Genomic DNA, 287,380 nt, shown 5'->3' on the forward strand with positions numbered 1-287,380 from the left:
GAGCACTTCCAGACCCTGTCCCTCAGTCTGACAGGGAGGACTAGAGCACTTCCAGACTCTGTCCGTCAGTCTGACAGGGAGGACTAGAGCACTACCAGACTCTGTCCGTCAGTCTCTTAAACAGTTTGCAATGTTGCTGGAAATAATCCTGGAACCCCTGCAGTTGTGTTTGCCTGCACATACACACAAGTCAAATTCAGTCAGCTGTGTAGCCCATGACACTGTAGTCTGGGCTACACTCTGCTGTATAATAGATAAGGACCCCCAGAAGCGTTGTGTCATTACTGTCCCTAGCCACTCGTCTTATTAAACTAAATCCTTACTGTTTGCAGTAAGTGTGAAAGGATAGCCTGTTTTTACCTGTCCAATTCTTTCAGATATGTGAATATTAAAGGAGTAGCTGTGGCTAAATATCTACATTGAGAATGGCCAGACTCTCCTTCCTCAGTTTGTTTGTGTGTGTTCCCATCTTTTTAATGCACTCACATTTGAAGGGCTGCTGATCATTGACATGCTTATTTCTACAACAGTCTATAGTATTATAGACCAACAGAGGGCAGCCTTGCAACACAGAATTATTTCACACCCATTGGCATTGATTCTCTCTGTGTGTGTGTGTGTTTCTATATTTTTTAGGTTGGTACTGTTGTCCTATTTCACACATGTACACATTTTTATTATATGCATGTGAATTGGAAATGTGTTTTTTTCATATGCCAACTCCCCCCCGAGACACCTTTGGAGAGTGGGGTCACAACCAGGGATCAGCCATTATTGACATTGACCCTGGAGCAATTACACCCTTAACCACTCGGCTACCTATTTATGTGTGTTTTTGTATATAGGATACAAAAACACACATAAATAGGTAGCCGAGTGGTTAAGGGTGTAATTGCTCCAGAGTCAAACATAATTTTTTCTCTACTCTCTGTCCCCCCACCTCGAAGCTTGTGGGATTCTTACGGCCCATCTGTGTGTGGAGACAAAGGGCCTATAGGCCAGCTCAGGCCCAGCTCTCGCCCAAGCCCCTGCTGCTGGAGTGGCCACAGACAATACCCCATCCCCCCTAGGGCCGAGTGAGAGAGATTTTTTTAGTCACTGGCCTACACACAATACTAATAATGTCAAAGTGGAATAATGTTCTTAATTATTATTAGTATTATTTTTTTTACAAATGTATTAAAAATGAAAACCTGAAATGTCTTAAGTCAATAAGTATTCAACCTCTTTGTTATGGCAAGTTCAGGGGTAAAAATGTGCTTAACAAGTAATATAGTAAGTTGCATGAACTCTGTGTGCGATAATAGTGTCAAACATGATTTTTTAATGACTACCTCATCTCTGTACCTCACACATACAATTATCTGTAAGGTCCCTCAGTCGAGCAGGGAACTTCAAATACAGATACAACCACAAAGATCAGGAAGGGTTTCCAATGCCTCGCAAAGTAGGGCACCTGTTGGTCGATGGATAAAAATAAAAAAGCAGACATTGAATATCCCTTTTAGCATGGTGAAGTTATTAATTGCACTTTGGTTGGTATATCAATACACCCAGTAACTAAAGAGATACAGGTGACCTTCCTAACCCAGTTAACGGAGAGGAAGGAAACCGCTCAGGGATTTTACCAATGGTGACTTTAAAACAGTTACAGAGGTTAATGGCTATGATAGGAGAAAACTGAAGAAGGATAACAACATTGTAGTTACTCCACAATACTAACCTAATTGACAAAGTGAAAAGAAGGAAGCATGTACAGAATAAAAAATATTCCAAAACATGTATCCTGTTTGCAACAAGTCACTAAAGTAATTCTGCAAACTATTTGGCAAATCAATTAACTTTTTGTCCTGAATACAAAGTGTTATGTTTGGGCAAATGTAATGAAATACATTACTGAGTACAACTCTCCATATTACCAAGAATGGTGGTGGCTGCATCATGTTATGGGTTTGCTTGTAGTCGTTAAAGACTGGGGAGTTTTTCAGGATAAAAAACAAATGGAAGGGAGATAAGCACAGGGAAAATCCAAGAAGAAAATCTGGTTCAGTCTGCTTTCCACTAGACACTGGGAGATTAATTTGCCTTTCAGCAGAACAATAACCTAAAACACAAGGCCAAATCTTCACTGGAGTTTCTTACCAAGAAGACAGTAAATGTTCCTGAGTGGCTGAGTTATATGTATATAATCTATGGCAAGACCTGAAAATGGTTGTCTAGCAATGATCAACAACTAATTTGACAAAGCTTGAAGAATTTTGAAAAGAATAATGGACAAATATTGTACAATCCAGGTGTGCAAAACTCTTAGATTTACACAGAAAACTCACAGCTGTAATCTCTGCCAAAGGTGATTCTAACATGTATTGACTCAGTGGTGTGAATACCTATGTCAATTTGCAAAAATGTATAAAAACATGTTTTCCCTTGATCATTATAGGGTATTGTGTGTAGATGGGTGAGAAATAAATATGTTTAATCCATTTTGAATTCAGGCTGTAGCACAACAACATGTTGGGTTATGGGGTATGAATACTTCCTGAAGGCACTGTACATATATTTCAGGATGTTGTGTATCCCTGGAAATATTCAGAATTCATGTAAACATAACAGTTTGAAAACTTAGCTTATCCAAAAGAAAGTGGTCTCTTGGCACAATTTACCCCAGGTTTAGGGTAGATGAACATAGAGACAGGGTAGGCATATAGGGACACATTTCTAACACATTGGAAAGAAAACATTTCAATTCTGTCCTAGAGGGAGGCAAACCCAACCGCCACAAGGAGTCGCTAGAGTGCGATGACCCAAGTAAAGCCCCCCAATCAAACCCTCCCCTAACCTGGAGAACGCTGGGCCAATTGTGTGCTGCCCTATGGGACTCCAGATCACAGTCGGTTGGATTACAGCCCGGGGTCGAACCTGGGTCTGTAGTGAAACCTCTAGCACTGCGCTAGAGTGCCTTAGACCTCTGTGCCACTCCGGAGACCCAGGGAGGCATTTGTCATCATTTGAACTTGACTAAGCACACAAATGTGTGGTGTATTCAAAGTACTGTGCATAAAACTGACAAAGTGTCATCATTATGGGGTACATTGATTAACCATTTCCTCAACTTGCACCTGGCCAAATTTCACAATTTACACCAAAGCCACCATTTTGACTATATTAGCCCACACAGCTACAAGGCTGCACTTTCTGCTAGGTTTAGGACCTCATATTGTAGCTTATAGAGACTCCTACTGATGTATAACCTTTGTAACGGCTCAACCAACCCTTTGGCACAACTTAATCCACTTTCCCCTATGTGACATTTCCTTCATTTTATCCTTCTTATAATTTTGCTATGTGGCTTTAGTTGATGCAAGCTTTTTAGCTCTCCAAATTTACTTGAGGCATATTTTTTCATAGATTATTTCATTGTAAATAATTAGCTTGAACAAAGTATTAGCTTTGTTTCAATAGGTTTTGTTTTGTTTTACGAATTAGACCCACAACATGCTTTTTCTGTATTCACAAAACTGACATGAATTTCCATGTAGAAAATCTTGTTTGTTTATAAATATTTAATGTTTTTCATGTAGCATTTGCTGTGCTGCTTTATGTTGCATTATTTATCAATGGGCTATCCAAATAATATTAGGCCTACAGCCTACAATTATTGTCCGTATTATTTATCCATCGAATAAGCTCTCTTTGTCCAGCCAATATGATGCTTTTTTCGTTTGTCCATGATTCCCATGTCACCTCTCCCTAAATGTATGTGTATGTGTGTGTGTGTGCACCCGCGCCCGCTCCCGTCCCGGGGGATTTGTCAGACGGATGGGCTGTAATGCGGTTGTCTCTGCTCGTCTGCAGGAACACCTGCCCCTTCCGTGGGGAGAGCGTCTGTCCTCCCGCTGCAGAGCGAATCCCCAGCTCAGATACTGGCACAGACCTCGCCTCTCCAATCTGGGGAAATGATGAAGTAGCCTGGCGTCACAGATATCTTTAGTTTAGAAATGTTTTAGTCGAATTTCCACCTGAACGTTTGCCAGAATGTCCATACAACAACAAACATTTAAGATAAAAAAATGTATTAACAATTTATTAATTTATTAACAAAAGCTGTTTAGGTGTGTTATATATGGCATACTACAAAAGGACACCCTGAAATGTTAAGCAATCTTTGGAAAGCACGTATTGGCTAAAGTAAACTATGGAGTTTGTCACAGAAAAAAAATGTTATTGTCCTTAAAAGCTGAACATGAAACCAACAAACTTCTGGACAATCGAAAAAGCTAATAATGAAATTGTAGGCCTAAAGCTGAAACTGTGTCTCACCCTACCAAACAAAACACTGCAATCTCACTTGCAACCTCTGGATTTAACAGGGATTTCAAAAACATTTTGGGAAATCTTTAATAGATAAAATCCGATTAAAAAGTGCAATAAAGAGCAACAGTATTTGTTCTGTTGTCAGAGTATAAATAATTGTTATATATATTACAAATAAATATGTATGTGCAAACACCAGACATAAGACATTACAATGTAAACATGAATTGATAAATACGTAACTTACTAAGCCTAATACAAAAACAAATAACGAATATAATATACAACATATCATATCTGTAAATAAGTGGCACTTATATTCTACTTTGAACTTCATCACTGATTTCAGCGAATCTCTACAGCTACAGATCCTTTAAATCAGCCCTGTCCGGAGAGAAGTTTCGCCATGGTAAGTATTGGCTAACAGGACAGCTTTTCAATACTAGGCTAATAAACCTATAAGAAGTAGGATCACCCGACATTATTGCGTTTTCTGACACTGCAAATTTGGATTCAATTGGGTAAGTCTGTGGGTAAGTCCAGTGGGGCAGCAGTTTCTTTCCTTCACAACACTGAGAAAGAGAAGGACATTAGGTCCTGTTTTACTGTGTGACTCTGGCCTAGAGTGGCAGCACACAGGGCACTTGGGCACACACTACAGGCACAGCAGTGCTCCCAGGCCAGATATGTGTCAACAATGTCTATCAAGCATTCGTATGCAGTCCACCCTACCCAGTCTCCATCTTCAGTCTTCTTCTCTCCTTCACTGACGGTGTCCATCCTTGACTGATGACCTACACATCCAGCACATGGTTGAGGTAGGTGATGTAGCAGATTGCGAGCCGGAGGATCTCAATCTTGGACAGCTTCTTGTCTGGCGGAAGTGTCGGGAGAAGCTTCCTCAACTCGGCGAACCCAACGTTGAAAGCCTCGACGCGAATGCGCTCTCTTGTTGCGTGCGCGGACCGGTACTTGGCTGTAGCGCGCCTCCGCCTCCTCTTCTCCTCCCTGCTGAGGGAAGGAATGGACAGAGAGCGCGCCTTGCCTTCGCCCTCTGCGGGCTCCGCGGGCAGGGGGGCGCACTCCATCTTGATGCTGTTCAGCAGGGTCTCTGTGTCGGGCTGCCCCCAGGGCAGGTCAACGTCTGGCTGGTCAGGACTCAGCATCATCTTCAGGCCGTCTGTTTTGTGGTCTGTTTTCAGATCAAAGGTTCAACCCCTGTGGGAAAAATAGAATTTAGTCTTATAACAAAGTATATGTGAGAGAATATGTTAAGTTTCTATGGACAATTCGATTTTCGATTTTTAAAAACGGAGAGAATATTTTTGCAAGATGCGCATGTTCGCAAGCCTGTTGTGCGCTGTCCTTTGTGCTGATTCTAACAAATCACTTTCGTCTATGCTTGTTATGGTCTGATGTAGGTGCTTATTTCCCTGTTGATACAATGTGGAGTATCTGTATTATTAAAAAGCCCTTAAAAAGATCTTTCGAAAATAGCTTATTACTATTCATAAAGTTTTGCAATTCTGTCTAGTCTTGACCCTTTTAAAACGGTCTCATCTTCATCTGCCCATTTTATCGAATCAAATTTCCACAGGCTGAATTTCATTTAATCCTATAGCTGCGAACAGAGACCACCGAGCACAGCAGACATTAAATCATCATCTGACTTAATTGAAATTAATTATTGGGAGAGCTCTGGATTCACGTGAGCAGCTGGCCATCTGTCTTGCAGACGATTCACCCGCTGTATGGTTGAATGACGCGCGTTTGAAACACGCAGAGACACAAACGGGATATCCTTTATATGTTGGGTCATATAAAGGAACCGTGATTCATTAAAATAAGTTTACCTTTATTTAACTAGGCAATTCAGTTAAGAACAAATTCTTATTTACAATGACTGCCTTGAACTGCCTTGTTCAGGGGCAGAAGGACAGATTTTTGTTTTAAAATATCGGTTCGGGGATTCGATCCAGCAACCTGTTGTGCACTGGCCCAACGCTCTAACCACTAGACTACCTGCCGCCTCATCATGTAACGTTTAGAGGGGATAACGTAAATGATCATAAACCACTGTAACTATTTCTATAATAAAATAAATGCCACTTATAAAAAGAAGAAAAGATATGCTTTAAAACCAGCCAGCATAAATCAGTTATTAGTTTCACTTTGAGGAATGTTTCGACTCACCAATTTTAATTTGCTCAACTTTATCCAAGGGTGCACCCCTGAGGAGTTATTTCCACTGTAAAAACTCTCGTTGGTGTCACCCACGGTCACACATCTCCAACCCTTCTCATCAACATGTATTTGATTATAGGTGAGACCAACTTCAAATTAGATGTTAGTCTATTCAAAACGATTTTACGTGTCCATTAACTAATTATAAGCGGACGACAGGTGTTTCTGTTGTCGTACTTTCGTTTTTTTCATTTGAGCATCACTTGATTGTTTGAGGACAGATTTTCTTAAGTGTTGTCTCTTGACCTCCGCTGAAGAAAACAAATGAGGTTGTTGTGAGGAGAGGGTGCGCTCGTGGAGAGAGTGACTCCTTTAGTCCGCCTTGTTTTTCCGTGATATTATGATGGGCTTTAGTAAACTGCATGCCAGGGACCATTCTTCTGTGAGGGGAACGATTACAGGGAATCCTTCCGCCTGCTCGTGTCTCACCTTCGCGCGTGCTGACTCTCTTGTGCGTGCCAGATTGTGTGAGAGATAAGAAGAGCCGAACCCATAATAAAGCCTCGCGGGGAGTGACTGCAGCATGAGGAATACATGAGGAATGGTATTGTCTGCCTCGTTGTTCTTTCACCCTCCCTCCTCCTCCTCCTCTCCCCTGCGATAATATATAGACACTAATGGTGACATATCGTATTGGGTAAAGGTGCTAGTGAGATGATCACGATGTTCATCAGTGACACCACACATAACATATATCTTAATCAATTGATTGATGCAATGATTACCAATTGTTCCGGTAATGGTTTTTGTATGGATATGTCATCTCCAAAACACAAATAACCTCCATCACTGAATCTAACTGAAACACATGCTATCTTGTTCCACCATCCAGTCACACACAAAGATGACCACCACAGCAGCCTGCTTCACAAGCACCTTTATTATTGAGTAAATAACAAGGTATACGGTTCCCAGGCAACCCAGCACCTTGGTGGACCTGGTCATGGTGATGAGAAATTGATGTTTAACAGTTCAATAAGCTTATAGACGATCTGGGAGCAGTAAAAGGGGAGAGAATATAGGGCTATATCACTGTAAAACTACAGCATAACACCTGCTTAGCTATCACTGTCACTGTAATTGGCCTGGGGAGCTAATAAAGCCACAAGGTTGGGAGGGTGAGGCAGAGAAGCGATGGAGGGTATATTGGAAGTCACATGTTATACTGTATAACCAATGAGAGACATAAACAGGTCAATAGCAAGCTCAATAGAGGTTACTCTTTTACTTGGACCAATTACCCAAATATCATGATATTAAGCTAATGCTACCATATTACATGTAAAATATGCCCCTTCTTACACAGAGAAACGAACAGACTAATAAATGAAGGAAACAGCATAGCTGAAAAAGGGACATATGGACCCATGTTGTGGCCCCATCCCAATCAGATTGTGTAGGGGTGTCATGGGAATAGGGTGGCCATAGGGCCAGCCGCCATACTGTCAGACCTAACACACACTGATACGCTGTCACAGGGGAAGGGTATGTGTGTGCATGGGTGTAGGTAAGAAAAAATAGAGACAGTGTGTGTGTGTGTTGAGTGTGTGTTCCACAATAAAGCACCTGTCTACAGTAATTGGTCCATAGACTGCTGTACCCCTCACCTTGGGTCCCCCACACACACACACACACACACACACACACACACACACACACACACACACAGTTTCCCTGTTACTCTACATGATACGGCAGCACCACATTAAAGTTAATTTGTAATATACTTTTGTTAATGATTCTACTTTTGTAGTATTTTATAAATACTATGCAGATTAAGAAAAATGGCTGCATTACGAAGCCCCTAGATTTGTGTGGGAAGTAATTTTGAGTACTATGAAAAGGAAGTGTCTCAGTTCCATGTTGTCCTCATGGTGTGGTGCTGTAATTGTGCAACAGTATATTCAGTTGCCGATCAGCCAGACGGGAAGGATAGATCACACCTATTGATTTACTGTGGTTCCTTTTGACAGGATGACAAATTGGGAATCCTTTCAACAGCTTAATTCACCTTAAACACTGAATCAATGGAGATCAATTGTACCAAACTGTGCTCAGTCCAGAATAACCATACCCACTGGGCAAAAGCTGGTTGAATCAACATTGTTTTCATGTAATTTCAACCCCCAAAATCTTTTGGATGGCGTTGAATCAACGTGGAAAACTAGTTGCAAAAAGCCATCAACGTAAGGTCAGGTCGTATTTCTCTTATCCAACTTTTAACCTAAATCCCATGACATGGTGATCATTTCACGTTGAATTCACGTTAATTGACAACTCAACCAAATGTAAATCAAAACTAGACGTTGAACTGACATCTGTGCCCAGTGGGTAGCCTATACCAACCAGCTAGCCACCCAAACAACTGGCCCTTATGGGAAGCACCCATGCTATTTGTATAGTACAAGATAAATAATATGTCAACTTTGTTGTCAAGATCATTTCCGTGTGGCTGAATCAAAGTAAGAGTCTCCTCCTTCTCTTCTTCCTTCTCTCCTCGCTCTCTCATTCTCCCCCTCTCTCTCCTGGGTGTACCCCTGGTCTGCTCTAGCCTGGACACCATCTGTTCCATCATGTAAACGGAACGAGGGAGCCTCAAACCTCTAACCATCACCTCCTCTCTCATCTGTCTCTGTGTGTGTGAAACCAAGTCAATCTGGGCCCCTTAAAATATGGATCCTTCCTTTGTAGGCTCAATGTTCCATTGTGGATTCCAATAAAATGTATGTGTAATTCTGTGTGTTTGTGCCTGTCAGTGCGTGTGCGCACTCCCTGTCTCCCTTGAGTCCAGGATGCATTTGAGGAACGTCTGCTTCTCTATATTAAGCTTTCTTTTTCCTTCCTTTCACAATTCCCTCTCTCTCATTCGTCTCTTCCTCCCTACAGTGTTTTCTATCCAAGGTTTATATCACAAATGTTTGAATTGCCAAGGTTTTGAAGCTGTCCCATTTCTCTCACTCACCCATGTTCTGACTGTTTGCTTGTCTCTGTATCTTCAATTGTTTTAATGGTGAATCTTATCCACAGTAGATTGTGAAGAACAAGTAAATGACCAACATGCAGAGTGAAACTCAGTTCATTTATCTGTTCTCTCTTTCCGTCTGGTTGCCATCTGTTGTCATCTTTTGTTTCTGCTGGTCTGGAATCAGATGGCATCTAATCGATAGGCTTTGTAACCATGGCTACTGGACCAACAGGAGATGAGGAGTAAGGGAGGGAATAAAGGAACTAAAAGGAGGGATGGAGTGAGTGAGAACTCAATTGCAGGACCACTCACATTCCCCATAATGTTAAAAAAATTCCCCTGTGCTGCATTTGCGCTGAAACTAATTGGGGTAATAATTAATCCCCTGCTTTTAGGTTCATGCTAAGAGAGTCTGAGCTCAGGAAAGGTGTCTGCAGAAGTCAAGAAAAATTATTCCAAGAAATCATTAACAATTATTCCAAGGTTGTCCATGCCAACAGATCCACAGATGATGCAATCTCTATTGACCTCCACACTGCCCTTTCAAACCTGGACAAAAGGAAGAATGCTATTCATTGACTACAGTTCAGCGTTCAACACCATTGTACCCTCAAAGCTCATCACTAAGCTACCCTGGGACTAAACACCTCCCTCTGCAACTGGATCCTGGACTTCCTGACGGGCCGCCCCCCAGGTGGTAAGGGTAGGAAACAACACATCCGCCACACTGATCCTCAACACGGGGGCCCCTCAGGGGTGCGTGCTCAGTCCCCTCCTGTACTCCCTGTTCACTAATGACTGCTGGGCCAGGCACAACTCCAACACCATCATTAGGTTTGCTGATGACACAACAGTGATAGGCCTGATCACAACGATGAGACTGCCTATAGGGAGGAGTTCAGACACCTGACAGTGTGGTGCAAGGACAACAACCTCTCCCTCAGAATGATCAAGACGAAGGAAATTATTGTGGACTACAGGAAAAGGAGGACCGAGAATGCCCCCATTCTCATTGATGGGGCTGTAGTGGAGCAGGCTGAGAGCTTCAAGTTCCTTGGTGTCCACATCACCAACAAACGAACATGGTCCAAGCACACCAAGACAGTCGTGAAGAGGGCACGACAAAACCTATTCCCCCCCCAGGAGACTGAAAAGATTTGGCATGGGTCCTCAGATCCTCAAAATGTTTTACAGCTGCACCATCGAGAGCATCCTGATGGGTTGCATCACTGCCTGGTATGGCAACTGCTCGGTGTCCGACGGCAAGGCACTACAGTGGGTAGTGCGTACAGCCCAGTACATCACCGTGGTCAAGGTTCCGTGACCCCGGTGAAGACTCCAGCCACCCTAGTCATAGATTGTTCTCTCTGCTGCTGCACGGCAAGCGGTACCGGAGCGGCAAGTCTAGGTCCAAGAGGCTTCTAAACAGCTTCTACCTCCAAGCCATAAGACTCCTGAACACCTAATAAAATGGGTACCCAGAATATTTTCACCCCCCCATGCTGCTGATACTCTCTGTTATTATCTATGCATAGCCACTTTAATAACCTTACCTGCATGTACATAATTACCTCAATTACCGGTACCCCCGCACATTGACACATTGACTCTGTACCGGTACCCCTGTATATAGCTCCACTATTGTCATTTACTGCTGCTCTTTAATTATTTTTTTTTGTTATATCTAACTTTTTTTTGGGGGGGGGGGTTCTTAAAACTGCATTGTTGGTTAAGGTCTTGTAAGTAAGCATTTCACTGAAAGGTCTACACCAGTTGTATTCGGGGCATGTGACAAATAAAATTTGATTTGATATGATATTGATCTGAATATTATTTTACAGGCAGAGGTATTTTAATAATAATACTAGCCCACCTGTCTGGCTGCTAGATCAAAGAGACATACAGATATTGTGTGTGTGTGTGTGTGTGTGTGTGTGTGTGTGTGTGTGTGTGTGTGTGTGTGTGTGTGTGTGTGTGTGTGTGTGTGTGTGTGTGTGTGTGTGTGTGTGTGTGTGTGTCATTCATCTCCTCTCCCCTGGAACAACATTTCCCACCCTCTCTAATGAGACTGTCAGGAATATAATATAGAAAATAGAAGAATACAATGCAATAGTCTATTCATTCCAAGTTAGCTTTTAATCCACTCCAATTTTTCACCCAAGCTTCCACATACTGTCACGACTTTCACCGAAAGTGGCTCCTCTCCCTGTTCGGGCGGCGCTCAGCGGTCGTCGTCGCCGGTCTACTAGCTGCCACCGATCCCTTTTCTTTTTCTTTTGGTTATGTCTGTTTTGTGTTTCACCTGGTTTCATTTTGGTTAATTAGGAGGGTATTTATCTCGACATTTCCTTTGGGTTTTTGTGCGGGATTGTTTTCGTTTGACTGTCAGTTTGGGTTGCGTTTTCGTTAGTTCATGTTTTACAGGTGGTTTTTTCCCTGGACTGTGTCTGAGTAGGGTTTCATGGCTACTGCTGTAGTCCGGTGTCCTGTAATTTCTGAGCTGGTTTAATAAACACCCTTTTCATTCGGAACTTGTTTCTCCTGCGCCTGGAAAACAATTCCTGACATTTAATCCTAGTAAAAATTCTCTGTCTTAGGTCAATTAGGATCACCACTTTATTTTAAGAATGTGAAATCTCAGAAAATTAGTAGAGTGAGTGATTTATTTCAGCTTTTATTTATTTCATCACATTCCCAGTGGGTCAGAAGTTTACATGCACTCAATTAGTATTTGGTAGCACTGCCCATAAATTGTTTAACTTGGGTCAAATGTTTCAGGTAGCCCTCCACAAGCTTCCCACAATAAGTTGGGAGAATTTTGGCCCATTCCTCCTGACAGAGCTGGTGTAAGTGAGTCAGGTTTGTAGGCCACCTTGCTCGCACACGCTTTTTCAGTTCTGCCCACAAATGTTCTATAGGATTGAGGTCAGGGCTTTGTGATGGCCACTCTTGACCACCTTGACTTTGTTGTCCTTTAGAATTTTGTCCTTTGTTGTTGTCCTTTGTCCTAAGAATGTGAAATCTCAGAAAAATAGTAGAGAGAGTGATTTATTTCAGCTTTTATTTTTTTCATCACATTCCCAGTGGGTCAGAAGTTTACATACACTCAATTAGTATTTGGTAGCATTGCCCATAAATTGTTTAACCTGGGTCAATTGTTTTGGTAGCTACCCACAATAAGCTGGGTGAATTTTGGCCCATTCCTCCTGACAGAGCAGGTTTGTAAGGCCTCCTTCCTCACACACGCTTTTTCAGTTCTGCCCACAAATTCTCTACAGGATTGAGGTCAGGGCTTTGTGATGGCCACTCCAATACCTTGACTTTGTTGTCCTTAAGCCATTTTGCCACAACTTTGGAAGTATGCTTGGGGTCATTGTCCATTTGGAAGACCCATTTGCGACCAAGCTTTAACTTCCTGACTGATGTCTTGAGATGCTGCTTCAATATATCCACATAATTTTCGGTCCTCATGATGCTATCTATTTTGTGATGTGCACCAGTCCCTCCTGCAGCAAAGCACCCCCACAACATGATGCTGCCATCCCCGTGCTTCACAGTTGGGATGGTGTTCCTCGGCTTGCAAGCCTCCCCCTTTTTCCTCCAAACATAACAATGGTCATTATGACCAAACAGTTCTATTTTTGTTTCATCAGACCAGAGGACATTTCTCCAAAGAGTACGATCTTTGTCCCCAGGTGCAGTTGCAAACCGTAGTCTGGCTTTTTTATGGTGGTTTTGGAGCAGTGGCTTCTTCCTTGCTGAGCGGCCTTTCAGGTTATGTCGATATAGGACTAGTTTTACTGTGGATATAGATACTTTTGTACCTATTTCCTCCAGCATCTTCACATGGTCCTTTGCTGTTGTTCTGGGATTGATTTGCACTTTTCGCACCAAAGTACGTTCATCTCTAGGAGACAGAATGCGTCTCCTTCCTGAGCGGTATGACGGCTGCCTGGTCCCATGGTGTTTATACTTACGTAATATTGTTTGTACAGATGAATGTTGTACCTTCAGCTGTTTGGAAATTGCTCCCAAGGATGAACCAGACTTGTGGAGGTCCACAAATTTTTTTCTGAGGTCTTAGTGGATTTCTTTTGATTTTCCGAAGATGTCAAGCAAAGAGGCACTGAGTTTGAAGGTAGGCCTTGATATACATCCACAGGTACACCTCCAATTGACTCAAATTATGTCAATTTTCCTATCAGAAGCTCCTAAAGCCATGACATAATTTTCTGGAATTTTCCAAGCTGCTTCAAGGCACAATCAACTTAATGTATGTAAACTTCTGACCCACTGGAATTGTGATACAGTGAATTATAAGTGAAATTGTTCGGAAAAATGACTTGTGTCATGCACAAAGCAGATGCACAAAACAGACTTGCCAAAACTATAGTTTGTTAACCCGAAATTTGAGGAGTGGTTGAAAAACAAGTTTTAATGACTCCAACCTAAGTGTATGTAAACTTCCGACTTCAACTGTAATTCCCACACTGAACAGTAATTAAAATACAAGCAAGAGGGGAAAAAAAACAAATCAGCAGAAAAACAAACTCTTAGCAAATGTATAATTGGTTCAGAGAAGCATGAATAGAAAATCAGAGGAGATGCATTCGCTGTGGGCAGAGCACACACCTGAGACTGAGAGCATCACTGCTGGGAATCCCCATGTGTGTATGACTGTTGGTGAAACACTAAAGTTAGCTTCCACATAAAAAAACATCCACTTCAATTAGTGACACACGCTAAGCAGCTAAATGCCATGAGAATCTTAGTGATGTACTGAAATAAGCATCAGACAGGACACCTGTTTCTGCTTTACAGTGACCGAGAAGGCACTGGATGGGTATGTCAGTGTGACAGGGGTCCCTATGAAAAATTCCCAAACAACAAGTAATACCTGTAATCCAGAGAATTGGGGAGAGAGAAAGACAGACAGAGTGAGAAAAAGAGATAGAGAGAAAGAAAGAGAGATTACCACTTGCCTATACCCTACCATAAACCCATGGTGTCCCAAGGAGTGATTCTGAACAATATCTATCAGGCTCAATGAACTAGTGTACAATTGATCTGTAACATGCTACAGTAATGTACAGACCCATGCAAGATACTTCCAACAGAACGTCTATTATACAGTACACGCCCTCTACGTGTGTCGGATGTTATGGATGAGTGAACATCACTTCAGCCCGCTTGCCCTGAGGGAGTAGAGGTAAAGAAAACAAAAATATCCCAAAATGGGTGCCCAATGACCCTGATGAGAGGAGGAGGAGAGAAAATGGGAGAGGAGAAGACAGAAGGAGAGGGGGAAGAGAGAGAGAGGAGAGGAGAGAAAAGGAGAGAAGAAAAGATAACACACACCCTTGGAGAATGTGACCGTTCCACTATATGACCTTGCAGTATACTCAGGGTCTTGTATATATATGTATATATATGTATATATATATATATATATATATATATATATATATATTCAGGCCTGACTGTGAAACACTGTGCTCTGAAGGTCTTCACCCAGCACAGTACAATCTATACAGGCTGGATATCACTTATGTTGGCTTCTCCAGGACATGCAGAATGTGTGTGTGTGTGTGTATGCATCTGTGTGCGTGATAAGACAACCTCATCTTGCTTGTTTGCTCACTTCCACAGATGTGTGTTTGCCTGTAGACCCAGAATCAGTCTAATAACAGTCAGTTATGTCTCTCCCTCTCTAAGGGATCTATCCAATTTCGCATACACATATTAAGCCTAGTTCAGGACTAAAAGCATTCTCTATGGAGATTCCCCATTAATGGAGCTTTTTAGTCCAGAACTATCTTCATACACTACATGACAAAAGTATGTGGACACCTGCTTATCGAACATCTCATTCCAAAATCATGAGCATTAACATGGAGTTGGTCCCCCCTTGGATGCTTATAACAGCCTCCAATTTTCTGGGAAGGCTTTCACAAGATGTTGGAACATTGCTGCGGGGACTTTCTTCCATTCAGCGACAAGAGCATTAGTGAGGGCTGGCACTGATGTTGGGTGATTAGGCCTGGCTCACAGTCAACGTTCCAATTCATCCCAAAGGAGTTCAATGAGGTGGAGGTCAGGGTTCTGTGCAGGCCAAGTTCTTCCACACCGATCTCGACAAAGCATTTCTGCATGAACTTCTTTGTGCACAGGGGCATTGTCATGCTGAAACAGGAAAGGGCCTTCCCCAAAATGTTGCCACAAAGTTGGAAGCACAGAATTGTCTAGAATGTCATTGTATGCTGTAGTGTTAAGATTTCCCTTCACTGGAACTAAGGAGCATGAACCATAAAAAACGACAGCATTTTTCCTCCTCCACCAAACTTTACAGTTGACATTATGCATTAGGGAAGGTAACTTTCTCCTGGCATCCGCCAAACCCAGATTTGTCCGTTGGACTGCCAGATGGAGAGGAGTGATTCATCACTCCAGAGCTTTCCACTGCTCTAGAGTCCAATGGCGGCAAGCTTTACACTGCTCCAGCCGACGCTTGGCATTGGGCATGCTGATCGTAGGCTTGTGTGTGGCTTCTCGGCCATGGAAACCCATTTCATGAAGCTCCGGACGAACAGTTATTGTGCTGATGTTGCTTCCATAGGCAGTTTGGAACTCGGAACTGAGTGTTGCAACCGATGTTTACACACGCTACGCGTTCAGTGTACTTGTGTGTCCTACCACTTCACGGCTGAGCGGTTGTTGCTCCAAGACCTTTCTATTTCACAATAACAGCACTTACAGTTGACTGGGGCAGCTCTAGCAGGGCAGAAATTTGACGAACTGACTTGTTGGAAATGTGGCATCCTATGAAGGCGCCACGTTGACAGTTACTGAGCTTTTCAGTAAGGCCATTCTACTGTCAATGTTTGTCTATGTAGATTTCATGGCTGTGTGCTCGATTTTATACAACTGTCAGCAACAGGTGTGGCTGAAATAGCAGAATCCACTCATTTGAAGGGGTGTCCACATACGTTTGTACAGTGCCTTGCGAAAGTATTCGGCCCCCTTGAACATTGCGACCTTTTGCTACATTTCAGGCTTCAAACATAAAGATATAAAACTGTATTTTTTTGCGAAGAATCAACAACAAGTGGGACACAATCATGAAGTGGAACGACATTTATTGGATATTTCAAACTTTTTTAACAAATCAAAAACTGAAAAATTGGGCGTGCAAAATTATTCAGCCCCTTAAGTTAATACTTTGTAGCGCCACCTTTTGCTGCGATTACAGCTGTAAGTCGCTTGGGGTATGTCTCTATCAGTTTTGCACATTGAGAGACTGACATTTTTTTCCCATTCCTCCTTGCAAAACAGCTCGAGCTCAGTGAGGTTGGATGGAGAGCATTTGTGAACAGCAGTTTTCAGTTCTTTCCACAGATTCTCGATTGGATTCAGGTCTGGACTTTGACTTGGCCATTCTAACACCTGGATATGTTTATTTTTGAACCATTCCATTGTAGATTTTGCTTTATGTTTTGGATCATTGTCTTGTTGGAAGACAAATCTCCATCCCAGTCTCAGGTCTTTTGCAGACTCCATCAGGTTTTCTTCCAGAATGGTCCTGTATTTGGCTCCATCCATCTTCCCATCAATTTTAACCATCTTCCCTGTCCCTGCTGAAGAAAAGCAGGCCCAAACCATGATGCTGCCACCACCATGTTTGACAGTGGGGATGGTGTGTTCAGGGTGATGAGCTGTGTTGCTTTTACGCCAAACATAATGTCTTGCATTGTTGCCAAAAAGTTCAATTTTGGTTTCATCTGACCAGAGCACCTTCTTCCACATGTTTGGTGTGTCTCCCAGGTGGCTTGTGGCAAACTTTAAACAACACTTTTTATGGATATCTTTAAGAAATGGCTTTCTTCTTGCCACTCTTCCATAAAGGCCAGATTTGTGCAATATACGACTGATTGCTGTCCTATGGACAGAGTCTCCCACCTCAGCTGTAGATCTCTGCAGTTCATCCAGAGTGATCATGGGCCTCTTGGCTGCATCTCTGATCAGTCTTCTTCTTGTATGAGCTGAAAGTTTAGAGGGACGGCAGGTCTTGGTAGATTTGCAGTGGTCTGATACTCCTTCCATTTCAATATTATCGCTTGCACAGTGCTCCTTGGGATGTTTAAAGCTTGGGAAATCTTTTTGTATCCAAATCCGGCTTTAAACTTCTTCACAACAGTATCTCGGACCTGCCTGGTGTGTTCCTTGTTCTTCATGATGCTCTCTGCGCTTTTAACGGACCTCTGAGACTATCACAGTGCAGGTGCATTTATACGGAGACTTGATTACACACAGGTGGATTGTATTTATCATCATTAGTCATTTAGGTCAACATTGGATCATTCAGAGATCCTCACTGAACTTCTGGAGAGAGTTTGCTGCACTGAAAGTAAAGGGGCTGAATAATTTTGCTCGCCCAATATTTCAGTTTTTAATTTGTTTGAAAAATCCAATAAATGTCGTTCCACTTCATGATTGTGTCCCACTTGTTGTTGATTCTTCACAAAAAAATACAGTTTTATATCTTTATGTTTGAAGCCTGAAATGTGGCAAAAGGTCGCAAAGTTCAAGGGGGCCGAATACTTTCGCAAGGCACTGTATATATAGTGTATGTGTCTGTGAAACCGACCCTTAGACAAAACTACTCAGACGCAATCTGTCCTCTGTATGGGTGTCTCGCTCTGTCTCCATCTCTCTCAGACGTGCATGAGGTATCTCTCTACCTACCCTATGCACTATTTTCTGGGCCCAACCTGTTGCTAGGTAACCCTGGGCCACAGCTGTTGGTTAAGTCAGACTCTTATTCTCCTGTTATGGCGGAGCTGGGACTAATTTATTAGTCTGATACAGGCAGGATGAGGGGCTCGTACAGGAGTAGGGCCTTGCAAAATTCTACCGCACAACTCAGTGCCATATGCAATTTCCGCTGCATTTCTCTATTTCATACAGACTATTTCTGTAGGTAAATTGGACCAGCTACCATACTGATGAGGTATATCTGCATATTAAATTTGGACTTTTTTTCACTAACTGGTCTTTTGACCAATCAGATTAGCTCTGAAAAAGATCTAATGTGAAAACATCTGATGTAATTGGTAGAAAGACCAATTAGTCAAAATGCTTTAGCCTAGCGCCCATGGTAATGTTGTTAGCATGGTTAGGTGTTTGTGCCATGAGGACACACCCCATGTGTGTAGTAAGTTTGTGTTTTAGAGGGATGATGAAACAATGATTTTATTAAGTTTAGGAGTGCATTGGGGGTAATATAGAAGTCAACCTCCAGTGACATCCCCCACATAGGAAGTCAGGGACAGTTCAGGGCTTCGCGCCCTCTTTCATCCCTTTCCTCAGTGTATTTACACACACAGACCTACCACAAGCTGATTTAGTAGGGGAGAGGCCGCAAGTAAGATTATTATGTCTCAATAACCCACAGGAGCACCAAATAATTCAGCACCGTGGACAGCACACTGTAATTGGTGCTAGTGAAAGAGTGGCGAAAATTGAGTGCAGAGTCAGCACCACGGCTGTGGAATCCACAAAGCTGTCCATGGTGCTGAATATCAGACAGCTCCTAAAAGTGTCATTCTGTGACATCCATCTATTTTTGGAGATTTGGAAATGTGTATGGCCTACTAAAGATTAATTTAGGCCTACACTGTAGAGTACCATATTATGAGTCATAATACCTAAATCCCAGCGGTCAAACAGTGAAATGGTTTCAATAGTTTTTCCACCATTCATTTTCCCCGTTTAAAAAAAAATAAGGGCTGTGTTCCATGTAGGCTTACCATGACGTTTTGATAACCATGTAAATCTCTCTAGGACAAGGTGACTTTTATCAATGTGTTCACCTATATTTAACCCCCAAAATGAAATGCTAATTAGCTGCTAATGTGGCTATAAATGTTACCTATTTCAAGACTTGCATGTTGCAAGTCACTACTTATATTTTTTAATCTGAATGCGTTTTTTTGGCAGAAATGCCTTCTGGAACTTGTGAACTTTCATGTGCCTTAATAACAAACTTGTATGCCATCTGTAAATACGAATAAAATTGTTACATTACGAGCCTAGTTGGTTAAGCCACAGAAAAAGGGAGGAACCTTCCTGGTAACCATGATTGGCTGAGATAATGGCCTACATTCATGAACATGTGTACGTCTAGACAAAAGTGACCCATCCACTTCGCTAGATGTGGCTGGGGGGTGTTTATAGCATTTATTTCACATGACCCATGAATTTAGGCAAGTGTGTCTGGGTAATAATAATAATCTAATAATTCTAAAATATTTACACAATATCTCGACACTTTCTTATTTTTGATATTGCTACTATTGAAATATTCGAGTAACTATTTCACTGTACCGTTTACACCTGTATCCTGAGCATGTGACAAATAAACATAGATTTTATTTGATTTAGTGTGTGTTTACCAGAGACGGTAATGTCCTGCACCAAAATCAGATTAGGGTATAGGCCAAGGATGAGATTAAGTGTATTTTTTACCTACCTTTCATGACATGATATGATTGTGGACTACAGGAAAAGGAGGACTGAGCACGCCCCCATTCTCATCGACGGGGCTGTAGTGGAGCAGTTTGAGAGCTTCACCAACAAACTAACAAACTAAACGTGTTAACCCTCGCAAGGATGTCGGCCCATCCCTAGCCACTTCCTCAGAGCATGCGCAGACCAGCTGGCTGATGTTTACGAACATATTCAATCTCTCCCTATCCCAGTCTACTGTCCCCACATGCTTCAAGATGGCCACCATTGTTCCTGTACCCAAGAATGCAAAGGTAACTGAACTAAATGACTATCGCCCCGTAGCACTCAATTCTGTCATCTTGAAGTGCTTTGAGAGACTAGTCAATGATCATATCACCTCCACCTTACCTGTCATCCTAGACCCACTTCAATTTGCTTACTGGCCCAATAGGTCAACAGACGATGCAATCGACATCACACTGCACACTGCCATATCACATCTGGACAAGAGGAATACCTATGTCAGAATGTGGTTCATTGACTATAGCTCAGCATTCAACACCATAGTACGTGGCCATGCACACCTCCAACTCAATCATCAAGTTTGCAGATAACACAACAGTAGTAGGCTTGATTACCAACAACAACAAGACAGCCTACAGGGAGGAGGTGAGGGCCCTGGGAGTGTGGTGTCAGGAAAACAACCTCTCACCTTGTCAACAAAACAAAAGAGATGATCGTGGACTTCAGGAAACAGCAGAGAGACCACCCCCCTATCCACATAGACGGGACAGCAGTGGAGAAGGTGGAAAGTTTTCAGTTCCTCGGCGTACATATCACTGACAAACTGAAATGGTCCACCAGCACAGACAGTGTGGCTTGTCACCTAAAACCTTCACAAACTTTTACAGATGCACAATTGAGAGCATCCTGTCGGGCTGTGTCACCGCCTGGTACGGCAACTGCACCGCCCACAACCACAGGGCTCTCCAGAGGGTGGTGCGGTCTGCACAACGGATCACCGGGGGCAAACTACCTGCCCTCCAGGACACCTACAGCACCCGATGTCACAGGAAGGCCAAAAAGATCATCAAAGACAACAACCACCCGAGCCACTGCCTGTTCACCCCGCTACCATCTAGAAGGCAAGGTCAGCACAGGTGAATCAAAGCAAGGACCGAGAGACTGAAGAACAGCTTCTAGCTCAAGACCATCAGACTGTTAAACAGCCATCACTAGCACAGAGAGGATGCTGCCTACATACAGACTTGAAATCATTGGTCACTTTAATAAATGGAACACTCGTCACTTGAATAATGTTTACATATCTTGCATTACTCATCTCATATGTGTATACTGTATTCAATACAATCTATTGCATCTTAGCCTATTCTGCTCTAACATTGCTCATCCATATACTTATATATTATTATTCCATTCCGTACTTAAATTTGTGTGTATTAGGTATTTGTTGTGGAATTGTTAAATATTACTTGTTAGATATTTCTGCACTGTCGGAACTAGAAGCACAAACATTTCACTACTCGCAATAACATCTGCTAACCATGTGTATGTGACCAATGCTACTCTCTGTTTATTATCCATGCATAGTCACTTTACCTCTACCTACATGTACATATTACCTCAATTACCTCGACTAACCAGCCCATTGACTCTGTACTGGTACCCCCTGTATATAGCCTTTTATTGTTGCTCCTTAATTATTTGTTATTTTTCTTTTTCTTTATTTTACTTTAGTTAATTTTAGTTTAAAAAATTTATTTTTTTAAATTCTTAAAACTGCATTGTTGGTTAAGGGCTTGTAAGTAAGTATTTCTCTGTTGTATTTGGCGCATGTGATACATTTTTAAAATTGTATATAATTTAATGTAGGCTACTACTTTCACCACTTTTAGTCTTGATGTCTTTGGTTGTTTACTACACTACCTTACTCACCCTGTTTAGCACATGGCCTCACATGTGAATCTTTAAAGAGATGGGTGGGGCTAAGGCTTAAGAGGGCGTGAATGATGCTGAATAGGTGTAGACAAAGAAGAGCTCTGTAGTTGGTGTACCAAAACATTCAAGGGACATTTTCTCAAAAGTGGGGTAGAAGTTGATCAACTTTCAAAGCTTAATTTCGAGGTAAAGGTAGGAATTTCTGGATTAACTATCAAATGTTAGCTAAATGTAGTTGTGAATAAATTAGACAAAAACATTTAATGGACCATTCTATGAACTGTCCTGTGCAAGTTTTAAATTGACACAATACCTGTTAGCAAAGGTGTCAGCTAGAGATGACATGCAGGAGCTTTCAGGGATTTGTAGTCTTTTCAAATCCGAGAGTAAATAGAGCCGAATATATTGATAAAAGTCACCTTGTCCGAGAGACACTTACTTAGTTATCAAAAAGTCATGCCAGGGTAAGCCTACATGAAACACAGCCCTTATTTTAAGTGTTTCCCTATGAGAAAAATGAATGGTGGAAAAACGATTGGAACCATTTCCCTGTTTGATTGATAGGCTTTATGGTATTATGACATCCACACTGTGGGGCTCTATAAAGCAGTGGAACCAACCAATCCCCCTGTTGTTTCGACTCCATGGATGTAATTGGAGAGTCCAGGTGCTTCTCTAATTTAGTAAAAGTGCTTTTGAGAAGTTTCTCCTCAGAAGAGGATCGTTTTGATGTTTTAAATCTCGGACACTTCCTCGGGCCATTTAAAAAAAATCAACACCCAATGCACCTGCACTTTTTGAAACGTTCTCTCCCTCGAGACCCGCAAGCGTAGACTCCCCTGGCTTGCGCCGCGGGCCAATTTACGCGCCATCTGCCCAACTCCTCTCCATCCCTCGCCGTGGCTGATTGTTGTTATAATATTATACGGTGCTAATGGATGCAACCGGGGGTCAGGGAATGAAGAGTGACAGAACGGGAATTAATAGATTCTAGCGGCAGAACTGAAGCATTCCATTCGAGGGTGGACGGACCCGAACCTGCCCCAAAACCAGTCATGCCATTTATAAACCCACAGCTATAGACAAAGATGGAAAAGTAAGATTGTTTAGGACGTTTTTATTGCGAAGTCCCACACACTGTGGTGTAACATATCCAAATTGATTGCTCAATTTGTTCAGTGCGATTCAGTCTTTGACCAGATTTAATGATTTAACTTTTTACATTTTTTTTGTAAAAGTTAAAGTTCAGTTTTGGACAGGAAAAACTAAAATGATGGTTCCTTACAATGCCTTACTCAGATATAGGCCTCATATTGCATTGATTTGTTTTTCAATAATATTTCTCTCATCAATGTTTCATTCAGGACGGCGTGTTGTCTGCAAGCAGGTCGATATTATTGGACAGTTTTGCGAAACGAGAAGGATTTATATGTGTAGCCTGAAAGCCGCGCAAGTAATGTTGGAATCTGTCTCGAATAAAACCGATAATTTAACACTGTTTGACAGCATTGCAAGGGAACGAGACATACCATTTAGCGTCTCTATTGGAAGTCCCATCTGTTTCATCGAACATATCTCATAATGTAGCTTGTGTATGTTCCCAATACACAGGCCTATATTGTGTACAGTATTACCCCTTAGTGCCATATTGCCAGCATCAGAATAATTACAAATGATCAATGGATGATGGCTCAAAACAGCATACATGCTTATAAAATACAAATTAACAATTTGGCTAACATTAATCTACGCTGCACCTGCTACCATCACAAGCCATGTTAATAAAGCATTTGGGATCAGATAGACCTACTATGATCTATCTTGGGTCCCAGATGCTCCCGTAATATTAGTTTTTGGGGGTGGGTGGTCTGAGCATGGGCCCTGAGTGCATTATTCCTCCTGGTGGTGAAATGGTGAAATGACACCTCAGTGCAGCTGAGAATTTTATCAGTTCAACAGGGGTGTAATCATTAGTGCAGAATGCACACCTTGGCAACAGTTTCAAACAGTTACAAACTGAAAACTTTTTGTAATGAAGACAAGAGATCCTATTGGACGAATTCAGGTAGGTCCCTCCTCGTTATGTTCCGTTTTATTCTGCTTGGTTCCTAGTGAATACACCGCTGTGTGAGAGAGCTGATTGACAGTAAGGCAACCTAAATAACTTTCTCTTTAAGTTGTGGACTCAAAAGCAAGGCCTCTACATCTGAAGGTAGCCTATGGTTCAGTCTCGGGTCATCAATGAATGATATAAAGAAACATGGTGAAAAACATACCCATCACACCTATAGACATGCATTTACCAGTAGGTCATTTTAATCTGTCTGCCACACAATTAGCAATGTTGTGCCAGTGCCAAAGACTTAACAGTAAATCCTGACGTGTTTACTTGTGGTCGTTACTGTGATTAGAACAGTGACAATCTGTTTATGGTTGGAGTTTGCGTCCCTGGCTTAGAGGCACTGTGTCCTTCCAAAATACAGCCACAATTCATGTTCCACCATTTGGGATGCTCATTATTCACTTTGAATTTAACCTCAATGAGATATGGCAGACAATCTGAAACCCAATGATTAAACCATAAACTCTAAGATGAAAGTCCCAAATCACTCATGACTGGCATAGGAGGCTGTGGTATGAGAGGCTAACATTGGTCTCCATCTAGTGGTGAAATAGAGAGACTGGCTATGACATGCATCATGCTGGCAATCTGAAAATGTATTCGGTGACTCAATATTAGCTTTACGCCTTTTTCAAACACAAAAGAAGAAGAAAATGTACTACTTTCAATGGCACCTTCCGTGCTGTCTGAGACGGCATAATGGCACAGATACAAATATGAGTCCTCTACCTCTATGGGTCAACCACAGGAGCAGGTAGTGGGCTAGTGTTTCCTGTATAGGACTGTTACCAGGATGACCACACAGATCATGCCCAATACCATCACACACACAAATAAGAATTTGTTCTTAACTAACTTGTCTAGTAAAATTAAAGTGTTTTTTGCCTTGATACAGCTTTGCACACGCTTGGCATTCTCTCAACCAGCTTCATGATGCAGTCACCTGGAATGCATTTCAATGAACAGGTATGCCTTGTTAAAAGTTTATTTGTGGAATTTCTTTCCTTAATGTGTTTGAGCCAATCATTTATGTTGTGACAAGGTAGGGGTGGTACAGAGAAGATAGCCCTATTTGATAAAAGACCAAGTCCATGTTATGGCAAGCAGCTCAAATAAGCAAAGAGAAACAACAGACCAATTAGTGGAAAAAAGTGCTGCCTGTGTAAACGCAGCCAAAGATCCTGTCCATGACTCCTCCCTGTTTCTCATTTAGTGAATTGCCTACCAGCTTGGATTATTACACACACCTGTCAGCATTGTTTGAACACACTGATTCGCCCTGTTCCAACACATTGAAAAATATTTCCTCCTTCCATTCCTTGAAGTTATCACTGAAATAACACACGATGGCTGAAAACAAGGGTTCCACTACTAGCTTTAACCAATTCAGTGATTACTACAAATAATGCAATATGTTTACACAGGCAGCCCAATTCTGTTATTTGTTTCATTAACTGGCCTCTTTTGACCTATCAGATCAGCTCTTTTGCCAATATGTGGACAAAAGATCAGAATTGGTCCGTTTGTTTAAATGCAGCCGTTTATCTGCATTTTTGTTTCTGCAAATGGATTTTAAATTAAAAGAGTGAACCTTGGAATACTCATCAATCTAGATGTCTTTATCTTGTTTTAAATTTGTTCCACTTATTTGCACTTCATCAAACATAAACCCATTTATTTAATTTTCATAAAGTGCACTGTAACACTATACAATGACCACAAGATGGCGATAATACCATTCTTGAGCATTATTGGTGTCATCAGAATGAATATGTGTATACTTTAAAGTTTTTTCATGTGAGTTCGTGTGGTCTGTTCACTCTGTAAACTGCATGGTCTTAATTATACAAGGGGACCTCTTAATTAAGGATCCGCCCGTTTTTCAATTTTCACCTAAAATGACACACACAAATCTAACTACCTGTAGGCATTAAATCAAGGATATGCATATTCTTGATACCATTTGAAAGGAAACACTTTCAAGTTTGTGGAAATGTTCTATGAATGTGGGAGAATATAACACATTAGAAGAAAAAAAATACAAAGAAAAAAACTTTTAAAAAATGTATATTTTTTTGTACCATAATCTTTGAAATGCAAGAGAAAAGCCATAATGTATTATTCTAGCCCAGGCACGATTTATATTTTGTCCACTAGATGGCAGCAGTGTATGTGCAAAGTTTTAGACTAATCCAATGAACCATTGCATTTCTGTTCAAAATGTTGTATCAAGACTGCCCAAATATGCCTAATTGGTTTATTAATAACTTTTAAAGTTTATAACTGTGCACTCCCCTCAAACAATAGCATGGTATTATTTCACTGTAATAGCTACTGTAAATTGGACAGTGCAGTTAGATTAACAAGAATTTAAGCTTTCTGCCAATAACAGATTTGTCTATGTCCTGGGAAATGTTCTATTTACTTACAACCTTGTGCTAATCACATTAGCCTACGTTAGCTCAACCGAACCCAATCCTGAAGATGTTTAACCAGATCTGTGCCTCGACACAATCCTGTCTCGGCGCGCTGCATTTTGGTCCGATCCTTGCAACACCTCTTCTTCAGAGGAGGAATAGAAGAAAACCGTAACACATGCATATATACACGCTGGGTTGGACTCGGACAGGGGTCCCACATTGGCCTGCACCACAGGGTACAAATATTGTCCAGAATAGCTTCAACACTACTTGGCATGTTTCACCGGCAATAAGAAACACTGTCCAAAACTGGGATTAGTTTAACTTGTATTCATCACAATAGTACATTGGATAAGCAGTTGGCAGGTTGACTATATAATAGTGTGTGAACGTGAGAGAGGGGGAGAAGGAGAGAGACGTCAGACTGATTGACTGACTGACAAATGATTAGCTTGATTTCTGATTGACAGGCAGCTATGTGAGATTAATATGTTTGGTGCAGGAGAGCAGTACAAAAGCAGCCATCTCAGCCTTCTGTCAGTATGTGCTAGTTTCCATCCAAACCAGCTTTACCCTTAGCGCAGCAGACAGCATTAACATTCGGTGAGAGTTTGCTAACAGTCTTAAATGTTTTTGTGTGTTCCAGACTGTGTCCCATTTTGACTGTGTCTTTATGCTAGAGAAAGTACTCTAGTTTTCTATTTTGAGTAAGAAAAGCATTGTTTAACTACAATACTTTGCTTGTTGAAGTGTTTGTGTGGCTTATCTGTGGTCTTGTGTTGCAGCTGAGAAGATACTGATCGTGTACGCCCACCAGAGTGCTGGGTCGTTTAATGCTGCAGCCAAAGACGCGGCTGTGAAAGTTCTGACATCTCAGGGCTGTAAGGTGGAGGTGTCTGACCTCTGCCATGAAGTTCAAAGCCTTTGCTACTGCTGATGTCACTGGTAAGTCTGACTCAAGTTTCTTAATTACAGATGTGAATGATCATGTGTTTTTATTTAATTTGTTTTACCTTGACTGGTTCTGTCACACTTTCCCAGGGGAGGTGAAGGATGCTGAACACTTCCAGAATGGAGAGGAGACCATGCTGAAATGGAAGGAGGGCCGACTCTCTGCTGACATCACTGAGGAACACCGCAAACCCTATGATGCGGTGGTTGTCATATTCCAGGTAAGCTCTCCAGCAGTACTGTTAAATGTATTAAGAAAATTTGGCTTTTGCCTATTAATAGTGTAGAACCTTCAGCTCTTACAACCACTGCTTTACTTTTGGGCTGGTGGTTGAAATGCACCCATTCCAGGTTGACTAGTGTCTGCCATTTTCTGTCCCAATTCCCCATGTGCTGGTTCACTGTTCCTGCCATCATGAAGGGCTGGATGGACCGGGTCCTCACACTGGGGTTTGCATACACCTCAGAAGCGGTACAGCCAGGTCATCTTCAAGGTAAGGGAGACGATCGCACATAGTCACTGTTAAACTTCAAATAGTTGCTCCTATTCTTTGGTCCCTCCAGATCATTCACCTGGTTGTCTTCCTCCAGGAAAAGAAAGCCATGCTGTCTTTTACCACTGGATCCCATGAGTCCATCAGTGCCAATGGAGACCACTGCAGGTATGTTAGACTTGGCTGACACTACCAGCATGTTGCCTGCTGTAGCATAATGTTATCCCCACTTGACGTCTGCTTTTATTACAAGCATTTCAATTCCAGATTGGCTAGTGATCATTTCAATCATGGGAGGATTGCTTCATTGGACAATTCATGTTTATTCACCTTGAGCATGTTTACTAAACCAGTTAATTATCTTTCCCTGTAGAATGGCAACCTGCACTACTGTGGCTTCCAGGTTTGGGCTCCTCAGATCTTCTGGGCTCCAAACCACATCCCCTCTGAGGCTCGCTGGAGGCATGGCGCACACGGCTGGAAGGGCTTCTGGGAGAAACTCCGCTCTCCTTCACCCCCTCAGACAGCTTTGATGGTGGGCGGGGCTTTCAGCTTAAAGAGGATATCCAGGAGAAGCATGCAGCCAAAGAGTTCGGCCTTACTGTTGGAACCCACAGCCAGATCAAAGCTGGGGTGTGAAGGATTCTGGGATAATGTCCTGCTCTTCTGTACCTGGGTTGTTGACGGAACAACCTTTTTCATGATGGCAAATGACTAACTTAAATTGGGTAGCTTGTGATATTACTAAAAGCTTCAATCGTGAGTAAAGTCATGCATCTTGTCTTAATGTTGAACCTGATATGACAACTGTCCACTGGTGTGACTGTTTTCATTAAGGTTGTGAAGGCACCTAATTAATAAAATTCCCTTCACCTGCTCTTGTAGTTCTTACAGTTTATGTCAAGGAACAATAGTCCCAAGTCTACTCATATTTCCAAATAGTTGATTGTGTTCACTAAAGTAATGTCCACTTGGTGTGACACAATTCTGTTTAATTACTTACTATTGCGCAGGGGAGGGTTCTCTTGCAATGACGTACAGAAAATATTGCTGGTGCACAGCCTGGGAAGCTTTATTAGAAAGATATTTATCAAAGTATTGCACTCTGTCATTCTGATAAAAGGGGTCAGTTTCTTAGTCCTTTGGGGTAACTATTACTTTTTAAATTACCATGTAGCCTGAAATTTCCAACAGGGACAATGAGTTATCTAAATACTTATTGGTATGATGTACCAGAGCAAATGGCTGTCACTCCAGGGGACAGAAGCCATTAACCTATGAGGACCCTTTTAGACTTCAAATTGTGTGGGTTGCATACACATTTACCAGGTGTAGCAACATGCTTGTTCCTAGTGCCAGCAGTACAGTATCTCTCAATGCACACCTGAACTTTTTCTACAATACAAAAACCCTTGAATGTGTAGGTAACTTTTGACTAGTACTGTGTACATTTATTTTATGCATGCAATGTAGTCAGCTTGTAAAACGCCTGCAATTTTCCACTCCCTACTCGGGTGACAAAACAATGGTCCCTTTGTTGTGAAATTTAAATCCTTATGAGGCTCCATTACTGATATTTTGTAACGATTGGAAGCATTTTTTAAATTTGTCAAACTTCAAAGTATGATTGCAAGTGTTTTGTCCATCGGGGTGATAATGTCCTGTGTGATGCTGATAAAGACATGCGTTGTCTTGGACGAAATGCAAAAATTGTTACGCAGGTGACATAGTATACAAGTAAGCACATTGCTTTTTTTCTAGGTTTACAAAAATGACATTCTTACCCAAAACTTAATGGCAAGACACTTCACATTAAAGGACATGTTTTTCAATTGAAATGCAAGATTTATTTCCTGGAATATTAGTTACAGAAGTAACTAATGAATAAAATGTCTATTCAAGAATCATGTGACACACTAGAGGACAAGTTCAAGGGACTAAGCATTACATGGTTCATTAAATTTATCTTAAGATTAAAGGTGGCCTTTATAACATTGAGTTAAGTTTATTGCAACGTTCTTGAATTTTAGAATCAACTTTTTTAGCCATATGGCAACTATCCACATGCTGTTTATGCTCTTAATCACATACAGTGCCTTGCGAAAGTATTCGGCCCCCTTGAACTTTGCGACCTTTTGCCACATTTCAGGCTTCAAACATAAAGATATAAAACTGTATTTTTTTGTGAAGAATCAACAAGTGGGACACAATCATGAAGTGGAACGACATTTATTGGATATTTAAAACTTCTTTAACAAATCAAAAACTGAAAAATTGGGCGTGCAAAATTATTCAGCCCCCTTAAGTTAATACTTTGTAGCGCCACCTTTTGCTGCGATTACAGCTGTAAGTCGCTTGGGGTATGTCTCTATCAGTTTTGCACATCGAGAGACTGAAATTTTTTCCCATTCCTCCTTGCAAAACTCAGTGAGGTTGGATGGAGAGCATTTGTGAACAGCAGTTTTCAGTTCTTTCCACAGATTCTCGATTGGATTCAGGTCTGGACTTTGACTTGGCCATTCTAACACCTGGATATGTTTATTTTTTAACCATTCCATTGTAGATTTTGCTTTATGTTTTGGATCATTGTCTTGTTGGAAGACAAATCTCCGTCCCAGTCTCAGGTCTTTTGCAGACTCCATCAGGTTTTCTTCCAGAATGGTCCTGTATTTGGCTCCATCCATCTTCCCATCAATTTTAACCATCTTCCCTGTCCTTGCTGAAGAAAAGCAGGCCCAAACCATGATGCTGCCACCACCATGTTTGACAGTGGGTATGGTGTGTTCAGGGTGATGAGCTGTGTTGCTTTTACACCAAACATAACGTTTTGCATTGTTGCCAAAAAGTTCAATTTTGGTTTCATCTGACCAGAGCACCTTCTTCCACATGTTTGGTGTGTCTCCCAGGTGGCTTGTGGCAAACTTTAAACAACACTTTCTATGGATATCTTTAAGAAATGGCTTTCTTCTTGCCACTCTTCCATAAAGGCCAGATTTGTGCAATATACGACTGTTACGATTGTTGTCCTATGGACAGAGTCTCCCACCTCAGCTGTAGATCTCTGCAGTTCATCCAGAGTGATCATGGGCCTCTTGGCTGCATCTCTGATCAGTCTTCTCCTTGTATGAGCTGAAAGTTTAGAGGGACGGCCAGGTCTTGGTAGATTTGCAGTGGTCTGATACTCCTTCCATTTCAATATTATTGCTTGCACAGTGCTCCTTGGGATGTTTAAAGCTTGGGAAATATTTTTGTATCCAAATCCAGCTTTAAACTTCTTCACAACAGTATCTCAGACCTGCCTGGTGTGTTCCTTGTTCTTCATGATGCTCTCTGCGCTTTTAACGGACCTCTGAGACTATCACAGTGCAGTTGCATTTATACGGAGACTTGATTACACACAGGTGGATTGTATTTATCATCATTAGTCATTTAGGTCAACATTGGATCATTCAGAGATCCTCACTGAACTTCTGGAGAGAGTTTGCTGCCCTGAAAGTAAAGGGGCTGAATAAATTTGCACGCCCAATTTTTCAGTTTTTGATTTGTTAAAAAAGTTTGAAATATCCAATAAATGTCGTTCCACTTCATGAATGTGTCCCACTTGTTGTTGATTCTTCACAAAAAAATACAGTTTTATATCTTTATGTTTGAAGCCTGAAATGTGGCAAAAGGTCGCAAAGTTCAATGGGGCCGAATACTTTCGCAAGGCACTGTATATAACTTATTGGTTTCCTCAGAAATGGTGTTATCTTCAAGTCACTTTATCAACAATTATGGTAGTATATGGCTTTAACTGTAGAGGGTGCTGACTCTCTACAACCTTTGTGATTATTATTTGAACCTGCTGGTCATCTATGAACATCTTGAAGAACCATCTGGCCTTAATGGCCATGTACTCTTATCTCCACCCGGCACAGCCAGAAGAGGACTGGCCACCCCTCAAGAGCCTGGCTCCTCTAGGTTCCTGCCTTTCTAGGGAGTTTTTCCTAGCCACTGTGCTTCTACATCTGCATTGCTTGCTGTTTTAGGTGACATGTTTTGATGTAAAAAGGGCATTATAAATAAATTTGATTGAACTTAAGTTGCTTAATTGGTTAACTTTCTATAAAGGAACAGGGCGAGTCCCAGATGCAGACACGGAAGGCAGATGGTTCAAGTCTCTGATATTTATTAGTATCCAAGGGGGAGGCAAGAGAATGGTCGTGGACAGGCAAAAGATCATAACAAGGTCAGAGTCCAGGAGGTACAGAGTGACAGGCAGGCTTGAGGCCAAGCAGTATGGTCAGGCAGGCGGGTTCAGAATCAAGTGTCAAAACCAGGAGGACTAGCCCAAAAAACAGCAAACCGGGATCAAGCAGGAGCCCGGCGTAACATGCTGGTTGACTTGACCAAACTGGCACAGACAGACAGAAAACACAGGTATAAATACCCAGGGGATAATGGGGAAGATGGGCAACACCTGGAGGGGGGTAGAGACAAGCACAAGGACATGTGAAACAGATCAGGATGTGACACTGAGTAATTTCAACTTTCACGATAATAGTTTGACTCATTCAGGTCTGTAGTGGAGGGGAGGGATGGGTAAGTTGGGCCACCCTTGTTTCTAAGATAGAGTGTTCTATACATCAGTTGGTGTCTATGTAAGCTTCAAACAGAAGTCCTAAACCTAGTATGCAAGTGGATCCTTGTAGCTGTGTGGGCTAATATAGTGACCATGTTTGGGCCAATGGCCATGGGGTAAGTTGAGTCAATGGTTGAGCCAATGCAAATGGGCAGGGCCTTTCCTATGTTAAGTTTTTCAAAAATATAAACTTTTAGCCTGTGTTAAAAGATGCTTTCAATTATTAACATGCAAAGTGATTGTGCTGAATTGTGTTTGGGAAATAAAGATGGACATGGTTTTAAAAAGGTAGTGGTAATATTTAATTCAGTACAGAAATGTGTAGGTCGGCTTAACTTACCCTGTCCCGCGGCTCAACTTACCCCATACCCCCAGAGTAAGTTGTTGTGCCAAAATAGCAAGCTGTGTTTTCAAAACTGCAATGTTTACATGAATTCTGATTTATTTCCAGGGACACACAACAATACATGTAGATATCTTTGCTAGAATACTATATTCCTCCCGAGGTCTATTTAAAATGTTGGAACCAATTAGGTAAATTACTTTGACGATTAACACCGCCATTCACAAAGGTTTATTTGGAAGGGATGTAAATACAGCACAAATGTAGCTTTAATTTAAGAAAGCTAAGGACACCACCCAGTGCTGTCACTATCACCCCCTATTTTGATAAACACAGATATTAAATTACTTTCAGAAATTCTGTTGTCTCGTTTGAAACTTACTTACCTAAATTGATACATCTGGACAAAAGCGGGTTTGTTCATAAACTATTATCCTCAGATAACCTCTGTCGTGTATTACTTATATGCTTCATCAGAAACCAAAGATTCTTAGACAGTTCTATCTCTCAATGCAAAAAAAGCTTTTGATAGATTAGAATGGTCAAAGCTTTGGTCAGTTTTTGAACATATGGGACCTTTGCTCCAATTTCATATGGTTAAAATACCATATGCCAATCCCTCAGCCGTAGGAATAACAGGCAATACCTGCTCTGTTCTGTTCATTATAACAAGAAAGTAGCCAAAAAGGTGCTATTTTTTATCTTTGGAGCCCCTGCCCCAGGCAATTCGACAATCGAAAGAAATTACACCATTATCTCAATTCTACGGCTCATGTCATCTCATTATATGCCGACGATGTCTTACTTTATCTAGACAACGTATCTCAAGCCCTCCCAAAAGATTGTAAACAAATTCAGCTCCATCTCAAGTTCTAAAATATATCTAACCAAATCAGCTTGACTGCCTCTCAAGACCCCGATGGAGGACTCCATCTCTACTCTCTACAATCATTTACAATTTAAATCATTGGGAATATATATATTTTCTTCCTTAGATAAAACCATTGCCAGAAATTCAATCCAACCTCAGTGGATGGACTAATTTCCCAGTTACTTTGACCGACAGAATATCTATCGTAAAAAATAATATATTGCCACAGCTGAATTTGTGTAGTTCAATGCTTCCCTTGTCTCCCCCTTCTGGCTATTGGGATACAATCCATAGTGTGGTCTGAAAATGTTATCAATTACCAAATTTGCAAAGGGGGAAGGACATAGGAGGACTATCCGTGCCAAACTTTAAATTGTATTTCCAGGCAAAAGCATTTCAGGCCCATCCTTAATTGGTTTACAAATTATTCTTCCACTGAGTATGGAAATAAATATGGTGTCTCCTATTGCCCTGGAAGAGGTGGTCTTTACTGATATATCCCTTAAACAATATAAATGACACTTTGGTCCTATTATTGCTCACACAATTTCTGTTTGGGCACAAACTTGAAAAACAATGCATGCCCATACTCCAAAATTTCACAATAACGCCTTGGATCTGGAGGGCAGCCTTTTGCATACCCCAATGGTCCAAATGTGGAATCTGTACCCTTAGCGATATTATGGACAGTAATGGTTTGAGAACATTCCAAGATTTAAAAGACACATACTTATTACCAGGCAACTGCTTTTTTCTATATTTACAACTTAGGTCAGCTATTTGGCCTATGGAATCCTTTGAGAAACCCAACTACCAAACCATCCAATGATGGAATTTATAAATAAATGATTTGGGCTCCCAAAATTACTGATCTCTATGTATAGCAACTTTGGGAAAGCTGCTATTCTGAGCTTGCAATTAAAAAAGTATGGTCCACTGATCTAAGTGAATCTGAACTTTAACTGGAACAGAATATGAAAGAATTTGACCTTGGCATCTCATAATTTGAACCATCAATTTATACATTTTCAGTTTGTTCACAGACTGTGTTTAACACCAAGGAAAAGTTTTACGACAAAATTGTCCCCAACTCCCAACTGTTCACAATTTTTTTATTTCAGGCCCACAGGGAAGGGGTGGGTTTTTCTCTGGTTGCCGGGGTGGAAAGGGTAGATTTATGTACTTTTTGAAGATTAAAAAAATGCTAAACCCCACTCTCCCCTAGTTTACTAATCTTGAATGGTAACTCCTGGGTTTAGGCTCACTAATTTGCTATGGACACAAAAGCAGCCGCATTACATTCAGTTCTGTTGAATCTACATCATCCCATCTGGCCTTTAGGAGTTCAAGTCTGTCAGTTCATACCCTCCCCACAAAGACATGCTGGTGAACTTTATGCAGTTTCCCACTGTGCAGCAGCTTGAGGCCTCAGACCTTTCTCCCTCTCTCCTAGAGAATAGGCTTTTGTTTGGGTCGACAGGAAAAGGGGCCTGTACCCTGCCACTCCAAGCCATCAGCCTCTAGACTGAGAGAGGAAATGGATCCATGCCGTCAGATGTAGACTGAAGTCTGACATATAGGAGCTAAGAGAAGGCTTTCTACAGGCAAGATCTCACCAGGTTGCATGGTGCTTTGTTTACATCAGCACTACAAGCTATTGTGTTGTGTTATGAAACTTCTCTGCTTCTGTTCATTCCAGTGCAGGCTTTTTGCAGCTATCAAAACCATTTGAAACTGTTCAGTGATCCTGAACGTACCTTAGTGACCTAGTATCTGTGGCTGCTTGGTGTGTGAGAAGACTCTGTTCGATGGTTCCCATGTGGTGTTTGGAGCCAGTGGGAGCACTCTTGTTTTGGCTGAACGCACCCCTTGCCACACGCCCCTCTGTGGTTCACCACACGACAGAGGCACACTGGGAACATGGTTATAATGCTTGGAGTTCACTGGGACGGCTGTTACAGAACACAGGAAGCAAAACCGCACAGCTAAAGGGTCAAGGGGTACAGTGTTTATGTGAGGGAGAGTATAGTTATGACGTAGGGCCAGGGGTTTTTCCTGAACCTCTAATTGAGGTTTCTGACATCTAACATTCGCCAAGTCAAGAGCAGAAATAGTTGAAGGGTCAGGGTATGTTTGTGTAGAGAAATCCTGGTCTCCAGTCCTGTGCCCACCCTGCTCTGGGTTGTGACTAGATGGAGTGCAGCTATGACCGGAAGTGACTTTCGTAGCAGGTTAGGAGAGCATTTTAGCTAACCTTAACTATTTTCCTAACCTTAACCTAATGCTCCTAACCTACTATGTTAGTTCTCCTAACCTGCTATGAAAATGTTCCCGTATACTACCTAGTCAAAACCCCTGCTCTGCTATTGTCCTCCTTGGTTCTCCCACACTTTAAGGAAGGCCATTCTCCACACAATCAATGGGAGGAAGTGGGCACTCTCTTCCCAGGCCCAGAGCCCGGCTGTCCGGAAGAGCAGATCTGGATCTCTCAGGGAGCCAAAATACGCACATCCATTGAGAAAAACCTTTCTGGCACAGTGTTTGAAGCTGGACAGACAGGTGTGAAACACACACGCAAACCAACATATGTTTTTAAAGGCACTGGTTAAAAATATCCAATATAAGCCAAGAGTAACTAAGACTTGCATAATGTAAGGGGAAAAGTAGGCACCTTAACTGACTCAAAAATGACATTAGACCACTTACAATGAGCCAATTCACTGAATTAAATGGATATGACACTTTTAACATCAGTTACTATATTATATTACCAGTTCGAAAGACTTTGAATAATATGACATTGAATTTTTACATCCCAAAGGCTGCCTAGGTATCAGGGGAGAGGTTTGAATGTCTGTTTATTAGATAATGCAGCGGTGAGCCATTGAAGTGTGCTACGATTGATCTGTTTTCCTCTTGCCACGGGGTGTCTTGACGGGGCAGTAAATGAGTCTCTGTTTGAGCCAGACGTGACAGGGTTAACGATGGGTCAGTCACTAAAAATGATGACCCACAGCAGGGTACGAGGAGAGAGACAGAGGGTGATAGAAATGGAGAAAAACGGAGTGAGGGAGAAAGATCCCACTGGGCACAGATGTCAATTCAACATCTATTCCACGTTGGTTCAAGGTCATTTGATTGAAATGACGTGGAAACAGCGTTGACTCAACCAGCGTGTGCCCAGTGGGATGGGGTGGAAAGGGGGAGAGTTTGGGAAAAGGAGAACGTTTGGGAGGAGGGGTATAGAGAAAGTGAGGGAGAGAAAGTGAGAGATAGTGAGGGTGAGAAATGGAGAAGAGGTGTCGACTTGAAGGAGATTTATATGATCCATGTGTTATCCTTTCACGCTGTCAGAACACACATTAAAAAACAATCAATTACCTCCTGAGAAAGAAAACGGGGGTCCAACGTGTGTGTGCGTGCCTGCAATGTGTGTGTGCGTGCCTGCAATGTGTGTACAGTGTGTTAGGGGAGAGTGAGACAGGGTTCAGCACAGAGCAGCTGGATTGAGATTGACAGGCAGGAAAAGTGTGTAATCAACCGCCAATGTCTACCTGCCCTCCTGCCACAACCCCCCCCCCCCCCACTTCCCCCTCCACACAGGAGAGAGAGAGAGGTACAGCATGAATATCCCCTCCCCCTCCACACACCTCAAAACTAACAGTATGTCCTTTGTATGGTACCTTGTCATTACTGAACCAAGGAATTCAGTCAGTCTGATGTCGGAGTCCAATCCCCCTCCTGATGGACCAATCATAGCTCCCAACTTCACTTCCTCCATTAGTCTACATAGCAGTGTACTCCCTCCTAAAGCACTTATAGACTTAACTACGTTTTGACTTCCACCCTTAGTCTTTGTTATTTAGAGCAATTCTAACACAGCACCTTTTTATCAAAGCGCAGCATGTGGAGAGCTAAACCTACATACAGACAGAGAGGACACACAGTATGCCTCTCATCAGTTGTGGAAGTGACTGTAATCATTAGCTATGTCCCACCTCTGACCCACACTCTACTGTGGTGAATGCAGACACACGCCTCCCGCCAACCATAGACACATTTTAGCCTGCCAGATTTACTGGCATCTGCTCTAAGAGAGACGGTCCTATCGACTTATTTTCCTCCTGTCGCACATTGAGTGTTTGTGTGTGTGTGTGTGTGTGTGTGTGTATGTGTGTGTGTGTGTGTGCTAGCCCCAGAGAACAGTCAGAAAGATCCTGTAAGGCGGTGGGCAAATACACACATTGTGACCTCAGCTCTTAAGGTTAATGTTGCATTTAACTCAGTCAGCCATCAGGAATTCTCAACCACCAGCTGGAGAGGAACACTGCAACAAATAAGCTGTGTCGAATCACTAAAGTGCTCTATTTGAAATGGTTTGAATTGAGGAAGCATAACCCTAAGGGAGAACATATCACAGCAAACAAACACCAGCTCCTTCCTTCTTCTCTTTCCTCCACTTACTGGACTCCACGTCTTTCATCCTTTTATTTTTCCTCTACTTCTGCTTCCACTGTGAAAATATCCTCTGTCTGTAGTAGGAGCGTACAGGAAGCCATTTTCACTGAAAACAGTGGGACTTCCTACACACCTTCTGGTCATTACAGTGTGTTAAACAGGTTAAATGGCCAAGGATTCCTTAGGGAATGAACTGTATTTTATCCTCTAAGGACTCAAACATTCTCAGGACAGACCCCAGACCGATCCTTTATACCATGGATTAAGATCGATACAGCTCAGAGCACACTCACATGGTGAGGCCTCCATTCCGGCTCTAATAAATGCCTCCACATCAGCCTGCATGGTCCTCCATTCCGGCTCTGATGAATAGAGTGCCAGGCACTAACAGGCTGACATGAGACAGTGACGGGCTGTTTCATATTTAATGGTAGAGTGTGAGTGCGACTGGGAGGCTCAGTGCAGCCTTGGTGGTTGGGGGTGTCAGAGCAGGTTTGGAGTGACAGGGTTAAGACTGGAGTCAGCCATTAGAATCCTCTCTAAAGCCCCTCTGCTGTAATGAGAAGCAGATCTCGTCAGCCCCCTACCACCACACTATCTACAGCAGAGTCTGGGGACTGATGGGAGAAACAGGCAGAACTGCACACTCTCTCTCTCCCTCTATGTCTCTGTCACTCTCTCTCCCGCCCTCTCTCCCTCTATGTCTCTGTCACTCTCGCTTTCTCTGTCTCTGTGCCTGTCTCTCTCTCCCTCTATGTCTGTCACTCTCTCTCCCGCCCTCTCTCCCACTATGTCCCTGTCACTCTCTCGCTTTCTCTGTCTCTGTGCCTGTGTTTCTCTCTCTCTCTCTCTCTCTCTGCCTCTCTCTCTCTCTCTCTCTCACACATGTAGCTTTGCTGATGTATATCACCACATAGTATAAAACTACAAAACACTACATCATCCGTCATATCTTGTCTGTGAGTAATGGGTGCACACAGTGATATTACTGTATTTACAATGTAACATAAGTTAAGCACTTGGTCATAAACAAGCCCTGAGGGAGGAATGGAGAGAACAGAGAGAAGAGAGAGGGAGGATGGATGAATGGGAGTGTTAGCACTCCTATCCCTCACTAGGAGCTCTAGGCGCACAGGGCTCAACTCCAGATGGCGGTTGGGTTGCCACATCCTGGCCGTAATCGCCCCGTAGCGCTGTGTTCACCCTTGTGGACCATCGGAGGGTAAAACCATGAATGGGAACCACCTGGGATGGAGAGAAATAGCCAGAGGTAACTTTCCATCACGTGATTTTACCCTGGCAACTCAAAACCTTTGTACTCTATCATTGGAGTAAGGGCCCAGCTAGCACATACCAATATGAAACCAAAAACATACGTTCCCACAACTTCCAAGGAGCTAAATGTGTTAGCTAGGGGACTAGATACTTCTGAGTATTATAGTGCAGGTTTTATGTCCCAGCTGTATGATCCGTCCGCATAGCTGGGTGTATACATTTCTTCATGTAATTTATTCTATCAAGCTGTTTGAGTCATTCTTTGTATCCTATCAAGCTGAATGTTGACTCCCCCATGTATGTTTATGTCTGCTGTTGCTAAACTCTGTTTTTTCAGTTTGAATAAGGAATGTAGTCGATTCAGATCGCAAAGATTGGATGGTCTTTTTGTTGACAGTATAGACAGTCTGTTAAGATGCCTGTTTAGATGTTCATAACTCACCAGTGGCTGGTTAGTTTAACCAGGCAATGTAACACAACGTTGAGCCCTCTAGGCTGTGGTGACAAGGTACCTGTGGCTGTGAGCAAGGCTTATTTTGTTTCCCTCATCTCTGTCAAGAGGTGTTTAAAAAGACTGCACATTCCAGCAGAGTCCCGAGGTGGTTCATTTTTCATTCGCTGTTTGACAGCACAAAAGAGCCAAAAGTCAGCCACCTTATCTGTGAACTCTCTCTGTCTGCAGCGTATAAAACCGGCATTCTCCGGGGCAGACGTCAGGAACGCCGGGATAGGATTACGGGATTAGCGCTGTTAGCATATAGGGAACGGTTTTGAAGTGTACACCCTGTCTTGTCCTCTGTTGAGAGAGTCTGCCTGTCAGAGCTCACTCACTGATCCGTAGTGGACACTCTGAGCCCTCAGGGAACACCTGTTCAGAGTTATGACCTATTATCTACATGGACCTAATGGGCTATATATCATATGGAGTTACAGAGCATAAAGGTGTGTGTGCGTGGTTGAGTGTGTGCGTGCGTGTGTGTGCCTGCCTGCATGCGTGTGAGTGTGCGTGTGTGTGGTAGGCAGAGCCTGTGGTAGGCACAGCCTGGGGTGTATTCATTACTCCAGTTCTGTTGCAAAACGTTTAATCTGTTTCAAAACGTTTTACAACAGACAACATTTTTTTGCGACAGAATCGGTGTACTGAATACACCCTGGGTGAACCCTCATTCATAGAGGTCATATTCAGATGAATTGAAACCGCTTTCTCCAGTTATTTCACTGGGATGGTAGACTGATAGATATCCCTAGAGTGGTCCCTAGGCTGGATGAGATGTTTTTAGGACAGCAGTACATAGGGGCTGTGAGTGACTGAACAAGTAAACATAGTCGACAGACTGATGGAGAAGGTGAAAGAAGGAGACAGAGAAAGAGAGACAGCAACTACTTAGACATTTTGAGCGATAGGTAAACTGAGAAGAGGTAAGTATTAAGCATTTCACACCTGTATACCTCTACAACAAAGCATCTGGGTAAACGCTGGCCTTTCCGGCATGTTTGACATTTAGTCAGTTATCAGGTTTCAGCTGCGGTCCATTCAAGGTTGCTGTGAGGGACACTCAGTGTGGAATGTCTTTATGACTGTGCTACCTGATAGGAACACTCTCTGCCAAACACACACACCTGCATGAGCCTGACCCAGAACACAGAATCAAATGAATATCCTCCTACACACGCTAAACAACAACAACAACATCAACACAGTGTTACATTTTCTTATGAAACACACACAACAACATCACACCTACATATATCGAATTTCTAGGATAGCACCTCCCATCTCTTCAACACACAAAAACATGGAATTATGTTGTCTCTCATCTCAAGAACGAAAGAGAATGAGTGAAGTTGGAGAGGGAGAGAAGATGTGGAGAATGGGGAGGTAGAGAGGGGGTGAGGCTTTTTGTGGTGAGGTAGTTGCATAATGAGGGTGGAGACAGGGTGAAGAGTGTGAGGAGTATGGGGTTTAGGAAGGGGAAAGAGAGGGTCAGTGTGAATAATGTACTTGGGGTTGGAGAGAGGGACCTCTCTCTCAGCCCTCCTATTGGGTACAGGGTAAGAGGACAATGCCACACTGAAGTGGACTTAATATGAAGGGTTTTTCACTTTTTCTCTCTCTTTCTGCCTCTTTTTCTGGTTTCTGGGTCTTGCGGTCTATCCTCCATCTCTCCCTATCTCTAAATCTTTGTTTTCATTTTGTGTGAGGCCAGTCCATGCTGACCCTGAGAAGTGCAACATGAGGACTGTTTACAGTGACCACCCTGTCCACGGTTGAACATAACTAAACTACGAGACCACAGATCAGAACAGCTCTTATTTAAACTGTGTATAAGTAAACCCAAACAGAAAGAATGTCTTATAAGTCAGACTGAGACTGAGACACCACGCTCTATTTCTCTTTGTCTCTGTCTCCTATTCTGTCTCTGATTGTCTCTCTCTCACTCTTTCTCTCACACACACACACACACACACACACACACACACACACACACACACACACACACACACACACAGTTATTATTACAGAAAGAGCAGCTTTGGTTTCCCAGGATACATCATTAAATACGTATTACAGTAATCTAGCCCCCCCACAGGACTCATAACAGTCACCTCCTGTACTAGATTAAAGACTGGTAAAGAAACCTTACAGGAACAGGTCTACAACTGTACATGCTGTGTTTAACCTTTAACCAATAATCAGTGACAAATTAGTATGGCTTTTGTCTTCTAAAGGAGAAAAGGAACTCTCTGTGTCCCTGATTGCTGTTTGTGTATGGTAGGCCTACCCTTCTAATATCAGAGGTCGGTTTAGTCCATTAGACTTTAGGTATTAATACACCTGTTGCTTGGAATGTTTTGAATACACAGTACTGTGGGAATTGTTATTTTAGCTCTGCAGCTGCACGCACAGACACGGATGTGCACACGCACACACACACACAGACGTGTGCAGATACACACACACAAACACAAACACATCCAGCCTGGCAGCCGGGGTCTCAGAGGAACCACTTCGTCCGCTGGTCGCTCTCTCTGTCTCTGTCTCTGTCTCTGTCTCTGTCTCTGTCTCTCTCTCTCTCTCTCTCTCTCTCTCGCTATCGCTCTCTCTCACACTCTGTATGAGGGTTACTGTAGAACAGAACAGAGGTTGGCAGCGGTTTAAGGACCACGGATGCTTATCTAATACACTTCCTATATCCCCCCTGATGCTCCTGATACCGAGGACAATGGATATGCGTGAGCACTGGGGACTCCCTTTCAACCCGCACAGAAACAATACAACTGCATCCACTCTATTGGTCCTTTATGAGCTCAAAGTAGTCCCTGATTAGAGATCAGTGGCCATGTGACCTAATAGTCATATTTCAGAGGAGAGATCATTGAATAGAGGGCGTATTATCATAGTGAATGTTGTTGTTGTAGCTTTGACTATTTATTGGTATCATTAGTCTCGTCATGTACTGAGAGTAACTGAAATCTGTGACTAATTGTATCGTAATGAGAGCGTGTGTTAAATATCTAGGTCTGCTTGGTTTATGGATGGTTTATTGATGATGTGGTCAATGTGGAAGATAGTATTCCTTTGTACTTTGTTTCATAGACTTATACTGTATAATAAGCTTTGTTTACAGACATCTATCTTCTCAGCCTGTTTGTAAAATTCATGACAGAAGTTCATATTTGATCAGATGGTCAATATATATATACACACACACACACACACATATAAATATATATCCGACAGTCTTATTTGTCTAATGAACGATGACGTCCTTTCAAGACACAGTTCCCTTCCCAGTCAATGTCTCAAACTGGGCTATTACAATGGACTGGGGCCTAAATGCTTTGTGATTGGTTGTTTAGACAGATAGTGCTGCTGTATGGGGGACAGAGGAGCAGGTGAGCACTCAGTCAACACACATTCGGCTCCCACAATGCTTTGTGCCGGTTCCAAGAGGATACGCTGGTGCTCAGAATGAGACTGAATGCTGGTGAACAACAATAGAAATTCCAACAAAAAAAGAACATGGCACCTGACTTTATAAATACTGTATTATTTATACTGAACAAAAATATAAATGCAACATGCAACAATTTCAGTTGAGTTAAGGTTCAATTAAGGAAATCAGTTCATTTAAATAAATTCATTAGGCCCTAATCTATGGATTTCACATGACTGGGAATGCAGATATGCATCTGTTGGTCATCGATACTTTAAAAGAAAAGTAGGGGCGTGGATCAGAAAACCAGTCTGTATCTAGTTTGACCACCAATTGCCTCATGCAGCGCGACACATCTCCTTCGCATAGACTTGATCAGGTTGTTGATTGTGGCCTGTGGAATGTTGTCCCACTCCTCTTCAATGGCTGTGCGAAGTTGCTGGTTATTGGCGGGAACTGGAACCCACTGTCATACACGTCAATCCAGAGCATCCCAAACATGTTCAAGGGGTGACATGTCTGGTTAGCATGCAGGCCATGGAAGAACTGGGACATTTTCATCTTCCAGGAATTGTGTACAGTTCCTTGCGACATGGTGTCGTGCATTATCAGGCTGAAATATGAGGTGATGGCGGTGGATGAATGGCACGACAATGGACCTCAGGATCTCGTCACGTTATGTCTGCTCTTTCAAATTGCCATCAATAAAAGGCAATTGTGTTCGTTGTCTGTAGCTTATGCCTGCCCATACCAAAACCCACCGCCACCATGGGGCACTCTGTTCACGTTGCTAACATCAGCACACCGCACGCCCACACAACGTCATACATGTGGTCTGTGGTCATGAGGCTGGTTGGAAGTACTGCAAAATTCTCTAAAATGACGGAGTCATTAACTCGTTTTTCAACCACTCTACAAAATTCTTATTAACATTGAGATTAAAATCTCTTTTTCAAGAGCGCGCTGGCCAAGATAGGCAGCACCAAGTCATTACAAAAAAAATTTTGACAGACAACATGAAAAACTACAAGTAATCCAGTAAAAAAACATTGAATTCACAAGAGTATAAAACAGCAAATTAAAAACATTGACAGGTCAGGGAATCAGCCTTAAAATCCTTCATCAGTGATTTAAAAACACCAATCGGGACAAGTTCTTCCAGTTTAAAAGTATTTTGTAAGGTGTTCCAAGACGATGGCATAGAGTACATAAAAGCGCTTTTACCAAATTCAGTTCGGACATTTGGAACAGTTAGCAGGATAAAGTCCAGCGAACGAAGAGAGTACCCACCACATTTCTGAACATTAAAAATGCACAAATAAAAAGGTAGTAAACCCAAAATGGCTTTGTAAATAAAAGTATACCAGTGACTGAGCCTACGAGTGACTAGAGAAGACTGGTATACAAGGTGCAGCGGTGCGTAAGGGTTTTGCAGTTTAAAATAAATCTCAAAGTGCCATGGTAAAGAGTGTCAATTGATCTCAAACACTGAGCGGAAGCATTCATATATAAAATAGTTTTGGTTAGGACATCTACTCTGTGCATGACAAGTAATTTTTCCAACAATTGTTTACAGACAGATTCTTTAACTTATTCCAGTGGGTCAGAGGTTTACATACACTAAATTGACTGTGCCTTTAAACAGCTTGGAAAAATCCAGAAAATGATGTCATGGCTTTAGATGCTTTTGATAGGCTAATTGACATAATTTGAGTCAATTGGAGGTGTACCTGTGGATGTATTTCAAGGCCTACCTTCAAACTCAGTGCCTCTTTGCTTGACATCATGGGAAAATCAAAAGAAATCAGCCAAGACCTCAGAAAAAATTGTAGACCTTCACAAGTCTGGTTCATCCTTGGGAGCAATTTCCAAACGCCTGAAGGTACCACATTCACCTGTGCAAACAATAGTACGCAAGTATAAACACCATGGGACCACGCTGCCGTCATACCACTCAGGAAGTCTGTATCCTAGAGATGAACGTACCTTGGTGCGAAAAGTGCAAATGAATCCCTGAACAACAGCAAAGGACCTTGTGAAGATGCTGGAGGAAACAGGTACAAAAGTATCTATATCCACAGTAAAACGAGTCCTATATCGACATAACCTGAAATGCCGTTCAGCAAGGAAGAAGCCACTGCTCCGAAACTGCCATAAAAAAGCCAGACTAAGGTTTGCAACTGCACATGGTGTCAAGATTGTTTAGAGATGGATTGGACCAAGGTGCAGCGTGGTAGGCATACATTGGACTTTTATTTAAATGACACCAAAAAAACAATTAAATACAAAAACGAATGTAAAGCTACATGCAGTGCAGAAAGCAACTACACACAAACAAGATCCCACAAACTAAAGGTTGAAAAAAGGCTGCCTAACTATGATCCCCAATCAGAGACATCGATAGACAGCTGCCTCTGATTGGGAACCATACCCGGCCAACAAAGAAATAGAAAAACTAGAATGCCCACACAAATCACACCCTGACCTAACCAAATAGAGAAATAAAAAGGCTCTCTAAGGTCAGGGCGTGACACATGGGGACAAAGATCGTACTTTTTGGCAAAATGTCCTCTGGTCTGATGAAACAAAAATAGAACTGTTTGGCCATAATGACCATTGTTATGTTTGGAGGAAGAGGGGGAGGCTTGCAAGCTGAAGAACACCATCCCAACCGTGAAGCACGGGGGTGGCAGCATCATGTTGTGGGGGTGCTTTGCTGCAGGAGGGACTGGTGCACTTCACAAAATAGATGGCATTGTGAGGACGGACAATTATGTGGATATATTGAAGCAACATCTCAAGACATCAGTTAAGTTAAAGCTTTGTCGCAAATGGGTCTTCCAAATGGACAATGACCCCAAGCAGACTTCCAAAGTTGTGGCAAAATGGCTTAAGGACAACAAAGTCAAGGTATTGGAGTGGCCATCACAAAGTCCTGACCTCAATCCTATAGAAAATTTGTGGGCAGAACTGAAAAAGCGTATGCGAGCAAGGAGGCCTACAAACCTGACTCAGTTACACCAGCTCTTTTAGGAGGAATGGGCCAAAACTCACCCAACTTATTATGGGAAGCTTGTGGAAGGCTACCTGAAACGTTTGGCCGAAGTTAAACAATTTAAAGGCAATGCTACCAAATACTAATTGAGTGTATGTAAACTTCTGACCCACTGGGAATGTGATGAAATAAATAAAAGCTGAAATAAATCATTCTCTCTACTATTATTCTGACATGTTACATTCTTAAAATAAAGTGGTGATCCTAACTGACTTGAAACAGGGCATTTTTACTGGGATTAAATGTCAGGAATTGTAAAAAAAAAACTGAGTTTAAATGTATTTGGCTAAGGTGTATGTAAACTTCCGACTTCAACTGTATGTGCAGAATAGTAGTTTATTGATTTCTATCATAGACCTATCTCAGATAATGACTGTCTACTAAGTAAATCGTTATTATCATCTGTCTTTGGCAGTCTGCACACAATAGATCCACCTGTTTCAATGAAGCACAAACGTGTATCGACTATTGGGCAATTGTTTGTTGGACAAAGTGAAAATCAGACGCCTTTGTTTCGCTTTTGGCAGAAACTTCAATGAATGTGTTTTGGGACCTGCCTTGGGAGGCGTATCACTACGCAATAGGTTAGGCCTATTTAACAAGTGCAGTGGGAGGCACGAGGCCAGGTTCACTATAGCTGGGAGGAGAGAGACACTGGGTACTCACCCACTCATTCGAATCACATAGCGGAGAGCTCACAACCACCACCTCTCCCTATCTTGGACAAAGCATAAAAGGACATCCCTTCGCCCAGGAGAAGCGGTGCAATTTCATCGAAGAGCTCACGCATAAAGCATTTTTTTCTCAATTACAAGTAAGACATTGTATTTTACATTCATTTTAGTTTCTAGGTAAACCAGTTGACAGGAGCATCTTCATAACAAGAGGTTGCGGGCCAAACAGCTGCACTCCTAACATTTCGGTTTCGTGGACAGCCGATAGTCAATTTTACGTTTCAGCTAATGGTGCATTGTTGCGTGTTGAGTTTTGGCTAAAACATTATCCTAATGTGACTACTTGCCTCTGATGTCCTCAAGTCCTTCTATCCATAGAAAGGGCCATCGGCTTTCGCAGCGTGGCGCGCGGATTAGTAGTGCCTGTTCAATAAACGTCGCCAGGTTACACACGGAGTCCCCTGGCATTTGATAAGGAATGTGGTTTGTTTTCAGGGAAGATTTTAACATGGTTTACGGAATTGAATGTGTTCTCAGATAGGCTACAAGAGCTTCACGTCAGATTATTTCAGTGCTCTCTCGCGCGTAATGTCAATGTAAAGAACAACTCGGTTTTGTAACTCTACATAAGTGTGTGTTTCTCACTTATGTAAATTAATCCGTTCCCTATCATATACATATTTTCTTATATTTCAATTGTATATTTTAAATATAAGCATTGTGACGCATGGATAATGTAATACCATAGAAAAGTGCAAATGCGCTAGAAAAGTGCAAATAAATGCGCTTGGGTACGAAGGTTCCCCATATTCAAATATATAACCAAAACGAAAACGTTTATCTTCCTCTTCTCATATAGGGTTCTGCCAGCTATAGGGACGTTTGTGGGCCCTCCCTTGACCCCTCTCCATTGAGTCCTTTTCTTTTGCAAGACAAAAGCCTAAACCAACAGGAGAGAGCGCTTCCAGCAAGAGAGAGCTCCGATCTTTTATTGTCACACCTGCAGCATTCTCTGGTTTTGGATTAACACATGAAAACATTGCTCCCTATTTGTCCAGTATTGGAATGCATGCATCATCTTCCCTGCATGCTGCTTGGCTAATGTGTAACCAGATAGGGAATCACCAGGGATCATAAAATACAGATGTAGGATCTGAATTGGATAACTATTTTGTTGCTGAAAATTGTCCTGCTCGGCAGGAAATGCACATTTGTAGTGTAATTGAGGTCTAAAAAGGCTTTTAAAGTTTGTAATTTCCACATTGAAATTTCAGACGTGATTTTCCCTTACATTTTTGAAGGGGTTGATACATTTTTCGTATTATAATCCACATAATAATTCACATTTCCTGTTGCTGCAGGATTATTTTTCTGCTGTAGCAAAGTGGCTCCAATTATGATCCTACATCTATACCGCAGCCCTCGAGGTATAATATAATACATTTTCATTTTAGTAATTTAGCAGATGCTCTTATCCAGAGCGACTTACAGTTAGTGCATTCATCTTAAACTAGGTGGGACAACCACATTCACAGTCATAGAATACATTTTTCCTCAGTAAATCAGCACAATCAGAGCTAGTAAGGGGGAACATATAATGCTCATGTTCATACAGCCTCTCATGTTCTATGTTGCAACCAGCTCGGCCTTATTGGGTATTTGGAGTATGGTGAAACTCTAGGTTTGTGATCTGAGTATTCCCCAGTTACTTGTAATGAGAGTTTGAGGGGCAGATAATGAGAGAGAGGGAGATGAGGAGAGAGAGAGACAGACAGAAAGGGGGAGAGGGACTGCTTATCAGTGCAGTGTTCTGATGCTGTGCGTGTGTGCATGTGTGTTTCTTTGTGTGTGTGTGTTATCAGATGGGCTGAGTGTGAAGGGGATAATGGATCAGAGAGATGTGACGTGAGCTGGCACCTCAGGTGTTTCTGTTTACCATATAATAGAGGTGAATTACAGGGACACTTATGTATGAGGGCCTGAGTTAGACTACACCATCCCTCTAAAACAGAACATTAAAATTATACTGTAGTAAAGGGCAAGTGGTTGTGTGCCAGGGGTGAAGGGCCAAATAAAAATGAAAAGAGCAATCAATTGAATAGCTTCTTGATCACTGATAGAATCTGCTGAAACTAGAGGCAGTCATAACACACACACGCCTATGGGCCACTGCTACAGACATGTGCAACAACACATTCAGCCACAGATAGGCCCTCCCTTCTCCACTGTCAACATGGTCTCCTGTGGAATCACAGACAGTTTGGCGTGGGCCATGCGGTCACACACTCACTGAGCTCACACGCACAGCTGCTTAAGCGGGTCACGTTTCAATGCACTTTAACCTGCTGTATTGCCCAGCGGTCGCCGACCTGTCTTTGACCGTGGCTGGACCGTTTCTAAAGTAGTTAAACCCCTTGGTAACCCCGCTCTGATGTCTCACAGTCTGTGGACATGCATGTCAATCATAGGGAACAGGAGGATTAAATCACTGATAGCTCATGTCTGACCTCTCACCTTTAACCCCTCACCTCTCACTCGTCATGTTGTGTCTGTCATGGGAAGAGAGACATCAAGCTAGAGCGTAAAATGACCAATCAGACATACAGTACAGAGAGGTCAGAGGTTGTGTTGTGACCCTGGTATACATAAAACAGAGAGCAGTGTGTGTCCATATGTGTACATGATGTGCATGCATGAGTGTGTAGGATCCCTTTGCGTGTGTTTGTATACTGTATATGATTAGCCTCAGATGTTTTCAGATGATGTTGTGGTTCTCTCTCCTTCCCTCACTTTATTTCTGGAGGAGCAGTGGCACACTGGAAAATGTTTTCTTTCATGCACATCAATGGAAAACATTATTTAAAGCGACATCAGGTTTAACATTCCGACTGACGCTGGATCGCTGAACATTTTGGAATTACACAATGTTTGTGTCCCAGATCCTATTGCCTCACATTTCATCTGTTTTGGGACTAATGTAAACATACTGTAGCTGGTGCTGCCCTCTGACTGGACATAAAAAGATACAGAGTTTTTAGTCATTCCTCAATCATCCCAAAACAACAGTCTTTATGAACTCATAAAGCAGTTTTTAAAGAGTTAACTACATTTAGATTATTTGGGATCAGGTGGCACATCATAAAAAGCTGTTTTTGTACATTTCATTTGGATGCTTATTGGATCTCATAACATACCATAGAATACAGTGCTCTCTGTAGAAGTAAATACCATAGAATGCAGTGCTCTGTGTAGAAGTCAATTGATTTTCTGATCTTACTCTGCCCCAGAAATAGACTGATTGGTTGAGGTCTCATTAATGAAAAGCCAAGGGAACTCAGGGCAGCACTCACTAAATATAATTCAAACATTTACTGTGACATGCTGTATGTATGTTGATGCCTGGTTCCAAACAGACAGATTCAGAGACATTCCAGCTAGCACATTTTGTTCCCTTTGAAGTTGTGGGAACGCACATTTTTGGTTTTCCATTGTTTCGGGTAACGAAGCCTTATGTTTCCTGACCGGTAAAACATTAAAAAAAATTAAATGGAAGAGAAAATATAGCCTTTTCTGGGAACATGCATTTAACGTTGCAATGAGGTTCTGAGAACATTTTACTATGGCTCCCTGAAGGTTTTCCCAGGAGGTTTTATTAACTTTCTTTTAACGGAAATGATAGGTTATTTGAAGGTTATTAAATAACATTCTCTAAATGTTGTGAACGTTTTGAATGAAATGTTAAGGTAATTTGGAGGTTTTTGAATAACTAACTTAACTTTCACTAAATATTTCAATCATACTGATAGCTTAGGTTAACTGTTTTGAACTCCAAGCACATATAGTACACATGGAAATTCATTTGCTTAGGCATTAATCATACAAACAATTAATTTATTTATTGTCATCAGCAAGATTCAAACCTATGATCTCAAATCAAATTTTATTGGTCACATCACATATTTAGCAGATGTTATTGCGGGTGTAGGGAGATGCTTGTGTTCCTCGCTCCAACAGTGCAGTAGTATCTAACAATTCACAACAATACACACAAATCTAAAAGTAAAATCATGAAATTAAGAAATATATAAATATTAGGATGAGCAATGTCGGAGTGGCATTGACTAAAATACAGTAGAATCAAATACAGTATACACATATGAGAGGAGTAAAGCAGTATGTAAACATTATTAAAGTGATTAATGTTCCATTATTAAAGTGACCAGTGATTACATATTCTGTTATATTAGTTAGCTTAGTGGGACTATAATTTGCTTTTCAACAGGACAATGACCCAAAACACAACTCCAGGATGTGTAAGGGCTATTTGACCAAGAAGAAGAGTGATGGAGTGCTGCATCAGATGACCTGGCCTCCACAATCACTCAAACTCAACCCAATTGAGATGGTTTGGGATGAGTTGGACTGTAGAGTGAAGGAAAAGCAGTCAAAAGGTGCTCAGCATATGTGGGAACTCCTTCAAGACTGTTGGAAAAGCATTCCAGGTGAATCTGGTTGAAAGAATGCCAAGAGTGTGCAAAGCTGTCATCGGTGCAAAGGGTGGCTACTTTGAAGAATTTCAAATATAAAATATATTTGTTTAACACTTCTTTGGTTACTGCATGATTCCATATGTGTTATTTCATAGTTTTGATGTCTTCACTATTATTCTACAATGTAGAAAAAAAACTTAAATGAGTAGGTGTGTCAACTTTGGACTGGTCTCTATGTAAATGAGATATTTCTGTATTTTATTTTCAATGCATTTGCAAATATTTCTAAAAACATGTTTTTGCTTTTTCATTTTGGGGTTTTGTGTGTGTGTGTGTGTGTGGATGGGTGAAAACAAATTAATCTATTTAATCCATTTTGAATTCAGGCTGTAAAACAACAAAATGTGGAACAATTCAAGGGGTATGAATACTTTCTGAAGGCACTTTATGTTGATGTTTAGTTCCAAACTGACAAAGTGATATCAGGAATGATGGGCTGCTGCCTTCTTGTCTCTACAGATCCCAGGTCCGTGAGGTGTGTGCGATCGTTCCCAGCAGAAGGATGAGCAGCTTTGATTTGGTTGAGCTGCTGGACACTTGGGAGGACCTGAACCTCACGGGTCTCCTGGAGAACGGGACGCGTGTGGAGATGGTCGGGTGTCCAACAGCGTTCGACCGCAGCGCCCTGCTCCACTCCATGTGCATCCTTTACATCTTCATCTTCGTGGTCGGTTTGGCCGCCAATGGCCTCGTCCTCTGGGTCAATGTCCGCTCCCAGCGCACCACCTCCAGCTCCTCCCCTCGCCATGAGACCCACCTCTACATCGCCCACCTGGCGGCGGCTGACCTGTGCGTGTGCGTCACGCTGCCCGTGTGGGTGAGTTCCCTGGCGCAGCATGGCCACTGGCCCTTCGGCGAGGTGGCGTGTAAGCTCACCCACCTGCTCTTCTCTGTTAACCTCTTCAGCTCCATCTTCTTCCTGGCCTGTATGAGTGTCGACCGCTACCTGAGTGTAACACGGCCCGCTGACAGTGAGGATGGGGGCCGACGCCGGAAGCTGATTCGCCGCAGCGTGTGCGTAGGGGTGTGGCTCCTGGCTCTGGTGGCCTCCCTGCCCGATACCTACTTCCTGCAGGCGGTGAGGTCATCACACGGGGAGGTAGTGCTGTGCAGGCCGGTGTACCCAGAGGAACACTCCAGGGAGTGGATGGTGGGAGTTCAGCTGAGCTTCATCCTGCTTGGTTTCGTCCTACCCTTCCCTGTCATCGCTCTGGCCTATGCCCTCCTGGCCCAAGCCCTCTCCTCCACCTCCTGTTCCTCCTCGGCGATGGAGCAGGAGCGTCGTGTGAGCCGCAGGGTGATCCTGGCCTATACCGTGGTATTCCTGGGCTGTTGGGGGCCCTACCACGGAGTGCTCCTGGCCGATGCCCTCTCTCTGCTGGGCCTGGTTCCTCTGAGCTGTGGGCTGGAGAACGCCCTCTACGTGGCGCTGCACCTCACCCAGTGTCTGTCCCTGCTCCACTGCTGCTTCAACCCCATCCTCTACAACTTCCTCAACAGGAACTACCGCTATGACCTGATGAAGGCCTTCATCTTTAAGTACTCCACACGTACAGGCCTGACCAGGCTCATAGAGCAGCCCCACATTTCTGAGACAGAGTACTCTGCCGTCGCCGTGGAGAACCCACCACAGATCTGAGACTGAACTCTAGAGCACACCCTGGAACTTCAGAACACACCACACTCTAGAACATAGTCTGTCCACCTGACCCAAAATTATTGAAATTACCTAAAATGCAGTAACCCATGATAACCTATATAGGCTAAATTTGGGCCATCACAAAGAGCAAAATGAAATATGTGTCTTAACAACTAGAGCATAACAAATAACCTTTCCCAAAGCCTAGGCTGTACACAAACTTCATCACTGCCACAAGTTTGTGTGCCCTCATCTGAAGCAAACCAAACATTATTTATAATCCAACATTCCCCTCACAGAAACTACCTGTGTATTTGTCCTGCTACCATACGTTCCTAATAAGGATGGTGTGAGGGACTGCAGTTGCAGGCCATTATCAACTCAAACTAATGATGTCTGGAGAAAAGCACTTATATTGAGTGGAAGAGTAGATTCTCTGTCTGACAAACAGACTGTTTTAAAGTGCTTCTGAAGTAGTGCCAGTGTAGTCATGGCGACACAGACAAACTCTCTCTCAATCTCTCTCTCCACTTCAAGACATACCAATCCCAGTTTGTCTGTCTGAAGAGTCCTATATAACTGCTAGAGGTGCGTGTATGTGCGTGAGTGCGTGTGTGTGCTTGTGTGACACCTCAAATCCACTTTGTAAATAGTTAGAAGGGCATTGAAATACATATATTATAATTGTTAGATTGTTATTATTCAACTTTCTATATACTGTATTTTTGTACATATTATAAAATACTTTCAAATTTGGCATTGTTTATGTACAGATGTAGGATCTTAATCACCACATATTAATTTACATAGAGTTACTGAAAACCACTAACACATGGTTATATGAGACCCCCGCCTCGATTCATATGTAACAACATTTTAAAAAAACTTTTTTTTACATTGGATAAAATGGTGTATCATACACTGCAGTTGAGAAAAATGGGGAAGTAATTCTGCTTTGAAAGTTGATCAACTTGTAACCCCACTTTTGAGAAAATGGCCCTTGAATGCTTTGGTACACCTATTGGAGAGCTCTTCTTTGTCTACTCATATTCAGAATCGTTCACACCCTCTTAAGCCTTAGCCCCACCCATCTCTGTAAGGATTCACATGTGAGGCCATGTGCTAAACAGGGTGAGTAAGGTAGTGTAGTAAACAACCAAAGACGTCAAGACTAAAAGTGGTTTAAGTAGTAGCCTAAAAGAAGGAAAAACTCCAGGTAAAAATACACTTGATCTAGTCCTTGGCCTATATCCTAACCTAACTTTGAAAGTGTCCAGATAATTATATTTTATAATTATAAGAGATTACCCAGACATTTGTCTAAATTGAAGGGTCATGTGAAATAAATGCTATAACCACCCCCCAGACACGCCTAACTAAGTGGATGGGTCACTACTGTTTGTTCATGAAATACAATAGTTTTCCGAAATCACCCAATCATCGCTAGCGGGAAGGTTCCTGCCTTCTTCCGTGGCTAAAACAACTAGGCTCATAATTGAACCATTTTATTTGTATTTACAGATGGCATACACATTTGTTACACACATGAAAGTTCACACAAAGTACGCATTTTGATAAAAATAAAAATTCAAATGCCTCTTATGTGAAGTAGTGATGTATGACATATGCCTAGCTTCTTGAAATGGGTCATATACTGTATGAACAGTATTGCACTCTACATGTCCAGCTAATAGCCTAACCACCGACCAAGCACTATGGACTAAACATTCAAATCCTGTTTCTGCGGGATAATTTTGCGATGACAAACGGGTCAATTTAAGATCCTACATCTGTAGTTTTGTAAAATCGTAATTCATATGTTGTGGATTCAGAAGTTCACATCACTAATTTCTATGTGTTCATGAAGCTGCCTCATTGTAAATGAAAGTCACTGACTCTGTGACACGAGTCATGCTATTATAGTGAAAACAGTGTGACTCACACAAAGTTCCATACCAAATGATGATGGATAAAAACATTGAGTTATACAATGTCTGTCTGTCTGTGGTAACAAACATATTTTGTTTGATCCATTGCCATGGAGTTATAGTGTCATCTGATTGGATACATATGTATCCTGTTACATTGTGAGAATTCCAATCCTAGCAGTCATTATTGAAAGAGAAAGCAAAGGACCATTGATGTTTTGTGTTTACTGTATGTTATGGATTTTGTTACTTACCAAAAATGAATCTCGTGTCTGAAGTTCTTTTGCTTTGTGTTATTACTTTAATCAGAGCCTTTTAATTAAAGTAACAAGAGGTGAAACGTAACCTGGGCTTACTGCACCACTGAACACCTTTTAGTATGGCAGCACTGACTGGAGTGCATTAGCATGAACACATTCAACCAGACACATTTTCAACTGTAAACTTTATGTGGCCAATAAATGGACTAAGTCATTCATAACGTTTAATTAGATCCTGTATCCTAGCCGTAACCGTTCAGTTATGAAGCACGGTTGCAACATACACAGTGCTTTTACAATGCTTACCATGACACGTAGGACACATGTCTTACAATTAAAGTCACAATACAGAACAATGCATGTTTTATTCAGACATGAAATGAGAAAGAATTCAGGAATAGAGATGTAGACCCAGTTGATTGGCAGACAAACCAGGTTAATATATCCAGATATGTGCTCACTCAGTGGGGACAGGCAGACACATACGCATATATAAACACGGGCTTCACACAGTGTTTAACATGGGGGTTCTCTGCACCTCATGAAATGTCATAGTCTTTCTTATCAGACTGAGCAATGGGGAAATTCTGATGACAGTCATAACATTTACTCTGGCTCTAGAGTCTAGATGGAGTGATACCTCTATGGTTTAAATAGTACATCAGCATTAGTGCAGAACAGACAAGAGTCTCCATGTGGTTCTACAGCATGTGTTCAGATACACACTGATTGGCCTGAACTGCAGTAACACACAGTAACACACACACTCCTGCTGCTTCATGAGTCTGACTGAAGAGCATGTGTTTTCCTTGGCTCGCACTGTAGTGTGAAGTGTTTTCGCTTCCCTTTACGATTTGCTTCCCTTTTATGATTCACTTTAGATTTTCTAACGTGTGCAGTATGATGTGTATGGTGCTTACAAAGGACAAGTCAAGCAGTATTATTCCAGACCCAGCTGTTCAGCCATCCAAACTATCTGTCAAGCGTCTTGTCAGAGCCGTTTACTTTAGAGACAGGGCTCTTTCTTATTAGCAGGCCTCTGTTCTCACTATTATGAAAGCCCACTTTAAATCTTGGTGAAATACTCCTCTGTTCACAAGGCTCGCCAACAGATCGGAAGGATATGCAGCACAGTCACTGTAAATAAAGCACAGCACGGAGGCTGAGTACAGTAGAAGTGCAGCATATGGTTTGTATATGTTGAAATCATCTGTTGTTTGACTTGATGCAAGCCATTCTCTGTGAGTTGTATGATTTACAGTACAGCCCATTGTGGGTTATCACTAGGTTTTGATTTAATATGGACAGATAACGGCCCAGATAAGATATTGATGGAGGGCGGGTTGCTTTATATTGCTATGGAGCTATAGATCTCATGGTCCATGCCCTGCTCATGCCCTGCATACTATAGAGAGACCATTAACACTGGAAAGGATGAAAGGGGGAGGATGAGGAGAGGTACAGGGTAATTTAGCAGGAATTTAGGGAGGGAAATATAAGCTTACTCATACAGTACACGTGTACACACACATACACACTAGTGTGCATGCACACACACACACATGTGCACACACAGCACTATAGGTCTACATTACTTCTGGCTGAGATGCAAGCGCTTACTTTAGACTAGATTTAATTCTCAATCAAGCCCATATTTGCTTCAGTGGGCCTGGGATCAATTCCATATGAGAATGTATGGCTGTGGAAGGTCTTGAATTATTAATGAAGTTGAAGAGTACAGCTGTGTGTGCTCCTAGGGGAGTTTCTGGAGTGAATTTGAGGAGAAGTCAGAGCAGAGAGACTATTTTGATGGAGGATAGGGATAGTTTATCACCCCAGGACACCTCACTCATCTAGGAGAGAAGAGTAGGACCAGTCATACTGGCAGGCAGATGTTAGACAGATGTTCTGCAGCGAGAGACAGGGAAATGAGAGGTGAGAGGTCATCAAATCATGAGTTGGATCAAACATCAGTAATCATACATACTCATTTACACAGAGTAATCATGCATATTCATTTACACAGCCACGCCTTATTTAACCACCTGAACAGGCTTGGTAACATTTGATTTATAGTGCCTAAATGTTTTTGACTGATTATACTTGGAGGTGGAGGCCTGCAATACTTTTATTGTGATGACCTTGTCCACACCTTTAGACGTTGGGATTACTGAGAGTAAATATGTGTCTGACTTCCTACTTTGTATGTCAGCATGATTCTCTCATAACTTTGTATCCAAAGAAGCAACTGCCCTTCAGTGTTATTTTAGGTTATTTGTATGAAACATAAGCAGAACATGGTTGCACAGTTGCTGGTTCAAATCCTGCTCTGACTGCTTCACCTCAATCACTATATTGGTGGCAATGATGGGATCAGAACAGTCTCTGAAGTCCACCTTAAAGGGCAATTCTGCCACTCTTCAACCTCATTTTCATCATCTCCAGCACGAAACCAGTGTCTACATATGTGAAAACAGAGTGTTTTTATGGTCTGTGGTTAAAAAGATAAGAAGAAAGGTCCTAAAATGTTTTTGTCTGTGGCTGTCACTGTGTAGGGTTAAAGGGTTAAAATGGTGATTTTCAAAACCTGCAACGAGTTTCTAGCTCAAAGGAGGGTATGTTTCTGTTCACCCATCACACCAATCTCATAGTCTTTGAAAATCACTGTTTTAAAATGTTTTATCTTTTGATGATGTCATTGCGTAGAACTTTTTTACTTTCTTTTTTTTTTTTGTGATGTTTTCACATACAGTATGTTGACATGTATTGTGCTGGAGATAATGAAAATGAGGTTTAAAAGTGGTGGAATTGCCCTTTAACTGAACAATGCTTCTTTATCACTTTCGCTGTAACCCACCACCTGTGCGCCCTACCCAGTGCTTAGCCCTCTCATTGATATTGCCACATGGCTCATGTCTATGTAAATAACGAGCTTAACCAGATCAAAGGCGATGGTATGGACAGGACACATGGTCTTGAAAGCTGGGGCTTGTAATGTTGATTTATATTGCTCATACGTGCCGGGGCTATGGATCCGGTATTTAGACATCGCTTAATTCACCCAACATCCCGTCCACTAAAAAACTCCACACACTCCACCCCACCCGCCCGCACACTGTCAGAGCAGCATGCTATTGTCATCCTTAACGACAGAACTTCAGAAAAGTGCCTGCGAAGAGACGGCAGCTGTTTAAACCTTTAAGAAGACATGAACAAGAGCAAAACCATTTCCTCTGTGTTATCCTAAGCTCAACGTGTTTCTTCATTAAGCGTTTCTCGAAGTGTAAGAAGACGAAGGGATAAATTAACCACACTCTATATGGAGAAACATGTGTGACATTTCCACATTTTGCAAAATCATGTGTTTTTGGAAGTCGATTTTTGCATGATCACATAACCTTTCGATTGTGGATTCAAATTATCACATTTCCCCAGGTGATGCCCCACATACTGAAATGAGTCATTGTGATACACACAGCATGTTTAGCATACCGTGTTTTCAGCTTACATAATCAAATAGACTTTGACTACATTGTGTATGTATGTTTATATATACAGTAATTAATATTCAACATGTCCTTACCTGGGATTTGAACTCACAACCTATTGGTTCACTGCGTTCTGATCTTCCTGATATCCCACCATGTCTGTGTCAATAACTGATTTCACAAATATTCCTACATTTTGGACTTCAAAGTAAATATCAGCTTTGTTAAAAATACACTATAGAAAGACGATCCTATTTATCATAATGATACAATTATTTTTCCCCAGGCGGTCTCCTGTCCCTGTACTAACCAGGCTGGACTGTGAAAAGGTATATATGGCCACAAGTATATTTTATTTATTAGGTCCCTTGGATCATCTCTGCAACTCCTCAATGCGCTCAGGAGAGGCCGAAGCTCAAGTCATGTTTCCTCCAAAACATGACATGCCTGGCCACCTACTTGTCACTTAACCTTCCCTTCGGCCAATTGTGCAGAATTCTATGGGGCTCTTGGTCACAGCTGGTTATGACACAGCCTGGTATCAAACCCGGGGCTGTAGTGTCACCTCAGCAGTGCAGTGCATTTGACCGATACGCCACCCAGGACCCTCTTATCAGAGTTATTCAGGAGTAACATTCAAACAAAATAATACTCACCAACATTAGACAACTATACAGAAAACCCTGAAATTGAGAATAGTCAGAATAACTGAAAACTAAAATAGCAGTGCAGATGGCACTCCTTTGCTAAGTGCAGAGATGTATTATAAGTAATGAATGTGTAGGGGAAGGTTGCAGACTTTGTGGCACAGCAGAAAGAGCAGCATATCTCAAATCCAGAGGTTGAGAGTTCAAATTCCAGATGGGGTTACATTTTAGCTGAACAGCATACAATTGACTTTAAATTCCCCAAACTATGTTATTACTTTTCTTATAATGGTTTGGGTTGGTTTGACATTATGTGAAGTTAATGTGATAACGTGACAACATGTAAAGCAATGTGTAAAACATTTGAACATTTTAGTCATTTAACAGATGCTCTTTTCCAGAGTGACTTACAGTAGTAGGTACACACATTACTACTACATATGTGACAACATGTGAGCACATGTGAAGTGTTCCAAAAACACATGTCGACATTTTACATGTTGTCACATTTATTTCACATGAATTTGACATGAGATCATGTGTGTAGTTTTATGTTATCACATTTTGCTTCACATGTTGTCACACGTTATCACATTAACGTCACACTAGATCACGTGTGTTCACATGAAATTCATCTATTGTTTTCCATATGGGCCAAAGAAGACAAATATGATACTCTTCTATCACATTATCAAGGTATTTGGGTTTGACTGTTGCTTTTTCACTCATCTAACTTACTCATCCTTATCTTTCTTTTATATGTTTTATTTTGGATAAAAAGAGAATGGGGAAAAAGTAATTCTATCATCACAGTAAAGGGGATGAATGGAGACCATATACATGAGAAGCCAGCTAAACTCGTGGTCCATATAACACTTGTCCCCTCACACCATAGTAGGCCTATATGGGATTCCATATGAGCACAGTTTGGGATTTTTGGAGAGAAAAAAATTCAACCAACTTCATACAGTAAGATTGCCCCTTAATGTAGCTTGTACAGTATAATTAATGGCCTACCTGGTGTGCTGATAGTCTTAGTGTGTTATTAATGATACCCTAGTTGGACAAATAGAACAGAACAGTGTGAAAAGAACAGTGATGTTTATAACCTCAGACTCATAACTCTTGAGTGACATATGAGGTGAAAAACAACATATTTTATGGGCTCCTCTGGAGTCACGAAGAAACACAAAGAGACATTTGGCTTTCGTTCACACATCTCCAGTACAGTCACTTCCCTGACAATATTTAAGCAGAAAAATGTCCCCCTCTGTTGCTGTGTTCCTGTCTAGGGCAGGGTTTGCTTTTTCCCAGTAAAAAAACATCTGTTTACTGAAACACAGACAGAAAGAAAGACAGGCCAAACAATGCAGTGTGCAGACTAACATACTAGCAGACTAACAGACTAACAGACTAGCAGACTAACAGACTTGCAAACTAACAGACTAACAGACTAGCAGACTAACAGACTAGCAGACTAACAGACTAACAGACTAACAGACTAGCAGACTAACAGACTAACAGACTAGCAGACTAACAGACTAGCAGACTAACAGACTAGCAGACTAACAGACGAACAGACTAACAGACTAGCAGACTAACAGACTAACAGACTAACAGACTAACAGACTAACAGACTAGCAGACTAACAGACTAGCAGACTAACAGACTAACAGACTAGCAAGCTGTTACATTGACCAGAATTCTTCCTAAAAAGGTTTAACAGCTTTATAAAACACTCTTTGTCTCACATGCCTTTATTTCTATGTACAGGAGGACAAACCGACTTGGTTTCCCTGAAAACAGTCTGAAAACCAGCCTGTCCAGTTACACAGTTACTCACACCCTCAGGCACACTCACACTGCCACCATGGTCAATGAAACCAGCACAGTTAAGACTGACTCTTGCAGAGATAATCTGATTACTGTTGGCGATTGCATATTCCCGTGTAGATGTTTGGAGACACATTCAGAGAATTTGCACAATTTACACATTTAGGCCAACAATTTGCATAGTGGGTTTCAGAGGGCTACATAGATATAAATGCCAGTACACACTATGGAATAAAGGAATGCACTGCCAATGCCAAAAACCTCATTCATGTTATTGGCTTTTTGCCTGGGATTTATTACATATCATTAAACCAGTAGAAACATAATGTTAAAAAAATGCCTGCCAAATCTGTCCACTCCCGAGACGGTCAGGAAAACGATCATATTATTGACCTTATAATATGAGAACAAAAATGACAGCCTAAACTATAGCGGGAAGTTCTGACATCTCTAAGAGAGATGGGCAGGCCTCCAATGCACTGTACTGCATGTGTCATATAGCTTCAGTTACTGATTGCAACAAATTCCTCTCTCTCTCCCCATCAGGCACTCACACGCACTGTCACTCACACTGTTACACAGTCTCTCAACAAGCTTCCTCACAGATAGCATGTGTAGAGTGTTTATGTTCCTCTGTCCTGGAAAGAGAAAAGATGTCTCAGTTTATCTGGAGGGTGTGGATTAGTCCTCTTCATGTAATAGGCCAGACAAAGGTCTGCTGTCTCATATAACACACTATAGGACAGTGGAAACACACACACACACATATGCACAGGCACACAAGCACGCACACACATATCCTCTCCCTATCTGTCCGTCACCCACTCTCTCCTCCCCCTCTCACCTTTTCTGTTCTCTCTCTGTCCTCTCTCTCTATCCTCTCTCTCACTCTGTCTCTCTGGACAGCAGGACAGAGACAGGGCCTGATATCACTGTGAGTATCAGTTTACAGGGAGTTTCTCTCTCTCTCTCTGTCTCACTCACACACACCCCCACACACACACTTCTCACCCTGGGGTCTGGACAACATTCAGTGAATGGAACACAACATTCAATGGAATAGAGAATAGCCATAAAAACTAGGAAGATTATCCCTGGTTCCCTGGTCCTGTTCCAGCCTCCATAGAGACATGCTGTACCCCTCCCCATTACCGATAGTTCCCTCAGATTCCCCCCTCCAGATCTTTTGACTATCATCTGAGCGTCCCTCTGTGCTCATGTTGTTGTTGAAGGTCCACACTTGCTGAGGGCGGCTCTGTGTTACATCCTGTGCACCCCACTGTGATATGATTGCGAACACGTATAAACACACACACTCTCATGCACTCACCCTCACAGAGAATAAACTGAACTGCAGATTAACTTTCTTCAGGTTTAATGGAGGATCCAAACCTGAATACCGAAAGTGAAACTCAAGTTATGCCCACTGTGGTCAGTGTCCATTTTCAAAGGCATCGGATGACTACTTTTTACTGACTGACCCTGCTTTTCATTCAGTCCTTCTGGCTCCCCCCTAGAGTGTGGTTTCTCTCAGTTTCCCCCTGTGCTCATAATAAAGGGGACTATTTCCTCGACACTGTTGCTCTGGGCTTAATATCTGAGGACATAAAAGATTGACAAATTAGTTTGCAAAAAGCTCCATAGAAATAAAAGTGAGATGAATGGAGAGGAAGCTGTAGTTTCCTGGGAGGGGGAAGAGGGACGGGGGCAGGGGGGTTAGGGTGGGGGAGCTGTGGATTTAGGAGGTATGGCACGCCCAACACATCCGACACCAAATCTCTGCATCCGTCTAGTACAATTGACCAGATCTTAGAATGGCGGCTCTACTCAGGGAAGAAGCAAGACTCAGGGATTGATTGTCTTCCTGGGTCCATTCAATTCATCTTGCTGTCCTTTGTCCATCCCCTGCCTGCAGTGATCCGGTTATACTGTACATCCACTATGTATCAATAACCATCCATCCGTTGACTGTCACCGTCGTCATAGCAAACCGAAGATAACTTTCTCAGCTAATTACAGCTTATTTGTTTATTTGTCAAAGTATTATTGATCATAGAATTAAAACAGATCTCTACCCATAACTTTGAGCCGTAGTTGAGATCCACGGCATAGCTATATAATGGTTTACAGATACAGTAGAACAACCTGCTAAGATAACAGCAGGTTGTTCATCAAGCCCATAGTAATCTAAACCCTATAAATTCCCATTCCCAGTTCCATATCTCTATGCTAGTTTATATTTATTAACTCTCCTCTCTCCTCTCTCCACACACAGAGTTTCACACATGTCAGACACTTGACTCCCAGTATTCCGACTCATTGGAAATAGATGTGTGATCTTGATAACCCGAAACATTGCCCTGCTGACAGGAACCAGGCCTACTCTGAACATCAAAGGGCCTCCGGCGTCTAGAGCCCAGAAAGTGTCATAGACGGAGGAAAATAAATATGGAGGGAATGAGAGATAGAAGGAAAGTAAGTCCTTATCTTTCCATTCAGAGTCTACAAGGGAGTCTGCTACTGAGAAGTTCCTTTGATAAAACATCATCAGGTAATTAACCATTCTGAACTCACCAGATATGTTTGCTTTGGCCAGGACTCGTAAGCTAACACATTTCTGTTATTTTTATACACCCTCTGTAACCTATTAACCGTGTATGAACCCCTGTGAACTCTCTATGAGGCTTCGCTTGGTGTCACACATGGATGGTTGAACTCTCAGTGTGAACCCGGAATCTTTCAATCCAAGGGTGAACCTGAGAATAATAAACTTCACCACTTCCTTATTGTGAAGATTCTTTAGGAAATACATTATTACTCAGAATGACACTGGTATTCTTTGAAATCCATGGTTTCCTGGCCTCGTCATTTTACATAGCAACAGGCTCATCTCAAAGCCACCTAACGAGACTAACAGGAAGACCCATTGAAATTATATTTCTATGGATATACCTAGAAACAGTCCCTTGTTGTTGTCCTGGCTTTAAACTCATGCCTGGCTGCCTCTGTCTCTCTGTCTCAGTCCTGATGAATGAACACTTTCATTGGGCCTGAACGTGCCAAGCAGAGAGTGAAACAGTACCTGGGCTCTCCCTCCTGATCAACAAACTTGGTACATGATAAGGCTGTGTTGCAGTAACCCTGTCTGAGCAGGGATGATTGGGACAAACACCAGTGTAGGTGTTCCATGTATCAAAGTGTTTAATGGGCTTCCTTCACGTGTCTGTCACCTTGTAATCAATATAGCTGGAAAAAAAGCATACACAGTACGCCAGTCATCAATAACCTGTCACACACACCTATAACAACATACACACACATTCCCCCATACATTCTATCAATAGGTCTGACTGATTGCTGAATCTGACAACTATGACAAAGTCCACTACTGACATGAGACACTCATGTGCACACATGCACCCACACAAACACAAAACAAAGACAGTTTCCTGAACACAGTCATTCATAACTGTCTGCTAACACCACACCTATAAACGTACAGCAGCTCCATACCCCCAGGCCATCATCCCAGCCTGCCGGGGGTCCTGGTCGGGGGTACTGGTCTAGGGGTCCTGGTCGGGGGTCCTGGCTGGAGGTCCTGGTCGGGGGTCCGGGTCAGGGGTCCTGGTCTGGGGTCCGGAACGGGGGTCCTGGTCGGGGGTCCTGGTCAGGGGTCCTGGTCGGGGTCCTGGTCAGAGGTCTGGCCGTGCAGGGTGGGACACAGCAGAGGAACCTGATTCACACACAGGACCAGGGAGTGGACCAACACAGACCTATGGTATTGTAAACACAGACACACACACAGAAACACACACACACAGACACGCACACACAGTTTATACACAAACATGAATACATCTGCATCTCAGACAAAACAGAGATGTCACTATTTCATTCCCTCCTCACATCCTCCTGCTCTCCCTGCTATGTGGATTATGTCTGCAGACTGGTGTATAAATAGTGCTGAGAAGGTGGCCTCATAATGAAAACACTGATATACGGATATCAAAGGCTTCCCTCTCCCTCTCACATTCTATACTCATAAATCAATGGAGTGAATATGTCTTATGTGTGTGTGTGTGTGTGTGTGTGTGTTGTGTGCGCGTTGTACCTTATGTGTGTATTTTGTGAAAGTGGGTGTGAACATATGGCTGCACTGTTTACACTTTCCCACATAGGTTGATTTGCTAAAAGCCTCAGCTGGCCCTAAGCTGCGACACATTTTAATAAACGACAAAGTCCACTACAGACATTAGACACTCATGTGCACACATGCACCCATGCAAATACAAAACAAAAACAGTTTCCTGAACACAGTCATTCATAACTGTCTGCTAACAGCACACCTATAAACATATAGCAGCTCCACACCCCCAGGGCATCATCCATCATCTCTCCCAGCCGCCGGGGGTCCTGGTCGGGGGTACTGGTCTAGGGGTCCTGGTCAGGGGGTCCTCGTCAGGGGTCCTGGTCGGGGGTTCGAGTCAGGGCTCCAGGACTGGGGGTCCTGGTTGGGGGTCAAGTTCGGGGTCCAGGTCAGGGGTCCTGGCCTGGGGGTCCTTGTCAGGGGTCCTGGTCTGGGGGTCCTGGTCAGGGGTCCTGTCAGGGGTCCTGGCCGGGGGTCCTGTTTGGGCGTCAGGGTCGGGGGTTCTGGTTGGGGGTACTGTCAGGGGTCCTGGTCGGGAGTCCTGGTCAGTTGTCCTGATCGGGGGTCTGGGTCGGGGGTCCTGGTCGGGGGTCCTGTTGGGAGTCATGGTCAGGGGTCCTGGTCAAGGATCCTGGCCAGGGGTCCTGGTTGGGCGTCTGGGTCGGGGGTCCTGGTCAGGGTCCTGGTCAATTGTCCTGATCAGGGGTTTGGGTCGGGGGTCCTGGTTGGGGGTCTTGGTTGGGGGGTCTGAGTCAGGGGTCCTGTTCGGGGGTCCTGGTTGGGGGTCTTGGTCAGGGGTCCTGGTCGGGGGTCCTGGTTGGGGGTCTTGGTCAGGGTTCCTGCTCGGGGGTCCGGAACGGGGGTCCTGGTCAGGGGTCCTGGTCGGGGTCCTGGTCAGAGGTCTGGGCGTGCAGGGTGGGACATAGCAGAGGAACCTGATCCACAAACAGGACCAGGGAGTGGACCAACACAGACCTATGGTATTGTAAACACAGACACAAACACAGAAACACACACACACAGACACGCACACACAGTTCATACACAAACATGAATACATCTGCATCTCAGACAAAACAGAGATGTCACTATTTCATTCCCTCCTCACATCCTCCTGCTCTCCCTGCTATGTGGATTATGTCTGCAGACTGGTGTATAAATAGTGCTGAGAAGGTGGCCTCATAATGAAAACACTGATATACGGATATCAAAGGCTTCCCTCTCCCTCTCACATTCTATACTCATAAATCAATGGAGTGAATATGTCTTATGTGTGTGTGTGTGTGTGTGTGTGTGTTATGTGCGCGTTGCACCTTATGTGTGTATGTTGTGAAAGTGGGTGTGAACATATGGCTGCACTGTTTACACTTTCCCACATAGGCTGATTTGCTAAAAGCCTCAGGTGGCCCTAAGCTGTGACACATTTTAATAAACGACCTAGAGTGCTTTGGGGCCTCTCGCTCAAGACTGACTTCCCTGGACTACACTATAAAGTTAACCCTGACTCTAGTGGGTCATAGGTAAAGGTGTACGTAATGCATAACTCTGTGTTGGATAGAGAATAAGCTCTTTGGTGCCATTAGCATCAGTCATGGGAGATTTACTGTATGATTAAACCCTGTTACCCTTATCTCCACTCGGTTTCCAATGTTCTGTTTCTTCTCAAACCCTATACTGGCCTGTCATTGATAATCTGAAATTTTTTACAGTCTGTTAAAAACAGCTTGTGTCTTTTTTAGATTCGCTAAGATATGCTGAGATACTCTGAGATACTCTGAGATACTCTGAGATACTCTGAGATACTCTGAGATACTCTGGCTTTAGATGCCACTGGGGTCTAGTTTTAGTTCAGCCAATGAGTAGTTAACCTCTCTATCATCCACTCTTTCTGCCTGGGTCAGATCTCACGCTGACTTGTGTCCGTCACTCTCTGGGTCATTATTGGGACAAAAAACACAGATCAGAGAGCAGAATGAATAGTCTACGAGGGCCTTTATAGGCAGTTGGTCTCATTCATGTCCATTGTGTGTGGGTGCGTTCTCACTCTCTGTCAGGCCACATGGAGGGCCTATAAAGTTCTACAGAGTTTGATTGACAAATGCAGTGATCTTGTGAGGTCCCAATCATGCGTTTCATTCCTTCTACTAAGCAATGGATCAAAATGTACATAATGGGTATCTGGAGGGAATTTGGGGAGGGTCATGCTTTTTCAATTTCAGTCAAGGGGAGGGTTTAGTATTTTTTAAATCTAGTCCAGGGGAGGGTCATGCAATTTGTAATGGATAAAATGTCAATATTTCCCAGTATTTTATAATTATTTGCTTATTAGGCTATACAGTATATCGATGTGTGCCTGATAACGCCCCTCATCTCTGATTCTCCACTGGGCGAGCAATATCAAGTGAGCCTATAAGCTATTTAGTGTGGTCTCAATCAAATGATCCGTAGCCTATATCCTGTAGCATACAAAGTGCATGTTCTCAGAAGCCTAGAGTAAAGTCATATTTCTAAGATAGCTGCTAGGATGGTGTAAATAAAACCAGGCTGCATTACACACTCAATAGATATTCCAACCCTGAGCCCCAGCCTGCTCTGCTCTTGGGCCCCGATTCCGACCCGAGTTAAGCACGCATAAATGGGACTTAATTCCCTTTTTATGCGCTTTTGTCTATGTGTATTCTGACCTTGAACTTAAGCATGAGAATAGCATGCTATTAACCTAGTATTGGTATGAGATGGAGCCTGAATAAATTAAGGTGTGGCAGAGGTGTGTCTACAGATACAGTATGCAGGATTCCGACCTTGATTTAATTCCCTCATAATTCCACCACCTTTACATGAAACCGTGAATAAGGTTGAGCAAACCTGCTGGTTCCAAGTGGAAAAAGCATTTACTTAATTTTTTTCAATAGAAATAACAATAACAATATTCTACAAGCACTCTATTTTATAAATTACTAAGAACTATTGATTAGAGCGAGGTAAATTAGTCATCCGTTTGGAGAAGGGGATTGTAAATACTCATAGCAATTGTTTAAGATTTTTCCTTATGATCCCTGGAGACAAATGTGAAACCAACCAACTGAAAATCATATCAACATGGGATGAGACCCCTAAGACCTTCACAAACTTTTTACAAATGCAGAATTGAGGGTACCCTGTCGGGCTTTTTCACCACCTGGTCCGCAACCGCAGGGCTCTCCAGAGGGTGGTGCGGTCTGCCCAACGCCACACTGGGGGCTCACTGCCTGCCCTCCAGGAAATCTACAGCACACGGTGTCACTGAAAGGCAAAGCAGATCATCAAGGACCTCAGCCACCTGAGCCACGGCCTGTTCACCCCGCCACCATCCAGAAGGCGAGTTCAGTACAGGTGCATCAAAACTAGGACTGAGAGACTGAAAAACAGCTTCTATCTCAAGGCTATCAGAACGTTAAATAGTCACCACTAGCCGGCCTCCACCCAGTACCCTGGTACCACCCAGTTACTCTACCATGTACACAGTCATGGAACACTGCTCATATTAATAATGTTTGCATACTTTTACCCACTTCATATGTATATACTAGTCAAGGTATATCCTAGTCAAGGTATATCCTATTCAACGATTGCTGTACATACAGTATATACAGTTGAAGTCAGAAGTTCACATACACTTTAGCCAAATACATTTCAACTCAGTTTTTCACAATTTTATCTGAGTAAAAATTCCCTGTCTTAGTTCAGTTAGGATCACCACTTTATTTTAAGAATGTGAAATGTCAGAATAATAGTAGAGAGAATGATTAAGTTCAGCTTTTATTTCTTTCATCACATTCCCAGTGTGTCAGAAGTTTACATACACTCAATTAGTATTTGGTAGCATTGCCTTGAAATTGTTTAACTTGGGTCAAACATTTTGGGAAGCCTTCCAGAAGCTTCCCACAATAAGTTTTGGGAAGCTGAATTTTGGCCCATTCCTCCTGACAGAGCTGGTGTAACTGAATCAGGTTGTAGGCCTCCTTGCTCGCACATGCTTTTTCAGCTCTGCCCACAAATGTTCTATGGGATTGAGGTCAGGGCTTTGTGATGGCCACTCCAATACCTTGACTTTGTTGTCCTTAAGCCATTTTGCCACGACTTTGGAAGTACGCTTGGGGTCATTGTCCATTTGGAAGACCCATTTGCGACAAAGCTATAGCTTTGAGATGTTGCTTCAATATATCCACATCATTTTCCGTCCTCATGATATCATCTATTTTGTGAAGTGCACCAGTCCCTCCTGCAGCAAAGCACCCCCACAACATGATGCTGCCACCCCTGTAACTTCCCCTTTCTCCTCCAAACATAACGATGGTCATTATGACCAAACAGTTATATCTTTCTTTCATCAGACCAGAGGACATTTCTCCAAAAAGTACGATCTTTGTCCCCATGTGCAGTTGCAAACCGTAATCTGGCTTTTTTTATGGTGGTTTTAGAGCAGTGGCTTCTTCCTTGCTGAACGGCCTTTCAGGTTATGTCGATATAGTACTCGTTTTACTGTGGATATAGATACTTTTGTACCTGTTTCCTCCAGCAGCTTCACAAGGTCCTTTGCTGTTGTTCTGGGATTGATTTGCACTTTTTGCACCAAAGTACATTCATCTCTAGGAGACAGAACGAGTCTCCTTCCTGAGCGGTATGACAGCAGCGTGGTCCCATGGTATTTATACTTGCATACTATTGTTTGTACAGATGAACGTGGTACCTTCAGGCATTTGGAAATTGCTCCCAAGGATGAACCAGACTTGTGGAGGTATACAATTATTTTTCTGAGGTCTTGGCTGATTTCTTTTGATTTTCCCATGATGTCAAGCAAATACATATGTATATATGTATATACTGTACACTACCAGTCAAACGTTTGGACACACCAACTCATTAAACGGTTTTTCTTATTTAAAAAAAAAACTATTTTCTACATTGTAGAATAATAGCGAAGACATCAACGCTATGAAATAACACATGTAGAAACATGTAGTAACCAAAAGAGGGTTAAACAAATCAAAATATAGTTTATATTTGAAATTCATCGAAGTAGCCACCCTTTGCCTTGATGACAGCTTTGCACACTCTTGGCAATCTCTTGACCAGCTTCATGATGTTATTACCTGGAATGCATTTTTTGGTTACTACATGATTCCATATGTGTTTTTTCATCGTTTTGATGTCTTCACTATTATTCTACAGTATAGAAAATAGTACAAATAAAGAAAACAGCAAGTGTGTCCAAACTTTTGACTGGCACTGTATATTTTTCTGAAAGGAGCGCCATCCATTTTCATTTCAGAGTGGTCAGATTTTCTCCATACAACTCTTATTATAAATAACGTTCACTCCACTCCCTAAGATATGTGTGTTCGCATGTGTCTCCCACTGTCTGAGAGCCAAGAAAGTCAGCAGAGGTGTAAAGCACTTACAGTGAGGGAAAAAAGTATTTGATCCCCTGCTGATTTTGTACGTTTGCCCACTGACAAAGAAATGATCAGTCTATAATTTTAATGGTAGGTTTATTTGAACAGTGAGAGACAGAATAACAACAAAAAAAATCCAGAAAAACGCATGTCAAAAATTGTCACGTTCTGACCTTAGTTCCTTTGTTTTGTCTTTGTTTTAGAATGGTCAGGGCGTGAGTTGGAGTGGGCAGTCTATGTTTGTTTTTCTATGTTGGCTTCTGTGTTCAGCCTAATATGGTTCTCAATCAGAGGCAGGTGTCGTTAGTTGTCTCTGACAAAAATGTTATAAATTGATTTGCATTTTAATGAGGGACATAAGTATTTGACCCCTCTGCAAAACATGACTTAGTACTTGGTGGCAAAACCCTTGTTGGCAATCAGAGGTCAGACGTTTCTTGTAGTTGGCCACCAGGTTTGGGATTTTGTCCCACTCCTCTTTTCAGATCTTCTCCAAGTCATTAAGGTTTTGAGGCTGACGTTCGGCAACTCGAACCTTCAGCTGTCCACAGATTTTCTATTGGATTAAGGTCTGGAGACTGGCTAGGCCACTCCAGGACCTTAATATGCTTCTTCTTGAGCCACTCCTTTGTTGCCTTGGCCGTGTGTTTTGGGTCATTGTCATGCTGGAATACCCATCCACGACCCATTTTCAATGCCCTGGCTGAGGGAAGGAGGTTCTCACCCAAGATTTGACGGTACATGGCCCCGTCCATCGTCTCTTTGATGTGGTGAAGTTGTCCTGTCCCGTTAGCAGAAAAACACCCCCAAAGCGTCATGTTTCCACCTCCATGTTTGACGGTGGGGATCGTGCTCTTGGGGTCATAGTTGATGTCAAAGAGCTCCATTTTGGTCTCATCTGACCACAACACTTTCACCCAGTTGTCCTCTGAATCATTCAGATTTTCATTGGTAAACTTCAGACGGGCATGTATATGTGCTTTCTTGAGCAGGGGGACCTTGTGGGCGCTGCAGGATTTCAGTCCTTCACAGCATAGTGTGTTACCAATTGTTTTCTTGGTGACTATGGTCCCAGCTGCCTTGAGATCATTGACAAGATCCTCCCGTGTAGTTCTGGGCTGATTCCTCACCGTTCTCATGATTATTGCAACTCCACGAGTTGATAAACAGGTCTGCTGATCTCAAACTTGAACAGACTACTGTGGCTACTTGATCATAATGCAGGCCTACCAGAGTGGTAGAAATGCACATGTTTTGTGCTCTTCAAGAAAGCAATCCCTCCTCCATTCCCGACTACAAATGATCTATAACTGGGCAAATAACTCACTAAGTAGCAAAGAATAAGTACATTTAGCTCTCGCGTTGATCTCTAAACAAGCACATCTACTCATGACCACTCATACTGTAAAAACAGTCCAGTGCAAAGTGAGTGGCACAGATCCATATGTGATAATGGTCTATTTGTATATAGGCCTACTGCAGCTCTAATTGGTTGTGACTCACCGGTCTGTGTAGAGTAGGGGCTGAGTAGTGCCTGTCAATGCAATAGAATCCTACTCCGTTGCATTCGGCCTACAACAAAATTACTTGCATAGTTAGTTTTGCATACTAAGTCTTGCATAGTTTTGTTTTGGGGTGTTGCAGTGAAAGTGCTTAATATTGCATTGATTCGATCACAATTCCCACAGTAAAAGGAAACGTTGATAGCGTTAACGAATGGGGAAAACTCTAGAAATGTTCAATTTCATGCTTCTCTGTGCTGTACGATATTTATTCTGTGCGGCAGTCCTGGGGAGCTGCTCGCACTGTATAGCACAGTGCCCTAGTAACAATCCAAGAGCTAAATATCAAGCCAATTCCTTGGGGTGGAGTTTGGACGTAACTCTGGAGAGTGTGAGAGAGCGTGACAGATGACTGAAATCCAAGAACATCCCAAGTCTTTATGGTTTTCAGAGATGTCTCACTTCCCTGCCTCTGTGAAACTAATAGGAGAAGCCAAGATGAGTCCCTCAATCTACAACGACCTTACATTACATTACATCCTCAGGTCACAACCTTTAGGGGTGGAGGTGAGGACGATTACAGACTTAACATCCTACATAAATTGTTCAGGGAACATACATTGGAAGAAAACTCACTCCAGCCCTGAACAGAACTAGGAAATGTATGCCGGCAGAAACAGTGTTGGGCTTTCCTGATTCTCTGCCAAAGTGATGATGTGCATCTGTCTGTTTCCCTGACGTAGTCTGATGATGTCATCTGATTGTTTCTCTTATCATGATCCTGGGTTGAAACTGATACTCCCTGTGCTCTGAGATGTAATCCTAAACATAATCCTAATCATATCCCAAAAGCCCTAATGTTTATAATGTTAAACATAATGTTTGTACAAATGTATGCACGCACACACTGATACACATACACACCCACAACCTACACACATGGCACGGGATATGGCACGTGTGAACTTTCCCTCAACTCCAGGAAAAGATGGAAATAACAGGCAAAACAGGGAGCTGGCCAAAGGGAAATTCCAGCCAGGGATCGAGGAGTGTCAACACAGCAGGAATGTACAGCCCAAATTTATGTAAGTGTCATGACAACCATGTCCAGGAAGAGGGGCACACCTACTTTGTCTTCTGCTCTGTTGTTGTTTACAGATGAGCAACCACAGGTTTGTTTGGAGATGGATCAAAATGTACAGAATGGGTAATTGGAGGGAAATGAAAAGGTAGGCCTACTGTCTGGGATGAAAAGGTAGGCCTACTGTCTGGGATGAAAAGGTAGGCCTACTGTCTGGGATGAAAAGGTAGGCCTACTGTCTGGGATGAAAAGGTAGGCCTACTGTCTGGGATGAAAAGGTAGGCCTACTGTCTGGGATGAAAAGGTAGGCCTACTGTCTGGGATGAAAAGGTAGGCCTACTATCTGGGATGAAAAGGTAGGCCTACTGTCTGGGATGAAAAGGTAGACCTACTGTCTGGGATGAAAAGGTAGGCCTACTGTCTGGGATGAAAAGGTAGGCCTACTGTCTGGGATGAAAAGGTAGGCCTACTGTCTGGGATGAAAAGGTAGGCCTACTGTCTAGGATGAAAAGGTAGGCCTACTGTCTGGGATGAAAAGGTAGGCCTACTGTCTGGGATGGAAAGGTAGGCCTAACTTTTGAAAGTACTAAGCTCAGATTCCTAATGAATTATTTGAAAACAGGGACAGTTTCATTGCAACAAGACACATTGATTTAGCATTGAAGAAATATGATCAGATGAACACATAGGCCTATCTCTCTGTCCATTCTTAGCCTGTAGTTTTGGTAATTTGTGTGTTATTAAAAATACATTTTGCTAATATGTAAAATTACATAGAATTGCATGAAACATGTATAAAAGGCTATTTTTGCGTTGACTTGCAAATACAATGATAGATGCATGCATTGATTTTAATATAAAGGAGATCTTTCCACCCCTACACTTGTCTGCGTTGGTCTATGAACCCACAACCTACTGGCCCGCAACCTTCTCCGCTATCAACATTTCTGTGTTGCCATGTAATGATTAAAGGAATAAGAACAGTTTTTAAAACTGTCCAAGAAGTGAGGGTGAACAGTAAGAATGTTCTCTGCTATCCACTTCATGTTTTAGTTGTTATTCTGGGTATAGGGGATGGTCACTTGTTTGTTTTTTTCAAGCGTTTATGGAGGGTTTAGGTCAAACATATTTAATGAAGGGAGGGCCAACCATTTTAATTTCAGAGAAGTCTGTTAATGTCCATGTAACCCTTATTATACGTAACATTCACTCCCTTAGAGACAAATGTATCTACATTTATCCAACCAGAATCCTACTTGTCACTTGTATGTGCGTTGAAGAAAAACACATGTTGGTCATCTGGTTTACATAAAGTGCCCCAAAAAAGCCAAGAGAGGATATGCAGTATGTTTATGAAGGGAACCACTAGTGCAGTATCTCATCAAACGTGTGTTCTGGCTCCCATTCAAACACAAACAACAACAAGTCTAAACATGATTTACACAACTGCCACCACAGTGCAGTGAAGGTTATTTGCACACCACTGGGGATAATAACCCAATGACTTTCACTATTCAATGCAATTAAGTCTGAAAATAACTTACTTGCTTCCTCTACTATTTATGGTCAAAGTAATTATTTATTAGAGTAGGCTTTGCTATAACACACTTCTAACGTACTTTTAGACGTCCTCTGTAAGTCTTTAACAGAGCCTATAACAGCGGAAATAGTTGCATCAGAGTCATTTCCTCTCTGGAACATAGTTTTCTTCCATTGCGCATGAAGTTCAGGAGGTGTGTGGACGGTTGATATGATGGCATGGGATATCGTTTTACTACAGGGAAACCCCACCCATATGGGCTGATAAAAATCTTCCTGCTGCAGACCTCTACGTTACATAAGCCAGCAGCCCTGGGTGGACACCCACAGAACAGGGAAGGAAAATAAGATGTATTTTTATTTTTTATTTCACCTTTATTTAACCAGGTAGGCCAGTTGAGAACAAGTTCTCATTTACAAATGCAACCTGGCCAAGATAGAGCATAGCAGTGCGACACAAACAACAACACAGAGTTACCCCATGGGATAAACAAACGTACAGTCAATAACACAATAGAAAAGTCTATATACAGTGCGTACAAATGTAGTAAGATTAGGGAGGTAAGGCAATAAATAGGCCATAGGCCAAAATAATTACAATTGAACAATTAAACACTGGAATGATAGATGTGCAGAAGATGAATATGCAAGTAGAGATACTGGGGTGCAAAGGAGAAAAAAGTAACAATATGGGGATGAGGTAGTTGGGCGGGCTATTTACAGAAAGGCTATGTACAGGTGCAATGATCAGTAAGCTGCTATTACAGCTGATGCTTAAAGTTAGTGAGGGAGATATAAGTCTCCAGCTTCAGTAATTTTTGCAATTCGTTCCAGTCATTGGCAGCAGAGAACTGGAAGGAAAGGCGGCCAAAGGACGAGTTGGCTTTGGGGGTGACCAGTGAAATATACCTGCTGGAGTGCGTGCTACGGATGGGTTCTGCTATGGTGACCAGTGAGCTGAAATAAGGCAGGGTTTTACCTAGCAAAGACTTATAGATGACCTGGAGCCAGTGGATTTGGCGACGAATATGAAGCGAGGGCCAGCCAGTGAGAGCATACAGGTCGCAGTGCTGGGTAGTATATGGGGCTTTGTGACAAAATGGATGGCACTGTGATAGACTACACCCAATTTGCTGGGTAGAGTGTTGGAGGTTATTTTGTAAATGACATCGCCGAAGTCAAGGATCGGCAGGATAGTCAGTTTTATGAGGGTATGTTTGGCAGCATCAGTGAGGGATTCTTTATTGCAAAATAGGAAGCTGATTCTAGATGTAATTTTGGATTGGAGATGCTTAATGTGAGTCTGGAAGGAGAGTATACGGTCTAACCAGACACCTAGGTATTTGTAGTTGTCCACAACTACAAAGTCAGAACCGTCCATAGTATTGATGCTAGACGGGCGGGTGGGTGCGGGCAGCGATCGGTTGAAGAGCATGCATTTTGTTTTGCTTGCATTTAAGAGCAGTTGGAGGCCACGGAAGGAGTGTTGTATGGCATTGAATCATGTCTGGAGGTTTGTTAACACAGTGTCCAAAGAAGGGCCAGAAGTATACAGAATGGTACGTAGAGATGGATCAGAGAATCACCAGCAGCAAGAGCGACATCATTGATGTATACAGAGAAAAGAGTTGGCCCGATAATTGAATCCTGTGGCACCCCCATAGAGACTGCCAGAGGTCTGGACAACAGGCCCTCCGATTTGACACACTGAACTCTATCTGAGAGGTAGTGGGTGAACCAGGCGAGGCAGTCATTTGAGAAACCAAGGCTGTTGAGTCTGCCGATATGAATGTGGTGATTGACAGAGTCGAAAGCCTTGGCCAGGTGGATGAATATGGCTGCACAGTATTGTCTTTTATCTATGGTGGCTATGATATCGTTTAGGACCTTGAGCGTTGCTGAGGTGCACCCATGACCAGCTCTGAAACCAGATTGCATAGTGGAGAAGGTACAGTGGGATTCGAAATGGTCGGTGATCTGTTTGTTAACTTGGCTTTCGAAGACTTTAGAAAGGCAGGGTAGGATAGACAAGGTCTGTAACAGCTTGGGTCAAGAGTGTCTCCACCTTTCAAGAGGGGGATGACCGCCGCAGCTTTCCAATCTTTAGGGATCTCAGATATGAAAGAGAGGTTGAACAGGCTAGTAATAGGGGTTGCAACAATTGCGGCGGACAATTTTAGAGAGGGTCCAGATTGTCTGGCTCAGCTGATTTGCAGGGGTCCAGATTTTGCAGCTCTTTCAGAACATCATCTATCTGGATTTGGGTGAAGGGGAAATGGGGGAGGCTTGGGCAAGTTGCAGGTGTAAAGCATGGCCAGCCGTAGAAAAATGCTTTCTGAAATTCTCGATTATCGTAGATTTATCGGTGGTGACAGTGTTTCCTAGCCTCAGTGGGCAGCTGGGAGGAAGTGCTCTTATTCACCATGGACTTTACAGTGTCCCAGAACTTTTTGGAGTTTGTGCTACAGGATGCAAATTTCTGTTTGAAAAAGCTAGCCTTTGCTTTCCTAACTGCCGGTGTATATAGTTTTCTAACTTCCCTGAAAAGTTGCATATCGCGGAGGCTATTCGATGCTAATGCAGTACGCCACAGGATGTTTTTGTGCTGGTCAAGGGCAGTCAGGTCGGAACCAAGGGCTCTGTCTGTTCTTAGTTCTTCATTTTTTGAACGGGGCATGCTTATTTAAGATGGTGAGGAAAGCACTTTTAAAGACTAACCAGGCATCCTCTACTGACGGAATGAGGACAATATCCTTCCAGGATACCCGGGCAAGGTCTATTAGAAAGGCCTGCTCACTGAAGTGTTTTAGGGAGCGTTTGACAGTGATGAGGGGTGGTCATTTGACCGCGGACCCATTACGGACCCAGGCAATGAGGTTTTATTGCTTCTTTAAATCAATAGTTTTCAACTGTGCTAACATAATTGCAAAAGGGTTTTCTAATGATCAATAGCCTTTCAAAATTATAAACTTGGATTAGCTAACACAGAGTGCCATTGGAACACAGTAGTGATGGTTGCTGATAATGGGCCTCTGTACGCCTTTGTAGATGTTCCATTAAAAATCATCCGTTTCCAGCTACAATAGTTATTTACAACATTAACAATGTCTACGCTGTATTTCTGATCAATTTGATGTTATTTTAATGGACAAAAAATGTGCTTTTCTTTCAAAAACAAGGGCATTTCTAAGTGGCCCCAAACTTTTGAACAGTAGTGTATATATAAAAAGAATGGTTAGGACTGTTGTTGTGTCCTATATTGTCGGGTTGAGTCAAAGTTCAGTTCCTGCTCATTGATTACAGTGGAATCTCCTGAGAAGCTTTCTGCCTTTTAACCTCTCCCTTTCCTCTTTCATTGATACTGTTTACACCGCTGCCATAAAACACAGCTACACACACACACACGACACAAGATGGATCTGAGAGGACAGAGCCCAGTATCTGTTGTGTCCAATGTACCATGATGACTCTCTCTCTCTGTTTCAGTGTCCCTCAGTCCACAGGAACAGGGGATATAGGTGCTAATGCTACTGCACATAACATATCTGCAGTGAGTTCCCCCCACAGACATTACAGAGCACTCTAAGGCTTGATGAGAGGAGCTATATAAATGTAGTCCATTATTAGCCAGTTATAAATGTTGGATCTTGGATCTCTCCCTTTGGATCTCTCCCTTTGGCAGCCAGTTTGCCATGATAAGGCTGACCTAAAGCCTTCAGCTTTCCCAAACAAAAATACATCAGCAAAGTCCATATCAGCCTTTATACTGCCAACCAGCTGGAGGAAAATGAGTCTAAAAGCAGAGAAAATACCTTACAGGATATTTAATGGCTGAATTTGTATTTGTATTTATTAAGGATACCCAAGCAGCTACTCTTCCTGGGGTCCAGCAACATTAAAGCAGTTATATACAGTTTAATATATTACATGACATAACATTTCATAACCCAATACGTACAATACCCAATACGTTGGGTAATGTACATTGGGTAATGTCAGGCCACTACTCCACTATCACATATTTACAAAACAACATCCGTGTGTGTATGTAGAGTGCATGTCTTATCATGTGTATGTGTGTCTGTGCCTGTGTGTGTGTTTCTTCACAGTCCCCACTGTTCCATAAGGTGTATTTGTATCTGTTTTTTAAATCTGATTCTACTGCTTGTATCAGTTACCTGATGTGAAATAGAGTTCCATGTAGCCATGGCTCTATGTAGTACATCTTGTGGGGTATGCATGGGTGTCCGAGCTGTGTGCTAGTAGTTTAAAAAAGATACCTCGGTCAATTCTGCACGTCAACACATCTTACAAAAACACGTAGTGATGAAGTCAATCTCTCCTCCACTTTGAGCCATGAGATATTTACATGCATATTATTAATGTTAGCTCTCTGTGTACATTTAAGGGCCAGCCGTGCTGCCCTGTTCTGAGTCATTTGTACTTTTCCGAAGTCCCTCTGTGGTACCTGACCACGCAACTGAGCAGTAGTCCAGGTGTGACAAAACTAGAGCCTGTAGGACCTGCCTTGTTGATAGTGTTGTTAAAAGGGCAGAGCAGCTCTTTATTAAGGATATACTTCTCCCCATCGTAGCTACAGTTGTATCAACATGTTTTGACCATGACAGTTTAAAATACAGGGTTACCCCATGCAGTTTAGACACCGCAACTTGCTCAATTTCCACATGATTTATTACAAGATTTAGTTGAGCGTTATGGTTTAGTGAATGATTTTTCCCAAAAACAATGGTTTTAGTTTTGGAAATATTTAGGACTAACTTATTCCTTACCACCCATTTTGAAACGAACTGCAGCTCTTTGTTAAGTGTTGCAGTGATTTTCTATTGCCGTAGGAGCTGATGTGTATAGTGTTGAGTCATCCGCATACATAGACACACTGGCTTTACTCAAGGCCAGCGGCATGTCATTAGTAAAGATTGAAAAAGGTAAAGGGCCTAGACAGCTGGCCTGGGGAATTCCTGATTCTACCCAGATTATGTTCTCTTTATCCACAATATTACAGGGGGTGTAAGGACATAATACATAAGGTTTTCGATCAGCAGACTATCATCGATAACGTCAAAAGCCACACTGAAGTCTAACAAAACAGCTCTCACAATCTTTTTATCATCAATTTCTCTCAGCCAATCAATAATTTGTGTAAGTGCCGTGCTTGTTGAATGTCCTTCCCTATAAGCGTGCTGAAAGTCTGTTGTCAATTTGTTTACAGTAAAATAGCATTTTATCTGGTCAAACACAATTTTCTCCAAAGTTTACTGGTTGGTAACAGCTGATTGGTCGGCTATTTGAGCCAGTAAACTGGGCTTTACTATTCTTGGGTAGTGGAATTACTTTTGCTTCCCTCCAGACCTCAGGGCACACACTTTCTAGTAGGTTTAGATTGAATATATGGCAAATTAAATCATGGGGGCAGACACACAGCAGGGCCTGAGTCATAATACAAGCAGTGTTTGTCGAGTGCTCCCTTATGTCTCACTGAGCCTCTCCTGAGGTTCATCAGCCATAACACCAATGCGCTTGCTTCCGTCTATTCTCTGGATAATTTGAAAAAGGGAGCCATTGTCAGGAAGTGTGTGTGTGTGTGTGTGTGTGTGTGTGTGTGTGTGTGTGTGTGTGTGTGTGTGTGTGTGTGTGTGTGTGTGTGTGTGTGTGTGTGTGTTTTGTTAGGGGTTGGAATAACTTGCGGAGGACCTCTCTACTTTAACAGGCAATTTCCTCTGATAACAGCAGTCATGCAGTGGTGTCCATGGTGATGATTCCACCAGAGAGTATAGCAGAGTGAACTGTACAGTACTTCACCTCTACAGGGTGCAGGCAGAGATAAGCGTTTTCCCTCCACACACACACACACACACACACACACACACACAATTCCCTCCCACCCCTTCGCCCTGCAGATGGATATGGTGTGTGTATCATGTGTTAGGGTAGAAGACATGCTTTGGCCTAGCAGATTAATTTCGTGTGTGAATTTTTCCAGTACAATATAGGTTCAGAAAATCCCCTTATTTTTTGGGATTCCTTTAAATGGACCTTAAGAGGTCATTCAATTCATTGTTTCCATCAATTATAAAAAAGCTGTTTCTATCTAAAGAGACAAGACTACCTAGGGAAATACATTAGCTAATAGTAAAGGTAGACAGCAATAAAAATATACTACAGAGATACAAAATAAGTTAGAGGAAAAACAAAAATTACTGGAGGAACTTATCCAAGAACGATCTAATGTAATCTATTACAAGAATAAAGCAAACTGGATATAATATGGAGAAAAATACACCAAATTCTTCCTGAATCCCCAACACTGGAATGCTACCAAAAATAATTTGCAGAAACTCATTACTAAAGATGGATTCTATCTATGATTCTCCAAATGATATTTTAAAAGAGGAAGCAAAATATTTGTAGCAGCTGCTTTCTTTTCCGTCTCATCCTCACCCTATGAATGACGATTACTGTAAGGAATTATTTCCAAATAATACAAAATGGGAAATTAACAAATGTACAAAAAGATCAGCGCCAAGGCCAAATTACAGAGGAATAAACTTTTTGAGGCTATCAAATCCTTTCAGTCTGGAAAAATCCCAGGGCTTGATGGCATACTGGTAGAGGTATTATCACGGCTCAAGAGAAGACCCAGATGCAGACAGTTCGAAGTAACAAAAGGTTAGTACAAAAACAGGGGGCAGGCAAACAACAGGTCAAGGGCAGTCTATGATGACACAGGGCGAGACCCATATTCAGACACAGGAGGCAGATGGTTTGGGTCTCTGATATTTATTAGAATACAAGAGGCAGGCAATAGGCAGGTCGAGGGTGGACTGAGGGTGGAACCCAGAGGACAGGCTGGCCGACAACCCAATGAGTGTGCAGAACGCCTTCCAGAACCGGGACGAGAACGGAGAACCCCAGTTGGAGAACATGTCCACCGGGAGTCCATGGATCCGGCAAGACGTGCAGCACCATGAGCTGGGCCGTCTCTTTGGTAGAGGGTAGCTTGAGAAGGTGAATGAAATGGGCGGCTTTGGAAAACCGGTCCACTACTACCAGGATGATGGTGTTGCCATCAGACAGGGGAGACCCGTGATGAAGTCCAGGGATATGTGAGACCAGGGACAGTGAGGGACAGGGTGTTGAAGGAGACCAGCCGGAGCTTGCCGAGGAGTCTTGTTCTGCGCACAGATCGTGCAGGCGCCGGCGAACGTGGAGACGTTAGGGGCCATGGTAGGCCACCAAAAGTGTTGTAGCACAAAGGCCAGAGGGAGAAGTTAAACCGGGTGGAAAGCAGGGCCCACCTAGCTTGCCTGGAATTGAGATGATTGGCGGTGCAGAGATATTCCAGGTTCTTGTGATCCGTACACACAATGAAAGGATGTTATGCCCCCTCCAACCAGTACCTCCACTCCTCCAACGTCATCTTTGCCGTGAGAAGCTCACAATTCCCCAAATCGTAATTCCTCTCTGTGGCGTTAAGACGATGGGAGACGAACACGCAGGGATGTAACTTGAGGTCCAGGGCAGAACGCTAGGACTGGACAGCCCCCACTCCGATGTCCAAAGTGCCGGCCTCCACCATGAACTGACCAGGGCCTGGAACACAGCTAGAGCATTGGTAAGACCAAATGGCATGACCAGATATTCGTAGTGACCGCTGGCCGTGTTGAAGGCAGTGTTCCACTCATCCCCTTCCCGTATCTGCATCAGGTGGTAGGTGTTCCGAAAGGTCAAACTTGGAGAAAATGGTGGCCCCCTGGAGTGGCTCGAAGGCCGAGGCGATAAGTAGTAGCGGGTAGCGATTCTCAACCGTGATGTCATTGAGGCCCCGGTAGTCGATGCACGGGCGCAGGGTTTTGACTTTCTTCTCCACAAAGAAGAAACCTGCGCCGGCGTGGGGGGAAGAAGGACGGATACACTTTGCAGCTACGGAGTCCTTGATGTAGGTCTCCATAGCCTTGGTCTCCGGACCCGACAGAGAGTACAGTCGTCCCCAGGGTGGTGTGGTGTGGTGCCTGGGAGATGGTCAATCGCACAGTAATAGGGTCAGTGCGGTAGAAGCGAAGTGGCCTGGGCCTTACTGAAAGCCTCCCGGAGGTCCTGGTACAGTGCGGGAATGGCGGAGAGGTCCGGGCTACTTCCGAGCCCACTGGAAGATGTCCCCGGGCAAGCTTCGCTGACTTCAGGCAATGGGCATGGCAGAACGGGCTCCAGCCCATGATGGCACCAGCAGTCCAGTCAATGACGGGATTGTGTCACTGGAGCCAAGATAATCCCAATACCACGGAAACCTGAGGAGACTTAATTAGCATGATATGGATAGCCTCGCTGTGGTTCCCTGACACTCGTAGGTTGTTGGGAGTGGAATTGTTGGTGACCCGGCCAATAGTGCCCCTTCCAGCACTCTAACGTCCATGGGAATGGAGAGGGGCTAAGTGGGGATGCCCAGCTCGGACGCCAAGGTAGCATCCATACAACTTTAATCGTCCCCAGAGTCAATGAGAACCAGGAGAGATTTCCACTGGTTCACCCACAGCAACATGGCATGGAGAGGGGTGCAGTAAGGGGAGATCAAAAGTTATACGTTTGGCCCTCCAGAGTACTGGCCCCTACCGGTGAGCCTGGTCTTTTAGTGGGCAGGAGGACACGAAATTAGCAATAGTCCTGCAATACAGGCAACTCTTTGTGTGAAGCCTGTGTAAACATTCGGCTGCATACAGCCTAGCTCTGCCTAGTTGCATTGGCTGGGGAAGAGGTGAATCGGCAGAGTTCGGAGACTCTTGGGGGAACTTGGGTATTCTCAGGTTTTCTCTGAAATGGAGACGCCGGGGACTTTCGGGATGCTTAGGCGGCGAGGTGGAATTCTTGGGCAGCTGAGTGGAATCGGACCTGCTCTCCTTCCTATTTTCCCGTAGCCACCCATTGGGCCGGATGGTCAAGGCGATGAGCGAGTCGAGATCCGCTGGTAGTTCCTGGGCTACTAGCTCATCCTTAACTTCCTCCGATAATTTGTGCAGGAACGTGTCGAACAGTGATTCCGGGTTCCATGCACTCTCAGCTGCCAATGTGCGAAAATCCACCACATAGTCTGCCACACTGCGGAAGTCTTGCCGAAGCTGGAGTAACTTCTGGTCAGTCTCTCTCCCGGACAATGAGGAATCGAAAACCTTCTTCACCCCCGCCACAAACTCCTCCAGACTGAAGCATATGGCAGACTGTTGTTCCCATACTGCCGTAACCCAGGCGAGAGACCTCACGGACAACAGCATGATTAGGTATGCTATCTTCAAGCGGTCCGAGGGGAAGGAGGAGGGCTGCAGCTCAAAGATTAGAGAACACTGAGCGAGAAATGCCTGACATGTTCCTGACTCTCCAGCGAAGCGGGGTTCTCGGGAAACCGGGTTGGCCGGGGGAGCCCTGCTGCTAACAGCCGGTTTACTGTGGGGCTGGGAGGTTACCATTGTGGTAGGCTGCCTGACAGAAAAGCTGCTGAATTGCTCCAGCAATGTGTTCAACACGCGGTCATGGCATTCAGCCAAGGTCTGGAATCCCCTCCATAAGACCACGAAGCAACTCCTCATGCCTTCTAATGAAGGCTCCTTGGGAGGAGACGGTGTTGTGGAGCTGGTGCGAGTCTGCTGGGTCTGTCATGGACAGGTTGTACTATCACGGCTCAGGAGAAGACCCAGATGCAGACAGTTCGAAGTAACAAAAGTTTATTACAAAAACAAGGGGCAGGCAAATGACAGGTCAAGGGCAGGCAGAGGACAGTAAGCCAGAGCAGAGTCCGAAAGGTACAAAACGGCAGGCAGGCTCAGAGTCAGAGCAGGCAGAGGTCAGTAATCCAGGGCAGTGTCACAAGGTACAGAACGGCAGGCAGGCTCAGGGTCAGGGCAGGCAGATATGGTAAAACCCGGGGAAACTAGAAAACAAAGACTAGAGAAAGACAGGAATATGGGAAAACAGCTGGTAGGGTTGATGAGGCAAGATGAACTGGCAACAGACAAACAGAGAACACAGGTATACATACACTGGGGATAATGGGGAAGATGGGCGACACCTGGAGGGGGGTGGAGACAAGCACAAAAACAGGTGAATCAGATCAAGGTGTGACAGGTATATCAAGCCTTTTTGATATACTCAAAGCTCCATTAATAGCTTGTTTTAACTACTCCTATAGAAATGGTAGTCTGTCAGGTACTCAGCATGAAGGTCTGATTTCACTATTATAAAAACAAGTCCCAGATGGCAAATATAAAGATCCAGTCTATCTAAAAAAACTGGAAGCCCCTTACACTTCAATGTTGTGACGCAAAAATACTAGCGAAATGTATAGCATTTGCTTTACCAGATATTGTTCATCCTGATCAGACAGGTGTTTTACATGAACGATACATTGGAGATAATATACGACAACAACTAGAAATAATAGAACATGAAACATCAAAGAAGCCAGGCCTGGTATTTATAGCGGATTTAGAGATTTTTTTTTACCAGTATTTAACTAGGCAAGTCAGTTGAAACCTGTTGTTCCACACTCCCCCCCCCCCCCCCCCCGTTCAGCTGAAAAGGTGGCGCAGGGAATTCAAAAATATTCTTTAGAAATATTTTACTTTCACACATTAACAAGTCCAATACCTCAAATGAAAGATAAACACCTTGTTCATCTACCCATCATGTCAGGTTTTTAAAAATGTTTTACAGCGAAAACACAACATATATTTATGTTAGACCACCACCAAACCAAAGAAAAAACGCAGCCATTTTTTCCCCCCAAAGATAAAATCACAAAAGCAGGATTAGAAATAATATGAATCACTAACCTCTTGAAAATCTTCCTCAGATGACAGTCATATGACATGTTACACAGTACATTTATGTTTTGTTCGATAATATGCATTTTTATATCCACAAATCTCGGTTTACATTGACGCCATGTTCAGAAATTCCTCCAAAATATCCGGAGGAATTATAGAAAACTACGCCAGATAACAGAAATACTCATCATAAACTTTGACTAAAGATACATGTTCTACATATAATTAAATATACACAGGTTATCAATGCAACCTCTGTGTCAGATTTTTTTTTAAACGTTACGGAAAAAGCCTAAAATTGCAATAATCTGAGACGGCGCTCAGACGTAACCGCCATGTTGGAGTCAACAGAAATACGAAGTTACAACATAAATATTCCCTTACCTTCGATGATCTTTCATCAGAATGTAGTGCAAGGAGTCCTAGTTCCACAATAAACCGTTGTTTTGTTCCATAATGTCCAATACTAGTGTCCAAGTAGCTGCATTTGCTATCACTTTCAGCTCACGTGCCCAAAAACTGACTGCTGGTCCAAGATAACTCGCACGAAAACTTCCAAAAGATATATTCCAGGTCGAATAAACTGGTCAAACTAAGTAGAGAATCAATCTTCAGGATGTTATTATCATATATATCCAATAACGTTCCAACCGGATCATACGTTTTCATCTGGGGCCGAATGGAACAGCCGTAGCACCCACAGAGAAATGCGCCACAGCAAAATGGCATTCTGTTGGGACACTGACTATTTTCCCTCCCATTTAGGTCAAAGTTCACAGCAAATGCTCCATTACACTTTCTACAGAATGAGGACATCTAGTGGAAGGCGTAGGAAGTGCTTCCAGATCTATATCTTGTTGGGAAAGGAGGGGGCGATGACGTCAAAGTTGCCCCAACTTTCAGAATTTCACTCCTTGTTTGGAAGATTGCCTGCCCTATGAGTCATGTTATACTCACAGACATAATTCAAACAGTTTTAGAAACGTCAGAGTGTTTTCTATCCAATAGTAATAATAGTATGCATATATTAGCAATCTAGGACAGAGTTTGATGCAGTTTACTATGGGCACGCAATTCATCCAAAGTGAAAATACTGCCCCCTATCCTCAACAAGTTTTAAGAACACATTTTTATATACAATGATGGCCTTTTGATAAAGTAAGACTGGATATTATTTATAATGCCTGGATATTTTCAATTTCTGTGAGTCTCTTATAAAACGGGTAAAAGTAATGTATGTCAACCCAAGGTGTAAAATAGTAAATAGTTTTGAATTGTCAAGAGGAGTTAAACAAAGGAGTGCTGACACCATATCTATTCATTATGGACATCAACATGCTAGCTATTTAAATATCAGATCAAATAACAACATTAGAGGATTAGAAATCCAAGGCTTGAAAACAAAGGTGTACATGTATGCTGATGAATAAAAAAGTTTTATATTAAATCCGGACTCTAGATCCCTGTAATGTCTCGTTGAAGATCTAGATAACTTTTCTGAACTCTCTGGACTAAAAGTGTACAATATTATGTATTGGATCCTAAAAAATACAACTTTTACATCACGGGTGAGCTCACCATTGATCAAAATAATTGAGTAAAACACTTTCTTGAAATCGGAAAGTAATCCGACGATGGGTAGTTTGTGCGCACCAGAATGTTTTTTCCCCCGCATCAACCAAAGATAATAAGAGGAGACAAGATGAGTTTGGTCTGTTTATAGTATGCATGTTGAAGGGGGTGTGTCGTCTACAATGAAATAATAGGAATGCATAATTTGTCACCAGTACTTGTGAATAAAACTGTAAATACATTATGCTACATAAACTACCGTTCAAAAGTTTGGGGTCACTTGTTAACATTTAAAATTACTATTGTAGCTGGAAACGGCAGATTTTTTATGGAATGTCTACATAGGCCCATTATCAGAAACCATCACTCCTGTGCGCCAATGGCACGTTGTGTTAGCTAATCCAAGTTTATCATTTTAAAAGGCTAATTGATCATTAGAAAACCCTTTTGCAATTATGTTAGCACAGCTGAACACTTGTTCTGACTGAAGCAGCAATAAAACTGGCCTTCTTTAGACTAGTTGAGTATCTGGAGCATCAGCATTTGTGGTTTCGATTACAGGCTAAAAATGGCCAGAAACAAAGTACTTTCTTTTCGTCAGTCTATTCTTGATCTGAGAAATGAAGGCTATTCCATGCAAGAAATTGCCAAGAAACTGATGATCTCTTACAACTCTGTGTACTACTCCCTTCACAGAACAGCGCAAACTGGCTCTAACCAGAATAGAAAGAGGAGTGGGAAGCCCCGGTGCACAACTGAGCAAGAGGACAAGTCCATTAGAGTGTCTAGTTTGAGAAACAGACACCTCACAAGTCCTCAACTGGCAGCTTCATTAAGTAGTACCCGCAAAACACCAGTCTCAAGGTTGATAAAATACCTGTATTTATGGAAAATATGTTTGAAAGGGGTATTTTGTTTTTAAATGATATTGTAAATTGGAATGGTAGAGTTGTCTTTCATGGAGTTATCAGAATTTTATGGGAATATCTGCTCAATCCAAAATTACAACCAATTGATGACAGCACTACCCCAAAAATGGAGGAGGCAGGTGGCAGTGGGAGGCGGTAGGGAACTGGTCTGTCTGCTCAATATAAAGGATAAACCTGGCGGAGGAATAAAAATAGCATAAATAGGAAAGCATAGCCGTTTCATTTGAGGACCAGGATGTTGACAGCTGTCCCATACAGATAGCAAAATAGTTGGGAAGATATTTTTGATGTACCGATTCCATGGTACAGGCTGAGTTGAGTTGATATATAAAATGAGTTGATATATAAAACGACACAAGTTTCAAGACTTTGTGCTTTTCAGCTAATATTCTTGCCACCAACAAAATGTTGAATATTTGGGGCATACAATCATCACAGCTCTGCAGATTTTGCTGTGAGGATACAGAATCAATAGACCATTTGTTTTGGTATTGCCCTCAAGTAGCCTGTTTCGGGTCTCAGGTTCAGAAATGGCTGAAAAAGCATAACATTCATAAAAATGTACCCTAGAAATAGCATTGTTGAGAGATCCGGAGAGACCTGGTCAGTCAATTACTAATATACTAACACTCTCAGTAAAAGTATTTATCTTCAATTCGCAATCTGTGGATTCCATTAGATTCGATAGATTCAAATTGTATGTTAAACATCACAGCATAGTTGAAAGATATATGGTGCGTAGAAATCTGAAGAGGCTGGCCAGCAGAGATACAGTGCCTTGCGAAAGTATTCGGCCCCCTTGAACTTTGCGACCTTTTGCCACATTTCAGGCTTCAAACATAAAGATATAAAACTGTATTTATTTTGTGAAGAATCAACAACAAGTGGGACACAATCATGAAGTGGAACGACATTTATTGGATATTTCAAACTTTTTTAACAAATCAAAAACTGAAAAATTGGGCGTGCAAAATTATTCAGCCCCTTTACTTTCAGTGCAGCAAACTCTCTCCAGAAGTTCAGTGAGGATCTCTGAATGATCCAATGTTGACCTAAATGACTAATGATGATAAATACAATCCACCTGTGTGTAATCAAGTCTCCGTATAAATGCACCTGCACTGTGATAGTCTCAGAGGTCCGTTAAAAGCGCAGAGAGCATCATGAAGAACAAGGAACACACCAGGCAGGTCCGAGATACTGTTGTGAAGAAGTTTAAAGCCGGATTTGGATACAAAAAGATTTCCCAAGCTTTAAACATCCCAAGGAGCACTGTGCAAGCGATAATATTGAAATGGAAGGAGTATCAGACCACTGCAAATCTACCAAGACCTGGCCGTCCCTCTAAACTTTCAGCTCATACAAGGAGAAGACTGATCAAAGATGCAGCCAAGAGGCCCATGATCACTCTGGATGAACTGCAGAGATCTACAGCTGAGGTGGGAGACTCTGTCCATAGGACAACAATCAGTCGTATATTGCACAAATCTGGCCTTTATGGAAGAGTGGCAAGAAGAAAGCCATTTCTTAAAGATATCCATAAAAAGTGTTGTTTAAAGTTTGCCACAAGCCACCTGGGAGACACACCAAACATGTGGAAGAAGGTGCTCTGGTCAGATGAAACCAAAATTGAACTTTTTGGCAACAATGCAAAACGTTATGTTTGGCGTAAAAGCAACACAGCTGAACACACCATCCCCACTGTCAAACATGGTGGTAGCAGCATCATGGTTTGGGCCTGCTTTTCTTCAGCAGGGACAGGGAAGATGGTTAAAATTGATGGGAAGATGGATGGAGCCAAATACAGGACCATTCTGGAAGAAAACCTGATGGAGTCTGCAAAAGACCTGAGACTGGGACGGAGATTTGTCTTCCATCAAGACAATGATCCAAAACATAAAGCAAAATCTACAATGGAATGGTTCAAAAATAAACATATCCAGGTGTTAGAATGTCCAAGTCAAAGTCCAGACCTGAATCCAATCGAGAATCTGTGGAAAGAACTGAAAACTGCTGTTCACAAATGCTCTCCATCCAACCTCACTGAGTTCGAGCTGTTTTGCAAGGAGGAATGGGAAAAAATGTCAGTCTCTCGATGTGCAAAACTGATAGAGACATACCCCAAGCGACTTACAGCTGTAATTGCAGCAAAAGGTGGCGCTACAAAGTATTAACTTAAGGGGGCTGAATAATTTTGCACGCCCAATTTTTCAGTCTTTGATTTGTTAAAAAAGTTTGAAATATCCAATAAATGTCGTTCCACTTCATGATTGTGTCCCACTTGTTGTTGATTCTTCACAAAAAAATACAGTTTTATATCTTTATGTTTGAAGCTTGAAATGTGGCAAAAGGTCGCAAAGTTCAAGGGGGCCGAATACTTTCGCAAGGCACTGTAGGTGGGATGGGCTGAGGAAAGCTAAGGGTTGGGATGTGGAATTGTAGACAAGTCGGAGTGGAGTTGCTGGGCGGGGGATAGAATGACAGTCAAAGATAAAAAGTTTTTTTTAAATAAAGTAAAAATAATCTTGGAGGGCTGGTGGTCTAGCGGTTGGGAGCTTGGGCCGGTGGAGGATAGGTCGCTGGTTCGGGTTCCCATAATTGACGTTGAGGGAGATCTGTCGACGTGCCCTTGAGTAGGTCGTTGACCCTGGTTGCTTCTTTGGTTCACTCTGGATGGGAGTCTGTTAGATGACTGAATGTATGGTAAATGTTGAGTGGCATCATTGCAAGTTGTTTTATGTTTTAATATTCCCCCCAAAATGAAATAAATAAATAAAAATATACAAATAAAATAAAAAATCTACAACAACAAATAATATATATATATATATGTGTGTGTGTTTCATGACCAGTACAGATGTGGATACTGTACAACAGTCCTTGGCCCACTGTGTTAGAAGAGCAGGCCCAGGGAGGTCTCATAGCATGTTTGAGGGGGGTTGGACAGTCAGCTGCAGGAGTTACAACCCTTCTTCCCAAACCAGAGACAGCTGCTGTTGCACCCTGGGGTAGAGGGCCACAGATGTGGAGTTCCCTGGGGACAGGAATTACAAACATACTGTTTATAAAGGAATATACAGCTCATAAATGCTTGTGTTATAATTACGCTTAACCCAACTGTGTGTGAGAGGGGTGGCCCACCGTGAAGATCATTGAGACAGACTTGTGTGTATGAGTGGTTAGGATCCATTGAGAATGGTAGTGTGTGTATATGATGTGAATGTGTGTGATGAGAGCTGTATGGTGTGATTGTATGGATGTCTTAGTGTGTGTGGTTTGTAGCTGTGACTGCCCTCTGCTTTCTCTCATCCCTAGAGAGTCATAGTGGACAAATCCTTCCTGGAGACTATTACAGTCCATCTCAGGGACAGGAAGACAGACTGTCATGGCAAGTTAAGAGTGTGTGTGTGTGTGTGTGTGTGTGTGTGTGTGTGTGTGTGTGTTTGTTTGTATGAGTGTGTTTGTGTGTGAGTGCGTTCATGTGTGCTTGCGTGCGTACGTGCCTGTGTGCCTGCGTGCGTACGTGCACTCACACAAAGGGAGATTTACAAAACGTAATGATTGCATATGCTGTCTATGACAACAGTAAGCTTGGTTTGGACATTAATCAATGGTAACAGTTAGTTACAGTACTACACCGGTGGGTGATGCAATAGTTTATCTGACGTGGACAGAGTACAGTGACCATTCAGAGTATCCTCTACCATTGAGCCTGTCATGAATTGTCACCTTGTTAAAGCATCTATAGCACACCACAGTGGGACTACAACAGCTGGTTGAGCCACTTATGGGGGCTAGGAATCCATCCTCCCACTCCATCATGTGATACTAATAATATTTTGGCACTTCTATTCAAAATAAAAAGAGATATTTTCTCACAAAGGAGGTTTAATTTGCACCCAGCGGGTATCCTGTATGTTTTTTCCACACAGCTGAGCTATGTTGGTTAATATCATTATTACTCTCAGCACTACCAGCACGGAAGCCTCTGAGGGGTGCCCTAACAGCAGATCAAACCCACATCGTTTTGACTTGAACCTGCAGAAAGAAAGCTAAAGGCCAGGCATGCTTTGAAGTGCTGGATTGGAAAACAGTTGAGCAAGACCGTGCTTCACAGGGCTGTGTACGTGTACAAGTACTGTGTGTGTGTGTGTGTGTGTGTGTGTGTGTGTGTGTGTGTGTGTGTGTGTGTGCGTGCGTGCGTGAGACAAATAGATCAGAGATTGAAAAAGATGGCAAATTGAAGGAGAAACTGAGACATATTCATAAAAGCCTTGGGTGTGAAAGATGGGGAGTCTGTGAGTCTTTCCCCAGTCGGTTGACCTTTCAGTATTTTATCAGACTTGGATTTTCTCTCTTTTCATAACCAACCCTTCAGTACCCAGAGCCCCTGCTGTGAATGTAAAATTAAGACTGCCCTGCTGTGCTATTCAGCAGATACTTCTAATCAGTGGGAAAATCCCAAAGGGTAATTCAGTTGGATTAACATTCTACCAAAAAAGGGGGTTATAAAAAGAACAATAATCCATTAAGGCTTGAAATGTACATTTTCTTTTCACCAAGAATTGAACTAATGCATTCCCAAATACAAAGTTCAAAAGATCTCCCTAGTGAAGTCTGTATAAAGCTTAGCTCACCCTAACTCACCCTTCAATGTAGAAGTTTCTGAGCTGGAAAAGTGATGAATTAACTTGACTGATGTAGGCTGAATGAACCAGCTGCTCTTATTCACAGTAAATACAGGCTATATTCAGCAATAATTTGGCAATGTATCATTTGGGATTAGCACTAAAGCCTTTTTCATTCATACCCTCCCCTTCCGCCTGTTTGAATGAAACATTCCAGTGCTTAAAGAGAGTAGATCCATTTCTCCCCGGAGGGGGCTTAAACAGACAATTACATGCTGGGCCACAGCGGCCCTCTGAAGTGGTGGGTTACGGTCAGGACAGTTTAAAATGCTGATGCTCTGGTCAATTTGGGAAAAATGCTCAGACGTACTGTGACATGACCCGGTCATGATTTAGGGTCCTTGCGATGACCGCTGACTAAATAATCCTTTAGAGGCACATTGGGAGATATATTGGCACAAACACAAACTAAATCTTACATGTAGACTGAAAACTTAGGAGACAATAGCTTATAGGTCAAATGGCTTAAATTCTACTACTTAGTCCAAAGTGAAATTCATATGGACATCCAAAGGAAGAAAAGAGAATAGGAATATAAGCAATTATGTTTTTTACCTCTCTCCGCCTTGATCTCTTATTTTTAGCTGTCTGTCTGTCTCCCTTCCTCTACTCCCAGTAGCCTCTACAGGATGTGGTGACACCCCTCATGGGCACCGCCCTGCGCATACTCCCCATCCTCAAGGATATCTCATCAAGAGCTCGCCTAACAAACTTCTGCCTAACGAGACACCCCGATAACAAGGGCTTCCCTAACAAGTGTCTCATTAATGAAGGAAAATGCCAGGACTGTCCTCATCAGAACGTGCACGCAGGAAAACAAACATAAGACAATCAGGACAATCAGGCTTGGGACGTGACTTCCCCCATCTCCCCACCAGTCTCTTCCCCCTCCGGACCCCCGACCGGAGTTACACAAAGCGGAGGATGGGAGAGCCCAGGAGGACACACGCTCCTCTCTCCTCCTGACCTTCTGAAGACCTACAGTAGACCCATCTCAGGCTGTTTGCTCAGGAGGCTAGAGTCAACCGCAGCCGGAAACCAGGAGGAACACACCGACCTGATTGTACAGAAAGGAGGAGGATTGTCTACTGTATTATCATTTAAATCAACCTCCATCCAGGAAGTACAATAAAGTGTCCTGCTGCTGTTTCTCTGTGGAGAATGGTATAGGTCATAGGTCAGATAAACCCCACCCTGTCCTGTCCCTGCTGGACATATCCATGTTATATCACATAAACCAAACTCATCTTGAGAAACACTTATTGTAGTGTTAGAAGAGCCTGAACACCTTCACTTCACTGTTATTACTGCCATTACTTGGAATACAACATGTTGATCAAATGCACGTACAATACAATCAAACTATACCCAATCAAATACAAATATTATGATTTATTCTTGTTCTCCTCTAATATTTTCAAAATTCTGTCTTCTATCCTGGGAGGTCTGATCAGTCTGTCTTCAGTGTGACTGCCTCTGTTGTTTCAGGCTTCACATTTGGAGAGAGTTTGGCATTGATATGCCAGCTGAGTTGAATTACTAGCCAGTAAAAAAATGTGCTTTAGACGTGTGTAAAATGTGTTCAAACCCGTCTGACACACATGCTGCTGTTTAGCCCTTAATTTGCCACCTGTAGCATGTAAACATTTTATATTTTAAGTAGAAATTGTGCAACAATATTTCATTTTAAAAGCCTGATAATTAAATGAAGTGTCCTTTAATATAGACCATACCGATAATTCAATAAATAAATAGTCAAAATGTCCCTCCGTCAACCCTGTTATGGTCAACCCTGTTATGGTCAACCCTGTTATGGTCAACCCTGTGTCACTTATAGGAAGATTTTAACCCACTTAACCCTAAGATTTCTCCAAGTTTCACCATAATTGTAAAGCCCTAGTTGTTTTGTTGCTATGTAATTTCTGAAGATTATTATTTATTTCATGTGATTAGTGTTTAATATTAATCTGTACATAATTTAAGGTCAACCCTGTTAACTCACGTTTGAATATGTTGAAACTATTATTTTTTAAATATTTTTTTCATAATAAACTTTTAACAACTAATAGTGAGATCTAGTACAGAAGCAGGTGAGTTGGTTTTACTCTTTTTGGCCATTTGCTGGTGTTTTGTGGTAGAACACTGGGCACACCAAGCATAACATGTCAACCCTGTTACCCTGTTAGATAGTCATGCTAGAAAAGTTTGAACAATTTCACTTTATTTTAAGTTTGCATTCAATTTACCCTTGTTGCACACAACAAGCTTTCATTCCCCCTGTCACAAGGGGACTTATGGCTGATTTAAGATGAAATCCTCAACCCTGTTATGGCCAACCCTGTTATGGCCAACCCTGTTATGGTCAACCCTGTTATGGCCAACCCTGTTATGGTCAACCCTGTTATGGTCAACTGTGTTACTTTATTTGGCACATATCAAGGACGTGCTATCTTTTTTTTATTTTCTTGAGGTGTAAAAATGTGTTTTTTATTAAGTTGAACATATACTCTTATGACAGCTTGTTGAAATTGAAACCAAACATCGATTTTTTTGGACAACGTTACACTTCTCAAAAGGCACCAAATTGGTGGGACGACCGTACTACCGCCACCTCAAGATTGGTCTGACATAACTACTGAGACCTCATCGGAGGAACTTCTGAGTTGAAACCATATTAAGGCAGACTCTGAACTGGAAAAATAAGCAACAAGTCATATTGCTTAATATTGTGGACATAAAGGGGTTGGATTTAATTGTAAAGCTCAATACTTTGAAAGAGCCAGAATAATCAGACTAATAAAATAATGAGATGGATTAGACTCCTACTTCTATTGATGCCAGTGAACTTTTCATTGCCCTATGCATGCAGTCGACAGGGAGTTTCCTCACATTGTGGTTGGATATGAACCAGCTAGGGCATGCCATGCCATTCCATGACATCGTAGGTAGAGTGAGATATATCTTGGCAGAGTAACCTAACTATAACCCGTTTGGGGCAGAGAAGGAGAGCAGCATGGCTGGATAGAGGGCTGGATAGAAGGCTGGAAACTGAAGTTAAGGAAAACATATCACAGCCCTCTCCCTGGGGAAAACAAACTAATGAAACAGGGACTTTTATGAGGACAACCAGTGACCAGTACCCCTGATGTTGACTAACATGGGGCTTCAGTACTGCTTATGAGGTAGTAAAATATGTTTACAGTAAAAGTAAGAAATGTGGAGGCGTATGAGCAACAGTAATATGTTTCACACACCTGTAAGACTGTGGCTGGGGATCTGAGACTGTGACTAGGGCGGTGAGAATGTTGTTGGGCCTCTGAGGGACTGGGGCTGTGACTCTGGGGCTGGGGCTGTGAGGCTGGGGCTGTGACTCTGGAGCTAGGGCTGTGAGGCTGGGGCTGTGAGTCTGGGGCTGTGAGTCTGGGGCTGTGAGTCTGGGTCTGGGGCTGTGAAGCTGGGGCTGTGAGGCTGGGGCTGTGAGGCTGAGGCTGTGAGGCTGGGGCTGTGACTCTGGGGCTGTGACTCTGGGGCTGTGAGGCTGGGGCTGGGGCTGTGACTAGGGTTGTGAGCCTGGGACTGGGGATGTGAGTCTGGGGCTGGGGCTGTGACTAGGGTTGTGAGCCTGGGACTGGGGATGTGAGTCTGGGGCTGGGGCTGTGACTAGGGTTGTGAGCCTGGGACTGGGAATGTGAGTCTGGGGCTGTGAGGCTGGGACTGAGGCTGTGAGGCTGGTGTCTGTGAGACTGGGGCTGTGAGGCTTGGAATGTGTGTCTTGGGCTGTGATTCTGGAGTTGGGACTCTGGGGCTGGGGCTGTGAGGCTGGGGCTGTGACTCTGGGGCTGGGGCTGTGAGGCTGGGGCTGGGGCTGTGAGGCTGGGACTGAGGCTGTGAGGCTGGGGTCTGGGGCAGTGAGGCTGGGGCTGTAAGGCTGGGGCTGTAAGGCTGGGGCTGGAGCTGTGAGTCTTTGGCTGGGGATGGGAGGCTGTGAGACTGAGGCTGTGGCTAGGGCTGAGCCTGTGAGAATGGGGCTGTGAGGCTGTTGCTGGATCTGTGAGGCCGTGGCTGGGGTTGTGAGGCTGGGGTTGGAGCTGTGAGGCTTTGGCTGGGGATGTGAGGCTGGGGTTGGAGCTGTGAGTCTTTGGCTGGGGCTGTGAGGCTGGGGTTGGAGCTGTGAGGCTTTGGCTGGGGATGTGAGGCTGGGGTTGGAGCTGTGAGGCTTTGGCTGGGGATGTGAGGCTGGGGTTGGAGCTGTGAGTCTTTGGCTGGGGATGTGAGGCTGGGGTTGGAGCTGTGAGGCTTTGGCTGGGGATGTGAGGCTGGGGTTGGAGCTGTGAGTCTTTGGCTGGGGCTGTGAGGCTGTAAGCTGAGGCTGTGAGGCTGTGTCAGGTGTGTCATCTGTGCTGTGAAATGAAGTCTGATGAAGGCCATCGCTAGAGCTATCTCACATCTAACACTTCGCTTCTTCTCATTCTGAGAGAGAGAGAGTGAGAGAGACAGAGAGAGAGACAGAGAGAGAGACAGAGAGAGTGAGAGAGAGAGTGAGAGAGACAGAGAGAGAGACAGAGAGAGATTACGAAGTGTAAAGTGCTGATTTACTGACCCAGGGAAATCTCCAGTGAGTGTTAGCTGACAAAAACATCCCAAGTCTGAAATTATAGAATAATTATTCCTAAAATTGCTTCCCAAATGGCACCCTACTCCCTAGTGCACTACTTTTGACCAGATCCAAAAGTAGGTTAGGGGAAGCCCTAAAGCAGGTGGACAGATGTGAATGAAAGAAAATCAGCAGAACTACCAGCAAGTGTTTCACAGTTTTCAACAGAGGGAGGGGGAGAGAAAAGCATTACTTCTCTAAATACAAAATTGTTCCTGAGGTTCAGAGATAATTATGTGCTTAGCCCTGCCCTCTGTTTTTATTTAAACTGCAGATATTCAGTTAGGACTTCTAAACTAAATAAATTAGTTATTGTAACTTTTGCAATTCTTCATATGGCATCCCAGTAAACACACACTTACTCACGTAGACCTTTCCTGCAGTCAAATTACTTAGTGGCCTCATGGGTGGAACATTATTAATATTTTTCATAATTAATAAACATGACTATTTTTCAAACGTAAAAAAATCTGGTGTTTCTATGTCAAAAAGTTTTGTTATATTTCAGTCTTCTGTGATGTATATAAAGTGTAATGTTGGGATGCAAACTCAAAATTGAATACATTTCAACTCTATGTCTAATATGGTAAAGGTGTCTTCTTTTTTAAGCCCATAACCATGTGTGAGAGGTGTATACTTTTGTTTCAAAGTAAATTTGTTTAAGAATACCAAAAAACACTCTGTGTAACCCTGATTTAGCCCACTGCAGTAAAATGTTAAACCCTTTTGCTCTTTGGGGAGCATAGGTCATTGCCATAATTCCTAAACACAACCACTACACAATGGTATCTCAATTTTGACTCCAAGTTGTGACCATATGTCGCCCTGTTACAACTACAGGTTATGTTACTTTCTCGATTCGTTGTCCCGATGCTTTTGTTGTAAATACATGTAAATAAAGCGCCTTAAAAAAAACCTTTAACCTGGGCATTTCACTGTGAATCTTCTCTGCCGTCTCACTAAAAAACACCACTGCCGAGGGCACCATTTCATAATGTCACCTCATGGAAAGTCAAGAATATTAACCCTCTTAACCTCAGAGAAACAACCTGTATTATGTAGAGCAGACAGGTAGATGTGTATCCATACAACCCACCCTGGACTCTTTACAAATAGTTTTTACTGTACCCCTGTAGTAGGACACTACTTCATCACCTCTAAAGCTCTTAAGAGGGCGTCTGAGAGAATGATGTTTAGATGGAGTCATGAGGAAAGACAGACATGTAAAACAAACACAGTGTAAATGTATATTGGCCCCAACCTTGCTCAGGGCCTGTGTGTGTGTGTGTGTGTGTGTGTGTGTGTGTGTGTGTGTGTGTGTGTGTGTGTGTGTGTGTGTGTGTGTGTGTGTGTGTGTGTCAACGGAGAGGCTGTCATATCCTAAAGCTTTACAGCTCTCTTAGAGGCTCTTACTCAAGGCTCCCATTCACCATGACAACCACTTACTCTAACTCAAGTCAATGTGAGAATAACATATTACCTTTCTTGTCCCCCGGTGCATACCATGCTACCACAGCCCACCATCAACTCTACAGCGGTAACGCAACCCGCAGACCAAACCCATAAATGTCGGATTGGTGTTTACTCTCATCGGCATGTGTCCCACTGGACACATACTGGTTGAAACGTTATTTCCACTTCATTTAAATAAGTTGCTTTGAACCAACTTGGAATAGACTTGGAATAGACTTGGAATAGACTTGGAATAGACTCTGTGTCCAGTGGGATGTGACTGAGCCTGAAGTGGGCCAGAGCCACAGAAAACACTGCTGGAACTACTAAGGATACATTTTTCACATTCTTATAAATCATAATAACTTGGAGATTGGACTATGGATGAACTCTCTTCAAAATGTTGTGTGTGCGCGAGTGAAAGAGAGGCAGTAGTCTATAGAGGTGGTATTGGTCTCTCCCACAGTCCTTTATGTGACCATTGATCTTGGTCTTGTCTGGCTCTGTCTCCTGTTATCAGAGGACAGCTCTTGCACACACTGCTGAGATGGTCCCCCACATTCTCGGGAGTGGGGCCAACCATCACAGCTCATCTCTACCTTTCAACTTCAGTCAAATCTACTAAATCTTACAGCCAACTAGGGAACGATATGAGCTCTGTGGGCAATATGAATTCATCTTTCACCATGGAAAAATATGTGAACACTGATTTGATAGGTAACTTCCGTATGAGTTGTCCGCCATCCAGTGGCAACTTTTGGAAAAGCAACGTTCGATGCTTTTGTACTTTTATTTTGAAAACAGCGTTAAGCCCGGAAGTAGCAAACTAACACGTTCGAGTACTCCATGAACTGCTTTCTTGCACAGCCAGTTGGGAGCAGGGCAGACAGCACCCACATGTCTTACAGCGCAAAGATGCTGGTACTAGTTAAATTGCCTAGTTAAATAAAAAATAAATATATATTTGTAATACTTCGCTAAAAAATTGTCCCGTCCATCCCAGTGACCTACCTAGCATGCATTGGTACTAAATCTGTTCGAATGACGGAGTGCGGGGCTGACTTCCTGCACCTCGACGTTATGGACCGGTGGGCAAAGCCACATCAGATGATTCATAGGCTACAACGCTAGCTAGGGAGTGCATTGATTTTCGCGAGCTAGCTAGCATAGCCTCAGTTTCTTTAGCAATCATGTCAAGCAGTTTAGCTAGCTGTAACACTGAATGCATGCATATTTTAGCAAAGCCAGTCCAGGTTGCATAACATTCTGCAACTCTGTTTACAACATCCTCAGTTTTTCTTTAGCTACTTATATTTTGTCAGCTTAAGTTTTATTCCGCACTAATATAGCACTGATTTGCATTTCAATTTATCTTATTGCCTTGCATCACCACCAAGGTGACTGGATTAGAATAAATCACATGAGGCTAATGATTGTATGTTGTTTCCCTGAAGTCATTCTGTACCCAACATCATGTTCGGTCATCCCATGGTGGAGTGCCTGAGGAACTGTGTGGGGCCAGACCCTTTTTGGTGAGTAACACAACCGCTCACTCTGATATGGTTACACTATCGCCTTGTAATAGGACAACAAAACATTGAGGAGTCCCTATTATCACAGACACTGGTGCCCCCATGCTATTTCGGTCTACATAGTATCATAGATTGTTCAACTTAACATAGCAGCCATCTCAAAAGTGTGTGTGTGTGTTTTCTTCCAGATATGCACGTGACGGTATTGGGGCCAGAGCAGTGGGTGAAACCCATGGCAGGAGCCAATCAGTACACATTCCACCCGGAGGCCACCACCAATGCTGGAAACCTCATCAAGGAGATCAAAGAGAGCGGCATGAAAGTGAGGCCGTGTTGACTATAGAGGGAGACGAGAGGTCCAGATATGGGAGAGAAATGAATCGTCAGAGAAAATGGACGTAAAGCGTAATTCACACACAAGTCAGAGAAAGTTCACAACTATGTGTCTTCTGCCAGTTTTACTATGTGTCTTCTTCACCCATGTGTGTGTGGTTTTTGTCTTTACCATCATAGTTGGGACCAGAATTCCCCACAAGGAAAAATGCTTTTTAAAAAATTTTTTAGTCTTAGATTTAGGTTTAAAATTAGGGTTTGGGGTTAGGGATCTGTTAAGGGTTAGGTTAGGGGAAAATCGTATTTTGGATGGGAATCAGTTGTTTGATCCACACAAGGATTGTAAAACCAACGTGTGTGTGTCTTATAGGTGGGCCTGGCCATAAAGCCTGGGACTACAGTAGAGGAGTTGGCACCGTGGGCTGGACAGATCAACATGGCTCTGGTCATGACTGTAGAGCCTGGCTTTGGAGGCCAGAAGTTCATGGAGGACATGATGCCCAAGGCCGTATGTTTTCGTGTGAATATATGTGTTAATTTACTTAACTTTGTGTCTCACCAGAGAAAGCACATCCCTGATAAGCAGCATGAAAACGCTTATTTGTCCTCATCTGTAATCTGACTTATACACAAGGTCTCTTGAATGCAGAGGTGTGTTACAATGTCATCAGTGGACATTGTGTCATCTGAGTATGAATGAGACATTTCAGAATAATATCTGCTTGTGGTGACTTGTAAGTCTGTAGTTTAACAAGGAAGTAAGGTACGGTTGAAGTTTGCAAGTGGGCTTTCTAAACAAAAATAGAGCAGAGTATTGATCTATGAGACTTATAGGATGCAATGATATGTACTGAACCTGCCTCCCGTAGTAAAGCAAAGTGTGCTGTTGTAAATTGCCTCTAATGGTTCCAGTGTAGTCTAGCACTGGCAGGAAAGTTGACTGAATGATCTGCTTTCTGCTGTTTAGGGAGAGGCACAATCTATTTATTCTCAACTTCCTAACTAACTGATCCATATGCTTTTTAAAATAACTTTTTGTCAATCCAGATGCCAAAGATATTTATACACGGGGACACGGTTCATGTGGGCATCATCCAATATGCATAAATCATCAGATACATTTTGAAGTGATTTGGAAAACGATGTACTTGGTTTTAGCTGCATTAAGCACTCATTTTCAGTTCAACAAAGGCTTTCTGCAAAGCGACAAAGGCAGATTGCAGCTCCAAAAAAGCCTAGTCAGGTAAAACCAAGTACAAAAAAGCCTAGTGATCCAGGCCAATTTCAGACAACCGTAGAATTAGTAAAGAGTAGTTGACAGTGTCAATGAATAGAGTTGCACAGTGTTTCTTCCTATCCAAACAATTTACCACAATTTACCAGTGATGCTGCCGAGATGGTGCTATGGCCTGGTCTGAAGCCCAACTGATGCACATTTAAAATAGATTTAGAAGTTAAGAAAGATCACATGTCATTCACACGTCTGTTTCTGTGTGTGGCCAGGAGAGTCAGTTTCCCTCTCTGGACATTGTGGACGGAGGAGTGGGTCCTTCTGCCATCCATTAGTGTGTGGAGGTGAGTACATGCCTCCTTGGAACCTAGTGTTTAACTGTGATGTCTCTGCCTGTGTCAGTCCATGTGGGTTGACTGAGTGTGTTTCTCTTTCTGTGTGTCTCTGGTAGGCGGATGCTGACATGATCATGTCGGGCTGTGGTAAGCAGTGACGACCCTCGCTCTGTCATCGCACCGCCGTCTCAGAAGCTATCCAGAAACGCTCGCTGGACCGCTGACGAGAGAGAGAGGTACAGGACGGCTGAACAAGATGTCATATTTGTAAGATTTTTTTTTTTGGGGGGGGGGCAGGCTAGTATTTTGTCACTGCCCTGTTTTAAAATGCCTGTTACTATCTCCCTTGTCACATGATACAGAGGATTCCTCGCCAATTCTTGCTCTGCTCGGTTGGTTTGAAAAGTAGTTCACTACTCAGACACTAGAGGGCAAGCTTGCTCAAACTATTCATCCCTATAGGTTTGTATGCTGTATACCCGGGACTGTCATTCTTTAAACATTTTTTTTTATATATCCCCGTTTTCTATACTGTCTTGTTTAGACTAATTACTTATTGATAATAAGTCATGAATATTATTGATAATATTGAAATAAAAATGACTGACTACCATATGTGGCATAGGAGAGTATTAGTGATCTAGCAGTTATTTCCACATTTAATATGGGATATAAAGTTAGTACCTGCACAGGGATTTATTTAATCAAAACTAATAGTAACATTACCGGATAGATAAAAACAACAGCAACCTCTCCTTGCACTAATAGGAACCATGTTTCTATGTAACACCATTTAACTCTTTGACAAGATTTACTCCAGTAAATAAATGTTTATTGAATATTGTTCAAAGCCCTTCTATTTCAGGCGGCCATTTTGTCTGAGATAGGGGACATCTCTACATTTCATATCTCTACGCCTGCCAGAACAAACCTCTTGTCAATGAGAATCACACATGACATACTTTTAGCTGCAAGCCGCTCATTCTCAATAATGCAACAAATGTCTGGAAGATAATTCGCATTCTCCTGCAGTATTAATGTCAGAAATCTGTATTTCCGTTTGTGTCACATATCGCACAAGACAGGTTCATAGGAGACTGACTCCAGATCTGTTGGAAAAGCTGTTTATGGAAACGCTAATACCCTGGTCGCTATTGAGACGTGTGTGTATTTGGGATGTAGGGACATGTAAGAGGGTCTCCTGCTCTGTCTATTGACAAGGTTTTTCTACAGCTGGATATGTGCCATGTCTCAGACTGCACCATCATTCCAAGACATGAAATCGTATCTGTGGGAGATGCTGTGAGTTATACTTGTTCACTCTCTACATGTATAAGACACACTGCACATTTCTGTTCGATATGAAGCATATCATCTTTAAGAGATGAAACAGAACTCCGTCGACGCACTAGAACTTCCCCGTTCTACAATGGAATCATAGATTCAAGGAGGAAACTCTTGACAGAGGCAGACCTTTTTAACCAAACACACTAACAAATAGGCCCGCTTACGACAACACATGCTTCCACATAGGCCCGCTTACAACAACACATGCTTCCACATAGGCCCACTTACAACAACACATGCTTCCACATAGGCCCGCTTACAACAACACATGCTTCCACATAGGCCCGCTTACAACACATGCTTCCACATAGGCCCGCTTACAACAACACATGCTTCCACATAGGCCCGCTTACAACAACACATGCTTCCACATAGGCCCGCTTACAACAACACATGCTTCCACATAGGCCCGCTTACAACAACACATGCTTCCACATAGGCCCACTTACAACAACACATGCTTCCACATAGGCCCACTTACAACAACACATGCTTCCACATAGGCCCACTTACAACAACACATGCTTCCACATAGGCCCACTTACAACAACACATGCTTCCACATAGGCCCACTTACAACAACACATGCTTCCACATAGGCCCACTGTACTGTGCACATATCCAATGCTACTCAAGGGGATGTGAAAGTTGTTCCAGAGGTGCCAGAGCAACCGTATCCAGATGCTGCGACTTGCTGAGAAAGAGAAAGGGCAAGATGATGTAGCGTTGGTTGGAACTTTCTTTTCAAGTCCTCTCCTCCACACTGTATCATGTGTGTGAGGTTGAGATGCCTAGTGTATATATGTCACTATGTCCGCAGGCACTTACAGGAGAACTTTTATTTCAGTGTACACACACTCGGGGTAATTATAACCCCAGTAACACACACCAAACATGAGTCATGCTGGCAGCCATCATGTGGCGTTTATGAGCCGGTCTTCAGAGATCTGCTGACTGAGTGGCTGGATTGCTGTCTCTAGTGAGAATGCTGGCACAGAGCAGTACACAGAGGACACAACCCCAGGGCCCCTACTGAGCAGGGTTTAGTAGTCAGAGCCTACATCAGTAATTGGAACACACTACCACTGGAAGATAAACCAGAAGCCAGCTCTTCTCAGAAACACCATCTACTGGGCTTGGATTGGGAAGAAATGTGACATCCAAGGCTTTGAATTCCAATGTGAATAAGATTTATTCCTCTTCATGATCATGTAAATCAAAACGTATTGATATGTAGACTTGAGATGTAACATTTCTCATCCATCATGCAGTCACATTGAATGGATTATTCAAATCCATCCGTCCAAAGCTAGGCTACTGTATAATGAATCTTTCTGTAAGAGAACATGGTGTGTGGCGTGCTCTCCTTTATTATGTCCCCCTTTCATCTTCCCTTTTTATTTTCCCTCTCGCTTTCTTCTTTTCTACTATTCTCTCTCTCTGGTGGCAAGCAGCGATGTCTTTGCTCTCCCAGTCCTCCTCTCCCCGTCGTTCTCGGCACTAAAAGCACATTACCTCACTCGTCACATTGCATGTTCCAGCTCATTCATAATTACCCACGATCCCACAGGAGACAGGAAGCGTAGGGCTGATTAGCTCACTGTTGTCACAGCCATTACATAATGCATCAAGTCCTCTTCTCTGATTGAGTGTGCTAGCTGTCTTATTCAGGGTTTCCCAAATTCGGGTCCCCAAGGGGTGCGTTTAGATTTCTGCTGTAGCACTACACTGCGGATTCAAATAATCAACGAGTCATCAAGCTTTGATCATTTGAATCAGCTGTGTAGTGTTAGGGCAAAAAACAAAACGTGCACCCCTTGGGGTCCAGAGGACCGAGTTTGGGAAACACTGGTCTAATTAATGATTTAAAAAAAAAAAAACTTTAATTGCTTAGAATAACATTACAAACGATCTCTTTGCTTTGCCCCGGGCGGAGTGGAGTGTGCAGGGATTCATGGAAGGCCGTGGCGGTGATTCACAGAGGACGAGAGGCGCAGTGACACGGGGTGCCCGTTTGTCATGGTTGCTCCATAGTTCCCCTCTGTTTTCAGTTGTTTTAGGAGAGGGCCTACGGGGTAGGCACACTGTAGCAGTGATATGATGAGCCCACAATTTGTGTGAGGGACCATATTCCATTATTCCAGCACTGTCCTGGAACTGAGGTGGTGCTGAAGTAGCTGCTTTGGCAATGGCCTTGACTTGGTGAGACGTTAGTCAGAGCTATTCAAGGCATACATGTGGAGTATTATTACGTTCGCCCTCGGCACTGATCGGTCAGTTTCACCCCCCTCAACAGGTAAGGATAGGATTCATAGGAGGGTAAGATTATCCTAGATCTGTGCGTGTCAAAGGGTAACTTCCACCCAGAGCCATGAGGTTTTCTCAGAGACAATAAAAGGGATGGCAGTGTTGAACGAGTGCACCGTGTTGTCCCGGGGGAGCTGCCTTGGTAACGACCCCATCCCAGGCAGAGACCCAACAGAAGTACACAGGATTTTAGTTATCATCTATTATATATGGGCCAAGACTTACTGCTATCTTTGCGAGTGTGTGTGTGTGTGTTCATGTTTTCTAATTCATAATGGATGAGATCGCAGCATTATTGTTTTCGCCACGCGCAGAGCTGTGAGAGAAGAGCTCACAACAGGAAGAGTGTGGGTGTTTAGTTTGTTTGCCCTGACGCCGGCCACGTCACTCGCTGCTCTTCACAGGAAATAGTCTTTGTTCAATGGACTTTATTTGTATACAGCTATTGATCCCCAGCCTCCTGGCAGAGAGCGTTTACACAGAGCTACACTCAGGAGACCAGCTGATACAGCGGATAAATCAATAGATTTACCTCCGTCTCCAAGCCTCAGCCCCCACAACCTGAACAGTGTATTAGGACATGGGTCAGAGCACTTACTGTGGGAACTCTCTCACACATGTCACACGCACAAGTAGAACAGAATCAGAACAGTGCATTAGAAGAGTAGACATGTAACAGAACGCTGTGCAATGCAATCTGACAACGGAGTAGAATATCTCACCATGTCTTATTTAAAGGCAATACAACCTCGGGCACTGTGGCTGTTAAACACAAAAGCTCCAGGCATGATCAACAGTCACATTATGATGACTCCACTAATACCTGATGTCGCCTATGGGACATTAATTTCTGTTAACGTTCTTGTACATATTTGATCATAGTTATGAGTGCTTCAGGTTCTGTTCTGAATGCTGCCCCCTACCTATCTGAAGTGTAACCTAGGGAGATGTCCTGTCTCTCCTTCTGTATTCTCTCCTCGCTCTCACTGGTCATGAATCATCATCTACTAGCCTGCCTGCTGCTTCTCTGCTCTGGATCGTTAAGTGCTGTCTGCCCATGATTGCCCTATGGTGTCTGTGTCCTCTGTGAGATTGTATTTGCCTATTTGATTATTTATTTGCCATGTCTTAAGTGTGTGTGTTTGGAGGGAAGAGAGAGAATGTGTTTGAGGGAATGAGTGAGTGAGAGTCAGAGAACAGAGGGAAAAATACAGAGAAATGTCCTCTAATGAGCATTATTTATTTGTCCTCCAGAGTTGTGACAGAGCACATTTGACAACAGCATCAACAATGTCATCAGTGATGCCGCTATTAATGGCACACCATCAGTGTTGTGCTGTGTCGCTGTGCTGTGTGACAGATAGGAGAGAGGGTTTCCCATAGAGCCAGCCCTACAGGGGGACCCGGGTACCACTGAGCCAACGTTATGATCCACTAATAGTGCATGCATCACGTTGACACACAGGAATATCATTTCTGCTGCACTAAATGCCATTTTTCCTCTGTCACTGTGAGTTATGGTTAGGGGGATTTGGATTTGGTCTGACCCTCACTGGTCATGGTGTGTGTGGGGAAATGGGAAACTTTGAGTGTGTTTGTGTTTGGAATGTTAAGGTTTTGTTAATGGAGTAGTCTGAGCAACAGTCGGCATACTGTGTGTGTGTGTGTCAGGATGAGTTATGAATGGTGTGATGTTATTTGCTGAGGCCGTCAGAAAGAGGCTGGTTAACCAAAGGGAGACCTGTGAGCACCATTTATCCCTGTGACAGGCTGACACACACATGATGCTATTTTGATGCCCCTGGCAATATGGGTGGAAAGGCAGAAATGGACTCACATTGTCACAAGGGCAACATCCTACAATCACTCAGTGCCCCTGCATCATGGCTATTAACCTTCACTACAGAGCTGAAGAAACTAACAGTGCAATGGAAGGAACATGTAGAAGAGAATAATTCCTTTGTACTAAAGAAATAGTCTGTCTGGGGGCATGGTTGACTGACTGTCTGAAAGTGGGGGTGTAAAAGCTTGGCAGGGGGGATTATACTGTTTCTTAACGGGGAATCCATATTTATGAACAGAACACCTATTTTTCTTAGGTATCGATTGACAGGTCTGAAGCCCTACCAAAATCGGTGACTCACAAATATCCTGGGCTAAATTGTTGACTTTTTATCTTGCTGAAGTAATATGGAAAGCATATGCATCACAATGGTAGCAATTAAAGGGAACAGTTTGGAGATGATGGGAAAATTGTTAGACTAAAGGTGAGGACAACGCCTGATACAAGACGGAATCCAAATATTACACTGGTGATTTTATGTACATGAACTGTACTTTACGCCGCATTTAACAAACTCTGAAAATACTCCACACATTGTTACATAAGAACATTCTTGGAACAATTAGGGATAGGTGCAACATAAGACAACATGACAGGGGTATGAGTGAGAGGTCATACTGGTATCTCCAAAGCCTTGTTCACACTGCAGACCTTAATGTTAAATTAGTTTTGTTTTTCCAAGTCTTTTTTTGTACTACTGACCGGCCAAACAGCAAGTTACAAGTGACCAAATCGGATGTGTGTGTGTTCAGAGAGCAGTCACTTGCTGACAATGCTATGCTAGTTGTCATGGTAACGATGGATGTGTTTGCAGTGGTGTAGGTTGATTGGTGTTGCTCGTGCTTCCTATCACTCAGAAGTTATGTAGCAAGCTAAGGTGACAATGCCTGCCATGGATGTTTCCCAGTTGCTTTGAATGTTCAAAATCATAGGGTAAGAACACTTTTTTAAATCCTCAAAAGGATAAGATGATCCAACTTTCAAAACAGATCCTTTTTGGCTAGCCACAGTGCTCAACTAGCTAGCTAGGTAGCTGTTTAGCATTCACAAATGCACATGTTCTTGTCAAACTGTAAACAGGGTAGCAAGCAACAAGATTTGCCAAATAAGTCAAAAAACACTTTTGGGCAAATTAAGCTGATTTGACCGTGGCCAAGAATCATATTTGTATTGGACTTCAACCACCTACGAAGGGGATGTGAAATGTGGCTTCAATTCCATGTGCTTTTTTAGCAGTTCAGACTGCAGGAAAAATAACAGATTCAAATCGGATATGCAAATAAATAGGATTTGAGACTTCAAACGGCCAATGTCAACACGGCTCAAGTGGCCACACCTCTCCAGAGTGTGCACAGTCCCTAAATATTTTCAATGCACTTTTGACTTGAAGAAGAGTTCCACTATAAGCTGCTTTTTTGAGCTCTCCTAGCTGTGCCGTAGAGGAACTAGAGCAAGCACATGTTGTTTTGAACACAGCCTTGCATAACCGCCATCACACAATTACTGTTGTTTACGCAATCAAACGGTCCATTATAAATCGCAATCTGGGTCAGGTGGGCATCATTTGAAAGCTTGTTCTATTGCCAACATGACAAGCTACATGATAAAATATGATCTTTGTGGTGTTAGGTTTTCACAAGGTAATTCAGAGAAGCAGATGGTAATTTGTGCATATAGAAGGGAGTAATGAGTAGGGCTGTTGACCATATTACTGCAACACCTGCGGTCACGAGTCATGAAGGCAGTCAAATTCCATGTGACCGTTTAGTCATGGTAATTAGGCTTCTCCAAGCTCTGATGCTGCTGATGGTCATTAGTAGCCTACCGAACTTGCTAACTGCCTGGTACTCCAAACATTTAATGAGAGCTCATGTTGCTCAACATTTTGTATAGGTTATGCAATTGCATGAGAAACGAGTGATGACCTACTAAAAGATCCCATCGGCTTTCTATAGGCTAGGCCAACTATATTTCTCTCAACTTTCCTAATATTAAGCACTATGTTTATCTTTACTACAGGAGTATAGCCTACCTGGCTGGCATGAAAATGAACCACAGGAAAACCTTCCTCCATTTGCTATTTAAGTGCATAGATGACATGTATTTTTTCCCGGTTTCAAGACAGGTGCATGATAATGGTCCATTTTAAATCAAAACAAATTACACATTATTTTGTATATGTAACGACAAGCTTAAATCATGAATAGTCTGATGCGTGATAATATTAGCCTTTCACTTGTGAATTATATATTAGAACTTGTGAATGGTTCCCAGCGTAAGGCAAGAAACAATACATACCCTTTTTTTGCGACTTTTTCAAATCATAGCCCTATAGGGTTTGTATCACAACTATAGTGGCCAAATAACTTCTTAAAAATGAAGCACATTTATCCACTTTACAAGGGGTGTAGAACCTAACTGGCATAAATACGCAGCGCGTGGGTTTTACATTAAGGGAAGATCATTTATCATCAAAATGCACCTTTATAATAATTGCATTTGCGGTCACTTTTGATAATGGCGTTTTCCCACTAATGGAACATTTGAGCACACTGCCATGTGTGCATTGCTGCACTTATAATATGAAGAAATAAATCATTAGGCTATCAACATTTTTAAGCTAAACGTTCTGATCTGTTGTGTCAGCCACATTATGTTAGTGGTTGTCCCAGACTATGTTTGGAATATCTATTTCTCGCACAGAGTAGAATGTCAACTTTTGTACTATGGGTGATAGTAGATTGACATAGGTTAGTGCTTTTGCTGTACGTTAGGTCTACTCATCTGGTTGGCTGACAAAGTAAATGTGGACAATTCTTTCAATATCCACCTCGGAATTGGATAAGGACGCGCACAGTTGCGTCCCCGATGTGCCTGTCTTCACTTGTAGCCTGTGAGTGAGGTGCTTCGGAGCAGACAGCACTCAAGGAGGAGGGCACAATGCAGCACTTCCGGGGCCAAGGAAACAAAGGCATCATTTTTTTTAGGGTGCATTACGGCCACACAAAAGGGATGCCGCCGGTAAATTCGAGGCATTAGCAAAGTGCTTGTCAAATTGTAAATGCAAGACTGATGAAGTCTGTACAACCTGTGTACAAAACAAAGCAGAGCTCATGCCTTTCAAGCAACTTTTTTCAAAATCATTAGTCACATCATCCAGCCTGACAATCTATTAAAAATCAAAACATATTGCCCAACGTTTGTAGAACTAAAGTTGCATTAATAACTCTAAATTAAGCATATGAGTACCTATTTCTATGTTAACCGCTCAACATAGAATAGCCGCATGTGTGCACTCCCTCAAATTGTTGAGGAAATATCCTTTCTATTTTATTCAGTTTTTTTTAAAAATTGTATTCTTCATACTATATAATAATACCACGTAATTCTAAGCAAATCTTGTCTGCTAAATGAACTAGTGTAACCCACAGCCATTTGGCATAGCCAGATCAGGACCTAAAACATAAGAACAGTGTGTTATTCTGAAAGACTACATTTTCTAAATTTAATGTTTTGTTTCTTTAGACCGGTCTTTAAAAAAAAATATTTATTGTCAAGGTGTAGACTATATTACAAGGATTTATTAGACTTTAAATAATGTACAGTTGAAGTCGGAGGTTTACATACATTTAAACTGTTTCACAATTCCTGACATTTAATCCTAGTAAAAATAGGTCAGTAAAGATCACCACTTTATTTTAAGAATGTGAAATGTCAGAATAATAGCAGAGAGGTTTATTTCTTTCATCACATTCGAAGTGGGTCAGACGTTTACATATAATCAATTAGTATTTGGTAGCATTGCCTTTAAATTGTTTAACTTGGGTCAAACATTTTGGGTAGCGTTCCATAAGCTTCCCACAATATGTTGGGTGAATTTTGGCACATTCCTCCTGACAGAGCTGGTGTAACTGAGTCAGGTTTGTAGGCCTCCTTGCGCGCACACACTTTTTCAGTTCTGCCCACAAATTTTCTATAGGATTGAGGACAGGGCTTTGTGATGGCCACTCCAATACCTTGACTTTGTCCTTAAGCCATTTTGCCACACCTTTGGAAGTATGCTTGGGGTCAATGTCCATTTGGAAGACCCATATGCGACCAAGCTTTAACTTCCCGACTGATGTCTTGAGATGTTGCTTCAATATATCCACATAATTGTCCTGCCTCATGATGCCATCTATTTTGTGAAGTGCACCAGTCCCTCCTGCAGCAAAGCACCCCCACATGATGCTGCAACCCCCGTGCTTCACGGTTGGGATGGTGTTCTTCGGCTTGCAAGCGTCCCCCTTTTTCCTCCAAACATAACAATGGTCATTATGGCCAAACAGTTCTATTTTTGTTTCATCAGACCAGAGGACATTTCTCCAAAAAGTACGATCTTTGTCCCCATGTGCAGTTGCAAACCGTAGTCTGGATTTTTATGGTGGTTTTGGACCAGTGGCTTCTTCCTTGCTGAGCAGCCTTTCAGGTTATATTGATATAGGACTAGTTTTACTGTGGATATCGATACTTTTGTACCTGTTTCCTCCAGCATCTTCACATGGTCCTTTGCTGTTCTGGGATTGTTTTGCACTTTTCAAACCAAAGTACGTTCATCTCTAGGAGACAGAACGCGTCTTTAAACTTCTTCACGACAGTATCTCGGACCTGCCTGGTGTGTTCCTTGTTCTTCATGATGCTCTCTGCGCTTTTAACGGACCTCTGAGACTATCACAGTGCAGGTGCATTTATACGGAGACTTGATTACACACAGGTGGATTGTATTTATCATCATTTAGGTCAACATTGGATCATTCAGAGATCCTCACTGAACTTCTGGAGAGAGTTTGCTGCACTGAAAGTAAAGGGGCTGAATAATTTTGCACGCCCAATTTTTCAGTTTTTGATTTGTTCAAAAAGTTTGAAATATCCAATAAATGTCGTTCCACTTCATGATTGTGTGCCACTTGTTGTTGATTCTTCACAAAAAAATACAGTTTTATATCTTTATGTTTGAAGCCTGAAATGTGGCAAAAGGTCGCAAAGTTCAAGGGGGCCGAATACTTTCGCAAGGCACTGTATTTACCGAGTAGTCTGTGCTGCATCACAAAGGAAACAAATAATAATGTATCTGATCAAATTCCTCATCCCAAAGATCATATCACAATCAGTCATGATTAACATAATTAGGGAAGTCAACAATCCAGTTCATTAAGAAGTCAGTAGTAATCATCCGTGAGTCATTTAGCCTCGTAACTATTTATCATAAATCATGAAAGAATACAATGAATGGTTATTCAATCTATAATCCCCATTAGTTTGGTATCAAAGTCGATCAGTTAGCAAACAATGACGTTTCTCATTTCACCGTTTCAATTATCTTCATGTGAACATATAATTAATTTCATGACATATTAACCATATCGATTGCATAATTGGCCTTTGAGGATCCGTAGGGCCATGATCATTGACAATTCAAATTACACTATGTTTGAAGCATGCGCTTAGCCTATAAACTTCTGACCCGCTGGAATTGTGATACAGTGAATTATAAGTGAAGTAATCTGTCTGTAAACAATTGTTGGAGAAATGACTTGTGTCATGCACAAAGTAGATGTCCTAACTGGCTTGCCAAAATGATAGTTTGTTAACAAGAAATTTGTGGAGTGGTTGAAAAACAAGTTTTAATGACTCCAACCTAAGTGTATGTAAACTTCCGACTTCAACTGTAGATGTTCCAAAGGTTTGCATCAGTGGCTTGTAGGCCGTGTGGAAGCCAGGAGATGCTAAATGTTTTAATCAACGATCAATTTCAGTGAGACCGACAGTTATTTGCTTGACAGTCACCGGCTGAATTAATTGTGTGACCGCCACAGCCCTAGTCATGAGTGCGTTCAGATGCGTGTTCCATGGCAAATTTCCTTTACAATACAACAAACACAGGCTCATTCTGTTCAGGATATCCCTGGGTATAATGCCATGTCATCTTGTAACTACATCAAACAGTGATCATAGACACTGTATATGGGAATGTGAAGTGCAGCCTTTGTGGTGCGTACTGCACAGAACACCGGAAGAATTAACACAATTATCCCTGTGAGTCTTTGTGTCAATTAAACCCGTACGTGATGGGTTGCCAACTGGCGATTTGACACAAATAATTCATTCATTCATGCACATTTGGACACACTGGTGTTTGGTTTGCTTTATTGACCTTAGTGGTATTTTATTATAATCCTCAACGTCTCATCTTTCAAAATACACTGAGTCCTCTTAATTTACAACATTTCCTTCACTTGGACAACAAAACATTTGCAAAAGATGCCCAATTAATGGGAGGGATGGTGGCAACTTGTCGTGGGCGGGGCTCAAGTTCAGAACAGCTATCAGTCAAAACCCATACAGAGTAGAGGTCGACCGATTATGATTTTTCAACGCCGATACCGATTATTGGAGGACCAAAAAATCCGATACCGATTAAATCGGCCGATTTTATTTTTAAAATATATATTTTTTTGTAATAATGACAATTAGAACAATACTGAATGAACACTTATTTTAACTTAAAATACATCAATAAAATCAATTTAGCCTCAAGTAAATAATGCGAAAGTAAAAGTGCAATATGTGCCATGTAAGAAAGCTAACGTTTCAGTTCCTTGCTCAGAACATGAGAACATATGAAAGCTGGTGGTTCCTTTTAACATGAGTCTTCAATATTCCCAGGTAAGAAGTTTTAGGTTGTAGTTATTATAGGAATTATAGGACTATTTCCCTCTATACCATTTGTATTTCATTAACCTTTGACTATTGGATGTTCTTATAGGCACTTTAGTATTGCCAGTGTAACAGCATAGCTTCAGTCCCTCTCCTCGCTCCTCCCTGGGCTCGAACCAGCAACACAACGACAACAGTCACCATCAAAGCAGCTTTACCCATGCAGAGCAAGGGGAACAACCACCCCAAGGCTCAGAGCGAGTAAAGTTTGAAACACTAATAGCACGTGCTAACTAGCTAGCCATTTACATCGGTTACACCAACCTCATCTAGGGAGTTGATAGGCTTGAAGTCATAAACGGCGCAATGCTTGACGCACAACGAAGAGCTGCTGGCAAAACGTGCGAAAGTGCTGTTTGAATGAATGTTTACACGCCTGCTTCTGCCTACCACCGCTCAGTCAGATACTTAGATGCTCAGTCAGATTATATGCAACGCAGGACATGCTAGATAATATCTAGGAATATCAACCATGTGTAGTTAACTAGTGATTGATTGATTGTTTTTTATAAGATAAGTTTAATGCTAGCTAGCAACTTACCTTGGCTTACTGCATTCGCGTAACAGGCAGTCAGTCTCCTTGTGGAGTGCAACGAGAGAGAGGCAGGTCGTTATTGCGTTGGACTAGTTAACTGTAAGGTTGCAAGATTGGATCCCCCAAGCTGACAAGGTGAAAATCTGTCGTTCTGCCCCTGAACGAGGCATTTAACCCACCGTCATTGAAAATAAGAATGTGTTCTTAACTGACTTGTCTAGTTAAATAAAGGTAAAAAATTAAAATCGTCAAATCGGCGCCCAAAAATACCAATTTCCGATTGTTATGAAAACTTGAAATCGGCCCTAATTAAATTGGCCATTCCGATTAATCAGTCAACCTCTAATACAGAGCTGTGAAGCGGCGACCTTGAACTCTGACGTCATGTATAGCATGTTACTGTACAGCCACTGCATTCCAATTTAGCCACTTGTCCAAATGTGACATTTTCAACCAGTATATGAGCACGTGTGTAAAGGGTTAATTTGTCGTTATCATGAATTTCAATGCGCTGGTCCCATTTTTCATGAGCTGAAATAAAAGATCCCAGAAATGTTCACACGCTCAAAAAGCTTATTTCTGTAAAATTATGTGTTTAAATCCCTGTTAGTTAGCATTTATCTTTTGGTCAAGATAATTCATCTACCGGACAGGTGTGGCATATCACAAAGTGGTTCAAACAACATGATCATTGCACCTTGCGCTGGAGACAAAAGGCCACTCTAAAATGTGCAGTTTTGTCACAACACAATGCCACAGATGTCTCACGTTTTGAGGGAGCGTGCAACTGGAATGCCGAATGCAGGTATGTCCACCAGAACTGTTGCCAGAATTTAATGTTAATTTCTCTACCGCAGACCAAACCATGACTGCACAGGACCTCCACATCCGGGCTTCTTCACCTGCGGGCCCCTTATGTGGGGAAAAACTCATTCTGACCGGCTGGGCCTGGCTCCCAAATGGGTGAGCCTATGCCCTCCCAGGCCCAGGCCAAGTCTTGTGAAATCCATAGATTAGGGCCTAATAACTTTTAAATAAAGTTCCTTATATGAACTGTAACTCAGCGAAATCTTAGAAATTGTTGCATTTATCTTTTCGTTCAGTGTGTATATATATATCCATACATTGCAGCCCTGAATCTGCAATAAAAATAATATAATGTAGCTCCAGTAATATTGAACAGGCTTTCCAAAAGGCTACTTCATATAAAAAAAGGATAAAATCACCAAAGTTGATGAATAGAAACAAAGAAAAGCAGAGCGTACATAATTGTGTTTTGGTTCTTAAAATCACACCTTTTGAATAGGTGCCTTTTTTATTTCAAACACCAGTAGTGCAACTAATGTTTTCTAACTGCACTGAACCAACACAGTGGCTCACCGGAGCAAAGCAAAACTTGTGGTCAAAACCATTCATCTTGAGGCGACGGGGAGAGGTGGTGAAAAATGCAATCTGTTCATTCAAATCTAAAATGGGTGGGTTTTAATACAAACTAGCTTAACATTGCTAATCATTGAAAATGACAAATTAAACAATGATTCATGATCATTTTCTGGTTTAAAAAAAGTGGGGGTGCAAAAACAAGTTTGTACCCCTATTCTGAAAGTGGGGGTACAGCTGTTCCGTTTGCTCCATTGCTCAGGTGTCTGGAGGTTCATAGAAGGAAATATGTAGAAGGGTCAGGAGGAATGTCAACGCCTAATGTTGCACTGAACATGTTTTTATTGCAATAAACTGACAGAATAGCAAAGTGCCTTTTGAATGATAGCAGTGGTTACTATTCAATAGAATATATATCAGAATAAAAATCAACAAAAACATGTCATATACACGAAAAACACAATAAGCGTCTAAAAAAAAGCTATGGCCTTCCTTTTCATTTCAGTGCACTATCATAGACTTGAAAAAATAACAAAAATACATCACTGGAAAAAAGCAGCACTGGCTGAACTGAACACTTCACCACAGTTATTTTCCAGCTAAATCTGGAGCCACAGTCACTGCATGCAGCCCTCGGAACGCAGCTACAACACTGTCGGAGCGTCTGGAGAGCATTTAGGATTTCGTCTAAGGATGTTGATTACTACAAAAACACTGTTCAGAGTACAACACAGCTCCAATTACGCACTGTGGCACTGTGACAACACACACCAAAGCCGCACCCTCCACTTCCTGGTTTAGATTCAGAGATCCTGCACGCTGCTCAGGGATTTGCTGATTTCCTTATCACTGAATTGTGGCAAAACCAATGAAAAATTGTTGAAGTTTAAAATGAGGGTCCACCTCTGGTCAGATGTTGGACCAGATCTTATCTTAGCGTCTTGGGTTTGTGACAGGGTTGAGCACAGTTGGCTTGAGCTGCTCTTTCAACTGTAGCTGTCAACCAATGCAGGTGATGAGGCCTTCCGCTCTCTCAGGATTTGAATGGCAGATGGAAAAGAATAGAAACAACCAAAAAGATGTTCTCCCTCCCCCATAAATCTGTTGTTCAAAGTGACTTCCTATTCTGTAGATCCGTCTGACACTTGGCACAGGAAGTGAAGGGCTTGGCATCGCTCGGTCACACAAACACGACGCTAAAAAGTTTGAAGGTTACAAAACATCAAAACGCTTCCTGCAATATTGTCATGCAATATACATTTCGACACGATTGAGAAGAGAATGACGAGAGCTTTCAGCAGTCTGGCAGTGAAAGGGTTATTTTACGGAACAGGAATGTCACATTTCCTCTCTCGGCCATTCCATACTATGGGAATGTGACTGATTCCCAACCCTTCTGCCAAGTGTACTGTAGGTAAGGGGGAAACATCCACAGTCCACGAGAGGCCGGCTTCGGTCCAGTCATCTATGGCAGTCTAATGCATTTCTATGAAGCTCACACATCCTAACTAGGTGTCACGGTACATTTCAATAAATAAACAAGACGAGCAAAAGCTTAAAGTGGTTAATTTTGTGACTCTCGCTGTTAATCTACTGTACATCCTATAGTGAAGCTGCTAGGTTTCCAATACAGGTATAGAGCATTTAGTTAGTGTTTCCACACTGGCCAAAACATAAATCTTCAATGTGATGCCACTGACTGCGCAGAACAAATTAATCTAGCATTTCTATATCTACGACATTTCAGTGCCTGTGACTATGGACGCAGTGTTATCATGACTTTGTATCTGTGTGTTTTGGTTGCCTGGCAACACAAGTAGAAGAGCAGTACTTGGAGAAATCTAAAAAGACATGTACATGAACTATGCAAAACAGTATAAAATAACAAAAATATATAAATGAAGGTACAAAAAAATCCAAATCAAATCAGACATGATATTAATTCCCATGGTGTGTTGGTAATCCGTTTTTGGGGATGCTTTTGTTTTCTCTACACGTTGTCCAAAGAGCTGGTTGTGTGTGTGTGCGTGTGTGTGTGTGTTTTAATATGCATGTTCTTAACCTCTACACACATCTCTAGTGATGATATGTCTTGTGGCTCAGCTCCCCTCTACAGGAATTTCTAAGAGCTGCACAGCTTGTACCCATTAATTCATGTCTATTAAAGACAGCATGTGGTAGTAATAGCAGACAGCGTATGAAATGGCAGAGAATTTCATTTCAGTCAATAAATCCCACTGTGTCAATACATTTATGCAGAAACTACTCAACGGGTTTAACATAAGCGTAAAAATCGCCCTTTCTGCCTACAAGGCCTATAATCCCCCAGCATGGGGTCGGCAGCCATATTTACAGAGTGCCTCGGAACCAATCGGCTTTGCTCGCCCCTTTAAACTTCAAACATTTGTTGCAGAGGACAGCCTGGAATAAGTTCTTGGCACTGAAATATCCCTCATGTCAAAAATATGTTCATTTATCCTCATTCCTTCTCTCTTTCCCTCGTTCTCACTCTGTTTGGAGAGGAGGAGAAGAGGTGTGCATTCACACCGATGCCTAGTGTGTGGCAATGTACAATGGGCTCGCTAGGTCTGTCTCTGTCTGCCAAGGCAAACACACTGAGGAGACAGGTGGGTGAACACACACACTTTCACATTGTCACGCACACATCTCTTCTAATTGTCTTTGTGTGTTTCTGTGGGAGTCTAGTCCACAGCGCTGGAGTCAGTTTGAAAAGGGCCCTCGCTATGGTAACCAAGGTATAAGGCCAGGCAGGGACTGATCTGAGTTCAGTGCTAAGTCAAACGAGCACAGAGAGAGATTCCTTATCATCCTCACTACGTCCTCAGTTCAGTACAGAACAGTATGCCCATATAGGGTCCTTGACTAGTCATTTTCTTGTTCCCAGATTGTATCATTCTAGCAGACATCTTTTGAAAAACAGAATTTAAAAAAAGAAAAATAACTATAGCTATGTTTTTCACTGGACGAAGAGGAGAGCGAGAGATACATATACTCACACTTCCAAACACACACACGGCTGCACACTTGGCGCAAACACACTTTTCCACAGACACACACACACGACAGGGCTGCTGCAGAGTATCTCACAGACAGGCAGCCAGCACAGCCGGGGCAACCACGGGGGGGCGGGGTTATACATGGACGAACAGATTGACTGACAGCTTGGACACAGCAGTGGTTGGTCAGGTGGAGGTCCGAAGTAGACCCTCCCTGGCGTGGTATTGGTTGGATCCTCGATGAGTACGGGGTGGAGGAGGGTTATGAGTTGTTTCCTTACTCCACTGAGCCAGGGTGCAGGCTGAGGGCGGGTGGGTCCAGGCAGGTGGGCGAGTAGCTGAGGTGGGGTTCTTTGATCCACAGTAAGGGGGCGCCGTTCTTGCCCTCCTGGGACTTGCTGTGGCTACGGCTCTTATAGCGCACCAGGAGCACGGCAATGAGGAGGATGCCGAAGATGGGGAACGGGTAGAAGAAGATAAAGTAAAAGAGAGAGTCATTGGAGCACACCACCGACTGCAGTGTGGAGACTGTGGGGAAGGAGAGATAAGATAGAGAGAAGGGAAAGAAGAGAATTGAATGAGACTGCGATATGGATGAAAAAATGACATCAATGGAGAGCATTACATTATGGTGTAGTTTGATGTTTCTTTGGCATGCTACTTATAGCAGTCTATAGTCATAGCTGTGAGTGTGTCAGTACTAACTCAAAGACCAGAATCATCAGCACGAGCCAATGATCTCATATGCCATCTGTGGAATGATACAAATGGGAGGAGTTGGTTGGAAAAAAACGCAGTGCAGCCGAAATGTTTTTGTAGCCCCAGGCCATTGTTATTCACCATGTGGTACCATCTGTTTTATTTTTAAAAAGCACTGTTAAAAATAAACATTAGATTGATTTACCCTGCTGGATCACGGTGACGATGGTAACACCGGAGTTGTTGGTCGCCAGGCGATACCAGGCGTTGCGGGGGTTGAGCAGCCACTCCTCCACGTGACAGTAGTAGCGCCCCGTGTCAGCGGGCCGTGCTCCCTGGATGGTGAGACTGTAGAGGTCAGAGGTTGTCCTCTCAAACTGCAGACGTGAGTTAGGCCCCGCCTCCTCGGTGGGGCTACAGTTCCCGTTCCCGAACACGGCATCGTGTCCAATGGAGAACACACACAACTGGTCTTCCTCTTCCTCATCTTCCTCCTCGGGGCGCTCCACGTACCAGGACACGGAGAAGCGGGAGTCTCGGGAGGACTGGGAAGGGATGCTGCAGCCCAACCGGATGGAACCAGACTGGGACACAGTGATGTTAGATTCCGACTCCTCCACCTGCAACCGCACCTCTGCAGAGAGAGCGAGGGAGAGAGAGGGGAGGGAAATAGAAAGAGGGAGATTGGGAGAGAGAGGGGAGGGAGGAAAAAAAGGGTGAAGGAAGAGAGAGGGGGGAATAAAATAACATTCAAATTGAAGCTCATTTTTGGGGCAGAATAATTGTCATGCCTTGAAACAGAAAACTTCAGACTGGCAGATGTGCTTCAAATCAGTTTATACTTCAGAACCTCAACACACATAATCAAAAACACAATCATAAACTCATTTGATAGCAAAACATCTCTCATTGTCAGTTTTATGTGCCCAACTACCCTTAAATGCCAAAACCCCAAATCCTAAAAATAAATGTCTAACAGGGTAACTAGCCCTACCAGCTGTCCATGGCCTTTCCAGTCTGCTGTTCTGCTCCAGGCCTCCCTTCCTCTTAGAGGCTACTAGCCCAGGGGGAGAGTGTCTGTGTGGGATGGCTACACTCCTACAGGGCCTTCACACTGACCCAGTTAGAACAAGTAAAAAGAACTGAACTTAAAAAGACTCTGCTAGATCAGGCTGTCTGTAATGTTTCTTCTTGTTAAAAAGGAGAGCGCAGAGGAAAAGAAGACAGACAAGGAGAGAACTGGCATCTCTGAACCATTTCTGTTTGACTTCCTGGGTGACTGCATTCTTTAGCACCTTAATGAGACCCTCCCAACAGCCACCTGGGAAATCAGGCCTGTAAATTTGCAGCCCATCATTATATATTTATATAGCTGTACATGTATAACTATATGGAATGAGCACTCCCTGATATGGTGTTTGATAATAACCAAATCCCCTGGTGAGCCTTGGAATCCTGAAGGAAACAGAGGTGAGACGCAAACAAAGTGAGTCACTGATATGCATACACACACAATCATGAATACACACATGCACAAGGGCGTGCACTTGAAGGAAATAGATGTGTTTCTGCAATGTGTGGGGAAGAAGTGTCCACTTTCCTGCTAAAATAACATACGAGTGCTTTTGCTCCCTGACCAGCTCCAGGCCTTCAGTCTGATCTTCATGTTGCAGTTGGGCAGATGTCACAGACACCCGCACATTTCACCCTGCATTTACAATGCCCTACTCACAGGACCCCTGGCACAACAGATTGCTTTCAGAGATGTTAGGGGGGGGGGGGGGGGGGGGGGTGTAGCCATGTTTGTCTATCAACAGTCACCTTCCTTTGGGGGTCAGAGAGAGGAGGCATAGGGGGGTGAGAAGGGTAATAGCAGGGTAGCTGGGTGGAGGGGGGGGGAGGCGATATGGCCTAAAAATCATATCTCCATTTTGTTCTTCTCTAAATCAGCTTAGTTGTACAACTAAAGGTAAAATACACTGCATTTCAAACAGTCAGCAATAATGTAATGAATTTAGGGCGTGTGAAATAAATATAATCCTTCCACAACCATAAGACCCACTAATAATGTACTTAATTTGATCAAAATATACTGAACAAAAATATAAAAAGCAACATTCAACAATTTCAAAGATTTTACTTCGTTACAGTTCATATAAGGAAATCAGTCTATTTAAATAAATTCATTAGGTCCTTATCTATGGATTTCACATGACTAGGAATACAGATATAGATCTGTTGGTCACAGATACCTTACCAAAAAAAAAAAGAAGGTAGGGAAGTGGATCAGACAACCAGTCAGTATCTGGTGTGACCACCATTTACCTCATGCAGCACGACACATCTCCTTCACATAGTTGATCAGGCTGTTGATTGTGGCCTGTGGAATGCTGTCCTACTTCTCTTCAATGGCTGTGTGAAGTTGCTGGATATTGGTGGGAACTGGAACGCGCTGTCTTACACGTAAATCCAGAGCATCTCAAACATGCTCAATGGGTGACATGTCTGAGTATGCAGGCCATGGAAGAACTGGGACATATTTTGATTTTATTTAACCTTTATTTAACTAGCCATATCGGTTAAAGAACAAATTCTTATTTTACAATGACGGCCTAACCCGGCCAAACCCTCCCCTTATCTGGCCGATGCTGGGCCGATTGTGCGGCGCCCTATGGAACTCCCGATCACGTCCGGGATCGAGCCAGGGTCTGTAGTGACGCCTCTAGCACTGAGATACAGTGCCTTAGACCGCTGCACCACTCGGGAGCTGAAGCATGAGTTGACGGAGGCGGATGAAAGGCATGACTATGGGCCCCAGGATCTCGTCACGGTATCTCTGTGCATTCAAACTGACATCAATAAAATGCAATTGTGTTCGTTGTCGGTAGCTTATACCTTCCCATACCATTACCTCACTGCCACCATTGGGCACTCTGTTCACAACATTGACCTCAGCAAACCGCTCGCCCACACGGCGCCATACACGTGGTCTGCGATTGTGAGGCCGGTTGACCGTACTGCCAAATTCTCTAAAACGACATTGGAGGCGGCTTTATGGTAGAGAAATGCACATTACATTTTGACAACAGCTTTGGTGGACATTCCTGCAGTCAGCATGCCAATTGCATGCTCCCTCAACTTGAGTCATCTGTGGACATCAGTGACAAAACTGTATTTTAGAGTGGCCTTTTATTGTCCCCAGCACACGGTGCACCTGTGTAATAATCATGCTGTTTAATCAGCTTCTTGATGTGCTACACCTGTCAGGTGGATGGATTATCTTGGTAAAGGAGAAATGCTCACTAACAGGGATGTAAACAAATCTGTGTACAAAACTTTTGAGAAATAAGCTTTTTGTGCGCATGGAACATTTCTGGGATATTTTATTTCAGCTCGTGAAACATGGGATCAATACCTTACATGTTGCGTTTATATTTTTTTCAGTGTAGTTTTAACCTGCTTTTTTTGCAATCACTGATCTGGCTTTTAAATATGTTAATTCAAATGGATAATAAAAAATAATTATAACCAGAACCATGTATAATGTACATTCACTAATAATGACTATCTTCTTGTTGCAGGCATTATAAAACATTAACACAGGTCTCATAAACAATCTCTCAAGCACAAGCCCACATGCTAGTGAGTAGCCAGCTAATCTTTCTATTGTTATGAACACACCCTTCTGTCCGCCTCCCAGCCGGTCCACTTTGTTCAGGTGTTGAAATCAAGCCTACCTTATTTTTCAGAATGAGAATGAATTGTCAATTTATTATCTAATTGTGTTTTATGCTTATTGCGCATTTATAAAACACAGACTAGACAGCTGGTAGAACAGTCTTTGGATAAATTCTGCTAGCGGTACGTGGTACCCCAATATGGCTGCGCGACAAACTGGGCTTTCATTCTCCAGAATGAATGTCCATTGATACTCCTGTTTTAGTAGTGTCTGCTCTGTGAGTCATTTGAGGAGTTGAGACTCTCCGTTTACACACACACCCCAAGATCACTTCTTCCTCTCTGACAAGCGGCTTGGTCCAACACGAACAGTCATATGGACACTGAAACAGAGACATTATTTTACTGTAATAAAAAAGTTAACCTTTCTAATGAGGAAGTGGCAAAGCGAGAGGTTTCGCCAAAATCGGTCCAAATTAAGGCCAATACGTTTCTGCCTTCATGCATTTGGGACACCTCCCATTGTTAGAGTGGAGATATGAGCATCTCGTCATTATATGCAGATCTCTGGTGTAAATGGGAAGGTGCACACAGCACAGAAGGAGTGAAGGAGACGAGACCAAAAAGACAACAAGCAGACATAAACGCCCATAAAAACGGAAAACATGTTGACTCTTGCAGTACAGACATTTGGAATATTATGCAAAAACATACATTCAAATGAATCAGATCTATCGCCCAGCCCTAGGAGGGGGGCTAGGAAGTCTGTATAGTACATGGTAGGGTTGGGGCCATTGGGTTTGAGGGGAGTAAAGGTAGCAGCTCGGTGTGTAGGGTGGCATGGGGCTGAGGTGAGGTTGTGTGTAGTTGGTGTCGGCACAAAATTTACTTATTATGGGCAGGTGGTTTATGCCCCTCAGCTCTGCCAGGCTCTGCCCATTTGGCACCAGGGCAACACCCACCACGTCCACCTGAGCTCTGCCTGGGGCAGGTGGATGGTGATGAGGTCATCAAAGCGAGACGGCCTTTAGGGCAGGGGGAGAGGGCACAACTGGTCACTGCCAGAAGATAAATGAACCACATGGGTCGAGAACAGCAACTGCTAACCACTACAGAGACAGAGAGAGACACTGGGCTCTTGCTGTTTCTCTTAGGAAGATTTATGTGTGTAAAGGCTGAGTGAGGAGTCCCGTGCCAGTTTGTACCAGTATCCCTCCTCTCTGTTTTCACTTGGTTGTCATACCAGGACCTGTGTGAAGCTTGAGGAGTCACGTGCCAGTCTGTACCAGGCTTCATCCCATTCAGCTCTATATCCCTCCCGTCATCCCTTCCCTTGTTCCCTCCTTTCTGTCCTCACCTGGTTGTCTGACTAGGACCTGTGTGAATCCTGAGGAGTCCCGTGCCAGTCTGTACCAGGCTCCGTCTGGGTCTGTGAGCCACTCCTCCACCAGGCAGTAGTACGTCCCAGAGTCGCTGCTCTCTGCCCTGTTCAGTGTCAGCGCGTAGAGCCGTGGCGACAGCCTCTCAGCCTGCACTCGTCGCCTCAACCTCTCCTCGTCTGCATACGCGCCATATTCAAACGCGCCCGAGCGCTCAATCCTCAGCAGTAGTTCATCGGCCTCAGCACCTGCCGCACGGCGCACATACCAGAGCACGGCATGCTGGGAGTCTTGGCTGGTCTGGGACGCCACGGAGCAGTTGACACGCACGCGACTATCTTCCAGGTAGACCAGGGACTGGTTGGTCTTCTGCACCCGCAGCTTACTCACTGTGGAGGAGAGGGAGAGAGACAGGGGGTAGTGAGAGAGGGTAGGAAGGTAGTGGGGGGAGGAAGAGGAGAGAGAGAGGGGAAGAGATGGAGGGTAGGAAGGTAGTGGGGGGAGGAAGAGGAGAGAGAGAGGGGAAGAGAGGGAGGGAAGGAAGGTAGTGGGGGGAGGAAGAGGAGAGAGGAAACCGTTATTTCAGTGTTTATAGAAACAAGTGAATGGTGGTGACAGGTACACAATGTCATTTCTGTTTGTGACAGACTTGTTGAGGCGGTCTTCATTTCCTGCTGAAAAAGAGAGGATATTAGTGTGTAGGTGGAGGAGAGGCAGGGAGAGATGGAAGGGAAGGCTGTCAGTGTATGACAGAGAGGGATGAAAAGAGAGGCCTTGGGGCCTCCCGAGTGGCACAGCGGTCTAAGGCACTGCGGGCTGACTTCGGTCATCAGTTGAATGGTGTTTCCTCCGAGACATTGGTGCGGCTGGCTTCCGGGTTAAGCGGGGGGGGGGGGGGGTGTTAAGAAGCGTGGCTTGGTGGGTCATGTTTCAGAGGGCTCATGACTCGAACTTCGCCTCCCGAGCCCGTTGGGGAGTTGCAGCGATGAGACAAGAACGCAATTGAATATCACGAAATTGGGGAGAAAAGGGGTGTAAATTACAACAAAACCCCAAAAAGATAGGCCTTGAATAAGTTGGGTGGGTGAGAGGAAAATATTTAGGAGGGAAAGATGAAGGGAAGAGGGGTACGCAAGACTCGAGCGAGCGAGGCAAAGAAGAGAGGGGGGAGATTAAGGAATCTGAGCTGTGGGAGAGAAAAAGAAAAAGATGGAGAAATGAGGAACGGAGGCATAAGAGGCCTGTGGGAGTTAGAGGGAGGAAGGGAGGGAGATATGGAGGGAGGCAGTGTTAGGATGGGGCTCAGGGCGCTGTGACTGAAATGGTTAAAGGGACATCAAGTGTGAGATTGGATTAGCTACAGGTACATCAAGTGTGACCGACCGGCGCCTCAGTTGGAGGCTTAAAGGAGAGAAAACACAGCGTGTGTACACACAAACACACACACCCCTTAACTGATCAACTAAAACATTAACTAGGTCACACATGAAAAGGTACATTATCATCAATGTAAAAGAGAACAGATTTAATTCACCATTCTCATTTGAACACTAGGGCATGAAATAGGACACACACACACACACACACACGCCTGTGCTGAGCTTTGATAGGAATGACTGCCTGGAGTCACAACCATCTGCCTAGAGAATTTCACCCGTACTCACAGATTGGTGAATGTGCTTGGATGGTCAGAGCATGTGTGTGTGTGTGTGTGTTAGAGAGCTAGCATTTGGCCGTGCTCTAAGATGCATTTTCACAGCCCTCTTTCCTCTCCACAATGGCCTCTTGAGTGAGTTCCGAAATTAGTCATCTTTGGCTGGCTACACACTGGAGAGAGACCCGCTCTGAACGCTCCCAACCCCAACAACCACTCCAGCCGGAATTACAGACGAACCCTCCAGAATCCTGGCAATCATTCTCCAGGAGAGAATTACCTCGGAATCACCTGGAGTGGAACCGTGCTGGATTGGATTGGCACAGGACAAAGCGCCCCGCTGTTTTTCCCCATTTGAAGTTAGAATCCACTTGGAAAACAGAGGAGAGTGGGGGGTTATAAGCCTGTTTCCTTGGACCAGTGTTTACAAAAAGGCCTGTTCAACTTCAAAGCCTGACCAAATACCAGCCATTCAAGGCCATTATGGTGCATTATAATCCATTATAAAAGGCATTAAGTCATTATGAGCACTGAAACAGGTCCATTGGCTTCAGAATCATAGGTAGCAGTACACAGTGGTGCTCAACACAAGACCAGTGAAAACCTTTTCACACTGCAGAGAGAGTGGGAGAGAGACTCCGCACCAGGACCCCAAACACTTGCGCACGTTTCAACGGCATTTAAAACGCGTTTGTCTTCAACAGGAACTGAGGCAAAAAACAGGACTGTGGGGATGAGGATGTAGAGTACATGGACCGGGAATAGGACGTGCATACTGTACACTGAGTGTACAAAACATTAGGAATATTGTGTTGCACCCCTCCCTTTTGCCCTCAGAACAGCCTCAATTCGTCGGGGCATGGGCTCTACAATGTGACGAAAGCGTTCCACAGGGAAGCTGGCCCATGTTGACTCCAATGCTTCCAAATCAAATCAAATCAAATTTTATTTGTCACATACACATGGTTAGCAGATGTTAATGCGAGTGTAGCGAAATGCTTGTGCTTCTAGTTCCGACAATGCAGTAATAACAAGTAATCTAACTAACAATTCCAAAACTACTGTCTTGTACACAGTGTAAGGGGATAAAGAATATGTACATAAGGATATATGAATGAGTGATGGTACAGAGCAGCATAGGCAAGATACAGTAGATGGTATCGGGTACAGTATGTACAAATGAGATGAGTATGTAAACAAAGTGGCATAGTATAGTATAAAGTGGCTAGTGATACATGTATTACATAAGGATACCGTCGATGATATAGAGTACAGTATATACGTATGCATATGAGATGAATAATGTAGGGTAAGTAACATTTATATAAGGTAGCATTGTTTAAAGTGGCTAGTGATATATTTACATCATTTCCCATCAATTCCCATTATTAAAGTGGCTGGAGTTGAGTCAGTGTCAGTGTGTTGGCAGCAGCCACTCAGTGTTAGTGGTGGCTGTTTAACAGTCTGATGGCCTTGAGATAGAAGCTGTTTTTCAGTCTCTCGGACCCAGCTTTGATGCACCTGTACTGACCTCGCCTTCTGGATGATAGCGGGGTGAACAGGCAGTGGCTCGGGTGGTTGATGTCCTTGATGATCTTTATGGCCTTCCTGTGACATCGGGTGGTGTAGGTGTCCTGGAGGGCAGGTAGTTTGCCCCCGGTGATGCGTTGTGCAGACCTCACTACCCTCTGGAGAGCCTTACGGTTGAGGGCGGTGCAGTTGCCATACCAGGCGGTGATACAGCCCGCCAGGATGCTCTCGATTGTGCATCTGTAGAATCACTCTTCACTCACTGTTTGTGAGTGCTTTTGGTGACAAGCCGAATTTCTTCAGCCTCCTGAGGTTGAAGAGGCGCTGCTGCGCCTTCTTCACGATGCTGTCTGTGTGAGTGGACCAATTCAGTTTGTCTGTGATGTGTATGCCGAGGAACTTAAAACTTGCTACCCTCTCCACTACTGTTCCATCGATGTGGATAGGGGGGTGTTCCCTCTGCTGTTTCCTGAAGTCCACAATCATCTCCTTAGTTTTGTTGACGTTGAGTGTGAGTTGAGTGTTCCCATAGTTGTGTCAAGTTGGCTGGATGTTCTTTGGTTGGTGGACCATTCTTGAAACACATGGGAAACTGTTGAGCAAACCCAGCAGCATTGCAGTTCTTGACACACTCAAACCAGTGCGCCTGGCACCTACCACCATACCCCTTTCAAAGGCACTGAAAACGTGTCTTGCCCATTCACCCTCAATGGCATACATACACAATCCATGTCTCAAGGCGTAAAAATAATTTTTTAACCTGTATCTTCCTCTTCATCTACACTGGTTGAAGTGGATTTAACAAATGACATCAAAGAATTATAGCTTTTACCTGGTCAGTCAATGTCAAGGAGCCGGTGTTCCTAATGTTTTGTACACTCAGTGTATGTGCAGGGATCGCCCGCATTTTCTGTGTGTATGTATGCGTGTGTGTTGATGCTTTGGGAAAAGAGCATATATATGTAGAGACTTGTTCAATCACACATATGTTACAAGGCCATACATCATGCATAGTTATTGGCAGTTCCGTTTACTGCTGGATTCTGTGTGTGTGTGTTTTAGCGAGTCTGTCAATGTCTATGTTAATTGTGTTAGCATGTTCTGCATGAGTGTGTTTCTTTAATGAGTCTCATAGATGCCAACCCAAAGTAAGACAAATACATAATTGGAAACACTTGTCATCTATGTTCTGCATTAGCTGGTGTGTCACTCAAACCCAGGCCCTATGCCTGTGTGTGTGATGTAATGTGGATTCAAATAAAGTCTTTAAAGTGTGGGTGTGTGATGTAATATGTTAATTAAAATAAAGTATTTAAAGTGTGTGTGTGATGTAATATGTTAATTAAAATAAAGTATTTAAAGTGTGTGTGTGCGATGTAATATGTTGATTCAAATAAAGTATTTAAAGTGTGTGTGTGTGTGTGTGTGTGTGTGTGTGTGTGTGTGTGTGTGCAACAGGCTCAGATTTGTTCTACTCTCCGTCAGCTCTGTGTAATCTCTCACCAGTACAAGAGATGGTGAGTACTGCTGAGATCCTGTGTATGATTTTTATCCCTCCATACTCTGGTCAGCAAAAGGGGCCTATTCTGGGAATTGGGAGCTAATCAGATACTAGATGAGAAGATGATCATTTTTACAAGTTAACCTTGAAGTAAACGCTACTGACGGTGTGGCTAGAATACCCTTAGACAGTCCTGCTGGGTCTCCCAGTGAGGGAACAGACCAAATTAAACACTGCCAAAGAACCCTGCACTGCCATAGCCAGGCATGATTAAATGACAAGTTAATTAACATTCAGCCCCTCACTCTCCTAAAACAGAGTGAGTGTATTCTCTTTGTTGGAAAATTAAACAAGATGCTGTGTGTGTGGCGGTTGGAGTTTGTTAGCAGTGTGCAGAGCACGTGGCATTGATAGGAGCACACACTTTTACGCTCTCTAAGAAGCTAATCGAAACCACCCCCTTTCTCCTCCTTCCCTGAGTGTGTCCAATTTATCGTCAGAAGGTGTTAATGGCAGAGTGTGCTGCCAAGCCCAGATAAAGCCCCTTATTTATCAGTGGTGTAAAGCACACAATGGCCACAAACACAGCCCCATTCACATCCAGAACGGAGGCAGGGATACACACTTTATGCCCAACACATGCACATGTTCCATCTTCTCTCTCCTCATAGCTATATGCCACAACTCTGTCCTCATAGCTATATGCCACAACTCTGTCCTCATAGCTATATGCCACAACTCTGTCCTCATAGCTATATGCCACAACTCTGTCCTCATAGCTATATGCCACAACTCTGTCCTCATAGCTATATGCCACAACTCTGTCCTCATAGCTATATGCCACAACTCTCTCCCCATAGCTATATGCCACAACTCTCTCCTCATAGCTATATGCCACAACTCTCTCCTCATAGCTATATGCCACAACTCTCTCCTCATAGCTATATGCCACAACTCTGTGAAGCGGTTCTTTATTTGCACAAAACTGAAATCACGGGGCGGCAGGGTAGCCTAGTGGTTAGAGCATTGGGCTAGTAACCGGAAGGTAAGTTCAAATCCCCGAGCTGACAAGGTACAAATCTGTCGTTCTGCCCCTGAACAGGCAGTTAACCCACTGTTCCTAGGCCGTCATTGAAAATAAGAATTTGTTCTTAACTGACTTGCCTGGTTAAATAAAAGGTAAAATAAAAATTTGCCGAGTCAAGTGCGGGAACAAATGAAGACATATTTTGCGAAGTATTTTACGGTCCAGGAGGTGGGAAGGAAAGTGCACTGTGCTTTCCAACCTCTCACCATCCCTCTCTACCAGTCTAATCAGAACACCGCCCATCGGTCTGAACTCAATGAAATGCTATCAACTACAGACCACAGACCGTTGCAAAACAGCCCAACCATAGGGATGTACAGTATTCAATAGTATGTAGAACAAAGAAACCTTCTAGAATTCATCCAGACAGCCAGTCTCATCACCTGCCAGGACATGAATATTCAGCAGGCTCACCTACATGCTCATGTATATTCATGAGGCTCCAATGAAAAACTCAGACAGGAAGGTGTTGTGGGTCTCTAGTTCATATTTTGGTGCTTTATGATCATTCATCTGAAAGGCTTGACACCAGGGACATTGGATGCATCCCAAATGGCACCAAATTACCTACATGGTGCACTACTTTTCACCAGAACCCCATGTGCCCTGGTCAAAATACTGCACTATTATATAGAGAATTGAGTGCTATTTGGGCCAGAGACAATGTGATTAGACCCCACTCAGCCTAATGGCCCGCTATTGTCTCTCCATCTACACAGGCCTTTTGGTGAAATATGTTTCAGTATTTCAGGCATAAAAGTCCTCAGAGGTGTCATTGAGCCAGTGGGGAAGAAATAAGTCAGAGAGAAAGAGAGAGAGGACATGGGGGATTAGAGGATGAATGGAGAAGGTAGATGAATTAAATAAAGAGAGAGCAGATCAGGTTGAAGAGACAGGAGGAGCAGCAAAGAGATGAGGCAAGAGGGATCATGGGAGATGTGGGGAGGCTAAAAGAAAAGAGAGACTTCTCCTGGGAGGATTTAGGACCAGAGGGGGGTCTCTTGGGTTTCAACTCAGGGAGGCTTAACGTCTTAAACCCGGCCTGCTCCGCCCTTAGCATTAGCCTAGCCACAAGCTGAGCCCAGAACGGATGTACAACACCAAGGGCTCAGACACACTCTGATCCCCGAGGACGGCTCAATCCAGCTGGGTCGCTCCCCCGGCCCGGAGCCCTGCCTCTGGGGAGAGGTCGGAGCAGGTTCCCTTTGGGGAGGGATGGGCCTCTACTCTCGCTGAGGAGCCGCTGTTCCTCTCTTCTTCTGCTATAATGGGGAGCCTAATTTCTATGCTAATGATGCCGATGTATCTCTGATCCTTTTGTGTCAAAAGGAGATTACCCCCCCATCTCACACTCCCGCCGCAATGTCATTAAGATTGAGGTAATTATGGGGATCTGCACACGCCCAATGGCAGCCTCACACACCCAGCCTCCTTTCTCCTCTGTCTCCTGCTCGCTGTCTCAGAGACTGATCACTGATCTGCCTGGCCTAACTGGAAAGGGGGAGGCGAGGGAGGAAGAAAGGGAGAGAGGGAAAGGGAAGGCGAGCAGAGAGGGAGAGAGGCAAGGGGGGTCAGGGCAGGGGAACTCTAGGTACTGATTAATGACCCCCCAGAAGCAGGCAGGGAAATGAGATTGAATAAAGCGGTGTGTGTGTGGGTCCGTGCGATGTGTGTGTGGGTTCATGTGATGTGTGTGTGGGTTCGTGCGATGTGTGTGTGTGGGTCCGTGCGATGTGTGTGTGGGTTCATGTGATGTGTGTGGGGGTATGTGCGTGTGTGGGTGGATCCGTGCGCGCGTGTGTGTGGGTCTGTGCATAGGTCTGTGCGTGTGTGGGTCCATGTGTGTGTGTGGGTCCATGTGTGTGTGTGGGTGGGTCCATGTGTGTGTGAGGGGAAAGTGAGTCTCTGCCAGTAAACATAAAACACTTTATGTCCATTAAACCAGTGCTGGAATATGGTCATAGATATTGTTGAGGGAAGCCAGTGCTGACTGCTGGCTGCAGAACAGTTTCTGGCCTGGAGATGAATGAGACAGAGAGAGAGAGGACACAATAGACTCTGTGTAGTGCAGTGTATTAGGGGGGGAAAGTATGTGTGTTTTTAGAGATTGTGCGTGTGTCCTTGTATGTCCCGAGCAGTAGGTGTGTGTGTGGTGGGCTGTCTGTGCAGTCTGTGAGGAAGACAGAGAGATGAGCTGACCTTGAGTGTCTGAATCAGACATGATTCATCAAAAGCCTTTTATGAAATTATTTTCTCACACAATGGCTCTTAATTTTATCACCTACTGTGTATGTGAATGTGTGTGTGTACACGTGTGTGTGGGGGGAATAGGAAGGGGGGCTTGGAGTGCAGATATCCAATCCGACAGTAGAAGACACGCCAGTGCTTGGGGGGTTAGATCAAAACTCTACTGTACACAGCACAGCTCAAACATGATAAGACGTCATATCCCAGTCACAACAATAACAGCCCCTTCAGCCATGTCACACCACCACTGTAAAAACACCACAGCAACATCTGGAGAGGATGAATAGGAAGACAAGATGGGTGCAGGAGAGAGAGGGAGAGCGAGAGACAGAGACAGAAAGCAAGAGCGAGAGAAAGACGGAGGTAGAGAAGACAAGATAAAAAGGAGGAAGGCTATGTCAGGGTGGTTGTGAAACTCTTGAGCCCCGTGGCGTCTGACTGGAGAATTGGGGGGACGACTCCTCCCTAATGAAGACGGACAGCTGCAATCCATCCACAGATAAGCGGGAACCTCCAGTCACCACGGTGATGGTAACGCTATCAATAACAAGGTTGGAGGAGGAGGAGAAGGGCTGTGCTGGGTGACATGAAGAGAGCGTGGGCACAGAGAGAGCTGTTACTGCCATTAACACTGAAGACACTTCACTAGCACTCGGCACCAAGACACCACCAGGAGGGGTGGGCGGATAGTGAAGGGGTGGGGAAAGGAGGGCGGAGAGAGAGACAGCGGGGAGAGAAAGGAGAGAGAGAGACAGAAAGAGGGGGGAAGAGAGGAGAGAGAGAAAGAGGGGAGAGAGAGAGAGACAGAAAGAGGGGGAGAGAGAGACAGAAAGAGGGGGAGAGAGAGACAGAAAGAGGGGAGAGAGAGAAAGACAGAAAGAGGGGAGAGAGAGAAAGACAGAAAGAGGGGAGAGAGAGAAAGACAGAAAGAGGGGAGAGAGAGAAAGACAGAAAGAGGGGAGAGCGAGAAAGACAGAGGGGAGAGAGACAGAAAGAGGGGAGAGAGAGAAAGGGGGGGAGAGTAGAAGAAGATAGAAATAGCAGGGGGACACTTTACTGACACAGGTATGATGGACATGTCATCATATGTATACTGTATCAGCTACAAAGACCAGCTCTTCAACCCATACTGTATGTCTGCTTCCCAAATGGAACACTATTCCCTACAGAGTGCCCTACTCTTGACTATGGTTTGAGCAGGGCTCTGGTCAAAAGCAGTGCACTATATAGGGAATAGGGTGCCATTTTTGACTCCAGTAATAATCAGCATTCTGTTCTTGTAGTCTAGCGGTTAAGAGTGTTGGGCAAGTAACCAGTTGCTGGTTCGAATCCCAGAGCCGAGTAGGTGAAACATTTGTCTAAGTGTCCTTGAGCAAGGCACTTAACCCTAATTGCTCCTGTAGGTTGCTCTGGATAAGTGTCTGCTAAATGACGAAAATGTCTAAATGTACAGCATGTAGGCTAGAGTGTAGGTGTGGACCCCCCCAGATCTCTCTCTACAGGAAGTAGGACACCATCATCTCCCTTTTGATTCCAGCCTACAACCAGGGAACGTTAATATCACATTCCTCAAACTATGTGGACGCACACACACACACGAGAAAATGTATTAAATTCCCCAAACCATCATTAATCTGAGCTCCGGCTTCATTACGGAGAATCAGCATAATGGTGTGTGTGGTACTGGAGAGTTATGATGTAGAGATGAGACTGAAGCGTCCCTGGTGATGTGCAGGACTGAACATGTGTCTGTCTCTCTGTAAGACATAATAAGAGCAAAGAAAAAATGCAATCAGGAGGAATATAGTATTCCTCCTTCCATTTGTGCGCTGTGGGCCGTGTGTCAGACTATATAGAAGCATGTTCCAATATAAAATAATTACACTCATGCACAGGGACAGAATCCAGGAGTTTGTGTGTGTGTGTGTCTGGTAGCCTCTAATCTAGGGGTTAATTTCAGTCGATGTGTTCAAGGCATCATCCTTCTGCAGCAGAAAAGCTCTTTATGTTCCTGGAGAAGAAGACCAGAACAAACCTACCAGAGGAGGTTGGGGCTGGTGCTCTGTAGGGCTTTAGGGGGCTGGTGCTCTGTAGGGCTGTAGGGAACTGGGGCTGGTGCTCTGTAGGGTTGTAGGGAACTGGGGCTGGTGCTGGGGCTCTGTAGGGAACTGGGGCTGGTGCTGGGGCTCTGTAGGGCTGTCGGTGAGCTGGGGCTCTGTAGGGCTGTAGGTGAGCTGGGGCTCTGTAGGGCTGTAGGTGAGCTGGGGCTAGTGCTCTGTAGGGCTGTAGGTGAGCTGGTGCTGGGGCTCTGTAGGGCTGTAGGTGAGCTGGGGCTCTGTAGGGCTGTAGGTGAGCTGGGGCTGGTGCTCTGTAGGGCTGTAGGTGAGCTGGTGCTGGGGCTCTGTAGGGCTGTAGGTGAGCTGGGGCTCTGTAGGGCTGTAGGTGAGCTGGGGCTGGTGCTCTGTAGGGCTGTAGGTGAGCTGGTGCTGGGGCTCTGTAGGGCTGTAGGTGAGCTGGGGCTCTGTAGGGCTGTCAGTGAGCTGGGGCTGGTGCTCTGTAGGTGAGCTGGTGCTCTGTAGGGCTGTAGGTGAGCTGGTGCTCTGTAGGGCTGTAGGTGAGCTGGGGCTCTGTAGGGCTGTAGGTGAGCTGGGGCTCTGTAGGGCTGTAGGTGAGCTGGGGCTCTGTAGGGCTGTAGGTGAGCTGGGGCTCTGTAGGGCTGTAGGTGAGCTGGGGCTCTGTAGGGCTGTAGGTGAGCTGGGGCTCTGTAGGGCTGTAGGTGAGCTGGGGCTATGCTGGGTCTGGTGATAGGGCCAAGGCTAGCGCTATGCTGGGCCAAGGCTAGCGCTATGCTGGGCCAAGGCTAGCGCTATGCTGGGCCAAGGCTAGCGCTATGCTGGGCCAAGGCCTCACACGTTTCATCTCTCTAGTCCTTTCTAGCACTTCACACGTCATCCTCAGCCCAGCAGAGGCCCAGTGCAGTCAGAGGCACTGTCCCATCACAGGGAGGGAGCTGCAAACTGCATGTATGCAGAGTATGCATATGAGTAGCATTATGCAGTCACTAGGCTTGGGCGATATACCGTTTCTACCGGGTATTTCCAAATACCAACGGTATGATTTTCAATACTGTAAAAAAAAAAGAAGAAGAAGTATATATATAAGAAATCTAAGGTGTGTCAAATAAATTATCTCCAGCTATGCATTTGGTTTACTAACTGGCTAGATGTCAAGCTTCTTGGTTACAGCAGAGACATTCAATCCCCTCCTGGATCAAGATCTCTGTTGCCTAAAATGGTTTGTGCATCCGTCCAATAGCGCCCCTTGTGTGCACATTCGGTAATACCGCATAACACCCTATGGCACAGAAACGGTATGAAATCTGAATACCGCCCAACCATAGCAGTCTGCCTCGCACGCTCGCACGCGCACACATGTGAGGAAGCTCATACATATTGAGCAGGCTGGTGGGTCAGTGTACAGGCACCTCTGGAAGCATGATTTAAAGTCTCTCAATAATGTATTTGGTCAGATGCTGTGTGATGCTCCAGCTCTGCTCACACCTCATTACCCCCACTCTTCTGTTCCGCTCGTTTCTGCTTCTTTGAGAGAGAAAGTGGAAACGGCAAATGTCAGCCTCTCATTTAGCGAAGAGTGGTTAACATTTAAGAAAACAGCTAGGGGAAAGCAGAAGAGACGGCCTACATTCTGACAGATGAATCACGGCTCTAAATGGAGCCATGTGACGCGTGTGTGTGTGTGTGTGTGTGTGTGTGTGTCAGGCCTAGTTGGGGAAGAAAACAGGATTTGACTAAAACAACAGAAAGTATGGAGGAGCCAATGGGGGAGCTGGATTAGTCCACCTCACAGCCAATCAAATACTCCTGTGAGCCCAAGCCTATACATGGACTATACATGGAATATAGCCACCATAATTGATTACTTCGCCATGGTAACTCATGCCAATGTAACCGATCACATTGTCACAGTAACTGATAGCTTTTCCAAGGTAACTGATCACGTCGTCATGGAGACAGTGCGGAGCCAGAAGAGAGTGAAAGAGAGCTCCATTGATTTTCTAAATGTGTGTGCGCGTGTCATTGGTCCTCTTCACTAGGGGTAAAGACAGTAAAGTGCACATCAGGGAAACTAAACAAGCGTGCAGGATGATAAATCGATTGCCAAATGGCTCCTGAAGGGTCTGGTGAGACTGTGTTCAGCTTGAGTGGCTAAGGTCAGAACACTGTCTGTCCCTGAGCTGCTTCAGAGCACAGACCTGTGTGTGTGTGTGTGTGTGTGTGTGTGTGTGTGTGTGTGTGTGTGTGTGTGTGTGTGTGTGTGTGTGTGTGTACATGGTTTGAGGTTGCTGTGTGTGTGAGAGAGGGAGTGGGACAGAGAGAGAAACCCTGTACAGTTGACTATATTCTAATGGCTGGCTGTCTTATTGATCAGCAGAGTCACTGAGCTCATCTCCCTGCTGAGTTGTAATCAGCCTCACCTTGACACATCAGTCACACACACAGCCAGTCTCAGTGATAGTAATGTGGTATAACCCTACACAGCCAGTCTCAGTGACAGTAAAGTGGTATAACCCCCCACAGCCAGTCTCAGTGACAGTAAAGTGGTATAACCCCACACAGCCAGTCTCAGTGACAGTAAAGTAGTATAACTCCACACAGCCAGTCTCAGTGACAGTAAAGTGGTATAACCCCACACAGCCAGTCTCAGTCTCAGTGACAGTAAAGTGGTATAACTCCACACAGGCAGTCTCAGTGATAGTAAAGTGGTATAACCCCAGGTTGATCCTCCTACTTAAGGCCTCACAGGCAGGATAAAAGAAACACCACAGGTGTAGGGCTTGCCTCCAGTGCTTTCCTAAAGCCATTCCCATTAAGCAGGAGCTTCCTGTGTGTGTGGACCAGAAGTCCCCACAAGAATAGTAAACAAACAAAAATTTGGCCAACTGGGGACATTTTGTTGAACCCCACAAGGTCAAATGCTATTTCTAGAGGGTTTAGGGTTAAGGTTAGAATTAGTGTTAGAATTAGGTTTAGGAGCTAGGGTTAATTTTAGGGTTAGGGTTTGGTTTTTGCGTTAAGGTTAGGGTAAGAGAATGTGTTAGGGTAAATAGGAGTTTTAATGGGACTGAATTGTGTGTGCCCACAAGGTTAGCTGTATAAGACTCAGTGTGTGTGTGTGCGTGTGTGTGTGTGTGTGTGTGCGTGTAGATGGTGAAGGAAAACAAAGAGCAACACAGGGCACACCCACACACTTTAATGAGGTAGTGCACATTGCACAGACAGAAACACTCCTCAGCTCAGCTCAAGGCCAGAGTGACAGTAATGTCATTCAGTCTCCTCACAGAGAGACTACATAAACAACCTGAAAACCTAGGAACACAAGCACTGACATTAACCTCCACTACACACAAACTCTGCCTCAACGTCATCAGTGGGTTGTTCAGTGTGTGTGTGTGTAACAGCCACCCCTGCCCCCACTGCGACAAGATCACCAGGTCATGGATTAGCCTATCCAGCCATCTCAAGACCTACGGCCAGCCAGCCAGCCAGATCCACACCACAACCCTGACCCCTGGAGGGAAATCATAGTCGACAATGAGGGATCCCAAAGGAACGGTATACAGTGTGTGTGGGTGTGAGCGAATAAAAGCCTATTATTGCAGCACCGCGTGATGCCATGGGGTGTAGTTAGACAATTGTTGATGAGGAAAAGAGTTCAAGGACCTCTTTCTATTCCTCCTTCCCCCCCTCTTTCTCAGTCCCTCTCTCTTTTTTCCACCTATTATTTTCCTCTCTGATCACTACCTCTAGTGGGGACATTACACTGCTCCATTAGGAGGTTCCGCCCTGCCCAGTGCTACACACGCCCAGAAACACGCATGCAAGCACTCTCTCACACACACACACAATTAGTCCGTCAAAAGAGAGCGAGAGCAATTACAGCAGAGAGCGAGCGCAATTAGAGCAGAGAGAGAGAGATCGAGAGCAATTACAGCAGAGAAAGACTAACACCTATAGGTCCGTGGCACCACAGACCTAATGGGCAGAACACACAATGCTAATACAGGACTCACTCCTCAGACTGTACAGGACTCTCACAGAACAAAGGATGACAGGGACGAGAAAACCTGTGCAGCATATGTTCGCCTATAAACATTCCCTGACCTCAGGCCTACCGCAGTCATTCTGTGTGGGTCTCTTTTTTATGTGTTAATTAATGTCCATAAGTGTGGTTGGTTGGCCACATGGCTCAAGGCGTGTGTGTGTCTCCCACCTGGCTGTAACACGCTGATCCCCAGCAGGTTGGACGTCCTGTTGGCCACTTTGCTCCAGGTGTTGTCGTAGTTCCTCCTCCAGAGGAGGGCAGAGCACTGATATGTCCCCGCCTCCCTACGCCCAGCACGCGTCACAGACAACCTGAAGTTGGTGTTGGCATGGGAACGGTCCACGGTGGTGCGGGTGCCCTGGCCCAGCAGCTGCTCGCCCCACTGCAGCGTGCCCTCACGGGTAAACGTCACCAGGTCTCGGAACTCGCCCACTGTGCCACCCTCACCACCCTCGCTGGCAGAACCCGAGCTGGAGGGCATGAAGCGCCAGGTGACGGAGGCGGGCACACGAGGGTTATGACGGGGCTTGACCAGGCACTGGAGATCAAACGAGTCGCCAAAGGTCACGCTAGGCGTCCGTGACGACGCTGACACCACGAAGGAGGATTCTGGGGAGACAGGAAATTATGTGTTAATGTTGGATAGTAAGGCTAAATTCCAAACCGACCCATAGCTCCTATTCCCTAAATTGGATTACTAGTTACTATTCCCTAATTCCTATACCCTAGTTTCTATTCCATAACTCCTATTTCCTAGCTGCTATTTCCTATCTGCTATTCCTTAGGCACTTGATGAAGTACAGTGGGGCAAAAAAGTATTTAGTCAGACACCAATTGTGCAAGTTCTCCCACTTAAAAAGATGAGAGGCCTGTAATGTTCATCACAGGTACATTTCAACTATGACAGACAAAATGAGAGAAAAAAAATCCAGAAAATCACATTGTAGGATTTTTAATGAATTTATTTGCAAATTATGGTAGAAAATAAGTATTTGGTCAATAACAAAAGTTTCTCAATACTTTGTTATATACCCTTTGTTGGCAATGACAGAGTTTAAACGTTTTCTGTAAGTCTTCACAAGGTTTTCACACACTGTTGCTGGTATTTTGGCCCATTCTTCCATGCAGATCTCCTCTAGAGCAGTGATGTTTTGGGGCTGTTGCTCCCTCCAAAGGGGCTGTTGCTCCCTCCAAAGATTTTCTATGGGGTTGAGATCTGGAGACTAGCTAGGCCACTCCAGGACCTTGAAATGCTTCTTACGAAGCCAGTCCTTCGTTGCCCGGGCGGTGTGTTTGGGATCATTGTCATGCTGAAAGACCTAGCCACGTTTCATCTTCAATGCCCTTGCTGATGGAAGGAGGTTTTCACTCAAAATCTCACGATACATGGCCCCATTCATTCTTTCCTTTACACGGATCAGTCGTCCTGTTCCCTTTGCAGAAAAACAACCCCAAAGCATGATGTTTCCACCCCCATGCTTCACAGTAGGTATGTTGTTCTTTGGATGCAACTCAGCATTCTTTGTCCTCCAAACACGACGAGTTGAGTTTTTACCAAAAAGTTATATTTTGGTTTCATCTGACCATATGACATTCTCCCAATCTTCTTCTGGGTGATCCAAATGCTCTCTAGCAAACTTCAGACGGGCCTGGACATGTACTGGCTTAAGCAGGGGGACACGTCTGGCACTGCAGGATTTGAGTCCCTGGCGGCGTAGTGTGTTACTGATGGTAGGCTTTGTTACTTTGGTCCCAGCTCTCTGCAGGTCATTCACTAGGTCCCCCCGTGTGGTTCTGGGATTTTTGCTCGCCGTTCTTGTGATCATTTTGACCCCACGGAGTGAGATCTTGCGTGGAGCCCCAGATCGAGGGAGATTATCAGTGGTCTTGTATGTCTTCCAATTCCTAATAATTGCTCCCACAGTTGATTTCTTCAAACCAAGCTGCTTACCTATTGCAGATTCAGTCTTCCCAGCCTGGTGCAGGTCTACAATTTTGTTTCTGGTGTCCTTTGACAGCTCTTTGGTCTTGGCCATAGTGGAGTTTGGAGTGTGACTGTTTGAGGTTGTGGACAGGTGTCTTTTATACTGATAACAAGTTCAAACAGCTTCCATTAATACAGGTAACGAGGGGAGGACAGAGGAGCCTCAAAGAAGAAGTTACAGGTCTGTGAGAGCCAGACATCTTGCTTGTTTGTAGGTGACCAAATACTTATTTTCCACCATAATTTGTAAATAAATTCATTAAAAATCCTACAATGTGATTTTCTGGATTTTTTTCCCTCATTTTGTCTGTCATATTTGAAGTGTACCTATGATGAAAATTACAGGCCCCTCATCTTTTTAAGTGGGAGAACTTACACAATTAGTGGCTGACTAAATACTTTTTTGCCCCACTGTATGTGAAAGGATTGGAGAGGTAAGCAGTGTGGCAGGTCAGGCAGCATGGCAGAGGCCATGTGGTGACAGACTGAAGGGAGCAACCCTCTGCTTCAAAACACAGACAAAGGGAAGGAGTAGGGATTGCAAGACCTAGTGGCACACAGTGAGAGTTTAATAAATTGCCTTCCTTCAGCAAGTTAGCTGTTAGAATCCATTCACTGTCCTCTGAAACACAAGCATGGAGAGGTTGTATACTGTATCTATAGAATATATAACGTATAAGGCTTAGTGTCACAATACCAGAATATTGACTTCGATACTGATACCAGGTTTAGTATCATGATACTCAATACCATGGCAAAAAAAGACGGTGTATTAGCCAAAGTCACAGAATGGCACTTGATCCAGACAGAAGCAGCAACTACTCTTCCTGGGGTCCAGCTAAATTAAGGCAGTTTATACAATTTTAAAACATTACAATACATTCACAGATTTCACAACACACTGTGTGCCCCAACTCCACCACTACCACATATACACAGTACTAAATCCATGTATAAACTAAATTTTTGACAATTCCTGACATTTAATCCTAGTAAATATTCCCCGTCTTAGGTCAGTTAGGATCACCACTTTATTTTAAGAATGTGACATGTCAGAATAATGGTAGAGTGATTTATTTCAGCTTTTCTTTCTTTCATCACATTCCCAATGGGTCAGACGTTTGCATACACTCAATTAGTATTTGGCAGCATTGCCTTTAAAATGATTTAACTTGGGTCAAACGTTTCAGGTAGCCTTCCACAAGCTTCCCATTCCTCCTGACAGAGTTGGTGTAACGAAGTCAGGTTTGTTTGGGGTCATTGTCCATTTGGAAGACCCATTTGGGACCGACTTCCTGACTGATGTCTTGAGATGTTGCTTAAATTTATCCACATCATTTTCCATCCTCATGATGCCATCTATCTTGTGAAGTGCACCAGTTCCTCCTGCAGAAATACACCCCCACAACATGATGCTGCCACCCCCGTGCTTCACGGTTGGGATGGTGTTCTTCAGCTTGCAAGCCTCCCACTTTTTCCTCCAAACATAACGATGGTCATTATGGCCAAACATTTCTATTTTTGTTTCATCAGACCAGAGGACATTTTTCCAAAAAGTACAATCTTTGTCCCTGTGTGCAGTTGCAAACCGTAGTCTGGCTTTTTTATTGTGGTTTTGGAGCAGTGGTGTTTATACTTGCGTAGTATTGTTTGTACAGACGAATGTGGTACCTCCAGGCATTTGGAAATTGCTCCCAAGGATGAACCAGACTTGTGGAGGTGTGCAATTTTTTTTTTTATGAGGTCTTGGCTGATTTCTTTAGATTTTCCCATGATGTCAAGCAAAGAGGCACTGAGTTTGAAGTTCGGCCTTGAAATACATCCACAGGTACACCTCCAATTGACTCAAATTATGTCAATTAGCCTATCAGAAGCTTCTAAAGCCATGACATCATTTTCTGGAATTTTCCAAGATCTTTAAAGGCACAGTCAACTTAGTGCATGTAAACTTCTGACCCACTGGAATTGTGATACAGTGAATTATAAGTGAAATAATCTGTCTGAACAATTGTTGGAAAAATTGCATCAGTTTGCATCAGTTACTTGCTTGCATCAGTTACTTGATGTGGAATAGAGTTCCATGTAGTCATGGCTCTATGTAGTACTGTGTGCCTCCCATAGTCTGTTCTGGATTTGGGGACTATGAAGAGACCTCTTGTGGTATGTCTTGTGGGGTATGCATGGGTGTCTGAGCTGTGTACCAGTAGTTTAGACAGACAGCTTGGTGCATTCAACTTGTCAATACCTCTCATAAATAAAAGTAGTGATGAAGTCAATCTCTCCTCCACTTTCAGCCAGGAGAGATTGACATGCATATTATTAATATTAGCTCTCTGTGTACATCCAAGGGCCAGGCGTGCTGCCCTGTTCTGAGTCAATTGCAATTTTCCTAAGTCCTTTTTTGTGGCACCTGATCACACGACTGAACAGTTATTAAGGTGCGACAAAACTAGGGCCTGTAGGACCTGCCTTGTTAAGGCGGCAGAGAATCGCTTTATTATAGACAGACTTCTCCCCATCTTAGCTACTACTGCATCAATATGTTTTGACCATGACAGTTCACAATCTAGTTACTCCAAGCTGTTTAGTCATCTCAACTTGCTCAATTTCCACAAGATTTAGTTGAGGTTTAGGGTTTAGTGAGTGTTTTGTTCCAAATACAATGCTTTTAGTTTTAGAAATATTTAGGGCTAACTTATTCCTTGCCACCTTGCCACCCACTCTGAAATTAACTGCAGCTCTTTGTTGAGTGTTGCCGTCATTTCAGTCTCTGTAGTAGCTGACGTGTATAGTGTTGAGTCATCCGCATACATAGAAACTCTGGCTTTACTTAGTCAGTGGCATGTCGTTAGTAAAAATTGAAAAAAGCAAGGGGCCTAAACAGCTACCCTGGGGAATTCCTGATTCTAACTGGATTATATTTGATAGGCTTCCATTAAAGAACACCCTCCGTGTTCTGCTAGACAAGTAACTCTTTATCCATATTATAGCAGGGGGTGTGAAGCCATAACACATTGTTTTTTCCAGCAGCAGACTATGATCGATAATGTCAAAAGCTGCACCGAAGTCTAACAAGACAGCCCCTACAATCATGTTATCATCAATTTCTCTCAGCCAATCATCAGTCATTTGTGTAAGTGCTTTGCTTGTTGAGTGTCCTTCCCTATAAGCATGCTGAAATTCTGTTGTCAATTTGTTTTACTGTAAAATAGCATTGTATCTGGTCAAACACATTTTTTCCCAGATGTTTACTAAGGGTTGGTAACAGGCTGATTGGTCGGCTATTTGAGCCAGTAAAGGGGTCTTTACTATTCTTGTGTAGCAGAATGACTTTGCTTCCCTCCAGGCCTGAGGGTACACGCTCTCTAGTAGGCTTAAATTGAAGATGTGGCAAATAGGAGTGGCAATATCATCTGCTATTATCGTCAGTAATTTTCCATCTAGATTGTCAGACCCTGGTGGCTTGTCATTGTTGGCAGACAATAATTGTTTCAATTTTTTCATCCACACGGACTTTACGGAATTCAAAAGTACAATTATTGTCTTTCATAATTTGGTCTGATATATGTGGATGTCTAGTGTCAGCGTTTGTTTCTGGCATGTCATCCCTACGTTTGCTTTTCTTGCAAATGAAAAAGTCATTAAAGTAGTTTGCAATATCAGTGGGCTTTGTGATGAATGAGCCATCTGATTCAATAAATGAAGGAGCCGAGTTGGCTTTTTTCCCAAGTTTTAATTTAAGGTGCCCCAAAGATTTTTTACTATCATCTTTCTATCATTTATCTTTGTTTCATAGTGTACTTTATTTTTCTTTTTATTTAGTTTAGTCACCTGATTTCTTAATTTGCAGTACGTTTGCCAATCAGTTGGGCTGCCAGACTTAATTGCCTTACCTTTTGCCTCATCCCTCTCAACCATACAATTTTAAGTTCTCTTAACAGGTTTTACAGTCATTTTCTTAATGGGTACGTGCTTATTAGTAACTGGAATAAGTAGTTTCATAAATGCGTCAAGTGCAGCATCTGGTTGCTCCTCATTACACACCACAGACCAGCAAATATTCTTTACATCATCAACATATGAATTACTACAAAACTTATTGTATGACCTCTTATACACTATATTAGGCCCAGCCTTTGTAACTTTGGTTTTCCTAGATTATATTGTGATCACTACATCCTATGGATTTGGAAACTGCTGTAAAGCAAATATCTGCAGCGTTAGTAAAGATGTGATCAATACATGTTGATGATTTAATTCCTGTGCTGTTTGTAACTACCCTGGTAAATTGACTGACAACCTGAACCAGGTTGCAGGCACTGGTTACAGTTAGATTTTTTTCCTGAGTGGGCAGCTTGATGATAGCCAGTCAATATTTAAACCACCCAGAAAATATACTTCTCTGTTGATAACACATACATTATCAAGCATTTCACACATATTTTCCAGATACTGACTGTTAGCACTTGGTCTATAGCAGCTTCCCATAATAATGGGCTTTAGGTGAGGCAGTTGTTGAATGTATGCTTTAATTAATCAATTATACAACAAATTTGACTTAGTTGTTTACCCATCTTACTACATAACAACATAATAGTAATAATTTATTTGAATGGTAAATCAAGGTGTAGTCTAGAGCTATTCACAATACAGGTGAGTGCATATTCAATAGGAGTTATTGCATATTCAAATTGAGTTATTGACCTGGTTTTAGCTGATTTCATTGGGCTACAGATGAAAAACAATCTATTTCCCTTACATTTGGGACTTACTTCATTGTACTGATCAACAACATTTGTATAGAAGAAAGCAATCTCTTATTTTATGTGTCTCTTTAAGCCCCATGATGTCATTCACACACATGGTCAGTTTGAGACTCGAGCAAAGATCATCTTGTTAACTGCTTGTGCAGCAGAAGTAGTGATACAGCCCAGACTCCCAGGGAGTGTAGTGGTTCCTCAGGACAGGCTAGAGCTGGCCACCAGTAAGTGGATCCGGAGCAGGAAACGGTGCTCTCACACTGTAAGGAGACATGGGCTGCGCTAATAGACAGACTTGATCCTCTCTCAGTAGACGACGTGAGATGCATTTTATGTTCTAGTATCGAAAAAGTAGTGAGTAGTCAGTATACCATGCAACACTAGTAAGGTTAATGGTCACCAGTGGTTGAACGGGGGAGGACTCTCCTGCTGAGATTAGCACACATTTACCCAGGGTGCACCGGGGCTTAGTTCTAGAGCCCTGTGCCAACGGAGCACAGATCAATTTATCATGACTGCCCGGGCGGCAGTGAATGTATGCGTGTCTCATCGAAGTGAGTGAGTGAGTTTGTAATGGTGTGAGATAGCAGAGTTCAGAACTAATGGTGATGCAACACCAAAGAAGGCTCCAGGGAGAGATTTGCTCTAAGAGCTGATTCTCGACCTGCTTCTTTCTCTAGCCAATCCAAACCTTCCTCATTAAGATAAGTCACCCTGGTCCAGTTAATAGGGCATAGACCTACACTACACCACTTAGAGAGTTGAGAAAGAGGAGGAGGGGAGATTCCCTGGTACAGTACACTTCACTCCACAGTTCACGCAGATATCCCTCCGTAACATCTTCCATTCTAGTCTGCGATTCTTACTGATATCAACCCATTTCAGTATCTTACTGCCCTCTTATACAGTGGGGCAAAAAAAGTATTTAGTCAGCCACCAATTGTGCAAGTTCTCCCACTTAAAAAGATGAGAGAGGCCTGTAATTTTCATCATAGGTACACTTCAACTATGACAGACAAAATGAGGGAATTGCAGATTCAGTCTTCCCAGCCTGGTGCAGGTCTACAATTTTGTTTCTGGTGTCCTTTGACAGCTCTTTGGTCTTGGCAATAGTGGAGTTTGGAGTGTGACTGTTTGAGGTTGTGGACGGGTGTCTTTTATACTGATAACAAGTTCAAACAGGTGCCATTAATACAGGTAACGAGTGGAGGACAGAGGAGCCTCTTAAAGAAGAAGTTACAGGTCTGTGAGAGCCAGAAATCTTGCTTGTTTGTAGGTGACCAAATACTTATTTTCCACCATAATTTGCAAATAAATTCATTAAAAATCCTACAATGTGATTTTCTGGAATTTTTTTTCTCATTTTGTCTGTCATAGTTGAAGTGTACCTATGATGAAAATTACAGGCCTCATCTTTTTAAGTGGGAGAACTTGCACAATTGGTGGCTGACTAAATACTTTTTTTGCCCCACTGTACATGTATTTCAGAGAGAGAGAGAGAAGCGGTGAGTGAGTGAGACCTCTTTCTGATTTTTACAAGATCCGATAATTCATGTCTATGAGACAGATTTCCCTATTATTCACTTGTCATCTCTCCCTCCTCTCCTCATCCCCCCTCTCCTCATCCCCCCTCTCCTCATCCCCCCTCTCCTCATCCCTCCTCTCCTCATCCCCCCTCTCCTCATCCTCCCTCTCCTCATCCCTCCTCTCCTCATCCCTCCTCATCCCTCCTCATCCCTCCTCTCCTCATCCCTCTCTCCTGGCAGTGAGTTGTCCATTGTGTCCTTCAGGGTGTGTAATCGATGGTTTTATGTCCAGACTGTTGGCTACTGCTGGGACAGCAGCCACAGTCCATAATTCTACATTAGACAATAACTCTCCTTCCATCTCTCGTTCAGCCCTTCCCTCCCTATCTCTATCTTCTTCCATCCATCTCAGTCACTGTCGGCCTCTGTGATGGGAGAGACAAGTTCACACTGATAATTCCTTTCCTATTATATTACCTTAATATGCCCTTTCCTATGTATATGTCGTTGTGAGTCGATTGTAAGTGTATGCCTATCATGTGTGTGCATGTTTGCTTATGTATGTGTTTGTTAGGTCTAAGCACCTGGGCTTGTCATCACAGACCTGCCAACCCAATCACTCCTGGGCACTCTTCAGCCAATCAGCTACCAGGATCCCCTAATGAACACTTTCACCATGGCAACGCATCACCTCTCTGTCAAACCCCAGAGGACACCATCACTAATCCCCAAGGGCCAGACAGCCAATTTGGAAAAGACGCATTGTGAAAAAAGGGAACGGAAGAACAGAAGGAGAAACAGATTAAAGGAGAAGAGAGAGAATAGAGGAGAGGATGAACAGAGGAAAAGAGTGCAGGCCTATTTATACCTTGGCATACTGTCACTGCTCTTCAGAGGAGACTTCAGTAGAGACTGAGGCAAGCAGATGCTACACATCTTGAAGACACAAGGACGCGCAGAGGCACAAACACGTGATACAGACACACAGGGAAACTGACACACATACTGTATACACAGAGACAGGCATACTGTATGCACAAATAAAATAAAAACAACGTGTAGGAACAATAACAAAATAAACATCTACATAATCTACATACAGGTAACTGCCAAAATAATGGAAACACTTGAGTAAATGAGGGATGCACAGTATATTGAAAGCCGGTGCTTCCACGCAGGTGTGATTCCTGAGTATATTAAGTTATTAACATCCCATCATGCTTAGGGTGATGTATAAAAATGCCCAGTTGCCCATTATTTTGTCTACCATGGCTAGAAGAAGAGATCTCAGTGACTTGGAAAGAGGGGTCTCAAAGGAGCTTAGTGTGTCTCAGTCACCAGATCTCAACCCAGTTGAACACTTATGGGAGATTCTGGAGCGGTGGCCATCAACAAAACACCAAATGATGGAATATCTCATGGAAAAACGGTGTCACATTCCTCTAATATAGTTCCAGACACTTGTAGAATCTATGCCAAGGCACATTGAAGCCGCTCTGGCTCATGGTGGCCCAATGCCCTATAAAGGCATTTTATGTTCGTGTTTCCTTTATTTTGTCAGTTACCTATAATTCATCCGTTTTTACTACCTCACAATAAATGGCCAATTAAAAAACGGACATATTTTCTCTCCCTCCACAGCAACACGATACTCTGCTGCAGGGACTAATCCCTTCTCTGTGTGTGTGTGTGTGTGTGTGTGTGTGTGCGCACTGAGCCCTTGGTTCCCCCAGCGCCTCAGTCAGTGCACCGCTCCACTGCCTCTCTCAGTCAGTCTGTACCAGTGATGTTCAGCTTAACTCACTGACAGAGGAAAGCCTGCCCACTGCTAAACACATTTTCATTTTAATAATTCTAGATAATCTGTGTGTACGCAAGTAGTGCGGGTGTGTTTCAAGTCAAGATTGTGTGTGTTCTGTCCATAATATCATGAAAAATAAAAACTATATCTGAAGTCAGAATGGTGTGTGTGTTGTGGTGACACACACCCCTTGGCTCTGCATGAATAAAGCATGCTTTACTTTCCAGCCTCTCAGTGAGCTATTCATCACAATATCTTACAACAGGTAGGAAAATTACTGCCCTCTTTGTGCTTCTGACATCCCCCGCACACGCTTACCAACTATCTAGGCCCGGAAGGACTGGATGTGTGTGTGTGTGTGTGTATTTGGGTGCTCACTCTAGAGAAAATCTAAAGAAATGCCAGAGATGACCTTTATGTGTGTGTATGTGTGTGTTCGCCTGTTGCTTAAGATTACAACTTGTCGTGACAGAGATGACCTTGATATGTATACTGTATGTGTGTCCGAGCTGACAAGGTAAAAATCTGTCGTTCTGCCCCTGAGCAAGGCAGTTAACACACTGTTCCCCGGATGTCGATTAAGGCAGCCCCCCGCACCTCTCTGATTCAGAGGGGTTGGGTTAAATGCAGAAGGCACATTTCAGTTGTACAACTAACTAGGTATCCCCTTTCCCTTTATATGCTCTGTGTGTGTGTGTCAGGGTGATATATAGATATCGTCCTGATATATATGTCTTCCTGAGTCATTGGGCAGCAGGGTAGCCTAGTGGTTCGAGCGTTGGACTAGTAACCGAAAGGCTGCAAGTTCAAATCCCCGAGCTGACAAGGTACAAATCTGTCATTCTGCCCCTGAACAGGTAGTTAACCCACTGTTCCTAGGCCGTCATTGAAAATAAGAATGTGTTCTTAACCTTTTGCGTGTAGGGAGCAGTATTTTCATTTTTGGCAAAAAAAAAGAAGAAACTGCCTATTTCTCAGCCGCAGAAACTAGAATATGCATAGAATTGTCGGATTAGGATAGAAAACACTCTAAAGTTTCCAAAACTGTAAAAATATTGTCTGTGAGTATAACAGAACTGATATTGCAGGCGAAAGGCTGAGGAAAATCCAATCAGGATGTGCCTCTTATTTTGAAACCTCTCTGTTCCTATGCATGCCTATCCTCCATTTAAAGGGATATCAACCAGATTCCCTTTTCTATGGCTTCCCTAAGGTGTCAACAGTCTTTAGACATAGTTTCAGGCTTTTATTTTGAAAAATTAGCGTGAAGGGTCACATTGCGTAAGTGGATAGGTGGGGGCTCTCAGAGTGAGTTTTGCGCAACTGAGTAAAGCGGCCATTGTTTCTCCCGCTGTTATTGAAAAAGCTACACACTCGGTTGATATATTATCGAATATATATTTTAAAAACAACTTGATTGATTATAAAAAACATTTGACATGTTTCTGTGGACATTATGGATATTATTTGGAATATACGCCTGCGTTGTCGTGACCGCTCTTTCCTGTGGATTTCTGAACATAACGCGACAAACAAATGTCGGTATTTTGGGTATAAAAATAATCTTTATGGAACGAAAGGAACATTTGTTGTGTAACTGGGAGTATTGTGAGTGAAAACATCCAAAGATCATCAAAGGTAAACTATTTTTTTGATAGCTTTTCTGATTTTCGTGACCTAGCTACTTAATGCTTAGTGTACATAATGTTATGTTATGCTATCGATAAACTTACACAAACGCTTGGATTGCTTTCGCTGTAAAGCATAATTTCAAAATCTGAGACGACCGGTGGATTAACAAAAGGCTAAGATGTGTTTTGCAATATTGCACTTGTGATTTCATGAATATTCATATTTTTTAGTAATATTATTTGACTGTGGCGCTATGCTATTCAGCGGTTGCTGATGACAATTATCCCGGTACCGGGATGGGTAGCGTCAAGAAGTTTAACTGACTTGCCTAGTTAAATAAAGGTTAAAAAACAAACAAACAAACAAACAAATTCCCTACCACACACACTCACCCACGGTCTTAACAGTGATGGTCTTGGTGGCTGATTTCTCTCCTATTATCTCCCAGCTCTGCTCTGGCTCAGTCCCGGCTTCCACCCACTCTGTGGCCGTGCACCGGTACAGCCCCTCGTCCCCAGGCAGGGCGTTGTATAGGGACAGGGTATAGATGTCCTCCCGTACCCTCTCTACCCGGATCTCCCCGTAGCTGGAACGCTCACGGTACCCAGGGCCTGGTCGGACGGTCCCGTCGCGGTCTACGGAGACCAGGTCCTGCGGAGAGGTGGAGCCCTGCTTCTCACTCCACTGCCAGGCCACAGAGAGAGGACCTGTGGTGGAGTGGATGGAGCAGGTCAGCTGGACCACATCCCCCTCCTGGACCTCTGACGAGTTACTGGACAAAGACACGGTGACGTTACTCTCTGGTGGAGGGAGAGAGGAGAGGAGTGGGGAGAGAGAGAGAGAATTCAGAGAGGGAGGGTTGAGGTAGAAGGAGTGACAGAACAAAAACAAAATAAGTCAACATGGACCAAAACCTCTCCAATGACATTTTGACAGGGTTTTACATTTAAATAATTAAACACTAGAACCAGGCTTCAAATGTAAAACAATTCAGAGGACAAAAAGAACCACAGCAGTATCGTGTCTACCAGTGACTGGAGTATACTACTGACTAGCCCATGCATGTACTGTATTTATGTCACAGCAGCTTGTATCTGTGGAGATGATCACTCGACTCTGAACTTGGGGCAGCTGAGAAAAAGAGAGAGAGGAACTGTCAGAGACACACACAGACCCCAGTGGACTGATGCGTTCTGGTTAGCAGATCCCACTTCTGACACCTAATGTAATGCAGCTGATACCCAGGCCCACCCAGGGCTTAGGGGCCGGGCCTGAGGTCACACGGCCCAGCGTCTGAGGGATTCCTCCTCAGAAGAAAGTGCAGGAGGATAAAAGTCTTTAGCTGCCCGTCCCCTGTGCTTTAAAACAGACCCTCTCTCTCCTCCTCGCATCACTTCAGCGCCTTTCACACACTGCAGAGCCTGGCAGAGCGCTGCCCGGCCCCAACACCCCCTTCAACCCTCGGGTGATCTGAGTCTACAGGGAGGGCTTCTTTCTCCTTTCTCTGCTGTCAGAGTATGAGGGGTTGACTGGGTGCTAACCACCCCTCCTTACCAAGCCCCAGCCCTGGGAGAATACAAAATGAAGCAGCCTTTCCACACTTACATGAACAAATGGAAGGCCTCCATCCCTTTCTCTTCTTCTCTATCTTTTAATTTCACCACAGCTTTTCACCATATTAAATACATTATACATTGTCTCTGTCTCTCGGCTCTTAGTGTCAATGTGGATTTGTATGAACATCACAGATGGTTAGGCAGGCAGAGGGCAGCTTCTCTCCTCTTCAAACCCGCCTGTTTTTGTCTTTCTCCTCTTTCAATTCTCTCCCTGTCTCCCAATTGTTCATTCTCTCCCACCATATCCGTTTCTGTTCATGGGTCTCTCTCTCTCTCTTCTGTGTGTTTCTAGCCCTCTTTCTCTTTACTCCACTCTCTCTCTCTCTCTCTCTGTCCCTTCCTTTTCTGTGTCTCTCTCTCTCTCTCTCTCTCTGTCCCTTCCTTTTCTGTCTCCCTCTCTCTCTCTCTCTGTCCCTTCCTTTTCTGTGTCTCCCTCTCTCTCTCCTGCCCGTCTCTCACTCCCTCTTTCCCTTTTCTCTGTGTTTCTATCCCTCTTTCTCTTTACTCCTCTCTCTCTCTGTCCCTTCCTTTTCTGTGTCTCTCTCTCTCTCTCTCTCTCTCTGTCCCTTCCTTTTCTGTGTGTCTCTCTCTCTCTCTCTCTCTGTCCCTTCCTTTTCTGTGTGTCTCTCTCTACTGCCCGTCTCTCACTCCCTCTTTCCCTTTTCTCTGTGTTTCTATCCCTCTTTCTCTTTACTCCACTCTCTCTCTCCCTTCCTTTTCTGTGTCTCTCTCTCTCTCTCTCTCTGTCCCTTCCTTTTCTGTCTCTCCCTCTCTCTCTGTCCCTTCCTTTTCTGTGTCTCTCTCGCTCTCTCTCTACTGCCCGTCTCTCACTCCCTCTTTCCCTTTTCTCTGTGTGTTTGTAATTCATAGCAGCGCGTTTACCCCTCTTCCCTGCCCAAGGTAAACTCATTCATCAGGACTGATTTGTCAGCACTGTTTACACCTCTCTCTTCCCGTCCTCCTGCTCTCAACCCTCTCTAACCCATACTACCCCATCACCGCTGTTAATGGGTCCAGATACAAGGGATGGTAACTAGAGGCGGGTGAGTTGGGGGAGTCAACCTGACCCCATACCCCTCTACCCACTTTCCATTAAGAACTCCCTCCCTGCTGTAACCATGGTTATTAAATATACAATGCTTTTATAGAACATTAAATCTATGTTAGGGAAACAAAAGGTCCCATTAGGGAGAATCCCTGGGGATTACTGGGGCCATGTGGGGGCCAGGGGGGCTTTGTTTTGGGACAGTTTGGGCGGGAGTGGAGTGAAGTGGGGGGTTCTTGAGTAAGGTCAGGATGGTTGGGTGCAGGTGGTGGATGATGGCATATTTAGGGTGGGTTGTTATTGTGTTTTTATGCTGGTAACAGCAGGCTTTAGCATTCAACACCAGCCCTTAGCAATAGAGAGTGAGGGATAGAGAGGCTTTAGAGCTGCAGACTGGGGGGGGGGGGCACTGAACTACTAGACAGAGAGGAAACATCAGGATAGAAAGAGAGAGGATGAGAACATTGGGCACTGGAGGTTTTGGGAGGGTTGTATTAGCTAGATTAGGCTTCATATCGCCTCCCAGTGTTCCAGCACGCCCCTAGTGGCCAACACTCTGAAAGCCCAGCTGAGTCACTCAGCTCCAGCAGAACACATTAATTTAGCTCAGGGATCCATTAGTGGGCCCTGGAGAGCTAGGCCCCATTCCTTCCTCTCTCCTTCTTCACACTCTCATTTCACGGCTGTTAGTTCAGTCTCCTGCATCCTCCTCTCCAGCTCTCTCCATTATCCAACCTAGCAGCTCACTCGCAGCTCTGAGCTAAGGAAATGAGAAGGACCATAATACTGCATTACCAATATTTAGCGATCCACTCAGACAGAAAATTAGCGATGGGGGAAAAGTCGATACAGTTCCATATCACAATATTATTTTGATACTTTGACCCCAAGTACAAATAATATTTGAATTGCTAGGTAGTGTTAGCTACATCTAGTCATCTCTGTACCTGCACCCAAACTCCAGTATTTGTCCTTCTATAGCCTTGAAACAATTGAGACATGGATTGTGTATGTATGCCAATCAGAGGGTAAATGGGCAAGACAAAATGTAAGTACCTTTGAACGGGGTATGGTAGTACAGTTGAAGTCGGAAGTTTACATAGACTTAGGTAGGAGTCATTAAAACTCATTTTTCAACCACTCCACAAAGTTCTGTTCAAGTCGGTTAGGACATCTACTTTGTGCATGACACAAGTAATTTTTCCAACAATTGTTTACAGACAGATTATTTCACGTATAATTCACTGTATCACAATTCCAGTGGGTCAGAAGTTTACATACACTAAGTTGACTGTGCCTTTAAACAGCTTGGAAAATTCCAGAAAATTATGTCATGGCTTTAGAAGCTTCTGATAGGCTAATTGACATTGTTTGAGTCAATTAGAGGTGTACCTGTGGATGTATTTCAAGGCCTACCTTCAAACTCAGTGCCTCTTTACTTGACATCATGGGAAAATCAAAAGAAATCAGCCAAGACCTCAGAAAAAAAATTGTAGACCTCCACAAGTCTGGTTCATCCTAGGGAGCAATTTCCAAACGCCTGAAGGTACCACGTTCATCTGTACAAACAATAGTACGCAAGTATAAACACCACGGGACCACGTAGCTGTCATGCCACTCAGGAAGGAGACTCGTTCTGTCTCCTAGAGATTAACTTACTTTGGTGCGAAAAGTGCAAATCAATCCCAGAACAACAGCAAAGGACCTTGTGAAGATGCTGGAGGAAACAGGTACAAAAGTATCTATATCCACAGTAAAACGAGTCCTATATCGACATAACCTGAAAGGCCACTCAGCAAGGAAGAAGACACCATCCCAACCGTGAAGCATTGGGGTGGCAGCATCATGTGGGGGTGCTTTGCTGCAGGAGGGACTGGTACACTTCACAAAATAGATGGCATCATGAGGACAGAAAATGATGTGGATATATTGAAGCAACATCTCAAGACATCAGTCAGGAAGTTAAAGCTTGGTTCCAAATGGGTCTTCCGAATGCACAATGACACCAAGCATACTTCCAAAGTTGTGGCAAAATGGCTTAAAGACAACAAAGTCAAGGTATTGGAGTGGCCATCACAAAGCCCTGACCTCAATCCCATAGAAAATGTGTGTGCGGAACTGAAAAAGCGTGTGCGAGCAAGGAAGCCTACAAACCTGACTCAGTTACACCAGCTCTGTCAGGGGGAATGGGCCAAAATTCAAGCTTGTGAAGGTTATGGAGGGCTACCCGAAAATGTTTGACCCAAGTTAAACAACTTAAATACAATGCTACCAAATACTAATTGAGTGTATAAACTTCTGACCCACTGGAAATGTGATGAAAGAAATAAAAGCTTAAATAAATATCTCTCCTACTATTCTGACATTTCACATTCCCAGTGGGGAATTTCACAAAATAAAGTGGTGATAACATAACTGACCTAAGACATGGAATTTTTACTGGAATTAAATGTCAGGAATTGTGAAAAACTGGGTTTAAATGTATTTGGCTTAGGTGAATGTAAACTTCCGACTTCAACTATAGGTGCCAGGTGCAACAGTTTGTGCCAGGAATTGCAACGCTGCTGGGTTTTTCACACTCAACCAGTTTCCCATGTGTTTCAGGAATGGGCCACCACCCAAAGGACATCCAGCCAACTTGACACAACTGTGGGAAGCATTGGAGTCAACATGGGCCAGCATCCCTGTGGAACGTTTTCGACACCTTGTAGAGTCCATGCCCTGACGAATTGAGGCTGTTCTGAGGGGGAAAAAAAGGTGTTGAATGTGTTCCTAATGTTTGGTGTACTCAGTGTATAGTGAGCAATATGTTTAGAACAGAAAATCGCAATAAAATCCAAGTATCGAATCGCGAGTATCACAATACATATCGCATCGGCACCCAAGTATCATGAAAATATCATCTTGTGAGGTCCCAGGCAATTCTCAGCCCTATAGAAAATAATGGTGTAATAAAGAGTGGTTTATTCTCAGTGAGACTCACGGTCCACAAGAGGCTCTATTGTTCTCTGGAATAGAGGTCTCTGACCTCCACTCTGGGAGGATGCATAATGTATATCATTAGAAAAGCATACTACTATCAACGTGTCAATCAAATGTCGTTTAACTCAGTGGTTCCCAAACTGAGAAACGTGGGGGACGCGAGGGGTCGGCAGTGGGGTGAAGAGGCGCAGGGGCCCCAATTCTTTAAACCTATTCTTGAAAATTGTAATAGTATAATGCAAGGTACAATTTAGAAATGATCAGTTCCTCTTGTCATATTAGTCATTACATACCTTAGAGAGCTATTTATAACCGGCCAGAAATGTCCAGATCAACTTGCCCATGTATGCTAACGTTTTTTTGCCCATAGATATTGTTGTAATCTTTTGGTCAATCAAATATCACATGAATACACATTAGACATGGCAAAATGTATAGAATTTCAAGGAAATTTGCTTTAAAACTGTTAAATGTTCTTTGCACCCAATGACAAAATGTGTAGAATTGCAGGAAATAATCTTTAAACCTGCTAAATGTTCTCTCCACTAACAAGAGGGGTGTGAACAGTTTGTGTCATGAACAGTGCTTGTGCCCATAGAAATAGATGTGGTGCGCGCAGGGAGGGGCGCCCTCAAGTGAAAAAGTTTGGGAACCCTTGGTTTAACTGACCAAGAGGCCTTTTACTACCAAAGGGGCCAATAGCGTGCCGTGTTGATACTCACTGATGGGCTGGACGGTGATCTGGACGTTGCGTGACCTCTTGCTCCGGTCTATAAAGTCCCCAGTGGGTGTCTTCTCCCTCTCCGTGACTCTACAGATGTATTTCCCAGCATCCTCTGGTCGGAGGCGCTGCAACTTTAGCAGGTGCACGGCGGGGCTCTCCTTACGCACGGTCATGTGACCGGCGGCCTCGCGCGCCACATAGTCGGGTCCCAGGACGGGCACAGCGCTGGGCCCTATCACGGCAACCGACGAGCTGCTGAACACCCACGACACCGAGAAGAAGCGCTCGGGCACGCTCTGGGCATCGATGGTGCAGCGTAGCTCCAGCGGCTCGCCCGCCGTGAAGGACCGCCGCTCCGTGCTCACCTGGATAGAGAAGTCCCGATCTGGGGGAGAGAGAGATAAAATGAGTTAAAAAGCAGAGTTTAGCTCCTCCTGTCTCCAGATAGCACATGTCAACACACTCCAGTCCTTAATGAAAAGAGATGGTGTTACTTTCCACCAGGACGCTGAAGTCCCGATCTGGGGGTATGGAGGGAGAAGGAAAGGGGAGAGGGATAAGAGAAATTGTCATCCCCTATTTGAACATTTAGCATCAGTATGGTTTCAGCTGCCAGTTTCTCCCAAAGACAGAGAGAGGGAAGGAGTCATCAACTCTGATTTAGCTGTTGCATATCACATATTCCCTCATCCTCATATAACGCATGAGAGCATGACAAGCTGCTCGGGATAGAGACCTTCTTTAAATACCAGCATATGAAATTAAAATGCATCACACTAACACATCCTATTCTTTAATGTCTGCTGCCTGTCACATTGGGTGCAGAGAGAACAAGAGAAAGAGGAGAGAGAGAGAAAGAGAAAGGGGGGTGGTCACACAAGGGGTCAGCTATGCCCACAGTGAAGCGCAGCTCCTACAGCCTCCTCCTCTCCTCTCATCCTCCTCTCCCCTTGGTTTCACCTCCAACACAGAAACACAGCGAATTAAGATTCTCTACAGCAGACGAAAAAAGCCTCGCCACTCCGCTCGTCTCCTTCGCTCTTCCTGACAGAAGAGAGAGGAGAGGAGGCCGAGCAAACATTATCAGTGTAGCTGTCTCTGCATACACCTCTGACTGGGCTCCCAATTATAGATGGACTCTGCACACGGCGGCACCAGCTTTTATTTACAGTATTCATTTCAACATGATGAGCGGCGGTATGCTCTGTGCATCGCATTCCCTCTCTGCTCTCAGAGAGGTGCTAGCCCCTGGCTGTAATTATAAAGACTTTAAACAGACTTCCTGAGAAAACACAGTCGTGGAAAAGTTCAAAGCCTGCCATTTGAAGAGGGGAGGGGGGTGACTGTTTACATGTACACACACACAGTGAACTTTCACGCAGAGCGCTTGTCTCTAAAATGACAATGAGCCTAATAGCTAACAGTCTGGCACTGCCTGGACAGATAGAAGCAGACTCACACACAAACAGGTCATCACTAACAGAGTGGAAAGCAGATGCCAAAACAAAGGCAAGTGACGATCATTGACCAATGAAGCGGCAGGATATTGCATTGTGACATCAGATCTGTATTCCTGGCTGGATCTAAACTAATGGAGCTGTGACCTGCTTTACAAGGACAACTTAGAGTTCAGCAACAAACATGGCCATGGGAAACTGGGTCGTACTCACTGGGCACCAAACTGAAGCAAACAGATGAAAATGGGGAGGTACCATCTCAATTTGTCCAATAAGAAATGCTTTTTACGTTTTCCATTGCACAACGTTTTGAAACTTTTTGCTATGATGCATCTTCATGAATACTGCCATGAACTGTGCCTGGGCAATACTGAGAGGTGAGAGACACAGAGGAAGGGAGGAGCTAAAAGTGGAGACATGCACCTGTCAACGGTTTGTAATAAATTAAACGTGAAAAGAAACAGGCCAATCAGATGCAGCGAGAGAGTAGGAAGTTAGAAAACAAGAGAGTTTGGAAAAGACAAAAGGGGGCAAGGGAGAGATGTGGGATGTGACGTTAAAGGGAGAAACAGAGAGGGTCTGAAAACAGAAAGGCAAGGAGAGCAGAGAACAAGAAAGATAACTAAAAAAAGAGAGGTTTAAAGATGTGTAGAGGGAGAGATGTGACGAGAAAGGGAGAGAACGATAAAGTGAGGGAGAGAGAGAGATGGAAAGAGAAGAGGTCCATTAGGATTCTGTCCTTGTCTAGCCTCTCTCCTCTCTGTCTGTGGGTGATTAGCCAGTGATGGGGCTGTCTCAGGGTCCTCTCTCTCCCTCCCTCCAATACACACAGCCTAATGAAAGAGCCTCCAACACACACACACACACACACACACACACGCACACACACAGTAGACACATACACGCCCTGCTCTACTCCCTTTGTCACACTACAACACTCCCATCCATTTTAGATTATAAAAAAGAGAGAGTGAAGAGAGTGGCTAACTTATTGCTCTTCTGAGAGACAGAGTCTTCCTATCGAACATCCTCTGATCACGATCTGGGGCGCCATTTACAATCAATGAATAATTCCACTGTCATTCTGCAAAAAAAATGTATACAAATGTTTTGCACCATATATCTACTGGAATGGTGTTCCTGGATCTGGAGAAAGACAGTATTGTACTGTACAGTGGCCCTGTATGTAATGTGTGTTTTGGGGGATTTTGCTATCCTGAACGACTAGAAGTCCTCACAAGGATAGTACAGTGTGTGTGTAGTTCAGACTCTGTTCTTGTGCCCTGTCTGCTGGGTTAGAGGTCGACAGCTAATTATAAGATCATTATCATAAGAAGCATACTATCTCCTCTGTCTCGCTCTCTCGCCTGTTCCGCTCCACCCTCCTCCCATCTCTGGGGGAATTTCCCCAGTATAACCGTGGATGGCTGAGAGATTTAACTCTCGTCACAAACAGAGCTGTATGTGTCATATACAGTAGACGAGCCCAGACACAAAGGGAGTTTCACTGTAGGATACACAGAGGGAACACTGAGGAATAGAAATTACATTTCGTCTCTGACTTCAAGGTCACAGGAAGCCCAATGAGATGACGTACTACTATCACTACTATCATGAAACACTCCATTATTGTCAGGGTGTGTGTACTTCCTGCTTCCTGACCCTGTGCAATCTCTGACCCTTGTAACAATCCAGCTTTGTGTTTCCTGTATGCCAGTCAACACATGCACGAATACACTGATAAGGGCAGTCCGTAGAGGTTTGGTAAGCTCTCCTTAGTGCTCTAATGAGCTTAGTGAGAGATACTGATCAGCCCTCGGAGAGTGTGTATGACGAGTCACAACCTTACACACACACAAACAATTTTGCCACTCCGGTCGCCCCCTACTCACCAGTGGGCTGTATACGTAGCTGGGTCTTGTCGGCCTGCTTGCGGGTCATGGCGAACCAGCTGCGGTCGGGGTCCTGGATCCACTCTGCAGCCTGGCAGTAGAGCAGGCCCTGGTCAGCAGGCTGCAGCCGGTGGATGGTCAGCCTGTAGGACGTAGCGCTGGTCTTATCCAGTCTCAGGTCTCCTGAGGTCATCCTCTGTTTGTATGGCCCGCCGGCATGGAGGACAAAGTCCCGGGACAGAGTGAGGATCTCCAGGGGTGGGGCGACAGCGTCTTCCGGGGAGCGCAGGTACCAACCCACAGACAGGTGGGTGTGCTGCTCCGTCGCCCGGGAAACCTCACAGCTGAGCTGGAGCGTGTCTCCCTCCACCTGGGAGAGGGTCTGTGGCGGCGCGGCGACGGTGAGGGAGTCGGGGATGACTGCAGGAGGAGAGGAGAGAAAGAAGAAGAGAGAAAAGATGAGTGTCACATCAGTGGTTCAGTGTTTGCTTAGCACATGGATCAAAGTTGTGGCTTTCATTCCCACATATACAATATTTACACATGTAAACTTTAAGTGGCTTTAGATTAGCATTTGCTATAGGACATTGTTGTTATATTTCTGTCACATCAGCCCTTTGCGTTGACACCTTCTCTTGCATATAGCATAACCCTCTCAGACATACAGTACCTCTCCCTCCCCTCATAGACCTCACACACAAGCTGTTCACTCCCTTACCATCGGGCGGACGGTATCGGCATGAGGTCTGATACCAACAGGCTCAGAGACAGTTTCTATCTACAAGCTATCAGACTGCTGAACACTTGAACTGGACTGACCACCTGCTCAGACACTTCTCACACACACACACACACACACACACACACACACACACACACCTCTTATTATCATTGCAAAATATTGCACAATTAACAAAAAAAACACTTGCGCCCCCCCCCCCCTTCCCCAAAACACATGTAAATATTGCACTATAAATTGTGCCTTTCTGTATTATAATTATGCTATAAATATCAAAGACTCCAGCCATCCTAGTCATGGACTGTTCTCTCTCCTTCCGTACGGCAAGCGGTATCGGAGCACCAAGTCTAGGTCCAAGAGGCTTCTAAACAGCTTTTAAACCCAAGCCATAAGACTCCTGAACAGCTAATCAAAAAGCTACCCAGACTCCTCTTTTACAACCCTGCTACTCTGTTTGTCTATGCATAGTCACGTTACCTCTACCTACATAATACCTCAATTACATCCACTAACCGGTGCCCCCACACATTGACCCTATCGGTACCCCCTGTATATAGCCCCCACACATTGACCCTATCGGTACCCCCTGTATATAGCCCCCACACATTGACCCTATCGGTACCCCCTGTATATAGCCTCGCTATTGTTATTTTACCACTGCTGTTTAATTGTTGGTTACTTTTATTTGAAATGTTTTACTTATCAATTGTTTACTTAACACCGATTTTTTAAAACTGCATCGTTGGTTAAGGGCCTGTAAGTACGCATTTCACTGTAAGGTTTACTACATCTGTATTTGGTGCATGTGACAAATAATGTTTTTGATTTGATTTATTCTATCCTACTGAGCTATTTCCTTTATGTTCATATTCATATATTTTATATTTCTTATTGTTGTTGCATTGTTGGATGGTGTATACAATGTGTATCCTGTATATACGACTAAAAAAACTTTAAACTTGTAACTCCACCCACACACACACACACACACACACACACACACACACACACACACACACAGTGTTCAACAAGCCTGGGCACGTTCTCCTGACTGACAGCCCTAACCCTGTGAAGCCTCAGACGGAGGTCTACCAGATCACACACTCTAAATATACAGACAATGTGTTTGGAATGAGAACACATTTCAGCATTAGCTAGCATCTAAAACTGACAACAGAGAGAGTCAAACCCGGCCGGTTAAGAACAGAGAGAAAGAGAGGAAAAGCAGGAGAGAAGAAGAGAGTGACATGACAGGTTTGAGAGGGAGGAGTGGTAAAACACTCTATACATCTCCAGAAATAAACCCTGGTTACTCTGTCTGGAGACAGGGATCGGCAGGCGGCAGGATTATTATGGGATGGAAGACTAAATGTCCCAGCAGCAGTCAGAGGGTGTGTGTGTGTGTGAAGATACATCCCGTCTAAATGTCTGTCAGTTGGACTCATATCCTGTTTGGGTCCTATTATCTCAGTAGGAAATGGCTCATCTAACCGGTCAGGGGCTTGATGTGATTAACATCTAATGGTTGACACACACACACACACTCTGCCCTAGTATGTATAAAGACAGTGTGTAGGACACAATGTGCAGCAGCAGTCCTCCTTTTTGTTGACCTGGACAAATGAATGGAGGATGGAAAAATGCAGGGACTGAGAGTAGGCTTTCCAGTAATACAGTGTAGTATTGTCAAGCCCTGGTTAAGATGCTTGGCTCTTCAAGGGCTTTGTCAAGATATATGATATTGGAGTGCATTGTGCAGCAGGCACATGGTATTGCAAAGCAATTGAAACACATAAGCATTGTTATTGTGGAGATGGGCATGGGCTGGTTTCAAGCCTGGGTGGTATCCATCTATCCCGAAGCTTTCCTGGTATGAATGAGCACATATGCTAACAGCTTGCTTGTCTGTCTTGTTGTCTGTGTCTGTGTCTAGAGCTGGGATGATGAACCTAAAATTATTAACACCAACCATACTAATCACAGGCATTTTGCTTACAGTGTGTTCGGAAAGAATTCAGACCCCTTGACTTTTTCCACATTTTTGTTAAGTCACAACCTTATTCTAAAATGGATTAAATAGTTTTTTCCCTTATCAATTGACAAACTATACCACATAATGACAAAGCAAAAACAGTTTAGAAATGTTTGAAAATGTTTTTAAAAAATAATTAAATATTATATTTACATAAGTTTTCAGACCATTTATTCAGTACTTTGTTGAAGCCCATTTGGTAGAGATTAAACTCAAGAACTTTGGGGTATGATGCTACAAGCTTACATAGTTTAGATACTCTCGAAGTCGACTGTGCTTTTAAACAGCTTGGAAAATTCCAGAACATTATGTCATGGCTTTAGAAGCTTCTGTTAGACTAATTGACATCATATGAGTCAATTGGAGGTGTGAGTTTGAAGGTAGGCCTTCAAACTCAGTGCCTCGTTGCTCGACATCATGGGAAAATAAAAAGAAATAAGCGAAGAACTCAGAAAAAAAATGTAGATCTCCACAAGTCTGGTTCATCCTTGGGAGCAATTTCCAAATGCCTGAAGGTACCACGTTCATCTGGTCAAACAATAGTATGCAAGTATAAACACCATGGGACCACGCAGCCGTCATACCGCTAAGGAAGGAGACGCATTCTGTCTCCTAGAGATGAACGCACTTTGGTGCGACAAGTGCAAGTCAATCACAGAACAAAAGCAGAGGACCTTGTGAAGATGCTGGAGGAACAAGTACAAAAGTATCTATATCCACAGTAAAACGAGTCCTATATCGACATAACCTGAAAGGTCGCTCAACAAGGAAGACACTGCTCCAAAACCACCATAAAAAAGCCAGACTTAGGTTTACAACTGCACATGGGGACAAAGATTGTACTTTTTGGAGAAATGTCCTCTGGTCTGATGAAACAAAAATAGAACTGTTTGGCCATAATGACCATCGTTATGTTTGGAGGAGAAAGGGGGAGGCTTGCAAGCCGAAGAACACCATCCCAACAGTGAAGCACGGGGGTGGCAGCATCATGTTGTGGGGGTGGTTTGCTGCAGGAGGGACTGGTGCACTTCACAAAATAGATGGCATCATGAGGACGGAAAATTATGTGGATATATTGAAGCAACATCTCAAGACAGTCAGGATGTTAAAGCTTGGTCGCAAATGGGTCTTCCAAATGGACAATGACCCCAAGCATACTTCTAAAGTTGTGGCAAAATGGCTTAAGGACAACAAAGTCAAGGTATTGGAGTGGCCATCACAAAGCTCTGATCTCAATCCTGTAGAAAATTTGTGGGCAGAACTGAAAAAGCGTGTCCGAGCAAGGAGGCCTACAACCCTGACTCAGTTACACCAGCTCTGTCAGGAGGAATGGGTCAAAATTCACCCAACTTATTGTTGGAAGCTTGTGGAAGGCTACCCGGAACATTTGACCTAAGTTAGGCAATGCTACCAAATACTAATTGAGTGTATGTAAACTTCTGACTCACTGGGAATGTGATGAAAGAAATAAAAGCCCAAATAAATCATTCTCTCTACTATTATTCTGACATTTCACGTTCTTAAAATAAAGTGGTGATCCTAACTGACCTAAGACAGGGAATTTTTACTCTGATTAAATGTCGGGAATTGTGAAATACTGAGTTTAAATGTATTTGGCTAAGGTGTATGTAAACTTCCAACTTCAACTCTTTGTGCCTTTACTGAGGAGTGGCTTCCGTCTGGCCACTGTAGTATAAAGGCCTTATTAGTAGAGTGCTGCAGAGATGGTTGTCCTTCTGTAAGGTTCTCCCATCTCCACAAAAGAACACTGGGGCTCTGTCAGAGTGATCATCGGGTTCTTGGTCACCTCCCTGACCAAAGCCCTTCTCCCTCGATTGCTCAATTTGGCCAGGCGGCCAGTTCTAGAAAGAGTCTGGGTGGTTCCAAACTTCTTCCATTTAAGAATGATGGCCACTGTTCTTGGGGACCCTCAGTGCTGCACACATTTTTTGGTACCCCAGATCTGTACCTCGACACAATCCTGTCTGAGTTACACGGACAATTCCTTCAACCTCATGGCTTGATTGTTTTCTCTGACATGCACTGTCAACTGGGGGACCTTATATAGACAGGTGTGTGCCTTTCCAAATCATATCCAATCAATTGAATTTACCACAGGTGGACTCCAAATTGTAGAAACATCTCAAGGATGATCAAAGGAAACAGGATGGACCAGAGATCAATTTCGAGTCTCACAGCAAAGGGTCTGAATACTTATGTAAATAAGGTATTTCTATTTTTTACTTTTAATAAAACGTGCAAAAATGTCCAAAAACCTGTTTTCCCTTTGTCATTATGGGATATTGTGTGTAGATGGATTAAATATCAATCTTAGAATAAAGCTGTAAATGTGGATTGTGGAAAAAGTCAAGGCGTCTGAATACTTTCCGAAGGGACTGTACATCGTTCATTACAATATGTAGCCTACACTACAGAAATGCGAGTGATTGTTATTGTGACAATTGATGGCTACAACCATCAAACCAGTAGCAGTAGTTTAAAGGATAATACAATTTTTAAAAAACTACTGTGGTGCACATTAATGTTATAAACTTATCATTCTATTTTTTATTATCGCATTAAGTCAGGCGATTTATCGCAATATGGACTTTTGTCCATATCGTTCAGCTCTGTGTGTTTGTGTGTGTGTGTGTGTGTGTGTGTGTGTGTGTGTGTGTGTGTGTGTGTGTGTGTGTGTGCCCGCACACTTGAACAGGGGACAGATTCTGAGAGATGGAGCAGGAATAAGAGAGAGAGACACCACGACAGAGTGATCAGAGAGCTAGAATAAGAGAGAGAGAGACACCACGACAGAGTGATCAGAGAGATAGAATAAGAGAGAGACAGACACCACGACAGAGTGATCAGAGAGATAGAATAAGAGAGAGACAGACACCACGACAGAGTGATCAGAGAGATATAATAAGAGAGAGACACACCACGACAGAGTGATCAGAGAGATAGAATAAGAGGGGAGGATCTGGTTACTGCAGTTTATCACCGGGGAGAAAAACATAACATGAAAGGAGAGGGATGAAAATGACAGGGAATAATTACGTTTGTCCTTCATTCCCATTGAAATAGTGCTCATGTACGGTCCGGAAATGGAAAATGTAGCATGTCAGTATACAGATTTGGGTTGCATTGAGCTGAAATGACTTTGAATTCACTGAAATAGTTTGGAATTGATTAGAGTTGACAAGGGTTGAATGAGTTACAGGCAATCCCTGTCACTAAAGGGTAAAAGTCGTTTTCTCCGTGTCAACACCAAATATCTGTTACTTAGCGACGAGTACAACTGTACCATCAAATCGATTGCCAACAAGTAGCAGGTTAACCACGGTAGCACTCCTAGCCAATGTGTTCTGCCTTGGATCCATATGGATGGAGAATAAATGTGTTTGTGTCTTACAAAATTCTCAGTTGGCACTGAAGTAAGCCAACTGGCACATGGTGCTGTTCCTTGATATGGTAGCTTGAATGTTCCATGAGAGGGCTGAAGGAGAGAGGCTCTGTATGGCAGTCTCCTGATGCTGCCTGTGATACATAGGGCATTTCAGATGTCTGAAGGCTACTTAGGGAGAGAATGTTCGTTGGTGTGACAGAGGCCTTATTTGGTGTGTGGAAAGCATAGCAGAGAGCAGCTCTCACACAGAGACCACACTATACCAGCCCGATCAACAGGAGAGAGAGGGAGAAAGAAAGAGAAAAAAGGAGAGGGAGAGCCTACTCATTCCACAACAACCCTCCTACGCTACAGCCTCCTGTTGCCATAACAACCCACCTACTTTACACTACTGAGGTTCCCCCTAAAACAGCCCAGTTGCCATAACAACATCTCCACGTCCATACATCTTTCCCATGGCCCCCCTCCCCCCAAAGAATCTGGATAACTGCAAAATGAAAACATGCTGCTCTTCTCTACATCCCTGGGTTGACAGGTCCACAAAACAGCTGGGTTGGCCTGACACAAAAACAAACATACCCCACTTACTGTACTGTCCACCAAGGCCAATCAAATCCTGTCTAGAATGCATTCAACCAATCAGACATTACCCATTGGAGTCGTGGGGTCAGAGCCCAGGTGATAAACACAATGATGTGATCTACTTGAGATTCTCCCAATCGCCCCTTGACCTCAATCTGAGCAGGATTAAGGATGAGACGAAGCAAACATGCAAGCCCGTGCATACACTGCAGGAGTATGGACTTGGCCTGAATCTGGGAGAGACTTCCAGGACAGGCACCTGGCCAGCCCAGACTACTGCTGCTACTGGTACATGGACTTGTTTTCTCTTAAGTAAGAGATAGTACTATGAAAACAGGCTACAAACATCTACAATCACAATTTGGTCACATCCTGTGGTATGTATGATTGCTGCCATGACAGTACGTTTGTTGCCACCTACCAGATTTTCCATTGGCATTGCCTAAAATGCCATTGTGGTCTCACAGTAAACAATGACATCCAGTTTGGTCATATCATCATGAGTCACGTCTGAACGCGTTACAAGGTGCGTTAAAACGTAGAGTTGATGTAAGTGCTCCTGCAGAAATTCACTCTGGAGTGCCAGAGTGGGCTGAGAGTGCGCTCTGGGCGTTCGTAAATTCAGAGCGTTGTCAGATTGTCCATTTGATCAATTCTGTGCGTTGTCAGATTGTCCGTTCGTAAATTCAGAGTGCACACTGGACACACTGGCCGAGGAGTAGGGTTGATCCAAGAGTTCTGACCTCACAATGGCAGTCAAGCACGTGAGCTAACTGGTTAAAGTTGGCTTGCTAGCTAGCTACCTCCAGACACAAATGAGAGAACATCTCACTCTGACCATTTTACTCGCCCTAGCAGAGGTGGTTAGGCTGTTTACACGTTATCTAAAGCATTGGTGACTAACTGTGCTGATGGCAACAATTTAATTACATTTTATTGCCAACATTTACTGACACCGGTCATATTTAACATCACTAGGGTAGGGGGTAGCAGTCGGAATTTTGGATGAAAAGAGTGCCCAAATTAAACTGCCTGCTACTCAGGTCCAGAAGATAGGATATGCATATAATTGGTAAATTTGGATAGAAAACACTCTAACGTTTCCAAAACTGTTAAAATAATGTCTGTGATTATAACAGAACTGATATGGCAGGCAAAAACCCGAGGAAAATCCAACCAGGAAGTACTATTATTTTGAAAGGCTGTTTTTCCATTGAAAGCCTATCCACCAGACAAAGACTTTGGACCCAGTTCACGAGCACCGTGTCTTCATCTACATGTGGCCAGTCTTTAGGCATTGTTTCAGGCTTTTACTCTGAAAAATGAGGGAAATACAGCACTTTCAATCAGTGACCAGTGGAAATTTCCATTCATCAGCCATGCGCCCTGGGAATCCGCCTTTCTTGTTTCTCCTTTCCTATTGACGAAGCTTTTGCCCGGTTGAAATATTGATTATGTATGACAAAAACAACCGGAGGATTGATTTTAAACATCGTTTGCCATGTTTCTACTAACTTTTATTGTACTTTTTATTTTATTTACTTTTCATCTGGAATTAGTGCACACGCCCTTTATTACTGGATTACGGGACAAAACGTGCGAACAAAAGGGAGGTATTTAGTCATAAAGGGGGACATTATCGAACAAAAATAACATTTATTGTCTAACATGGAGACCTGGGAGTGCCAGCAGATGAAGATCATCAAAGGTAAGTGATTAATTTTTATGCTATTTCTGACTTTTGTGACACTCTCCTTGACACAGCGGTTGCATTAAGGAGAAGTGTATCTATATTTCCAAGAATAACACTTGCATTGTTTATCAATGTTTATTATGAGTATTTCTGTAATTTGATGTGGCTCTCTGCACTTTCACCGGATGTTTGTTTGGGACAATGCATTTCTGACCATAACGCGCCAATGTAAACTGAGATTTTTGTATATATATATATATATATATATATATATATATATATATATATATATATATATATATATATATATATATATATATATATATATATATATATGAACTTTATCGAACAAAACCTACATGTAATGTGTAACATGAAGTCCTATGAGTGCCATCTGATGAAGATCAAAGGTTAGTGATTCATTTTCTCTATTTCTGCTTTTTGTGACTCTTCTCTTTGGCTGGAAAAATGGTTGTATGGTTTTCTGTGACTAGGTGACCTAACATAATCGCATGGTATGCTTTCGCAGTTAAGCCTTTTTGAAATCGGACACTGTGGTTGGATTTACAAGAAGTTTATCTTTAAAATGGTGGATAATACTTGTATGTTTGTGGAATTTTAATTATGGGATTTCCGCCCTTAAATTTTACTGGCTGTTGTCGAGGTGGGACGCTACCGTCCCACTGGTACCAGAGAGGTTAACGGGTGTTACGCGTTCGTAAATTAATCTGTTACTCACTCAGACAAAAGTGTTCTGAAATCAGGAATACATAGCCAGGGTAAATTTACGAACGCACCCTTTAAAAAAAATCTGTCTGTTTTTTTGCATGGGATCAATCTACCGTATTCACCAATGTCGACATTCTGCATCTACGATAGAAGGTGGCAGACCTACAGCGGTGTTTGTCAGACCAGGAGTCATCCCGAAAATGTATCTTCTCACAAAAACTTCTGTAGCGTACAAACGGAAAGATGAGACTCTCACGAACACGATGGTGTTCTTTATTTTGCTCTACACCCACAAGACTTGTCTGCAGGTAGGCCGGTACCAGTAAAAAACACTAACTATTGATGGAAGTACAGTGCATTCGGAAAGTATTCAGACCCCTTCGCTTTTTTCAACATTCCGTTACGTTACTGCCATATTCTAAAATGGATCAAATAAATAACATGTTAACACAAAAACCAAGCCATGAGGTTGAACGAATTGTCCGTAGAGCTCTGAGACAAGGATTGTGTCCAGGCACAGATCTGGAAAAGGGTACCAAAAAATGTCTGCAGCATTAAAGGTGCCCAAGAACACAGAGGCCAACACCAGTCTTACATCGAAGAAGATTGGAACCACAAAGTCTCTTCCTAGAGCTGGCTGCCCAGCCAAACTCAGAAATCAGGGGAGAAGGGCCTTGGTCAGGGAGGTGACCAAGAACCTGATGGTCACTCTGACAGAGCTCCAGAGTTCCTCTGTGGAGATGGGAGAACCTTCCAGAATGATAACCATTTCTGCAGCACTCCATCAATCAGGCCTTTATGGTAGAGTTGCCAGGCAGAAGCCACTTCTCAGTAAAAAGGCACATAACAGCCCGCGTGCAGTTTGCCAAAAGGCACCCAAAGGACTCTCAGATCATGAGAAACACAATTCTCTGGTCTGATGAAACCAAGATTGAACTCTTTGTACTGAATGCCATGCGTCACGTATGGAGGAAACCTGGCACCATCCCTATTGTGAAGCATGGTGGTGGCAGAATCATGCTGTAGGGATTTTCTTTCAGCAACAGGGACTGGGAGACTAGTCAGGATCGAGGTAAAGATGAACAGTGGAAAGTAGAGAGAGATCCTTGATGAAAACCTGACCTCAGACTGGGGCGAAGGTTCACATTCCTACAGGACAACGACCCTACGCACACAGCCAAAACACAGGAGTGGCTTCGGGACAAGTCTCTGAACGTCCTTGAGTGGCCCAGCCAGAGTCCGGACCTGAAAATAGCTATACAGCAACGCTCCCCATCCGACTTGACACAGCTTGAGAGGATCTGCAGAGAAGAATGGGAGAAACACACCAAATACAGGTGTGCCAAGGTTGGAGCTTCATACCCAAGAAGACTCGGGGCTCTAATCGCTACCAATGCTGCTTCAACAAAGTATTAAGTTAATGGTCTGAATACTTATGCAAATGTGATTTCATTTTTATTTATTTTTTATACATTTGCAAACATTTCAAAAACCAGTTTTTGCTTTGTCATTATGGGGTATTGTGAGTAGATTGATGAAGAAAAAAATGATTTACTCAATTTTAGAATAAGTATAACGTAACAAACGTCGAAGTCAAGGGGTCTGACTACTTTCCGGATGCATTGTATACGGTATTGTATACGGCTTGCACACACGGTATGGAAGTACTTCAGTGCCGCCCAGCAGTAAGGCCAAATTCAATGTTCCATTATTATTTTTATTTTTTTTAATTAAAATTGTTATATACTTACAAGGGTTCCAAATCAAATCGCTAAAATGATCCTTGGTATGACCATTTCAAAATGTTAGCTTAGTAGAAACCCAGCCCTGGGCCCTTATACCAGGGCTATTCGAGTATATTCTTACGGGGGCCAGATTTGAAAAAGGTTATTTACAAGGGGGCCCAATATTTTCTACATGGGACTACTCTTACTCTTCCTAAGACCAGTAAAAATAATATGCACAAAACACAATAATAATCTTATAACGCACTTTAACTCAAATTAAATGTTGCTAAAAGTCATTTTTACGTGCTTTAAGATGAACCTAATTCATTGCATCAAATTGTTTAAATAATGGAACACATTGGTACTTATAACACAGTTGACCTGCATCACATGAATTTCTTTCTACTTTCCTGTCCTTTATAGCGTCATCTTTTGTTTTTATTTGCACATAGGAAACCTTTTATGCATGGCATTTTGCAGTTGACCAGCATCACATTCTGTTCTATTTGATAATTATTTTTCTATTTCTTCATCATTATCAATTTTTCATTTTTTTTGTTTGTTGCTTAGGACACAAGAGGCATTTCTACTGACTGAAAAACACCAAAAGAAAGATGCTCAAGGTCCCTGCTCATCTGCGTGAAAGTACCTTAGGCATGCTGCAAGGAGGCATGAGGACTGCAGATGTGGCCAGGGCAATAAATTGCGATGTCCATACTGTGAGACACCAAATACAGCGCTACAGGGAGACAGGACGGACAGCTGATCGTCCTCACAGTGGCAGAGCACCTGTAACAACACCTGCACAGGATCGGTACATCTGAACATCACACCTGAGGGACAGGTACAGGATGGCAACAACAACTACCAGAGTTACACCAGGAACGCACAATCCCTCCGTCAGTGCTCAGACTGTCCTCAATAGGCTGAGAGAGGCTGGACTGAGGGCTTGTAGGCCTGTTGTAAGGCAGGTCCTCACCACCTTCACCAGACATCACCGACAACAACCGTCGCCTATGGGTACAAACCCACCGTTGCTGGACCAGACAGGACTGGCAAAAAGTGCTCTTCATTGCCGAGTCGCGGTTTTGTCTCACCAGGGGTGATGGTCGGATTCACGTTTATCGTCGAAGGATTGAGTGTTACACCGAGGCCTTTACTCTGGAGCGGGATTGATTTGGAGGTGGAGGGTCCGTTATGGTCTGGGGCGGTGTGTCACAGCATCATCGGACTGAGCTTATTGAGATTGCCTGCAATGACAACGCTGTGTGTTACAGGGAAGACATCTTTCACCCTCATGTGGTACCCTTCCTGCAGGCTCATCCTGACATGACCCTCTGGCATGACAATGCCACCAGCTATACTGCTCATTCTGTGCGTGATTTCCTGCAAGACAGGAATGTCAGTGTTCTGCCATGGCCAGCAAAGAGCCCGGATCTCAATCCCATTGAGCACGTCTGGGACCTGTTGGATCGGAGGGTGAGGGCTAGGGCCATTCCCCCCAGAAATGTCCGGGAACTTGCAGGTGCCTTGGTGGAAGAGTCAGGTAACATCTCACAGCATAAACTGGCAAATCTGGTGCAGTCCATGAGGAGGAGATGCACTGCAGTACTTAATGCAGCTGGTGGCCACACCAGATACTGACTGTTACTTTTGACCCCAGAGTGTTTTGTTTGGGCTAAAATCAGTCATGTCAACTATTTTATCCCTCCTATTAGTCCAAAATGAAGTCCTCATCAAACATTGTTGCTAGATAGTTCATCTTCTCCAAAAGAAAGCCAACACCCATCTCCTCCCTAAACTCATAGGCCGCTCTCTTGACAGCATTATTACCCATGCTTAGCCACTGATCATGATGTAAAAGTAGAGCACGTTGCTCAGCAGTCTACAAAACAAGCGATGTTGATCAGATCAAGTTTATGATAGTTATAACCGAGTCCATGGTGTTTTTTAACTCACCGCTGAGTTAAGAGTAAAGCATCTTCTGATGTACCAGGCAGTGTAGTGATCTCATCTGCAGTGAAGGAGACGATAGGCTGGCAGACAGACCCTGTACCTCTGTTAGCAGCTTTGATTGGCTGTAACTGGTATGGTGGGTGATCTTGTTTGACAGCATTTAAATGTGCAGAAAAACAGATTCTCCCATTGTAAAGTATTTGAACGAAGGCTCCTTTTTCGCACTAAACATAGTATTTATTGCTGATTTTGTTTAATCAATGATGTTCAGAATTGATCAAAGGGCTATTCTAAAATGTACAAAACGGGCCAGATCTGGCCGCAAGCCGCCAGTCGAATAGCCCTGCCTTAGACCTTAGTTATTAAATAACAGAGGAAGGGTCTCTCCCTCTGTCGCTAGTCCCTCTGGACAGCATTTCATGCAGCGTCCCAAATCATCTGAGAGGTATGGCCGGATGAACGAGGGAGGAAAAGAGACAGAGAAAGAGCGGAAAAGACGATGACATTGCAGATCAAACGGCTCAAGTTCACTTCAAAACCCTGTCCTGAATTACATCTAACCTTTATGTCACCATTAATAAGTTACACTGAACAAACTCTCCTCTTTGAAGAAAGCCATCGGAGTAGATTAAAATAATATGTGTGTACTTTTGTGTGTTCCTGTGGACTGTGACGGGTCAATCCTCGTTACCAGATTTCTCTGCAGAGCTGAGTCACTTGGAAGTGCCCACTGACACACAACTACTAGTAATAACCCAAGCATCGAGTTACCCTCAATAGAAATAAAAATGTTGAGGGGCAAACAGTATGGCTGACACGACCCATGTGACTCAGCACAGGGAGAGCTGTGACGATGACCACACTGATCTGGAAAGGAGGCCATTTGTTAATGCAATAGTCGCTCAGAAATTGTGTGGCGGGTTTGATTGGTTGAGACGTCTTGTTGTTTGGATTTGAAAATTCAACTGGGGCAGCGCTCGGAGGGCTGTGTGTGGCTGTGCACGTGGGTGTTTGAGTGAGAAAGACACCGAGGAGAGCCAACCCGTAAAAGCACAGCCCCCTTCATCAACAACAGAGAACTTTGAGAGTTAAAGTGTTAGACTAGTGAAAACAGACATTATAGAACATAATAACACTATAAGAGAAGAGAAAGCAGAGAATGGTGAGGACAAGGTAGGATAATTAGCAGTAATTGCTCTGTGAGAAACATAGATTGCTGCTCAGAGGAAAATGGAGAAGGTGTGTGTGTGTGTGTGTGTGTGTGTACACAGGAGATGCATACAAATCCAGTGACTAGGGGAATGGGCATATGTGTACTATTTATTTCCCTCTGTCTTCCTCTCTATGGCTTAGAGCTGGCAGTGAGTCAGAGAGGGATGAATACATTCTCAGGATTAGCAAGAGGGAGGAGTAGGATGAGGATGATGCTGATCAGAGAGAGGATGAAGAGGATGATTGAGGAAGATGATCATGAGTTCTGCTAGGCCCGATGCTCTGACATACACATTTTGAGCCTCACTTTAGATGTTGAGTGAACATATTCAGAGAGGAGAGGAGGGGAGAGCAGAGGAGAGGAGAAAGGAGAGAGTAGAGCAAAGGAGAGGAGGGGAGAGCAGAGGAGGGGAGAGAGGAGAGCAGAGGAGGGGAGGGGAGAACAGAGGAGAGGAGGGGAGAGCAGAGGAGAGGAGGGGAGAGAGGAGAGCAAAGGAGAGGAGGGGAGAGAGGAGAGCAGAGGAGGGGAGAGAGGAGAGCAGAGGAGGGGAGAGGATAACAGAGGAGAACAGAGGAGAACAGAGAAAGACGACAGCCACAGTGTTGGATCTAGGGCCACAGCAGGGGGCACATTCATAATACAACACATACAGACAATGAGCCATACTGCCTATCAAACATAGTCGGTGTGTGTGTACACTCTCACGAACATATCCCAAGCTCTCAGTCTCCCACACAGTGCTATAAAAACCACACCGTGTCCAATCACCTAAAATGAACAGAGGAGACAGATGGAGGAAGGGAGGGAGGGAGGGAGGTAAAGAGGTAGTGGGAGAAGGGATGACAAGACACTCAAGTGTGTCTGCAGAAATAGTTCTGAGCTATTCAACATCAGACATCTGGCGGCCAGCTAATGGAGTAACCACATCCAGGTGGTGTGTCACTGTGACTGCAGCCCACATGAAGGCTCTACTGTTAAACAAGGGCCGCTGAATCCTCCTCGCCTCTCGCTGTCCTTTTTCACACTCCTACTCTTCCATTCTTTGCCTTTTTTACTCCGAATTCTTCACGCTCTCCACACTCTTTCATGCATCCTTTCTCTCACAGTCTCATGGTTCTCTTTCTTTAGCTAAGCGGTTTGTCAGCACCCAATTATCACATTCCGCTTCTCTCGCTCTCCTTCTCTCTATCCTCTAGTCAATCACACAACACACATACTGGCTGATACTGATAGTGAGCTTTTCTCTCACGCTACCTTGCTGACTGGGCTGTACATGCAAGCTGCTCTGTCTCTCCCCTAACACTATTTGAACATAGATGATTTCATATGGAAGTTATACAATCACAACTAGACTAGATGTACGGGTGAGAGCAGACCCCCTGTGAATATTACTGCTCACTATACCAAGATGAAAATCTGTGTGCCACACACACACCTCTGGCTCACCTAACACACACTCACAAAAAGAACCACGGTACCACACATACAGAGCGACACAGCCACACAAACACAGCCACACACACAGAGCCACACACACACAGCCACACACACACACACACCAGTATGAGAGCCCTGAGGGGACAGCTGCTCTCTCTCTCAACACACACACGTCAATATGGGAGCCCCGAGGAGACAGCTGCTCTCTCTCAACACACACGTCAGTATGGGAGCCCTGAGGAGACAGCTGCTCTCTCTCAACACACACGTCAGTATGGGAGCCCTGAGGAAACAGCTGCTCTCTCTCAACACACACACATCAGTATGAGAGCCCTGAGGCGACAGCTGCTCTCTCAACACACACACATCAGTATGAGAGCCCTGAGGCGACAGCTGCTCTCTCAACACACACACACGTCAGTATGAGAGCCCTGAGGCGACAACTGCTCTCTCTCAACACACACACGTCAGTATGAGAGCCCTGAGGGGACAGCTGCTCTCTCTCAACACACACACGTCAGTATGAGAGCCCTGAGGAGACAGCTGCTCTCTCTCAACACACACACACGTCCTTCTCTCACCTTCAGCCCCTCAAGTAGCCATGTAGCATGAGAAGCTGTTTACACAAAGACAGGAGGACAGATTTAACACACACACACACACACACACTCCCATGAAAACACGCGCGCACACACTCCCATGAAAACACGCACGCACACGATCCCATGAAAACACGCTCCCATGAAAACACGCACACGCTCCCATGAAAACACGCACGCACGCACACGCTCCCATGAAAACACGCTCCCATGAAAACACGCACACGCTCCCATGAAAACACGCTCCCATGAAAACACGCACACACACACACTTTCTCTCTGACACGATTCCTATCCTCCTAGAGGACCAGCAAGCAAAGGAGCTTGAGAAAGAGAGATTTAGGGAAGAAAGAGAAAAGCGAGAGATTAAAAAGAGAGAGAGGCGTGAGAGGAGGGGTAGTTTGGAAAGAGAGGTGGGTGTATGAAAGACAAATCTTCCTAAGATGAGCGTTTGAGAAGTGTTCAGGCAATGCTGTCGCTGAATAAAATCCTTGGGAGCATCAAATACATACACACGATGCTTTTAAAACACAAGAAAACATCAGTTTCCTGCCATCACTCGTTTTCTATCTCATACCCTGTTCTCTACCTCGGTTTCTCGTTCTATGACTCGCCCTCAACTGAAGGATTTCCCTCCCGTCCATCTCCCTTGGCCCCCGTTTCTCCACCTCTCCCTCCATTTCTCCCCTCGTCTCCATTCTACTGTACTCAAACATACTGTATATTGTCTAAGAATGGATGAATTCCCAAAAAAGGGCAAAAACAATGTAACCAGAATAAAAGCAGTCATCTACTGTATGTAACCTAGTTGCTATTTTTGTTACAGGGCTTCACCTCCCTCTCTCTGCCTCTTACACCTAGAGAAGCACCCCACCCTCTCTTTTCATCCCTCCCTCTCTCTGCCTCTTACACCTAGAGAAGCACCCCACCCTCTCTTTTCATCCCTCCCTCTCTTCCATCCCCCACTCTCTCCAGCCCCAGATGGTCAAGTACTGTGACCAATTGAAGACAACCCCGGGAACAGAGCCAGTTACAGCCTCAGCCATCTGACCAGCACTACTGTGTGTGTGTGTGTGTGTGTTTAGATCACTGCAGGCTTTGCCTCGTTGCCACTTCCAGGTGGTCCTGCTTGCTTTTGGAGGATTGTGTATATATGTATGTTGTGTGAATAACTGGAAAATAAGCCAATCTCCAGAAGCACGTGCAGATTATAGCAGGAGCACAGGGTAGAGATCTGGTCTGTAAGACAGGGCTAGTCCTTTCCTTCACCAGACCAACCCCCATGCACCCACAGATTATAGCAGGAGCACAGGGTAGAGGTCTGGTCTGTAAGACAGGGCTAGTCCTTTCCTTCACCAGACCAACCCCCATGCACCCACAGATTATAGCAGGAGCACAGGGTAGAGGTCTGGTCTGTAAAACAGGGCTATTCCTTTCCTTCATCAGACCAACCCCCATGCACCCACAGATTATAGCAGGAGCACAGGGTAGAGGTCTGGTCTGTAAGACAGGGCTAGTCCTTTCCTTCATCAGACCAACCCCCATGCACCCACAGATTATAGCAGGAGCACAGGGTAGAGGTCTGGTCTGTAAGACAGGGCTAGTCCTTTCCTTCATCAGACCAACCCCCATGCACCCACAGAGAGCAATGCAGCCATCAACTATATGGAGACCAAGAGAGAGACAGGAGTGTCTGGTCAGTGACCAGTGTGTGTGTGTGGTGCTGATGGGGGAGGGGAGTGTGGGGAGGAGGGTAGGGTGGCTGAGGGGTGTGTGTGTGGACTGTGTCTGTGTGTGAAGAAAGGGGTTCAGGGTGGGGAGGGGCTGGAATATGCTAAACCTGGTGTGTGTCTGTGTGGGACAGGAATGTGCAGTCTGGAGATTCCCAGGAGGGTAGTGTGGGGTGGGGAAATACCGTCTGGTGTGTGTGCGCATGTGTGTGTGTGAGGGGCGGGGACATGCATGTGAAGTCTGGGGTGAGAGTGGGTAGAGTAGAACCACTAGGAACCAGTCCAGCAGGGTAGCAGATGAGAGGAGCAACTGTCTGAGCTAGAGCCAGCACACACTCTCTCTCTCTCTGGCAGAGCTCAACCCTGGCACAGGGGCACAGGTGGCAGCATATGTCTGCACCCGCCTGTTCGGAGGGAAAGACAGAGGAAGAGAGTGTGTGTGTGGTAGGTACGCACTAGTTCATGCTATGGAGATTGAGAACATAGTTATCGTCAGAGTGGAAGTCTTTTTGCCTTTATTTAACTAGGCAAGTCAGTTAAGAACAAATTCTTATTTACAATGGCAGACTACAACGGCCAAACCCGGAAAACGATGGGCCAATTGTGCGCCGCCCTTTGGGACTCCCAATCATGGCCGGTTGTGAAACAGCCTGGATTCGAACCAGGGTATCTGTCGCCTTTTGCACTGAGTTGCAGTGCCTTAGACCGCTGGCTACTCGGGAGCCTGTTTTACTGTGTAGTGTGTTCAGACTGCAGGCTGAGTTAGTTTTCCTCCATTTACACAGAGGCTCAGACAGACAGCCTGGGGCTGTAGAGCCCATTCAGAAACATTTTACAGTAGACATTTTAACTAAATCACAATTTTTCATTCCAAATAATGAGGGGCTGATTAGCATGCTAACGAGGCGGTCACGATGTTAATCTCTAAACTGATACCAGCACTACCTCCACACACAGAGAGACAGGCGGAGAGAAAGGCAGAACGAGCAGGAGGATTGACTGGTTTAATAATGCTTTCTCTCACTTACACCACTCTATTAGCCAAGTGCAGTTTCCTTTAACCTCTGAAATTCCAAGCCTTGGGGGGGGGGGGGGGGGGGGGGGGGGTTCTACAAAGCAAACATGTAATTGTTTTAAGATGGTCATACCATGCATCATTTGGCTATTATATACAGATTTATGTTTTTAACTTTATTTTATTTGATCAAATATAGAATTTGGCCTTTACTACTATAGCCCATAGAAACACATTGAATAACACATTCAGAAATGGCAAAACAGGCCGCATCTTTTCTTATATATCGAGGAGATCTAAGAAAGCTAAAGAAATGTACAAAAAAAAAGAAAAAAATAATAACATATTTATAGGCCAAACCATTCGGATGCCACAGACGTTTTTGCGAGAAGATCGATTTTCTCGTCGTCTGACAAACGCCGCTGTAGCTCGGCCACCTCCCGCCGCAGACACGGAAAGCCGACGAAACACACGCAAAAAAAAACCTGATCATTTGTTATCTCTAGCTTTAACGGACGGATTTTGATGGGGATTTTTTTATTATGTTACTTAGACTGACACACGTATACGCATCGGTTTGTGTGTGTGGTAGACAGAGCAGGGTTATCAGCAGTTCCTGTGAAAAAGTAGACCTACAAGCACCTCGACTTCTTTTCTGTTGAGATAAGACTTCAAACTAACACAAACGTTGTGCACACACAAACGTCTCGGGCTCAAATACCAGCTTCATCCTCACATTTGTCTACTGCCTGTTTTATGAGAACCAGCTTACTAACACGAATACATATGTAGCATTAGCATTCTCCTATTAATATACATATTCTTGTAGCATTCATATTCATGTAGCCTAGCCACTGCGTTGCATTAATTTCACACAGAGAAGAGGCAGAGCACCCCTGAGGGTTAGCGCTTAGCTAAGCTAATCAAATCAAAACAGAGGAGCAGTGGCGCTTTTGGCCCATTTCCCATTTACACACACGTTCCCTGTTAACACTCTCATAGCACTAACACGTTAAACCCTCTCTCATTAGCCTAGCTCGTTAGCGTGGGCGCTACGCTAAAGACAGCACTCTCTCGCGTGCTGACATACAGTGCCAGTCAAAAGTTGACACCTACACATTCAAGGTTTTTCTTTTCTTTTTTACTTTTATCTACATTGTAGAATAATAGTGAAGACATCACAACTATGAAATAACACATAGTAGTAACCAAAGAAGTGTTAAACAAATCAAAATATATTTGATATTTTTCAGTGGCCACCCTTTGCCTTCATGACAGCTTTGCACACTGTTGGCATTCTCTCAACTAGCTTCACTTGGAATGCTTTTCCAACAGTCTTGAAGGAGTCCTCACATATGCTGAGCACTTGTTAGCTGCTTTTCCTTCACTCTGCGGTCCAACTAATCTCAATTGGGTTGAGGTCGGGTGATTGTTGAGGCAGGTCATCTGATGCAGCACTCCATCACTCTCCTTCTTGGTCAAAAAACCCTTACACAGCCTGAAGGTGTGTTGGGTCATTGTTCTGTTGAAAAACAAATGATAGTCCCCCTCAGCACAAACCAGATGGGATGGCGTATCACTGCAGAATGCTGTGGTAGCCATGCTGGTTAAGTGTGCCTTGAATTCTAAATAAATCACTGCCAGTGTCACCAGCAAAGCACCCACACACCATCACACCACCTCCTCCATGCTTCACAGTGAGAACCACACATGCGGAAATCATCCATTCACCTACTCTGCGTCTCACAAAGACACTGCGGTTGGAACCAAAAATCTCACATTTGGACACATCAGACCACAAGGACAGATTTCCACCGGTTTAATATCCATTACGGGTCTTTCTTGGCCCAAGCAAGTCTCTTCTTATTATTGGTGTCCTTTAGTAGGGCTTCTTTGCAGCAATTCGACCATGAAGGCCTGATTCACGCAGTCTCCTTCAAATAGTTGATGTTGAGATGTCTGTTACTTGAACTCTGAAAAGCATTTATTTGGGCTGCAATTTCTGAGGCTGGTAACTCTAATGAACGTATCCTCTGCAGCAGAGGTCAATCTGGGTCTTCCTTTCCTGTGGTCGTCCTCATGAGAGCCAGTTTCATCAAAGTGCTTGATGGTTTTTGCAACTGCACTTGAAGAAACTTTCAAAGTTCTTGAAATGTTCTGTATTGACTGACCTTCATGTCTTAAAGTAATGATGGACTGTCATTTCTCTTTGCTTATTTGAGCTGTTCTTGCCATAATATGGACTTCATCTTTTACCAAATACGGCTATCTTCTGTATACCACCCTTACCTTGTCACAACACAACTGATTGGCTCAAACGCACTGAAGACAGAAATTCCACAAATATACATTTAAGAAGGCACACCTGTTAATTGAAATGCTGGCTACATGGAATAATCTCAAAAATAAAATATATTTTGATTTGTTTTGGTTGCCACATGATTCCATGTGTTATTTCATAGTTTTGATGTCTGACTTGTACTGTATATTCTATTATTGTATTGACAATAGCCAAGATTGCCAGTGTGTGTGTGTGTGTGTGTGTGTGTGTGTGGTGAATGACAAAGAGCTTCAGCCTTGAGCTAGTGACTCCAACAAACACTTCATGCCATAGCATAAGTGCAAATGAGGGAGGAGAGGTGGAAGATGAGGGCAGGTAGCCACTTGGCCTCTATGCCCTCCCTATCACACTGTGTCTTGTTCAGAGTATTAAGATGGCCTCTATGCCCTCCCTATCACACTGTGTCTTGTTCAGAGTATTAAGATGGCCTCTATGCCCTCCCTATCACACTGTGTCTTGTTCAGAGTATTAAGATGGCCTCTATGCCCTCCCTATCACACTGTGTCTTGTTCAGAGTATTAAGATGGCCTCTATGCCCTCCCTATCACACTGTATCTTGTTCAGAGTATTAAGATGGCCTCTATGCCCTCCCTATCACACTGTGTCTTGTTCAGAGTATTAAGATGGCCTCTATGATCTCCCTGTCACGTTTACACCTGATCTTAAATCGGAGTAAGATCAAAATCGACTTAAGACTACACCGATTAAAACACTTGGTTCTGAGCAATCTTTCAAATTATTAGGACACGTAATCTTCAGCGGTGTATTTGATCAGCGCATGTGCTAACACTAGCCGCCTCCTTTAGCGCGAGTGAAGGGAATCCGGAACAACTGAGAATTACTTCACACATAAACTTTACATGTCCAAACTCAGAATCAAATATGCTTCCCAAAAGCAACATGGTCACTGTGGTGGATGGAATGTTTATTTTGATTGGCGATAATCTGCCATCAGGTAGCATGATTTCAGATGTGTCCAAGTAAACAGGATTATTAGGAAATCACTTCTTGCAAAGCATGTAAACTTTTAAATCAAACTATTATATTAATCTGACTCTACACAAAAAAATGCAATATTGTGTGCATGTAACCATACTCACTGTGTCCTGTTCAGAGTATTGAGACGGACCCTATGCCTTCCCTGTCATACTGTGTCCTGTTCGGAGTATTGAGACGGACCCTATGCCCTCCCTGTCATACTGTGTCCTGTTTACTTCCTCTCCTCTCTTCCTTTTCCATCTACCATCTTGTTCCACCCTGCTTTGCAGTGTTATATTCTTTGTGCTCTATGTTCTATTCTGTGGTTCTAAAGTGCCTCTGTGTGTACTGTGGGGTTGTGTTCCGTAAGAGACGTTCTGTATTGTTTTGCGGTGCTGTTCCCATTTCCACTGGGGGCTCTTCAGACGCGCCTCTCACAGAGTCAATTACCACCAGAACATTTGTTCTGACTGACAGGACAGCGCCCAGGCGGTGTGTGTGTGTGTGTGTGCGCAGTCAGAGTGGCAGTAATGTCATTGAGCAGGAACCACTGTCACTTGGAGGAGATGAGATTGGCAGGGAAATGGCAGAGTAGACGGAGTGATAAAATCTCTCATTCCGTTTGGACCCGTGCCCATTCACCAGCTCAGAGAGCACACTCATTCACTCAGAGCCAAACGGAAGAGAGAAGAGCGATTGTAAATTAAATAGAGAAAAGGAGATGGTGAGGTCAGAGAGAGCGAGAGAGAGGAGAGAGGGAAAGAGAGCCACTGTGAGGAGGAAGTCTGCGTGAGATAAAGTGTTCCAGTCACACAGCCTCCCAATCAATACCAACAGACAGCAGACTGATACAGCCTTCCTATCCCGTCCTCTCACCTCCAGTAACTCTCCCTCTCTCCTTATCCCACTCCCTCCATCAGCCCACGACGTTATCCCGATCGGCATCTTTCCATCACGCTATCCCTCGGTAAATCTACCTTGTTCCTTCATTTCTCTCCATTCTTCCATCTAGTGCTCTCAATCCCTCCCTTTCCTCCCTCTTTATATCTATGTTCAATCCTCAATCCCTCCCCCCTCTTCCTTCTCCTCTCCCCCTCCTCGATTTATCTGACAGGGCTGGAGGCAAGACATCTATTGACAAAACCATAGACCTGCTTCTTAGACAGCTAAAGGAAAAGAGGGGAGAAAGAGATCGGGAAAGAGAGCAGACGGGGATAGATGAGTGCCACTCTCAGTGCAGCATATACCATAGAGTTGCAGGGTGAATCCATCCTCAGTGTAATGACAGAAAAATGGTCTACCTACCTCAGTGTGGCAGGTAGCCTAGCGGTTAAGAGTGTTGGGCTAATAGCTGAAAAATCACTTAACCCTAATTTCTCCTGTAAGTCGCTCTAAATAAGAGTGTCTGCTAAATTCGGATTATCTTCTAAAAGAAAGAGGGAGAGAAAAGGAGAAACATTCTAAAAATGTGCTTTAAAAAAACATCACCCTTCCACAGGAGTCAACACACACAGCTATACATCGACACCCAACCATGCCAACACACATCTCTCTCCTAGCGAACTAGTTGCTTTGAGAATGATCATAGGTGGTAAGCAAGGCAATAACCCGAATAGTCATATCAGACACAGAGACTATGTAAAACATGCCCCTATAGCACCAGCTGCATTGTGGGTAGTGCCCGGGGAGACGTAACCAATCAGACTGGAGTCAGGAGAAACGGCTCATCATTTCTCCGTCACACACACACACACACTGTTTCTCTCCATCAGTCACACTCTGTACGATAAACCAGCCCCTTAAGCTAATAGACTGAGAAGATAAAACAGACATGAGTGTGAGAGAATATGATACACGTGTCCAGCAGTATGGAAGCTGTCATGGAGCGAAGTAGCACTGTCATACTGTGATAGTGACTAACAACTGAATGATCTACTTTAAAGAGCACTTGATGTACTGTATTTTTGCCACAGAGTTAATAATTGGTCTTGGACATGACTGTGTTTTTGAGCCTCATGGCTGAGTAAGAGAAGAGAAGTCTGCTGTTGGTCCCTGTTCTCATACAAGCTGGTGCCTTGGACACACTCAAACACAGGCTGGTGCGTAGGACATGCATGGGAACACACACACACACACACACACGGTAGGACCATTTCATGTTGTAATTTTATCTCATGAGTTAATGTTTAGGAGACACAGGCGGTGGGTAGGATGCTAAGGCTGTCTCCTGGGACCCCCCCGTCTTAGAACCATGGCTCCTGAATGAGTGGTCCGCCATGTGGGTGAAAACAGACTGCGGTTGACCCCTGACCTGGAGCAACTTCTGTACAAACGGTTACACATGGTGATGTTAGCCTTTCACCTTTAACCTGGCAGGACATCCGTGTTACAACACTGATCAGTTAGAAAACATCCCTTCTCCAGGCCTTGTGACTGGGAAGTCTTTAGTCGCTTTGTACAACCAAAAAGGACATACTGTAGATATCACATAATATATTGTATAGTCCACACTCAACAATTGTCTGAAAAGTGACTATTATTTTTAAGATTTATTTTCCATAGCTTGTTAGTGCTTGTATGAGTTGTTTTGTAATAGGGCGGCAGTGTTTCCAGTTGGCCCACATCAGCCAGACACTTGTAGACTGTTGTCGCATTATAAAAAGGTGTGTCAGACACACAGTTTGGTAGTATCATCTTTCTGAACAATCAGCCATACACACGGCCCAGGAGTCGTATTCTACTGCCACACACAATAGACACACCTCACTTTCACAAACAATGATGATACAGTATCGGGGAGGCAGGAACAAAGCCAGGTGTGCTGCTGAAAACTTTCCCCTGGGGACAGTGTGTGTATACTGTTCCACATCTATAAAATCCCTCTCACAGAACCCATTGTGACAGAGGGGACATTGATCACTGTGTGTCACCGTCTGTAACTCAGCACACTGATTACACCCAGTTTCTCCTCCTATCCATTTCCACCCCCCACTAATCCACGAGAACATCTTCAAGCCCAAATAGATAGCTGAGAGAGAGAGAGCTGATACACAGAGAGAGAAAGCGAGAGAAAGAGCTGATACACAGAGGGAGAGAGAGAGAGAGAGCTGATACACAGAGAGAGAGAGAGAGAGGATACACAGAGAGAGAGAGAGAGAGCTGATACAGAGAGAGAGAGAGAGAGAGAGCTGATACACAGAGAGAGAGAGAGAGAGAGAGAGCTGATACACAGAGAGAGAGAGAGAGAGAGAGAGCTGATACACAGAGAGAGAGAGAGAGAGCTGATACACAGAGAGAGAGAGAGAGAGCTGATACACAGAGAGAGAGAGAGAGCTGATACACAGAGAGAGAGAGAGAGCTGATACACAGAGAGAGAGAGAGAGAGAGCTGATACACAGAGAGAGAGAGAGAGAGAGCTGATACACAGAGAGAGAGAGAGAGAGAGCTGATACACAGAGAGAGAGAGAGAGAGAGCTGATACACAGAGAGAGAGAGAGAGAGAGCTGATACACAGAGAGAGAGAGAGAGCTGATACACAGAGAGAGAGAGAGAGCTGATACACAGAGAGAGAGAGAGAGCTGATACACAGAGAGAGAGAGAGAGCTGATACACAGAGAGAGAGAGAGAGCTGATACACAGAGAGAGAGAGAGAGAGCTGATACACAGAGAGAGAGAGAGAGAGCTGATACACAGAGAGAGAGAGAGCTGATACACAGAGAGAGAGAGAGCTGATACACAGAGAGAGAGAGAGCTGATACACAGAGAGAGAGAGAGCTGATACACAGAGAGAGAGAGAGCTGATACACAGAGAGAGAGAGAGCTGATACACAGAGAGAGAGAGCTGATACACAGAGAGAGAGAGAGCTGATACACAGAGAGAGAGAGAGCTGATACACAGAGAGAGAGAGAGCTGATACACAGAGAGAGAGAGAGAGCTGATACACAGAGAGAGAGAGAGAGCTGATACACAGAGAGTGAGAGCTGATACACAGAGAGAGAGAGAGCTGATACACAGAGAGAGAGAGAGAGAGAGAGAGAGAGAGAGCTGATACACACACAGAGAGAGAGAGAGAGAGAGAGAGCTGATACAGAGAGAGAGAGAGAGAGAGAGAGAGAGAGCTGATACACAGAGAGAGAGAGAGAGAGAGAGCTGATACACAGAGAGAGAGAGAGAGAGAGAGAGCTGATACACAGAGAGAGAGAGAGAGAGAGAGAGAGAGAGAGAGAGAGAGAGAGAGAGCTGATACACACAGAGAGAGAGAGAGAGAGAGCTGATACACAGAGAGAGAGAGCTGATACACACAGAGAGAGAGAGAGAGAGAGAGAGCTGATACACAGAGAGAGAGAGCTGATACACAGAGAGAGAGAGAGAGAGAGAGCTGATACACACACACACAGAGAGAGAGAGAAAGAGCTGATACACAGAGAGAGAGAGAGCTGATACACAGAGAGAGAGAGAGAGAGAGAGAGAGAGAGAGGATACACAGAGAGAGAGAGAGAGAGAGCTGATACAAAGAGAGAGAGAGCTGATACACAGAGAGAGAGAGAGCTGATACACACACAGAGAGAGAGAGAGAGAGAGAGAGAGCTGAGAGAGAGCGAGAGAGAGAGAGCTGATACACAGAGAGAGAGAGAGAGAGAGAGAGAGAGAGAGATAGAGCTGATACACACACAGAGAGAGAGAGAGAGAGAGAGAGAGAGCAGATACACAGAGAGAGAGAGAGAGCTGATACACACAGAGAGAGAGAGAGAGAGAGAGAGCTGATACAGAGAGAGAGAGAGAGAGAGAGAGAGAGAGAGAGAGAGAGAGCTGATACACACACACACAGAGAGAGAGAGAGAAAGAGCTGATACACAGAGAGAGAGAGAGCTGATACACACAGAGAGAGAGAGAGAGAGAGAGAGAGAGAGAGAGAGAGAGAGAGCTGATACACACACAGAGAGAGAGAGAGCTGATAGACACAGAGAGAGAGAGAGCTGATACAGAGAGAGAGAGAGAGAGAGAGCTGATACAGAGAGAGAGAGAGAGAGCGAGAGAGCTGATACACACAGAGAGAGAGAGCTGATACACAGAGAGAGAGAGAAAGAGAGAGAGAGAGCTGATACACACAGAGAGAGAGAGAGAGAGAGAGAGAGCGGATACACAGAGAGAGAGAGAGAGAGAGGTAGAGAGAGAGAGAGAGAGAGCTGATACACACAGAGAGTGAGAGAGAGCTGATACACACAGAGAGAGAGAGAGAGAAAGAGAGAGATAGAGAGAGAGCTGATACACAGAGAGAGAGAGAGATAGAGAGCTGATACACAGAGAGAGAGCTGATACACACACAGAGAGAGAGAGAGAGAGCTGATACACACACAGAGAGTGAGAGAGAGCTGATACACAGAGAGAGAGAGAGCTGATACACAGAGAGAGAGAGAGACCTAAGTCACTCCATTAAATTAATCAAAACAGGAACATTTTACATTTGGCTAGAAATTCAAAAGGAAATTATCTTAACAGAGAAGAACGTCCTCCTGTGTGCTACCTATATCCCACCACTAGAATCCCCATACTTTAATGAGGACAGCTTCTCCATCCTGGAGGGGGAAATCAATCATTTCCAGGCCTAGGGACATGTACTAGTCTGTGGCGACCTAAATGCCAGAACCGGACAAGAACCTGACACCCTTAGCACACAGGGGGACAAACACCTGCCTGCAGGGGACAGCATTCCCTCCCACATATGCCCCCCTAGGCACAACTATGACAGCATAACCAACAAAAACGGGTCACAACTCCTGCAGCTCTGTTGCACGCTATGTACATAGTCAATGGTAGGCTTTGAGGGGACTCCTATGGTAGGTACACCCATAGCTCACCTCTTGGCAGTAGTACTGTAGACTACTTTATCACTGACCTCAACCCAGAGTCTCTCAGAGCGTTCACAGTCAGCCCACTGACACCCCTATCAGACCACAGCAAAATCACAATCTACTTGAACAGAGCAATACTCAAATCATGAGGCATCAAAGCCAAAGGAACTGAGAAACATTAAGAAATGCTATAGATGGAAGGAATGCAGTTTGGAAACCTACCAAAAAACAATTAGGCAACAACAAATTCAATCCCTTTTAGACAATTTCCTGGGTAAAACGTTCCAATGAAATAGTGAAGGTGTAAACTTGGCAGTAGAAAATCTTAACAGTATATTTGACCTCTCAGCTTCCCTATCAAATCTAAAAATCTCAAATAGAAAACCGAAGACAATGAACAACAACGACAAATGGTTTGATGAAGACTGCAAAAATCTAAGAAAGAAATTGAGAAACCTGTCCAACCTGTCCAACCATAGAGATCCGGAAAACCTGAGTCTACGCCTTCACTATGGTGAATCACGAAAACAACACACTACGGAAAAAGAAGGAACAGCACGTCAGAAATCAGCTCAATGTAATTGAAGAATCCATAGACTAACCACTTCTGGGAAAATTGGAAAACAAACACAAAGATTTATCTATCCAAAATGGAGATGTATGGGTAAACCACTTCTTTAATCTTTTTGGCTCTATAACAAAGAATAAAGAGCAAAAACATACAGTGCCTTGCGAAAGTATTTGGCCCCCTTGAACTTTGCGACCTTTTGACACATTTCAGGCTTCAAACATGAAGATATAAAACTTTATTTTTTTGTGAAGAATCAACAACAAGTGGGACACAATCATGAAGTGGAACGACATTTATTGTATATTTCAAACTTTTTTAACAAATCAAAAACTGAAAAATTGGGCGTGCAAAATTATTCAGCCCCCTTAAGTTAATACTTTGTAGCGCCACCTTTTGCTGCCATTACAGCTGTAAGTCGCTTGGGGTATGTCTCTATCAGTTTTGCACATCGAGAGACTGAAATTTTTTCCCATTCCTCCTTGCAAAACAGCTCGAGCTCAGTGAGGTTGGATGGAGAGCATTTGTGAACAGAAGTTTTCAGTTCTTTCCACAGATTCTCGATTGGATTCAGGTCTGGACTTTGACTTGGCCATTCTAACACCTGGATATGTTTATTTTTGAACCATTCCATTGTAGATTTTGCTTTATGTTTTGGATCATTGTCTTGTTGGAAGACAAATCTCCGTCCCAGTCTCAGGTCTTTTGCAGACTCCATCAGGTTTTCTTCCAGAATGGTCCTGTATTTGGCTCCATCCATCTTCCCATCAATTTTAACCATCTTCCCTGTCCCTGCTGAAGAAAAGCAGGCCCAACCCATGATGCTGCCACCACCACCATGTTTGACAGTGGGGATGGTGTGTTCAGCTGTGTTGCTTTTACGCCAAACATAACGTTTTGCATTGTTGCCAAAAAGTTCAATTTTGGTTTCATCTGACCAGAGCACCTTCTTCCACATGTTTGGTGTGTCTCCCAGGTGGCTTGTGGCAAACTTTAAAACGACACTTTTTATGGATATCTTTAAGAAAAGGCTTTCTTCTTGCCACTCTTCCATAAAGGCCAGATTTGTGCAATATACGACTGATTGTTGTCCTATGGACAGTCTCCCACCTCAGCTGTAGATCTCTGCAGTTCATCCAGAGTGATCATGGGCCTCTTGGCTGCATCTCTGATCAGTCTTCTCCTTGTATGAGCTGAAAGTTTAGAGGGACGGCCAGGTCTTGGTAGAATTGCAGTGGTCTGATACTCCTTCCATTTCAATATTATCGCTTGCACAGTGCTCCTTGGGATGTTTAAAGCTTGGGAAATCTTTTTGTATCCAAATCCGGCTTTAAACTTCTTCACAACAGTATCTCGGACATGCCTGGTGTGTTCCTTGTTCTTCATGATGCTCTCTGCGCTTTTAACGGACCTCTGAGACTATCACAGTGCAGGTGCATTTATACGGAGAATTGATTACACACAGGTGGATTGTATTTATCATCATTAGTCATTTAGGTCAACATTGGATCATTCAGAGATCCTCACTGAACTTCTGGAGAGAGTTTGCTGCACTGAAAGTAAAGGGGCTGAATAATTTTGCACGCCCAATTTTTCAGTTTTTGATTTGTTAAAAAAGTTTGAAATATCCAATAAATGTTGTTCCACTTCATGATTGTGTCCCACTTGTTGTTGATTCTTCACAAAAAAATACAGTTTTATATCTTTATGTTTGAAGCCTGAAATGTGGCAAAAGGTCGCAAATTCAAGGGGGCCCAATACTTTCGCAAGGCACTGTATACATGATCAAACAAATCTTAGAATCAACTATTAATTCTTGGGGCTAGGGAGCAGAATTTTCACTTTTGGATAAATAGCGTGCCCAATTTCAACTTCCTGCTACTCATGCCAAGAATATAAGATATGCATATTATTCATAGATTTGGATAGAAAACCCTCTGAAGTTTCTAAAACTGTTTGAATCATGTCTGTGAGTATAACAGAACATATGTAGCAGGCAAAACCCCGAGGACTAACTGTTCAGAATTTTTTGCCTCTCTCTGTTCCCGACTTGTTATTGCCAAGGGATATTTTTCAGTTCTCAGTTTTCAGTTCCTACCGCTTCCACTGGATGTCACCGGTCTTTGGAATATGGTTGAGGTTATTCCTTTGTGCAATGAAGTAGTAAGCCAACTAGGAACTGGGTACACTTTTGTGAGTTGCGCAAGACGTGGAAAAGTGGCGCTGATTTGTTTTCATTCCTGTATTGAACACAGATTGCCCCGTCTACAATTTGATATTCTGCACAGATTCTGTCGGACCTGGGCCCTGACAGTAAATCTCAGTAAGACCAAAATAATGGTGTTCCAAAAATGGTCCAGTCGCCAGGACCACAAATACAAATTCCATCTAGACACTGTTGCCCTAGAGCACACAAAAAACTATACATACCTTGGCCTAAACATCAGCGCCACAGATAACTTCCACAAGCTGTGAACGATCTGAGAGACAAGGCAAGAAGGGCACTCTATGCCATCAAAAGGAACATAAAATTCAACATACCAATTAGGATCTGGCTAAAAATACTTGAATCAGTCATAGAGCCCATTGCCCTTTATGGTTGTGAGGTCTGGGGTCCGCTCACCAACCAAGACTTCACAAAATGGGACAAACACCAAATTGAGACGCTAAATGCAGATTTCTGCAAAAATATCCTCCGTGTACAACATAGAACACCAAATAATGCATGCAGAGCAGAATTAGGCCGATACCCAATAATTATCAAAATCCAGAAAATTAAATTCAACAACCACTTTAAAGAAAGCGATTCCCAAATCGTCCATAACAAAGCCATCACCTACAGAGAGATGAACCTGGAGAAGCAAGCTGATCCTGGGGCTCTGTTCACAAACACACCCCACAGAGCCCCAGGACAGCAGCACAATTAGACCCAACCAAATCATGAGAAAACAAAAAGATAATTACTTGACACATTGGAAAGAATTAACAAAAAAACAGAGCAAACTAGAATGCTATTTGCCCTAAACAGAGAGTACACAGTGCAGGAATACCTGACCACTGTGACTGACCCAAACTTAAGGAAAGATTTGACTATGTACAGACTCAGTGAGCATAGCCTTGCTATTGAAAAAGGCCACCGTAGGCAGACATGGCTCTCAAGAGAAGACAGGCTATGTGCTCACTGCCCACAAAATGTGGAAACTGAGCTGCACTTCCTAACCTCCTGGCCAATGTATACATATTTCCCTCAGATTACACAGATCCACAAAGAATTCGAAAACAAATCCAATTTTGATAAACTCTAATATCTACTGGGTGAAATTCCACAGTGTGCCATCACAGCAGCCAGATTTGTGACCTGTTGCCACAAGAAAAGGGCAACCGGTGAAGAACAAACACTATTGTAAATACAACCCATATTTATGCTTATTTATTTTCCCTTGTGTACTTTAACCATTTGTACATTGTTACAACACTGTATATACACTGCTCAAAAAAAATAAAGGGAACACTTAAACAACACAATGTAACTCCAAAGTCAATCACACTTCTGTGAAATCAAACTGTCCACTTAGGAAGCAACACTGATAAATACATTTCACATGCTGTTGTGCAAATGGAATAGACAACAGGTGGAAATTAAAGGAGTGGTTCTGCAGGTGATAACCACAGACCACTTCTCAGTTCCTATGCTTCCTGGCTGATGTTTTGGTCACTTTTGAATGGAGGCGGTGCTTTCACTCTAGTGGTAGCATGAGACGGAGTCTACAACCCACACAAGTGGCTCAGGTAGTGCAGCTCATCCAGGATGGCACATCAATGCGAGCTGTGGCAAGGTGATTTGCTGTGTCTGTCAGCGTAGTGTCCAGAGCATGGAGGCGCTACCAGGAGCCAGTACATCAGGAGATGTGGAGGAGGCCGTAGAAGGGCAACAACCCAGCAGCAGGACCGCTACCTCCGCCTTTGTGCAAGAAGGAGCAGGAGGAGCACTGCCAGAGCCCTGCAAAATGACCTCCAGCAGGCCACAAATGTGCTTGTGTCTGCTCAAACGGTCAGAAACAGAATCCATGAGGGTGGTATGAGGGCCTGACGTCCACAGGTGGGGGTTGTGCTTACAGCCCAACACCGTGCAGGGCGTTTGGCGTTTGCCAAACGATTGGCAAATTCACCACTGTCGCCCTGTGCTCTTCACAGATAAAAGCAGGTTCACACTGAGCACGTGACAGACGTGACAGAGTCTGGAGACGCCGTGGAGAACGTTCTGCTGCCGCCGTGGAGAACGTTCTGCTGCCTGCAACATCCTCCAGCATGACCGGTTTGGCGGTGGGTCAGTCCTGGTGTGGGGTGGCATTTCTTTGGGGAGCCGCACAGCTCTCCATGTGCTCGCCAGAGGTAGCCTGACTGCCATTAGGTACCGAGATGAGATCCTCAGACCCCTTGTGAGACCATATGCTGGTGCGGTTGGCCCTGGGTTCCTCCTAATGCAAGACAATGCTGGACCTCATGTGGCTGGAGTGTCAGCAGTTCCTGCAAGAGGAAGGCATTGATGCTATGGACTGGCCCGCCCGTTCCCCAGACCTGAATCCAATTGAGCACATCTGGGACATCATGTCTCGCTTCATCCACCAGACTGTCCAGGAGTTGGCGGATGCTTTAGTCCAGGTCTGGGAGGAGATCCCTCAGGAGACCATCCGCCACCTCATCAGGAGCATGCCCAGGCATTGTAGGGAGGTCATACAGGCACGTGGAGGCCACACACACTACTGAGCCTCATTTTGACTTGTTTTAAGGACATTACATCAAAGTTGGATCAGCCAGTAGTGTGGTTTTCCACTTTAATTTTGAGTGTGACTCCAAATCCAGACCTCCATGGGTTGATTTTGTTGTCAGCACATTCAACTATGTAAAGAAAAAAGTATTTAATAAGAATATTTCATTCATTCAGATTTAGGATGTGTTATTTTAGTGTTCCCTTTATTTTTTTGAGCTGTGTGTGTGTGTGTGTGTGTGTGATATATATATATATATATATATCATATATATGACATTTGTAACGTCTTTATTGTTTTGAAACTTCTGTATGTGTAATGCGTGTTCATTTTTATTGTTTATTTCACTTTTGTATATTATCTACCTCACTTGCTTTGGCAATGTTAACACGTTTCCCATGCCAATAAAGCCCCTTGAATTTAATTGAATTGAGAGAGAGAGAGCGCTGATACACAGAGAGAGAGAGAAAGCACTGAAACACACACAGGGACAGAGAGAGAGAGAGAGAGAGAGAGAGAGCTGATACACACAGAGAGAATGCGCTGATACACAGAGCGAGAGAGCTGATACACACACACACATAGAGAGAGAGAGCTGATACACACAGAGAGAGAGAGAGAGAGAAAGCGCTGATACACAGAGAGAGAGAGCTGATACACAGAGAGAGAGAGAGAAAGAGAAACCGCTGATACACACAGCGAGAGATAATTAAGGAGTGTGATGAATTGAAGGAAGGACAGGGTATTGAGTGTCCGCATGCGTGCAGCTGCTGAGAGAGGTGGCTGGGGGTATGGAGGGAAGAGAGAGAGAGAGAGCGGAGAAGACCCCTGAAACATGCCCCCGACTGTGGGGAACTGGGTTAAGAGGTTAGAGACAGAGAGGGGCTTATATAAAGCAGTCCCTCAACACCTAGACACGCATACACAGTCTATAAATACAGTATGCCACCAGCAACACCATTTTGCTGTGCTTTACGCCCCCACATTCAAAACAGAGCAAATACTGTTGTAATGCCACCAATAGACTACACTTACTACAGGGACCTTTGTGCCCCGGCTCCACCAAAAATCTCTTTCCATCAAGCTTTCCCTCAGAAATGAATGAAACCCTGCTTAACTACAGGTCTGTGTCTACTACACGAGACGAACAGAGTGACAAACTAAAAACTAGAATGGCACACCGACAACACTTCACTGGTCAATTGATCAACTCTCACAGTGCCACATGGTATGACTATTAACTAGGGCTGTCAAACCATTCAAATCCTTTATAGAGTTAACGGCATAGGTTAAATAGCTATTCAATTGCAATTTTTTAATTTGCTCAAATTTGTCCCTAAAGAAAGATTTTTTCATTTAAAAAGCAGTGCATTGAGTTTCAGGCATACTTTAATTGGAAGGGACAGAAACACAAAATGACCTACATCAGAATGTTTTAATGGTAATTTCCCCATCAACAACAAACGTCACGGTAACATTAATACTCCCAATGTTTCAGCAGGCCGCTCCCTCTTAACAATGTTCTTGAATAGTAAATAGTACCCACAAAACACCAGTCTCAATGTCAACAGTGAAGAGGCAACTACAGGATGCTGTCCTTCTAGGCAGAGTTGCAAAGAAAAAGCCATATCTCAGACTGGCCAATACAAAGCAAAGATTAAGATGGGCAAAAGAACACCGACACTGGACAGAGGAACTCTGCCTAGAAGGCCAGCATCCCGGAGTCGCCTCTTCACTGTTGAGACTGGTGTTCTGTGGGTACTATTTAACGAAGCTGCCAGTTGAGGACTTGTGAGGCGTCTGTTTCTCAAACTAGACACAAATTGACTTGTCCTCTTGCTCAATTGTGCACCGGGGCCTCCCACTCCTCTTTCTATTCTGGTTAGAGACAGTTAACGCTGTTCTGTGAAGGGAGTAGTACACAGCGTTATACGAGATCATCAGTTACTTGACAACTTCTCGCATGTAATAGCCATCAATTCTCATAACAAGAATAGACTGAGGAGTTTCAGAAACAAGTTCTTTGTTTCTGGCCATTTTATATCCACAGTAAAACGAGTCCTATATCGACATAACCTGAATGGCCGCTCAGCAAAGAAGAAGCCACTGCTCCAGAACGGCCATAAAAAAGCCAGACTACGGTTTGCAACTGCACATGGGGACAAAGACCGAACTTTTTGGAGAAATGTCCTCTGGTCTGATGAAACAAAAATAGAACTGTTTGGCCATAATGACCATCGTTATATTTGGAGGAAAAAGGGGGAGGCTTGCAAGCCAAAGATCACCATCCCAACTGTGAATAACAGGGGTGGCAGCATCATGTTGTGGTAGTGCTTTGCTGCAGGAGGGACTGGTGCACTTCACAAAATAGATGGCATCATGAGATATTGAAGCAACAGCAAGACAGTCAGGATGTTAAAGCTTGGTCGCAAATGGTTCTTCCGAATGGACAATGACTCCAAGCATACTTCCAAGGTTGTGGCAAAATGGCTTAAGGACAACAAAGTCAAGGTATTGGAGCCATCACAACGCTCTGATCTCAATCCTGTAGAAAAGATGTGGGCAGAACTGAAAAAGTTTGCGCGAGCAAGGAGGCCTACAGACCTGACTCAGTTACACCAGCTCTGTCAGGAGGAATGGGCCAAAATTCACCCAACTTATTGTGGGAAGCTTGTGGAAGGCTACCCAAAACATTTGACCCAAGTTAAAGAATGTCAAGGCAATGCTACAAAATACTAATTGAGTGTATGTGGGGGTGCTTTGCTGCAGGAGGGACTGGTGCACTTCACCTAATAGATGGCATCATGAGGATGGAAAATGATGTGGATATATTGAAGCAACATCTCAAGACATCAGGAAGTTGAAGCTTGGTCGCAAATGGTTCTTCCAAATGGACAATGACCTCAAGCATACTTCCAAAGTTGTGGCAAAAATGTTTTATTAAGGACAACAAAGTCAAGGTATTGGGGGTGGCCATCACAAAGCCCTGACCTCACTCCTATAGAAAATGTGTGGGAAGAACTAAAAAAGCGTGTGCGAGCAAGGAGGCCTACAAACCTGACTCAGTTACACCAGCTCTGTCAGGAGAAATGGGCCAAAATTCACCCAACTTATTGTGGGAAGCTTGTGGAAGGCTACCCAAAACATTTGACCCAAGTTAAAGAATGTCAAAGCAATGCTACCAAATACTAATTGAGTGCATGTAAACTTCTGACCGACTGGGAATGTGATGAAAGAAATAAAAGCTGAAATAAATTCTCTCTACTATTATTCTGACATTTCACATTATTCAAATAAGGTGGCGATCCTAACTGAACTAAGGGGAATTTTTACTAGGATTAAATGTCAGGAATTGTGAAAACTGAGTTTTTAAATGTATTTGGCTAAGGTGTATGTAAACTTCCGACTTCAACACACACACATAACTGTAGCTGTGTTCCATGTTGTGTTCTACGCTTAAAAGGGTCCATGCGGAAACACGTGGCTTAAAAAGTTCTGTGTGGTGAAGAAATGTAGGCGCGATTAAAGGCGTCCAAAAAAGTGTACGCCGATAAACGTCGCCCTGCTAAACTCAGCAAAAAAAGAAACGGCCCTTTTCAGGACCCTGTCTTTCAAAGACCATTCGTAAAAATCAAAATAATGTCACAGATATTCATTGTAAATGGTTTAAACACTGTTTCCTGTTCAATGAACCATAAACAATTAATGAACATGCACCTGTGGAACGGTTGTTCTGAAAACTTTGGACACTAAAGAGGCATTTCTACTGACTGAAAAACACCAAAAGAAAGATGCCCAGGGTCCCTGCCCATCTGCGTGAACGTCCCTTAGGCATGCTGCAAGGAGGCATGAGGACTGCAGATGTGGCCAGGGCAATAAATTGCGATGTCCATACTGTGAGACACCAAAAACAGCGATACAGGGAGACAGGACGGACAGCTGAACGTTCTCACAGTGGCAGACCACGTGTAACACCTGCACAGGATCGGTACATCTGAACATCACACCTGAGGGACAGGTACAGGATGGCAACAACAACTACCAGAGTTACACCAGGAACGCACAATCCCTCCGTCAGTGCTCAGACTGTCCTCAATAGGCTGGACTGAGGGCTTGTAGGCCTGAGGGCTTGTAGGCCTGTTGTAAGGCAGGTCCTCGCCAGACATAACCGGCAATGTCTCCTATGGGCACAAACCCACCATCGCTGGACCAGACAGAACTGGCAAAAAGTGATCTTCACTGACTAGTCGTGGTTTTGTCTCACCAGGGGTGATGGTCGGATTCGCGTTTATCGTTGAAGGAATGAGTATTACACCGAGGCCTGTACTCTGGAGTAGGATCGATTTGAAGGTGGAGGGTGGGTCATGGTCTGGGGTGGTGTGTCACAGCATCATTGGACTGAGCTTGTGGTCATTGCAGGCAGTCTCAACGCTGTGCGTTACAGGGAAGACATCCTCCTCCCTCATGTGGTACCCTTCCTGCAGGCTCATCCTGACATGATCCTCCAGCATGACAATGCCACCAGACATACTGCTCGTTCTGTGCGTGATTTCCTGCAAAACGGGAATGTCAGTGTTCTGCTATGGCCAGCAAAGAGCCCGGATCTCAATTCCATTGAGCCTGTCTGGGACCTGTTGTGAGGGCTAGGGCCATTCCCCCCAGAAATGTCCAGGAACTTGCAGGTGTCTTGGTGGAAGAGTGGGGTAACACAGCAAGAACTGGCAAATCTGGTGCAGTCCATGAGGAGGAGATGCACTGCAGTACTTAATGCAGCTGGTGGCCACACCAAATACTGACTGTTACTTTTGACCCCCCTTTGTTCAGGGACACATTATTCCATTTCTGTTCATCACATGTCTGTGGAACTTGTTCAGTTTATGTCTCAATTGTTGAATCTTGCTATGTTCATACAAATATTTACAAGTTAGGTTTGCTGAAAATAAACGCAATTGACAGTGAGAGGACGTCTGAGTTTATTAACATACTGTGGGTTAACATAGGTTACTCCCATGAGCACTTGGCGTGAACTCTGACCTCTCTCTCAGAGCAAGTTCACCAGCCTCAGAGATGAAGATATGACGGGAACCAGATTCTGAGTGGAATTCTCACCCATACCAGCTGTGCTTTGAATGTTGGGAATGTTCGAGTGGATTTCTATGTGTGTGTTTGTGTGTCACAGAGAAATTGATGCTGGTGACAGACTGACACGGGGGAAAGGAGGAGGAGGGGGGGGGGGGGGGGGTGAGAGAAAGATGGGGCAAGATTTGCCCCGACCCAAGACAGGAGGCACACTGAGACACTGAACACTTCCTCCCGATCTCTGATCCAGTCACATACATTCTCAATGACTAGGCTTATCCTCCCATATGACCCCATTGCCAAAGCAATAACTTCACAGTGTACACCTTTGGTTAACTGCCCTGAGCAATGTACGCATCTACCCTCATCTACCCTGTATGTACGGATCTACCCTCATCTACCCTGTATGTACGGATCTACCCTCATCTACCCTGTATGTACCGTCATCTGCTCTGTATGTACGGATCTACCCTCTATGCACGCATATCTACCCTCTATGCACGCATATCTACCCTCATCTACCCTTTATGTACGCATACCTACCCTAATCTACCCTGTATGTATGCATCTACCCTCATCTACCCTGTATGTACGCACCTACCCTCAAATGTACGCATCTACCCTCAAATGTACGCATCTACCCTAATCTACCCTCTATGCACGCATATCTACCCTCAATGTATGCATTTCTACCCTCATCTACCCTTTATGTACGCATACCTACCCTAATCTACCCTGTATGTATGCATCTACCCTCATCTACCCTGTATGTACGCACCTACCCTCAAATGTACGCATCTACCCTCATCTACCCTGTATGTACGCATATCTACCCTCAAATATACGCATCTACCCTCATCTACCATGTATGTACGCACCTACCCTCAAATGTACGCATCTACCCTCATCTACCCTGTATGTACGCATCTACCCTCAAATATACGCATCTACCCTCATCTACCATGTATGTACGCATCTACCCTCATCTACCCTGTATCTACCCTGTATGTACGCATCTACCCTCATCTACCCTGTATGTACGCATCTACCCTGGTCCTGGGAGAGCCACAGGGTGCGCAGGCTTCTGTTCAACAATACAGTCTTCTAATCAAGACATTGATTAGTTGAATAAGATGTGTTGGTGCTTGGCTAGAACAAAAACATCCACACCATGTAGCTTTCAAACACCAGGGTTGGAGACCACTGTATCATATGTAGACATCCTAACAGCTAGTGATTATGCCCCATGTAGGCCCAGTTTAAAAGTGGTTCACTATACAGAGAAGAGGGTGCCATTTGGGACACAGCCTTGGTGTATTGTGTTGTAACATGGACTCACCGGTGAGGTTGGTGCGGGCGCTGTAGGAGCCGAGGTACTGTCCGTCTGTGTTGGGGGTGTAACACTCAAACAGCCCCTGGTCTCTGGCCTGGACCTTGGTGATGTGGAGCAGGGCTGAGTCCCTGGTCAGCCTCTCGACCCAGATCTCCTTACTGTTGACCCTCTGGGCGTACACCGCGTACGCATAGTTGGACTGGGCCGTGCTCACGATGCGGATCTCGCGGTCGGGCACCGAGGTCAGGTACATGGACCACTCAAAGTCCTGCTCCACACCCTCCTTGTAGCCAGTCACGTTGCACCAGATGGTCACGTGACTGCCCTCCGTCCGTACCAGCGGTCCGCTCTGAACGGTCACTACCCTCTGTGCCACGCTCACACCTGCTGGGCGAGAGGTAGGGAGGAGAAGGGGGGAGAGAGAGAGAAAAGGGGAAAGAGGGAGAGACGCAAAGAACATTGGTTACAAAACTGCTGTTAAAACATTTAGCATCCTGGGAGCTTTAGCTCCAGCACTCTCCCAAGAGGAACCGAGTCAACATGACATGTCCACTCAGTGTCCTGAAGAAACAGCCCTGTAGTGTCACACACACACACACACACTACAGAAAGAGAGACCGTGGGGAATTATGAAATATGAGGTCAGTGTCAGGCTGTTATAATACTGTGACCAGGAGCCATGAAACTGAGAGGTCATGCGCATCACACACACACGGGACAGGGGTCATGCAAGGTTGTTATTTTAGTTCTTGGTGGAGGATATTCATGTCAATTGAAACACCTGTGGTCAGTTTCAGCTGAGGGAGATCACAGTACACACAGACTCCGTTAATAAAACGGACATTTGAAAGAAGAGCAGACAATACACAGCAGCACAGGCAAAAGCATGCAGGCACACACCAATCCCGAACAGAAGGGGACTAGACACTGCTTCCGGTCTACATGACCAACTGCAGAACACAGCTGTGTGTGTCTTTCACAGAGACCTCACAGAGAGGCTGTGTCTGTAGGCACAACAAAGTACATTAATATTTCAGATTTAAACTTCCAACATCCACTCTTCCTCATTGATCACTCTCTCGCAGTAACTTTCTCTCCCATTCCCCATTTTTCATTCACTGTTGACTGACTGTGTGACAAAATCAAATCAAATGTTATTTGTACCCCTGTATATAGCCTCATTATTGTTATTTTATTGTGTTACTTTTTATTATTTGTCACATGCGCCAAATACAACAGGTGTAAGTAGACCTTATAGCGAAATGCTTACTTACAAGCCCTGAACCAACAATGCAGTTGAAGAAATAGTTAAGAAAATCTTTATTAAATAAAATACAATAAAATAACAATAACGAGTCAATGTGCAGGGGGTACCGGTACCGAGTCAATGTGCAGGGGGTACCGGTACCGAGTCAATGTGCAGGGGGTACCGGTACCGAGTCAATGTGCAGGGGGTACCGGTACCGAGTCAATGTGCAGGGGGTACCGGTACTGAGTCAATGTGCAGGGGGTACCGGTACCGAGTCAATGTGCAGGGGGTACCGGTACCGAGTCAATGTGCAGGGGGTACCGGTACCGAGTCAATGTGCAGGGGGTACCGGTACCGAGTCAATGTGCAGGGGGTACCGGTACCGAGTCAATGTGCAGGGGGTACCGGTACCGAGTCAATGTGCAGGGGGTACCGGTACCGAGTCAATGTGCAGGGGGTACCGGTACCCAGTCAATGTGCAGGGGGTACCGGTACCCAGTCAATGTGCAGGGGGTACAGGTTCGTCAAGGTAATTTGGACATGTAGGTAGGGCTAAAGTGACTATGTATAGATAATAAACAGCGAGAAACAGCAGTGTAAAAACAAAAAGGGTGGGGGGGGGGGGGGTCCATGTAAATAGTCAGGGTGGCCATTTGATTAATTGTTCAGCAGTCTTATGGCTTGGGTGTAGAAGCTGTTAAGAAGCCTTTTGGTGCTCCGGTACCGCGTGCCGTGCGGTAGCAGAGAGAACAGTCTATGACTTGGGTGACTGGAGTCTTTAACCATTTTTTAGGCCTTCCTCTGACACTGCCTAATATAGAGGTCCTGGATGACAGGAAGCTTGGCCCCAGTGATGTACTGGGCCGTACGCACTACCCTCTGTAGTGCCTTACGGTCGGATGGCGAGCAGTTGCCATACCAGGCTGTGATGCTCTCGATGGTGCAGCTGTAGAACTTTGAGGATCTGGGGACCCATGCCAAATCTTTTCAGTCTCCTGAGGGGCAAAAGGTGTTGTTGTGCCCCCGTCAGGACTTTATTGGCTGGTTTGGACCATGATAGTTTGTTGGTGATGTGGACACGAAGGAACTTGAAACTCTCAACCCGCTTCACTTACAGCCCTGTCAATGTTACTGGGGGGCTGTTCGGCCCACCTTGTCCTGTAGTCCACGATCAGCTACTTTTGTCTTGCTCACATTGAGGGAGAGGTTGTTGTCCTGGCACACACTGCCAGGTCTCTGACCTCCTCCCTTTAAGCTGTCTCATAGCTGTCAGTGATCAGGTGTGTGTGTGTGTGTGTGTGTGTCTACGCATGCGTGCAGAAAATAAAAGAATATCTAGTTGTATATCTAGTTGAAAAATTAACAAATGCATCCAGACTGTGCTCAGCGAGTCGACAAAACGAGAGAAAACGTTGTGTGTGCGCGTGCTATAGTGTGAGAGTAAGATGGTGTTTTTCCTCATATTTCGATCCTTCTTGGTTTTGTTTTGTGGTCCTTTGTTTTTTTTTCCATTTTGAGGCACATTTTGCTCATGAGCTCACAAAAGCGTTACAAATCTCTGATTTGTTTTTGGCTGCCTCAGTTGAAAGGGATTTCAATTCAATAAGAACAGCGTTTGAGAACAAAAAAATTATAAAAATGAATCACTCCAAGGCTTCACTTCTCCAATGGACCACAATAAGATAGAACTGGCCATGAACTCACAGGCAGGACAGTTAAACACACTAAAACGTCTCAGGGGGATAAAGAGAAGAGAGAGGCCTCCAGGAAAATAGCAATCTTGCCAAAATACTGATGTTTTTATCTGCACTAAATGTGTGATATTTAATGTGTGGAATACCTCATTTAATGTGTGGAATACCTCAATGTGTGGAATACCTCACCTCACTCCCTTCCTCACTCTTTCGGTCCTCTCTCATACACTCAATTTCGGTCATATTTCGTCCACTCTCTTTCTGTCCACTCTCTTTCTGTCCACTCTCTTTCTGTCCACTCTCTTTCTGTCCACTCTCGTCCACTCTCTTTCTGTCCTCTCTCGTCCACTCTCTTTCTGTCCTCTCTCGTCCACTCTCTTTCTGTCCTCTCTCGTCCACTCTCTTTCTGTCCTCTCTCGTCCACTCTCTGTGGTTCTGTTGTGTTGTCAATAAGAGAAGATATTAACATAATACCAGACCATTAGTAACCAGGGCGCCATTCAGTCTGACCACATAGAGATCAGAGTCATGGTGCTGTATTCCCTGATGCTCATGTTACTGCTGCCCTGGTCCAGTATTACTGCCAACAATACATTACTCACCACATGATTAGGCTGCTACTGCTCATATTGTATGAGCACTGAAACCATTATTCACCTCCCCCACCTCACTCTCAGTTTTCTGTCAGGCTCTCTCTCCTCCCGTCTCTCTCTCTCATCACACTCTCCCTCTCCTCATAAACCCAGCCTCTCCCCCTCTACGCTTTCTCGCTCCCTCCAGTCTCTCTCCCGCTTCCCTTCCTCTCTCTCGGAGTAAATTCCTGTCTCTCCTCTGTGCCTCGCGGTTCTCTGCATCTTTTCAGGCAGGATTTACGAGGCTCTGTGAGACTTCAAAGCAACACAGCACTCTGCAGGCTGTTTTGAGAGGCTGACAACTACATACCAACCCCTCCAGACCTCTAACTGATCACTCTATCCCTACAAACTAATCCCTCTGTACCCTCCATCTGGCTGCCTCTTCACCTCTGTACCCTCCATCTGGCTGCCTCTTCACCTCTGGCTGCACTGTCTTTATCACTCGCTGCCCCTGGTACTGGTAGCGTTCATTTACAAGCCCTTTATAGCCCGTTCTCTACCACCAACAGCCCACTGTCAGTCTCTCACTGTAACACCGTCGCCACCTGCAAAGGCAGGCAGTCAATGTCAGGCGGGTCATAGAGGAATGGACTTGGAAGCTTTTTGCATAAACAACAACTTATGCACACACATACACACACACACACAAAAGAGGAAGCTGTAAAGAGGATTATGCTAAGTGGAAGGGGGGGGTCACACACTAATCCAATCATTTGTGGCTGGAAAACAGCATCATCTCACAGCACTGTACTGTTAGCACTCACACCGCCAGCTTACTCCAACCCTCACAGGATAATTACACACACCTGCTAAGGTGGGAGTTACACACAAACACACGGTACAGCTTATCATATTTGAAGCCATCCATCTTTTGTCATCCTGCTGGCATCAGTGGAGACATAAGACAGTCCTGTTACCTCTCCCTCCCTCCCCCCTTCATTCCTCATTATACCCAGGATGCTAAGGGCTGAGCGCTGCACATGCCAACGCTGCCTGGCTGGTCCAATGCCCAGGTGGATCTATTTACACACACAGCTGGCTCCTCCATATGGGCCATACTACAGAGTAGAGAGGACACAATCCCAGTCCTGTCTCAACTCCTCCACCAAACACACTACTTTGAAGGGTAAGAAGTGTGGAGGTAAGGCAACTAAAGGCACTGAAAAGGGGATAGATTATGAATATAGCTTAAATAAATAAATAAATAGACTCAGCCTTACAGATGGGAATATAATATCTTTATTAGTATTCGATTACTTGAGTGAGTGTTCATTTTTTTGAGAAAGACAATTGCAGACGTACACTGAGTAACACCAAACATTTGGAACAGCCTGAATTAGTCTTGGTATGGACTCTACAAGGTGTCGATAGCATGTTGATTCCAATACTTCCCACAGTTGTGACAAGTTGGCTGGATGTCCTTTGGGTGGTGGAACATTCTTGATACACATGGGAAACTGTTTAGTGCGGAAAAACCCAGCAGCGTTGCAGTTCTTGACGCAAACCGGTGCTACATGACGGAGGCACACTGAAACACATTGAGTATACTTCACTGTGTGCGTTTTCCCGCTCTAGACTCGGGTTAAATCTCTCCCTAAGGAATCCCTTAACATCATGCCCCTTTATTATCACCCATTTCGACAGACAGACAGACAGACAATTCACATTTACATTTGAAAGAAATGGACCCTGTTAGCCATCAATTCATTTCAGAGGACTGCAGATGTCAGGCCTATTTCTCTACATATTACATTAATATGGGCCTGGATTCATATTAATGCTGCTCTTACATTACATCTATTTTATTATAGATTGGATGGGATCCTTTCACCAGTGTTATTCTGTGAGAAGCTGTAATGTAGTAGAGGTCGACCGATTATGATTTTTCAACGCCGATAACGATTATTGGAGGACCAAAAAAAGCCGATACCGATTAAATCGGACAATTTTTTAAATGTATTTGTAATAATGACAATTACAACAATACTGAATGAACACTTATTTTAACTTAATATAATACATCAATAAAATCAATTTAGCTACAAATAAATAATGAAACATTTTAAATTTGGTTTAAATAATGCAAAAACCAAGTGTTGGAGAAGAAAGTAAAAGTGCAATATGTGCCATGTAAAAAAGCTAACGTTTAAGTTCCTCGCTCAGAACATGAGAACTGGTGGTTCCTTTTAACATGAGTCTTCAATATTCCCAGGTAAGAAGTTTTAGGTTGTAGTTATTATAGGAATTATAGGACTATTTCTCTCTATACGATTTGTACTTCATCTAGCTTTGCCTATTTGGATGTTCTTATAGGCACTTTAGTATTTCCAGTGTAACAGTATAGCTTCCGTCCCTCTCCTCGCTCCTACCTGGGCTCGAACCAGGAACACAGCGACAACAGCCACCCTCGAAGCAGCGTTACCCATCGCTCCACAAAAGCCGCGGTCCTTGCAGAGCAAGGGGAACAACTACTCCAAGTCTCAGAGCGAGTGACGTCACCGATTGAAACGCTATTAGCGCGCACCCCGCTAACTAGCTGGCCATTTCAAATCGGTTACACCAGCCTAATCTCGGGAGTTGATAGGCTTGAAGTCATAAACAGCGCAATGCTTGAAGCACGAAAGTGCTGTTTGAATGAATGCTTACGAGCCTGCTGGTGCCTACCATCGCTCAGTCAGACTGCTCTATCAAATCATAGACTTAATTATAACATAATAACACACAGAAATACGAGCCTTTGGTCATTAATATGGTAGAATCCGGAAACTATCATCTTGAAAACAAAACGTTTATTCTTTCAGTGAAATACGGAACCGTTCCGTATTTTATCTAACCGGTGGCATCAATCAGTCGAAATATTCCTGTTACATTGTACAACCTTCAATGTTATGTCATAATTACGTAAAATTCTGGCAAATTAGTTTGCACGAGCCAGGCAGCCCAAACTGTTGCATATACCCTGACTCTGCGTGCAGTGAAACGCAAGAGAAGTGACACAATTTCACCTGGTTGATATTGCCTGCTAACCTGAATTTCTTTTAGCTAAATATGCAGGTTTAAAAATATCTACTTCTATGTATTGATTTTAAGAAAGGCATTAATGTTTATGGTTAGGTACATTCGTGCAACAATTGTGCTTTTTTCGCAAATTGTTCTCTTTTGTTAAATCATCTCCCGTTTGGCAAAGTTGGCTGTCTTTGTTAGGAAGAAATAGTCTTCACACAGATCGCAACGAGCCAGGCGGCCCAAACTGCTGCCTATATCCCGACTCTGTTGCAAGAGAAGTGACACTATTTCCCTAGTTAAAAGAAATTCATGTTAGCAGGCAATATTAACTCATACGCAGGTTTAAAAATATATACTTGTGTATTGATTTTAAGAAAGGCATTGATCTTTATGGTTGGGTACATTGGAGCAACGACAGTCCTTTTTCGCGAATGTGCATCGCATTGATTATATGCAACACACTAGATAAACTAGTAATATCATCAACCATTAACTAGTGATTATGATTGATTGATTGTTTTTTTATAAGATAAGTTTAATGCTAGCTAGCAACTTACCTTGGCTTCTTACTGCATTCGCGTAACAGGCAGGATCCTCGTGGAGTGCAATGTAAAGCAGGTGGTTAGAGCGCTGGACTAGTTAACCGTAAGGTTGCAAGATTGCATGGCCGAGCTGACAAGGTAAAAGGCCGTCATTGAAAATAAGAATGTGTTCTTAACTGATTTGCCTAGTTAAAGGTGTAAAAAAAAAAAAAAAATAATAATAATAATAATAATAATTTAAAATCGTCCAAATCGGTGTCCAAAAATACCGATTTGCGATTGTTATGAAAACTTGAAATCTAATTAAATCGGCCATTCCGATTAATCGGTCGACCTCTATAATGTAGACAGACCTCTCTCTCAGAACCAATATAACAGACAGCCAGACCTCTCTCTCAGAACCAGTATAACAGACAGCCAGACCTCTCAGAGCCAGTATAACAGACAGCCAGAGCTCTCATCTTTAGCCTTTATAGGACTCTGAATTGAACTGGTCCTGTGTGGCTCAGTTGGCAGAGCATGGCGCTTGCTATGCCAGGGCTGTGGGTTGGATTCCCACAGGGGACCAATATGAAACTGTATGCGCTCACTACTCTAAGTCACTCTAGACGCTACCGTCCCACCTGCCCAAAGAAGTTAAATGCATCCACGCATATATATTTTTTCATACCACTTTAACCCTCTCAAAATCCTATCCTAATTGACATCTCTTTTCAAAGATTTGGAAGAGAGACAGGCTTTAGTTATGGCAACACTGTGGGTTTATGAGGTCAAACAATCACAATGCAACAGACTCCATCTCTGCCCTCAGCCTTCCTCGGCCCAGTCAGTCGACAGTCAGTCAGTCAGTAAGTCAGTCGACAGTCAGTCAGTCAGTCAGTCAGTCGACAGTCAGTCAGTCAGTCGACAGTCAGTCAGTCAGTCGACAGTCAGTCAGTCAGTCGACAGTCAGTAGACCGTAGACAGTCAGTCAGTAGACAGTAGACAGTCAGTAGACAGTCAGTCAGTAGACAGACAGTCAGTAGACAGACAGTCAGTCAGTAGACAGTAGACAGACAGTCAGTCAGTAGACAGTCAGTCAGTAGACAGTAGACAGTCAGTCAGTAGACAGTCAGTAGTCAGTCAGTAGACAGACAGACAGACAGTCAGTCAGTCAGTCAGTAGTCAGTCAGTAGACAGACAGTCAGTCAGTAGACAGACAGACAGTCAGTCGACAGACAGACAGTCAGTAAGTAGACAGACAGTCAGTCAGTAGACAGTCAGTCAGTAGGGCTGAGAGGGTGTTTTTACAGGCAGCTACAAATCACTCAAGGCACACAGCAGAGTAGTCCAGCAGCACAGCCTCTGTGTAATTTACCCACCATCACACACCAGTTAAAAGACTGGCCGGCAGAGCACTGTGATGACTGACCACCAGCCCTTACCACTGACTAATAGAGAGGGAGGAGGGGAAAGAGGGAATAGACAGGAGATGGAGCGAGAGGAGGAGAGAGAGGGAAAATGAGAACGAAAGAGCGAAAGGAGAAAAAATATAAAGGCAGAAAGAGAAATGGCTGGAAAGAGACTGAGGGGAAAAAGGCAGGTGTGTTTCAACTCAGTAATTTCTGTCCCTTAAGCAATCCTCAGTCCTTCCCTCCCCCTGCTTCTCTCAGGTCAAAATTAGCCCTGCAGCCACCAACAATACCAGGCTGAGAGAGAGAGAGAGATAGACCAGACCATCATGTCTGCTATTACCTCATCTCAACATGGGGGCGCAGAGAGGGAAAGGGGGGGGGGGCGGGCAGACGGGTATAGAGAGAGGGGGAGAAAGGCTCAGAAGGTGAGTTTTGTTAAGCAGTTGTGTAGTGGCTAAGGTCCAACCTCTGAGCAAGAACAGAGACCGCAGCCGGAGTGTACAGAGAACATCAAGCACTGCTCAGTCAGTCAGTCATACACTTGCAGAGGCAGAGCTGGCTCATTCTTACACTTTGGGGAGTCTCCTCTCATGTTAGTGCAGTGTCATGTAAGGTCCTGGTCTCTTCATGTCAACTAGCTCTAATTCATGGCCCTCCTGGGCCACCATACACATGACCCCATCACAGCTGCTCAGACCAGGCCGAGAACACCAGGGGGAACCTCTCTGAGTGTGTCTCTACCCATCCCAACCCATAATTCATTCATGAGATTGATGGTGGGGAAGGCTAAAGTCGCCCAGCTCCTCTCTCGCCTCTGTCCATAATGGACATGGTTAAAAATTTAGTGTTTGTGACCAACTCACTCATCCATATAATAAACCTACTGTAGCACACAGACAGTGTCTCACACACAGAGACCGTACTCTGCCCCCTGTCCTGTCCCATCTGAAGTGTCCCCCTCTGCCCCCCTTCCCACAGTCCATTAACTCCATATAGCCACCTGCTTCCCTGTGCAAAAGCCCTCTCTCCCCCCCTCTCTGCTCCCCAGGGCCTTAAACCCTATCAGACCAGCCAACAACATGACAAAGAGATGGACATAGAACTATCCCCATACATTCACAAACACAGAACATCAACAACAAAAACAGTTTAAGGTTTTACAAACACCTTTCCTTTAAATGAGACACACACATCTGCAATCCAGGAGCGCACACACTCATCACATGTGTACGTACAAACTCCAGACAGCTGCTGAAGTTAATGTAACACTATAAATCCAACTTTCAGTCTTCTATAATTATCCAAACCCACACGTTAATAGCTCTGTATGACAGCTTGCTCTCCATCGCTACCTTTTTGTGTATTAAGCCCCAGATTGGAAAGGAAACTAATTAACTAATAATTAGACTCTTCAAACAGACTTCTCTACCATTGTCAGTCAGTTTGGCATTCAGGGTGCGAGTGAAGCAAAGCCACACACACGTACAAGCTCGTACACAAAGACAGTCTCTCACAGTTTCTCTCAGTCTCTCTCACCAACACACACACAGTGTTTCCCTCTTGAGTTACAGGGATTTGAATTGAGAATCAGATCAGATGCCTCCAACTTCCCTGTGGGTTATCTTAGCTCAGACCCATGCTGACTGTATCCTATTCACCTTTTGTTTTCAATCTAAAAAACAGCCATGGGGGTGTGCACTGTTGTGTGTGTGTGTGTGTACTGTTGTGTGTGTGTGTGTGTGTGTGTGTGTGTGTCACAGAGTCTGTGGATGTGCTGTGCAGCAGGGGAGCTGTCTCCATAGTAACCCTGCGTGTCATGCGCATCCCACTGAGGCTGTGTTTGGGTAGAGAATCCAGCGAGGATTCTGGGTATGTAAACCCAAGTATTGTGGGTGGATCTGGAGGAGTGGAATCTGGGCTACCCTGTTATCTAACAGAGCTCTGAGTAGAAGTTGCACCTAGGCACATTTCTAATATCAGCTTACCCCCTAGAAATCCTAACCATTAGGCAAAACTGATTTTGGACCAGTGTCTAGGGGACAACCTCATCCTACTCACCCTTCTAAACCAAGGAGAGGAGAAGGGGCGGCAGGTGGCCTAGTGGTTAGAGCATTGGACTTGTAACCGAAAGGTCGCAAGATTGAATCCCTGCCCTGACAAGGTAAAAGTCTGTCGTTCTGCCCCTGAACAAGGCAGTTAACCCACTGTTAACCCACCTAGGCTGTCATTGAAAATAATCATTTGTTCTTAACTGACTTGCCTAGTTAAATAAATAAATAAAAATGTAAAAGGGAGGTTTTCAAAGGGGATGGTAGTTTATGGTGGTATTTAAAGTGAAGAGGGGTTGGGATGTCAAGGAATTAACCCCCCAAACCCAACAGACCAGTTAAACTGCCTTTTATCTTATCTGAGAGAAGGTTCCTCAGACATAAAGACACAAACACGCACAAAAAATGTGCCCTAAATGATTTAGGCCTGCAATCACAACTGTAAAATCATCAACAGCTGTCAGAACTCTGGTGATCAGCTCTGAGGTCAAAGAGATCATGACCTCCAACAGGATGTGCTGCTATACAGAGTTCACCACGACAGAAAGAAACAATGCAGACACTACAGAGTTACTCCATCCAGACACAAACCAGATGCTGCAGACAGGCACCGGATTCATTTAAGCAGGAAGGAGATTAAAAATAAGCAGGCCCTTTTCCCATTTATCTTTAATGTCCAGAGAATGTATCCTAAACTATGTTGAGAGAGCAGCACCAGGTTTTTACTGAGTGTAACAGTAGGTCGCAGTGCTTTAGTAAAATTGACTTAAAACCCTCCAGTGTGAGAGGAGTGTGTGTTGAGGCAGTAGTTAGCAGCAGTGACAGTTAGGTGGGAATGTCCCCACCTTTGTGTTAACTCAGCATTACAGGGTCCACTCTAGCCCCGAGGGCAACTGTAAAACTGACTCCTGCTCTGGCTGCGTGCGCACACACTGTTCTCTAAAGACTTACCATCAAAGGAAACAAACTACCCAAGTACTTACGGAGGCAGGACTGGGTGTGATGTCCAGACTCATTTTATCTTTCTGGTCTACTGATCCTTCACCAATCAAAAAGTTGTGCTCTCTCTCAGCCCGAAGCAGACAACAACCTATCAATGACTTGTATCTCTGAATATTCATGAGGAGTTGAAAGAGAAGCCGGTGGGGTACAGTAAGTGAATGAAGTTTGTAGTGGTCTTGCTGTTGTCAGGTAAACAAGCCAGATAGAGGGAAACAATGTGATGAAGTATCGTGATGTTATGGGTACACTACACACACACACACTTTCAGAACACACAAACACACTTTCAGAACACACAAACACACACACTTTCAGAACACACACACAGAAAAGCCTCCAGATGTACATTGTATAAAAGTAGAGACTACAAAATGGTATGTGATACAATGCAGTTGAGGAACAATGGGAAAGTAATTCTGCTTTGAAAGTTGATAAAATGGCCCTTGAATGTTTTGGTACACCTACTGGAGGGCTCTTCTCATCTACACCTATTCAGCATAGTTAACACCCTCATAAGCCTTAGCCCCACCCACACATTAAGGATTCACATGTGAGGCCATGTGCTAAACAGAGTTAGTAAGTTAGTGTAGTAAACAACCTAAGATTTCTAAACTAAAAGTGGTTTAAGTAGTAGCCTTCAATAAGGAAAAACTCCAGATTAAAAAAAAACACTTTATCGACACCTATATCCTAATCAAAGTTTGTCACATGCACAGGATACATAAGATCTAAATGCTACAGTGAAATGGTTACTTGCATTTTTGCACAGTAGCAATATCAAAAATAGAATGTTTCCAGATTAATATTTTATAATTATTCGATGATTCTTACCCACACCTGGCTAACTTGATGGGTCCTGTAATCATCTGGTGAAGTGGAGACGTTTGTTTAGACATGTAGCTAGCAAGCTAAACAATGAACCTAATGGTGCTTTCAAAAGAACTGGGAACTAATACAAGGTCAAATCATGATATCAGTGATCTTCAGGTCATAAAGTTGGAATTCCGAGTTGGATGACCGTTCGAAACGACTTCCCAGTTGTCGTATTTGCACTGATGTCTGCGATTTCCCAGTTGTTTTGAACACAGCAATAATCCCAACCCATACTACTATCAATACAAACTGATTGTCATAGCTAGCCACCATGCATGAATCTGCAGGTAGCTAAAGATAGCGAACTAACATTGAACCTAGTTGGTTAACTAACATTAGGCTGTAACTAGCAATGCAAATGGATTTCTGAGATATGAATAATATTACCACACAGATCATACACATAACATTAGCTAGCAAGCCAGCCAACTAACATTGGTTAGTTAACAGTACACTTTAACTGGCAATGAAAATGACTGACAAAATTACAAATATATAATATCTGAAAATGCTAGCTGGACTATCTTACATTTCCCTCTCTGTCACGGTTGCCCTCTCCTTAGCTATCATCCACCGGCATTCAACTGATTTCTAAACTCGGTCCACTTCTTCTGTGATACCAACAACACTGTTGGCTTCCCCGTCACTGTCATCAGAAGACTCTACAATGTCTGGTTCAATTAAAATGTTTTTACCTAAAATCAGGGATTTCCTCATTGTCGGATTCATTTTCAGAGTCAGAGAGAGTCAGCATGGCAGGACTGTCTTCCAGAAAGTAGAGAGGAGGAGCAACACTTGTGCAGTTCTTCATTATACATTTTTTTTAAGCCTACATACTAAGCAGCTCATGTTATAGACAGAAGCATGCTATATGGCAGACCAATCCGAACTCATGTCTCGGCATGTCCAGCCCATCCATTATGTCAGCCAATCCTGACATAGTGGGAAGGTTCCTGCCTTTTTCCGTGGCTAAACCAACTAGGTTTGTAATTTAACAATTTTACTCATATTTACAGATGGCATACACGTTTGTTAATAAGGCACATGAAAGTTCACATGTTCCAGATGGCATTTCTGCCAAAAAAATGCATTTGGATATTTTTTAAAGAATCATGTCTACATTTAAATTCCTCTCCTGTGAAATAGAGACGTGTGACATACATCTAGTTTCCTGAAATGAGTCAAATATTAGCAAAATAACATAAAAGCAAAGTCAAAGACCTTTACAAAACGGGAATATCCTAAAAACATGCACACACACAGGAGAAACACGCTTCCCAGCCAAGCCTCTGTAGAATGCACACAGATGTACAGCCAGGGACAGGGTGAGCAATTGCATTATGAGCACTGTCTAGACATGCTTGCTCTGTATGTATACATAGGCACTCGCACATAGATACACAAACCCAGGTCATCTGCTGGCCAAACAGCTGGAAGATATGTTAGAAGCCTAAAGCGTGTCATATACCACCAATAATGTAGTTTTAGCATCAGAGTAACATCCACAACAACAGATCCACTCAAACTCACAGCAATGTTTAAACAATGCTGACTCTTCCTTGACCAAGAGGTGAAATTCCTCTCATTCTAAAAGTGTGTGTGTGGGTGTGTCATTCTGTGGGGAGCATTGGATAGTCAGAAGGAAACACCATTTAGACTGGCCTTCCATTAACAATATTGGCAAAGTTGAGTGAATTCAATGCCAGTAAAATGAATAACTGACAGCAATTAGGATACTGCACTAGCAGGGACGAGTCAGCTAGACTTACATTTGCATGTTAGACTGCCTCATAACAATTGGTTTCCATGAGACTCAACTGGTGTATATAAACTACACAGAGAAACTGGCCTGAGATCAGTGCATACAGAGGCTTTGGCAGCAAACAGGCATAGAGAGCCTATACTAACTATTCTGCAGTCAGTTGAGCCAGTATAGACAACTGAAGCATCTCTCCATTACTGTTTAACCAGCCAGCCTCCTGCTGAACAACCCATTACACTTTCTATTAGTTATATAAACCAGAACGGTTCAGGGATTCAGAGCTCTCTCTTTCTCTGCCACAACTACAGGGTAATACACGCAACATATATACATTACCACCATGTGTAAGAGCTTTCTGTAAAGTAGAAAATAAGACAGTCAACATATTGTACTCTGTTTTTCTGCTGTCCATCTCTATAGGAAACCCAAAGCATTTCTATGATGTATTGTATTTCATTCTACACCTTCATTTCACCTTGGGAAATGTAAAATTATTCACATTTATCAATCAATCAATATCTCCTACATGAAGTTGACCAGCTGAAAGGGTAAGTGAACTAACAAGAAGACTGTTAATCTAACCCAATGGCAGGGATCCATCCCACCACAGCAATAACATGCCTCCCATCCAGGAACAGAGCAGCCATCTGGTGTGTGTACTGTGTAGGCTATGCTATATGTGTCGGTGAAAGTGTGTGTAATGTGCATGACAGAGAGAATAGCTGAGTGTCCCAGGGTGCTATATAAAGTGAAAAATGTAAGGTGTCTGTGTGTATTGACTACAGGCACTAATACGGGGATGTGGTCACTGTTATCCAACTCATCCAGGGAAAGAGGAGCTTGAGTCTGCGGGGGTTAATCTGAGACTTACATCCAAATATCACATGAACCTAGTTCTCCCCCCTCCACACACACTATGATAGAAAAACAATAACTTGTTCACCGCTATAATAGAGCTGTGAAACACAAACAGATAAACACACAGACACAGCTGTCCAAAGTAAGTGAGTAGTGAGCAATGGATTTATATACATCATTGGTAGTGACTAAGACAATGCCCCCTCCCTAGACCAGTGACTCCTACTGAGGTGGCATTGGCAAACACACACTCTCACACCTACATACACTCAGAGTTTGGATTTGTCATCCAGGTGTGTCGTCATGCAGATGTCTTGGCATGCAGGTGTGCTATGACTCAGGTGTCGAACTGTTATTCTGAATTAAATAGACAAATTCGCACATTGATCTATTTTTGAAAGTGCATGGTAACACTTGAATAACATTCGGGGTTCTTATTTGTTCTCTCGTGTAATTAAATAGAGAAAAAAAATAGAAAGATGACTATGTGTCCAATCTAACCAATAGGTACAGGCGTGACTTACCAAGCAGCGCACACGCAGTAAGGAGTGTGCGGATGCCCATTGTCTTCCGTCTTTCTCTCCCCTCAGACACCGTTCCTATAATCCGTTTGGCGAGGCAAAACTTCGGTCTGTTTTGAGGCAGAAATGGTGGGATCTATGGCAGACCACCTGTGCGGGCGACGGACGGGTAGGTCTGGTGCCCACCGGGGATCGAACCTGATGGGTTGACTTGAGACTGAGATCCGCTATAGCGAAGTCGCCTACTGCCTGTGGGATACCCTCAACTATCTGCCGTATCCTGCTCTGAAATGCGGGGCTTGGTAGACTCGGGTGTCGTTTCTCTGTATCACCTTCGTCAATGACGATATGCACCCATAAAAGACGCTTATCCTGACCCCTCTTCCTTTCCTACGCATCGGACAGAGAGACTGCGGCGGCCCTTCGTTGTAGAATGACAAACCACCTCAGCAGGGACAGTCCAGCGTGTGTAGATGTCTTGCTTTGTTAGTGCGCTATTTAGAATTTTGCCAATATCAAGATTTTTTCGGATCAATATGTAAAATAAATACGTAAAGTCCTTCTGTTGAGAATGTACATAAAATACTTAATTTCAGTGGGCGTCCTCTTCCTCCGGGGAGATAGCGCTATCCAAACGCACGCGTTCAGTAAAATCAATCTCCTTTCACTGCTTCGCTACAACAACAAAAAAACAATCGGAGTCGATGGGCGGGCGCTCTAGCGGCAGAACATAATATAATATTAACGTGCCATAGGATGGACTTCCGAGCGAATTCGTCAATGGACCGAACCCACCGCAAATTAACCACAGTAGCCTATTTTTTTTTATTTGAATTGTTTATAAAAGTATCCGAAACGTCTTTTATCGTTGATCAGATAATTGAATGTTGTTCATAGCCTACACAAAGCGTTGTTCGGGCACAAATATATTGATAAACCCACACCGCGAGAATAACCTCACATTTCAGATGTGTTTCTGATCAATAACTTAGTCAAAAGGTTCAGTTGCTGTTCTTCAACGGCTTCGAGTCAAGTCCTTCTTCTGCAAATTCAGTTTAAAATCAATATTTTTTTTACTATTCCCTAGGTGTATTCCTTGTATGTCATTTCCTGGTTGGAAGAAATTCCCTTTCAACGCTGTAATCTCGTATTCCCTGCCATTTGAAAAACTAACTAGCATGCCACACAATCACTCCCCCAAGCAGAAACCACGCCCCATGGGTTACTTTCTACAATTCACCCAGTAAGGACTGACATCGACCCACTCCAATTGGCCAAAAGGCGTGACTAAACGATTATTTTTACAATTTCCAAATGTATTCACATGCAGTAAATCGGATAGCGCATACACTTGGTATGGGCATGGGATATTACATGCCCCTTTTTATTGAATAAAATGTTACGTCTTGAATTTTATGATACCAATAATAATAGTCTTGAGATTTATTTAACAGCATGTGTTTTTGCTTTTCAATTTCTCTCTCCAAAATATACAGGGCCATAGATTAATCCTATGAGCTGAGAATAAACACAAAGCCTTGTGATTCCTATAAGCAGTTTACAACATATATGGGATTCAGCACTTCAGCTAGAGCTAACTTGAAATCAAGAGGGCTGCCCAAATATTTTGGTTTGGCATGGTATACCTGAGCACTGTTTGGCAGTGTTTACACTATAAATAAACCATGATGAAAATACAGCTGAATATCCCTATTGAAAACACTCCAATATATCAGCCTAACCCTAGGACTTGTCTTAAAAATAAATTGTGGTGTAGATGTAAACGATAGACAGCTTTGAGTAGTAATCTCTGTGTTTTTAAAGGAGAAAAACAAAGGATTTAGTGGATGGCTGTCAACCCATAACAATTCAGTCACAGATTAGATAGTGATGTGATGGAATGTAGGCTACTCCTGCCATAGGGCCAAGTCGTTATAATGTCTTCCACCCAATATATCCAAAACTCTACAGTGGAGTGAAATATAATGAAATGCTGTGTGGTGGAAACCTAATTGCAATATTTCCTGGGGTGTCTTTTCTTTTTGAGTGAATTGTAGTTACAATGAGAGTATTTGTTAGTGACACAGTTGAATTATTCCTTTTAAAAAGGCTGTGGCGTTCAACAATTGAGTTGCTATGCAAATGTTATCAAACTATGAAAATATACAACATACATTGTGATGCCTTCAGAAAGTATTCACACCCCTTGACATTTTCCACATTTTGTTGTGTTATAGCCTGAATTTAAAATGGATTAAATTGACATTTTTGGATGCTAGCATACACACGATACCCCATAACGTCAAAGTTGAATTATTTTTTTAGAAAGTTTTACAAATGAAATACAATTGAAAAGCTGAAACGTCTTGAGTCAATACGTATTCAACCCCATTAATATGTCAAGCCTACAGTGCATTTGGAAAGTATTCAGACCCCTTCCCTTTTACCACATTTTGTTATGTTACAGAAATACCTTGTTTACATCAGTATTCAAACCCTTTGCTATGAGACTCGAAATTGAGCTCAGGTGCACCCTGTTTCCATTGATCATCCCTGAAATGTTTCTACCTGTATTAAAGGTCCCCACAAACACAGTGGCCTCCTGTTTTTGCTTTATCATTATGGGGTATTGTGTGTAGATTGATGAAGGGAAAAAACTATTACATCCATTTAAGAATAAGGCTGTAACGTAACAAAATGTGGAAAAAGTCAAGGGGTCTGAATACTTTCCGAATGCACTGTAAAAAAGTTAATCAGTAAAAATGTGCTTAACAAGTCACATAATAAGTTGCTTGGACTATGTGTGCAATAATAGTGTTAAACATTATTTTTGAATGACTACCTCATCTCTGTACCACACACATTTAATCTGTAAGGTCTCTCAGTCGAGCAGTGAATTCCAAACAAAGACTCAACCACAAAGACCAGGGAGGTTTTCCAATGCCTCGCAAAGAAGAGCACCTATTGGTAGATGCGTAAAAAAAAAGCAGACATTGAATAACCCTTTGAGCATGGTGAAGTTATTAATTACACTTTGGATGGTGTACTAATACACCCAGTCACTACAAAGATACAAGCGTCCTTCCTAACTCAGTTAGGAAGGAAACTGCTCAGGCATTTCACCATGAGGCCAATGGTAGCTTTAAAACCATTACAGTTTAATGGCTGTGATAGGAGAAAACTGAGGATGGATCAACAACATTGTAGTTACTCCACAATACTAACCTAATTGGCAGAGTGAAAAGAAGGAAGCCTGTACAGAATACAAATTTAGCAAAACATGCATCCAAGGCACTAAAGTAATACTTAATGTTGCAAAGAAATGTACTTTTTGTTCCGAATACAAAGTGGCAAGTCCAATATAACACGTTACTGAGTACCACTCTCCATATTTTCAAGCATAGGGGTGGATGCATCATGTTATGGGTATGCTTTTAATTGTTAAGGACTGGGGAGTTTTTCCAGGATAAAACATTTTAAAATACTCCCCAGTCCTTCACGTCTTTTTTTGTATATATTTCAATTTTATTTTCAATCTCTTCTCCATTTTAGTTCAATTATACCTTCCGGTAACCTGCCTCACCCAATGTGATACGGAACCACTATTATATGTCATTTTCAGACCTTATAGCAAGATACACAGCCATCAGAGGCTAACCAGCTAAACCACTAACCTAACCAAGCTATTTAGTAATTGTTAGCCACTGCTAGCGGCCTTTACCTTCTGCACAGGTACCAGCCCTTTTTTTAAATACATATATTTTTTTTTGCCTGGATAATACGCTCCAGCCTACCAGTAACGGACTGTCTCTCCACTACAACACCAGATTCCTGCTGTAATCCCTGGACCATTCTCCTGATCTTCACAGCTAGCTAGCACCCACCGAGTTACCCAGTACCCGAAGCTATCCCTGAGGCCCACCTCCCGGCCTACTCAGTTGTTCACCCGGACTCCACCCAAACACGGTTAGAACACACTACTCCACCGGATCCTTGCCATAAGCTCTGGACCTTGGCACCGGATCACCGCTGCTACCGAGTGGCTATAGTGGCTAACGCCTCTGCCCCGAAGCTAGCACCAGTTAGCCGTGAGCCATGCGCATCTCCCGGATAGAAAACTAAATTACTACCACTCAATACCTCTTTCGCCACCTGGCTTGGATCCTTAGTCGACACGGCGCCCGCCGCACCACCACGACAGGTCTGCCGACGAATACTCCATCCACTGTGCCTTCAAACGGCCTCCGTCGGAGCAGACGCTTCTACTAGCCCAGGGCTACTAACTTTAAACGCCACGTTGCCCGCGTGCTAGCGTAGTAACGACTACTCCGCGGCCTCCCTGTTTCATCTATTGCTGCCCCCTGGACCCTATGATCACTTGGCTACATAGCTGATGCCCGCTGAACTGTCCATTAATCACGGTACTCCATTCTGTTTCTATATTTATTTATTTATTATTATTTAATTTTTTAGTTTATCTGCCGGCCCCAGCCGCGAACTCAGGCTCTGTGTGTAGTTAACCGACCCTCTGCCCATTCATCGCCATTTTACCTGTTGTTGTTTTAGCTGATTAGCTGTTGTTGTTGTCTTAGCTAGCACTCCAAATCAACACCTGTGATTACTTTATGCCTCGCTGTATGTCTCTCTCAAATGTCAATATGCCTTGTATACTGTTGTTTAGGTTAGTTATCATTGTTTTAGTTTACGATGGAGCCCCTAGTTCCACTCATTATACCTCTGATACCTCCTTTGTCCCACCTCTCACACATGCGGTGACCTCACCCATTATAACCAGCTTATCCAGAGATACAACCTCTCTTATCATCACTCAGTGCCTGGGCTTACCCCCGCTGTACCCGCACCCCACCATACCGCTGTCTGCACATTATGCCCTGAATATATTCTACCACGCCCAGAAATCTGCTCCTTTTATTTTTTGTCCCTAACTCTCTAGGCAACCAGTTTTGATAGCCTTTAGCCGTACCATCATTCTACTCCTCCTCTGTTCCTTGGGTGATGTGGAGGTAAACCCAGGCCCCGCGTGTCCCCAGGCACCCTCATTTGTTGACTTCTGTGATCGAAAAAACCTTGGTTTCATGCATGTCAACATCAGAAGCCTCCTCCCTAAGTTTGTTTAACTCACTGCTTTAGCACACTCCACCAGCCCTGATGTCCTTGCCGTGTCTGAATCCTGGCTTAGGAAGGCAACCAACAATTCTAAGATTTCCATACCCAGCTACAACATTTTCCGTCAAGATAGAACTGTCAAAGGGGGAGGAGTTGCAATCTACTGCAGAGAGAGCCTGCAAAGTTCTGTCATACTTTCCAGGTCTATACCCAAACAGTTTGAACTTCTAATTTAAAAAATGAACCTCTCCAGAAGTAAGTCTCTCACTGTTGCCGCCTGCTATCGACCCCCCTTCGCTCCCAGCTGTGCTCTGGACACCATTTGTGAATTGATTGCTTCAGAGTTCGTTCTGTTAGGTGACCTAAACTGGGATATTCTTAACACCCCGGCAGTCCTACAATCTAAGCTAGATGCCCTCAATCTCACACAAATCATCAAGGAACCCACCAGGTACAACCCTAAATCCGTAAACATGGGCACCCTCATAGACATTATCCTGACCAACTTGCCCTCCAAATACACCTCTGCTGTTTTCAATCAGGATCTCAGCGACCACTGCCTCTTTGCCTGTATCCGCTATGGGTCCGAGGTCAAACGACCAACCCTCATCACTGTCAAACGCTCCCTAAAACACTTCTGCAAGCAGGCCTTTCTAATCGACCTGGCCCGGGTATCCTGGAAGGATATTGACCTCATCCCGTCAGTCGAGGATGCCTGGTCATTCTTTAAAAGTAATTTCCTCACCCTCTTAGATAAGCATGCCCCGTTCAAAAAATGCAGAACTAAGAACAGATATAGCCCTTGGTTCACTCCAGACCTGACTGCCCTTGACCAGCACAAAAACATCCTGTGGCGGACTGCCATAGCATCGAATAGTTCCCACGATATGCACCTGTTCAGGGAAGTCAGGAACCAATACACGCAGTCCGTCAGGAAAGAAAACGCTAGCTTTTTCAAGCAGAAATTTACATCCTGTAGCTCTAACGCCAAAAGGTTTTTGGACACTGTAAAGTTCATGGAGAACAAGAGCACCTCCCCCGAGCTGCCCACTGCACTGAGGCTAGGTAACACGGTCAGCACTGATAAATCCATGATAATCGAAAAGTTCAATAAGCATTTCTCAACGGCTGGCCATGCCTTCCTCCTGGCTACTCCAACCCCAGCCAACAGCTCTCCCCCCCGCGCAGCTACTCGCCCAAGCCTCCCCAGCTTCTCCTTCACCCAGATCCAGACAGCAGGTGTTCTGATAGAGCTGCAAAATCTGGACCAGTACAAATCAGCTGGGCTAGACAATCTGGACCCTCTCTTTCTAAAACTGTCTGCCGCCATTGTTGCAACCCCTATTACCAGCCGGTTCAACCTCTCTCTCTTTCGTATCGTCCGAGATCCCTAAAGATTGGTAAGCTGCCGCGGTCATCCCCCTCTTCAAATGGGGTGACACACTAGACCCAAACTGTTACAGACCAGACCTATATTGCCTGCATCCGTAATGGGTCAGCGGTCAAACGACCTCCACTCATCACTGTAAAACGCTCCCTGAAACACTTCAGCGAGCAGGCCTTTCTAATCGACCTGGCCGGGGTATCCTGGAAGGATATTGATCTCATCCCGTCAGTAGAGGATGCCTGGATATTTTTTTAAAATTCCTTCCTAACCATCTTAAATAAACATGCCCCATTCAAGACATTTAGAACCAGGAACAGATGCCCTTAACCATCACAAAAACATCCTATGGCGTTCTGCATTAGCATCGAACAGCCCCCGTGATATGCAGCTGTTCAGGGAAGCTAGAAACCATTATACACAGGCAGTTAGAAAAGCCAAGGCTAGCTTTTTCAAGCAGAAATTTGCTTCCTGCAACACTAACTCAAAAAAGTTCTGGGACACTGTAAAGTCCATGGAGAATAAGAACACCTCCTCCCAGCTGCCCACTGCACTGAAGATAGGAAACACTGTCACCACTGATAAATCCACCATAATTGAGAATTTCAATAAGCATTTTTCTACGGCTGGCCATGCTTTCCACCTGGCTACTCCTACCCCGGTCAACAGCACTGCACCCCCCACAACAACTCGCCCAAGCCTTCCCCATTTCTCCTTCTCCCAAATCTGCTCAGCTGATGTTCTAAATGAGCTGCAAAATCTGGACCCCTACAAATCAGCCGGGCTAGACAATCTGGACCCTTTCTTTCTAAAATTATCTGCCAAAATTGTTGCCACCCCTATTACTAGCCTGTTCAACCTCTCTTTCGTGTCGTCTGAGATTCCCAAAGATTGGAAAGCAGCTGCGGTCATCCCCCTCTTCAAAGGGGGTGACACTCTTGACCCAAACTGCTACAGACCTATATCTATCCTACCATGCCTTTCTAAGGTCTTCGAAAGCCAAGTCAACAAACAGATTACCGACCATTTCGAATCTCACCATACCTTCTCTGCTATGCAATCTGGTTCCAGAGCTGGTCATGGGTGCACCTCAGCCACGCTCAATGGTCCTAAATTATATCTTAACCGCCATCGATAAGAAACATTACTGTGCAGCCGTATTCATTGATCTGGCCAAGGCTTTCAACTCTGTCAATCACCACATCCTCATCGGCAGACTCGACAGCCTTGGTTTCTCAAATGATTGCCTCGCCTGGTTCACCAACTACTTCTCTGATAGAGTTCAGTGTGTCAAATCGGAGGGTCTGCTGTCCGGACCTCTGGCAGTCTCTATGGGGGTGCCACAGGGTTCAATTCTTGGACCGACTCTCTTCTCTGTATACATCAATGAGGTCGCTCTTGCTGCTGGTGAGTCTCTGATCCACCTCTACGCAGACGACACCATTCTGTATACTTCTGGCCCTTCTTTGGACACTGTGTTAACAACCCTCCAGGCAAGCTTCAATGCCATACAACTCTCCTTCCGTGGCCTCCAATTGCTCTTAAATACAAGTAAAACTAAATGCATGCTCTTCAACCGATCGCTACCTGTACCTACCCGCCTGTCCAACATTACTACTCTGGACGGCTCTGACTTAGAATACGTGGACAACTACAAATACTTAGGTGTCTGGTTAGACTGTAAACTATCCTTCCAGACCCATATCAAACATCTCCAATCCAAAGTTAAATCTAGAATTGGCTTCCTATTTCGCAACAAAGCATCCTTCACTCATGCTGCCAAACATACCCTTGTAAAACTGACCATCCTACCAATCCTCGACTTTGGCGATGTCATTTACAAAATAGCCTCCAATACCCTACTCAACAAATTGGATGCAGTCTATCACAGTGCAATCCGTTTTGTCACCAAAGCCCCATATACTACCCACCATTGCGACCTGTACGCTCTCGTTGGCTGGCCCTCGCTTCATACTCGTCGCCAAACCCACTGGCTCCATGTCATCTACAAGACCCTGCTAGGTAAAGTCCCCCCTTATCTCAGCTCGCTGGTCACCATTGCATCTCCCACCTGCAGCACACGCTCCAGCAGGTATATCTCTCTAGTCACCCCCAAAACCAATTCTTTCTTTGGCCGCCTCTCCTTCCAGTTCTCTGCTGCCAATGACTGGAACGAACTACAAAAATCTCTGAAACTGGAAACACTTATCTCCCTCACTAGCTTTAAGCACCAACTGTCAGAGCAGCTCACAGATTACTGCACCTGTACATAGTCCACCTATAATTTAGCCCAAACAACTACCTCTTTCCCTACTGTATTTAATTAATTTATTTATTTTGCTCCTTTGCACCCCATTATTTGTATTTCTACTTTGCACATTCTCCCATTGCAAATCTACCATTCCAGTGTTTTACTTGCTATATTGTATTTACTTTGCCACCATGGCCTTTTTGCCTTTACTTCCCTTATCTCACCTCATTTGCTCACATCGTATATAGACTTGTTTATACTGTATTATTGACTGTATGTTTGTTTTACTCCATGTGTAACTCTGTGTCGTTGTATGTGTCGAACTGCTTTGCTTTATCTTGGCCAGGTCGCAATTGTAAATGAGAACTTGTTCTCAACTTGCCTACCTGGTTAAATAAAGGTGAAATAAAATAAAAAATAAATAAATATCCATCCTGCCCTGCCTATCTTAAGTCTTCGAAAGCCAAGTTAATAAACAGATCACTGACCATTTCGAATCCCACCGTACCTTCTCCGCTGTGCAATCTGGCTTCTGAGCCGGTCACGGGTGCACCTAAGCCACGCTCAAGGTACTAAACAATATCATAACCGCCTTCGATAAAAGACAGTACTGGGCAGCCGTCTTCATCGACCTGGCCAAGGCTTTCGACTCTGTCAATCACCTTATTCTTATCGGCAGACTCAATAGCCTTGGTTTTTCTGACAACTGCCTCGCCTGGTTCACTAACTACTTTGCAGACAGAGTTCAGTGTATCAAATCGGAGGGCATGTTGTCCGGACCTCTGGCAGTCTCTATGGGTGTACCACAGGGTTAAATTCTCGGGTTGACTATTTTCTCTGTATATATCAATGATGTCGCTCTTGCTGCGGGCTATTCCCTGATCCACCTCTACGCAGACGACACCATTCTGTATACTTCTGGCCCTTCCTTGGACACTGTGCTAACTAACCTCCAAACGGGCTTCAATGTCATACAACACTCCTTCCGTGGCCTCCAACTGCTCTTAAACGCTAGTAAAACCAAATGCATGCTTTTCAACCGTTTGCTGCCCGCAACCGCCCGCCCGATTAGCATCACCACCCTGGACGTTGCGACCTAGAATATGTGGATAACTATAAATACCTAGGTGTCTGGCTAGACTGTAAACTCTTCTTCCAGACTCATATTAAACATCTCCAATCCAAAATCAAATCTAGAATCGGCTTTCTATTTCGCAACAAAACCTCCTTTACTCACGCCGCCAAACTTACCCTAGTACACCAGACTTACCCTGAAAAACTTACAAAGACTTACCCTGAAAAACTTACACCAAAGGTGCTTCTACAAAGTATTGACTTTAGGATGTGAACACTTAAGAAAATTAGATATTTCTGTATTTCATTTGCAATACATTTGCAAACATTTCTAAAATCATGTTTTCACTTTGTAATTATGGGGTATTGTTTGTAGATCGGTGAGAGAAACATTCAGGCTGTAACACAACACAATTCAAGGGGTATGAAAACTTTCTGAAGGCACTGTATATAGTAAGTCCTTACTTTGATGGCCTAGTTTTATCTTAATTCAGTAGTGTTAGGAAACTCCTGGTTTACAGGCCACATCAGGGCTACAACATTATGCTGGCTTGCAAAGTGATGTTTAATTCTTATCGGAATCAAGACAGAGTTAGGACATCCAACAATTGGTATTCTTATTCATCCACAACATTCATAATGACATTCAGGATCATGGAAATTGATAAAGGAGACTACCTAAACCATTTAAACTGAACAACCATTTCAGTAATGGGCTCAATAAATCTAACTAACTGATTGGATTAGTTTAGAGAAATGTGTTATTTATCTTTGTGTAGCATAAGATTAATCAATGTACGTGCAAAACACAGATATTAAAAACAATTGTAAAAAATCAACATGCAGTAGAGCATGCTGGGAAATATGATAATGATGACTGTGGTTTTGATGGGACTGTTTTCACACTCCACAGTGTCAAACAATAACTCTGGTTATTAATACCAACACTGGGAGTTATTTTACACCACTGAGTGTTAATTTCACTCTTACAGAGGGAATTTAACTCCTCAATCAACACTATAAATGTAACACTTAAAAATCAACACTGGCCAATTCACTGTGTACATGTAGGCCTAGGTGCATACAAAGCAACTATGATCCAAGAATTACACATCCTTCCTCATAAATAATGGTCTCTATAGTAATAATTTGTCTGTTTGTTATCCACTGTGTCCTGTATGTGCATCTATCTAGCATCAAAACTACACAGACTTGCAATTTAGAGACAGGGTATGTCTTTGACGTGTCATCAGAGTTTGTGACCTGTGTCGTTAAAGGTGAGACCAGCGTTGACAGGCATAGGTGTCCTGATATGAGGTACTCTGATCAGAGAAATAGCAGTCTCCATGGAAACAGGGAAACTGCTAGATTCCCTACTGGTCTCATCCCATAATTTGGCATCCAGCTCTTGTATGACTGATGATGAGTATTCAGAACAGACTGTATTCCTTTAGATTAGTTCAATAACAATCATTACAGTAATAGCACGAGTCCAGTCATTAGTAATTCCAATTTAGACTACATTGTTTTGATGTTTTGATCTTTTAATGAACTTGAATTGAATCCTCATGGCGAGCATGAACAAGGTTAGTTAGGGAGAAACCCTGTGCTGGTTTCGCTTTAGGGAGAGAAATTTGTTCACATATTTCTTCTGACGTTCACATATTTTCACAGTGCATCCAGAAAGTAAATAAATTATTCATTTGTTTTCTTTTGGTGCATCTCTCTCGGGCTTCTCATGAGTTTGCCAGTGTTACAGAGCAGGATGTTTGAGAGTAGTGTGTCTTCACACACACACACACAAACTAACGCGCACATGCACACCACAGGAGGCTGCTGAGGGGAGGACGGCTCATGATAATGGCTGGAATCAAGTGAATGGAGTGGTATGAAACACATGTTAGCCATGTGTTTGATGTATTTGATGCCATTCCATTTATTCCATTGCAGCCATTACAATGAGCCCCTCCTCCCAAATTAAGGTGCCACCAGCCACCTGTGACACACACACACATCATGTCCCTCTCCAACCTCACACACAAAGACAGGAACTCAAGTCTTTAACGCCACTGGAACATTAACACACCCCCCATACCTGAACATAGGTCTGTTATCTCACCATGAATACTGTCATCCGATTGTCGGAGCCCCAGAGGCGTAACTACTTCTGCATTGTCAGTGGTCTGACTGGACATGGGCTGCTCAGAGAGCCAGATCACTAGTATGTCCACTCACCATACACAAGGTTAAAGAAAAACCCATTACTCACAGCCCTGAGCACTTTGTCCTGTGGCATCACCATACCCTAGTCCCACACAAACATACAAAACCACACAAGCACAGTAAGATACTTCATTCCGACGAAGAGAGTGAATTCAATAAATGTCACAGTGATAGAGAGAAAGGGTGAGAAGGGAAGAGAGAGAAAAATAGATGAAGACAGAATAGAAAAAGAGCTTAATATTTCATTGTTGAACTAAAGTTCTGTTGTAGCTGGGAGTTAAGCTGAATTAAGCATGAGCTCCAGCGAGGCTTCGAGGGGAGGGGCTGTAATATACATCAGGCCTTCCCATTGACTGTACATGCAAAATGATTGTCTATTATGATTTGATGATATGATCTACACATATCTACGTATAATTACATGAACTGAATTACAAACAGTACCAGTCAAAAGTTTGGACACACCTGCTCATTCCAGGGTTTTCCTTTACTTTTACTATTTTCTACATTGTAGAATAATATTGAAGACATCAAAACTATGAAATAGCACATATGGAATCATGTAGTAACCAAAAAGTGTTAAACAACTCTAAATATGTTTTATATTTGAGACTCTTAAAATAGCCACCCTTAGCCTTGATGACAGCTTTGCACGCTCTTGGCATTCTCTCAAACATCTTCGTGAGGTAGTGACCTGGAATGCATTTCAATTAACAGGTGTGCTTTGTTAAAAGTGAATTGGTAGAATGTATTTCCTTCTTAATGTGTTTGAGCCAATCACTCCATATTATGGCAAGAACAGCTCAAATAAGCAAGAGAAACGACAGTCAGTCATTACTTTAAGACATGAAGGTCAGTCAATATGGAACATTTTTAGAACTTTGGAAGTTTCTTCAAGTGCAGTCGCAACAACCATCAAGCGCTATGATGAAACTGTCTCTCTTGAGATCCGCCACAGGAAAGGAAGACCCAGAGTTACCTCTGCTGCAGAGGATACGTTCATTGGAGTTACCAGCCTCAGAAATTACAGCCCAAATAAATGCTTCACAGAGTTCAAGTAACAGACATCTCAACATCAACTGTTCAAAGGAGACTGTGTGAATCAGGCCTTCATGGTCGAATTGCTGCAAAGAAACCACTACTAAAGGACACCAATAAGAAGAAGGGACTTGCTTGGGCCAAGAAACACGAGCAATGGACATTAAACCGGTGGAAATCTGTCCTTTTGTCTGATGAGTCCAAATTTGCTTCCAACCGTATTGTCTTTGTGCGATGCAGAGTAGGTGAATGGATGATCCCCGCATGTGTGGTTCCCACGTGAAGACTGGAGGAGGAGGTGTGATGCTGTGGGGGTATTTTCACTGTCAGCAATAAAAAATAAAAAAAATCAAGGCACACTTAACCAGCATGACTACCACTGTCACGACTTCCGCCAAAGTTGGTCCCTCTTCTTGTTCGGGCGGTGTTCGGCGGTCGACGTCACCGACCTTCTAGCCATCGGTGATCCATTTTTCATGTTCCATTGGTTTTGTCTTGTCTTACATCACACCTGGTTTCAATCCCATCATTTACATGTTGTCTATTTAACCCTCTGTTTTTGTCGGTAATTGTTTGATTGTATATTTGTACAAGTTATGTGTTGGTGTGCGAAGGGTTTTGTACCCACTTTGATTATTTTATATATTTTGGTTTTTGGAGATTTGTTAACTTTTATTAAATGACTACGTTTATACTAAGTTCGTTCTCCTGCGCCTGACTTCCCTGCCACCAACATGCACCCATTACAACCACAGCATTCTGCAGCGATACGCCATCCCATCTGGTTTGTGCTTAGTCGGACTAAAATTGTTTTTCAACAGGACCTTCAGGCTGTGTAAGGGTTATTTGACCCAGAACGAGAGTGATAGAGTGCTGCATCAGATGACCTGGTCTCGACAATCACCTGACCTCATCCCAATTGAGGTGGTTTGGGATGAGTTAGACCGCAGAGTGAAGGAAAAGCAGCCAACAACTGCTGAGCATATTTGAGAATTCCTTCAAGACTGTTGGGAAAGCATTCCAGGTGAAGCTGGTTGAGAGAATGCCAAGAGTGTGCAAAGCTGTCATGAAGGCAAAGTGTGGCCTCTTTGAAGAATCTCAAATATATTTTGATTTGTTTAACACTTTTTTCGTTACTACATGATTATTCTACAATGCAGAAAATAGTACAAATAAAGAAAAACCCTTGAATGAATACGTGTGTCCAAACTTTTGACTGGTACTGTAGATTTCACTATATATTCCCATTCCATCATGGCTAATCTGCCATAGACAAATATACAAAGGTATGACAGTTATATGATCCACTCTGTGCATATCTACAATGACATTTACATGATTTACACCATCTATTCCCATATCCTTACTGCTAATTCAGCCATAGATATGGAGATACGCATGGCACTCAGATGGGAAAAGTAACAAGGCCTGTTTTTCTAATGAGCTCGATGTGGGAGTGAGTGAACATCTATGACAATTCATGTAGCCTCAGATACTGTACCAGAAGGAGAGTGATCTCTCCTGCCGACTGACATCGAGGGTCACCAACAGCCAAGCTGCCCTCTTCATTTGGACAACGAAATAACAGAGCATTACGTTTCCCATGCCACCCTCTACACAGGGCCTGGTGATTATATGCTGCCTCAGATGATAACCTGTGATTAAACGCAGCTAAAGCTGGTCAAGTCAAGGATGTAATTTTCCTATTCTGTCAGATAGAGCCTGTCATAGTCAAGATGTTCTCACAGAATAGGTAAGAGGCAGAATGTTCTGTAGCCTTCTGTTGCTCGCAGGTGCGCGCGCACACACACACACACACACACACACACACACACACACACACACACACACACACACACACACACACGTATGTGGAGCCTAGCAACTTGATTTAACATTGAATTACCCTACAAGCACATACAGCCGTACACTTACACACACACACTCTAACACACACAGGTACGTACACACTCTTACACTGACACCCACACAACTTGATTTAACATTGCGTAAGCCCGCCAGGAGCTCATATCACTAAATTTTCCTGCAGATCAATTATTCATTAGAGAGGCTCTTAATGCAAAGTATTAATATATGACTGAGCATCACTTCTTTTAGACCTGCTATCAATCTCTCTACCCTTTCTCTCTCTTCCCCATCTCTTCCTTTCTCCTATATCTCTCAATCATTCAATCTCTCTACCATTTCTCTCTCTTCCCCATCTCTTCCTTTCTCCTATATCTCTCAATCATTCAATCTCTCTACCCTTTCTCTCTCTTCCCCATCTCTTCCTTTCTCCTATATCTCTCAATCATTCAATCTCTCTACCCTTTCTCTCTCTTCCCCATCTCTTCCTTTCTCCTATATCTCTCAATCATTCAATCTCTCTACCCTTTCTCTCTCTTCCCCATCTCTTCCTTTCTCCTATATCTCTCAATCATTCAATCTCTCTACCCTTTCTCTCTCTTCCCCATCTCTTCCTTTCTCCTATATCTCTCAATCATTCAAATCTCTCTACCCTTTCTCTCTCTTCCCCATCTCTTCCTTTATCCTATATCTCTCAATCATTCAATCTCTCTCCCTTTCAGAATTTATCCCTTTTTCCTCACATACAGTACATTCGGAAAGTATACAGACACCTTCACTTTTTCCACATTTTTACGTTACAGTCTTATTCTAAAATTGATGAAATAAATCCTCATCAATCTACACACAATACCTCCATAATGACACAGCAAAAACAGAAATAGCAAAGGGTATTCCAACCCTTGGCTATTAGACTCGAAATCTCATAGCCATTATCTGGCACTCCCTTAGGATCCTCCTGTTTCCTTTGATCATACATGAGATGTTTTTACAACTTGCTTGAATGTATTGTAATGTTTTTATAACATTAAATTGTATAACTGCCTTAATTCTGCCAGACCCCAGGAAGAGTAGCTGCTGCCTTGGCAGCAGCTAATGGGGATCCATAATAAATACAAATACAAAACCTGATCAAACATTTCTGGAGAGACCTGAAAATAGCTGTGCAGTGCCGCTCCCCATCCAACCTGACATTGCTTAAGAAGATCTACAGAGAAGAATGGGAGACAGACTCCAAATACAGGTGTACCAAGTTTGTAGTGTCTTACCCAAGAAGACTCAAGAATGTAATCACTGCCAAAGGTGCTTCAACAAAGTACTGAGTAAAGGGTCTGTATACTTCTACAAATGTGTTATTTCATTTTTTAAAATATTTTTTTCTAATAACCAGTTTTTACTCTGCCATTGTGGGGTATTGTGTGTAGATTGATGAGGGAAAAAACGATTTAATCCATCTAAGAATAATGCTGTAACATAACAAAATGTGGAAAAAGTCAAGAGGTCTGACTACTTTCCGAATGCACTGTAAACACACACACACACACACACACACACACACACACACACACACAAACACACACACGCACACACACACACACACACTCATTAATTTTTAATTTCCACTTGTACGCCGAGACATAATTACAGGATACAAGATGATTGTGCATGTGTTTGTGTGTGAGAACTGAGCGTGTGTGTTTGTGTGCGGCTGTTCGTGCGTACGCATGTGTGAGTGTGTGCATGTGTGTGTTTATGCGTGTCTGTTCTCTCCCACCTGCGTTGGAGCATAGCCCCTATAAAGCTGTTATCACCTGGGTCTGGCTCAGTGGGGGGTCCACAGAGGAAGAAGAAGGGGAGGACCATCCTCCTCAGTGAATTTCATAAAAATAAAAATAGTGAAACATTTTTTAAAAACCTTTTTACTTTAAACTATACTAAATATATTAATGTCACCAAATAATTGATTTAAACACACTGTTTTGCAATGAAGGTCTACAATAGCCTCACCAGTACTCTGTAGGGCAGTACCATGGTGTAGCCGAAGGACAGCTAGTTTCCATCCCCCCAAGGTACACTGAATTCAAGGCAAAACCTTGGAGGCTCATGGTTCTCACCCCCTTCCATAGAATTACACAGTAATTATGACAACTTCCAGAGGACGTCCTTCAACCTATCAGAGCTCTTGCAAGCATGAACTGACATGTTTTCCACCCAATCAAAGGATTGGAGAATGACTCTGGTACTGAAAATATAAGCTAGCTAACACTGCAGTGCATAGAATGTGGTGAGTAGTTCACTCAAAGAGAGAGAAAGACAATAGTTGACCAGTTTTTGAACAAATTAATTTCTTTAAAAAATGAAGCAAGAGCCACAGAGAGAGAGACAGAGCTAGCTATATTTAGTTGTATTTTTTCACACTCAAACAGATGTCTCAAACAGAGAGGGATGCAATGTGTTAGCTAATATGGTGACAACGATGAACCCTGTGTGTAGCAGTTAGCAGTTATGATATGAAGGTTTGGCTTGTAAAAGTTTTTTCGCCTGGTCACAGACAGCTGATGCACTGAATCCACAAATGAAGGGAAAAGGTGAGAGGAGGAGAGCAAGTAGATGCGAGAAGGAATTATACAACGAGCAGATCATGCTGTTTGTATGTGGCTGCTATGGACGTGAACAGTGTTTGTGTATGATCAGGGGTGTATTCATTCTGCCGATTCTTCTTAAACGGAAGCATTCGGAATGAAACGGGGATAAACATACCTGAATTTGTCCAATAGAAAATATATTTTGCAACTGTTGGACAAATGATTACACCCTAGATCAGCTAGATGCAGGCAAGAGTGTGGAAGGCGGTATTGAATGTGTGTCACCTCGATTATTACATTTTTCCTCGACCTGTGCACCTACTCTGTAAACTTTCATTCATAGGCTAGGTTGTAGCAACCTCATGAAGGGTACAGGGACATTTTTAGTATCATGTAGTAGCCTAAACCTATCAATGTAACATTGAGCTGGTTGAATGGAATATGAATGACAGTCATCCAATGTGCTGTAGTAGAAATAACTCCATGCACATGAAAAAAAAAACATTTGTCCTGCCTCGTCACCGACCACCACTGGTCTGGCTAGTCCTGCTTACCCCCTTTGACTGGTCTAATAAACTAATGGCTATCATTGCAGCAACTGGCAGATATTGCACCTACTCTTTGTCCCTCATCATCACAGTAATGAACAGAGACAGTTGTGTGCACCGTCTGTCAGTGATATTATTAGACACTAGGAAGAATACATTTTCCAGGAGCTTTATCAAACAGATGATTTAGTTCACACTGGTTCTTTGTCTCTCTCTCTCTCTCTCTCTCTCTCTCTCTCTCTCTCTATCTCTCTCTATGTCATTACCTTTCATTCTCTCTTTTTTCTTTCTGTCTCTCTACTTCTCAGGACTTGATTATGTGGGCGTCAACCTCTGTACAAACACAGCCGTCTGTTTCGACAACTTGATTGGAGTCCACCCGTGGTAAATTCAATTTATTGAACATGATTTGGAAAGGCATAGACCTGTCTCTATAAGGTCCCACAGTTGACATTGTATGTCAGAGCAAAAACCAAGCCATGGATTGGCACAGATCTGAGGAAGGGTTCCAAAAGATGTACGTAGCATTGAAGGTCCCCAAGAACACAGTGGCCTCCATCATTCTTAAATGGAAGAAGTTTGGAACCACCAATACTCTTCCTAGATCTGTCTGCCCAGCCAAACTGAGCAATCAGGGGAGAAGGGCCTTGGTCAGGAAGGGAACCAATAACCCTATGGTCACTCTGACATGCCCCAGAGTTCCTCTGTGGAGTTGCGAGAATCTTCTAGAAGGACAACCATCTCTGCAGCACTCCACCAATCAGGCCTTTATGTTAGAGTGGCCAGATGGAAGCCACTCCTCAGTAAAAGGCACATAAAGCCTCTCAGACCATTAGAAACAAGATTCTCTAGTCTGATGAATCACAGATTGAACTCTCAGGCATGAATACCAAGCATCACATCTGGAGGAAACCTGCCACCATCCCTACGGTGAAGCATGGTAGTGGCAGCATCATGCTGTGGGGATGTTTTTCAGTGGCAGGGACTGGGAGACTACTCAGGATCGAGGCAAAGATGAATGGAGCAAAGTACAGAGAGATTGTTGATGAAAACCTGCTCCAGAGCGCTCAGGACCTCAGACTGGGGCGAAGGTTCACCTTCCACCAGGACAACGACCCTAAGCACACAGCCAAGACAAAGCAGGAGTGGCTTCGGGACAAGTCTCAGTCCCTGCCACTGAAAAACATCCCCACAGCACAATGCTGCCACTACCATGCTTCACCGTAGGGAATGCTTTTGAATAGGCCAGCCAGAGCCCAGACTTAAACCCAATCGAACATCTCTGGAGAGACCTGAAAATTAGCTGTGCAGTGACGCTCCCCATCCAACATGACAGCTCTTGAGAGGATCTGCAGAGAAGAATGGGAGAAACTCCCCAAATACAGGTGTGCCAAGCTTGTAGTGTCATGGCAAGAAGACTCAAGGCTGTAATCACTACCAAAGGTCCCTCAACAAAGTACTGAGTAAAGGGTCTGAACACTTATGTAAATGTTATAAACATATATATATTTTTAAACACATTTGCAATTGTCATTATGGGGTATTGGGTGTAGATTGATGAGGGGGAAAAACGATTTACTCAATTTTAGACTAAGGCTGTAACGTAACAAAATGTGGAAAAAGTCAAGGTTTCTGAATACTTTCCAAATGCCCTGCATATTACCAGTACAAATAATTCATGTCTGAGTAGAATATAGAAGGGAGCTCAGTGAACAATGGAACCTGTGGGAAGGTATGTTTGACATAATGTCTGCGAACACACAGTCCTTAACAGACAACATACATACTGTACCAGTCAAAAGTTTGGACACACCTGATTATCTGAAATAATACATATGGAATCATGTAGTAATTAAAAAAAGTGTTAAACAAATCAAAATATATTTTATATTTGAGATTCTTCAAACTAGACACCCTTTGGCTTGATGACACCTTTGTACACTCTTGGCATTCTCTCAACCAGCTTCATGAGGTAGTCACCTGGAATGCATTTAAATTAACAGGTGTGCCTTTTTAAAAGTTAATTTGTGGAATTTCTTTCCTTAATTGTCACATCTACTCCCGCTCCTCCCCTCCGGCTTTCAATGTTGCCAGTTTACTAACCACTGGTCCTGGGAATTATCATTACGCACACCTGGCTTTCATCATTACGCGCACCTGTGCTTCATCATCAAGCACACCTGTTCTCCATTACCTCACTCATTACCTCACCTTAATCTGGCATTCCCTTAGGTTCCTTCCCCAGGCAGTATTGCTTCTGTTTGTTAATGTCTTGATGCTACTCCTACGTTGTTTGTTGTTATATTAAACTTACCACCTGCTTCTCAACTCCCACTGTCTATGTTACATTAATGCGTTTGAGCCAATCAGTTGTGTTGTGACAAGGTAGTGGGGTATACAGAACATAGCCCTATTTGTTAAAAGACCAAGTCCATAGTATGGCAAGAACAGCTCAAATAAGCAAAGAGAAACAACAGTCCATCATTACTTTAAGAGCTTCCTGCCATCCAAGACATCTATACCAGGCGGTATCAGAGGAAGGCCCTAAAAAATGTCAAAGACTCCAGCCACCCTAGTTATAGACTGTTCTCTCTTCTACCACACGGCAAGTGGTACCGGAGCACCAAGTCTAGGTCCAAAAGGCTTCTTATCATCTATCCCAAAGCCATGAGACTCCTGAACAGCTAATCAAATTGCTACCCAGACCCCTATTTTACGCTGCTGCTACTCTCTGTTTGTTATCTATGCATAGTCACTTTAACTCTACCTACATGTACATATTACCTCAATTACCTCAACTAACTGGTGCCCCTGCACATTGACTCTGTACCAGTACCCACTGTATATTGCCTTGCCAATCAGTTGGCATGATGACTCCTTGCTGGTTGGCATGATGACTCCTTGCTGTCCCCAGTCCACCTGGCCGTGCTGCTGCTCCAGTTTCAACTGTTCTGCCAGCGGCTATGGAATCCTGACCTGTTCACCGGACGTGCTACCTGTCCCAGACCTGCTGTTTTCAACTCTTTAGAGACAGCAGGATTGGTAGAGATACTCTTAATGATCGGCTATGAACTGACATTTAACTGACATTTACTCCTGAGGTGCTGACTTGCTGCACCCTCGACAACTACTGTGATTATTATTATTTGACCATGCTGGTAATTTATGAACATTTGAACATCTTGGCCATGTTCTGTTATAATCTCCACCCAGCACATCCAGAAGAGGACTGGCCACCCTTCATAGCCTGGTTCCTCTCTAGGTTTCTGCCTAGGTTTTGGCTTTTCTAGGGAGTTTTTCCTAGCCACCGTGCTTCTACACCTGCACTGCTTGCTGTTTGGGGTTTTAGGCTGGGTTTCTGTACAAAACTTTGAGATACCAGCTGATGTACGAAGGGCTATATAAATACATTTGATTTGATTTGCTATTGTTATTTTACTGCTACTGTTTAATTATTTGTAACCTTTTCTTGTCTATTTTTTACTTAACACTTTTTTTTAAATGTGTTGTTGGTTAAGGGTTTGTAAGTAAGCATTTCACTCTAAGGTCTACACCTGTTGTATTCGGCACTTGTGACAAATCAAATTTGATTTGATTTGATATGGTCAGCATGTTAGGAAGGAGTTCCTAATATTTTACTCAGTGTAAATCATCACGAGTGACACACAGTATACAGGTACAGTACTGCCTGCTGTTACTATGTCAGCTTGGCAATAACAAGAAAAGAGATACGATCTACCCCAGGAACAAGGTCACATATACTCAAAGGAGGTTTTGTTTTGGTAGGACATGTTGGAGAAAATACAGGGGAATCGGAGACGCTTATTACACAATCAGGAAAATCATGTGTGAGGAAATGCAGGGGAGAAATTGACCCAATACGCTGTCATGAAAATGAACAATTTCATGTAGACATGAGGTCACACCAGGAAATATAGACAATAAAGAAGAAAGAGCAACCATATTGACAAGATAGATGACTCAACACCAGCTCAACCGCAACTGTAGCATATTAGCAGTGGGTGGGTGTCTAATGCACACCACTCAACTACTATATTCACTTTGTCGATGAACGCTATTCTCAGAAGCTCTCAGTATTCTATGTGTTTCCATATTGTTGATGTAGGTACTAATGCAATGATTACGCAGTTGGGATCGAAGGGATAAAATCAAATCAAATTGTATTGGTCACATACACATATTTTGCAGATGTTATCGCGGGTGTAGTGAAATGCTTATGTTCCTAGCTCCAACAGTGCACTAATACCTAACAATGCAAAACAATATATGCAAATCCCCCAAATAAAAATAAAGAAATTAAGAAATATAGAAATATTATAATGAGCAATGTCAGAGTCCGGAATATAAATATACAGTTGAAGTCAGAAGTTTACATACACTTAGGTTGGAGTCATTAAAACTTGTTTTTCAACCACTCCACAAATTTCTTGTTAACAATCTATAGCTTTGGCAAGTCGGTTAGGACATCTACTTTGTGCATGACACAAGTCATATGTCCAGCAATTGTTTACAGACATATTATTTCCATTATAATTCCCTGTATCACAATTCCAGTGGGTCAGAAGTTTACATACACTAAGTTGACTGTGCCTTTAAACAGCTTGGAAAATTCCAGAAAATTATGTCAAGGTTTTTTTTTTTTCACGTGTTTATTTATTTATTATAATTTTTGTTTTTTTCAAAATACAGATCAACAATTTACATTCTTACATCATACAAAACAGAACGCAGGTATTAATGAGAATATAATGGGGAAAAAACCAACAACAAAACAATTCTAGTGCAATTGTAATCACCCTGAAAAAATCTTAAATTCTGTAATGATTTAGGAAAATGTTATTCTTGTTATTTTTCACTAGGGTTAATGTTTTAATAAAATAGTTAAATTCAATAAAAAAATAATAATAATTTTGGTATAGAATTTTGGAATTTTTGTTTGTGTATGAAGGATTTGACAACAAGACTTTAAAAAATTCACAATCGTTTCAGTGGTCTTGTTATCATTGCAATAGTAACATATTATATTTTTCATGTCAAAAACATAGCCAGTGTTCATAATGGTAAATAAGTATTTTGCAAGGTTTTCCCAAAATTCTGACACAAATTTACAAGTGAGACAGATTCTCACCTTCTTTTCACAGAAACCGCAGATATCATCAATAGCCACAAATGTGGATATCATAGATCTACAAAGATCTCTTTGTAGCCAATTATTACATATCTTTTTGCTTTACTTAATTTTAGGAGAGAAATTCACCTGGATATATCTTACGTAAATTTTTTTAAGTGCACTTCCTTAACTTTGTTTGGTATACAATATTTGCAAGGCCTTAACCATGCATTTTTTCCAGGCAATGTCAGGAATAAGCATGTTCCAGAAAAACTTTCCTCTTGGTATAAGTTGTTTTTTTTTAATGAAGAATTTGTCTTATATATTTATTACAACAAGATTTCTCAAGTAAGCCCACGCCTTCCAATCTGAGTTCTGGATAAACTTTGTGATCATTCCCAAAGCTAAGACGAGTTTTCATTAGTGTAGTTAGACCACTGGGAACGGCTTTGATCACAGAAATAAACTCTCTGAAAGGTATTGGAATCTCTTTCAATGCTATGTTGTGAGAATATTACCTTTGTTGTCGACAACATCAAGAACAAAGTCAATATTCCTCTCATGCCAGCTGGGGCAGAACAATGACTTATTCCTAATAGTTATGTCTGAATTATTCCACAAAATAGTTTTATGTGGGGAAAATTTGTGCAGGAAACATATTTTCCAGGCCATTAAAGCTTGTTGGTGAAACCTAGCCAATTTAGTAGGTAATCTTTCAGGAATATAATTACATTTCAGTAAAAATTGACCTCCCAACATATTAAACACATGATTTGGAATGAAATACCATATTGAATCAGTATTGATCAAGCATCTTTTCAACCAGTTTATCTTGAAAGTGTTATTTATGTCAACAAAATCCAACACTTCTAGACGGCCTTCAGCTCTTTTATTAGAAAGGATTGACTTGTTTAGTTTGTGAGACTTTTTTTTCCAGATGAAGTCAAGAAAGGTCTTATTTATCTCTTTACAAGTAGCATAATTTACACATAACGATAATGAGGGGTACACAAAACGAGACAGTCCCTCTACCTTGGACAGAAGTACTCTCCCAAGTATAGAAAGATCTCTTTGTAGCCAATTATTGAATATATTTTTCGTTTTCTTAATTTTAGGAGAGAAATTCAAATTTTGTCTGGCTAAGTGTTTTTTTGACAGATGTATTCCTAAATATTTAACACAGTCCATTACAGGAATATTTTCAATTTTTTTATCATCAGAGTCAAATAAACATGACATTTTACATTTAGAAACACTACATTTTAATCCTGATGCAATACAAAATGCAGTTATAGCAATATCTAGAGATCGAAGTTCCACAACCAAAATGAATAAAAATTGAGAAATTGGGCATCCCTGTCGTACACTTCTGTTGATACTGAATCTTTAGGAAATATTAAGGTTTAGTAACACAGAACTATTTATATCTTTGTAAAACATACAAATTACTTTCATAAAATTTTCACCAAATCCAAAAAGTTCAAGATCTACAGATTGTCATGTTCAATTGTGTCAAAAGTTTTATAGAAGTCCAAAAAAAGACAACCGCATCTGAGTCTATTGCATCGGAAAAATCTAAAAGGTCCAAGACTAAACTAATGTTAGAGCTTGTTAGAGCGAATGACGGCTCTTCATTAATCCTGTTTGAGTCTCATTTATAATGGTGTCTATTCCTTTCTTTAATATTTTGGCATAAACCAGAGCAATCAATTTGTAATCAATATTTAATAAAGCAATTGGTCTCCAATTGTCAATGAGAGAAGGGTCTTTATTGGGTATCGGAATCAGTGAAATAAGGCCCTGTTTCATAGTGGAGATCATTTCCCCACTTTTAATGTAATCTTTAAAAATTTAAAATCAGGTCTTCTAGTAACTCCCAAAACTGTCTATAGAATTCAACTGACAGCCCATCAGGGCCAGGTGATTTCCCTTTTTTTCATTGAATTCAGAGTCTCTCTAATTTCTTCAATTGTCACAGGTGAATCGCAAACTGAGTGGAAATCATCCTCAATTACAGGGACATAATTCTGAATGCGGCAAACGTAGCTTTCACAACCATCTTCCTGAAATTGAGAGCTGTAAAGGTTTTCATAAAAGGAATTGACAAATGATGATATTGTAATGAGATCTTTGCATAAAATATCGTTAATTTTGAGTGCAGTTATAGATTTTCTTTTGTAGTTTCTCTTTTCAAGTGCAAAAAAGTAACTAGTGTTTCTTTCCACCTCTTCAATCCATTTTGCTCTTGACCTTACAAAAGGCACCCTTTGCCAGATCCGTGTAAAGCTGTTCTAATTCTAGTTGTAAAGATTTGAATACAGACTCCTCTTCTTCAGATAGATTATCTTTCTTTAGAAAACTCTCAAGCTTGCTCATCATCTCCTTTTCTCTAATTTTCTTCAATTGCATCAGCTCTTTGGTGTGTTTAATGGCTACCACTCTGATTTCATATTTGAAAGAATTCCAATCTACTTCTATGACCCAAGTCTTTTCTTGCAAAAATATCTTTAGCTAATGATTTGATGTTTTCAATGAGAGTAGTATCTTTAAGAAGTGTGTTGTTTAATTCCCAGTATCCTCGAATACCTTTAGATTTTTTAGTAGCTTGTAAATTCAGGGAAATCAAGTGATGATCAGAAAAGGGAGCCAACTGATAATCTACATCTATAACAAATTGAAACAAAAAAAGGGGAAATTAGGAAGAAATCTATTCTAGATTTACGTGACATAGTTTTGTTGGTCCAGGTATAACCCTTTGCATCCGGATTGAAATAACGGCAGGCATCCTCAACACAGAGATCCTTGGATAATGTAGTGATAATATTGCTATTTTGAGGGCTTTGACTCGTTCTAGGAGGAAAACGATCAGCAGATGCATCAGGTGTTTCATTAAAATCCCCTGAAATAATTAGAATATTTATATTTATTTTATTTGTTGCTTAAATCCTGTACTTTCCTGGTAAATTGGGTAAAAAAGGGTCTTATTATGAGCATGTGAGTTATGTCCATGTACATTACAGATGATGAAAATAGCATTGTCAAGTTTAACAGTTACTATCACCCATCTCCCGTCTTGTGAAGATGTGGAATCTAGAACGTCACCTTTAAACTTGTGAATAAGTGTCAAAACACCAGCAGAATGATTTGATCCATGACTGAAATAGGCCATATCTCCCCATTGTGTTTTCCAAAATTTCAATTCACTTTGAAGTTTCTTGAAGAAGGACAAAATCTGTGTTACTGCGTTTACAATATAAAAATAAAGCTTTCCTTTTGTAAGATTTCTCAAACCCCTAGCATTCAGACTAACGATATTGAGGGAATTGAAAACGAACTCCTGCATGAAAAAAGAAAGAACGCAAGTAGTAATGTGAACAATAAAACAAACAGTGAACCTTGAGAGGATGACTCCACCGGAAAACTACGCTCAGCTGAGGTAGCGGTGTTTAACAGAATAACACATCGATTTACTTCCTTTTTTTTTGGCAAGTGTTCATCAGTTGTAGTTCGAACGGTAGATTTATTCGTGGTAGTACCTTAACTGTAGTCTTGGCAGTACTCACAGTTCCAATTTGGTTAATGTCAACCGAATTACCCAGTAATCATTCTTCCTTCGATAAATGAGTGTGGGCCCTTGAACCCAGCCTTCCCTCTTGTCTTGCCTTCTGTATAAGCGGCCACAGTTTCTCTCTGGCAGCCTGATCCTGCGGTATCAGAGCTTCTTTGATGAGGAGCTTCTTCTCGTCCAGAAACTTGTTCCCCTTGGCCATTTTCCAGATGATGTCCCTGTAATGGAGCATAGTTAAGCGCAAGATGATGTTTTGCGAGGGGTCCATCAAATCTTCGTTTCCCAAGTCGATGTACAACATCAATCGCATCTCTTAGCCTGTCTTTGATGCACGGAGCCACCTATCCCAGGATATTAATAACTGCTTCCTTACTATCCACTACCTCTTTTACAGCTTGGATTTTCAGATTCCACCTGCGAGAGTACCTTTGAAGTTCAGCTACATTCTCACACAGCTCATTATTTTGGGATTGCATTTTCTCCAACTCATTCTCTAGGAACGTTATCTTTTCCTTGTTCTGGCTCACAATTCTGTGTAGCTGATTGACAGTTTCTGACAAATTATCGAAAGTCTTTGAGGTTTATTCTATGATGGACACTTTGGAGAGCGTGGCGTCTTGTACAGTAGACACTTTGGAGAGCGTGGCATCTTGTTTAGTAGACAGGGACTGGATTACTTGTTCAGACATGTCGTCTTTTCCTTTTTTCACTGGTGTATTTTTTAAATGGGGTCTGAGGTAAAGAGGTTGCAAGGATTTCCTCCTGGTCAGTTGTGTTCTTTCTCTTGCTTGAGATTGCAGTTTCTTGTGTATTCATGCTGCTCTGGTCCTCGTTGTGGCTAGCTAGCATGTCTGCCGTCTTCTGTGAGACTTGGATATTTCGTCTACTCTTGTCTTTCTGTTGTGTTCTTCTTGACAAAAATTAACTCTAAACTTATCCCATGTCTCTAAAACAAGTTATAGTTAGTTTCTTTCAACATTAATAGCCAGTATTAGACTGTTAACCACCTAACCCTCAATGACCCCAAGCATACTTCCAAACTTGTGGCAAAATGTCTTAAGGACAACAAAGTCAAGGTATTGGAGTGGCCATTATAAAGCCCTGACCTCAAGCTTGTGGAAGGCTACTTGAAACGTTTGACCCAAGTTAAACAATTTTTAAAGGCAATGCTACCAAATACGAATTGAGTGTATGTAATCTTCTGACCCACTGGGAATGTGATGAAAGAAATAAAAGCTAAAATAAATCATTATCTCTACTATTATTCTGACATTTCACATTCTTGAAAAATAAAGTGGTGATCCTAACTGACCGAAAACAGGGAAGTTTTACTAGGATTAAATGTCAGGAATTGTGAAAAACTGGGTTTAAATGGATTTGGCTAAGGTGTATGTAAACTTCCAACTTCAACTGTATACCGTGTATTCGTAAAGTATTCAGACCCCTTGACTTTTTCCACATTTTGTTTCGTTACAGCCTTATTTTAATATTGATTAAATTGTTTTTCACCTCTACAGACAATACCCCATAATGACAAATCAAAAACACGTTTTTAGAAAACGTTGCAAATGTAAAACAATTAAAACGGAAATATGACATATAAGTATTCATACCCTTTACTCAGTACTTTGTTGAAGCACCTTTGGCATCGATTACAGCATTGAGTCTTATTGGGCATGACGCTCTCAAGCTCTGTCAGGTCGGATGGGGAGCGTACTCCACAGCTATTTTCAGGTCTCTCCAGAGATGTGCGATCAGGTTCAAGTCTGGGCTCTGGCTCGGCCATTCAAGGACATTCACAGACTTGTCCTGAAGCCACTTCTGTGTAGTCTTGGCTGTGTGCCAAGGTCGTTGTCCTGTTGGAAGGTGAACCTTCGCCCCAGTCTGCGGTCCTGAGTGCTCTGGAGCAGGTTTTCATCAAGGATCTCTCTGTACTTTGCTCTGTTTAACGTTTCCCTCGATCCTGACTAGTCTCCCAGTCCCTGCCGCTGAAAAACATCCCCACAGCATGACGCTGCCACCACCGTGCTTCATCGTAGGGATGGTGCCAAGTTTTCTCCAGACAGGCCAAAAAGTTCAATCTTGCTTTCATCAGAACAGAGAATCTTGTTTCTAATGGTCTGAGAGTCCTTTAGGTGCCTTTTGGCAAACGCCAAGCGGGCTGTCATGTGCCTTTTACTAAGGAGTGACTTCCGTATGGCCAAATTTCTAAAAACCTGTTGTCATTATGGGGTATTGTGTGTAGATTGATGAGAGAAAAAAACCAGATTTAAACCATTTAAGGCTGTAACATAACAAAATGTGAAAAAGTCAAGGGCTCTGAATGCTTTCCGAATGCATTGTATGTACAGTGCCTCAAAAAGTATTCACACTCCTTGCCTTTTTCCACATGTTGTTGTCTTGCAGCCTGAATTTAAAATGGATTCAATTGAGATTTTTGTGTGACTGGCCTATACACAATACCACTGAATGTCGAAGTGGTATAATGTTTTTCGAAATTTGTACAAATTCATTAAAAATTAAAAGTTGAAATGTCTTTAGTCAATAAGTATTCAATCACTTTGTCATGGCAACCATAAGTTGAAGTTCAGGAGTAAAAATGTTTTTTATATAATTTATTTTACCTTTATTTAACTAGGCAAGTCAGTTAAGAACAAATTCTTATTTTCAATGACAGCCTAGGAACAGTAGGTTAACTGCCTGTTCAGGATGACACATTTGTACCTTGTCAGCTTGGGGATTTGAACTTGCAACCTTCCAGTTACTAGCCTAACACTCTAACCACTAGGCTACCCTGCCACCCCAGGAGTAAAATTGTGCTTAACAAGTCACATAATAAGTTGCATGGACTCAATCTGCGTGCAATAATAGTTTTTAGCATGATTTTTATATGACTACCTCATCTTTGTACCCCACACATATAATTATCTATAAGGTCCCTCAGTCGAGCAATGAATTTCAAACAAAGACTCAACCACAAAGACCAGGGAAGTGTTCAATTGACCCACAAAGGGCACCTATTGGTAGATGGATAAACAAAAAAAGCAGACATTGAATTTCCCTTTGAGCATTGTGAAGGTCGTAATTACACTTTGGCTGGTGTGTCAATACACCCAGTCTCTACAAAGCTACAGGTGTCCTTCCTATATAAGGTTCTGGAGAGGAAGGAAACTGCTCAGGGATTTCATCATGATGCCAATGATGACTTTAAAACCATTACAGAGTTTAATGGCTGTGATGGATAAACAACATTGTAGTTACTCCACAATACTAACCTAATAGAGAGTGTGAAAAGAAGGAAGCCTGTACAGAGTACAAATATTGCAAAAACATGCATCCAGTTTGCAACCAGACACTAAAATAATACTGCAAAATAATGTGGCAAAGAATTCACTTTTTGTCCTGACTACAAAGTCTTATGTTTGGTGCAAATCCAATACAACACATTACATGAGTACTACTCTCCATATTTTCAAGCATAGGGGTGGCTGCATCATGTTATGGGTATGCTTTTAATCATTAAGAACTGGGGAGTTTTTCCGGGATAAATACTAAACGGAGCGTAGGGGTTGGTAATGTTCTCTAGTTGGCCGTGATTGGCTCACTGCTCTGTCACTCTTGGGGAAACTACTTCCCGCCAAATCTAAGGGTAGAGCTCAAAAATTCAAGTCCCTTTGGTGCTGCCATAGAGTTACATTCGAAGTGTCCATCCAAGAAGGCTCAAGGTCATTAGCCACAGATAAAATGACGTCAAATCACGTTATAACTACAGTAGCTTTCATTGGACTGATTTCAAAATGTTAGCTAGCAGTCATCATCATGAATCAAGTCGACAATCTACTGGCAAATCCTTTTTAGTCTTTGTCATATGAAGAGAAATAATGAAGAGAAATTATAGATAAAACGTATCGGTGCTCATCGGCCATTGGACATAAACATTACACAACAAGTTGGAAATCGCAAATTGGTTTGGAAGGAATCAGTGGCTAACTGCAAACATTGCAAAGCAATCACTAGCCTGCTATTCAGTGGAGTGGGTGTGTGGTTCCAATTCTTGGTTTAGGGGTCTCTTTTTGAAGCTTAAAATGATAAACATTTAACATTGGCCATGCTGTCAATCCGGCATGATTTCTGCCGCGCTCAAAACAACTGTTGGAAATCAGTTCAAGACAACGGGGAACTCTGTAAAAAATTATCTCCGACTGGGAAATACGTTTTGAATGGAATTGTAAGTCGGGAACTCGGGCCTGAAGATCACTGACGTCATCATAATTCAATCTTGTTTTTTTTAGAGTTCCTAGTTGTTTGAAAGCGCCATAAATATAGAGAATACCAGACTTTGATAACAAAGTTTGATGACAAAATTTGCCCACGAAGGACTGCCGTGCCACCTTCCTGTTCAAGTGAGCACAGCACAACAAGGTGAGTGCAAAAATGTATTGCATGCTGCTGCATAAATTATGTAATATGCCAGGGAGATATGTATACTGTAGCTAAGAAAGTAATACTAAGTATATGTTGTATTGTAAGCTGTTAGTAGCCCTTGTGCCTCCCCTTAATAATTTTGTTTATTTTCCCCTCTTAATTTCACCTACTGTTCTGACTTGGTGGTGCACATGTATCCTATAATCTGTTTTAGAGAAATGTAATCATTGAATACAAGAGCTTTCATTGTCTGCTTATATGCCCCCTTTATTTATCCTACGGTTCTGACTTGGTGTACAGGGAGAATACTGTGAGAATGGCCAATGTCCTGAATTTTGTCACTGTACATTTCAAAAGTGCTGAACAAATAGTTATATTGACTACGTCCGCCCTAGCTAACTCATTAATGTCTTAATTGAAATGACTGATTGCCTCTTATCCGCTTGTCGTCCCGTCAATTGTCATTAGAAACTACTTTTGTTTAAGCAAATCAAATCAAATTTATTTGTCACATACACATGGTTAGTAGATGTTAATGCGAGCGTAGCGAAATGCTTGTGCTTCTAGTTCCGACAATGAAGTAATAACCAACGAGTAATCTAACCTAACAATTCCAAAACTACTACCTTATACACACAAGTGTAAAGGGATAAAGAATATGTACATAAAGATATATGAATGAGTGATGGTACAGAACGGCATAGGCAAGATGCAGTAGATGGTATCGAGTACAGTATATACATATGAGATGAGTAATGTAGGGTATGTAAACAAAAGTGGCATAGTTTATAGTGGCTAGTGATACATGTATTATATAAAGATGCAGTAGATGATATAGAGTACAGTATATACATATACATATGAGATGAGTAATGTAGGGTATGTAAACATTGTTTAAAGTGGCTAGTGATATATTTTACATCATTTCCCATCAATTCCCATTATTAAAGTGGCTGGAGTTGAGTCAGTGTGTTGGCAGCAGCCACTCAATGTTAGTGGTGGCTGTTTAACAGTCTGATGGTCTTGAGATAGAAGCTGTTTTTCAGTCTCTCGGTCCCAGCTTTGATGCACCTGTACTGACCTCGCCTTCTGGATGATAGCGGGGTGAACAGGCAGTGGCTCGGGTGGTTGTTGTCCTTGATGATCTTTATGGCCTTCCTGTGACATCGGGTGGTGTAGGTGTCCTGGAGGGCAGGTAGTTTGCCCCCGGTGATGCGTTGTGCAGACCTCACTACCCTCTGGAGAGCCTTACAGTTGTGGGCGGAGCAGTTGCCGTACCAGGCGGTGATACAGCCAGACAGGATGCTCTCGATTGTGCATCTGTAGAAGTTTGTGAGTGCTTTTGGTGACAAGCCGAATTTCTTCAGCTTCCTGCGGTTAAAGAGGCGCTGCTGCGCCTTCTTCACGACGCTGTCTGTGTGGGTGGACCAATTCAGTTTGTCCGTGATGTGTACGCCGAGGAACTTAAAACTTACTACCCTCTCACTACTGTCCTATCGATGTGGATAGGGGGGTGCTCCCTCTGCTGTTTCCTGAAGTCCACAATCATCTCCTTTGTTTTGTTGACGTTGAGTGTGAGGTTATTTTCCTGACACCACACTCCGAGGGCCTTCACCTCCTCCCTGTAGGCCGTCTCGTCGTTGTTGGTAATCAAGCCTACCACTGTAGTGTCGTCTGCAAACTTGATGATTGAGTTGGAGGTGTGCATGGCCACGCAGTCATGGGTGAACAGGGAGTACAGGAGAGGGCTCAAAACGCATCCTTGTGGGGCCCCAGTGTTGAGGATCAGCGGGGTGGAGATGTTGTTACCTACCCTCACCACCTGGGGGCGGCCCCTCAGGAAGTCCAGTACCCAGTTGCACAGGGCAGGGTCGAGACCCAGGGTACTATGGTGTTAAATGCTGAGCTGTAGTCGATGAACATCATTCTCACATAGGTATTCCTCTTGTCCAGATGGGTTAGGGCAGCGTGCAGTGTGGTTGAGATTGCATCGTCTGTGGACCTATTTGGGCGATTAGCAAATTGGAGTGGGTCTAGGGTGTCAGGTAGTGTAGAGGTGATATGGTCCTTGACTAGTCTCTCAAAGCACTTCATGATTATGGAAGTGAGTGCTACGGGGCCGTAGTCGTTTAGCTCAGTGAGCCAAATCAGCTCTGTTTTTTTTAAAGGCAGTAAATGAGCTGAATTAACTGTTTCACTGCCAGACAAGGCTTCGCTGATAGCCAGGTGTAGCAGTGGTAAGGTGTTGGGACTGCTGTTGGGACAGCTTTATGTAGGCCCTAACAGTTTGTGGGCACCGTTTGCCACCATTATAGTGCAATTCATGTATTGTTTAGTGTTGTGTTGTGTAGTATGTAAACATTATTAAAATGACCAGTGTTCAATGACTATGTACATAGGGCAACACTCTATGTACATAGGGCAACTGTCACGTTCTGACCTTTATTTCCTTTGTTTTGTCGTTATTTAGTATGGTCAGGGCTGGAGTTGGGGTGGGCAGTCTATGTTTGTTTTTCTATGATTTTGGGATTTCTGTGTTTCGGCCTAGTATGGTTCTCAATCAGAGGCAGGTGTTATTAGTTGTCTCTGATTGAGAATCATACTTAGGTAGCCTGGGTTTCACTGTTTGTTTGTGGGTGATTGTCTATGTTAGTTGCTTGTGTCAGCACCGTGTCAGTTCATGGTCGTTATTTGTTTATTGTTTTTGTACAGTTTACTTAGTGTTTTTCATCATCTATTAAATGATGCATTCACACCACGCTGCGCTTGGTCCGCTTCTTACTGCGATCGTGACAGCAACACTCACAGGTGCAGGGTTGAGTACCGGGTGGTAGCCGGCTAGTAACAGTGACTAATGTTCAGGGCGGGGTACTGGGTGGAGGCCAGTGACATGGAATGAACACATCGGATATGGAATGAAAGCATGTTTATGCATGTATTCTGACTGTGTGTGTGCTCTGTATCTATGGAGAGAGAGCACATCTGGGTGGGGTCATCTCTGATACCAGAAGCAGAAAACACCCAAGCGAATGGTCGCCAGGAAACAGGAGCCTGTGTCCAGCTTACAGTCTCTCTGTGGTGTGGTACTTTCTAACTATGACTTTGCCGATAGCTACTTTTTTGAGGACCATTTTGCTTACTAGTGTATGACTGTGATATGTGGTTGTCACACCTAACTATCTTAAGATAAATGCACTAACTGTAAGTCGCTCTGGATGACTAGAATGTAGATGTAAAAGGATGGCCATAAAACACATGCAAATGCACGCACACACATACACACACACACACACACACGCTTGTGCACAGTCGTGCACTGTAACATAACACTTTAATTTGGGGAATTATCAACAGTAAAATACTTTTTTTACTGCTGCATACTTTAAATTATGGTGCATTGCGGGAAACAGTTGGTACTGTTATTTCACCCCACAGAATACAGTACCGTCTCTTTGACCACTAGTGGGTACATGGTATTGTCTCATTAACATATTTTGAAGTGTGCCTTGTAAGAGGCTATATTTGTTGCATCCTTGAGTGAGAAGGCTGTACCAATTTAACTCCTGACAGAGGTGGTTATACTGCCCCGTCAAATTACAATGTATAAGGGACAGATTGGAGTGGCAACAAGTCTTAAAACTGAAATGGTTGAGCATTTTGTCATATTGTTTTGGTCTGTTTTGCCTTGTAGTCGCTGCCAAAAGTGCAAGGGATATAAAAACACCAAATATTCACATTTTTACTCGTTATTCTTATTCGTTATTCACTGTGTATTTATTCCTCATGTCACTATATCAATATTTTCTGTCTTTTTTATCTTTAGCTCTGCATCGTTGTAAAATGACCCTTGAGTAGGCATTTCACTGTTACTCTACACACATTGCTTACCAGGTAGGTGACAAATAAAACGTGATTTGGTCCATTTATTCATGAATTAATTATGATTATGGTAGCATTACATTTTTTACAGTATAGTACAGTCAGTTTTACAATATTGTACTGTGTGTCATTACACAGTACTTGCTTTGATACCGTTTTAAGATTACACTAGGTGTACTGTAAAATTAAATATATCCTGTAAATTACTGTCAAATTCACAACAACCCCTTTACAATGTGGGTGAGCTGTTGGTTTACTCAAACTCAAAGGGCATTTGGGGGTGGAGTATTGACTCAGAATGAAGGATGAGTGTTTAGCCTCAGATGGATGCACACACACACACACACACACACCCACAATTCAGCCTATAAACTCTGTGCTGACTGCTGACACTCCTCTGCACAGAACTAAATAAAAGAGGAAAGCTCTCACACAGTCTTGATAAGAGAGTGCCATGCATTACCATGGTGATCTGTCTATTGGCATCTAATCAAACCAATCAGATGTGGGTTTAATGTTTGTAAACACAGATTTCTAAGTCCTGCTGGTGTGTAGGTTGGCCGAGATCCCGCCTCAGGGCTGATAAATGGTCAGGTCAGTCGGTTCTCATCTCTGCTGCTGCCTACCCGCAGAGGAGGAGAAACATGAGATGTTTACCCCAGAGCTGAGTCATGCAAACAGCTCTGTCTCTCTCTTAAACACATACACACGTAGGTGCACACACACACACATACACAGAAAGGCACGTGTGCACTCACTGACGCAATCCAGTCTTCTTATGCAAACTGTGTCACTCTCCCCCTCTCAAAAGCTCTACCTTCTCTCTCTTTCTCTGTGACATTGTCTTGTATCATACAGAACACAGATTTTCTAATCGGCCGTCAGATTCTCTCATCGTTTTTCTCTACTCTTCCCTCTCTGTCTTTCTGTCCCTCTCCTTGTATCTCTCTCTCTCTCTTTCTCTCTCTCTCTCTCTCTCTCTCTCTCTCTCTCTCTCTCTCTCTCTCTCTCTCTCTCAGCACCTGCCAAACCCAGTAGGCAGCACACCTCTACCCAAATAAAGAAATCAGAGCTTCACGACTAATAGAGTGAAGTGATCAATTGTTGCATCATTACTGTCTTCATGGGACCTTGGTCTCCCCAAATCCAGAAAACAGCTGGTATTTTTGGGGACAGTAGTATTGACGGTGCTTTAAGACTTTGTGTTATGCTGGGGAGGGTTGTGAGTTTGGTCAGGCTGGAATTACCACTTCATCACACAATGATCATCAATGACCATCTTTACTATACTCCTTTAACAGATACTGTCCAAGTACTGTCCTGTATCTTGGTCTCAGTGATAGATCAATCCTACATGTTTGGAGCATGCTCTGAGCAACACATATCTAGCAGAAGTGTATTTTCCCATAGAGATAACACAACAGCAGAGCTATTTTAGGCCTCTACTGACTCCCACTTCATCTACCGGTGTGTGTTTTTGTGTGAGAGAAAAGTGTGTGTGTGAGTGACAGAGAGAGAGAGATGGGTTTTAGTATTCTATCTAAACTCCCCCTTCCCCATAAAACTTGCTTCCTCAGTTTGAACCAAGCCAGCCTGTTAGCAAAATGTTTTTATTTGATTTGAAATAGCTGATGGGAATGCCTCTCACCATTAAAACATGCTTGACACATAGAAATCGAAACACTCCGTTTCCATTTCAGAGGAACAACCTCCCACTATCCTTTTGTATAAACGTATGAATCCATTCTGATGATGGTCCATTTTTTGAAAAAAGGTAAATATGAGTTTTTTCTCTCATTGATATTTGCCTTGGGAAGGTGATTTGGAAAGTGCAGTATGTTTTGTGAGATTGAGCTAATATTACGAGGAAGGGGAGGGGATGTTAGTGCATCCTTATTTTATGACTAGTTGTAAACAACAGCATTTGTAGTCTGAGTCCACCGCTGAATGAACCTAATATTGTGTTACAGTGGTAAAGTACTGTGTTACAGTGGTAAAGTACTGTGTTACAGTGGTAAAGTACTGTGTTACAGTCGTAAAGTACTGTAGGGGGTAATCATAGGGTAGTGTCAGGTAAATATACATCACATCACTTTCTATTAATATGATGCACTTAAGGGTAGCACACACTAAGAGGCTCAGATTGTAGTTGAATAGCTGCTTCATACAAACACACACACACACACACACACACACACACACACACACACACACACACACACACACACACACACACACACACACACACTCATGTCCAGAGACAGAGGGCTGGTGAATGACACAAAACACTAGTTTCACAACATGCAGTTGCTTTGTTTCTTGCACAAGTCTGTTTGTACTTGTGCCTGTTTGAAGAGCCCAGCCACAACAGATGTGATGCTGCTCACTACATGAAAGAGACGAAAGTCCTAGAGACACGGAGCAGACTGGAGCAGACTGGCCCACTGTGCCTCTGTCCCCTCGCCTCCTTGGCCCTGCTGTGTCAAGCTGTGGGACAGTGATGCCGGGTGACAAACCCGCCTGAATGTCAACCAGACACCAGCCATGGTAGCCACAATAGCTGAGAGCCGACATACCAGCAGAGACAGAGGAAGAGAGAGATAGAGAGACAGAATACAGAGAAAGAGAGGAGGGAGAAAGAGGGGGTTGAGGCAGAGGGGGAGCAGTGATAGAGAGCAACAAAAGATGGCAGGTCCTGTCAATCTCTGTATTTCTCATCTCTCCATGTCTTAACATATCTGCCAGGTCACTCAAGATCCACTGCGAAATTCAACGTCTGTCCAGGTAAACAGGATGTAGGGAAATTACTTCAAAACTGGCCACTAGAGGCAACAGTGAGCGCTATTACTTTCAAGTAGGCTTGGGGTTTGCTAGGCCGTTAGGTGTAAGACAGAAGCCTTGGCTCTGAAGGCTGAGCTTTCAATCCCAGTGATAGGCACTAGTTTTAAATTGCTTTCTTTTAACCCTATCCCAAACCCTAATTCTTAAAGTGGAACTGACAGTGTTTTAACTACTTTGCAGATATGAAACAATCTTAATATCAGTCAAAAATGTCAAATTCCCAGTTTATGCTACAAAACCAACTTCAGGAGAGGTTTTAAAAATAGGTTATATTTTACTCAACATTCCATGACGTAACGTACACTACGGCACTATTGGCAGAATAGATGGATGCAGTTCAATACATGATTAATATAATTCACCAATACATTTTTTGGTAGTCCAAAACAGATTGCTATCAGGTTGTAAATCACAGCTGGCCTGGTACATTGTTTGCTGCCTCAAATCGGGATGCACTGTTTCACTTTCAATGATTCAATATTTTGGACAAAAACTGACTAATGTAACTAAGGCTGGGAATGTCTATACAATCAAACTAGCAAAGACAATGATCACAAGTCAGTCATAATGTGGCTAATAAGCTGGTGTATCTATTTAAAAAAAATAACATTAGCTAGCTAGGTAGCTGCTAGGAGGATGTCATGTCTTGTCATTCGAGGAGTGGGTGAGTGACTGACTTTTTCCCCTCAAATCGTTTTTCAGTGGCTATACACAGCTAGAGATGTAGGTGTCATTTGGTTAGCTAGCAAAAACTTGAACGAATGTTATTCAGTTAGCATATATATTGCGTTTGCAAATTCACTCTGACAATCTACTCCGATTCAGAGCACTCTCGTCTGAGTGTGCCAGAGTGCAGAATAACTGCTGAATTTATGAACATGCAACACCCTGAATATGACCGGTGTCAGCACACAGCCTAGCTAACCAGCGCTGCTAGGGCGAGTAAAATGTGAGGTGTTCTCTCATTTGTGTCTGGAAGTAGCTAGTTAGCAAGCTAGCCAAAGTTAGCCAGTATCTTGGGTGCTTGGTTGGGACAAAACATGTATTGGCAGGCAAGCTGCAGAAGGATGAGTAGGCTACAATTCCCCATTCTTTATTAGTGCAATTTTGACTGTGGGTTTATCTATCATTCCTTCGTGATATTTTAGCTCCTCTTGCTCTGGATAGCATTAGTTGTTGATCTTCTTGATGTGCATAACTGAGGGAGAGAGAGCCTACCTTTTCTGTGGTATTTGCAGAAATCCATTCAGGTGTATTTTGTGGCTTTTGGCGGATGTGTTCTAATGATCAAAAGTCAGGCTGTTGAAACTGCACACACAGTTCAGTTCGAAGTGAATGATGGCAGGCCTGTGTGGCAAATGGCTTGTTTGCAGAAAGGCCTAATGTAGATCTGATTGGCTATGGTACACCGGTCTGCATAGACTCCAATCCTGGATTAGACAGTTGTTTTTATTAGGTTTTATTAACTACAGTGTCTATTCATTTTTAAATTGCACGTCCACTTTTCCATTCTATATTGCTATAGAATTTTCGCAAAGGCCTTAGTATACGTAATTCCCAAACATTTGAAGAATTTATGAAAACGTGAAAATGACCATATCTAAGTGCTCGTTTGTCAGAAAATGTTTTTAAAAGCGCCATAGTCTTCCTGGGGGTGTATATGAACAGATTTGAATAAGATTTAATTTTGATAAAATGTTCTCAGTTCCACTTTAACATTCGGGAATAAATGTCTAACTTAACCTTCGAAATGTGATGTTAATGAATAAATGTTAGAATCTGCAGTGAGATTGAGAGCTTGTTGTACATCTACTGTGTATCAGCTCATAAACTGAAATGACCCTCATGTTGAAATGACACAAGAGTCTCACTGAACATTATACTGTCACTGAGATGATAATTCAGTGAGAATAGTCCTGTTAGTGAGACCTAAAACAGTGCTAATAAGGTTTTTAAAATAGCTATATCTTCAAGGAGGAGGTTGCTATGGCAGCACGGCAACCACCCTTGACAAAATGTGTATATTTAGAAAGTGTGAAACAAAATAGAAACCAATCATTACAATTTATTCCTTACGCCGGAATGTATTTAGGAATATAGTGTGTGTTTGAGTGAGCGTGCACATATGTACTGTATGTGTCTCTGTGTTCAACAAGCTCTCAAAGACTCACTGCAGAATATAACTTTTGTTCATAGACGACACATTTTGAAAGTTAAGTTTATGCATTAATTCAGAATGGGTTTAGGTTTGGGACAGTGTAACGATGTGCGCTGAGAGTCGGGAAGCAAGTTCAGGGAGTGAGTGTTTTAATAAGTAAACACAACATAATACAAAACTAGAAACACGAACAACGCACAGACATGACACAGGAACAGAAACAATAATGCCTGGGGAAGGAACCAAAGGGAGTGACATATATAGTGAAGGTAATCAGGGAAGTGATGGAGTCCAGGTGAGTCTGATGAGGCGCAGGTGCACGTAACGATGGTGACAGCCTGGTGACCTAGAGGCCAGAAAGGGGGAGCACATGTGACAGTATCCCCTCCCCGGCGCACGGCTCCAGCCGCAGGACGCCGACCAAAATGACAATTCCGGGGATCACGAGCAGAGGTGCGGGAAACCTGTCAATCCGGCTGAGACGCAGGAGCATGGCGACCTCGAGCGCCAGAGAGAGAGCATACCTGATGGTACCCCTTCCCGGCGCGTTAGACTCCAGCCGCAGGCCGACAACCCAAGGGACGATCCCGGGGATCAGGAGCAGACCGGTCACCCCTGCTGATGCACGGGAACCTGTCGCCGGCTGGGACACGGGAACCTGAATAATCGGTTGAAGCCTGATGAGCTGGTGGACACAGGGGAGCCTAGCGAACCAACGAAAGCATGAAAGCCCGACGAGCTGGCTAAGGCAGGAGAGCCTGGTGATCCGGCTGAGGCGTGAGAGCCTGACGAGCCGGCAGAGGCAATGGGGCCTGGTGATCTGGTTGAGGCATGAAAGCCTGTAGCGACTCCCGAACCCGAAGTCATTCCACCTGACACAAAAAAAATAATACACTCCCTGATGTTTCCCTTAGGTGAGGCGTTATTCTGTAATGATGTGCCGAGAGTCAGGAAGCAAGTTCAGGGAGTGAGTGTTTGAATAAATAAACGAAACATAACACAAAACAAGAAACACGAACAACGCACAGACATGAAACTGAAACAATAACGCCTGGGGAAGGAACCAAAGGGAGTGACATATATAGGGAAGGTAATCAGGGAAGTGATGGAGTTCAGGTGAGTTTGATGCGCGTAACGATGGTGACAGGTGTGCGCCATAATGAGCAGCCTGGTGACCTAGGGGCCGGAGAGGGAGCACACGTGGCATAGGGAAGAAAAAAAAGAAAAAAAAGAGAAGAAAAAAAACGAGTGCCTAGCACTGGGATTGAAGACAAAAAAATTATTCCTAGCACTGGGATTGAAGACAAAAAAATGATTCCTAGCACTGGGATTGAAGACAAAAAAATGATTCCTAGCACTGGGATTGAAGACAAAAAAATTATTCCTAGCACTGGGATTGAAGACAAAAAAATGATACCTAGTCCTGGGATTGAAGACAAAAAAATGATTCCTAGCACTGGGATTGAAGACAAAAAAATGATACCTAGCACTGGGATTGAAGACAAAAAAAATGATACCTAGCACTGGGATTGAAGACAAAAAAATGATACCTAGCACTGGGATTGAAGACAAAAAAATTATACCTAGCACTGGGATTGAAGACAGAAAAATGATACCTAGCACTGGGATTGAAGACAAAAAAATTATACCTAGCACTGGGTTTGAAGACAAAATAATGATACCTAGCACTGGGATTGAAGACAAAATAATGATACCTAGCACTGGGATTGAAGACAAAAAAATGATACCTAGCACTGGGATTGAAGACAAAAAATTATACCTAGCACTGGGATTGAAGACAAAAAAAATATACCTAGCACTGGGATTGAAGACAAAAAAATTATACCTAGCACTGGGATTGAAGACAAAAAAATATTCCTAGCACTGGGATTGAAGACAAAAAAAAATATTCCTAGCACTGGGATTGAAGAAGAACACAATTCCTAGCACTGGCATTGAAGAAAGAAAACGATTCCTAGCACTGGGATTGAAGACAAAAAAATGATACCTAGCACTGGGATTGAAGACAAAAAAAGATTCCTAGCACTGGGATTGAAGACAAAAAAATATTCCTAGCACTGTGATTGAAGAAGAAAACAATTCCTAGCACTGGGATTGAAGAAAGAAAACGTTTCCTAGCACTGGGATTGAAAAAAAAACCCCTCAGAGCCGGAGTTCGTGGTTTATGCCAATCCACCATCCTGGTCCACAACACCCAATCATAACCCAAGCCTACTTGATGGTAATAGCGCTCACCGTTGTCCCCAGTGGCGGGTTTTGAAGGCATTTCCCGACGTCGCATTTCGAAGTGGATCTTGAGCTACCTGGCTGCTTTGTTACTCTGTGTGTGAGACAAATAATAACAGTATTGTGTACAGTATATGTGTACAGTATGTGTATTTGTGAGAGAAAGATAATGACAGGATGTGTGTACAGTATATGTGTACAGTATGTGTGTTTGTGAGAGAAAGATAATGACAGGATGTGAATGTGTGTGTGTCCATGTGTGAGCACCATACCAGGGGCTGTGGTAGCAAGAGATCTAGTGTTTCTTAGCTAATTAGAGACGTGTGTTAGTGAGACAGGGGCTTAGTGAGCAAGCTTCTCATACTCCCCACCCCCAAAATGATGGGAGTTGAGTGCTGTGGAGCATCTGTCTGGCTGAGCTGCACGGTGGCAGAGAGGTGGGGTGACAGCAGTTAAACTACGTTAATGAAGACATCAGCTTACAGTCTGAGTCACAGGCAGCTGCCAAAACTCACACGTTACTAGTGTGTGAACCAACACCGCTGACAGCCCAGCTCGAAGGCCGAGACACACACACACACACAGAGAACAGACAGTATGCAGTGCTTGTGAATGCAGCTTGGAGAGAGAGGCTGATATAGTGTGGGAGTGAGAGAGCATCACGACTGTGTCTCACAGCCAGGGAGATATATGGAGGAAAAATGCGAGAGAGACGACAGTCTATCTCTCTCTGTGTGATGGTTTGATCTGATTTCATTTATTTCTTGGCTAGTCTGTAGTCCTATTAGTTTACTGCGGGAGGTGACTTGAGGACACAGCAGTCAAGCAGAATGATCAATAGCAGCTGGCATTGAAAGCATGAAGAAGTTAATTGCACATTTCACTCATCACTGCTGAAGTAACCTCTTCTAACCATCATCAGTTACTATGGTCATTTTCTCTCTCTAGAATTTCTCAAAATGTAGATAGGACTGTTATGGTGACCGTATTACCGCCACACCGGTGGTCACGAGTCATGAAGGCAGTCAAATTCCATGTGACCGTTTAGTCATGGTAATTAGGCTTCTCCAAGCTCTGATGCTGCTGATGGTCATTAGTAGCCTACCAAACTTGCTAACTGCCTGGTACTCAGCATTCTATAGTCACTCTAATGACTCTGACATCAATGCAAATGTAATCGAAAATCTAATCAAAAACATAATGAGAGCCCATGAGCTCATGTTGCGCAACATTTCTATAGGCTATGCAATTGCGTAGGACTACAGCTTTCTATAGGCTAGGGCTACTATATTTATTTCTCAACTTTCCTAATATTAAGCACATTGCTTGTCTTTACAACAGGAGTATAGCCTACCTGGCTGGCATGATAATGAACCACGGGAATAGCTTCCTCCATTTGCTATCTAAGTGTAAGTGCATAGATGAGTTATTATTTTTTCTGCCCCGTCTCGAGGCAGGTGCATGATACGGGTCCAAAACAAATATTATTTAGTACAGTTGAAGTCGGAAGTTTACATACACCATAGCCAAAATATATTTAAACTCAGTTTTTCACAAGTCCTTACATTTAACCCGAGTAAAAATTCCCTGTTTTAGGTCAGTTAGGATCACCACGTTAGTAGAGAGAATGATTTATTTCAGCTTTTATTTCTTTCATCACATTCCCAATGGGTCAGAAGTTTACATACACTCAATTAGTATTTGGTAGCATTACCTTTAAATTGTTTAACATGGGTCAAACGTTTTGGTTAGCCTCCCACATGCTTCCCACAATAAGTTGGGTGAATTTTGTCCCATTCCCCTGACAGAGCTGGTGTAACTGAGTTAGGTTAGTAGGCCTCCTTGCTCGCACATGCTTTTTCAGTTCTGCCCACACATTTTCTATAGGATTGAGGTCAGGACTTTGTGATGGCCACTCCAATACCTTGACTTTGTTGTCCTTAAGCCATTTTTCCACAACATGAAAGTATGCTTGGGGTCATTGTCCATTTGGAAGACCCATTTGTGACCAAGCATTAACTTCCTGACTGATGTCTTGAGATGTTGCTTCATTATATCCACATAATTTTCCACATAATCTTTGTCCCCCATGTCCAGATCGTGGTCCGGTTTTGGATTGGTGGCTTCTTCCTTGCTGAGCGGCCTTTCAGGTTATGTCAATATATGACTTGTTTTACTGTGGATATAGATACATTTGTACCTGTGCCCTCCAGCATCTTCACAAGGTCCTTTGCTGTTGTTCTGGGATTGATTTGCACCAAAGTACATTCATCTCTAGGAGACACGTTTCCTTCCTGAGCAGTAATGACAGCTGCGTGGTCCCATGGTGTTTATACTTGCGTACTATTGTTTGTACAGATGAACGTGGTACCTTCAGGCATTTGTAAATCGCTCCCAAGTATGAACCAGACTTGTGGAGGTCTCCAATTTTTTCCTGAGGTTTTGGTTGATTTCTTTTGATTGTCCCATGATGTCAAGCGACAAGGCACTGTGTTTGAAGGTAGGCCTTGAAATACATCTAAAGGTACACCTCCAATTGACTCAAATGATGTCAATTAACCTATCAGAAGCTTCTAAAGCCATGACTTCATTTTGTTATGCTGTTTAAAGGCACAGTCAACTTAGTGTATGTAAACTTCTGACCCACTGGAAATGTGATACAGTGAATTATAAGTGACATAATCTGTCTGTAAACAATTGTTGGAAAAATGACTTGTGTCATGCACAAAGTAGATGTCCTAACCGACTTGCCAAAACTATGGTTTGTTAACAAGAACTTTGTGGAGTGGTTGAAAAACAACCAACCTAAGTGTATGTAAACATCTGTATGTGAAGACAAGATTAAATCAATTATAGTCTGATGGGTGACAATATTAGCCTATCACTTGTGAATGACATATTATCACTTGTGAATGATGCCCAGCGTAAGGCAAGAAACAATATATACCTTTTTTTTGCGACTTTTTCAAATCATAGTCCCACACCTCATGTAGCCTAGCCCATAGGCCTATATGTTTTGATAAGGTTTGTATCACAACTAAAGTGGACAAATATCTTCTTAAAATTAAGCACATGTCACTTTCGTTTGTATAGATGGACCAAGGCGCAAGCGAATGTAGAGTTCCACATGCTTTGATAATAGTGAAACAAAACAATCAACAATCGAACAAACCGTGACTACAGAGGTGCAAAGTGCACTAACTCCAAACACAGTAGCATAAACAATATCCCATAACCTACAGGTGGAAAAATGCAACTTAAGTATGATCCCCAATTAGAGACAACGATTACCAGCTGCCTCTAATTGGGAATCATACACAAACATCAACATAGAAAATTAAACCTAGAACCCCACATAGAAATAATAAACTAGACTAAAACCCATAGTCACGTCCTGACCTATTCTACCATCGAAAATACAGGCTTTCTATGGTCAGGACGTGACAGCACATTAATCCACTTTACAAGGGGTGTAGGACCTAACTGGCATACATACGCAGCGTGTGAGGTTTACGTTAAGGGAAGATCATTTATCATCAAAATGCACCTTTATAGTAAAAACATTACATGCATAATTGCATTTGCTGTCACTTTTAATAATGGTGTTTTCCCACTAATGGAACATTCACTCTTATGTCGTGTATGCATTGAGGCACTTATAATGTGACGACACACTAATTGTTTATCTACATTTTAAGCTAAACATTCTAATCTGTTGCGTCAGACTCATTGCGTAAAAATGTTTTTGTTGATGCTAGTGGATGTATTAATTTGTAATCTATCACATCCCACAATTGTTCCAGACTATGTTTGGAATATTTCATTCTTGCACAGGATAGAATCGATCAACTTTTGTACTATGGGGGACAGTAGATTGACATAGGCTAGTGCTTTTACTGTTCGTTAAGCCTACTCATCTTGTTGGCTGACGAAAGTAAATGTGGACACTTCCAATATCTTCAATATGCGCCTCTGAATTGGATAAGGACTCGCGCAGTTGCGTCACCGATGTGTCTGTCTTCACTTGTAGCCTGTGAGAAAGAACCGATCACGTGATGGCAAGTCATGTGATTGAGAGGTGCTTCGGAACATGCAGCATGCAGGGAGAAGGGAATTAAACGATTATATTGTGCCCAAGGGCACAACGGCCACTGGCCGCAAAAGGCATGATTTTTTTAGGGGACATTACGGCCACACAAAAGGGATGCTGCAGGGAAATTGGAGGCATTATCAAGTGCTTGTCAAATTGGGAATGAGAGACTGATGAAGTGTGTACAGCCTGCGAAAAAAAACAAAGAAGAGCTCATGCCTTTCATGCAGCCTTAGAATGTATTAAATATCAAAACATATAGCTCAAAGTTTGTTTCACAACTAAAGTTACATAAGCAACTCTAAATTAAGAATATAGAGTTCAACATAGAATTATAGCATGTGCACACTCCCTCAAGTCATTTGAAGAAAATATACTTTCTATTTTATTCAGCTTTGTACAATTGTATTCTTTATACTAGAAAATACTAGAAAATAATGCCACAGAATTCTAAGCAAATCTTGCCTGCTTAATGAGTGTAGCCCACAGCCATATGGCATAGCCAGATCAGGACCTAACATAAGGACAGCTCAAAGTATGCTATAAATAGACTACATTTTCTTCATATCATGTTTCTTAAGACCTGTCTAAAATAAAAAATAATGTATTTATTGGGAAGGTGTAGGGTATATTACATGGATTTATTAGACTTTTTAAAATGTAGATGTTCCGCAGGTCTGCATCAGTGGCTTGTAGGCTATGTCTGGAAGTCAGGAGATGCAAAATATGTTTATGTTAATTAACGGTCAATTACCATGAGATCAGCAGTTATTTAATTGACAATCACCGGCTGACAAGATTTTGTGACCGCCACAGCCCTAGTTGTAGAGATGCTTACTTTTCCTCACGTGAAGAAAGACTGGGGTGAGAATGCAGACATACAACCTGGCATGTGAAAGAAAGACCTACAGAGACAGACACACAGAGAATGTAAACATTAGACCGCAATGTCATTCTCTCATTCTCCCTCCCTCTCTCTCATTCTCCCTCCCTTTCTCTCCTCTCTCTCCTCTCTCTGCTCCCTCTCCTCTCTCTCCTCGCTCTTCCTCCCTCTCTCAAAAATGGTAAGAGCAGCAACAGGGTACAGTGTGGGTAATGTCACATCGACTGTGACATTTCTCTCCCCTCCATCTGTCCCCTCTCCTCTCGCAGGAGAAAAAAGCATTTGTGGCCAAACTGATGGAGTGTCAGATGTAAGTTTAGTCTGTAAGAGGTAGTGGATAACGCATTGTTAGATTAGGGTTTGACTTGGCTGAGAGTGACTGATAGATGGTCCGATATGGGTTGAGCTGAATTGGTACTTGTGTTGGCAGATAAAACTGACTGAGCTAATGTTTTGGGGTCTGGGTGACATTTTCCCTTCCTCTGATCCCGGAGCTAAAAGGCAGATGGAAGCCTTGTCAAAGCCAACATCAGATACGCCAAACAGCATGCAAACAACGAATAATTCTGCAGGGAATGATGGCAGTTATCATAGTAACTAGAGAGGCTGCATGATTATTGTGTGTGTGTGTGTGTGTGTGTGTGGACTCAGAGTGCTCCCTTTGTAAAGCTCTAACAGTCACATACAACTTACAAGCATCAGCATGTTGTTTATGCTGTTAAGCCTATGAGACCAGACTGTTTGTCCTCAAAATGTAGATTCTGTGTCGTGTGTCTGCAGAACAGGGACAGCTACAGTGGGTTCACTTGTTTAGCAGAGTGGCCTAAGGAGAATAGCATAGAGAAAAAACTGAAGAAACCCATTAGAAATGTGGGCACTGTACTGCAAAGGGAGCAAACATTACTTACGGACCTACAGTATGAATACATAGAAAAACATGTCTTCTGTCCAATGATTGAAAGATATGAAAGAGGATAAAAGAGGAGAAGGGAGGAGAGGCTACGTGACTAGAGAGAAGTAGAAAAGGGTGAGGCTTCCCATGTCCTCTTGCTCTTGTTTGTGGAGAGTTTAACTTATCACGTTTGTCTGGTTTTAGATGTATTGTTTTATTCATGCAACTCCTGGCACAAACTAAAATGGCTACTGCAGATAGAATAATGATGGTCTAATTCCATTCCCACGCATCCATCAATACAGTGCTTTGTAAAGCTGTCAGACGGAATGTTGATTTTCTTCATTAAAATCCATATTTGGTGTTTCTCTCTCAAAGGCGACAGACAACATCTTTCAAAAATTATTACAGAAGCGTCAACAACAACGCTGCACACGCACTCATGCAGGACGACAGGCAGGCAGGCAGGCAGGCACGCACGCACGCACACACACACACACACACACACACACACACACACACACACACACACACACACACACACACACACACACACACACACACACACACACACACACACACACACTCCCACGCACACACACACACACACTGCAGAGCCTGAAACAGGCCTCTGACAGCCCATAGTAAAGCTAGCCTTCAGGCATTGACACAACAACCAAGCTGAGGAACTGAATAAATCTATTCACAAACAGTGGGTTGCCACAGACAGTGAATACTATACATTTATTGGAATTTACTCTAACAGGTGCATGTTAAGGAGTCAGTACCTGCCGACTCCAGAATGCAATACAATAGCCCTTCGATACATTTGACTTGCACCACTAAACTACCCTATTTATTCCCTTGATGGAGAGTGGGCTATAGAGTAGGGAGTTCCTGAGAGTTGCTAGTTCCTAAGAGCTCCCCTGACAGTGAAGAAAACAGATTATTACTCCATATTGCACCATTTAAGCGTTTTTTGTTTTGGGCTTTTCAGATTTCTCTAGCAGCAGGCAGTGTGTCCGGGGATCAACGTCAGATATGAGAGAGAGAGTCAGAAAGACTGTACAGTCCTGATTCTGGCAGTGTGTTAGATGGATTCCAGAGAGAAAGAGAGGGGTGAAACGAGGAGAAGAAGTAATGAGAGAGAGAGAGAGAGAAGCTGAGTGAGAGATGGAGAGAGACAGTCACAGAATTTAAACAGGCTATAAAAGTAACTGAAACCTTACTCCTACATTTAATGCTACACACTACTCAAACTACTACTAATTGGTGTTGCCTGAAAGTGTTTGTGTGTGTGTGTGTGTGTGTGTGTCTGTGTGTGTGTGCCCTTGCGTATGTGTGTATCACAGAGTGAGAGGTTGATGCTCATATGCTCATTATTTCCTTCCCAATTGCAGAATTCTGACCGTGTCTACTGTCTTAAAACACAGACAGAATATCCAGGCAGCCACAGAGAGACTCAGCAGAGAGAGACTCAGCAGAGAGAGACTCAGCAGAGAGAGACTCGGCAGAGAGAGACTCGGCAGAGAGACTCAGCAGAGAAAGACTCAGCAGAGAGATACTCAACAGAGAGACTCAGCAGAGAAAGACTCAGCAGAGAGAGACTAGGCAGAGAGAGACTAGGCAGAGAGACTCAGCAGAGAGAGACACTCAGCAGAGAGAGACTAGGCAGAGAGACTCAGCAGAGAGAGACTCAGCAGAGAGAGACACTCAGCAGAGAGAGACTCAGCAGAGAGAGACTCAGCAGAGAGAGACAGAAGAGAGAGACTCAGCAGAGAGACTCAGCAGAGAAAGACTATGCAGAGAGAGACTAGGCAGAGAGACTCAGCAGAGAGAGACACTCAGCAGAGAGAGACTAAACAGAGAGACTCCGCAGAGAAAGACTCAGCAGAGAGAGACTAGGCAGAGAGACTCAGCAGAGAGAGACACTCAGCAGAGAGAGACTCAGCAGAGAGACTCAGCAGAGAGCGACACTAAACAGAGAGACTCAGCAGAGAGAGACACTCAGCAGAGAGAGACTCAGCAGAGAGACTCAGCAGAGAGAGACACTAAACAGAGAGACTGTGTTTTCATAATTTCACAACACACTGAATGTACACTACATGACCAAAGGTATGTGGACACCTGCTCGTCAAACATCTCCTTCCAAATCATGGCCATTAATAGGAAAGGGCCTTCCCCAAACTATTCCCACAAAATTGGAAGCACCAAATCATCTATTGTAGGCTGTAGAGTTCAGATTTCTATTCACTGGAACTAAGGGTGCCTAGCCCGAACCATGGAAAACAGCCCCAGACCATTATTCCTCCTCTACCAAACATTACAGTTGGCATTATGCATTTGGGCAGGTAGAGTTCTCCTGGCATCTGCCAAACCCAGATTTGTCCTTCGGACTGCCAGAAGTGTGATTCATCACTCCAGAGAAGACGTTTCTACTGCTCCAGAGTCCAATGGCGGTGAGATTTACACCACTCCAGCCGATGCTTGGCATTGAGCATGGGGATCTTAGGCTTGTGTGCGGCTGCTCGGCCATTGAAACCCATTTTATGAAGCTCCTGTGATGTGATGACGTTGCTTCCAGAGGCAGTTTGGAACTCGGTAGTGAGTGTTGCAACCGAGGACAGACAATTTTTACGTGCTACGTGCTTCAGCACTCGGCGGTCCCATTCTATGAGCATTTCTGGCCTACCACTTGGCGGCTGAGCATTGTTGCTCCTAGACATTTCCACTTCACCATAACAGCACTTACAGTTGCCTGGGCAGCTCTAGCAGGGCAGAAATTTTACAAACTGACTTGTTGGAAAGGTGGCATCCTATGATGGTGATACGTTGAAAGTCCCTGAGCTTTTCAGTAAGGCCATTCTACTGCCAATGTTTGTCTATGGAGATTGCATGTCTGTATGCTCGATTTTATACAACTTTCAGCAATGGGTGTGGCTGAAATAGCAGAATCCACTCATTTGAAGTGGTGTCCACATACCTTTGTATATATAGTGTATCTCACCAGAGAAAGCACCTGAGCGAGCGAAACAGCACCCCTCTGTCTCTGCATATGTACGCCATCTGTCTTATGCCGTCTGGTCATAAAGAGTATGACATTGTTACCGTCCGTGGCATTGAATGCAATGGAAGCCAGCGAGCATTTGGCCTCCCTTGATAATTTTATTTGAAAATAATAGCCAATCAGCGATGAGCTCAACTGTGAATGGTCCTGGTGCACCAAAAAAAGTGTCATGGGAAGCCAGTTTGGATTTGTCTTCACTCCTATCACAGAAAAATACATAATCGATAGAAACAACTTGAATTGTTGCATCTCGTTGTGTCGTTGTCCTCCGGTGGCTAGCTAGCTAGCTAAAATTAGCCCTTTCCTAAATTAGCCATGGATGGAGATAGAGATTTGGACTCGTGGCCATTCTGATCAAACCATAAAATACATTGTGCCCCTGGACTGAGAGGATGGAAGTTCAGTATGTAGCTAGATGTAGATAGCTAATGTTAACTAGCTAACGTTGCCCATGAGTTAGGCTAGCGAGCAAGCACTTTAGCCAGGTAGCCTAGGACAACAAAAAATTCCGGTCTCCGGTTTTGTGATGAAACAAAGGTGTGGTTGAATTTATTCTCTCACTGAGTGTTCTTATTGTCTCTGCCTTTAGGCCTGTATATCATGGAGGCAAGGCATGTGAACTAACAGGTTATAGAGCAAACAACGCAGTTATTACAACACAGGTTGTAATATATGGCTTTTTTCCCCCCCTGGCTTGGCTTCCTCAGTGATTTTACCACACGCCGAGAGAGAGAGAGAGAGAGAGAGAGAGAGAGAGAGAGAGAGAGAGAGAGAGAGAGAGAGAGAGAGAGAGAGAGAGAGAGAGAGAGAGAGAGAGAGAGAGAGAGAGAGAGAGAGAGAGAGAGAGAGAGAGAGAGAGAGAGAGAGAGAGAGAGAGAGAGAGAGAGAGAGAGAGAGAGAGAGAGAGAGAGAGAGAGAGAGAGAGAGAGAGAGAGAGAGAGAGAGAGATGTGCTACTCACTCATTACAGAGCTGCCAGTGTCCTCCTGGGTAGTCATTGTGGGTGGGGGTTTGATCAAACACTGTTAGAGAATACTCTGAAATCACTGGGTGTACTATGCTCATACACAAGCACACACTCACACAAGTACACAGAAAACACACACCCAGACAAAAATATACACATAAGCAAACTCAAAATCGACACACACACACAAAGGCTCACAGACAAACTCAGACATTAACAAACACATAACCACACTCCCCCATTCATGGGCCAAAATTTAGCCGACACACACACATGCTGCATGCATCAACAGACTCACACACATACACACATAAGCGCACATCCTGCAGTGATTGAAAAGTTGATAGAACAGAGCAGTGGATTAACTGTTAAAGAGACGGTGGAAGTAGGGGCATGGGGGCACAGCCACGCCCTCTAGTTCAGATGGGAACAGTAATAGTAGGAATACTACTTCCGGCGCCGACAGAGATGGCCGCTTCGCTTCGCGTTCCTAGGAAACTATGCAGTTTTTTGTTTTTTTACGTGTTATTTCTTACATTGGTACCCCAGGTCATCTTAGGTTTCATTACATACAGTCGAGAAGAACTACTGAATATAAGAGCAGCGTCAACTCACCATCAATACGACCAAGAATATGACTTTCGCGAAACGGATCCTGTGTTCTGCCTTTCACCCAGGACAACGGAATGGATCCCAGCCGGCGACCCAAAAAAACTACTTTGTAAAAGGGGGAAACGAAGCGGTCTTCTGGTCAGACTCCGGAGACGGGCACATCGTGCACCACTCCCTAGCATTCTTCTCGCCAATATCCAGTCTCTTGACAACAAGGTTGATGAAATCCGAGCAAGGGTAGCATTCCAGAGGGACATCAGAGACTGTAACGTTCTTTGCTTTACGGAAACATGGCTCACTGGAGAGACGCTATCGGAGTCGGTGCAGCCAGCTGGTTTCTCCACGCATCGCGCCAACAGAAACAAACATCTTTCTGGTAGGAAGAGGGGCGGGGGCGTATGCTTCATGGTCAACGAGACGTGGTGTGGCCACAACAACATACAGGAACTCAAGTCCTTCTGTTCACCTGATTTAGAATTCCTCACAATCAACTGTCGACCGCATTATCTACCAAGGGAATTCTCTTCGATTATAATGACAGCCGTATATATATACCCCCCAAGCAGACACATCGATGGCTCTGAACGAACTTTATTTGACTCTTTGCAAACTGGAATCCATATATCCGGAGGCTGCATTCATTGTAGCTGGGGATTTTAACAAGGCTAATCTGAAAACAAGACTCCCTAAATTGTATAAGCATATCGATTGCGCAACCAGGGCTGGAAAAACCTTGGATCATTGCTATTCTAACTTCCGCGACGCATATAAGGCCCTGCCCCGCTCTCCTTACGGAAAAGCTGACCACGACTCCATTTTGTTGATCCCTGCCTACAGACAGAAACTAAAACAAGAAGCTCCCGCGCTGAGGTCTGTTCAACGCTGGTCCGACCAATCTGATTCCACACTCCAAGACTGCTTCCATCACGTGGACTGGGATATGTTTCGTATTGCGTCAGACAACAACATTGACGAATACGCTGATTCGGTGAGCGATTTCATTAGAACGTGCGTTGAAGATGTCGTTCCCATAGCAACGATTAAAACATTCCCAAACCAGAAACCGTGGATTGATGGCAGCATTCGCGTGAAACTGAAAGCGCGAACCACTGCTTTTAATCAGGGCAAGGTGACCGGAAACATGACCGAATACAAACAGTGTAACTATTCCCTCTGCAAGGCAATCAAACAAGCTAAGCATCAGTATAGAGACAAAGTAGAATCTCAATTCAACGGCTCAGACACAAGAGGTACGTACGTGGCAGGGTCTACAGTCAATCACGGATTACAAAAAGAAAACCAGCCCCGTCACGGACCAGGATGTCTTGCTCCCAGGCAGACTAAATAACTTTTTTGCCCGCTTTGAGGACAATACAGTGCCTCTGACACGGCCCGCAACCCAAACATGCGGACTCTCCTTCACTGCAGCCGATGTGAGGAAAACATTTAAACGTGTCAACCCTCGCAAGGCTGCAGGCCCAGACGGCATCCCCAGCCGCGCCCTCAGAGCATGCGCAGACCACCTGGCTGGTGTGTTTACGGACATATTCAATCAATCCCTATCCCAGTCTGTTGTTCCCATATGCTTCAAGAGGGCCACCATTGTTCCTGTTCCCAAGAAAGCTAAGGTAACTGAGCTAAACGACTACCGCCCCATAGCTCACTTCCGTAATCATGAAGTGCTTTGAGAGACTAGTCAAGGACCATATCACCTCCACCCTACCTGACACCCTAGACCCACTCCAATTTGCTTACCGCCCAAATAGGTCCACAGACGATGCAATCTCAACCACACTGCACACTGCTCTAACCCATCTGGACAAGAGGAATACCTATGTGAGAATGCTGTTCATCGACTACAGCTCGGCATTTAACATCATAGTGCCCTCCAAGCTTGTCCTCAAGCTCGAGACCCTGGGTCTCGACCCCGCCCTGTGCAACTGGGTACTGGACTTCCTGACGGGCTGCCCCCAGGTGGTGAGGGTAGGCAACAACATCTCCACCCCGCTGATCCTCAACACTGGGGCCCCACAAGGGTGCGTTCTGAGCCCTCTCCTGTACTCCCTGTTCACCCACGACTGCGTGGCCACGCACGCCTCCAACTCAATCATCAAGTTTGCGGACGACACAACAGTGGTAGGCTTGATTACCAACAACGACGAGACGGCCTACAGGGAGGAGGTGAGGGCCCTCGGAGTGTGGTTTCAGGAAAATAACCTCACACTCAACGTCAACAAAACAAAGGGGATGATTGTGGACTTCAGGAAACAGCAGAGGGAACACCCCCCTATCCACATCGATGGAACAGTAGTGGAGAGGGTAGTAAGTTTTAAGTTCCTCGGCGTACACATCACGGACAAACTGAATTGGTCCACCCACACAGACAGTATCGTGAAGAAGGCGCAGCAGCGCCTCTTCAACCTCAGGAGGCTGAAGAAATTCGGCTTGTCACCAAAAGCACTCACAAACTTCTACAGATGCACAATCGAGAGCATCATGTCGGGCTGTATCACCGCCTGGTACGGCAACTGCTCCGCCCACAACCGCAAGGCTCTCCAGAGGGTAGTGAGGTCTGCACAACGCATCACCGGGGGCAAACTACCTGCCCTCCAGGACACCTACACCACCCGATGTCACAGGAAGGCCATAAAGATCATCAAGGACAACAACCACCCGAGCCACTGCCTGTTCACCCCGCTATCATCCAGAAGGCGAGGTCAGTACAGGTGCATCAAAGCTGGGACCGAGAGACTGAAAAACAGCTTCTATCTCAAGGCCATCAGACTGTTAAACAGCCACCACTAACATTGAGTGGCTGCTGCCAACACACTGACTCAACTCCAGCCACTTTAATAATGGGAATTGATGGGAAATGATGTAAAATATATCACTAGCCACTTTAATCAATGCTACCTAATATAATGTTTACATACCCTACATTATTAATCTCATATGTATACGTATATACTGTACTCTATATCATCTACTGCATCTTTATGTAATACATGTATCACTAGCCACTTTAACTATGCCACTTTGTTTACATACTCATCTCATATGTATATACTGTACTCGATACCATCTACTGCATCTTGCCTATGCCGTTCTGTACCATCACTCATTCATATATCTTTATGTACATATTCTTTATCCCCTTACACTTGTGTCTATAAGGTAGTAGTTTTGGAATTGTTAGCTAGATTACTTGTTGGTTATTACTGCATTGTCGGAACTAGAAGCACAAGCATTTCGCTACACTCGCATTAACATCTGCTAACCATGTGTATGTGACAAATAAAATTTGATTTGAATTGATTTAGTTGGGTCGTTCCGCCAAATCTGGGCCTTTTGAGATGTGTAACTTGGTGAACAAAATGTGTTTTAACAAGCTGTTGTCGTAAACAGCACATGTTCAACTTAATAAAAAATCTCAAGATTGTAAAAAATATTTAAAAAGGAATAGCTTCACCTCATGAAAACGATTGAAATTTGAAATTTATGAAATTTACGTGACAGAGTGGATCTTAAAATGATAATAATCTTCAGAAATTACTTTGTCAAAGCAACAAAATAACTAGGACTTTACAATAACTGTCACGGTCTTCCTCATCTTCATCTGAAGAGGAGACGCGAGAAGGATCGGAGGACCAAAATGCGGCGTGGTAGGTGTTCATGATGAATATTTAATTAAAGAAAGTACTGAACACTGATTACAAAAACAATAAACCAAAAACGACCGTGAAGCTATTAATGAGACCTGTGCTGACACAAGCAACTAACATAGACAATCACCCACAAACAAACAGTGCAACCCAGGCTACCTAAGTATGATTCTCAATCAGAGACAACTAATGACACCTGTCTCTGATTGAGAACCATACTAGGCCGAAACATACTAACTCACGCCCTGACCATACTAATTAAATACAAAACAATAAATACAAAACAAAGGAAATAAAGGTCAGAACGTGACAATAACGTTGAAAACTTGGAGAAATTTCGGGTTAAGTGGGTTAAAATCTTCCTGGAAGTCACAAAGCACAAAGGGCGGACGGAGGGGGGGGGGGGGGGGGGGACATGTCTCTCCCGTCCCCAGTGAAAGTTGCACCCATGGATCACAGCATGGAGTTGACACTGAAACCTTCACTGCACTTCATCCAGAACACAGAGGTGACAAATCCAGAATCAGACAGAGAGAGATGGAGGGAGGAGGGAAAAGAGAGAGAAAGAGACAAAGACTTGATCATGTTCTTTTCCATAAAGATTTAATTTGTACTGCCATACTGGCTAGGCCATCTGTCAATAGCTTTATTTTAACACCAACCATCATGGGGAGACATCCTGTCTAAATATATCCCTTTTCACTTCTCTATGATGTATTCTACAGTGGAAAGGATTCAGGGTAAACACACACACACTGACACACGATTGACTCTGACTCTGAGAAATGGTCTGTGCATCATTTTTACTGTCAGAGCTGCCATAGCAACATTAGTGGGCAGAAGAGTTGAAAGGGAAAGTTTAGGAGTGTTTTTATTCTGAAGAATCTCTCCTTGTTATTCTACTGGGCTGTAGAGCAATGGGAGGGTTTTAACAGCAAGCATCGAAACGCACATAGAGCACAGACAGACATGTACGTGTCAGTAGGGCAGGTTGTGTGTTCTGTTTTCCATTTTCAACTATCACCACTTCACAGTCTATTCACAGCTTATTATCATACCTTTTTACTCTTCTCTATTTTATGTTGCACACATCTTTTTACCTACCGTAACTTTTACCCTTACATTCTCACCCTACTTTTTACAGGCTGGTACACACTCATTTGATTTGCCAGGAACATCTCCTGTAATGTAAGAACCTGGTGTCTGAGTCCTTTTTCTCAAAAGTGCGAGAGCAGTAAGTGATGGAGTCTATTCCCTCCCACACTGCCACACAGCTGTGCTGTGTTAAACAGTGATAGGCTGAATGCAGAGGGAGAGGGAGAGAGAGAGAGGGAGAGGGAGGGATGGCGAGAGAGAGCAGTCCCATGCTGATAGTCTTCCTCTGTAGGTAATGTTCTCATCCTCTCACCTCCGGCATTCCACTGTGCAGGAGCAGCATCTGCTACAAGGCTCAGCACTCTCAGAAACTCACACACGTACTGTACACACACGCATACAAACAGAAAGATGGTGCTGAAGCACTCCTCTCGGGTAAAGGTCCACCAGACAGCTCTCAGGTATAGCGCAGCATATTTCTAAGATGCTCCAAGCTCCATGTTCCAATATAATTGATGTAATGAAGTGATTGGTTTATTTTGTAGAATAGTGTAACTACTACAAATATTATAAATGAATATAAAGACTCATTTCGGTAAAGCGACTCTGCACCAAGTCTCCACTAGAGTGAGTTGTTTCACTGAGATTCAGGGCTTTATTTTCCTCTGTAATTCTGTAATTTACCTGTCTTACATCAGCATGCTTGCCATCAGATGGGAGGGGTGGGAATATTTGTGGCGTGTCCTTAAAAACATGATCCAAAGTGCACATTTCAGGCAGCGCTTGTAGGGATATTTAACCTCTGCCGGACCCATTGCATTTCTGTTCAAAATGTTGTATCAAGACTGCCCAAATATGCATCATTTGTTTATTAATAACTTTTTATGTTCAACATTGTGCACTCTCCTCAAACAATAGCATGGTATTCTTTCACTGTAGTTGCTACTGTAAATTGGAGACGTAATCGAACCCACAAATGCTAATGTTCCAGATACTCAACTAGTCTAAAGAAGGCCAGTTGTACTGCTTCTTTAACCAGCACAACAGTTTTCAGCTGTGCTAACATAATTGCAAAAGGGTGGTCAATTAGCGTTTTAAAATGATCAACTTGGATTAGCTAACACAACGTGCCATTGGAACACAGGAGTGATTGTTTCTGATAATGGGCCTATGTATGGCTATGTAGATATTCCAATAGTCTGCAATAGTCATATACAACATTAACAATGTCTACACTGTATTTCTGATCAATTTAATGTTATTTTAATGGACAAAAAATGTGCTTTTCTTTCAAAACCAAGGACATTTCTAAGTGACCTCAAAGTTTTGAACAGTAGTGTGTATCCTACCAACGGGACATTAAAAACTGTAATATCTTATGTTTCAACAATGAGATGAATAACCAACAGCTGGCAGTTTATACACTGTATCAGCAGGATAGAACAGTAGCCTCTGGTAATACAAGGGGTGGTGGTCTATGTATATTTGTAAACAACAGCTGTTGCACGATATCTAAGGAAGTCTCAAGGTTATGCTCGCCTGAGGTAGAGTATCTCATGATAAGCTGTAGACCACAGTAATTACCAAGTGTTTTCATCTATATTCTTCGCAGCTGTCAATTTACCACCACAAACTTCACACTTCACACTCAATGAGCTGTATACGGCCATAAGCAAATAGGAAAACGCTCATCCAGAGGCAGCGCTCCTTGTGGTCGGGGACTTTAATGCAGGGAAACTACTTTTTACCTCATTTCTACCGGCATGTTACATGTGCCAGAGGAAAAAACACACACAAAAAAACACTCTAGAACACCTTTATTCCACACACAGAGATGCATACAAAGCTCTCCCTCGCCCTCCATTTGCCAAATCTGACCATAATTCTATCCTCCTGATTACTGCTTACAATCAAAAACTAAAGCAGTAAGCACCAGTGGTCAGATGAGGCAGATGCTAAGCTGCCTGTTTTGCTAGCATAGACTCGAATATGTTCCGGAATTCTTACGATGGCATTGAGGAGTACACTGGCTTCATCAATAAGTGCCTACCGACCCATAGCACTCAAGTTTGTAGGCATGAAGGCATGAAGTGCTTTGAAAGGCTGGTCATGGCCCACATCAACACCACTATCCCAGAAACCCTTGACCCACTCCAATTTGCATACCGCCCCAACAGATGATGCAATCTTTATTGCACTCCACACTGCCCTTTCCCACCTGGACAAGAGGAACACTTATGTGAGAATGCTGTTCATTGACTACAGCTCAGTGTTCAACACCATAGTGCCCTTGGGACTTGGGACTAAACACCTCCCTCTGCAATTGGACTTCCTGACGGGCCGCCCCCAGGTGGTAAGGGTAGGTAACACCACATCCGCCATGCTGATCCTCAACACGGGGGCCCTTCAGGGGTGCGTGCTCAGTCACCTCCTGTTAACTCATGAATGCATGACCAGGCATGACCAGGCACGACTCCAACACCATCATTAGGTTCGCTGATGACATAACAGTGGTAGACCTGATCACTGATAACGATGAGACAACCTATAGGGAGGAGGTCAGAAACCTGGCCGTGTGGTGCCAGGACAACTACCTCTCCCTCAACGTGATCAAGACAAAGGAGATGATTGTGGACTACAGGAAAAGGAGGACCGAGCACTCCCCCATTCTAATCGACGGGGCTGTAGTGGAGCAGGTTGAGAGCTTCAAGTTCCTTGGTGTCCACATCACCAACAAACTATCATGGTCCAAGCACACCAAGACAGTTGTGAAGAGGGCACGACAAAATATATTCCCCCTCAGGAGACTAAAAAGATTTGGCATGGGTCCTCAGAGCCTCAAAAAGTTCTACAGCTGAACCATCGAGAGCATCCTGACTGGTTGCATCACTGCCTGGTATGGCAACTGCTCGGCTTACGACCACAAGGCACAGAGGGTAGTGCGTACAGCCCAGTACATCACTGGAGCCAAGCTTCCTGCCATCCAGGACCTCTATACTAGGCGTCAGAGGAAGGCCCTAAAAATTGTCAAGACTCCAGCAATCCTAGTCATAGACTGTTCTCTCTGCTACCGCACGGCAAGCGGTACCAGAGCGCCAAGTTTAGGTCGAAAAGGCTTCTCAACAGCTTCTACCCCCAAGCCATAAGACTCCTGAACAGCTAATCAAATGGCTACCCAGACTATTTGCGTTGCCCCCTCTTTTACACTGCTGCTATTCTCTGTTTATTATCTATGCATAGTCACTTTAACTCTACACGTACATATTACCTCACTTACCTCGACCTACCGGTACACCCTGTATTTAGCCTCGCTATTGTTATTTTACTGCTGCTCTTTAATTATTTACTTCCATTAATTTTCTTTTATCACACTTTTTTTTTACCTAACATATTTTTCTTAAAACTGCATTGTTGTAAGGGCTTGTAAGTAAGCATTTCACTGTAAGGTCTACATATCAGGGCACAAGGCGAGATGCAGACACAGGAGGCAGATGGTTGGAGTCTTAGATGTTTATTGATCCAAATGGGGTAGGCAAGAGAATGGTCGTGGACAGGCAAAAGGTCAAAACTAGGTCAGAGTCCAGGAGGTACAGAGTGGCAGACAGGCTCGATGTCAAGGCAGACAGAATGGTCAGGCAGGCTCCAGGTCATGGCAGGCAGAATGGTCAGACAGGCTCGTGGTCAAGGCAGGCAGATACAGAGTCCAGAAACAGGCAAGGGTCAAAACCAGGAGGACTTGCAAAAAGAGAATAGAAAAGCAGGAGCACGGGAAAAACACGCTGGTTGACTTGAACATACAAGATGAACTGGCACAGAGAGACAGGAAACACAGGGATATATACACTGGGGAAAACAAGCGACACCTGGAGGGGGTGGAGACAATCACAAGAACAGGTGAAACAGATCAGGGTGTGACACTAAACCTGTTGTATTTGGCGCATGTGACAAATACAATTTGATTTGATTTGTTTTGGACGTGCGTAAACCCCCCTCCATGATGTAGGCTACTGTACATGTGTCCATGCTCATCATGAAACAAAAGATGAGAACCTACCAGCAAAAACCTATTTAGAAGTTATTTTCCTGTAACAAGTGTTTGCTTTCCGTTTCATATTTTGAAAACCCAAGCCCTCCATGGGCTACCTTTACCTACCCTAGGCCACATATAACCAATGCTCGTTCAACAACAATGCGTCATGTCTTTTTTATCCTGCCGATTTTATTACATTTGACATGTATTTATCATTGTAAAAAAATTACCCTGATTGATTGATTCATATTATGCTGCTCAAAGATAAATAACATAAGTTTTTCAAAACTAATCCAATCAGTTAGTTCAATTTACTGAAATGGTTGTTCCAGTGTAAATGGTTTACAGTGTCTTGCGAAAGTATTCGGCCCCCTTGAACTTTGCGACCTTTTGCCACATTTCAGGCTTCAAACATAAAGATATAAAACTGTATTTTTTTGTGAAGAATCAACAACAAGTGGGACACAATCATGAAGTGGAACGACATTTATTGGATATTTCAAACTTTTTTAACAAATCAAAAACTGAAAAATTGGGCGTGCAAAATTATTCAGCCCCTTTACTTTCAGTGCAGCAAACTCTCTCCAGAAGTTCAGTGAGGATCTCTGAATGTTGACCTAAATGACTAATGATGATAAATACAATCCACCTGTGTGTAATCAAGTCTCCGTATAAATGCACCTGCACTGTGATAGTCTCAGAGGTCCGTCAAAAGCGCAGAGAGCATCATGAAGAACAAGGAACACACCAGGCAGGTCCGAGATACTGTTGTGAAGAAGTTTAAAGCCGGATTTGGATACAAAAAGATTTCCCAAGCTTTAAACATCCCAAGGAGCACTGTGCAAGCGATAATATTGAAATGGAAGGAGTATCAGACCACTGCAAATCTACCAAGACCTGGCCGTCCCTCTAAACTTTCAGCTCATACAAGGAGAAGACTGATCAGAGATGCAGCCAAGAGGCCCATGATCACTCTGGATGAACTGCAGAGATCTACAGCTGAGGTGGGAGACTCTGTCCATAGGACAACAATCAGTCGTATATTGCACAAATCTGGCCTTTATGGAAGAGTGGCAAGAAGAAAGCCATATCTTAAAGATATCCATAAAAAGTGTAATTTAAAGTTTGCCACAAGCCACCTGGGAGACACACCAATGTGGAAGAAGGTGCTCTGGTCAGATGAAACCAAAATTGAACTTTTTGGCAACAATGCAAACGTTATGTTTGGCGTAAAAGCAACACAGCTCATCACTCTCAACACACAATCCCCACTGTCAAACATGGTGGTGGCAGCATCATGGTTTGGGCCTGCTTTTCTTCAGCAGGGACAGGGAAGATGGTTAAAATTGATGGGAAGATGGATGGAGCCAAATACAGGACCATTCTGGAAGAAACCTGATGGAGTCTGCAAAAGACCTGAGACTGGGACGGAGATTTGTCTTCCAACAAGACAATGATCCAAAACATAAAGCAAAATCTACAATGGAATGGTTCAAAAATAAACATATCCAGGTGTTAGAATGGCCAAGTCAAAGTCCAGACCTGAATCCAATCGAGAATCTGTGGAAAGAACTGAAAACTGCTGTTCACAAATGCTCTCCATCCAACCTCACTGAGCTCGAGCTGTTTTGCAAGGAGGAATGGGAAAAAATGTCAGTCTCTCGATGTGCAAAACTGATAGAGACATACCCCAAGCGACTTACAGCTGTAATCGCAGCAAAAGGTATTACAAAGTATTAACTTAAGGGGGCTGAATAATTTTGCATGCCCAATTGTTCAGTTTTTGATTTGTTAAAAAAGTTTGAAATATCCAATAAATGTCGTTCCACTTCATGATTGTGTCCCACTTGTTGTTGATTCTTCACAAAAAAATACAGTTTTATATCTTTATGTTTGAGCCTGAAATGTGGCAAAAGGACGAAAGGTTCAAGGGGGCCGAATACTTTCGCAAGGCACTGTAGGTTGTCTTCTTTATCCATATTCCCAACCCTTATTCTGAATGCAGGTTGTTGGTGAATAAAAATGTAAACTCTTGGATGTCCTAACTGTGGTTGGATTCCAATAAGAATTTATTAAGAGCACATTACTTTGCAAGTCATTATAATGTGACTTCCAGGCTTGATGTGGCCTGTAAACCAGGAGGATCCTAACACCCATGTGTTAGAGTAAAATTTGGCCACCAAAGTAAAGCATTATAATACATTTAATGTATTGTCATACACTGTTCCATTTTTATGGTAACATTTGTCTACAGTAACAAGTCAATTGGTGAAGCCGACAGGGCTGACAGCAAAATCAACAATGATGTCTCTGTCACTAACAAATACAGTCATGGGTGGTAACTCTACAATTGCCTCGAAAAGGCAAGGTACTCTGGGAAAAAATGAAAATAAATTTAACTCTGAAAAGTGTGGACCAGTAATGTCAATTATATTTCTGTTATTTAGTGAAATTTCCTATTTATGTAAAGTTATTTGATGTGTGAATATGAATTTATTCCACTTTTGGTTATTAAAACGGAGTCACATGGTAAATTTGAATCATTATCATGTGCTCCCTTTTTACACTGCATTTCAGGGTACTGTGAACACAACTGTGTAGTCACAACTGAGACTAACGAAACCCACCTCCGCGTTCGCAGTCGCAACCGACTGACTCACAGACAGACAGCAGACTCATGCATGCTCAATCACATGCTGAGGCTGCTAGAACAGAAGAGGAGTTCAACCAAGTTGTTTTTTTAATGACAAATAACATTGAGCTACGAATAAGTTTATTCTAACTATATTTATTACAAACCAGATAAAACACCAGCAACTTTACAAATGGTACATGTCTGACAGGAATGGTATATAAATTACTTTTGGTCTGAAATGTTTGTGATATCATAAACACTATCTCAGAGTTCGTTTAGAAGTGCTTCAAAAGTTTATTTAGCGTTCCCAACTCAAACAAGTTAAGAAATAAAACCCATCCATTCTTGAGGCAAAATGTTGATGAGTACAGTACATGGCGGAATACCTTTCAACAATTCATAAATATAATATTTGTGAACAACTCGTTCATACAAAGTTAATGATCAGATTTATCATCAAAGGTTTCAGCGCATCTGCTAGTCAGCGAGTCTGGAGCTTTGAGTCATCAGAGAACACTAACTCAATATTTTAAAGGAGAAGTAAAACTACATAAAAAAAACTACATCCAAAAGTCTATTTTTGTCACATCTGCTCCTGCAACACCCTCTACTGCTCATCCTGTGTCTCCTTGACCCGGCGCCACTCCCCCAGTTCTCTCTCCCTCTCCCTCTCTCTCTCTCTCTCTCTGTGTGTGTGTCTGTGTGATTGTGTGGGCAGAGACAGGTGTGCTGGAGTCAGAGCTGACCCCCTCCAGCTGCAACCTGTTCCATAATCAAGACCTCTACAAATATTCTACAAATAGTCCTGCTACTTCCATACTGCCAGATCGTAATCTCTGCTCATTCCGCCCGCTCTGACTCTGGTCCCTGGCTCCAGTTCAACGTCTCGTCACCCTGCTACTCTGGATTCCCCACTCTACTACTTCCTTGGATGCCCTCCGGACCTGCTTACCCTGTCTCAACCCCTGTCGCTCCAGCCTCCGCACCTGGTTTCCTGCAACCCACCTGAGCTTCCCCTGGCTTGCACTCTATCTTTGTCATGTATTGTCATGTTGTGTCTTTCTGTCCTTTCCTTTCACCCTGTCTCCCTCTGCTGGTCGTACTAGGTTACCGTTTCTGTCCCTCTTTCCCCCAGCTGTTCCTTGTCTTCTCTGACTACCTCATTCACCCCTTTTCCCACCTGTTCCCTTTTTCCCTCTGATTAGGTCCCTATATCTCTCTCTGTTTCTGCTCCTGTCTTTGTCGGATTCTTGTTTGTGTGTCTCATGCCTGAACCAGACTATCATCGTGTTTGCTGCAACCTTGTCCTGTCCTGTCGGAATCTACCTGTCCATCTGAGCCCACGTGTGTTCATCATTAAAGAAACTCTGTTTGTTAATTCGCTTTTGGGTCCTCATTCACGCACCTGACAGAAGAATCCGACCAAGAATGGACCCAGCGACTTCGGATCCTCTCCACTCAGCCGTCGAGATCCAGGGAGCGATGCTAGGCAGACACGAGCAGGAATTGTCTGCTGCTCGACATGCCGTTGAGACCCTGGCCACCCAAGTCTCCAACCTCACAGAACAGGTTCACCATCTCCGCCTCGATCCACCGGCCACTTCCAGGGCTTTCGAATCTCCGGAGCCCAGAATCAATAACCCGCCGTGTTACTCTGGGGAGCCCACTGAATGCCGCTCGTTCCTCACCCAGTGTGATATTGTGTTTTCTCTCCAGCCCAACACTTACTCCAGGAGCACTGCTCGTGTCGCCTACGTCATATCTCTCCTTACTGGACGGGCTCGTGAGTGGGGCACGGCAATCTGGGAGGCAAGGGCTGAGTGTACTAACCAGTATCAGGACTTTAAGGAGGAGATGATACGGGTTTTTGATCGATCTGTTTTTGGGGAGGAGGCTTCCAGGGTCCTGTCTTCCCTATGTCAAGGTAATCGATCCATAACAGACTACTCTATTGAGTTTCGCACTCTTGCTGCCTCCAGTGGCTGGAACGAGCCGGCTTTGCTCGCTCGTTTTCTGGAGGGTCTCCGCGCAGAGGTAAAGGATGAGATTCTCTCCCGGGAGGTTCCTTCCAGCGTGGATTCCTTGATTGAACTCGCTATTCGCATTGAGCGACGGGTTGATCTTCGTCACCGAGCTCGTGGAAAGGAGCTTGCGTTCTCCGTTGCCCCCCTCTCCGCATCACTACCATCTTCCTCTGCCGGCTCGGGTGCTGAGCCTATGCAGCTGGGAGGTATCCGCATCTCGACTAAGGAGAGGGAACGGAGAATCACCAACCGCCTCTGTCTCTATTGCGGTTCTGCTGGTCATTTTGTCACTTCATGTCCAGTAAAAGCCAGAGCTCATCAGTAAGCGGAGGGCTACTGGTGAGCGCTACTACTCCTGTCTCTCCTTCAAGATCCTGCACTACCTTGTCGGTCCATCTACGCTGGACCGGTTCGTCAGCTTCCTGCAGTGCCTTAATAGACTCTGGGGCGGAGGGCTGTTTTATGGACGAGACCTGGGCTCGGGAACATGACATTCCGCTCAGACAGTTAAGGGAGTCCACGGCCTTGTTCGCCCTGGATGGTAGTCCTCTCCCCAGGATTCAGCGTGAGACGCTACCTTTAACCCTCACTGTTTCTGGTAATCATAGCGAAACCATTTCTTTTTTAATTTTTCGTTCACCTTTTACACCTGTTGTTTTGGGCCATCCCTGGCTAGTTTGTCATAATCCTTCTATTAATTGGTCTAGTAATTCTATCCTCTCCTGGAACGTCTCTTGTCATGTGAAATGTTTAATGTCTGCTATCCCTCCTGTTTCCTCTATCTCTTCTTCACAGGAGGAGCCTGGTGATTTGACAGGGGTGCCGGAGGAATATCACGATCTGCGCACGGTGTTCAGTCGGTCCAGGGCCACCTCTCTTCCTCCACACCGGTCGTATGATTGTAGTATTGATCTCCTTCCGGGAACCACTCCCCCCCGGGGTAGACTATACTCTCTGTCGGCTCCCGAACGTAAAGCTCTCGAAGATTATTTGTCTGTAGCTCTTGCCGCCGGTACCATAGTCCCCTCCTCCTCTCCCGCCGGAGCGGGGTTTTTTTTTGTTAAGAAGAAGGACGGGTCCCTGCGCCCCTGCATAGATTATCGAGGGCTGAATGACATAACAGTGAAGAATCGTTATCCGCTTCCTCTTATGTCTTCAGCCTTCGAGATCCTGCAGGGAGCCAGGTTTTTCACTAAGTTGGACCTTCGTAACGCTTACCATCTCGTGCGCATCAGGGAGGGGGACGAGTGGAAGACGGCGTTTAACACTCCGTTAGGGCACTTTGAATACCGGGTTCTTCCTTTCGGCCTCGCTAACGCTCCAGCTGTCTTTCAGGCATTAGTCAATGATGTCCTGAGAGACATGCTGAACATCTTTGTTTTCGTTTACCTTGACGATATCCTGATTTTTTCACCGTCACTCCAGATTCATGTTCAGCACGTTCGACGTGTCCTCCAGCGCCTTTTAGAGAATTGTCTTTTTGTGAAGGCTGAGAAGTGCACTTTTCATGCCTCCTCCGTCACATTTCTCGGTTCTGTTATTTCCGCTGAAGGCATTAAGATGGATCCCCCTAAGGTCCAAGCTGTCATTGATTGGCCCGTCCCTAAGTCACGCGTCGAGCTGCAGCGCTTTCTCGGCTTCGCGAACTTCTATCGTCGTTTCATCCGTAATTTCGGTCAGGTGGCAGCACCTCTCACAGCCCTTACTTCTGTCAAGACGTGCTTTAAGTGGTCCGTTTCCGCCCAGGGAGCTTTTGATCTCCTCAAGAATCGTTTTACATCCGCACCTATCCTTGTTACACCTGACGTCTCTAGACAGTTCGTTGTCGAGGTTGACGCGTCAGAGGTGGGCGTGGGAGCCATTCTTTCTCAGCGCTCCCTCTCAGACGACAAGGTCCACCCTTGCGCGTATTTTTCTCATCGCCTGTCGCCGTCGGAACGTAACTATGATGTGGGAAACCGCGAACTGCTCGCCATCCGCTTAGCCCTAGGCGAATGGCGACAGTGGTTGGAGGGGGCGACCGTTCCTTTTGTCGTTTGGACCGACCATAGGAACCTTGAGTACATCCGTTCTGCCAAACGACTTAATGCGCGTCAGGCGCGCTGGGCGCTGTTTTTCGCTCGTTTCGAGTTCGTGATTTCTTATCGTCCGGGCTCTAAGAACACCAAGCCTGATGCTTTATCTCGTCTCTTCAGTTCTTCAGTAGCCTCCACTGACCCCGAGGGGATTCTCCCTGAGGGGCGTGTTGTCGGGTTGACTGTCTGGGGAATTGAGAGGCAGGTAAAGCAAGCACTCACTCACACTCCGTCGCCGCGCGCTTGTCCTAGGAACCTTCTTTTCGTTCCCGTTCCTACTCGTCTGGCCGTTCTTCAGTGGGCTCACTCTGCCAAGTTAGCCGGCCACCCTGGCGTTCGGGGTACGCTTGCTTCCATTCGCCAGCGTTTTTGGTGGCCCACCCGGGAGCATGACACGCGTCGTTTCGTGGCTGCTTGTTCGGTCTGCGCGCAGACTAAGTCCGGTAACTCCCCTCCTGCCGGCCGTCTCAGGCCGCTTCCCATTCCCTCTCGACCGTGGTCTCACATCGCCTTAGATTTTGTCACCGGACTGCCTTCGTCAGCGGGGAAGACTGTTATTCTTACGGTTGTCGACAGGTTCTCTAAGGCGGCTCATTTTATTCCCCTTGCTAAGCTTCCTTCTGCTAAAGAGACGGCACAAATCATCATCGAGAATGTTTTCAGAATTCATGGCCTTCCGTCAGACGTCGTTTCGGACAGAGGTCCGCAATTCACGTCTCAATTTTGGAGGGAGTTTTGCCGTTTGATTGGGGCTTCCGTCAGTCTCTCTTCCGGCTTTCACCCCCAGTCTAACGGTCAAGCAGAACGGGCCAATCAGACTATTGGTCGCATCTTACGCAGTCTTTCTTTTCGCAACCCTGCGTCTTGGTCAGAACAGCTCCCCTGGGCAGAATACGCCCACAACTCGCTTCCTTCGTCTGCGACCGGGCTATCTCCTTTTCAGAGTAGCCTCGGGTACCAGCCTCCGCTGTTCTCATCTCAGTTCGCCGAGTCCAGCGTCCCCTCCGCTCAGGCTTTTGTCCAACGTTGCGAGCGCACCTGGAAGAGGGTCAGGTCTGCACTTTTCCGTTATAGGACGCAGACTGTGAGGGCTGCTAATAAGCGTAGAACTAAGAGTCCTAGATATTGTCGCGGTCAGAGAGTTTGGCTCTCCACTCAGAACCTTCCCCTTAAGACGGCTTCTCGCAAGTTGACCCCGCGGTTCATTGGTCCGTTCCGTATTTCTCGGGTCATTAATCCTGTCGCAGTTCGACTTCTTCTTCCGCGATACCTTCGTCGCGTCCACCCGGTCTTCCATGTCTCCTGTATCAAGCCCGTTCTTCGCGCCCCCGCTCGTCTTCCCCCCCCCCCCCCCCATCCTTGTCGAGGGCGCACCCATCTACAGGGTCCGTAGGATTTTGGACATGCGTCCTCGGGGCCGTGGTCACCAGTACCTCGTAGATTGGGAGGGGTACGGTCCTGAGAAGAGGAGTTGGGTTCCCTCTCGGGACGTGCTGGACCGTGCGCTGATCGAGGATTTCCTCCGTTGCCGCCAGGTTTCCTCCTCGAGTGCGCCAGGAGGCGCTCGGTGAGTGGGGGGGTACTGTCATGTATTGTCATGTTGTGTCTTTCTGTCCTTTCCTTTCACCCTGTCTCCCTCTGCTGGTCGTACTAGGTTACCGTTTCTGTCCCTCTTTCCCCCAGCTGTTCCTTGTCTTCTCTGACTACCTCATTCACCCCTTTTCCCACCTGTTCCCTTTTTCCCTCTGATTAGGTCCCTATATCTCTCTCTGTTTCTGCTCCTGTCTTTGTCGGATTCTTGTTTGTGTGTCTCATGCCTGAACCAGACTATCATCGTGTTTGCTGCAACCTTGTCCTGTCCTGTCGGAATCTACCTGTCCATCTGAGCCCACGTGTGTTCATCATTAAAGAAACTCTGTTTGTTAATTCGCTTTTGGGTCCTCATTCACGCACCTGACAATCTTCCTCATGTTTAAATACATTTATTGGTTACTTCATCCCAGTCCTCTCGTCTGAGTCTGCTCTTGGGTTCTCCTGTTCCACTCTGTGTAAAAATGTCCATTACCCCCTAAAACCTGCTCTGGACGGTTTACATCAAAATCAAATGTTGTTTCTGCCTTGATCTTCTTCTCTCAAAGGAGTGCCAATGTACATTTCAAGTTATAATTCTGCGTAAGGGAAGTAAATGTAAATCATTTTGTGTTAACAAGTAAAAATCTGCTTGGAATTAAAAATCGATCACATAAAAATGAAACAAGTTTGAATGCTGCTCAGCTCTCACTTATCTCCTTTCCTATTCTCTCACTTATCTCCTTTCCTATT

General features: G+C 43.5%; 4 protein-coding genes and 1 pseudogene across 12 annotated transcripts; 3 read left to right on the forward strand and 2 right to left on the reverse strand.

Moving 5' to 3' along the window:
• Window positions 1-4,079: 4,079 nt before the first annotated feature.
• LOC110501639 (uncharacterized) lies at window positions 4,080-7,091 on the reverse strand. The gene is made up of 2 exons (XM_021579340.3): window positions 6,508-7,091; window positions 4,080-5,532 (listed from the first exon to the last, which is right to left on the reverse strand). Exon 2 carries the CDS (start codon window positions 5,481-5,483, stop codon window positions 5,109-5,111), a length of 375 nt encoding a protein of 124 aa, XP_021435015.1. The 5' UTR covers window positions 5,484-5,532; window positions 6,508-7,091; the 3' UTR covers window positions 4,080-5,108.
• A 17,509-nt stretch (window positions 7,092-24,600) lies between these two features.
• LOC110502075 (NAD(P)H dehydrogenase [quinone] 1-like) lies at window positions 24,601-28,846 on the forward strand (annotated as a pseudogene). Its single transcript, XR_016490738.1, has 6 exons — window positions 24,601-24,622; window positions 27,316-27,475; window positions 27,572-27,698; window positions 27,860-27,975; window positions 28,073-28,147; window positions 28,349-28,846. The product of XR_016490738.1 is annotated as an NAD(P)H dehydrogenase [quinone] 1-like (transcript).
• An 18,309-nt stretch (window positions 28,847-47,155) lies between these two features.
• LOC110501640 (atypical chemokine receptor 3) lies at window positions 47,156-55,667 on the forward strand. 3 transcript variants are annotated; one of them, XM_090215841.1, is made up of 3 exons: window positions 47,157-47,350; window positions 52,220-52,577; window positions 52,667-55,667. In XM_090215841.1, the coding sequence occupies exons 2-3, from the start codon at window positions 52,444-52,446 to the stop codon at window positions 53,397-53,399; spliced, it is 867 nt and encodes a 288-aa protein (XP_090071967.1). In that variant the 5' UTR covers window positions 47,157-47,350; window positions 52,220-52,443; the 3' UTR covers window positions 53,400-55,667. The 3 variants fall into 3 exon arrangements, with proteins under 3 accessions (XP_021435016.2, XP_090071967.1, XP_090071966.1); XM_021579341.3 differs by having other exon boundaries at window positions 47,156-47,350; window positions 52,220-55,667; XM_090215840.1 differs by having other exon boundaries at window positions 47,160-47,350; window positions 48,070-55,667.
• A 44,542-nt stretch (window positions 55,668-100,209) lies between these two features.
• On the forward strand, window positions 100,210-103,442 carry LOC110501641 (ribulose-phosphate 3-epimerase). 3 transcript variants are annotated; one of them, XM_021579342.3, is made up of 6 exons: window positions 100,210-100,474; window positions 100,841-100,918; window positions 101,107-101,240; window positions 101,622-101,759; window positions 102,755-102,826; window positions 102,934-103,442. In XM_021579342.3, exons 3-5 carry the CDS (start codon window positions 101,109-101,111, stop codon window positions 102,815-102,817), a joined length of 333 nt encoding a protein of 110 aa, XP_021435017.1. In that variant the 5' UTR covers window positions 100,210-100,474; window positions 100,841-100,918; window positions 101,107-101,108; the 3' UTR covers window positions 102,818-102,826; window positions 102,934-103,442. The 3 variants fall into 3 exon arrangements, with proteins under 3 accessions (XP_021435017.1, XP_090072567.1, XP_090072568.1); XM_090216441.1 differs by lacking the exons at window positions 102,755-102,826; window positions 102,934-103,442 and having other exon boundaries at window positions 101,622-102,677; XM_090216442.1 differs by lacking the exons at window positions 100,210-100,474; window positions 102,755-102,826; window positions 102,934-103,442 and having other exon boundaries at window positions 100,783-100,918; window positions 101,622-102,677.
• A 13,867-nt stretch (window positions 103,443-117,309) lies between these two features.
• Window positions 117,310-217,892, reverse strand: LOC110501642 (immunoglobulin superfamily member 3). 4 transcript variants are annotated; one of them, XM_021579344.3, is made up of 9 exons: window positions 216,686-217,892; window positions 201,105-201,482; window positions 161,320-161,739; window positions 157,969-158,355; window positions 151,996-152,403; window positions 140,069-140,509; window positions 125,737-126,147; window positions 120,907-121,335; window positions 117,310-120,530 (listed from the first exon to the last, which is right to left on the reverse strand). In XM_021579344.3, the coding sequence occupies exons 1-9, from the start codon at window positions 216,723-216,725 to the stop codon at window positions 120,280-120,282; spliced, it is 3,165 nt and encodes a 1,054-aa protein (XP_021435019.1). In that variant the 5' UTR covers window positions 216,726-217,892; the 3' UTR covers window positions 117,310-120,279. The 4 variants fall into 4 exon arrangements, with proteins under 4 accessions (XP_021435019.1, XP_021435018.1, XP_090071969.1 ...); XM_021579343.3 differs by having other exon boundaries at window positions 201,105-201,485; window positions 216,686-217,853; XM_090215843.1 differs by lacking the exons at window positions 117,310-120,530; window positions 120,907-121,335 and adding an exon at window positions 124,067-124,762.
• Between the last annotated feature and the right edge of the window lie 69,488 nt (window positions 217,893-287,380).

Source organism: Oncorhynchus mykiss, chromosome 22 (genome assembly GCF_057628025.1).
Source record: "Oncorhynchus mykiss isolate SJ-2025 chromosome 22, ASM5762802v1, whole genome shotgun sequence".
Taxonomy (NCBI): domain Eukaryota; kingdom Metazoa; phylum Chordata; class Actinopteri; order Salmoniformes; family Salmonidae; genus Oncorhynchus; species Oncorhynchus mykiss.

Coding starts and splice junctions, on each gene's coding strand:
- LOC110501640 (XM_021579341.3), top strand. CDS start 52,263: ATGAGCAGCTTTGATTTGGTTGAGCTGCTGGACACTTGGGAGGACCTG.
- LOC110501639 (XM_021579340.3), bottom strand. CDS start 5,483: ATGATGCTGAGTCCTGACCAGCCAGACGTTGACCTGCCCTGGGGGCAG.
- LOC110501641 (XM_090216441.1), top strand. CDS start 101,109: ATGCACGTGACGGTATTGGGGCCAGAGCAGTGGGTGAAACCCATGGCA. Junction 101,241..101,621: donor TCAAAGAGAGCGGCATGAAA/GTGAGGCCGTGT, acceptor TGTGTCTTATAG/GTGGGCCTGGCCATAAAGCC.
- LOC110501642 (XM_021579343.3), bottom strand. CDS start 216,725: ATGGGCATCCGCACACTCCTTACTGCGTGTGCGCTGCTTG. Junction 158,356..161,319: donor GCTACGTATACAGCCCACTG/GTGAGTAGGGGG, acceptor TCTCTCCCCCAG/ATCGGGACTTCTCTATCCAG. Junction 121,336..125,736: donor GGTCCTAGTCAGACAACCAG/GTGAGGACAGAA, acceptor CTCTCTCTGCAG/AGGTGCGGTTGCAGGTGGAG.